The 282,504-nt window shown below is 46.5% G+C and overlaps 3 protein-coding genes across 3 annotated transcripts in view; 1 reads left to right on the forward strand and 2 right to left on the reverse strand.

The window, feature by feature from the left end:
- Positions 1-17,899: 17,899 nt before the first annotated feature.
- Positions 17,900-116,790, reverse strand: LOC142312735 (uncharacterized). Its single transcript, XM_075351722.1, has 15 exons — positions 116,694-116,790; positions 107,583-107,700; positions 107,296-107,484; positions 107,088-107,211; positions 106,885-106,976; positions 96,308-96,416; positions 94,531-94,619; positions 94,328-94,439; positions 91,279-92,517; positions 89,930-90,009; positions 48,506-48,697; positions 33,887-34,010; positions 27,347-27,441; positions 23,493-23,604; positions 17,900-19,336 (listed from the first exon to the last, which is right to left on the reverse strand). Exons 2-15 carry the CDS (start codon positions 107,676-107,678, stop codon positions 18,246-18,248), a joined length of 3,744 nt encoding a protein of 1,247 aa, XP_075207837.1. The 5' UTR covers positions 107,679-107,700; positions 116,694-116,790; the 3' UTR covers positions 17,900-18,245.
- A 401-nt stretch (positions 116,791-117,191) lies between these two features.
- LOC142311259 (uncharacterized) lies at positions 117,192-193,381 on the forward strand. The gene is made up of 8 exons (XM_075349500.1): positions 117,192-117,255; positions 132,346-132,466; positions 132,582-132,773; positions 132,856-132,979; positions 133,099-133,193; positions 137,257-137,362; positions 137,514-138,834; positions 188,724-193,381. The coding sequence occupies exons 2-8, from the start codon at positions 132,389-132,391 to the stop codon at positions 189,523-189,525; spliced, it is 2,718 nt and encodes a 905-aa protein (XP_075205615.1). The 5' UTR covers positions 117,192-117,255; positions 132,346-132,388; the 3' UTR covers positions 189,526-193,381.
- Positions 193,382-231,417: 38,036 nt separating this feature from the next.
- Positions 231,418-282,504, reverse strand: part of LOC142312736 (uncharacterized) — a gene marked incomplete at its 5' end in the record, with an annotated part of 54,016 nt that continues 2,929 nt past the window's right edge. The window contains 6 exons of the mRNA XM_075351724.1: positions 231,418-233,415; positions 238,873-238,981; positions 251,924-252,021; positions 263,907-263,979; positions 265,617-265,796; positions 265,925-266,076. Coding sequence (XP_075207839.1) covers positions 231,716-233,415; positions 238,873-238,981; positions 251,924-252,021; positions 263,907-263,979; positions 265,617-265,796; positions 265,925-266,076 — 2,312 coding nt within the window. The remainder of the gene's footprint in view (positions 233,416-238,872; positions 238,982-251,923; positions 252,022-263,906; positions 263,980-265,616; positions 265,797-265,924; positions 266,077-282,504) is intronic.

The following is a 282,504-nucleotide window of genomic DNA, read 5'->3' on the forward strand; positions in this document are numbered from 1 at the left end:
CAAAGTCTAGTAGTGCCCGTGATTTAGGGACCTCTAGTTATGTAATTAGGGGCGGAGTCTAGCAGTGGTGACTGCGGGACCTGTGGTGGTGTAATTAGGGGCCGGGGCGTAGCACGGAAAGTGAATGAGAGACTTCTGGTGATGTAATCAGGGGGCGGAGCCTAGCAGTGCCCATGACTGCAGAATCTCTGGTTATGTAGTAAGGGGGCGGGGCCTAGCAGTGGTAGTGACTGCGGGACCTCTGGTTATGTAAATAGGGGGCGGGGCCTAGCAGTGGTAGTGACTGCAGGACCTTTAGTGGTGTAATTAGGGGGTGGAGCCTAGCAGTGGTAGTGACTGTAGGACCTCTTGTAGTGTAATTAGGGGGTGGAGCCTAGCAGTGGTAGTGATTGTAGGACCTCTTGTAGTGTTATTAGGGGGTGGATCTAGCGGTGGTATTGACTGTGAGACCTCTTGTAGTGTAATTAGGGGGTGGAGCCTAGCAGTGGTAGTGACTGTAGGACCTCTTGTAGTGTAATTAGGGGGTGGAGCCTAGCAGTGGTAGTGACTGTAGGACCTCTTGTAGTGTAATTAGGGGGTGGAGCCTAGCAGTGGTAGTGACTGTGAGACCTCTGGTGGTGTAATTAGGGGGCAGAGCCTAGCAGTGGTAGTGACTGTAGGACCTCTTGTAGTGTTATTATGGGGTGGAGCCTAGCAGTGGTAGTGACTGTGAGACCTCTGGTGGTGTAATTAGGGGGCAGAGCCTAGCAGTGGTAGTGATTGTAGGACCTCTTGTAGTGTTATTATGGGGTGGAGCCTAGCAGTGGTAGTGACTGTGAGACCTCTGGTGGTGTAATTAGGGGGCAGAGCCTAGCAGTGGTAGTGACTGTAGGACCTCTTGTAGTGTAATTAGGGGGTGGAGCCTAGCAGTGGTAGTGACTGTAGGACCTCTTGTAGTGTAATTAGGGGGCAGAGCCTAGCAGTGGTAGTGAATGTAGGACCTCTTGTAGTGTAATTAGGGGGCAGAGCCTAGCAGTGGTAGTGACTGAGACCTCTTGTAGTGTAATTAGGGGGCAGAGCCTAGCAGTGGTAGTGACTGTAGGACCTCTTGTAGTGTAATTAGGGGGCGGGGCCTAGCAGTGGTAGTGACTGCAGGACCTTTAGTGGTGTAATTAGGGGGTGGAGCCTAGCAGTGGTAGTGATTGTAGGACCTCTTGTAGTGTTATTAGGGGGTGGATCTAGCGGTGGTATTGACTGTGAGACCTCTGGTGGTGTAATTAGGGGGCAGAGCCTAGCAGTGGTAGTGATTGTAGGACCTCTTGTAGTGTTATTATGGGGTGGATCTAGCGGTGGTATTGACTGTGAGACCTCTGGTGGTGTAATTAGGGGGCAGAGCCTAGCAGTGGTAGTGACTGTAGGACCTCTTGTAGTGTAATTAGGGGGCGGGGCCTAGCAGTGGTAGTGACTGCAGGACCTTTAGTGGTGTAATTAGGGGGTGGAGCCTAGCAGTGGTAGTGATTGTAGGACCTCTTGTAGTGTTATTAGGGGGTGGATCTAGCGGTGGTATTGACTGTGAGACCTCTGGTGGTGTAATTAGGGGGCAGAGCCTAGCAGTGGTAGTGATTGTAGGACCTCTTGTAGTGTTATTATGGGGTGGATCTAGCGGTGGTATTGACTGTGAGACCTCTGGTGGTGTAATTAGGGGGCAGAGCCTAGCAGTGGTAGTGACTGTAGGACCTCTTGTAGTGTAATTAGGGGGTGGAGCCTAGCAGTGGTAGTGACTGTAGGACCTTTAGTGGTGTAATTAGGGGGTGGAGCCTAGCAGTGGTAGTGATTGTAGGACCTCTTGTAGTGTAATTAGGGGGTGGAGCCTAGCGGTGGTATTGACTGTGAGACCTCTTGTAGTGTAATTAGGGGGTGGAGCCTAGCAGTGGTAGTGACTGTAGGACCTCTTGTAGTGTAATTAGGGGGTGGAGCCTAGCAGTGGTAGTGACTGTAGGACCTCTTGTAGTGTAATTAGGGGGTGGAGCCTAGCAGTGGTAGTGACTGTGAGACCTCTGGTGGTGTAATTAGGGGGCAGAGCCTAGCAGTGGTAGTGACTGTAGGACCTCTTGTAGTGTTATTATGGGGTGGAGCCTAGCAGTGGTAGTGACTGTGAGACCTCTGGTGGTGTAATTAGGGGGCAGAGCCTAGCAGTGGTAGTGATTGTAGGACCTCTTGTAGTGTTATTATGGGGTGGAGCCTAGCAGTGGTAGTGACTGTGAGACCTCTGGTGGTGTAATTAGGGGGCAGAGCCTAGCAGTGGTAGTGACTGTAGGACCTCTTGTAGTGTAATTAGGGGGTGGAGCCTAGCAGTGGTAGTGACTGTAGGACCTCTTGTAGTGTAATTAGGGGGCAGAGCCTAGCAGTGGTAGTGAATGTAGGACCTCTTGTAGTGTAATTAGGGGGCAGAGCCTAGCAGTGGTAGTGACTGAGACCTCTTGTAGTGTAATTAGGGGGCAGAGCCTAGCAGTGGTAGTGACTGTAGGACCTCTTGTAGTGTAATTAGGGGGCGGGGCCTAGCAGTGGTAGTGACTGCAGGACCTTTAGTGGTGTAATTAGGGGGTGGAGCCTAGCAGTGGTAGTGATTGTAGGACCTCTTGTAGTGTTATTAGGGGGTGGATCTAGCGGTGGTATTGACTGTGAGACCTCTGGTGGTGTAATTAGGGGGCAGAGCCTAGCAGTGGTAGTGATTGTAGGACCTCTTGTAGTGTTATTATGGGGTGGATCTAGCGGTGGTATTGACTGTGAGACCTCTGGTGGTGTAATTAGGGGGCAGAGCCTAGCAGTGGTAGTGACTGTAGGACCTCTTGTAGTGTAATTAGGGGGCGGGGCCTAGCAGTGGTAGTGACTGCAGGACCTTTAGTGGTGTAATTAGGGGGTGGAGCCTAGCAGTGGTAGTGATTGTAGGACCTCTTGTAGTGTTATTAGGGGGTGGATCTAGCGGTGGTATTGACTGTGAGACCTCTGGTGGTGTAATTAGGGGGCAGAGCCTAGCAGTGGTAGTGATTGTAGGACCTCTTGTAGTGTTATTATGGGGTGGATCTAGCGGTGGTATTGACTGTGAGACCTCTGGTGGTGTAATTAGGGGGCAGAGCCTAGCAGTGGTAGTGACTGTAGGACCTCTTGTAGTGTAATTAGGGGGTGGAGCCTAGCAGTGGTAGTGACTGTAGGACCTTTAGTGGTGTAATTAGGGGGTGGAGCCTAGCAGTGGTAGTGATTGTAGGACCTCTTGTAGTGTTATTAGGGGGTGGATCTAGCGGTGGTATTGACTGAGACCTCTGGTGGTGTAATTAGGGGGCAGAGCCTAGCAGTGGTAGTGATTGTAGGACCTCTTGTAGTGTAATTAGGGGGCGGGGCCTAGCAGTGGTAGTGACTGCAGGACCTTTAGTGGTGTAATTAGGGGGTGGAGCCTAGCAGTGGTAGTGATTGTAGGACCTCTTGTAGTGTTATTAGGGGGTGGATCTAGCGGTGGTATTGACTGTGAGACCTCTGGTGGTGTAATTAGGGGGCAGAGCCTAGCAGTGGTAGTGACTGTAGGACCTCTTGTAGTGTAATTAGGGGGTGGAGCCTAGCAGTGGTAGTGACTGTAGGACCTCTTGTAGTTTAATTAGGGGGTGGAGCCTAGCAGTGGTAGTGACTGTAGGACCTCTTGTAGTGTAATTAGGAGGCAGAGCCTAGCAGTGGTAGTGACTGTAGGACCTCTTGTAGTGTAATTAGGGGGTGGAGCCTAGCAGTGGTAGTGACTGTAGGACCTCTTGTAGTGTAATTAGGGGGTGGAGCCTAGCAGTGGTAGTGACTGTAGGACCTCTTGTAGTGTAATTAGGGGGCAGAGCCTAGCAGTGGTAGTGACTGTAGGACCTCTTGTAGTGTAATTAGGGGGTGGAGCCTAGCAGTGGTAGTGACTGTAGGACCTCTTGTAGTGTAATTAGGGGGTGGAGCCTAGCAGTGGTAGTGACTGTAGGACCTCTTGTAGTGTAATTAGGGGGCAGAGCCTAGCAGTGGTAGTGACTGCAGGACCTCTGGTTATGTAATTAGGGGGTGGAGCCTAGCAGTGGTAGTGAGTGTAGGACCTCTTGAACTGTAATTAGGGGGTGGATCTAGCGGTGGTATTGACTGAGACCTCTGGTGGTGTAATTAGGGGGCAGAACCTAGCAGTGGTAGTGACTGTGAGACCTCTGGTGGTGTAATTAGGGGGCAGAACCTAGCAGTGGTAGTGACTGTGAGACCTCTGGTGGTGTAATTAGGGGGCAGAACCTAGCAGTGGTAGTGACTGTGGGACCTCTGCTGGTGTAATTAGGGGGTGGAGCTTAGCAGTGGTAATGACTGAGGAACCTCTAGTTGGGTAATTAGGGGGCAGAGCCTAGCAGTGGTAATGACTGAGGAACCTCTGGTGGTGTAATTAGGGGGTGGAGCTTAGCAGTGAGTGACTCTAGGACCTTTGGTGATGTAATTATGGGCGGGGCCTAGCAGTGGTAGTGAGTGTAGGACCTCTGGGATGTAATTAGGGGGCGGAGCCTAGAAGTATTTTTTGGGGACTTCCCGACCTTGACACCTCATTGCAATTGTGGAGGCACAGGATCACGGCATGATCGCCTCCGTGGACTTGGCTTTCCCAACAGCCGAGCCCCGGCTCTCACAGCCAGGGACAGTTCCAGAGGGACTCATTCATAGCGACTCTTGGTATCACAGGGTGTGACACGGTGACTTTGAATGTGGGCGCCTAGACTGGCCCTCAGGCTAGGGACCCTAAGCTGTCTCATATTCAAGAGGTACTTCAGATGGTGAAGAGGTCTGGACCGCCAGTGTAGCCCTGACTCCTGACCAGCCCTAGTCTAATACCTGCTCTCCCCCACCCCAGGGGAGGGATGGGACATGAGTGATGAATCCCACAAAAACAGACGGGAAAACCAAAGCACAAACTCACTGCAAGCACGCACAATACATGAGGAGGTAAAGTACAGGGAGGAAATAAACAATGAGGATAGTTCCACACCAAATGGCCCTCAGCAGTTCACCGCTGGATCACAACGCACGACCGCTATTGCAGGAGCTATAATCGGCATGGATGAACAGGTTCCACCATCTTTTAAAATTCAGATGCGGTTGTGATAGGTCTTCAGCAACCTGTGACCCTAGCAGCAATTCACAGGCCAGCAGGAATTAACTGCTGCTGGCCAGATCACCACTGAGCACAAAACTGGTCAATGCCCGACTCTGAGCAACTCAAAAGCAGGTGGTGTGTCAGACTGTGCAGGGTGAACAGGGTCAGAAGTCGCCATAACACTTCGTGAGTATAGAGCAGAACACTGCATGACATTCGGTCAAGAAAATTACCAACTGCATCATGTGAGTGCCATGACAGTTGGAAGAATATGAAATGAAGTTCATCCATTCATTCAAAAGCCAAGAGGTGGACGTTCAGACAAAATATCGGAGTAAACAAGTCATCTCATCACAGGTCTGTTCGTTCTGGTGTGACAAACAGGGCAGTGGTGGCGGCTCGTATGCCCCATAATTGTGAGATCACAGACGTCCATGAAAGCACAGTGCAACACACGCTACACAAGTCTGGAATGTGGCCCGAAAAAAGGTGAAGAGGCTTGACTTCAGTATAGTCATAAGAAGGATTGGCTTGAGTTTGCAAACATAGGTTAGACACAAATCGGTCTGTTTACAGTGCTGTGTATTTTAATTGGCTCTACATATTCTCTCTTGATCCATTATTTGTTTGCACATAAGTAAAGTTGATTCTATTCATACAATATATTTTGGATAAGCCATTTTTTTTACACTGTACTTTTCTTTATTTCCCTTTGCTGCAAATGATATACATTTCAATAAATGAACAATTATTTTGGTTGAAAATGTCATTTTGAACAAATTTAGTCTAATGTATGGCCACCTATATACAGTGACAAGCAAAAGGGTAACAATGTTCAGATCTCACCATCCACTACAGATTCGAACGGGAGACTACCTTCATTTTATAAACGATGATCTTGGCTATCTCACACATAAATTTGTTAGGGACGTGACTCAACCGGTCACTTTTTGGATCTGACCGCTGTTTCTAATCATAATGTCGTGTGTGCAAGACGAGAAAGAATAATAACTAATTGAATCAATTATAACACTCTCTCACACGACAGAAGCTGAGGCAAGACTGATTTTATTCTTAAACAAAACCCCTAGACCAAGAAGTAAAGGGGTGTAAACAAGTTTTAGTCCAATCAAGTATCGTAGGGCGGGGCTTCAAGTCAAATGGAAATTAGCATATCCTCTTCTTGATTGGCTCAGTTCTGGCTTTTAGGAATTCCTTTGTCCATTGTCCCATGTGCAAACAGGAAGCGGCAGCCATCTTCAAGTTACATATACTAGTATTGTCACGCTGTACTCTAAGATGTACAATAGCAGTACAGCGCAGTAATGTGGGACTGAGAGGATTCCTGAAACTATCTGAGAAGGTAGTTAGCTGGTAAACCACTAGGGGGCGTAAAAGTGGAGGAAACGTATGGGCAGGGAATTCCCTAGCAGAGGTAATACTAGTCAAGCCCACCAGATGGCAGCAGAATCGTCAGAAAGCCGTGTCACAACATGAGGTCTTGTAAGTACACAAGGGCAAAGTCTAAACGTAGTCAGAGGGAAGCAAATAGTAGCCGGGAAATCAGAGCCTAGAAGCGAGGGGGAGTGGGAAGACAAGACAGAAGTAAGGTAAACAGATAAGGAACAAACAGGGAGACAGCGGGAGAGACACTGATGGAAACAGACAACAGAGGAGGTTAACAGGTCAGGTGAACACGGAGGTCAGGAGGGGGCAGGGCAGACAACAGGTCACTCAAGAGCAGAACACAGCAGAGCCAGAAGTATCACTGGCGAAGTCCAAGAGAAATAGTGCCCTAATAAAGCAGCCTGACCTCCAGAACGAGGCAGAAAGGATTAACCCCTAACGTGACTTGCATCAGAAGTGAAACTAAAAAAAAGGCTCAGCTCCAGCTGAGCCAGGAGTCAATCATGACAAGTATATACTGTGTCCAAGGAAAATCACTAAATTTGCAATATACATATATATACGTGTTAGTAAAAGAGAACAAAGACATGCATAGATATGTGTGTTAGTTTACATCTATTAAACTATATACCTGAGTCTATGAAATGGCTGAATTAAGTATTTCTGGTTACTTAATTTTCATCCCCAACAAATTGACTTGCAACTATTGATCATATAATTAGTTATGCAGATTCATGTCATGTCACTGTATTGTTATGGTTTTGCTACTGGTGTTTGGACATTATTTTCTTCCTGTGTGCTACAAATTACAACCTTTTCTATGTTTAATTCTAATTTTTTTTTTTTAGCTCTGTGTTATTAGGTTGATTCCCAAGTGAAAATTCACTGGTTCAAACTGAGGAGAAGCCATAAAAATTTCCCAAAAAAAACAGAAACAGCATCATCCAGCTCATCTATAGCGGTCTCTCGGACAAGAAAATTGACAAACTGCTTCATGTGAGTACCATGATAGTTGGAAGAATACAAAATGAAGTCCATCCATCCATTCAAGAGCCAAGAGGTGGATGTCCAGGCAAAATATCAGAGTCAACAAGTCGGCTCATCACAAGGTCTATCAGTTCTTGAGCAATAAGCACGGCAGTTGAGGTGGCTCATATGCTTCATAATAGTGAGATCACAGACATCCATGCAAAAACTGTACAACGCTTGTTACACAAGTCTGGAATGGTGGCCTGAAAAAAGATGAAATACCATTATAAGAAGCATCGGCTCAAAGTTGCATTGAAGTACGAAAAGTGAACAGTAGAAGATTGGAAACGGGTGATATGTCGCAATGAGGAGAAAGTCAATAGACTAGGCTCTGATGGATGCAAATGGATCTGGAAAAAACAAGGGAAAAAGGGTCTAACTGATTGAGAAATTGAAGAAACTGTCAGGTTCGGTTGAAAAAGCCTGATGATATGGGGCTGTTTCACAGCCAAAGGTGTTGGATACTTGACTAGGATCGATGGTGGTCTCAATGCTGAGCTATATGTGAGTATCCTACAAGACGAGTTACTTCGTACATTCGACTACTATAGGTATGAAAAGGACAACATAATGATTCAGCAGGGCAATGACCCGAAGCATACGTTGAGATTGGCAAAAAAAAATGGTGCAATGAAAATGAAGTAGAGGTGCTGGATTGGCCCCCACAGTCCCCAGACCTCAACTCAACTGAAATCTTGTGGATAGAGTTGTAGACAAAGCTTTATAGATATCCATGAGAGTCGACCAAAATGCCCCAACAATGGGAATGTGTAGAAGAGATCTGGGATCAGATATAGGTCGAGAGATGCTTGAATTTGATAGAGAACATGCCCAGAAAGATTCAGGCAGTTTTGAAATCCAATAGTGGATTTACAAAATACTAAAAAAAATAATAGAAATAATAATTTTAGCTCAAAACAGTAACAAGGCAGTGACATTAGTTTTTACAGAATCTGCATATCTAATCATATGCTAAATAGTTGCAAGTCAAATTTATGTATCAGATAGCCAAGATGATTGTCTGTAAAATGAAGGTAGTCTCACGGTCAACGCCCAATAACAGTGATGGCGAACCTATGGCACGCGTGCCACCAGGGGCACGCAGAGCCCATTCTGTTGGCACGCGTGCTGTCGCCTGATCCTGCCACTTTGATCTACTAGTGCAGTCGCGCCGGCAGATAAAAACTGTGTTGGAGTGGAGGAGACATTTCTCCTCGCTCTGACACTCCTCCTCTCCCAGGCTGCAGGTGTGTTTCCTAGGAGACGGAGGAGCGTCAGTGAGCGGTGCCGGCGTAATGAGGTCTTCTGGACACGTGGGAACTGAGGACCCAGCGGCGCGCAGCGTGGGAGCGTGTGCAGGAAGGTGAGTTGTGTGTTGCTTTTTTTTTTCTTTTCTATTATAACTAGTGTGCGGCTGTGCCGGGGGGCAGCGCCAGCATGGGGTGGGGTGGGGGAACGCACATGCCAGCGTGGGGGGGGAACGCACATGCCAGCGTGGGGTGGGGGAACGCACATGCCAGCATGGGGTGGGGGAACACGCATGCCAGCATGGGGGGGGGGACACGCATGCCAGCATGGGGGGGGGACACGCATGCCAGCATGGGGGGGGACACGCATGCCAGCATGGGGAGGAAACACGCATGCCAGCATGGGGGGGGGGACACATGCCAGCATGGGGGGGGATGACATGCATGCCAGGATGGGGGGAAACATGCTTGCCAGCATGAGGGGGGGACATGCATGCCAGGATGGGGAACAATGCATGCCAGGATGGGGAACAATGCATGCCAGGATGTGGAAACATGCATGGCAGGATGGGGAAACATGCATGGCAGGATGTGGAAACATGCATGCCAGGATGGAGGAAACATGCATGGCAGGATGGGGAAACATGCATGCCAGGATGGGGAAACATACATGCCAGGATGGGGAAACATGCATGGCAGGATGGGGAAACATGCATGCCAGGATGGGGAAACATGCATGTCAGGATGGAGGAAACATGCATGCCAGGATGGGGAAACATGCATGCCAGGATGGGGAAACATACATGCCAGGATGGGGAAACATACATGCCAGGATGGGGAAACATGCATGCCAGGATGGGGGGGGGGACATGCATGCCAGGATGGGGGGAAACATGCTTGCCAGCATGAGGGGGGGGGCATGCATGCCAGGATGGGGAAACATGCATGCCAGGATGGGGAACAATGCATGCCAGGATGTGGAAACATGCATGGCAGGATGGGGAAATATGCATGGCAGGATGTGGAAACATGCATGCCAGGATGGAGGAAACATGCATGCCAGGATGGAGGAAACATGCATGCCAGGATGGGGGAAACATGCATGCCAGGATGGAGGAAACATGAATGCCAGGATGGGGAAACATGCATGCCAGGATGGGGAAACATGCATGCCAGGATGGGGAAAACATACATGCCAGGATGGAGTAAACATGCATGGCAGGATGGGGAAACATGCATGCCAGGATGGGGAAACATACATGCCAGGATGGGGAAACATGCATGGCAGGATGGGGAAACATGCATGCCAGGATGGGGAAAACATACATGCCAGGATGGAGGAAACATGCATGCCAGGATGGGGAAAACATGCCACGATAGGGTACATTTACCAGGAAGGTGTACATGCTAGGAAGGGGGACATTTACCTGGATGGGGGTACATTAACCAGAATGGGGTACATGCCGGGATGGGGGAACATTTACAAGGATGGGCAATATGTCAGGATGGGGTACATTTACCAGCATGGGGGAACATGGCAGAATGGGGGGGGGACACGCATGCCAGCATGGGGGGGGGACACGCATGCCAGCATGGGGGGGGGCACGCATGCCAGCATGGGGGGGAAACACGCATGGCAGCATGGGGGGGGGACACATGCCAGCATGGGGGGGGATGACATGCATGCCAGGATGGGGGGAAACATGCTTGCCAGCATGAGGGGGGGGACATGCATGCCAGGATGGGGAACAATGCATGCCAGGATGTGGAAACATGCATGGCAGGATGGGGAAACATGCATGGCAGGATGGAGGAAACATGCATGCCAGGATGGGGAAAACATGCCACGATAGGGTACATTTACCAGGAAGGTGTACATGCTAGGAAGGGGGACATTTACCTGGATGGGGGTACATTAACCAGAATGGGGTACATTTACCAGGATGGAGGACATTTACCAGGAATGGGGTACATGCCGGGATGGGGGAACATTTACAAGGATGGGCAATATGTTAGGATGGGGTACATTTACCAGCATGGGGGAACATGCCAGAATGGGGTACATTTACCAGGATGGAGGACATTTACCAGGATGAGGTATATTTACCAGGATGGGGCCATGATGGGGACAAATATACCAGAATGTAGGAAATATATATCAGGATGGGGGACATGTTTACCAGGAAGTGGCCAGGAAGGGGGACAGAACTACGCAATGAAGGGGGAGGGGAGCAACTCGTACGTCTTTATGGGATTTCAGGACGTTCAGACTTTGAAATGTAGATGTGGATTACAGGGTGACAGCTGATTGCATTCCAGGCTAAAATCTCTGCCTAATATGCTGCATTTTTTTCCAGAAAGATCAACTGCTGTGTCTGGAAAGGGCAGGGGCTCAGCTTCAATGTGTGGTAAGCATGAGCGTGATGCCCCCTGCTGAAGAGAAGAGAAGACTGCAAAGGTAAGGTTACAATCAATTATTTACATAATAGGATTGGTTGGCACTTCGGAAAAACAATTGGGTTTAGGGCTACAGTTTGGGCACTCGGCCTGTAAAAGGTTCGCCATGACTGCCCTAGAATGTCAGGTCTCTTCCTATGTGCTAGGGAAAGACTTGTCAGTCCAGGGCAGTGGGTGGCGAAAATCTGCCGGGGACCAGTCTGTTCGATTAGTCTGTAGCACAGCATCTCAGTCCCCGGCGGCTATTAAAAATATGTTTTTCTCTTAAACACCGCAGCTTTTCAAACATACCTGACTGAGTTCATACATCAAATAATAATAAGTTGAACAATTTAATGTGTTAAAAATAAAGTTCCTGTGCTGAGAATTTTATAAATATTCCCCTGCTATCTTTTATTGTTTGCTGTGCCTGACCATGCAAAGCTGTCTGAGTTAATAGTACGCACATATCACAGCTCCTGGCCAGGGGATGGGAAGCATAAGTCAATTATGATAAATTTACACCCGAAACAGCAGAGCTCGCAGCTGGTACTTTCTGATATAACACATTTCACTGCCTGTTTGATCACAGCAGTAGACAGTTCTGGTTGCAGCAGAAGGATGAGAAGCATATCAGTACAGCGGACAGGCCTGTAAAACTTTGGTGAATTTATAAGGCTACCTTCACATTGCGCTTTTCACTACGTTCGCTGGTCCCGTCAGGGCATCCGTCCGAACCAAAATACCCCCCCCCCCTCGCAAAGTGTTTCGCACGCATGCGCTGATGGGGCCATTGACTAAAACGGAGCAGACTGAGTCAGTGTGTGCTCTGTCTTGCATATTTTTGCACATATACGTTTTCTGCAGGCAGACACCCAAAAGTAGTAGATTACGTTCACGTGTCCGCCTGCAGAAAATGTATATGTGCAAAAATGGTGCAAGACAGAGCACACACTGACTCCGTCTGCTCCATTATAGTCAATGGCACAGTCAGCGCAGGCATCTCAAACACGTTTTGTGGGGGGGAGGTGTTTGGACGGATGCCCTGACGGGACAAGAGAACGTAGGGAAAAACGTAATGTGAAAAGGGCCTCATAATAGTACATATTGTGTGATAGATTTGGTCCATCTTGCCAGATCATGTTGCTCACCTTTCTCTTCTTAAACATCATTTGGTTGCCTAACTTTGGACAAATATTTTGCACCACAATTTTGGCTTAATATAGGGCTTTTTAATCCACCGCCTTTTGTCCAAGCTAAAACCCTCTTTTAAGCTGTCTAGTAAGCAACTTAAAAAGTATATAAAATACATACCAAAGCTGGGCAATACATGTCATTTTTGTAGTGCAAATTGTGCAAGAATACTGGTGTATTTAGCTGAATAAATGATCCTTGTTTTTTGATCAAGACAACATAATTGCTTGTAACAAGAATCTTTACCAGAAGAGGTGGCAATATTCATCCCCACTCTTGTAAATAATGCATTTTGAAAACTATGATCTTGCACTTGTCACCAATGTTTCAGTATTTCTTTCTGGTCTACGTTCTGAACTATGATAATTTGATTGTTGGTTTTCTCAGTATCTAACCACCAAAAGTATGTGTACACTACTAAATTGCATACAAGAGAAGTATATAAACAGGAACGTTTATGCCCTGTGCGCACTAGAAATTGATTTTTTCTTAAGGAAAATCCAGACCCTCTTAAAGAAGCCTGCACCTGTGGTAAAAAACTACACCAAAACCGCAAAGAAATCTGCATGTGGTTTTATCGTGGTTTGGTGCGGTTTTAGGCTATGTGCCCACACTGCGGAAAATTTGCGGAATTTGCAGCGATTTTTTTTGCGGAAATTCCGCGGATTTTTCAAAAATCCGCAGTACAGCGAGTCCCCAGCCATTTCTATGGCATTTGGGGAGTGCTGTGCCCATGCTGCGTTTTTTTCCACAGCGGAAATAATGCGGATTTCCGTGTGAAAAAAATCTGCAGCATGTCAATTATTCCTGCGGATTTCTCCGCAGGGTCCCATACTTACCTGCCTTGATAGCGGACACCGGAGTCACTTCCTCTAGTGCAGAAGAGCTCGGTGGAGCCAGGAGCAGGAGGTGGGCGGGGCCCGCACGAGCTCCGGTCATGTGACAGCCAGAGCTAGTTCAGGCCCGCCCACCTTCTCCTGCAAAGTGAAGACACTGTCAGACACGGCCTTAGGCTAGGTCCGCACACTGCGTCTTTTTGACGCTGCGTTTTTGTGCGTTTTTGGCCGCTAAAAACGCACAAAAACGCACCTGCGTCGAAAAAACGCATGCGTTTTTGCCGCGATTTGGTGCGTTTTTCTGCGTTTTTGATCTCTGCGTTTTGCTGCGTTTTTCCAATGCATTGCATGGCGGGAAAACGCAGAAAAACGCAGGAAAGAACTGACATGTCCATTTTTTTTTTTTAACTCAAAAACGCAGGTAAAAAAAACAGATGTGTGTGGACAGCAAAAATGAAAACTCATAGACTTTGCTGGGGAAGCAAAGTCCTGCAGTTTTGAGGCCAAAAACGCACCCGAAAAACGCGCAAAAACGCCGTGAAAAACGCACTGTGCGCACATAGCCTTAAAGAGAAGTGCTGCGTGATGGAGGTAAGTATGAACTCCCCGATCACTGCAGCGCTGGTTCTGCATTGAGGATGCAGTGCCGAAGCCATGGTACTGTATCCTCAATGCAGAATGACCACAGCATAGCCGCAGGACATGCTGCAATAAAACCGCAGCATGTAAACAGACAAAAGTTGTGCTGCAGTTTTCTGGGAGCTCCTGCGGAATGTCCTGCGGATATAACCGCAGGACATTGTCCCTGTGGGCACATAGTCTTAGTGCGGATTTGCCGCGGTTTTTCCCTGCGGACTTTTACCATTATCTATGGCAAAAACCACAGGTACCTGTGGAAAAGAAGTGACATGCACATTAATTCTGCAGCGGAATTTTGCGGGTAATTCGCAGGTATAAAGAAACGCAGTGTGCACACAGCATTTTTTTTATACACATAGGTTTCGCTGGAGAATGACTGCAGAAATGTTAGAAACATTTTCTGCAGCAAATTTGCGTCAAATCTGTGGTAAAATCCGTGGTAAATCCGCAGGGTGCGCACATAGCCTTAAACAAGATATGGTCGTACCGAGGAGCTCGATGACTTTAACTTAACATTGTGACAGGATTCCACCTAAAAATTGGTTTATCGTATTGGATCCACTGTATTCCACTGAGATCTGACATAGCTTGTATGAGTTAGGACATTCAAGGTTGGTTAACCCACTTAAGATCCTAGTAATGGTCTTGTTACTATAATCCTGTAGTCGATCATGCAGTAAACGAGTCAACCACTCATTCAATTACTGAAATGCTGGTTTAAAAATCATTGTCAGCAGCGAATAGTCCTTTGTAAACAGGGCTTACTGCAGCATATGCTTACTGAGCGATTACAAATTGCTCTGTGCGCACTGTGTATTGTGGTCTGCTAATCGGTAAACATGTACTGACCAGCGGTAGTTTAGGCTGGTTTCACACTACGTCTTTTTAACATCCGTTGAAAACGTTATTTTAGCGGAAGTACGGATCCAGTGCAAATGCGTTTTCATTTCAATGCATTTGCAATGGACTCGCGTTAACATCCGTTCACCTGCGTTTGCGTGCGTTATAGTGAGGATCCAGTGACTTGCAGTTTTTTAACATGTTTCAAAAACGCTACTTGTAGCGTTTTTGAGCTCCGTCCAAATACTGCAAATTGCTGGATCCTGACTATAACGCACGCAAACGCAGGTGAACGCTGGCGTGCTGATAGACAGGATCCTGCTTTTGTACTGAGCATGCCCAGAAAGTACTGAGCATTCCCAGAACCAGTCTCGCGTGATCTGTCTGTCTCTCCTCCTCCCTCCCTCACCCTCTCTCTCTCTATCTCTGTCTTTCCCCCTTCCTCCCCCTCCCTCTCTCTCCCACCTGAGAGCTGCGGACACTCGTAACCAAGGTAAATATCGCGTAACCACTTCTCTTAGTTACCCGATGTTTACGTTGGTTACGCGTGCAGGCAGCCCTGCTCCTAGCAGCTGCAGACACTCGTAACCAAGATAAATATCGGGTATCCAAGCCCGATGTTTACCTTGGTTACCAGCGTCTGCAGCTGTCAGAAGCCTCCTCCCAGTCTAGTTCCCCTCACTCCCGATCACATGACTCCAATGCCCGCCCCTAAACATCCAGTGCAGGATCCTGCAAAATAATATATGCGTTTGCATACGTTATTTGCTGTAAAAGCAGGATCCGTACTTCCGCTAAAAAAACGTTTTCAGCGGATGTTAAAAAGACGTAGTGTGAAACTAGCCTTTGTGATGCCGGTCAGTTTGTGTAAATGGTCCTTATGACATGCTTGCTCTATACTACTGGACAGGTGACTGACCCACTTTAAATCATCTTTGTTTGAAACAAGATAATATCATGTATCATGAAAAGTGAGGTCCCTTCATCTTCTTGCAACTGAATTAAAGCTTGTGCTATGCAGGTCGGCAAATGACCACTTCTGGACATCACTAGGAACAACTGATCGGCAAGGATGCCAAATGTCACAGTCTAGGAAAACCCCTTTAAAGAAATTGCCTAGGGTGTAGGATGAGATGTAATGTCCTTGACTAATATGTTGCTTGCAAACATATCTAGTGTGATGGTAGCCTCCATCTTGAAAATGACAGTATGACTTTAAGAAATGTCTGAAGACATAATGTATGAACACTGTTTGGACTTCTGAATAGGTGCATTTAGCTATGCGCATTAACCAGGAAAAAGACACATTATCAAAACGTAACCTTAAAAATGACACATTATCAGAACGAGTCGCTGAGAAGAATGTGAAGTCAAGTTACTCATGAATAAAAGTTTGTGAGACAATAGCAGATTGAAATTTAACCACTCAATAATGTAATGTTGAATGACCAATGAAATGCTTGTTTTATATTTTATGTTTTGTATACAACCGATAAGATACTTAACCCCTTCACGACTGAGGACGTACTTCTACGTCCTAAATCATGAAGGGGTGATCACAGCTGGCTGCTGTGGTGAGCCAGCCGCAATCCCGGCACATATCTGCTAATTTGTACAGCTGATTTGTACAGCAGACATGTTTGCCTTGCAGGCACAGGTGGATCTGCGATCCACCCGCGCCTGTTCACCCTTAAATCGCGCTGTCAAAATGTGACAGTGTGATTTAAAAGCCCGGAGCGGATAACGCGTACTTACCAGCCGCCATCGGAGGCCCTGTGACATGATCATGTGGAGCCGATGGTTGCCATAGTACCACAGGGTCATGTGATGACTCCTGTAGCTAGCATGAATCACTTCCTGTAACACTAGGCAGAGCATCCGCTGTTACAAGAGATGAGCATTTCTCCTGTTCTGAGCTATGCATCTCTGATCGGGAGAGATTAATGAAAGATCAGAGTGCTGATCCTTATAGTCCCCTAGGACAAGTAAAATTTAGAATTAAAAAAAAAAAACATTTTAAAAAAATTAGAAAACTTAAAAGTTTAAATCAACCCCCATTTGTCCCATTGAAAATTAAAGCTTATCATGACAGATGCCATGCCTATTATCGCTTTGTTACACCTGAAAATTGGTACTATACTAATCCAATATTTCCTTGAAAGTAAAGGGGAATTTTGTTCTAGCTTGAGCTGCTTTTGTGTGTGTTCTTATTCCCTCCGTCGACAGCATTCATCTGTGACACAAGGCGGATCCCAGAACGGCATTAGTCCCCATAGTTGCTGTGACTCTAGTATTGGTATTAGTATTTTTGAGAAAAGGCCATAAAAACACTGTCCTAATTCATCAGTTTGCTTCGAAAGAATGGGGTAAAACTGCTGCAAAATATTGTGAACCATATAACTGTGCAAAATTTGAATTTTAGCATTTTTACACCATCATCGCTTTTTGAAAAGTGTTATGTGCTTAGTGGAAGTTGGCTTCGCATAGTGCACCTACCAAAATCATCATAAAATACAGCCCAAAAGTGCCATAAAATATGGCAGAAACGTACTACAGTCCATGACTGGGGTATACTTTGTTGGACGAGCACACTTCTTAATGAATTTGGTGCATCTTACTCCAGTGGTCTCTGCATCAAGGCCAGTACAAAAAACACCAGTCTTAGGCTAGTTTCACACATCCGGCTTTTCGCCGGTTTGCCGGATTCAGCGCACGCCAGTACAGTGTATACAGTACAGTGGCAGCTCGACAAGCGCTGGTCACATGCTGTCATGTGACCGGAGCATGTGACCCAGAAGTTGCGGCACTGCCATTGTACTGTATACACAGTACTGGCGTGCGCCGAATCCGGCAAAACGGCGAAAAGCCGGATGTGTGAAACCAGCCTTAATGAATCAACCCCACTATATAATAAAGTGGTTTCCACGCTTATGAAATTCCCAAACATATCCTTAGGATATGTCAGTCATTTCAATAGAAGCATTTTCATTTCAATACGAGCTGAGTAGCAGTTCTCCACAATGGCCAATAAACTGTGAATGGAGCTGTGCTATTCCAGCTTTCATTGTTTACATCCATCCGGATGCCAAACCTCCAACGATCTGATAATGATGACATAGGATTCTCCTAGGATTTATTAAAAGATATCCTTTAATATAATCGGACACATGCAAACACTACAATGGTATTTCATTTATGGGAAGCATATAGAGATTAGTTATAGGCCGGTATCAAGGATTTTTAGGAACATGTATTTGCTTGTCCACTGATGTCGTAACACTGAGAAGACTCATTACTAGCACAAAACGTCTGATCAAGAGTGTCAATCAGCATCAATGCTTACATACATAACCAGGCTCCATCCAGAGCTTAATGTCCTTTGCCTTAAATCCAATTGCTGACCAGAGACCTGTATAAACTGAGAATATAATAACCAACTGTAATGTTATCCAAATAAAACAGGTGTCTTGTTAATGCCTTGAAGAACCAGATATTTTACATCAGAACTGAGTCTATGATTTCATTCCAGTTGGAATCTAAGGAAGTTTTCTTCCTTGTGTGAATTTTGTGATGCTTAATTAGACTTGATTTTTGGGTAAAACATTTTCCACAATCTTTACATGAAAATGGCTTCTCACCAGTGTGAGTTCTGAAATGATCAATAAGACCCGTTTTATAAGTAAAACACTTTCCACACGTCACACATAGAAAGGGCTTCTCCCCTCTGTGAATTTTCTGATGTTCAGTAAGACTTGACTTCTTGGTAAAGTGTTTTCCACATTCTGAACATGGAAATGGCTTCTCCCCGGTGTGAGTTTTCTTATGATTAACAAGATTCGATTTCTCGGCAAAACATTTCCCACATTCTGCACATGAGAATGGCTTCTGTCCAGTGTGAACTTTTTGATGTCTAACAACACCTGCTTTGTTGGTAAAACGTGACCCACATTCAGGACATGAATATGGCTTCTCTCCGGTGTGAATTTTTTGATGTTCAAGAAGAGCATTTTTTTTGGTAAAACATTTTCCACATTCAAAACATGAAAATGGTTTCTCCCCCATCTTTATTCTCTGATGGTCAAAAACACTTCGTTTTTTTGGTAAACATTTCTCACAACAAGTACAGGAATTTGTTTTTCCTCTTGTCTGACTTAACTGAAGTTTGAAGCCAGATTTTTGGGGCAAACATTTCTTGCATTCTGAACCAGAAAATGTATTTTCTCGTGTGTGAATTCTCTGATGTTCAACAAGAGAAGGCTTCTCGGTAAAGCATCTCCCACACTCTGAACACAGAAATGCCTTCTCCCCTGTGTGACTCCTTTGATGTTGTTGAGCAACAGATAACCTGGGAATGAAATACTTCCCACAATCCAAACATAAAAATGACTTTTCTCCATTGTGAATTTGATCTGGTTTACCCAGACCTGATTTCTGAGTAAGACATCCCCCACATTCCGAACAAGAAAGGGGTTTTTCCCCAATGTGATTTATATGTTCTGTAATATCTTGTGTGTTATCAGTATTGTCTATTGCACAGTTTGGTAATATAGGAATTTGTCCATCCAAGCTCTTTGTACAGTCATACACTGAGAATAAAAAGAGATATGATTATTAATACCATTTTAGCTTTATTTCAACAGATTCTGTAAACAAAATAGAAGTATAAAATTTGAGTTTTTCAACAAGTATAACTATTTCAACAATGCCCTACTAAAACCATAAAAATTAGTACTACATAAAATGACCCATATCTCTAGAATCATATGGTGGATTTTAAACAGAAAAACAACTAAATACTCAGCGGAACAGCGGGAGTAAAACAAGATAAACTGTCCAATTCTGATCTGGACTTGAAGCTGCATCAGCACTGCTCTGTACGGAAGAAATGATGACTTCCTATGAACGCCGATTCGCAGCCGGCACTCACAGCACTCATATTTTTTTTTACTGAAGTTAATGGCTGGAAGGGCTAAAAAAAAAATGCAGAAAAAACGCCCCAACAATTGTATTGTGTCCCCGAGTTACCCTGTCTAAACGAATGTCGTTTGAACTTATATTATATTTAATTAAAGATTTCTATTGTAAATTATTGCGCCCTTCTTTCTCTTCCCTGTATGGTTGTTTTGTTTACCGTATTATTTGGACTATAAGACGCACTTATTCCCCCCAAATGTTGAGTGAAAGTGTGGGGTGCGTCTTATAGTTTGAATGCTAGGGCATGGCTGGGGGAATGAGGGTGCTGTGGTGGAGCGGGTCATCGGCGGCATGAGAAGGTTGTAGCAGCGCCTACCATGATCACGTGAGCCCGCTCATTTCATATGCATGCATCCTCCCCCCATCATCTCTCAGCGCTGAAGCCGGGGCTGACAGGTGGACAGGAGGATGGGCGGGGATGCGCGCATAATTAACAGCAAGCCCACATGATCATCCATGGCTCCTACAGCCTCAAGTGAACATGTGTGGCTATATTCACTGCCACACGTATCATCATCAGCACGGGGCGCAGTGAATAAGTATACTCACCGGTCACTGATCCCTGCAGCATCGCGATGTCCTCCTGTCTGCCTGCCCGTTGATGTGTGTGAAGAGCGATGTGCACAGCAATGACGTCATCGCTGTGCGCACGGCTTCACACAGGTCAGCGCCGCTGCTGCTGGCACAGGCAGGAAGGCGAGCGCTGCTGCGTGGAGTGAGGAAAGGTGAGTATAAACGTTTATTCTTTTGTGTGCCACAGTATGTTGGCCATATACCAGGATGGGGGTATATAGCAGGATGGGGTAACATATCAGGATGGGGGTATTTATCAGGATTGGGGCTATACCAGGATGAGGGACATAGATATAAAAGGATGCGGGCCATATACCAGGATGGGGGTATATAGCAGAATGGGGGCTATACCAGGATGAGGGACATATATACAAGGATGGGAATCATATACAAGGCAGGAGGATCATTATTAGGATGGGGTACCTTAGTAGAGAATTTAGGGACATTATCACCATAACAGTGTCACCAGCAGATCCTCGCCCCATAACAATGTGTCATGACCACATTTTTTGCTTAAAATTTTATTTTCCTATTTTTCTTCTAAAAACCAAGGTGCGTCTTATGGTCCGGTGCGTCTTATAGTCTGAAAAATACGGTAATTCTATATTTAGCTGCTAGCTCATACATTACTTGAGAGAATCAGCGTATAAAAGGGTTGTCTGTGACTAACATATTTATGACCTATCTGTAACATACTGATGACCCATCAGATCAGTGGGAGCCCAACAACTGTCACCCCCATCCATTCACTTGAAAAGGATATAAGGAGCGGTCCACTAAATAACGTGAAGCCGCATTGTTCCAGCTCCATGTATTGTTTACATCTCCCACCAGTGAAGTAGATCACAGCTGATCAATGGGGGTGTTGTGTGTTGGACTCCAACATAAGTGTCATTGATAGATCATCAGAATGTTCCTGGACAACCCCTTTAAACTTGTTACAGTCATTAACCACTCCCAGTTATTATTGTAATTTTAATTATATACTTTAACATTTAATGTGGTTCCTAGCCACTTGAAAATTATACATATTACTTCTTTTAACCTCCTCACGGTTTCTAAACCCTGATGTGATTTAAAAGTAATAATGAACAACCCAACATGTGCACAGATATGTCATTTTTTACATTGCTGTGCTTTATTCTCATTTATTTTTCAGGCAGGTTCAAAGACACAGTGCACATAACTTTACTCTCTTCGTCATCCACAAGTACCTTCACCTTTCTGCATTTTCCGGGCCCTAATCCTGCACCTTGCAGTTCTGCCCATTGTTTATATTTGTTACTCAACCGATCGACACATGCTCAGTAGAACTTTAAATTAAGGCAGCCCTGGATGTGACGTCAATGATGACATTCCTTTTGATCCTCCCCAAGGCATTATGGGGATTTTGTACAAAATGAAATCAAAAGTGGCAGGACTCCAAAAGGCAAAAGTCAATGTCATGTGACCAAAACTGATAACGCTTGGAGGGTACATTTTTTATGATAAAAAACATTTTTAGAAAAAATTAATGTTTTGCCAAATTAGGGCACCTGGCATAAAGTTTTTAGAATCAGACAACCCGTTTAAAAAAAAAATAATAAAAATTCTAGATTAATAGAATAAAATCTATTTTTAATCTGCCAATGAGGATGTGTTATAGGCAGGGTTCAGTGTGATACATTTTAAAGCATTTAGAAAGACACAAGGCTGGCATTGAAGGGCAATCTGGGCAAAAATAACGAGTATCTCTTCTTTGGCCCCGTTTGGTGCAGACCCGACACTTTCTCTGGGTGTTTCTTCGGTTTGCCGTTGATGGTATAAGTGTAATAAAATGTCGCTCTGTGAGCCTCCGCAACTCCTCTGGGTCCAGGTGTTTTGTTGGGCCTGTGATGGGGAATTTGAGCGTTTTTTAAGAAAAAATATATAAATTGTGTGTACCACATTCCAGTGTGCGCACTTTCATCTGTTCTGCAGGGCCATAGATACACATCACAGATCCACTTATGGATGGTATAGGGGGCCCAGCACTTTCTTAAAGCTCTCGTTTAGCTGTGCCTGTAATCGCTTCAAAATAACTAGTCGTGGTATTCAACTGATCTCTTTTTAGTCCAGCTATTCTAAATAAATCTACATACATTTATAACAACCATGATCACATAATTTTTTTTCATGCCATCAAACATGAAACCCTCTTTCGAATGCTAAAGAGAATCCGTCAACAGGGTCAATCCTCCTTAGCCCTCTATGTAGTCATGCAGGTCACAGAAAGTTGAATACAATTATATTTTTTTGTCTGCCATCCGATGTCTTTTCTCAGAGGAATCAATGCTTTACTTAATATGTGAATGATGTGTTAAGATTAGAGTTGAGCGGACTGTCAATAATCAGGGTCCGGCGGGTTGATTAAGAAGTCCGGATCCGATCCGGAATCCGGCCCCATATATGTCAATGGGGAGCGGAATCCGGAACGAAAGAGAGGGAGAGAGAGAGGGAGAGAGAGAGAGAGGGGGAGAGAGAGGGGGAGAGAGAGGGAGAGGGGGAGAGAGAGGGAGAGGGAGAAGGGAGAGGGAGAGAGAGAGAGAAAAAAAAACCAAAAAAAAACCAACGGATCCGGATCGTGCACGCGGAATCCCGCATCCGGGTCGGACTCGGATCTGCCGCTCAAACCGCGCGGATCCGGATTTTGCCAATCCGGGTCCGCTCAACACTAGTTAAGATCTGTGGGTTGGACATATATCTCCCTGAAAGTCTGCTTCCAGAGTTTATTTTATGTGAAAGGGGGAGTAACCAGTGTGAGACATGCCAATCAAGAGAGCAGACTGTCAGTCGTTACATGTCTCACACTGGTAATGCTGTCAACTTTCACTTCTGGAGACCGACTCTCCAGGAGATCTGTGTATCAGCCCATAACAGCTTATTTACATATTATGAAAAAATGTGGAATTCCCTTAAATAAGACATCAGATAGCCAATATCATTATATTCAACCTTCTATGACCTGCATGCCCACATAGTTGGCTTAGAAGGATGGACCCTACTAGCAGAGTCCCTTTAAGATGGGTAGAAATCTTAAGAGTGATGACATCTGACATTCCCTCCCTGATCCAAACAGGCATATCCTCAGGTGGATAAAGAACAGGACATAATAGCAAATGAACAAAGAAAAGGGAAGTACATGTGACTCTCCTATATTAAGTGACTATCACTCACCTGGGCTAATTTTTACAGGTAGGTCCTCTGTCTTACATGGCTGATCACCTGTCATGTACGGCTCTTCTTCTTCCTCTATAACTTCAACTTTAATATCAATCAAATCTTCAGCCTAGTTTAACACAGGAAGACAAAAAACACGCATTTTGGACTTGCAAAATGGTACTCTTTTAGCAAAATTAACAGAGAAACTCTAGTTTTTGACCTTAGCAACATAACAGAGCTCACTTATTCTTTACAGCCCAGGAAAATAGAAACGTCACAGTGATTAGCTGCTATGGACAACAGTTTTTCTTCTGGAGATTTTTTTTTCTAAATTGTGTTATTTGTATTGAAAACTTTAAAACACAGACAACATAAACCACCACTAACCCTACTGACCCCCTAAAACAGAGCTCCTTGCATAGAGAACATATTTCTTAAAGTGTATTGCTACAATAGGAAAAGTTCAGCATATAACAAAAAAAACCAAAACTGATTGTGTAATGCATAGGAAAGAAAATATTATTTTGAGTGAATTCCCAGATATCGTTAACCTCTTTACGATCGTGGACGTACGGATACGTCCTAAATCATGAAAGGATGATCACCACCAGCTGCTGTGGTGAGCCGGTGGCGATCCCTGCACATGTCTGCTGATTTTAACAGCAGACATTTGTGGGTATCAGGCATGGGTGGATCCACGATACACCCACGCCTGTTAACCCTTTAAATCACGCTGTCAAAATGTGACAGCGCGATTTAAATGACCGCAGCGAGGAATGTGTTTTTACCTGCCGCCATCAGAGGCCCCGTGATGCGATCACAGGGAGTCGATGGTTGCCATGGCAGCAACGGGTAATGTGATTATTCCTGTTGTTACCATGACGTAGTTCCTGTTACAGCTAACAGATCAGCAGCTGTAACAAGAGAGAAGGATTTCTGCTGATCAGAGCTATGCAGCTCTGATCAACAGAAATGAATCAGCGATCAGACTGCTGATCCTTATAGTCCTCTAGGGGGTCGAGTAAGATAAATAAAAAAAGTAACAAAAAAAGTTTAAAAAAAATAAATAAAAAAACCCCTAAAAGTTCAAATCACTCCCCATTCACCCCATTGAAAATGAAGGGGTTAGAAAAATGTTAAAATATACACATTTGGTATTGCCGCGTTCAGAAATGCCGATCTATCAAAATATAAAATAATCAATGTGATCGGTAAACGGCATAGCGGCTAAAAAATCCAAACGCCAAAATTACATTCTTCGATCGGCACAAACTGCAATAACAGGTGATCAAAATGTTGCAAAAAAATAGATCCCAAAAAATGAGAATGCTACAGGTCGCAGAAAATGGTGCAAAAAGTGCACCACTTTTTTGGACAGACTTCTGGGTTTTTTTACCCCTTAGATAAAAGTAAACTTATACCTGTTTGGTATCTACGAACTCGCACCGACCTGACGCATCACACAAAACACATCAGTTTTACCATATAGTGAACACGATGAATAAAATACCCCAAAAACCATTGTGCAATCACACTTTTTTTTAGCAATTTTTCCGTACTTGGTATTTTTTTGGCAGTTTTCCAGTACACTATGTGGTAAAACTTATGGTTTCATTTAAAAGTACAACTCTTCCCGCAAAAATCAAGCCCTTATATAGGAAATTGTTACAGAAATCTGACCTAGAAAGAAAAGAACATGAGACAGATTTGATGGAAGAAGTGACAAGACAGAGTGAGGCAGGAGAGACAGGTGACACTAGAGACATGCAGGAGATAACAGAGAGAATAGAGACAGGCTGGAGACAAGATCCTGGAAGGATAAAAGAGAGAGACCGGAGACACAAAAGAGAAGAGACCCGAGACACAAAAGAGAGACAGGAGACACAAAAGAGAGAGACCGGAGACAAAAAAGAGAGAGACCGGAGACACAAAAGAGAGAGACAAAGAGAGAGACCGGAGACACAAAAGAGAGAGACAAAGAGAGAGACCGGAGACACAAAAGAGAGAGACCGGAGACACATAAGAGAGACCGGAGACACAAAAGAGAGAGACCGGAGACACAAAAGAGAGAGACCGGAGACACAAAAGAGAGAGACTGGAGACACAAAAGAGAGAGACCGGAGACACAAAAGAGAGAGACCGGAGACACAAAAGAGAGAGACCGGAGACACAAAAGAGAGAGACCGGAGACACAAAAGAGAGAGACCAGAGACACAAAAGAGAGAGACAAAAAACACAAAAAAGAGAGACAAAAAAAAACAAAAAAAGAGACAAAAAACAGGAGGCAGGAGACACGAGAGAGAGGTAGGAGACACGAGAGAGAGGCAGGAGACACGAGAGAGAGGCAGGGGACACGAGAGAGAGGCAGGGGAAGAGACATGAGAGCGGCAGGAGACACAAAAGAGAGCGGCAGGAGACACAAAAGAGAGCGGCAGGAGACACGAGAGAGAGGCAGGAGACACAAAAGACTGAATATATAATATACACACACACTTGAAAACAGAAGTTTACATACACTATCTATAAAGACAGATATGTTTGTTTCTCTCACTGTCTGACATGAAATCAGAGTAAACCTTTCTTTTTTAGGTCAATCAGAAAGCAAAATTATTGAAATTCCAGCAGATGGACTTAGTTCTTATTTTAACCTATGTAAAGGCCCCGTCACACTAAGCAACATCGCTAGCAACATCGCTGCTAACGAACAACTTTTGTGACGTTGCTAGCGATGTTGCTGTGTGTGACATCCAGCAACAACCTGGCCCCTGCTGTGAGGTTGTTGGTTGTTGCTGAATGTCCTGGGCCATTTTTTAGTTGTTGCTGTCCCGCTGTGAAGCACAGATCGCTGTGTGTGACAGCGAGACAGCAACAACTAAATGTGCAGGCAGCAGGAGCCGGCTTCTGCAGAGGCTGGTAACCAATGTAAACATCGGGTAACCAAGAAGCCCTGTCCTTGGTTACCCGATATTTACCTTTGATACCAGCCTCCGCCGCTCTCACTGCCTGTGCTGCCGGCTCCTGCTGTGTGCACATGTAGCTGCAGGACACATCGGGTTAATTAACCCGATGTGTGCTGTAGCTAGGAGAGCAGGGAGCCAGCGCTAAGCATTGTGCGCTGCTCCCTGCTCTGTGCACATTTAGCTGCAGCACACATCGGGAAATTAACCCCATGTGTGCTGTAACTAGGAGAGCAAGGAGCCAGCGCTAAGCATTGTGCGCTGCTCCCTGCTCTGTGCACATTTAGCTGCAGCACACATCGGGAAATTAACCCCATGTGTGCTGTAACTAGGAGAGCAAGGAGCCAGCGCTAAGCATTGTGCGCTGCTCCCTGCTCTGTGCACATTTAGCTGCAGCACACATCGGGAAATTAACCCCATGTGTGCTGTAACTAGGAGAGCAAGGAGCCAGCGCTAAGCAGTGTGCGCTGCTCCCTGCTCTGTGCACATTTAGCTGCAGCACACATCGTGTAATTAACCCAATGTGTGCTGTAACTAGGAGAGCAGGGAGCCAGCGCTCAGTGTGCGCTGCTCCCTGCTCTCTGCACGTGTAGCTCCGTGCGGTGGTAACCAAGGTAAATATCGGGTTGGTTACCCGATATTTACCTTAGTTACCAAGCGCAGCAGCTTCCACGCGGCGCTGGGGGCTTGTCACTGGTTGCTGGTGAGCTCACCAGCAACTTGTGTAGCCACGCTCCAGCGATCCCTGCCAGGTCAGGTTGCTGGTGGGATCGCTGGAGCGTTGCAGTGTGACATCTCACCAGCAACCTCCTAGCAACTTACCAGCGATCCCTATCGTTGTTGGGATCGCTGGTAAGTTGCTTAGTGTGACTGGACCTTAACTCTATCTGACAATTGCTTATATCTGTCTACCTGATTATCATGTATGATACTGTGATTTTCCTCTTGGCAATCCTCAGAATTCAGAGCAATGGAGCATCTCTCTGGTGGACTGTCATTGATTCCGCCTGTAGGAGACACACACAGTATAAGAATACAATGTTCATATGTGATGATCAGATTAAGGGTGTTACATAGATGACACTTAGAGGGAATCTGACACCAGATTTGTCCCTTATAAGCTGCGGCCACCACCAGTAAGCTCTATTGTACTAGAATGCTGTATATAAGTGCCCAGACCGCCTGTATAACGTAAAAAACATCCTTTATTATACTCACCTGGGGGACGGTCGGGTCCAATGGGAGTCGCTGGTCTCGGTCCGATGCCTTCTCTTTTCCTTCCATCACTATCCTCCTTCTCAGCTCCGTGTGCATGATGCGTCCTACATCACCCACAGAGAGTCGTTCATTGCGCTCCTGCACACTTCTCTCTGCCTTACAGAGAGCAGATCAAAGTATTGTAGTGCACAACCGTAGGTGGTCTTTGACCATTCCCCGCATCTGCGCATTACAGTACTTTACAAAGAGAAGTTTGTATGCGTAGGAGCACAATGGAGATCTCTGTGTGGATGACGAAGGACCCGTCATCCACACGGAGCAGGAAATGAGGACGACGATGGAAGGAAGAGAGTACGTATCGGATATAGACCAGCGATGCCCATCGGACTTTAACACCACACAGGATAGTACACTAAAAGAAGGGAATTTTGTTTACTTACCGTAAATTCCTTTTCTTCTAGCTCCTATTGGGAGACCCAGACAATTGGGTGTATAGCTTCTGCCTCCGGAGGCCACACAAAGTATTACACTTTAAAAAGTGTAACCCCTCCCCTCTGCTATACACCCTCCCGTGCATCACGGGCTCATCAGTTTTGGTGCCAAAGCAGGAAGGAGGAAACTTATAAATTGGTCTAAGGTAAATTCAATCCGAAGGATGTTCGGAGAACTGAAACCATGAACCAAAAGAACAATCCAACATGAACAACATGTGTACACAAAAGAACAACAGCCCGAAGGGAACAGGGGCGGGTGCTGGGTCTCCCAATAGGAGCTAGAAGAAAAGGAATTTACGGTAAGTAAACAAAATTCCCTTCTTCTTTGTCGCTGCATTGGGAGACCCAGACAATTGGGATGTCCAAAAGCAATCCCTGGGTGGGTAAAAGAATACCTCGATAAAAAGAGCCGAAAAACGGCCCCCTCTTACAGGTGGGCAACTGCCGCCTGAAGGAGTCGCCTACGTAGGCTGGCATCTGCCGAATCATCGGCATGCACCTGATAGTGTTTCGTGAAAGTGTGCAGACTCGACCAGGTAGCCGCCTGACACACCTGCCGAGCCGTAACCTGGTGTCGCAATGCCCAGGACACCGACGGCTCTGGTAGAATGGGCCTTCAGCCCTGCAGGAATCGGAAGCCTAAAAGAACGGTAGGCTTCAAGAATCGGTTCCTTGATCCACCGAGCCAAGGTTGACTTGAAAACCTGAAATCCCTTACTCTGGCCCACGATAAGGACAAGAGCGCATCAGACCGGCGCAGGGGCGCCGTGCGAGAAATGTAGAGCCGGAGTGCTCTCACCAGATCTAATAAATGCAAATCCTTTTCACCTTGGTGAACTGGATGCGGACCCAAAGAGGGTAAGACGATATCCTGATTGAGATGAAACGGGGATACCTTAGGGAGAAAGTCCGGACCGGACGTAGAACCACCCTATCCTGGTGAAACACCAGGAAGGGGGCTTTGCATGACAGCGCTGCTAGCTGAGACACTCTTCTGAGTGATGTGACTGCCACTAGGAAGGCCACCCTTTGCGAAAGGCGAGATAGAGAGATCCCGCATCGGCTCGAAAAGTGGATTCTGAAGAGTCGTCAGCACCCTGTTAAGATCCGAGGGTGTTAACGGACGCTTGTAAGGTGGGACCGGAAAGCGCCGATACTTGTCCCTTGAGAGAGCCGAGAGACAAGCCCTTGTCCATTCCGGATTGAAGGAAAGAAAGAAAAGTGGGCAAGGCAAACGGCCAGGGAGTAAAACCCTGATCAGAGCACCAGGATAAGAAAATCCTCCAAGTCCTATGATAGATCTTGGCGGACGTTGGTTTCCTGGCCTGTCTCATGGTGGCAATGACATCTGGAGATATCCCTGATGACGCTAGGAGCCAGAACTCAATGGCCACACAGTCAGGTTTAGAGCCGCAGAATTCAGAAGGAAATATGGACCTTGAGGCAGCAAGTCTGGTCGGTCTGGGAGTGTCCACGGTTGACCCACCGTGAGGTGCCACAGATCCGGGTACCACGATCACCTCGGCCAGTCTGGAGCGACGAGGATGGCGCGGCGACAGTCTGACCTGATCTTGCGTAACACTCTGGGCAGTAGTGCCAGAGGAGGAAAAACATAAGGCAGTCGAAACTGCGACCAGTCGTGAACTAGCGCGTCTGCCGCCAGAGCTCTGTGATCCTTGGACCGAGCCATGAATGCCGGGACTTTGTTGTTGTGCCGAGACGCCATTAGATCGACGTCCGGCGTTCCCCAGCGGCAACAGATCTCTAGAAACACGTCCGGGTGAAGAGACCATTCCCCTGCGTCCATGCCCTGGCGACTGAGAAAATCTGCTTCCCCGTTTTCTACGCCCGGGATGTGAACTGCGGAGATGGTGGAGGCTGTGGCTTCCGCCCACAGCCGAATCCGCCGAACTGCTCGGAAGGCTTGACGACTGCGCGTGTGCCGCCCTGGTGGTTGATGTACGCAACCGCCGTGGCGTTGTCCGACTGAGTTCGGATCTGCCTGCCCTCCAGCCACCGCTGGAACACCTTTAGGGCTAGATCCACTGCCCTTATCTCCAGAACATTGATCTGAAGGGAGGACTCTGTCGGAGTCCAGGTTCCCTGAGCCGAGTGGTGGAGGAAGACCGCTCCCCACCCTGACAGACTCGCGTCCGTCGTGACCACAGCCTCAGCTGGGGGCCGGGAGGATTTTTCCTCCGCCCAGGAAGTGGAAAGAAGACACCACTGAAGAGAGGTTTTGCCGCAAGGGAAAGAGAGACGTTCTTGTCTAGGGACGTCGACCTCCTGTCCCATTTGCGGTGTCCGATAGAATCGGACGCAGACGAAACTGCGCAAGGGAACTGCCTCCCTTGCTGCCACCATCTTCCTTAGAAAGTGATTGGGTCGGTGTCAGTTTTAACCTTGGAAATTTGATGATCCACCCGAACCCCTGGAGAGTCTCCAGAGCAATGGTCAGGTTGTGTTGACATGCCACCCAGGAGGGTGTCTTGACTAGAAGATCGTCTAGGTAAGTGATCACCGAGTGGCCCTTGTAGGACCGCCACCACTGCTGCCATGACCTTGGTGAAGACCCGTGGGGCTGTCGCCAGGCCGAATGACAGTGCGACGAACTGAATTGTTCGTCCCTGATGGCGAAACGCAGAAAGCGTTGAAGCTCGGGTGCGATCGGCACATGGAGATAAGCATCCTTGATGTCAATTGATGCTAGGAAGTCTCCTTGTGACATCGAGGCTTCAGAGTGTTCACCGCCTGAAAAAGTGCATCGGCTCGCTCGGGGGGCGGAGATGTTTTGAAGAAACGAGTCGGAGGACGAGAGCAGAGCTCTATCCTGTAACCGTGAGACAGAATGTCTCTCACCCATCGGTCTTGGCCATGTGGCCACCAGGCGTCGCAAAAGCGGGAGAGCCTGCCACCGACCGAGGACGCGGTCTTGGTGAGGCCGAAGTCATGAGGAAGCCGCCTTGTGACTTAGACCGCCATGCAGAAGAGTTCCTCTAGCCCTCCTCTGACCTGTTGGACGAGGAGGAACGGAACTTGCTGATGACCGAAATGACCGAACCTTTGGACTGGGGCAAGGACGAGACCTTTCCCTTGGACTGTCTAGTAACTTCATCCAATTGCTCGCCAAACAAACGGTCGCCAGAAAATGGCAAACCGGTTAAGAACTTCTTGGAAGCAGAGCCTGCCTTCCATTCACGTAGCCACATGGCCCTGCAGACTGCCACCGAATTGGTGGATGCTACCGCTGTACGGCTCGCAGAGTCCAGGAAAGGCGTTCATGGCGTAGAACGAAAAAACCTACGCCTGAGAAGTGAAGGACACAACCTGCGGGGCAGAGATATGTGCAACCGCAATAATCTCAGCCAGAGAAGTTGAGATAGCTTGGAGTGCCCTCACGGCTGCGAAGGCTGGAACAAAAGATGCGACTATGGCTTCATAGATGGATTTCATCATAAGCTTTATTTGCCTGTCAGTGGCATTCGTGAGAGATGGCATCTGCCACTAATACTACGGATCTAGCCGCCAGCCAAGAGACTGGAGAATCCACCCTGTGACACTGAGCCCAACCCTTAACAACGTCAGGGGGGAAAAGGGTAACGCGTGTCAATAAGGCGCTTAGTAAGCGTTTGTCCGTAAAGTTCTGTGTTTTTGGACGGCCCCTCTGGAGTTAGAGTGATCGAAACCCGCACTCCTGATGAAGTCGGGGAAGGTTCCCAGCGGGCCCGCTTAGCCTATCAAAGGCCGCGGTCCGTGACGGAGTTCTCACCGTGGGATCTGGGTGTTACCCCAGGAGCCCATTGTTGTACCGACCCAGAGGGACCCGGGAGCGATGAACTCACAGCTCCCTGGCCCTGTGTTATCGGTCTGGACTGCAAGGCTTCCAGTATCTTAGCAGACCCTTTGTCCATAGACTGAGTCCTGGAATGTGAAAGCTACTCAGAGATTTGCTGATTCCAACATGCCAACTCTGTCCCTGTCATCTGTGCAGTGGAAACCGGCGGTACCACCTGGCCGAGGGTCCCACCAGTGCCGGAGGCTCCGGCTGAGTGAATGCCCTCGGGGCCAAGCATTGTACACAATGAGGGTATGTGGAACCTGCCTGTAATATAGCCGCACAAGAGGTACAGGTTGTAAAATAAGCCAGTACCTTGGCACCCTTACTCTTTAAGAGCAGACAACAGCATGTCGTCCGCAGAGTAATCAGTGAGGGTATACAGCCAAAGGCAAATAATGCTGCCGAACAGTGAGATCATATACCATATAAATAAACATATATATATACACTGCGGCACCAAGGGGGGTCAGCACCTGAAAACTGGTGCCCCACAGTGCTCAGTGAGGGGGAAGGAGGATACCAACGTATGCTCCAGCCCTCCCTGCCGACGTCCAGTCGGCCGTCCCGTCGTTACCCCTGACTGGCAAGCCCGAGAACGGGAGTATATGTACTAGGCCGCAAGAGCCGGGGACTAAATTTAAAAACGCGGCCGGCAAACATGGCGCGGTCGGCGCGGTAGTCCCAGTCTCACCAACCACTCAGCCACCGCTGCGGCATTTGTAACACAGATGCTGCATGCACCGTCCCTCAGGGGACACAGAGTACCTTATGATGCAGGGCTCTGTCCCTGATGATGTCCAGTCTCCTGTCCGTCAGAATCCCCCAGGGGCTGCGGATGGAGCCCGGTCCCAGAGCATGGCGACCGGTTAGGATCCCCCTCTCCCAGAGCAGTGTTGAGCAGATTCTGAGATCCTCCACCGGCAGAATTATAACAATGGCTGCCGGCGTTCTGAGGGGAGGAGAGAGCCGTGGGCGGAACCGCAAAAGTGCGGGAACCTGGTGGCCCATAGTGATCAGTGAGGGGGGCGGAGGACAGCGAAGTGTGCTCCAGCCCTCACTGTCGGCATCATACCGACCGTCCCGCCTTTCTCCATGACTGGCAGGCTCAGGGGCGGGAGTTTAACACACTAGGCCGCAAAAGCCGGGGACTAAAGTAAAAACCGCGGCCGACAAACAGGCACGGTCGGCGCGGTAGTCCCAGACAAAAAATCCACACCGCAGTCGCAGCTGCGTCTGAGGCCAAGGTGCTTCATGCACCGTCCCAACGGGGACACAGAGTACCTGTAGATGCAGGGCCATGTCCCTGACGATACTCCGTCTCCTGTCCGGCAGATTCCCCCAGGGGCTGCGGAGGGAGCCCGGTCCCAGTGGCTGGATGACCGGTTAGGATCCCACTTCCCCAGAGCCCCTAAGGGATGGGGAAGGAAAACGGCATGTGGCTCCTGCCTGTGTACCCGCAATGGGTACCTCAACCTTAACCGCACCGCCGACTCAGTGGGGTGAGAAGGGAGCATGCCGGGGGCCCTGTTAGGGGCCCTCTTTTCTTCCATCCGATATAATCAGCAGCTGCTGCTGACTAAAATGTGGAGCATTGTGTGCATGTGTGCCTCCTTCAACACAAAGCATAAAAACTGATGAGCCCGTGATGCACGGGAGGGTGTATAGCAGAGGGGAGGGGGTTACACTTTTTAAAGTGTAATACTTTGTGTGGCCTCCGGAGGCAGAAGCTATACACCCAATTGTCTGGGTCTCCCAATGGAGCGACAAAGAAGATGTATTTTTATGTTATACAGATTGGCCTGGGCTCTTATATATAGTGTTCTAAAATGCTGTATATAAGAGCTCACTGGTGGTTCCCTTAAAATCTTGTGTATTTTGCCAATAGTTTAAATGTCCTCTTACCTGGTGAGGTTGTGCTCTGGTGGTCCTGCATCCTTATGTCCTTGTACAAATGTTTGTTCTCTTCTAAGTACTCCCACTCCTCCTTGGAGAAATACACAGTTATATCCTGACACCTTATAGGAACCTGGCACGAAAAATGATACAGGAAGTCCTTTCTGGTTGTTGCTGATGCTAATGGTGTCCACTGATCCACAGATTTGGCTTACTTTAATGTTCTCCATATTTTTTTAATGATAACTTAAAGAGTAATAAACAGTCTTTTAATATTATTTTTCTGCTAATTCTATCCAGAATTGTTGTACACAGCGCAAGTGAGATTAGTGAGTCCTGCTTTTCCGTCTCTTGAAACCCAAATAGCTGGCATGGCAATGCCTAATCTCACTAGGGCTGGTTACAACTGTGCAGCAGACACATGATGTAGTACTGATTATGCAAGACACAGGGTGATGCTCCTGAGCACTAAGGGAAGGATACCTAAACTGACTACCTTTGCAGGGGAGCGAGCACACTCCTAAGGAGATTCCACCCCACTGCAAGAGTCGCTTAGTAACAGAGTACAGAAATGCCAGACAAGTTGACTTAAGGGTACTTTACACACTTCGACATCGCTAGCGATCTCGTTAGCGATGTGAAATTCTAGATCGCAAGTGCGATCATTTGAGATCGCACATAGGTCATTTTACGCATGTGCGATCTCGAAAGATCGCACTTGCTATCTAGAATTTCACATCGCTAATGAGATCGCTAGCGATGTTGTAGCATGTAAAGTACCCTTTAGGCCTCATTCAGAAAACAATTTTTTACATATAAGTTCAATCCATGCAGAGATTTTCAGCATTTTTGGAGCAGGGCTTAAATATTAGCCCTCCTCCAAAAATAAGCCCTAGTTCCGGTTCAATAATGAAGTGTCCATGCAGCTAAAAAACTTAAAAATACTGCAGGACACTTCATTACAGACACCGGACACCCTGGAAGCACACTCAATAGACGCCGAGGACCTGCAGCAGATTGCACATTAGATCACAAACCCCCACACATCAGATTGCACACCCACACACATCAGATCGCACACCCACACACATCAGATCGCTCACCCACACACATCAGCTCACACACCCACACACATCAGATCACACCCCCACACACATCAGATCACACGCCCACACACATCAGATTGCACACCCACACACATCAGATCACACGCCCACACACATCAGATCGCACACCCACACACATCAGCTCACACACCCACACACATCAGATCACACGCCCACACACATCAGATCGCACCCCCACACACATCAGATCACACGCCCACACACATCAGATCGCACCCCCACACACATCAGATCGCACCCCCACACACATCAGCTCACACACCCACACACATCAGATCACACCCCCACACACATCAGATTGCACACCCACACACATCAGATCACACGCCCACACACATCAGATCGCACCCCCACACACATCAGATCGCACACCCACACACATCAGCTCACACACCCACACACATCAGATCACACCCCCACACACATCAGATCGCACACCCACACACATCAGATCACACGCCCACACACATCAGATCGCACCCCCACACACATCAGATCGCACCCCCACACACATCAGATCGCACACCCACACACATCAGCTCACTCATCCACATACATCAGCTCACACACCCACACACATCAGATCACACCCCCACACACATCAGATTGCACACCCACACACATCAGATCACACGCCCACACACATCAGATCGCACCCCCACACACATCAGATCGCACCCCCACACACATCAGCTCACACACCCACACACATCAGATCACACCCCCACACACATCAGATTTCACACCCACACACATCAGATTTCACACCCACACACATCAGATCACACGCCCACACACATCAGATCGCACCCCCACACACATCAGATCGCACACCCACACACATCAGCTCACACACCCACACACATCAGATCACACCCCCACACACATCAGATTGCACACCCACACACATCAGATCACACGCCCACACACATCAGATCGCACCCCCACACATCAGATTGCACACCCACACACATCAGCTCACACACCCACACACATCAGATCACACCCCCACACACATCAGATCACACCCCCACACACATCAGATTGCACACCCACACACATCAGATCGCACCCCAACACATCAGCTCACACACCCACACACATCAGATCGCACACTCAAACACATCAGATCACACACCCACACACATCAGATCGCACACCCACACACATCAGATTGCACACCCACACACATCAGATTTCACACCCACACACATCAGATCACACGCCCACACACATCAGATCGCACCCCCACACACATCAGATCGCACACCCACACACATCAGCTCACACACCCACACACATCAGATCACACCCCCACACACATCAGATTGCACACCCACACACATCAGATCACACGCCCACACACATCAGATCGCACCCCCACACATCAGATTGCACACCCACACACATCAGCTCACACACCCACACACATCAGATCACACCCCCACACACATCAGATCACACCCCCACACACATCAGATTGCACACCCACACACATCAGATCGCACCCCAACACATCAGCTCACACACCCACACACATCAGATCGCACACTCAAACACATCAGATCACACACCCACACACATCAGATCGCACACCCACACACATCAGATTGCACACCCACACACATCAGATTGCACACCCACACACATCAGATCGCACACCCACACACATCAGATCGCACACCTACACACATCAGATCGCACACCCACACACATCAGATTGCACACCCACACAAATCAGATCGCACACCCACACACATCAGATTGCACACCCACACACATCAGATTGCACACCCACACACATCAGATTGCACACCCACACACATCAGATCGCACACCCACACACATCAGCAGGGCTGTGGAGTCGGAGTCGTGGAGTCGGAGTTGGAGCTCATTTTGGTGGAGTTGGAGTCGGTATAAAATGCTCCGACTCCTAAAATATATAATAAATTGGGGACAGTAGTGCAATGCAGAGTGTGATGAAAATGTTTTCATAGGAATTTGGGAAAGTTATGAAATGTCCTATAAATGGCTGTTCTATTCCTGATCTAAGGCTATGTTCACACACAGCGTTTTTGCTGCGTTTTTTGAGGATACGTTTTTCAGCTGCAAAAGCAGATCAGCTTTTTAAAAAACCGCATCACCTGAAAGGTTTCTGAGCTCATAAATAATGCTTTCAATAGCAAAAGCAGATTAGAAAAACACCACAAACGGACATGCTCATTCTTTGTGAGGATCCTCACAAAACGATGTGTCTGAATGTCCTATCTTTTCACCCATTGCCTTTGCTGGGTGCCCAGAGTCGCTGCATTTCACTGAACTATTTTGCCATCAATGTTCGATGTGTTTGTGACAAGAAAGAAATCGTTAGCAAGACACTGGCAGTAACAGATACTAAAGCTCATCACAGCAGCCAGTTTCTCCAAGCCTTAGTGGAAAAAGTTCTGCAAGATTAGGAATGCAAAAAAGAACAGGTTCTTGCCATTGTAACGAACAATGCTTCAAACATAAGTACAATTAAACTGATGAATGAGAGTAATGAACAACAGCTAGAAGAAAATTTAGGATTTAGTATGTGTGAGATGGAAGACCACAGTGCTGTTCATGTAACTGAGGAACAGATATTACAAGAGAAGAACAGCAAAATGATACTTTAGGATTAGATGATCTTGTTGAAGCTGCTTCAAAACACTTTCATATTCATCACATGCGCTGTGTTGTGCACCCGCTGCAGCTGGCAATAAGAGAGAGTCTGCAAGCGGGACACCAGTTTCACACATCCGTATTTTCGACGGTTTGGCGGACACGGCGCACTCCAGAACAGTGTATACAGTACAGCGGCAGAGTGACAAACGACGGTCACATTCTTTCATGTGACCGGAGCATGTGACCCGGAAGTTGTGGCGCTGCCACTGCACTGTATCGTACTGTACTGGCGTGCACCGCATCCGCCGAATAGCCGGATGTGTGAAACTGGGCGGACATCCTGGAAATCTGATTGGAAAAGTGAGGAAGTTGGTTATTGCCGCCAGAACCCCTAAAATTGATACCATCTTGAAGAGGCGTGCTGGCAAAGGGGCAATTGTTGATCAACCCACTCGGTGAGGCAGCACTTATTTAACGACTGAGCGATTGCTTGAACTAAAATTGTTTCTTATAGATATGGTGAACCCTCAAGTAACCTTAAATGAAGGTCAATGGACACAGGTGGCTGACTTGAAGGAATTGCTTAATCACCCATTTACCGTGACTAAAACATTACAAGCTGAGGATTTAACTCCTGGCATTTTCATAAGGGAGTGGAAGAACTTGCTATTTTGCCTGTCCCAAAGAGGAGGTTTAATCGCAGATGGCATTTCTGCTTTAATGAAACAGAGAGAGACACAGCTATTGGAAAATACAATTCTTCTGGCGGCTGTTTATGTGGACCCAAGTCATCATATACTGCTTGATGATCAACAGCTTACTAAAGAAAAAGAAGCTTTGAGTGAGGTAGCAGTTAGGATGAGCAGCTACAGGACTGCCAGGTGCAAGAGGACTTGGGGCCTGACAGTGCTACTGGTGCCATATTGCACCCCCACACAAGTATTTGGATGACATGGAGCAGAAAAGTGTTGCCGCAAGGAAAAAGATTTCACTCCGTCTCCTATAGCAGCAGATTGACCAGATTTCAGTAAAAGTTTTCACTTGTTCTCAATGAAATAGAAAAATTTAACAGTTCATCAAAACTGACTGCATGATGCAATTCCTTTATACCCGGAAATTGTTAGAGATGTTGCTCATGTGGTGACGGCTTTGCCTCCAACCCAAGTTACTGTAGAGAGGTTGTTCTCTAGCCTTAAAATTATTAGGTTAGATTTGAGGTCATCTATGAAGGAGGATCTGATGGAAGCAATTCTATTTCTTACAACAAATTCATAGACTACACAAATGTTATTTACTATGTTTTTGTTGAAAACTGTTTTTTGCCACTTACATAGTGTATTACATAGTGTTATATATAACACTATATAAGTGACAAAAAACAGTTCAACAAATACATACTAAATAATAACATTTAGTATAATGCTTCTATTTAAATGAAACATTTATTGTAGTACAATGTGAACATCAGACATTTAATCATTTTTATAATACAATAATCAATATATTTAGATAGAACATAAAATATATTTATTGGAATACAACTTTAGAACACAAAAAACTGTAATAAATTGTAAATATGTCATGCAATATGTAATTATATATATTATACATGCACACACAAGATATATATGTAATCTACTGTATATTACATATTGTATAGCATTTACAATCTATTACAGTTTTTTGTGTTTTAAAGTTGTATTCCAATAAATATGTTTTATGTTCTAAATATCTTGATTATCTAATATATAAAGCTGAATGTGTGTATGTATGTCCGGGATTGGCATCTGCACCGTCGCAGCTACAGCCACAAACTTTTGCACACTCACACTTCTGGACCCCGAAAGCGTCATAGGCTATGTTTTGAGGGGAAATTTTAACCCCGCGCTTTACAGTTATTCACCAAAAAACCTGCCTCCATTAAAGCGAATGGAGCTGGGAGCCACAGTGCAGCCAGAACTTCAGAAGAATGCGCAGCCACGCCCTTATATGGAATGTTGGCGTGTCACAATGCAGCCAGGGAAAGAGACAGACGCAGACAGGGAAAGAGGCAGACACAGACAGGGTAAGAGACAGACACAGACAAAGAGACAGACTGACAGGGAAAGAGACAGACACAGACAAAGAGACAGACACAGGGAAAGAGAGGGAAAGAGACAGACAGGGTAAGAGACAGACAAAGATAGGTAAAGAGACAGACAAAGAGACAGACACAGGGAAAAAGACAGAGGGAAAGAGACAGACAGGGAAAGAGAGGGAAAGAGACAGGGAAAGTGACAGAAATAGATAGACAGACAGGGAAAGAGTTTGAGACAGACGGAGAAAGAGACAGAGACAGACAGGGAAAGAGACAGACAGACATAAGGGGAGACAGACATTATAATTACATTTATATCTATTTGTTTTGTGGGTTTTTGTGTGCAGAATACATTTTTGTTAATACATTCTATTTTGTTAACAGCAGTTGTTAACCCGGGCGAAGCCGGGTAGTACAGCTAGTTGTATCATAAAAATGATTAAATGTCTGATGTTCACATTGTACTACAATACATTTTTCCCTTATTTTCCCTTAACTATAAGCAATATATGTGGGAGTCGGAGTCGTGGAGTCGGAGTCGGTGCAAGGGAAATTGAGGAGTCTGAGGCGGGCTTTGCACGTTGCGACATCGCAAGCCGATGCTGCGATGTCGCACGCGATAGTCCCCGCCCCCGTCGCAGGTACGATATCTTGTGATAGCTGGCGTAGCGAAAATTATCGCTACGCCAGCTTCACATGCACTCACCTGCCATGCGACCGTCGCTCTGGCCGGCGACCCGCCTCCTTCCTAAGGGGGCGGGTCGTGCAGCGTCACATGGCAGGCGGCCAATAGCGGCGGAGGGGCGGAGATGAGCAGGATGTAAACATCCCGCCCACCTCCTTCCTTCCGCATAGCCGCCGGCGGCAGGTAAGCTGATGTTCCTCGCTCCTGCGGCGTTATATACAGTGATGTGTGCAGCCGCAGGAGCGAGGAACTACATTGTACCTGTCGCTGCAGCATAATTATGAAAAAGTCGGAGCCTGCAACAATGATACGATAACGACGCTTTTGCGCTCGTTAATCGTATCATCTAGCATTTACACACTACGATCTCGAAAGTGATGCCGGAAGTGCGTCACTTTCGATTTGACCCCACCAGCATCGCATGTGCGATGTTGCAACGTGCAAAGCCGCCCTGAGTCAAAGTCGAAGGTTTGGCTTACCGACTCCACAGCCCTGCACTACAGATCACACACCCACACACATCAGATCGCACACCCACACACATCAGATCGCACACCCAAACACATCAGATCGCACACCCAAACACGTATCAGATCGCACACCCAAACACGTATCAGATCGCACACCCAAACACGTATCAGATCGCACACCCAAACACGTATCAGATCGTACACCCATACACATCTCACACACCCAAACACATCAGATCACATACCCAAATACATCAGATCACACACCCACACAGATCAGATTGCACACCCACACACATTAGATCGCACACCCACACACATCAAATCGCTCACACAATCACACATCAGATCGCTCACACACACACTCAGCACATCCAGTGATACCAAATTCTTCTGGCCGGCAGAGAATCTCAGAGGCAGTGCAGTGGAACGCATCAGACCTGCGGTGGAATGCATCGATGCGTTACACCACCGGGTTCTCCATGCTTTCCACTGCACTGCGTCCCATCTTTCCCTGCTGGCCAGAAGCAATTGGTACTCATACTTACCAGAACACAGATGTCCGGGTTCTGTTAAGTCTGAGTCTTCTGGGAAGGAAGAGGGGGGGGGGGGGGGGTTCTGCTATTTTGAGGGATAAACTTACCCCCAACCATGTTCCTCCAAGAAAAAGACCTACCCCGTAAATAAGACCTAGTGCTTTTTTCGGGGAAAAAAAAAAAAGTATAAGACAGTGTCTTATCTTTGGAAAAACACGGTATTATAGTCTATGCCAAATTTATACAGACATTTCCGATTTTGATCGGTTTTGAGTTTTAGCTCAATCTCTCCATTACAAAAGCCTATGGATCCATGAAGAAAAAAATGAATGGATGCCAAAAAACCTTTGTAGTTGGTGCTTTAAATATCTTTCAATCCTGGATAGTATTGTCAAAAAAAATGTGAAAATTTACGCCCCAGGGAATGGCTATGGTCATTGAACCCGAACTTATTAAAAGATCAGACATGTCAGTCAGCCATTAGGAAGACCATCACGGACTTCTTCGAATTTCATGCCAATGATCCAACCCCCTTACCTCTCCAGTGGGAGACTCTGAAGGGGATGATCCGGGGGGCCTTTATTCAACAGGGAACCAGACTCAAAAGGGATAGAGCTTGCGAAATATACAGATTACTGACTTCCATTCAACACCTAGAACAGACCCATAAACGGACTCATGACCCTCAGATTTTGGCAGCCTTGCTCAAGGCTAGACTGGATCTGGGGTCCCTCTTGGATGCAGCGTCCGCCCGTCATCGAGATAGAGGTAGGAGATTTATGTACGAATTCTCCAACAAGCCAGGCAGAGCTCTGGCTAGGTTTCTTAGTCCTCGCCTTCCCTCTACATTTATCCCCAACATTAAATCACCTTCTGGCCATTCAGCACATAAACCTCATGAAATAGCAGATGTATTTCGAGACTATTATGACGGTTTATATAACCTAGGTGGCCCAGTGGCGGACATGTCCCCAACAAATTTCCAAGCAAAAGTTGACGATTATGTTGATGGTACCCCTCTCCCCCCACTGAACCATACGGACTCTCTCATGCTAGATGATCCTTTTAGCGAACAGGAGGTCACTGCGGTTATTAAGGGTCTGGCCAATGGTAGGAGTCCTGGTCCAGATGGATTTCTGGCCAATTTCTATAAGCCTTGGAGCTGACGCCCTTCCTGACTAGGACCTTTAACTCCATATCTTCAGCTTGCCCCTTTGCCGCACAAACCCTTGCGGCTACCATAACGGTGATTTCCAAGCCTGGGAAGGACCCGTCCTTATGCTCCAATTACCGCCCTCTCTCTCTCATAGGGGTAGATGTCAAGATTTTCGCCAAACTAATAGCCAACCGGTTGTCCCCGCTATTGCCTGCCTCAATCCATACTGACCAAACAGGGTTTGTCCAGGGTAGAGAGGCGCGCGACAACACTATTAAAACTCTGCTTCTGACCTCCCATATGTACAGACAAGGAACTCCAGCCTGCCTCTTATCGATCGATGCCGAGAAGGCATTCGATCGTCTTAATTGGACCTTTTTACGCTCATCCTTGAAGCAGCTGGGAATCGGTCAAACCATGTTAGAGAGAATTTTTGCCCTGTATCATAAGCCCTCAGCACGAGTCCGAGCCAACAATACTCTTTCCTCTCCCCTGCAAATATCTAATGGCACTAGACAGGGGTGCCCTCTTTCACCCCTTCTATATGTTATAGCCATGGAGCATTTGGCTATATCTCTCCGAAACTCCCCCGATATAAAGGGCTTTGACGTAAGTCAGAAATATTATAAACTTGCCTTATACGCTGATGACCTTCTTCTGTATCTAACGAACCCGGAAATCGCTTTCCCAATTCTTATTCAAGAATTCCAACGCTTTGGCATAGTTTCTAACTTCAAAGTGAACTACTCAAAGACAGAGGCCCTTAATATTTCTCTCCCTACCACACAAGTCAATAGACTAAAATCAGCCTTCCTATTCAAATGGGAGATCCAATCTATCAAGTATCTTGGGATATCTGTTTCGGCCAATCCGGATGAGTTGTTAATGGCTAATTATTCCCCATTACTTAATAGAACTCTTGCTGATCTTAATAGATATAACCGGGGCCGACTTTCCTGGTTTGGCCGATTCAATGCCCGCAAGATGGACATACTCCCGAGGTTCCTCTATTTATTCCAAACAGTCCCGATAAAGGTTACCAAACAGTATTTCAGACAACTCCAAAGAGCATGTAGCAGGTTTGTCTGGGGGACGGGGAGACCTCGGATTAGATACACCACACTGGTGAGACCTAAATCCAGGGGAGGCGCTGGTTTACCTGATTTTGAAAAGTACTACCAGAGTGTCCTCCTCACGAGGGTCTTGGATTGGAGATTTAACAATCTCAATAAACAATGGGTGGGTGTTGAGTCCCATCTCTCCCCCTTCCCTCTGACACAACTCCTATGGGCTCCCCTTCAGCAGAGGCCGGCGGTTTCGGGGTTTCAACCTCTGACTCAGGCACTCATGCTTTTCTGGGACAGACATCTGGAGACATTAAACTTATCCCACAGACCGGGGAGTATGAGTTCACTTTTTAATAACTTAGACTTTCCCCCTGCAATGGAGAGATCTTCCTTCTTGTGTTGGGACTCCGCGAATGGAGTTACACTAGGACAGGTTGCCAGGAGACTGTCTGGAACGGCGTCTTTTGGGGCTCTGCAGGAGGCTTGCCCGGAGAGGAGGCTATCCTGGTTGGAATATATTCAATTGACCACATTCCTAAAAAAAAACTTCCCGGGGAATGCTCTATTATCCAAACCTACACACTTTGAGACCCTAATCTCATTAAATGCCGCCCCGAAACATGCCATTGCATTGATATACAACCTCTTGTGTACAGCCTAATATAAAGGTACCCCAACGTATTTGGAGGCATGGCAAAGAGAGCTCCAGATCACGCTGTCGGAACAGGACCATCTCAAAATCTTTACACTCTCTCATAAAATGTCCATTTCTTGTAGTGCTCAGGAGAAAAATTTTACAATTCTTACACGCTGGTATAGATGCCCTGACGTACTGCATAAGATCTTCCCCACAGTACCAGATACCTGCTGGAGATGCGGAGTCGAAATTGGTACTATGAAACACATATGGTGGGATTGCTCCTTGGTAAGGACATTCTGGGATTCAATTTTTGAAGTATACTTTCAGATGTCGGGTATTCGGGTAGCCCCTACACCTCAAATAGCTTTGTTGTCCCTACTTCCTGGGTCTCTCTCTGTGACCAAAAGAGGTATCCTGCGCTTCTTTCTTATCGCTGTTCGTATGATTATCCCAAGACATTGGAGAACAACTACAACCCCCTCTGTGAGGGAATTTTTGGAGGAGATGAATAGACTGGAACGTATGGAGTCCCTGATGGCAGACGATAGTGACAAATGGGATAAACATGCTGGCACCTGGTCTTCCTGGTTCCTCTTCTGAGATACTCCGGGCTATACGTCTTGGCTCAGATAGGGGGCTTTACATGGGTCCTTCCTCCTGCAGGTTCCTCTAGCGGATATTTGCAACATACAAGGGGATGCGTATATCTGTGCGGCGGAGCTCTCTGGACACCCGATCCACCCCTATCTATCCCTGTCTTTCCCCCCCCCTCCTCTCATACCCTCTTCTCTTTCTTGTATCTATCTTTTTCTTCTTTCCTATCTCTTACTGACCTTCACTCAATCTTTATAGTTAATATAGTTATCCATAATATTGTTATAAAATGCCATACCATAATAAGGTTTAACCTAAGTTGATATGTTTTATCTGCTTTGTTTTCTTATTTGACTATTCTTATCCTTGTGAAAATATTCTTATAGTACAGTATTATCTGACTGATCCAAATGTTTGGATTAATTTCAACTTCTGTACTACTACATCATATATGTGTTATAAGCAGTACTCTGTTCATTTTACCTTTAAACTCAATAAAATTATTTACTGAAAAAAAAAAGTGCAACTCATCCTGCAAAAAACAAGCCCTTATATGGCAAGATTGAGAGAAAAATTAAAAAGTTATGGGTCTTGAAAGAAGCGGAGGAAAAAACAAAAGTGAAAAATTGCCGGGGGGGGGGGGGGAAGAGGTTAAAGGGAATCTGCCACAGGGTTTTTGCTATATAAACTGAGGACAGCATGCTGCGGGGGTTTTATCTAGCTTTGGGGTTATGAAAAAAATATCTGAGATTACATTTATGTGTTTTCTGATGTATTTTTGATTGATATGTACCCTTTTGAATTGAAAAAGCTTTTGATGTGGACCTTCTCATATATACTAATAGGAATCTTTTTTCAATGTATTATTTCCTCTACCCATATGAATTACCCATTTTGGGGTGTTAAATGTCTCTTTATTATCTTTGGCATCTGTTGATATTTCATACATATGAATTTTTGTCACATTTCTTAAATGCCTCTAATTTATCATTTTGATTCTACCATTTATAATGTCCTCCATATTCTATCACCCCCTTCCATTGGTGTGCGCGTGCACCTCTCACTGCTTATTTCCCTGCTCCTTCGGTGGCGTCTCTATGGCCTGCGTTGTGTACACAGCACGCCATGGTAACACATGGCCTGCTCTGAGCATGCGCGGGTCCTGACGCCGCTATTGCTAGGTTGGGACGCGCGGCGTGAGTGCGCATGCGCTGTTGTCATCCAATGGAACTGGAGCTTAAACGGTCATGTGACCGCGAGAGGGAGAAAAAAAGGTTCTGGCAGATCAGTACAGTACTTCCCCATGATTAAGCAATAGCAAAACGGTCGTTGGGGGGTTTCTCTGGAAGGCTTTTGTGATGCTGCACAAGTCACTTTAGATAAGTATGTATTGATTTACTTATATATTTGGCCACCTTTCTCTTTTTTGGAATCTCTGCACCATTCGGTTTAACTCATTGCTCGGTATAGCTTTTTGGCACCCGGGAGCAGGATTCCTCTGGCAGCCAGCATATATATACCTGTTTTACTTGCTTCTTGTCACGCTGTACTCTAAGATGTACAATAGCAGTACAGCGCAGTAATGTGGGACTGAGAGGATTCCTGAAACTATCTGAGAAGGTAGTTAGCTGGTAAACCACTAGGGGGCGTAAAAGTGGAGGAAACGTATGAGCAGGGAATTCCCTAGCAGAGGTAATACTAGTCAAGCCCACCAGATGGCAGTAGAATCGTCAGAAAGCCGTGTCACAACATGAGGTCTTGTAAATACACAAGGGCAAAGTCTAAACGTAGTCAGAGGGAAGCAAATAGTCAGTAGCCGGGAAATCAGAGCCTAGAAGCGAGGGGGAGTGGGAAGACAAGACAGAATAAAGGTAAACAGATAAGGAACGAACAGGGAGACAGCGGGAGAGACACTGATGGAAACAGACAACAGAGGAGGTTAACAGGTCAGGTGAACACGGAGGTCAGGAGGGGGCAGGGCAGACAACAGGTCACTCAAGAGCAGAACACAGCAGAGCCAGAAGTATCACTGGCGAAGTCCAAGAGAAATTTTGTATCACACAGGTAGAAGAAAAGACCGGGTTTATGCCGCGCTGAAAACCACTGATGCGTGTAAATTAAAAGATTTCCTTTTTATTGGATAGTTCCTACGCGTTTCAGAGACATCCGTCTCCTTCCTCAGGAAAAGAAATCATATTACAGCAAGGCCGCTTGGACCTATATATAAGGAGCAAACAGCCATGTATGCATTAAGGACTGCCTGTATGACTCAGAGCTGATGACTCAGAGCCACATGGTAAAAAAAAAAAAAAAAAAAGGGGGAGATGGAACGATCGTGAATAACAGAAAAAAGTGTCTGATAGAGCATGATCCCAAGAAACATGGATAATTCCAACAAAGGGAGTACTGAAGAAATAAAAAATAAATGAATGAATTTTAGAGATTTAGAGTGAAAAATCAAAACTCTAAATCTCTGTATCCCCATGTAGAGTAGAGGACTAAACACTAATAAATTCACCTATACTTCATAGGTTCGCACACCATCTTGAACACATCCCTCACATTTCTTCCCCCCATGACTTTATTAAATAACACGAGGAACAAGTGTTTTCATGTCTTTATTCATTCATTTATTTATTTATTTTTTATTTCTTCAGTACTCCCTTTGTTGGAATTATCCATGTTTCTTGGGATCATGCTCTATCAGACACTTTTTTCTGTTATTCACGATCGTTCCATCTCCCCCTTTTTTTTTTTTTTTTTTTTTTTTTTTTTTTTACCATGTGGCTCTGAGTCATCAGCTCTGAGTCATACAGGCAGTCCTTAATGCATACATGGCTGTTTGCTCCTTATATATAGGTCCAAGCGGCCTTGCTGTAATATGATTTCTTTTCCTGAGGAAGGAGACGGATGTCTCTGAAACGCGTAGGAACTATCCAATAAAAAGGAAATCTTTTAATTTACACGCATCAGTGGTTTTCAGCGCGGCATAAACCCGGTCTTTTCTTCTACCTGTGTGATACAAAATTCCTCTCCCGGGGCTGCAGCTAAACCACCAGGCACTCACAGGCTATCATAAGGGGTTGTGACTGGCACAACCTCACCAGGTGAGTGCTTCTTTGTCTTGTTTGTCCACCCTCATACCGGGTAAGACCCTATTGCGCTTTTTTCCCCTTTACAGTTTTACAAGAAGTCCAAGAGAAACAGTGCCCTAATAAAGCAGCCTGACCTCCAGAACGAGGCAGAAAGGATTAACCCCTAACGTGACCTGCATCAGAAGTGAAACTAAAAAAAAGGCTCAGCTCCAGCTGAGCCAAGAGTCAATCATGACACTTCTCTAATGGACTAGTATTTGATGCTTTTTCATTAATTTCTGTGCGGTTCCACATTTCATCCCACCACATCCCTGATTTTCTTGTGTAATTTTATGATGTACATATACTTGTGATTTGCACTTTTGCAATTGAGTTTTCTACATATTTAATAAAAATTCATTTTTATACATAAAAAAAAAAATGTGAAAGTTCTTTTACTGTTTCACTGACAATACACACAATGATACAGTCATAACCCAGACACATGATCCCTTGTGTTACCATATATTGTCCCAGTATTCCCAGCAGCGCTCACCTCTCCAGTCAGCAGCTCAATCATCTTGTTGGTGAGGTCCAGGATCTTCTGCTTATTGCTTTTCTCATGTCTTAGTGAGTGAGGTGGAGGATCTGTAATGCGGTTTTTGGTCCTGCTCCCTCCTCTTGGCATACAGGGATAGTTGCTGGGATTTACAGTTTCACCAGAGGTCTTCTTTACTATTTTGCAATCCTGAGTGTAGAGAATTATAATTTAAATACATATTTGCAAACTTCCAAATGTGTCCTTATCATTTTAGATAAATGGTCAGAAAAGGTGTTTTTTGTGCACATTAGGAATATTTCTGGCCATTATGACTTGCACCTTGTATTTTTCACCAGTTTTCCCCATCTGCAACCTTCATTTGTGTCTGAGCTAGTGGGTAGAGCACTACAATATCTCCCATGTATTGTACACAAAGAAGTATTCTTGCTCTCCTGTCTTTATTTACACTCAACATTCAAATTCCTACACCAAGAAGAAAAGTTGTGGAATTATGGAAATCACAGGATGGACAGATACAGTTGAAACCAGAAATTTACATACACTATCTAAAAAGACACATCTGCATGTTTTCCTCACTATTGGACATGAAATCAGAATAAAGCTTTCCCGATTTAGGTGAATTAGGAACCAAAATTATTTATATTTGCCAAATGCCAGAATAATGAGAGAGAGAATGTTTTAAGGCATTTTTATTACTTTCTGCAAAGTCAAAAGTTCACATACACTAAGAATACTATGCATTTAGACTATATGGGACAGCCCATATGATGATGCCATGTCTTTAGAAGCTTCTGATAGGTTTATTGGCAACTTATAAGTTAATTAGAGACACACCTGTGGATGTATTTTAATTCACACCTGAAACGCACTGCTTCTTTGTGTAGCATCATGAGAAAGTCAAAAGAAATCAGCCAAGATCTCAGGAAGAGAATTATCGACTTGCACATCCTTGGGAGCAATTTCCAGATACCTGAAGGTGCCTCGTTCATGTATACAAACAATTATAGGCAAATACAAACAAGATGGGAATGTCCAGAGATGAAAGTGCTTTGGTCAGACATGTGCATATCAACCCAAAAGCAAAAGACCTTGTGAAGATGCTGGCGGAAGCTGGTAAGACTGTCATTATCTACAGTGAAACAAGTACTGTATCAACATGAGCTGAAAGGCCAGTCTGCCAGGAAAAAGCCATTACTCCAAAGGAAAAATAAAAAAGCCAGATTAATGATTGCAAATAAATACAGAAATAAAACCCTTAATTTTTGGAGACATGTCCTGTGGTCTGATGAAACACTAAAATTGAACTGTTTGGCCATAATGAACATCGTTATGTTTAGAGGAAAAAGGGAGAAGTTTTGAAGCCTAAGAATACCATCCCAACTGTTAAACACAGGAGTGGCAGCATCATGCTGTGGGGTTGTTTTCTGCAGGAGGGACTGGTGCACTTCACAAAATATATGACATCATGAGCAAAGATTACGTGGCAATACTGAAGCAACATCTCAAGACATCAGCCAGGAACTTAAAGCTTTGGCGGAAATAGGTCTTCCAAATGGACAATGACCATACTGCCAAACTGGTTACAAAGTGGCTGAAGTATAACAAAGCCAATGTTTTGGAGTGGCCATCACAAAGTCCTGATCTCAATCCTATTGAAAATTTATGGACAAAGCTGAAAAGGACAGTGCGAGCAAGACAATCTACAAACATGGTTCAGTAATGGTATGTGCGCACGCTGCATTTTAGGTTTGACAACAAAACTGCACCCTTTAGCAGATTTTGATAACTGTGAACATTGTGAAGACCAAAAAAAGGCGGTAAAAAAGCATGTATTTAATGTGTTTTTTTATGTTTAATATATCTTTATTATTATTATATTTGAATCAAAACAAGGGTACAAAAAGTATAATTTTCAATCAACAGTTACAATTCTTATTGAGTAGGTTTAGAGTAATGAAACAGTCAAACAATTTTCAACGCTTATGGCGTCCTCTGTATATAAAGAATAAGGTTTCCAGATTCACGTCGGGATCCAGCTGGTGTTATAATGATCACCGAAAACCTATGAAAACATCACTTATTTTCCAAATACCCTCATATGAATTGTCTTTCGTAAATTGCAATTAATGTGTTTTTTTAAAGGAAAAAAAATTTGATAGGATATTTGATAGATAGCTAGAATAGAAAAATAGAAAATTATATAGATAAATAGGAGCATATAGAATAGTTAGAAAGAACAGATAGAATAGATAGAAAGAAATAACAGAAAACCTCGATAGAGGAATAGCTAGCTTGGTCAGCTGTTTTTTTAAAAAAAATCTGGGGGCAAAAAAATGACGTGGGGGCCCCCCTGTTTTTCATATCCAGCACAGGAACAGCAGCAGCTGCAGACTGCAACCCTCAGCTGTCTGCTGTATCTTGGCTGGTTATGAAAAATAATTAATTATTTGATTTATTTGTTATATTTTTTTTTTAATGGACATGGGTTCCCACTCGTTTTTCTAAACCAGCCAAGGTACAGCAGACATCTAGGGGCTGATATTATTAGGGTGGGAAGGGCCATAGTTAATTGGCCCTTTTCAGCTTAACAATAGCAGCCCACAGCTGCCCTAGAAGTGACGCATCCATAAGATGCACCAATTCTGGCGCTGGGCCTGGCTCTACCTGTTGCCCTAGTGCGGTGGCAATCGGGGAAATAAAGAGTTAATAACAGCCCACAGCTGCTACTAAGCCCTAGCTTAGTGATGGCAGGCATCTATCAGACACTCCCCATCACTAATCTGTAAGTGAAAGTAAATAAACACAAATACATAAAAAATCCTTTATTTGAAATAAAAGACAAAAAAGAACCCTCTTTCACCACTTCATTAACCTTGAAAACACCCCTCCAGGTCCAACATAATCCACACAAGGTCCCACGACGCTTCCAGCACGGCTACATCTGACGCTCACAGCGAGCGCCATAGAACAAGACTGCCCGCTGTGAGCTCCACGCAGCAACTGAAGTGAGTCACGCTATCAGCAGTGATGTCACTCAGGTTAGCCACAGCCAAAGCTGGAGTCCCCCACCTGTGACAGCAAATCACCCGAGTGACTGAAGTGAGCCACCACTCAAGTGATTTCCGGTCACAGGTGAGTCCTCCACCTGTGAACGCAAATCAGACTGCGACTGAAGTGAGCCGCAGGTGGAGGACTCACCTGAGTGATGTCACCACTTCAGTTGTGGCCTGAACCTCACAGAGGTAAACCCAAGTTCATTCTGATTACGCCGCTCTGTTTGCACGCACAGCTAGCAGTCATGCTCTATTATGCTCGCTGTGACAGGATAGAGATGTAGCAGAGCTGAATCGCCGTGGGACCTTGTTTGGATTACTTCGGACCTGGAGGGGTGTTTGAGGGTTAATAAAGAGGTGAGGGTGGCTTTTTATTTTATTTCAAATAAAGGATTTTTGGGCTGTTTGTGGTTATTTACTTTCACTTACAGATTAGTAATGTGGGTGTCTCAGACACCTGACATCACTAACCTAGGGCTTAGTGGCAGCTATGGGCTGCTAATAACCCCTTATTACCCAGACTGCCACTGCACCAGGTTAATCGGCAAGAGTCGGGTAAAGTCCTGGGACTGTCGCATCTAATGGATGCGACAATTCAGGGTGGCTGCTGGCTGATATTTTTAGGCTGGGTGGCTCCCAATAACGTGGGTCTTCCCAGCCTGAAAATACCAGGCCTCAGCTGTGAGACTTTATCTTGGCTGGGTATTAAAATTGTGGGAGGGCCGCATGTTTTTTTTCAAATTATTTATTTTCCTGAACGATATAGACCTGCCCACCGGCACATGTAATTGGCTGCAGTCAGACAGCTGTGACTTAGTGTGGGGGCGTGTCTGACGGCAACCAATCACAGATGGGGGAAGCAGTGAATATGTATGAGCCTAATCAGTGGGTGCAGTGAATATGTAATGAGGCTAATGAGCGGGTTGGGAAAAAGAATGAGAGGCCGCGGGAGCAGTGACAGCTGCGCCAATGATTGGTGAGTATGAAACAGAGAGAAATTTTTACTCCTGTAATGTTTTTCATCCTGGAACAAAGTGCGTGACCAGCGGTTTTTATTTTTTACAAGAAAGCAGGTACATTGCATACAAAAACGCAATCCATTTGTTACCATGCGTTTTGCCATCCATTTTTCATCCCTCATTGAGTTCTCATGGGTGTCAAAACGTGACAAAAACGCAAAAAGAATTGACAAGCTGCTTTCTTTGTCAAAGATTTTGACAAATATTTTGACAAATTAAACGCTGACAAAAAACTACAGCGTGTGCATGTAGTCTAAAACGGGAAATGTTTATTCCGATTTTATGTCAGATAGTGAGAAAAACATGCAGAAGTGTCTTTTTAGATAGTGTATGTAAACTTCTGGTTTCAACTGTATAATAACCCCTTAAAGACTGTCAATATGCATTAAAAAGGCAGTCATTATTAAAGGGGCCTTATTCCCTACTGCTGTTTTAAAACCGAGGTAAGAAATAAGTGAATAGAGTCTCCCTGAGGGCGAAAATTTCAGTGTATGAAAATTAGTGTATATGACAGCTGACACCTGCGGGCATCAGTCGCATCCAGTTTTGAAACCGATCGGGGCCTATTAACCCCTTAAATACCACAGTCAATAGCGACAGCGGCATCTAAGTGATTGAAAGAGGGTTAAAAGACCCCCTTTGACAGGATCCACTCCGGCGATCGTAATCGCGGGTGCCAATTGTTGCCATGGTATCCTGAGGTCGTCTGATGACCCAAGAGTTCGGTGGCCTGTTAGATTCCGCTATGAGTAAGGTCTAACAGCTCTGTCAGTGAGACACAGACAGGTTTCACTGCGGTATAATAGTACTGCAATGCATGAGATCAGCCATCAAACTAAAAAATATTCATGTCCCACAGTGGGACGAAGTGAATAAGTAAAAAAAAGTTAACATGTAAAAAAGTTTAAAAAAAAAAACACATACAAAAGCACACCAAAAATCATCAAAACCCATCTTGCCACTAAAAAGGCAGGTGTTTTTGTTAAAACAAAAATAATCAAAAAATACCCACATAATTGGCACCGAATTCGGAACGATCTGATCCATAAAACTGTCACATTATTTATTCTGTACGGTGAACTTAAAAAATGTAAAAAAAAAAAACAAGCCAAAAATGTCACTTTCTTCTTCTGACACAAAAAAAGTGAATTATAAGCGATCAAAAAGACAAAAGAAAAAAATGGTATGAATGAAAAAAAAAATACATATTTATTAGTTATTTATTATATACAGCTCTCAGAAAACAGCGGTGCAAAAACATATTGATCATTGTAAAATATAGTTTATAGTGTAAGCAAAGCTTAAGAAAGAAGGGAATTTTGTTTACTTACCGTAAATTCCTTTTCTTCTAGCTCCTATTGGGAGACCCAGACAATTGGGGTGTATAGCTTTTGCCTCCGGAGGCCACACAAAGTATTACACTTTAAAAAGTGTAACCCCTCCCCTCTGCTATACACCCTCCCGTGCATCACGGGCTCATCAGTTTTGGTGCCAAAGCAGGAAGGAGGAAACTTATAAATTGGTCTAAGGTAAATTCAATCCGAAGGATGTTCGGAGAACTGAAACCATGAACCAAAAGAACAATTCAACATGAACAACATGTGTACACAAAAGAACAACAGCCCGAAGGGAATAGGGGCGGGTGCTGGGTCTCTCAATAGGAGCTAGAAGAAAAGGAATTTACGGTAAGTAAACAAAATTCCCTTCTTCTTTGTCGCTCCATTGGGAGACCCAGACAATTGGGATGTCCAAAAGCAATCCCTGGGTGGGTAAAAGAATACCTCGATAAAAAGAGCCGAAAAACGGCCCCCTCTTACAGGTGGGCAACTGCCGCCTGAAGGGGTCGCCTACCTAGGCTGGCGTCTGCCGAATCATCGGCATGCACCCGATAGTGTTTCGTGAAAGTGTGCAGACTAGACCACGTAGCTGCCTGACACACCTGCTGAGCCGTAGCCTGGTGCCGCAATGCCCAGGATGCACCTACGGCTCTGGTAGAATGGGCTTTCAGCCCTGAAGGAATCGGAAGCCCAGAAGAACGGTAGGCTTCAAGAATCGGTTCCTTGATCCACCGAGCCAAGGTTGACTTGAAAACCTGAATCCCTTACTCTGGCCCGCGATAAGGACAAGAGTGCATCAGACCGGCGCAGGGGCGCCGTGCGAGAAATGTAGAGCCGGAGTGCTCTCACCAGATCTAATAAATGCAAATCCTTTTCACATTGGTGAACTGGATGCGGACCCAAAGAGGGGGAGACGATATCCTGATTGAGATGAAACGGGGATACCTTAGGGAGAAAGTCCGGACCGGACGTAGAACCACCCTATCCTGGTGAAACACCAGGAAGGGGGCTTTGCATGACAGCGCTGCTAGCTGAGACACTCTTCTGAGTGATGTGACTGCCACTAGGAAGGCCACCCTTTGCGAAAGGCGAGATAGAGAGATCCCGCATCGGCTCGAAAAATGGCTTCTGAAGAGTCGTCAGCACCCTGTTAAGATCCGAGGGTGTTAACGGACGCTTGTAAGGTGGGACCGGAAAGCGCCGATACTTGTCCCTTGAGAGAGCCGAGAGACAAGCCCTTGTCCATTCCGGATTGAAGGAAAGAAAGAAAAGTGGGCCAGGCAAACGGCCAGGAGTAAAACCCTGATCAGAGCACCAGGATAAGAAGATCCTCCAAGTCCTGTGATAGATCTTGGCGGACGTTGGTTTCCTGGCCTGTCTCATGGTGGCAATGACATCTGGAGATATCCCTGATGACGCTAGGAGCCAGGACTCAATGGCCACACAGTCAGGTTTAGAGCCGCAGAATTCAGAAGGAAATATGGCCCTTGAGGCAGCAAGTCTGGTCGGTCTGGGAGTGTCCACGGTTGACCCACCGTGAGGTGCCACAGATCCGGGTACCACGATCACCTCGGCCAGTCTGGAGCGACGAGGATGGCGCGGCGACAGTCTGACCTGATCTTGCGTAACACTCTGGGCAGTAGTGCCAGAGGAGGAAAAACATAAGGCAGTCGAAACTGCGACCAGTCGTGCACTAGCGCGTCTGCCGCCAGAGCTCTGTGATCCTTGGACCAAGCCATGAATGCCGGGACTTTGTTGATGTGCCGAGACGCCATTAGATCGACGTCCGGCGTTCCCCGGCGGCAACAGATCTCTAGAAACACGTCCGGGTGAAGAGACCATTCCCCTGCGTCCATGCCCTGGCGACTGAGAAAATCTGCTTCCCAGTTTTCTACGCCCGGGATGTGAACTGCGGAGATGGTGGAGGCTGTGGCTTCCGTCCACAGCCGAATCCGCCGAACTGCTCGGAAGGCTTGACGACTGCGCGTGTGCCGCCCTGGTGGTTGATGTACGCAACCGTCGTGGCGTTGTCCGACTGAATTCGGATCTGCCTGCCCTCCAGCCACCGCTGGAACACCTTTAGGGCTAGATCCACTGCCCTTATTTCCAGAACATTGATCTGAAGGGAGGACTCTGTCGGAGTCCAGGTTCCCTGAGCCGAGTGGTGGAGGAAGACCGCTCCCCACCCTGACAGACTCGCGTCCGTCGTGACCACAGCCTCAGCTGGGGGCCGGAAGGATTTTTCCTCCGCCCAGGAAGTGGAAAGAAGACACCACTGAAGAGAGGTTTTGCTGCAAGGGAAGAGAGACGTTCTTGTCTAGGGACGTCGACCTCCTGTCCCATCTGCGGTGTCCGATAGAATCGGACGCAGACGAAACTGCGCAAGGGAACTGCCTCCCTTGCCGCCACCATCTTCCTTAGAAAGTGCATGAGGCGCCTCAAGGGGTGACTGGGCCCGAAGGAGAGATTGCACCCCTGTCTGTAGTGAACGCTGACTATGCAGCGGAAGCTTCACTATCGCTGAGAGAGTATGAAACTCCATCCCGAGGCAAGTCATTGATTGGGTCGGTGTCAGTTTTGACCTTGGAAATTTGATGATCCACCCGAACCCCTGGATGGTCTCCAGAGCAATGGTCAGGTTGAGTTGACATGCCACCCTGTCTTGACTAGAAGATCGTCTAGGTAAGTGATCACCGAGTGGCCCTGTAGGACCGCCACCACTGCTGCCATGACCTTGGTGAAGATCCGTGGGGCTGTCGCCAGGCCGAATGGCAGTGCCACGAACTGAAGTGTTCGTCCCTGATGGCGAAACGCAGAAAGCGTTGAAGCTCGTGTGCGATCGGCACATGGAGATAAGCATCCTTGATGTCAATTGATGCTAGAAAGTCTCCTTGTGACATCGAGGCTTCAGAGTGTTCACCGCCTGAAAAGGTGCATCGGCTCGCTCGGGGGGCGGAGATGTTTTGAAGTAACTAGTCGGAGGACGAGAGCAGAGCTCTATCCTGTAACCTTGAGACAGAATGTCTCTCACTCATCGGTCTTGGACCTGTGGCCACCAGGCGTCGCAAAAGCGGGAGAGCCTGCCACCGACCAAGGACGCGGTCTTGGTGAGGCCGAAGTCATGAGGAAGCCGCCTTGTGACTTAGACCGCCATGCAGAAGAGTTCCTCTAGCCCTCCTCTGACGTGTTGGACGTGGAGGAACGGAACTTTGCTGAGGACCGAAATGACCGAAACCTTTGGACTGGGGCAAGGACGATACCTTTCCCTTGTAACTTCATCCAATTGCTCGCCAAACAAACGGTCGCCAGAAAATGGCAAACCGGTTAAGAACTTCTTGGAAGCAGAGCCTGCCTTCCATTCACGTAGCCACATGGCCCTGCAGACTGCCACCGATTTGGTGGATGCTACCGCTGTACGGCTCGCAGAGTCCAGGAACGGCGTTCATGGCGTAGAACGAAAAAACCTACGCCTGAGAAGTGAAGGACACAACCTGCGGGGCAGAGGTATGTGCAACCGCAATAATCTCAGCCAGAGAAGTTGAGATAGCTTGGAGTGCCCTCACGGCTGCGAAGGCTGGAGCAAAAGATGCGACTATGGCTTCATAGATGGATTTCATCATAAGCTTTATTTGCCTGTCAGTGTCATTCGTGAGAGATGGCATCTGCCACTAATATTACGGATCTAGCCGCCAGCCTAGAGACTGGAGAATCCACCCTGTGACACTGAGCCCAACCCTTAACAACGTCAGGGGGGAAGGGCAACGCGTGTCAATAAGGCGCTTAGTAAGCGCTTGTCCGTAAAGTTCTGTGCTTCTGGACGGCCCCTCTGGAGTTAGAGTGATCGAAACCCGCACTCCTGATGAAGTCGGGGAAGGTTCCCAGCGGGCCCGCTTAGCCTATCAGCGGCCGCGGTCCGTGACGGAGTTCTCACCGTGGGATCTGGGTGTTACCCCAGGGCCCCTTGTTGTACCGACCCAGAGGGACCCGGGAGCGATGAACCCACAGCTCCCTGGCCCTGTGTTATCGGTCTGGACTGCAAGGCTTCCAGTATCTTAGCAGACCCTCTGTCCATAGACTGAGTCCTGGAATGTGAAAGCTACTCAGAGATTTGCTGATTCCAACATGCAAACTCTGTCCCTGTCATCTGTGCAGTGGAAACCGGCGGTACCACCTGGCCGAGGGTCCCACCAGTGCCGGAGGCTCCGGCTGAGTGAGTGCCCTCGGGGCCAAGCATTGTACACAATGTGGAACCTGCCTGTAATATAGCCGCACAAGAGGTACAGGTTGTAAAATAAGCCAGTGCCTTGGCACCCTTACTCTTTAAGAGCAGACAACAGCATGTCGTCCGCAGAGTATTCAGTGAGGGTATACAGCCAAAAGCAAATAATGCTGCCGAACAGTGAGATCATATACCATATAAATAAACATATATATATATATATATATACACTGCGGCACCAAGGGGGGTCAGCACCTGAAAACTGGTGCCCCACAGTGCTCAGTGAGGGGGAAGAAGGATACCAACGTATGCTCCAGCCCTCCCTGCCGACGTCCAGTCGGCCGTCCCGTCGTTACCCCTGACTGGCAGGCCTGCGAACGGGAGTATATGGTACTAGGCCGCAAGAGCCGGGGACTAAATTTAAAAACGCGGCCGGCAAACATGGCGCGGTCGGCGCGGTAGTCCCAGTCTCACAAACCACTCAGCAACCGCTGCGGCATTTGTAACACAGATGCTGCATGCACCGTCCCTCAGGGGACACAGAGTACCTTATGATGCAGGGCTCTATCCCTGATGATGTCCAGTCTCCTGTCCGTCAGAATCCCCCAGGGGCTGCGGATGTAGCCCGGTCCCAGTGCATGGCGACCGGTTAGGATCCCCCTCTCCCAGAGCAGTGGGAAACCTTTGCAGATTCTGAGATCCTCCACCGGCAGAAATATAACAATGGCTGCCGGCGTTCCGAGGGGAGGAGAGAGCCGTGGGCGGAACCGCAAAAGTGCGGGAACCTGGTGGCCCATAGAGATCAGTGAGGGGGGCGGAGGACAGCGAAGTGTGCTCCAGCCCTCACTGTCGGCATCATACCGACCGTCCCGCCTTTCTCCCTGACTGGCAGGCTCAGGGGCGGGAGTTTAACACGCTAGGCCGCAAAAGCCGGGGACTAAAGTATAAACTGCGGCCGACAAACAGGCACGGTCGGCGCGGTAGTCCCAGACAAAAAATCCACACCGCAGTCGCAGCTGCGTCTGAGGCCAAGGTGCTTCATGCGCCGTCCCAACGGGGACACAGAGTACCTGTAGATGCAGGGCCATGTCCCTGACGATACTCCGTCTCCTGTCCAGCAGATTCCCCCAGGGGCTGCGGAGGGAGCCCGGTCCCAGTGGCTGGATGACCGGTTAGGATCCCACTTCCCCAGAGCCCCTAAGGGATGGGGAAGGAAAACGGCATGTGGCTCCTGCCTGTGTACCCGCAATGGGTACCTCAACCTTAACAACACCGCCGACCTGAGTGGGGTGAGAAGGGAGCATGCCGGGGGCCCTGTTAGGGGCCCTCTTTTCTTCCATCCGATATAATCAGCAGCTGCTGCTGACTAAAATGTGGAGCATTGCGTGCATGTGTGCCTCCTTCAACACAAAGCATAAAAACTGATGAGCCCGTGATGCACGGGAGGGTGTATAGCAGAGGGGAGGGGTTACACTTTTTAAAGTGTAATACTTTGTGTGGCCTCCGGAGGCAGAAGCTATACACCCCAATTGTCTGGGTCTCCCAATGGAGCGACAAAGAAAAATTATATAAACTCGTATAATAGTACTGACCAGAAAAAAAATTAGTCTTATCACTTTTATAGCAAACAAAATAAATATAAAAACAATAAGTGAATTGCTGGTTTTTGATCATTTTAATTCTAAAAAATCTGAATAAAAAGTGATCAAACAAAGGTGTATAGCCCAAAATGGTACCAAAAAACTCCAAATCGTCAGGCAAAAAAAAGCCCACATACAGTTCTGTTTGCCAAAAAATAAAAAGTTACAGCTCTTAGTACCTGGTGACAAAAAAAAATTATAAAAAAAATACTTTTACTGTGATATAGTAGCAAAATATATAAATCTGGTATCGCTGTAATAACACCTACCAAAAAAATAATGCCATCTTATCGCTAATACTGCGCAGTGAACCAGACAAAAGTAAAGAAAACTATTCCTTTATTGCTGTCTAGTTGATCAATCTACCTTCCAAAAATCAGAATAAGGTTCGGTTTAGATTTGTCCTGTGGTCTACGCCGAGTGCCGAGTTGGGTTTCCATGTAAATCCCAAAACATGCGAGTCAGACAATGCCTCAATGCCAAACGGAATCCAAAGTGTCTCGATCCACCTCTATAGGGTGAGTGGGTCAGTCTAGGGATTCGTCAGAATTGCATTTTTGTGGGATTTACGTGGACGCCCCGGGATATGTGCTCAGCACAGAACACAAGAATGTGATCCCAGCCTTATACTGAAAGGGATCAAAAAATGTTATGTACCCCAAAATGTTAACAAAACCCCCTAACATATTGCACAAACCAGCCCCCCCCCTCAGGTCTGTCATATGGCACTGGAAGTATGGGTGGGGGTCCCACGTTACTGGTAGAAGAACAATGACTCTGGAAAAGCGACAGCTCCAACCCCACTAATAAAATCCAGTGAAGTCTGCACTCCCAAATCCAAAAATTGCTATAAAATAACAGTTCCCTTGTACTAATGATTTATGTAACATTGGTTAAATGTACTATATAACATTGTCCTCTAATAAGGTATAAAACCTGGATGATAACGGAAGAAGGCAGGCGAAGAATCAACACCTTCCAAATGTGGTGCTGGAAAAGGATGTTATCCGTACCATGGATGGTAAGAAGAACAGACAAATCAATTGTGGAACAAATCAAGCCAGACGTGTCACTCGAAGCAAGGACCACCAAGCTATGGCTTGCCAACTTTGGACACATCATATGAAGACAGCAATCACTAGAGAAGGACATCATGGTCAGATGGTCAGAAGAATAAAACGAACAAGGCGAAGAGGAAGACCAGCAACACGATGGCTTGATACAATCAAAAAACTGGAGAAGAAGACCCTGGTGGACCTATCTAGGCTTGTACAAGATTGATATGTAGCGTTCATCCATGTTACCATGGTTCGAGATCGAGCTGAAGGCCGTTAAATAATAGAAAAAACAGTAATGCTGACAAAACTCCCAGGATCCCTCATCTCTCCAAGGTCAAGGCCCTGCTTTCCAATTCCCAGAGTTCCTCACCTCACCAACCAGAAGGTAGATGATCTCCAGTGTGAAGCTTAATATACTCCGAGTCACTTCATTTCTGCTGTTTTCCATCCTCGGTATTGTTGAGTGGAGGAGAGAGAAACGGTTCTGTAGATAAGAGTATAGGGGATATGGTGAGTTTACTGTATATTTAAGATATTTTTGCACACACGCTCATCCACACAATCCAAAAATGACATAGCAGGGAATATCAGCAACACACTACTAACCTATTAAAGTAAGAAAATTATATACATTGCAATAAATAAAAGAGAACAGTAGGTTATTTTCAAAGAAACTTTACAAATCTCTAAATTCCACATCTAGAAAGAGTCCAGCAGTGCAGAGGCGATCACATAAGCCCCGATTCATCAAGACTCGTGGTTTTCATGCTGGTCCTAATGCTGGAGTCATGCGCCCCTCTTAATGAATCAGCAGTCTCTGAAAAGTGGTGTGCATCTCTGTGTAAAACTCCCCATAAATATTACTCTTGTCTCCTCTAAGGAGACTAGTAAATACAGAAAAAAATAAAATAAAATGTTTTTAAAAATATATTTTGTTTTAATTAATTGATACATATTTGGTATCATTGAGTTCAGAAATGTCTTAAGTCTGAAAACATAAAATTAACCCGATCAGCAAACAGTGTAATGGGAAAAAAAAATCAAAACATCGCATCTACCCAAAAGTTGTATCAGTAAAAAAGAGAATTTTGTTACTTACCGTAAATTCTTTTTCTTATAGTTCCGTATTGGGAGACCCAGACCATGGGTGTTTAGCTTCTGCCTCCGGAGGACACACAAAGTACTACACTTAAAAGTGTAGCTCCTCCCTCTGAGCTTATACACCCCCTGGTAGCCAGTCCTAGCCAGTTTAGTGAAAAAGCTGAAGGAGAATAGCCACCCACAAGTAGAACCGAGTAAGAACCGGAACAACTGGAGACTCTGTCCACAACAGCCGGTGATAACACACGGAACAAGAAAATTGGCAACAGGCAACAGGGAGGGAGCTGGGTCTCCCAATACGGAACTATAAGAAAAAGAATTTACGGTAAGTAACAAAATTCTCTTTTTCTTTATCGTTCCTTTGGGAGACCCAGACCATGGGACGTTCCAAAGCTGTCCCTGGGTGGGAATAAACAGAAAAAACTAAGAAGTAGGCGGAGCCTAACTTCACAAGTGGGCGACAGCAGCCTGAAGGATGCGTCTGCCCAAGCTCGCATCTGCCAAAGCATGAGCATGCACTTGGTAGTGCTTCGAAAAGGTATGCAGGCTAGTCCAAGTGGCAGCCTGACAGACTTGTTGAGCCGTAGCCTGATGCCTAAAAGCCCAAGAGGCACCGACAGCTCTGGTCGAGTGTGCTTTGATCCCCGGCGGGGGAGGCACCTGAGTACTCTGGTAGGCGTCCGAAATGGTCGATCTAATCCAACGGCTAAGGTCGGCTTAGAAGCAGAGAGACCCTTGCGCCGCCCTGTGGTTAGCACAAAAAGAGAGGTGCACCGCCTAAGCGCAGCGGTGCGAGACACATAGATCCGGAGAGCACGCACCAGATCTAGAGTATGCAGCGCTTTCTCAAAGCGATGAACAGGGGCCGGACAGAAGGAAGGCAAGGAAATATCCTGGTTAAGGTGGAAGGGAGAGACCACCTTAGGAAGAAAGTCCGGGGTCGGACGGAGAACTACCTTGTCTTGGTGAAAAACCAAAAAAGGTGACTCCGAGGAGAGCGCAGCCAAATCAGAGACTCTCCTGAGAGAAGTTATGGCAACTAGAAAGGCCACCTTTTGAGAAAGACGATACAAAGAAACCTCCCTAAGGGGCTCGAAAGGGGGTTTCTGCAATACCGTGAGGACCAAGTTAAGGTCCCAGGGATCCAAGGGCCGCCGATAAGGCGGAATGATGTGAGACGCACCTTGCATGAAGGTGCGGACCTGAGCCAGCCGGGCGAGACGCCGCTAGAACAGCACTGATAGAGCTGAGACTTGTCCCTTGAGAGAGTTGAGGGACAGTCCTAGCTGCAGACCGGACTGTAAAAAAGACAGAAGGGTCGGCAACGAGAATGGCCAAGGAGAATGGCCGGAAGAGCAACACCAGGACAGGAAAATTTTCCAAGTCCTGTGATAGATCTTGACGGAGGAAGACTTACGGGCCCGAGTCATAGTGGAGATGACTTCAGGAGGAATACCAGAAGCCGTCAAAATCCAGGACTCAAGAGCCACGCGGTCAATTTGAGTGCTGCAGAATTCGGGCGGAAAAAACGGACCTTGCGAGAGCATGTCTGGACGGTCCGGAAGATGCCATGGCATCTACACGGACAGTTGGAGCAGGTCCGGATACCAAGCTCGCCTGGGCCAGTCCGGTGCAATGAGGATGACTCGACGGCCCTCCATTCTGATCTTGCGCAGGACTCTGGGCAAGAGAGCTAGAGGAGGAAACACGTAGGACAGACGAAACTGGGACCAGTCTTGAACCAGAGCGTCCGCGGCGAAGGCCTGAGGATCGTGGGAGCGAGCCACGTAAACCGGAACCTTGTTGTTGTGACGGGACGCCATTAGGTCCACGTCCGGAGTGCCCCACTTGCGGCAGATTGACTGAAACACTGCCGGGTGCAGGGACCACTCGCCACCGTCCACGGATTGACGGCTGAGATAATTTGCCTCCCAGTTTTCTACGCCAGGGATGTGGACTGCGGATATGGTGGACTTGGAGTCCTCTGCCCATTGAAGAATGCGTTGGACCTCCAACATTGCCAGGCGGCTGGTGATTGATGTAGGCAACCGCTGTCGCGTTGTCTGACTGGACTCGAATGTGCCTGCCCGCCAACAGGTGGTGAAAGGCTAGAGCTAGAAACACAGCTCTGGTTTCCAGCACATTGATTGAAAGGGCTGACTCGGACGGAGTCCAAGTGCCCTGTGCTCTGTGGTGGAGATGTACCGCTCCCCAGCCGGATAGGCTGGTATCCGTGGTGAGAATCACCCAGGACGGAGTCAGGAAGGAGCGCCCTTGGGACAGGGAGAGGGGTCGAAGCCACCACTGAAGAGAGCTCCTGGTCCGTGGCGACAGAGCCACTAACCTCTGTAAGGAGGAAGGCCGCTTGTCCCAACAGCGGAGAATGTCCAGCTGCAGAGGACGCAGATGGAACTGGGCAAAGGGAGCCGCCTCCATGGAGGCCACCATTTGACCCAGCACCTGCATCAGACGCCTGAGGGTATAACGGCGGGGCCTCAGGAGAGAGCGCACCGCCAACCGGAGTGACAGCTGTTTGTCTAAGGGCAACTTCACAAGTGCCGGCAAAGTCTCGAACTGCATCCCTAGGTACGTGAGACTCTGGGTCGGAGTCAGAGTGGATTTGGGAAGATTGACAATCCACCCGAATTGAGCTAGAGTGGAGAGAGTGAGCGAGACACTCCGCTGACAGTCTGCGCTGGATGTACCCTTGACCAGAAGGTCGTCCAGATAAGGAAGCACTGCTAACCCCTGGAGGTGCAGGACCGCAATCACTGCCGCCATGACCTTGGTGAATACCCGAGAGGCCGTGGCTAACCCGAAGGGGAGAGCCACGAATTGGAAATGATCCTCTCCTATCGCAAAACGTAACCAACGCTGATGTGACACTGCGATTGGCACATGTAGATAGGCATCTCTGATGTCGATGGACGCCAGGAACTCCCCTTGGGTCATAGAGGCAATGACTGATCGCAGAGACTCCATGCGAAAATGCTGCACCCGGACATGCTTGTTGAGAAGCTTGAGATCCAGGATGGGCCGGAAGGTACCGTCCTTTTTTGGAACTAGGAAGAGATTTGAGTAAAAACCTCTGAACCGTTCCTGAGCGGGAACTGGGACAATCACTCCGTTTGCCTGCAAGGACGCCACGGCCTGCGAGAAGGCGGTGGCCTTGGAGCAGGGGGGGTTGAGAGAAAAAAAATCTGTTTGGAGGGCTGGAAGAGAATTCTATCCTGTAGCCGTGAGATATGATGTCTCTCACCCACTGATCGGAGACTTGCTTTAACCAAGCGTCGCCAAAGTGGGAGAGCCTGCCACCGACTAAGGACGTGGCTGGAGCGGGCCGAGAGTCATGAGGAAGCTGCCTTAGTGGCAGAACCTCCTGCGGTCTTCTGCGGACGCGCTTTTGGGCGCCAGTTGGATTTCTGATCCTTGGCTGAGTTAGTGGACGAGGCGGAAGGCTTAGAGGATGACCAGTTGGAGGAACGAAAGGAACGAAACCTCGATTGATTCCTACCCTGGGCGGGTTTCCTGGTCTTGGTTTGTGGCATGGAAGTACTCTTCCCGACAGTAGCTTCTTTAATGATTTCATCCAGCTGTTCACCAAACAGCCGTGAACCAGCAAAAGGGAGGCCAGCAAGAAACTTCTTGGAAGAAGCATCTGCCTTCCACTCTCGAAGCCACAAAATCCTGCGGATAACAAGAGAATTAGCTGAAGCCACCGCAGTGCGGTGAGCAGCCTCTAGCATGGCAGACATGGCATAGGATGAAAAAGCTGAAGCCTGAGCAGTTAAGGTAACCATCTCAGGCATAGATTCCTTGGTGAGGGAATGCATCTCCTCTAGAGAAGCAGAGATGGCTTTGAGAGCCCACACTGCTGCAAAAGTCGGGGAAAACGCGGCCCCCGCAGCTTCATACACAGATTTGGCTAGAAGGTCAATCTGACGGTCAGTGGAATCCTTAAGTGAGGTGCCGTCAGCCACCGACACAACGGTCCGGGCTGAGCCTAGACACCGGAGGGTCTACCTTTGGAGAGTGAGACCATTCCTTGACCACCTCAGGTGGAAATGGAAACCGGTCATCAGAACCACGCTTTGGAAAGCGTTTGTCAGGGCAGGCCCTGGGTTTGGTCACAGCGGTCTGAAAACTGGAGTGGTTAAAGAACACACTCTTCACTCTCTTAGGCGAGGTAAACTGATGTTTTTCTGCCAAAGAGAGTTGCTCCTCTGACACTGGCGGATTGAGATCCAGCACAGAATTAATAGAAGCAATCAAATCACTGAGATCTGAGTCACCCTCAGAGAACTCGATGGGATACATAGCCTCCGAGCCCCCAGTGAGGGCATCCTCCTCATCTTGAGAGTCAGCTCTTGAGACAAAGCCGTGGGATGGGGAGGGGGAGGAAACCCTGCGCCTTCTCTTAGAAGGACGGGGTCTGGGATCAGATGATGAATCCTCCGTGAGCTCCGATGGACGGAGGTCAGAGGATAGGAGTCCTCTGTCAAGAGTATTAGAGGCACCCTGTGAGGGGGGCTGATGCATATTCATCAAAGTCCTGGACAAAAGCCCCATGGACTCAGCAAATGACTGGGATATGGACCTAGAAAAGGACTCTACCCAGGCCGGGGGTTCAATCACAGGTGCAGCAGCAGCCTGAGAGACCACTAGGGGTGAGACTCCAGGCTGTGGCACCGCCAAGTTAGAGCAGACATCACAATGTGGATAGGTGCTCGGCTCAGGCAGCAGGAGCTTACATGCAGTGCATGCAGAATAAAGCTTTGGAGCCTTGCTCCTTGTGTGAGACATGCTGCTGGAGTGGGGGCTTTGCAGAGAATATACAGAGGTCCACAACCGGAGACCGGCTGTGGCTTACCAGACCGCTGAGCGCGGTGTTGTGTGCCCTCCAGATCCCGAAGCCCGGTCCCCCAGTCGCAGCACCTCAGCAGAGATGCAGAATGCATGATGTCCCAGAGCAGTGAACGCTGCCTGAGAAGGGGGCGTTCCTATAAAAGAGCAGGAACTGGAGGGCTATAGAGACCTGCAGGGAAGGAGGGACGCCCCAGCAGTGGGGAGTGTCCCTCCCCTGTGTAGAACGGCTGCCGGGAGGAGCCGAACCTGTCCCTCTGCATGAGTGACATGCGAGGGCAGGAAAATGAAACTAGGCCTCCGGCGAAGCCAGGGCCTAAATTTAAGCGGCGAGGCCGACAAGCAGGCACCATCGGCGCGGTTCTCAGGCAAAAGCTAGAGAACCCGCCGGAAAAGTTAAAACAATCACATACAGCATACTCTCCCCTTACAATAAAGAACCGGGACCCCCAACATAAACGTCTCAGGTACTTAGCTGCTGAGACGCAGGGCCATGTCCCTGGGGATGAGTGCTCCGGTCCAACAGAATCCTCAAGGGGCTGTGGATGGAGACCGGACTCCTGCCAGGCATGGAGACCGTGCTGGCTCCCACTTCAAGCCAGAGCCCAGAAGGGATGGTGAAGGAGCGCGGCATGTAAGGCTTCAGCCTTGTAAATCAACCTTAACAACACCGCCGACACAGTGGGGTGAGAAGGGACATGCCGGGAGTCCAGACATGGATCCGCTTTTCTTCAAACTCTTTCCAAAAGTCAAACAAATCAGATGAGAATGCATGTGTGGATGTATGCCTCCTGACACAAAGCAATAAACTGGCTAGGACTGGCTACCAGGGGGTGTATAAGCTCAGAGGGAGGAGCTACACTTTTAAGTGTAGTACTTTGTGTGTCCTCCGGAGGCAGAAGCTAAACACCCATGGTCTGGGTCTCCCAAAGGAACGATAAAGAAAATGTTATTCATTGTATGAATAAGAACACGTAGATCCGAAACGCGTTTGTGTGTGAACTTGGATATTATTGCATTTTCCTGTTTCTATGGAAAGTTTTTTAAGAGAATTTCTAATAAATCTGGATTTTATGGAATCTGGATGCTGGTTCTTTCCTCCTTCTATACAGCTTTTTTATGCCATAAATGTTTAGTCCTTTGCTGACATGGCGAATTTATGTGTTTCCATTTTTTCCTCCCCTTCAGCCAAGAGCCATAGCTTTTTTATTTTTTTCTCCACATATTGTCAAGTCCAGAAATATTTGGACATTGACCAAATCATTGTGATATGGGTTCTGCATGCCACGATTTTTTATTGAAAATGAAGCGACTGTGATACAATTGAAGTGTAGACCTTCTGGTTTAATTAAATACGTTGAACAAAAATATCCCGTGAAATGTTTAGGAATTGCAACCATTTTTCTACAAATCCTCCTCATTTCAGAGACTCAAAAGTCATTGGACAAATTTCCTTTACCATAGATAAAATATAATTTTTTAATCCTTTGTAGAGAATCATTTACAAGCAATGACTGCCTGAAGTCTGAAAGCCATGGATGTCACTAAACGTTGGGTTTCCTCCTTTGTGACGCTTTGCCGGGCCTTTACTACAGCTGACTTCAGTTGTTGCTTGTTTGTGGGTCTTTCTGCCTTGAGGTTTGTCTTAACCCTGTGAAAATGCATGCTCGATGGGGTTCAGATCTGGTGATGGACTCGGCCATTGCAGAATATTCCACTTTTTTACCTTAAAAAACTCCTGGGTTCCTTTCACAGTATATTTTGGGTAATTTTGCATCTGTACTATCAACTTTACTGCATTTGGTTGAATCTGAGCAGAAAGTACAACCCTTAAAAATTCATCCTCCTGTATCTGTCTTCAATCACATTATCAATAAACCATCACACTGCCTCCACCATGTTTTACAGAGGGTGTGATGTACTTTGGATCATGAGCCATTCCAAGCCTTCTCGATTCAATTCTTCCCATCATTCTGGTAAAAGTTTATCTGACTTTCATCTGTACAAATAACATTTTTCCATAATCTGAGCTGAATTCTTTAGATTACTTTTTTTGACAAAGTCAAATCTGACCTTTCTATTTTTAAGGGTGATTATTGGTTTGCACCCTGTGGTGAACCCTCTGTATTTGCTCTCATGAAGTCTTCTCTTTATGGTAGACTTAGATATTGAAACACCCACTTCCTGGAGAGGGTTATCCCCTTTGTGGCTGTTGTGAAGGAGTTTTTCTTCATCATGGAAAGGATTCTCTGCTCATCCACCACTGTTGTCTTCCATGGTGGTCCAGGCCTTTTTGGGTCCCCAAGCTCACCAGTGAGGTTTTTTTTATTGTTTTTGCGGAATGTACCAAACTTTTGATTTGTCCACTCCTAACATTTCTGCTCTCTGATGGATTTCTTCTTTTTTTCAGCCTAATGATGGTTTGTTTCTCTTCTATTGAGAGTTCCTTTCACCACAGTGAGCTCACAGCCGCAGCTTCCAAGGGCAAATGCCACACCTGGAATCAGCTCCAGAACTTTTACCTGCTTTATGAATGATGGATTAATGAGTGAATAGCCCATGCAGCCCATTAAAGAGCCTTTTGAGATAATTGTCCAATTACTTTTGATCCTTTTAAAAAGAGACAGCAACATATGATAGAGCTGGGATTCCTAAACGCTTACTCCAATTGGATGTAAATACCCTCAAATGAAAACTGAGAATCTGTACGTTATACCCATATTGATTATATAATTGTATCTTGAATATGTTTTGGTAAACAACTAAATTGCAAAAACTTGTGTCACTGTCCAAATATTTTTAGACCTTACTGCAAACATATGAAGGCTTAATTTTTTGCAAGACAAGTTGTACTTTTGAATGACACCATTCAGTTTACCACACAGTGCACTGGGGAAAAAAGTTCCAAGTGCGATGAAAAAATAAAAAAATTCTGACAAAAGGGGAAGTTTGGTGATTTTAACTTTTTATTTCTGATTTATTTTGTGTATTTATTAGGGAACTTGAACCTGCAATGACTAATTGCTTGTACGAAACAGAGTACGTCAGCGTGTTGTTAATGCTGCTGTCAGTGATTGACATCAGCATTTAACAGGTTAATAGGGTTGTCCAGTCTACATCCACAAGTCTAAGTGACTACAGACATGTGAATCCTCACTACGCCACGCACTGACTGAGAGTATGTGATATGCATTCTCCCGATCAGAATTTGACTGAACGGTTTCTGCTGCGATGATACAAGTGTATTGTGTGAGGCCGGAACCAGTCTACTTGTATTCTAGCTGGGAGTATGCATATCACATGTGACTGTTGTTCCCAGGGCTTCGACCTGAGAATACTCACAGTGCGTGCATAGTGAGGATTCACAGGCCTGCAGTCACATAGCGTGACACATAGATTTGCTGCAGACTTGTGGATTTTGACCAGTCACCCCTTTTAAAGTGAACATGCCAGGTGCAATATGTAGTCAGAACCACGAGCAGTTCTGGGTGCATATTGCTAATCCCTGCCTAACTGTCCCTGTATACACTAGTATAGATAAAGAGATCTTTAGAAAAAGGAGCGAGGGGACTAGTCCAAAGGGCGTTATATACCCCCGACTAGCCACCCTCTTAGCATGCCCACAGGGGTGTACTAACATGCTATTCAATTCAGCCTCACCAGCGGTGCCGCTCGTACCTGTGTTCGCTCTTCTGAATGTCGGGCACTTCTGGTCATGCGCAGTATGAAGCAGAGTGTACGAATCCCAGCTTCAGAGGTCTACTGCACATAACTAAAAGTGCCCAGCATTTAGAAGCGTGGTCACAGTGAACACAGGTACACGCGTCACCGCTGGTGATGCTGCATTGAATAGCATGTTAGTACACCCCTGTGAGAGTGCTAACATGCTAAGAGGGCGACTAGTCGGGGAATATAACACCCTTTGGACTAGTCCACGCGCTCATTAGCATAAGATAAAAGATCTTTAGAAATACCTTTTCTAAAGATCTCTTCATCTATACTAGTGTATACAGGGACGGTTAGGTAGGCAGGGATTAGCAATATGCACCCAGAACTGCTCGTGGTTCTGTGTGCATATTGGACCTGACAGGTTTCCTTTAAGTCAGGGACGGAGGTCTCTTATAGGCAGGTCCTGGATTTGTGTCCGAGCCATTATCTTCCGATGTGGCGCACTCACCTTTTGGACCCACTTCATACACCCACTACTGACTTGTGGAATACATGTTTCGCAGACGCCCCGTGGGTCTGCTTCATACGCCCACCACTGACTTGTGGCATACATGTTTGGCTGACACCACAGGAGTGAGCTTCATACACCCACCACTGACTTGTGGCATACATGTATGGCTGACACCACGGGGGTCAGCTTCATACGCCCACTACTGACTTGTGGCATACATGTATGGCTGACACCACGGGGGTGAGCTTCATACACCCACCACTGACTTGTGACATACATGTATGGCTGAAGCCACGGGGGTCAGCTTCATAGACCCACCACTGACTTGTAGCATACATGTATGGCTGACACCACAGGGGTCAGCTTCATACGCCCACCACTGACTTGTGGCATACATGTATGGCTGACACCACGGGGGTCTGCTTTATACACCCACCACTGACTTGTGGCATACATGTATGGCTGACACCACAGGGGTCAGCTTCATACGCCCACCACTGACTTGTGGCATACATGTATGGCTGACACCACAGGGGTCAGCTTCATACGCCCACCACTGACTTGTGGCATACATGTATGGCTGACACCACGGGGGTCAGATTCATACACCCAACACTGACTTGTGGCATCCATATATGGCTGACACCACGGGGGTCAGCTTCATACACCACGGGGGTCAGCTTTATACACCCACCACTGACTTGTGGCATACATGTATGGCTGACACCACAGGGGTCAGATTCATACACCCACCACTGACTTGTGGCATACATATATGGCTGACACCACAGGGGTTAGATTCATACACCCACCACCACTGACTTGTGGCATACATGTATGGCTGACACCACGGGGGTCAGATTCATACACCCACCACTGACTTGTGGCATACATATATGGCTGACACCACAGGGGTCAGATTCATACACCCACCACCACTGACTTGTGGCATCCATATATGGCTGACACCACGGGGGTCAGCTTTATACACCCACCACTGACTTGTGGCATCCATATATGGCTGACACCACGGGGGTCAGCTTCATACACCCACCACTGACTTGTGGCATACATGTATGGCTGACACCACAGGGGTGAGCTTCATACACCCACCACTGACTTGTGGCATACATGTATGGCTGACACCACGGGGGTCAGATTCATACACCCATCACTGACCTGTGGCATACATGTATGGCTGACGGCCCATAGGCCCTCTCCATACACACACTACTGACTTGTGGCATAGATGTATGGCTGATGCCACTTGGGCACGCTGCATACGCCCACTACTGACTTGTGGCATACATCGGTAAGGAGCACAGTACATCAGTAATAAATGCAGACCCCCCATCAGGTGAATATACTTCACAGTATGGTGGTTTACACACGGCCATATCTATTACAGGGAACAATAACATTCACTATCCCTCAATATAAATTATTTTAATATAGAAAAAATGCTTAAAGGGAACCCGTCATGTCCAAACTCGTTTCCGTACTGGAGCAGGGACTACAGGGAGAAAAGGAGCTTGTATCCTCCTATAGCCGCTCAGCAGACACCCTGTAAGCCCCCGCCACACACAGCTCCCTCCCAGCTGCTGGAAGCAATGTCAAGGGAGGAATACAGAGCCCTAGACACATACACCTGACGTGCCGTGTAACCACCAATACCCTGCGCCCGCGGTAATAAATGTCCCGCCCCGTCCATAAATGCTCTGGAGACCGCGGCACAAGGACCGACAAGCAATGAGGGAGTCACAACACACAACCACACACAGAGCACTCACTGAGGCTGCCGCTACTGACTCACCCCGGAAGTAATCCTCCAGCAGAGCCGACTTCCGTCCTCTGGATACCACGTGACGTCCCACGAGTCTACAGTGTACAGTCCGCCGTGCTGCTGCAGCTGCACACTGCCACGGCACAAAACTTCTACTGATGGGCAACTGCTGAAACACATTAACACAGCGGAGGCACACAAGTGCTGCAGCACACTGCCACACACCACCACTACTGTTACACACCGCACATAACTGCTGCAGCACAACAACACAGCGGTGGGACATAACTGCTGCAGCACACCAACACAGCGGTGGGACATAACTGCTGCAGCACATTAACACAGCGGAGGCACATAACTGCTGCAGCACACCACCACTACTGCCACACAACGCACATAACTGCAGCGGTACATAAGTTCTGCAGTACAACAACATTGCGGCAGCACAAAACTGCTGAGCACACCAAGACAATGGCAGGACACTGCCACTGCGGCAGCACACCAACACAGCGGCGGCACATAACTGCTGCAGAGCACCACGACTACTGCCGCACACTGCACATAACTGCTGCAGAGCACCACGACTACTGCCGCACACTGCACATAACTGCTGCAGAGCACCACGACTACTGCCGCACACTGCACATAACTGCTGCAGCACAACAACACAGCAGTGGGACATAACTGCTGCAGCACACCAACACAGCGGCAGCAGATAACTGCTGCAGCACACCAACACAATGGTAGCATACTGCCACTGTGGCAGCACATAACTGCTGCAGCACACCAACACGGCGGCGGCACATAACTGCTGCAGAGCACCACTACTACTGCCGCACACCACCACTGTGGTGGCACATAACTGCTATGGCACACTGCCAATGCAGCGACAAAGAGGTGCAGCACACCAACACAGTGGTGGCACATAACTGTTGGAGCATACTGCCACTGCGGTAGCACATAACTGCTGCAGCACAACAACACAGCAGTGGGACATAACTGCTGCAGCACACCAACACAGCGGCAGCATACTGCCACTGCGGCAGCAGCCACTGTGGCAGCACATAACTACTGCAGCACACCAACACAGCGGCGGCACATAACTGCTGCAGAGCACCACTACTACTGCCGCACACCACCACTGTGGTGGCACATAACTGCTGTGGCACACTGCCAATGCAGCGACAAATAGGTGCAGCACACCAACACAGTGGTGGCACATAACTGTTGGAGCATACTGCCACTGCGGCAGCACACCGCCACTGTGGCAACATGTAATTACTGCAGCACACCAACACAGTTGTGACACATAGCTGCTGCAGCACACCAACACTATGGCAGCACATAACTGCTGTAGCACACCACCACTGCAGCATACCACTGATGCCACATGCTGGGCTCTGTGTGCATTCTGCAGCTAGCTGACATAAAGCACAATAGACAGGGCATTTATGGGCATGTTACAAGGTGGCTCCTGAGGGACAATGAGGGGAAATACTATATATACTAACACTATACACTATATATAAGCCAATACTAGACTATAATTTAGTGTTCAGGCTCCTACCAGTCTGGATTATGGCCCAGTAGTATTAGTAAACATGAGCCAGAACTTTCCAGAACTTCCCTTTATTTCAAGTACTGCTGAAGACAATGGCTTGTTACAAACCATTCTTGAAAAGGCGCCATGTTATCTGCTAATGGCAGCTTGAAATTCATTTACACTGCATGATTGTCATGAAACTTGGCATCCCAGGATCACTCATTTTACAATCATCACACAGTGGAAACAGGCCGCTGATGACAGATAGAACAAGCAAAACTCTTGTACGTCTGGTAAAAAGATCTTTTGGTTTGCACAATAGATCATCAGTCTCCACAGTATATAGATCAGTGTAAACAGGACTCGCGCTGCCAAGAATAATGGCAGTCACTACTTATTGTTCAGGTCAGATTTACAGTGATCCGTTGGTGTAAACAGGCCACTAAAGCACCACTCCAGCATTCTTTTTTCAGTGCTGGAGTGCTGCTTTAAGTCCCATACAACCCCTCCCCCTCCCCGACTTCCCTGGTCTTGTACTCACCCGTCGGAATTCTGACCTTTTTTCAGCACGGCACCCGCAGCACCATCCTGTGCCCATAACTTGTGACTGGCCAGAAATTACATCAAAAGCGCTCAATGCAAGTCTATGAAAGCCAGAACAAGGCTCTCATAGAAATGTATTGATTAGTGACCTCCTGTGCTCTTCCTGAAATATTGGCGCTGCCAGCAGGTCACAAAGTGCTTTACACTGACGTGAGCATCGGTAAAAACAGATGAAAGTGTACCGCCCTAAGAGGGGCTTGGCGGCTCCGCTGCTTCGGGCCGAGCCGCTCGGAGTCCGGGCTCGGGTGGTCAGTGGCTCGAGCGCCTCCGGACCGGGGACAACGTCGCTCTGTTAGCCGGGCTGGCGGTGTCGGGTGAAGGTGGTGGCGCAGCCGGTGAGGCCGCGTAGTTGACGGTCGAGTCGTGACGCAACCCACGGGTCGTGGTGAGGTGATGCACCACCGCTGCGGATGATGGTGGGGCTCCCGGGGGACGGTGTTGTGGCGCAGCCTTGGTGGTAACCCCTCCGTGGGCAGGGGTAGTGTGACCCGGGGCCCGGTGGTGAGGGGACGGACGTTGCTGAAGGGGTCGCGGTGCAAGGGGCTGCGCTGCGGTGCTATGCCCGGGTGGCACTGATGTACTCACGATTAATCACACGCTGAGTCAGTAGTAAACCAAAGTTCGGGTATGGTCGGGTTCTGCAGACAGCTGCCGGTGTCCCCTGTGGGGTTGGTGGTGGCCCCTTTTCCCTTGCACCTATTTAGAATGTTCGGCTCCCCTGCCTGAGCAGTGGTAGCTCGCTCCCCGGCATTTTTGGAGGCCGAGGGAGCCCTCTGTTGCCCGCAGGCGCTGGCCCTTCGGGTGTTTGGCCCTTGGCGGTGGCTCTCACTCGGAACGGGGGGCTGTTGCCTTCTGTCGGGACTTGGGTGTGGATGAACCCGTGAGGTCCAGCCAGCAATCAGTAAATTTGCCTATACTCTGTGGTCTCTGAGCAAGGACGGGGTCTGAGTACCCAGTACTCGGTGCTCCGGTAAAACGTTTGACTCTCCGGTTCAGGGCCGGCGGGCTCCAACCCAAAGCCGGTTCCTACGGTTCCGCCGGTTGTCTACCGGGACGACTGCAGACGGCCACCACCGTCTGCCTGCCTGACGTGTAAGCTCAGCTGTGACACCTCCTGCCACTTTCACTGTCTGTACTACACTGGCTGCTGAACTTCCTGCCTCAGGACAGTAGTCTCCTCGGTGGGCGTGCCTTTCCGCCTGGCTCCGCCCACCTGGTGTGCTCTACCTGCCCTGAGGGAGGCATCAGGTCTCCCTTACGGGTGACGGTTGTGTCCTCACTGGGGGATGGGGTGTGTGTGTAGGGTATGATGTCATGTTACCTGTGACCCCTGGGGACCAGAGCGTCACAAAAGAAGGTGAGTATAAGTCAGGGGACTTAGGCTATGTGCGCACAGTGCGTTTTTCGCGGCATTTTTGCGCGTTTTTCGGGTGCGTTTTTGGCCTCAAAACTGCAGGACTTTGCTTCCCCAGCAAAGTCTATGAGTTTTCATTTTTGCTGTCCGCACACATCTGTTTTTTTTACCTGCGTTTTTGAGTTAAAAAAAAAATGGACATGTCAGTTCTTTCCTGCGTTTTTCTGCGTTTTCCCCCCATGCAATGCATTGGAAAAACGCAGCAAAACGCAGAGATCAAAAACGCAGCAAAACGCAGCCAAAAACGCACCAAATCGCGGCAAAAATGCATGCGGTTTTTGATGCGTTTTTTCGATGCAGGTGCGTTTTTAGCGGCCAAAAACGCACAAAAACACAGCGTCAAAAAGACGCAGTGTGCGAACCTAGCCTTAGATTTAAAGCAACACTCCAGCGGTGAAGTAAAAAAAATTGCTGGAGTGGTGATTAAAATGATCGGCAAACAAGAAGCTGATTGTTTAGTCCCGTCGGTCAAGCAATGTAATTAGACAATAGGTGCTGAATATTTCGTCTTGATACCTTCCACTAGTCTACTTTTTGAAAAGATTCCTTCACTTAAAGGGTCTCTGCCCGCACAGAAGGACAGAAACCAAATACAGGCGCTCGGTGCATTATTACGTGGTCTCCCTATGGGGAGGGTGGAGATAGAGGGAAAACAAGCTTGTGGGAAGGTGCACTGAAATGATTAGCCCCGCCATAATGCCCCGAGCACCAATGCTTGGTTTCAACTGTCCTTCTGTGCTGACAGTGACCCTTTAAAGAGATATGCTTGCTTAATTCAAGTATTTACTTGCTGCTATGAATCTCTCAGGATAGTCATCCATTCAAATTGACATTGGCTGTAGAAATTCAGTTAAGGCCCCGTTACACTCAACAACGATATATCGCCGGGGTCACGGATTCCATGACGCACATCCGGCATCGTTAGCAACGTTGTTGCGTGTGACACCAACGAGCGACTGTTACCGATGGAAAATACTCACCTTATCGTCCATCGTTGACACGTCGTTCATTTTCAAAAAATCGTTGATTGTTGAGGACGCAGGTTGTTCGTCGTTCCCGAGGCAGCACACATCACTATGTGTGACACCTCGGAAACGACGAACTACAGCTTACCTGCTGCCGCCGGCAATGAGGAAGGAAGGAGGTGGGCGGAATTTAACGGCCGCTCATCTCCGCCCCTCCACTTCTATTGGGCGGCCGCTTAGTGACGCCGCTGTGACGCCGTATGAACCGCCCCCTTAGAAAGGAGGTGGTTCGCCGGCCACAGCGACGTCGCTAGGCAGGTAAGTCCGTGTGACGGCTCCTAACGATATTGTGCGCCATGGGCAGCGATTTGCCCGTGACACACAAACGACGGGGGCGGGTGCTTTCATCAGCGATATTGCTGCGTGTGACGGGGCCTTTAGTCTTCCCAACAGCCATACTATTGCGCCTGGTTCCTAATAATTCTGACAAGTTCGGAAAAACATTGCATAATACTATCAAAGTTGCCAACCATCCAGAAATTCCTGGACAGTCCATAAAAATAAAGCACTTTTTGCCCGTCTGTACAAAAAATAAATAAGCATCTGCGACTTTTTTTTAAAGGGGTTGTCCACTACTAGGACCACTTCTCATTTCCAATATTTGACCCCATTAAAATAAAAACACTTATACTTACCTTGCGTGCAAGCCCGGTTCCGTTGTTGGCGCTCGCGTTTCAGGGGCTCACGTGAGGTTGTTACGTCATGTGAGCCCTGCCCAATCACTACCGACTTCTCTCTTCCTGCCTTCAGACATATGAGTAACCTATAAGAAGCGAGAGCTGCGGCTTCCACTCACTTCCTGATGACTACTCGTATGTCCAAAGGCAAGGAGAAAGATACCATAAGGGATTGGGCACAAGGCTCACGTGATGTAATAACTAGGGGAGCTCAAGATGCTTGATGCTCGATCGAGTATCCTGGTACACAGGCACCATGCTCGAGTCCATGCCCTACATATTTTGCTGCTTTCTTTCAGCCAGTACCCAGCCAGCCCCACCACCGTGCGGAGCTGCCACCCCACCACCGTGCGGAGCTGCCGCCCCACCACCGTGCGGAGCTGCCGCCCCACCACCGTGCGGAGCTGCCGCCCCACCACCGTGCGGAGCTGCCGCCCCACCACCGTGCGGAGCTGCCGCCCCACCACCGTGCGGAGCTGCCGCCCAACCTACACCCCACCTACTGTCTCCTCCCCAAAATCCTATAGAATGTAAGCCCGCAAGGGCAGGGTCCTCTTCCCTCTGTACTAGTCTGTCTATTGTAACTTGTATGTGTCTTCTGTATGTAACCCCCTTCTCATGTACAGCACCATGGAATCAATGTTGCTCTATAAATAAATAATAATAATAAATAATAATGGCCTGCCAATCACAATAATGCCGTAGTCATGTTGGCTACTGGAATTACTGTTATTGGCTGGCTACAGTGTGTCATTGGGTTTATATAAGACCCAGTGATACCATGCTCAACACACTGTACCCAGAAATAGTGCAGGGACAGTTTCTGCTGTAGAAGGGACAGTATGATATAGTGTCATAGTACCTGTTGGTGCAACATTAAACCAACAGTCCTTTTCAGGGCTTTCTATAATAATACTGCTCTTAGCTACATTTAGTGCAGGGCAAGAAGCTGGAGAAGAGATAGTGTATTAGAGGCATGTGGGCAGGGATTCTATTCTTACAGACCTTGCTGCTGTAACCTAAAACCAAAAGACCTTTTCAGGCTCTAAAATGGCAACTAGCTAGTGCAAAATAATGGAACGCCTGCCTGGATCCACAGACTCAGATGGGCTGTAATGGGGAGGCTAGAGGGAAGCCACTCACCAAGCAGGACCCCCAGAACCCTGAAACCTTTTAACCCCTATATAGGGATTTGGAATTACACAGGGCCCAGGTGATCACTACCTGTGGAAGGCTGCAGTCCGATGAGAGTAGTAGTCAGGCAGGGTCAAACCAGGAATTGCAGAACAGGGACAGAATCAGCAAACGTAGCAGAGGTCAAATCCGGATCGGGCAGCAAGGTACAAAAACAGTAGGCAGGAGGGTAGTCAGAAAACACGCAGAAGTCAGCACACAGGAATAACCAAACAGAATAGGACGTAACAGGAGCCAGGAAAATCAGAACTATCTCTGGCAGTGGTCATGTGGCAGGAGGGGAATAAGAAGGGTGTGGTGTCTTCCCATTGGCTGTAGCTGAACGCTGGCAACTTCAGCTGGAAGACACATGCCACCCACAGTCAGCCAGCGGTACTGCAGATCCCAAGATAACCCAGCCCAGTGGATGATCGGAGCTTGCGCCCACCGGTGCCGCTGGCATCGACTCCTCTCCCATCACCAGCACCATTCACGGCAGGAACACGGCGTCACCTGGTGATTGGAGCAGAAGTTGCTGGAGCAGACTCCGGCGGTGACGTAACACATTGTAAATGGCTGGTATGTATCCCAGAGGTGGTTGTCGTCTGCGATATAAACGTGGAATGTGTACTCTGGTACATTTAGTGCCACAAGTGTTGTTAAAGAGTTCAAGGTCCACATTTACGGATAGCTGGATGGATTTGGCTATCTACATACCTCCACCCATGGATGTGTCTCATATGCTTTAATGAGACTGTTTGTTAGGCAAATGATAGTCTGTGTGAGGCAGTTGCTACACTTCCTGAAGGAGTCTCTGAAAGATGTGGTGCATTGGCCAAAGTGAGAGTGTGTGCACTGACAGGAGTCAGTGTATGGAAGAGCCAAACCTCAGGGGTCAGTAAGTGGCAGCTGACAGCTCCACTAGTATACTTGAAGAAGGTATCCAAATCTTTGCAGGCGTACCTGTGAGGTAAACGGACTGTAATACTGTGTGTATGTGACTTTAAACCAGGAGGCTTTGTATGTTCCTGGAGAGGTTTATGGGATGTTAATAAACCTGCTGGACTTTTTAAATGAATTGTGTTTCCTGTATGCTACCTCACAAGCAAAGTGAGTAACCCTCATCACATATAGTAAGTGTACTGTCACATAGCCTACATCTATTCTATTCCCTGTTAATACAGTTATTGTCTGCATTCAGTGTAGGGATAACTGCTGCAAGAGGGATAGTTTTGGATTAGAGGCATATAATCAGGGAATATTGCTTTACAGCTGCTGCACGCTAACTGTGTTGGTCAGGGCACCACTGATGTTATGGGACACGTGCAGGTGTAAAGTGGGAATGGCCGCCCACAAAATATATTGGTGGATGGGGACCAAGTACTGCAGGCCACGACCATCAGGTTGTGGAAAGCCTCAGATTTCACAAGCCTAAACTGCAACATTTCCAGGGCAACCAGTTAGGATATGCAACCGCTTGCTCACCATCTTGGTTGATTCCTCAAAGTTTGATCAGTTGAGGGCCGCCTGATGGCCCTCCAAACTTTGGGATTGTGGTCTGCCTGATGGCCTTCTAATAATTTGTACAAGGGCTGCATGATGCCCCTGTTTATATGGTGGAGGAGGAGGACAAGAAAAATAATAAACCATGACGCACATACCCTTTTGTTTGCATGGGAAGGGGTGCATGGAAATACACCAGAAAAAGGAACACCTAACCCTTGCCTTGGGAACTTGCCATGTGTGTACTCTGGGGAACAGTTGTCCACCTTCTCCCTGTCATGCATCTGGAACGAACGCTTGAGGCTCTGCTCTGTGGTCGGCTTCTTTGTCTGCCAGACTGCAGTAAGTTCACTTTTTTGGGGTGTTTAGTTTCTGTTATCTGTGCTATGGTTTATTAGGGTAACAGGTGTATTAATTTAGTCATCTGGATGTCCAATCACCTTTTGAGTGCGGCTTTAAGTACGTTCTTCCTGCTAATATTCTAATTTTGAAGCTCAGCCATATTGCTGTTTGTTTCTGACAGTCAGTGGAATAACAGCTAGAATATTTCTCTCTGCTTTTTTTGTTCTCCACTCTGCACCTATCTTATGTCAATAAGTAGGCAGCATATTCTTTAGCAATATTCACCTTCTCTGTTATTTTGTATTTGTTCTTTGTCTTATTCTTTCTGGAATCACTTTCTACTTCAGCATACCTTCCCTTCTGTAGGGAATTTGCACTGTGCTATGCCCTCCGGTTATTTAGGAGGAACGTGAAGTGCTCGATGTCCGATCAGTTACCATAGAAAAAAATAGCTCCGGCACACCACAAGAAAGGAGAAAAACCAGATCCGGGATGGTGCAAAACGTTGTTTTTATTGACATAAAAGGGATTTATCAAACAAGTCTGTCCCCCAACGTTTCAGTCCTTGATGGACTTTTCTCAAGGACTATAATCAGACTAGATATCAGAAACTAGTAATTAAGTTGCACCAAAGAGAACTGCGTACAAAACATCTATGGACAGGGAGGAACTATATCCTCAGTATGTATACGTATAAAAGGATGTCTATGATCCCTTTTAGCACTGGTGGGCTATATGTTACACAATGTCCATGGGTTGGATAAAATCTTAAGTCAAGAGATGAATATAAGTGAAACCAGTGTCACTTTGTCAATCCTTCATCAAGAGAGCATGTGAGAACTGCATTAAGAGAGAGAAACCTTCTGAGAGTAGTTCAGGAAGTTAGCAGAGCTGGTTACAGAATGTCCTTAACACACAGGAGCAATTGACCACCGGTCAATCATAGACATCATTTTATACGTATAGTTCCTCCCTGTCCATAGATGTTTTGTACGCAGTTCTCTTTGGTGCAACTTAATCACTAGTTTCTGATATATAGTCTGATTATAGTCCTTGAGAAAAGTCCATCAAGGACTGAAAGGTTGGGCGACAGACTTGTTTGATAAATCCCTTTTATGTCAATAAAAACAACGTTTTGCACCATCCCGGATCTAGTTTTTCTCCTTTCTTGTGGTGTGCCGGAGCTATTTTTTCTATCGCTGGACTATTTTCTCCAGAGCACCCCAACTTATATAGTTGAGCCAGGTTTACCTTATTGTTGTCGATCAGTTACCATAGGCCTGAGCTGACATAGTCTTGTGTTTGGTCAGGGCTAGTCCAACTCCAGCTGGAACCAATAGGGACTTCAGGATTTGGATCTTTAGTCTGTCAGGGACCCAGTAAGGTCAGTTGCATTGTTTTGTGTTTTACCTTTACCCCTTTGTGAATTGTAAGAAAATAACACTCCCTCTGGCCACTGTCTCTTCCTGTTTGTTACGGTGCTGCTGATCCCGCCACCTCTGCACTGCTGTCCTCACTTTGCATGGTACCTTGCCAGGTTGGGTGAGTGACTTCATCGTCCACGACTTCGTCTTACACTTCCACACTCTGGTCTTCCTCCTGACTTGTTGACTTAACAACATCACTTGTTGGTAACTGTGTTTCATCATCATCGCATGAGATACTAATTACCGTTGTCTTTTTATGACTGTAGCTGCTAAAATATTTGGGAATCACTAAACACAATCTCCTCATGTCCCTCTTGAAAAATGCAGGTTGAGAGGCCCGACTTTTTCAATATAGATGTACAGACTCGCTCCTCGCAGTGTCCAAGTGTGAGATCACATGTCTCCTGTGACTCACCATGGTGGGAGGAATGAGGATCAGGTTGAGGATTATGGGGTACAGACTCTTGGCTACTGAGACTGGACCGTGTGGAAGACAGGGTGGTGCTGGGAAACAAAATGAAGCATTATCTGCCATCGAACCGACCACCTGTTCGTACTGTTCTGACTTTGTGTGTTGACCACCTGCAAAATGGGACAGGAAGCTAGGTCTCGTGGATGACCGTGCTTGTTGTGCTCCCACCTGCAAACTGTGTAGTTATATTTTTGAAAATAAATTATGTAGCCCTGAAAAATAAATTTTTTGAGAGTGCCGCCTGCTGGTCCTTCAACTGTTATGAGTGCAGGCCGACTGCTGGTCCTCTAAAAATTGAGTGAGGGCTTTTACAAAGGGGTACTCGCCAAGGATGTCCGCTCTCGCCTCTCCTTTTTGCTCTGGCAGTGGAACCACTGGCGGCTGCTATACGGCAGAACAGAGACATAAAGGGATTTATATATGGCCATCTAGAAGAGAAGATAGCCCTCTATGCAGACAACATTCTATTGTTTCTGGGAGACCCAGGGGCATCGTTGAGCTGTGCCATGCAGGTGATCGAGCGGTACGGGGGGATCTCTGGACTGATTATCAATTGGACCAAATTGAATCTGTTTCAGGTGGATGTGGGAGTGGATAGGTCGATCCTGGGTGATGAGGTCAACAGACTGCGGGTTGTGGACCAGTTTAGATAACTGGGCATTCAGGTATCCATGCCAATTGGGAACTACATTACTATTAATCTAGTCCCTTTGCTGAAGCAACTGCGAAGTAAGATAACTGCTTGGAATAAGCTTTATTTATCAGTAATAGGACGGATTAATCTTATTAAAATGGTGCTTATGCCCAAGATACTCTATGTGTTGCACAATTCTCCTGTTTGGATCCCTCAGAGTCACTTTAAGGAGATTGATTCCATATTCCGTGCTCTAATATGGAAGAACAAACAAGCCAGACTTAAACTGGAGACGCTACAGAGACCGAAGGATGAGGGGGGGATAGCACTACCAAATCCGGGAATATATTATCTGGCAGCTCAGAGTCAACATTTCATGGGATGGGCAGATTTAGGGGTGGTGTACCCAGCATCCAGACTGTTAGGGCATGTACTGCATCAGAAACCATTAGTGTTCGGACTGGAGGACGGATCATTTGGGAGAATAGGAAAAACGAGCCCCTCACTTAGCTTGATGAATAGAATCTGGAGGAAGATCAAGCAAATAAGAGGGATTACAGCAATAACTGAATTCTCTCTGTTGTGGGACAATGAAATCTGCTCTGAGATATACAAGATAGGCAAAATTAAGGAATGGGCACGTAAAGGTATATGGTATATGGGACAAATTCTTAGCCACAGACGTCTGAAATCGTTTACACAAATACAGGATGAGTTTGGGATATCCCCACTTGGGTGGTACCAATATAAACGGTTGACGCATGCAGTGGTGGCTCAGGGGGTTAAGCAATCATTGCTGGTACAGGCAGACCTAGTACTGAAATATGTGTGTAGTAGTGGACCCATAAGAGGAATCATATCTACTATATATAGGGACCTACTGCATACATATTTGCTTGATCACCCTGTAAACACTAGGACTAAATGGGAGGCAGAGATAGACGGGATCACTGATGAGGTATGGGATAGTGTTTTGGAATACATACCGAAATTATCAATGAGTGAACCAGCAAGATTATCCCGCCTCTACGTGGTGCATAGGGCATATAGATCTCCGCTAATTATGTGTAAAATGGGATTGAGGAGCAACTCCGACTGTCCTAGATGTAATGGAGAAGGTGCCGGCATTTTCCACATGATGTGGATGTGCCCCAGGTTGGCACCCTTTTGGATAACTGTTCTTAATAGAATAGAAGGAGCTTATAGATGTAAACTTCCCAGACAACCCCTGGTATGTCTTTTAGGTTACGTGGAAGAAATTAGAGTAGACAACAATTTTAAAATAGTGATAGCCAGACTGCTGTATGCGGCAAGGAAAGTAATTACCAAACACTGGATGCAGGGGACCCACCGACCAGAGGGGAATTTGTCACATATGTTAATCATATTGTTCGAATGGAGAGAAGCATATATGGGAAAAGGAAACAACTTGTACTTTTTGATAGATTGTGGAATCCGTGGTTGCAATATGGATAAATATTAGAGTTGGGAGATGTTGGCCTATGGGCAGAGATAGTTAGTTCTATACATTCCAATATATGCTATTGAAGGGTTAAAATGTAAGATCTTTGATAATGATGTGGGTAATATGTACGCTGAGGGGGAGGAGGAGGGGATGTTGGGGAGGGAAAGTTTATAGTTCTGCTCGTTATTGTTGAATGTTTTGTATACCTGGTGTAAAATAAAAATTTATCTGATGAAAAAAAAAATTGAGTGAGGGCTGCCTGCTGGCTCGTTACAAATTATGAGTGCGGGCGGCCTGCTGGTCCTCTAAATATTATGATGAGTGAGGGCAGCCTGATGGCCCTCTAAATATTATATTACGAGTGAGGGCCGACTGTTGGCCCTCTAAAATTTGAGTGAGGGCCGCTGATGGGCCTCAGAAAAATTGCAGCGATGGCCACATAATAACCCTGTTGATACGGTGTGGGAGGAGGAGTAGGACCAGAAAAAAAACAAAACATGAGCCGTATATCTTTTTTTTGGTGAGAGGGGGGAAGGGGTGCATGAGAATACAACAGGATAAAAAGGAATATTTGAATTGCTTTTATGTACCACAGCTGTTATCTGCTGGGGTTGAATAATTGGGGCCAATCCAGGCCTTGTTCATTTTGACACCTGTCAGACTATCAGCATTTTGAGTTGATCAGTTATTATGCTTCCCAGAGGTAGTGAAAACCCAGTCTATAAAACACTAGACACAGGCAGGCCAACACCTCCAGGGCGTAGAGGAGCAGTTCATGCAATGTGTCCATACCCAATAGTTGTACAGCACAGAATATTCACGGCGGACACTGGTACATTCGGCTAGGTATTCCTTTACCATCTTCATAAGCTTTTCTCTCCTTGTCAGACAACCCCGCGCATGAGAGTCTGGGTGCCTGGGAGGGTCTAATGAAACTGTCCCAGACCTTTGATACTGTGGCTCTGGTGTGTGTCTCCCTCATCTATCCTCCTTGGTTGCCCAAAGAACTATGACTTCTGCCGCCAGTGTTGTCAAATGGGAAATTTTTGTATGAATTGTTCAACTAGGGCCTTTTGGTATTGCACCATTTTAATAGCCCTCTCTGCCTCAAGAAGGAGAGATGGAAAGTTCTCCTTGTAGCGTGAGTCGAGAACGGTGAACAACCAGTAATTAGTATTGGCCAAAATGCATAGAATGGGAGTTTCACAGGTAAGGCTGAGGGACATAAATGGGGCACACGTGGCATACTTTTTCAAGTAACTCAGGAAAATCTGGCTAAGTTTTCAGAAAGCACTTAACCACTAAGTTGAGTAGGTTGGTCAGGCTTGGTATGTGTGCGAGTTTTCCAAGCTTCAGAGCCGCCACCAGGTTACAGCCATTATCACACACGACCATGCCTGGTTGTAGATTAAGTGGTGAGAGTCACAGTTCTGTCTGGTCTGTTATATCTTTCAACAACAATGCGGCAGTGTGCTGTTTGTGACCGAAAGAAATTAGTTTCACCATAGCCTGTTGCTGCTTCACTGAGGCAGTGCTGAGGTGCTTATAGCTTGCAATTGATATGAAATTCAGTGAGGGCTAAAAATTGAGGGCCAGCTGCTGGCCCTCTAAAAATTATGAGTGAGGGCTGGTTGCTGGCTCTCTAATAATTGAATGAGACTTACCTGCTGGTCCTCTAAAAATTATGAGCAAATGCCGCATGATAACTCTGTGAACATGTGGAGGATGAGGCAAGAAAAATAAAAAAACTTGAACTGTATACCTTTTTGGGTTTGAAGGAGTGCATAGAAATACATCAGAAAAAAAAAGAACATTTGAATTGGCTTTATGTTCCTCTGCTGTCATCTGCTTGGGATTGAGAAGTTGAGCCTTCTCAATCCAAATCCAAGCCTTGCTCATTTTAAAAACAGTCAGCCTCTTAGTATTTTCAATTGACGGATGCACCTATCAGTTATTATGCCCCTGGCGGCACTGAAAACCCACGGAATCAACTTAATCAGGGAAGGAGCTGTGAATGCGGCTTGAGAATAGGTTCACTTGCGTAAGTTTATGCTGTTTTGGCATTTTAGGGCATCTTCAAATGGACATTGTTCGCAATTTGTTCCAGCCAAAATACCGCTCCTTCCCTTATGAGCCCTGCCGTGTGCCCAAACAGTAGTTTTCATCACATGTAGGGTATCGGCGTACTCAGGAGAAATGGCACAAGTTGTATGGTCCACTTTCTCCTATTACCCTTTTGAAAATGAAAAAATTGGCATTAAAGCAACTTTATTGTGGTAAAAAAAAATTGTGTGTGTGCTATTTTTTCATTTTCATGGCTCAACATTATAAAATTCTGTGAAGCATCTGTAGGTACAAGGTGCTCACTAAACCTCTAGATAAATTTCTTGAGGGGTCTGGTTTCCAAAATGAGGTTTCCACTACTTAAGGACATCAGCCACTCTCTAAATACGATATGGCGTCCACTATCTATTCCAGCCAATTTTGTGCTTTAAAATTCGAATAGCTCTCCTACTCTTCCGAGCTCTGCCGTGCACCCAAACAGTAGTTTTACACCACATATGGGAGGGTATCCCTGTGCGGGGGCAGAAATTGCACAACAAATTGTTAAAGGGAACCTGTCAGGTGCAATATGCACCCAGAACCATAAGCAATTCTGAGTGCATATTGCTAATCCCTGCCTAATCGTCCCTGTATACACTAGCAAAGATTAAGAGATCCTTAAGGATGCTTTACACGCTGCGACATCGCTAGTGATAACTAGCGATGTCATGCGCGATAGCACCCGCCTGTCATTCGTGCGAGATTTGGTGATCGCTGCCGTAGCGAACATTATCGCTACGGCAGGGTCACACGCACATTCCTTTTCAGCGACGTCGCTGTGACCGCCGAACACTCCCTCCTTCAAGGGGGAGGTGCGTTCGGCGTCATAGCGACGTCACAGCGGCATCACTAAGTAGCTGCCCAATAGCAGAGGAGGGGCGAAGATGAGTGGCCGGAATATCCCACCCACCTCCTTCCTTCCTCATTGTTGGTGGACGCAGGTAAGGAGATGTTCGTCGTTCCTGTTGTGTCACACATACCATGTTTCCCCGAAAATAAGACGTCCCCCGAAAATAAGACATAGCAGGAGTTTTCAGGGATGCTTTAATATAAGACATCCCCTGAAAATAAGACATAGCTGCGGTCAATAATGAAGTGTCATGCAGTGGTGAAAGAGTTAAAGACACTGCAGGACACTTCATTATAGGCAGCGGACACCCCCAGAAGAGAGAAGACAGAAGAGAGAAGACCCCCGATCATACTCACCAGACGCCGACCGGGAGCAGGTGAGCGCATCAAGGTCCTGCAGCGGCGGAACACACCCCCACACACCCCCACACACACACACATCAGATCACACTCACTCACTCTCACACACACATCAGATCGCACCACACACTCACATCCAGTGATATCGCTTGCTTCTCGGCGGTGATACTGTGCGGTGCAGTGACCTTCCAGGACCTGCCGGAGGATCACATGGCCGGATGTTGTCAGTGTGTGAGCGCGTATGTGCGATATCGTCAGTGTGTGTGTGAGTGTATGTGATCAGATGTGTGTGTGTATGCTGTCTGATGTGTGAGTGTGTTCTGATGTGTGAGTGTGTGTGAGTGTACGCGATCGGATCTGTGAGTGTCGGCAGAGGAGCACGGCGTGCAGCACAGCTGCTCGGACCTCCCACCGGAGGGCACAGGGAGAAGTGGGGTGTGTGTGTAAGTGTATGCGATCAGATGTGTGTGTGTATACTGTCTGATGTGTGACTGTGTGTGAACGTAAGCGATCGGATCTGTGAGTGTCGGCAGGAGGCAGAGGAGCACGGCATGCAGCACAGCTGCTGGGATCGTGGGGTGGGTGGGAAGAAGTGGGGTGGGTGTGTGTTTGTGTGTGAGTGAGTGTGATCTGATGTGTGTGTGTGTGTGAGATCTGATGTGTGTGTGTGATCTGATGTGTGTGAGATCTGATGTGTGTGTGTGTGTGTGTGAGATCTGATGTATGTGTGTGTGTGTGTGTGTGTGAGATCTGATGTGTGTGTGTGTGTGTGAGATCTGATGTGTGTGTGTGTGTGTGTGAGATCTGATGTGTGTGTATGTGTGTGTGAGATCTGATGTGTGTGTGAGATCTGATGTCAGCCAGACGCAGGGGAGCACAGCTGCAGGGAGATCACAGGGAGAAGTGTGTGTGTGTGTGTGTGTGTGTGTGAGAGATCTGATGTCAGCCAGACGCAGGGGAGGCATGCAGCGTACCTGATGGGAGATCACAGAAGGATCTGGGAGCCATACAGACGCCCTGGGCTGGTAAGTATCACGATCCTGGGATGGGGGGGTCTGCTTTTTGTGGGGGGTTAACTTACCCCCAACCATGTCTCCTCGAGAATAAGACACCCCCTGAAAATAAGACATAGTGCTTTTTTCAGGGCAAAAAAAAATATAAGACAGTGTCTTATTTTCGGGGAAACAGGGTAGCGATGTGTGATGCCGCAGGAACGACGAACAACATCGTACCTGCAGCAGCAACGATATTATGAAAAGGAGCGACGTGTCAACGATCAACGATTTTTGACGTTTTTGCGATCGTTGATCGTCGCTCCTTGGTGTCACACGCTGCGATGTCGCTAACGGCGCCAGATGTGCGTCACTAACAACAAGACCCCGATGATATATTGTTAGCGATGTCGCAGCGTGTAAAGCACCCTTTAGAGAAAATATTTCTAAAGATCCTTTATGATATGCTAATGAGGCCAGCTAGTTGCAAGGGCGTTAGTTCCTGTGCTCATTCCACCCTCTTAGCATGTTAGCATGTCCACAGGGGCGTGGTAACATGCTATTCAATGCAGCAACACCGTACCTGTGTCCGCTGACCTGAAGTCCCACTGTTTCCGGTCATGCACACTAGATCTCTCTTTATGGAAGAACTCATTGCTCTATCTTTAGAGAACCATCAGTGAGAAATTTAAATCCCTATTAAAAGTCTATTCTAAATTACCTTCTTTTTTCATTTTTGGCACTGAGTGGCGCTATCCCTGCTCGCTCAGTGCCGATCACATGACCCCGGGCCGCTCTGGCCGTTGACATCTGCTGATGTCACGTCAACTTCCAGACTCTTGGCGCTGATGTTACATCACCACTCCAGCGGCCACTCACCATGATTAACTGGGCTGTGGGTGGTATTTCACTGCACGTCACAGCCCTGCAACGAGAGGAGAGTTTACTTCGCATCTGCAAGATGTGTGCGGGAAGGGGCGCCAGTATTGAGGAGAGGGAAAGAAGGATTTCTTCAGCTGGAGTCACGTCTCGCAAGTATCTGATCGCACAGCCCAGCACAGCCACATGCTGTCTTGACAGAAGCGGCTTAGCTGTATAGAAATAAATGCAGCTGAGCCACTCCAGTCGGAGAGCGTGCGGCCGTGCTGGGCAGTGTAATCCTGTACTCCCTCGAGCAGGACAGGTGACAGAGCGGGGCAAGAGGCTGGCATGGAGCAGGACAGGTGACATAGCGAGCAAGAGGCTGGCATGAAGCAGGACAGGTAAAAGAGTGCCGGGAAAGAGGGAGGGGTTTGGGTGGAGTTATGAGTGGGTGTGATAGGTGTTGGTTTACAGGCCACCGCAAAGCATCATGGAAATTGTAGTAATAGAACACAAGAAGTCAGGAGTGAGGATGTTGTTGAGTAACCCCATTAGAGCTGGAGCCAGCAATGAGGATATACTGCTAAAGGTAATATTGCTAAAATAACAATAGATGTTTGGAGATGCACATATTAGCAAGATTTATGACAAAAAAAAAATCAGTTATGGTACTTGACAACCTCTTAAGAGCACAGCAATTACCAGGTTATTTTCTCACTAGATCATTTGAAAGGTATCTGTCACAAAACGTACAATATTATATTTTTCTCATTTTCTCCTCTTTGCTGTGTTTCTTTTGTTTCTCATAAACCATCTTTAGCAATTTTGTAATATTTGAACAAACTAGTAGTTTATTGATGGGATTTGTTACCATGTTTTCGTATTCCTTTCATAAATATTCATGATTTATGATTGTCTTATAATAAAAACTCTGGTTTAGTCTAAGAAGGTATGTGTTGGTTTTTCCCTCTAATAAGGAGTCAATCTGTGCAAAACATTTCCCATCTCGAATTTGAAGCTGCATTTCACATTTATTAATATTCATACTTAGACATGAATATTAGTTTTGACCCAAGTGATTGCTCTCAGGTTGACCAAGATTTGATGAGAATAGAGTCTCAGTGATGTGAAGTCTCTGATGAGTTTTGAGATTTGCTTTGGTTGTAAAACATTTCCCACATACAGAACATGGAAAAGGCTTCTCACCAGTGTGAGTTTTCTGATGGCCTCTGAGATGTGAATTTGTCTTAAAACATTTACCACATTGAAAACATAAAAATGGCCTCTCTCCCGTGTGAATCCTTTGATGGTCCCTGAGCTCTGATTTGGTTATAAAACATTTCCCACAATCAGCACAAGAAAATGGTTTCTCCCCTGTGTGAATCCTCTCATGACCTCTGAGATTTGACTTAATTATAAAACTTTTCCCACACTCTGAACATGAATATGGTTTCTCCTTTCTATGTATTTTTTGATGAACAGCCAGGTTAGAAATCTGTGTGAAACATTTCCCACATTCAGAGCATAAGAATGGTTTTTCCCCCGTGTGAATTCTCTCATGAGCTCTTAGATTTGATTTGCTTTTGAAACATTTCCCACATTCAGAACATGAACATGGCTTCTCCTCTAAGTGAAATCTTTGATGTACAGCAAGAGAAGAAATCTGTGTAAAACATTTGCTACATTGAGAACATGAAAACGGTTTCTCCCCGGTGTGAATCCTTTGGTGATCCCTGAGATTCGCTTTAGTTATAAAACATTTCCCACACTCAGTGCATAAAAACGGCTTCTCTCCTGTGTGAATTCTCTTATGCACAACAAGGCTGCACATTTGGGTAAAATTTTTACCACATTCCGAACATGAAAATGGCTTTTCCCCGGTGTGGACTCTCTGATGTTTAAGAAGACCAGATTTACTGATACAATGTTTTCCACAGTCAGAACATTCAAATGACTCCTTATCATTGCCCATATCATACTGCGTGAACAATTTTCCAAACTCTGTACATGAAATTGGCTTCTCCTTCGTGTGAATGGTTTCATGTTGAACAAAATCAGTTTGTTTTTGAAAAACATTTCCACATTCAAAACATGGATGTAACCGATCACTTATGCCATCCTTTAGAATTGATTTATCTAGAGAATGTTTTTCAGCATTTGAAGAATCAGAATTTAGGTTTTTACTGTGAAAAGTAGATGGTAAACGTGCATCTTGTTCTAGATAATAATTCCTGAAGTTACTACTTGATGTTTTATAATTTGGAGATGAAATAAGAATTCCATTGGATATATTCATGGTGCTCATTACACCTATTGGAAAAAGAAAAATATGTTATTCCAGTTCTCTTTGCTCATTAAGTATATTGCTCTTATTTAGCAACAGTTCTACAGGAAATGCTGAGTGCCCACAATTGGAAGATGAATAACGATGGTTTGCCAAATGGCTTGCATAGCGCCCTTCAACTACTAATAGTGTAAGGCTTAGGAACTATGGTTTCTTCATGACATCTAATTGGAGACAGTCATCCATAAATATTAAACAGATATTTTATGCTTGCAAGGTTGTATAGCCAGATAAATGAAGTTTGCATACATAAGCCATCACTCTTAAGCCTCATAGACACATATGAGGCTGAAAGTTTGGGTCGGGAGCAACATGGCCAGTCCAGGCATTATGGTCCGTATACCGACTGTGAACTACGCTTGTGTGCACTTAACCTAAAAGCAGATTATCTGGCGCTCTCTTAGGCTGGTTTCAGATTTCCATATTTCAAGTACGTGTGACATCCGTTTTTAACACGGATGCTACACGCACCCATGTTATTCTACGTTGTTACTCACATGGCCGTGTGTTCATGTACTGCCCCTGCAGCAGTCGGACTGCTTGGATCTGGGGTTGCTGCGGCTCAAGGGTCTCGGTCCCGGGGACTTGCGGTCACTCGAAAGTGAAAGGGGGCTATTTACAGGCGTCTAGTGTTTGTGACCTCACCCGTGGTTTGCAGTAAGGGGAGTACCGCCACTGCCAATGGGAGTACCCGGGGAGATGGAGTGGGGCAGCCAGATGACGTTCCCTCCACGGGTAGGGGAGGCCCTGGGACTCTGGATGGTGAAGGTGTAGGGGAGCGTGGTGCAGACCAGGCAGGGAGATTCAGGGGAGAGCAGCGTACTCACGCAGGTCGTATGGATGTTGGTGCGACCAGTAAGCAGACTCTGACACAGAAGTAAACCAAGTCTCTGGGTGCCGCTCCCACTTTAGGGGGAGCTCGTCCGGGAATCCGCCCCCGTGGGTATTGCTGATGGTTCTGGACCTTCCTCCATGCATTAAATGTAGACTGTTCTGAGTGACCCCTCAGCCTGAAGCTTTCGGGGTCCCGCTCCCTACAGTTAGTTAGAGGAGCTGTGCTCTCGATGGCTGACACTTGGGATCTCAGTGAGCAGCATAAGCTGCAAAGTCCTATCCCCCTCGTTGTGTTGATGCCTTCAATCTCTGAGCTCTTGGGGAAAGTTCATAAAGAGACTATCCTCCACAGGTGACCTGCCTCTCCTGTCTGAGATTTAACGCAAGATCTGTAATTGTCTCTGTAGAGAGGATGGTGCATTTGCAGATCAATAATCCGGTTCTTGCAATGTCATCAGGACCTTACTTTGCATGCACCATCCCCAGGCAATCATGGTACTTGTGCGAAATCTTGGGCAAGGGAAAGACAGGAAGGACATGTCCATCTAACACAGGATGCAGGTAGTGGGTGGAGTATAGGGTGAAAAGACGAAGTGCAGTGCCCCCTGGTTGCACTGGTGGTTCATTAACATAACACCTAGGAGCTGGAGAAACATACATGCCATATGTTTGGGTATATAATCCTGATAAGAAGTTCCCATTATGAGTAAAATCAAGGAATTCTTTTCAAGGAATAAATGACCCTCAATATCTCCCACTCCTTTCTAAAAAGAAAAATGTATCTCCTCTTATCTGGTGATAGTTTGGTTCATTCCCCACAATTAGAAATCATACCATTTCCTCATCAGATTACTTAGAACAAGATGGCACAGTGAATTAGAGTATCACTGTTGTAACGACTGGATAAGGAGAACGTGTCATAATGTAGTAGATATGATTCACCTGGGCTGATATATTCCTTTTTTTCCTCCTCCTTAAATTGTCCATTGCCCTTTATATTCGTGTCACAATCTTCATCTGTGACTTCAACTTTTATATGAATCAGATCCTCACTCTAAACAGAAAAAAAAAACATTTAGATGTAAGTTGATTTCATAGTTCATTATTAATTTACATTTTTTATTCTAAATCTCCTCCTGATCTACCTGATGATCCTGTGGGACACCAAGATCCTCCTCTACACAATCCTCACAAAACGGGCAACTCTGTGAAGCACTTTTCTTACTAGCTCCATCTGTAGAACGTGAAAAACACATTGGGGACATTTTTAGAGACAATCGGCCCTGTTTGAAGTGAGAATTGTAACTCTTTTATGATGTTTTATAAAGTTGCAATTCAAAAATCTTGCTCGGGCCCATTTACATAGCTAACCCTCTCACTTCTCCCAAACATGAAAGTTGTTGTTCCTCAAGCAATGTACGTTTTAATCAATAGATTGTAGAATAATAATACGTTCCACAAAAGGATGTGTTAAAAAAATGTTCCCCTGCTGAGATCTTATAAATGAAAGGTGAAGATCCAGGACAGGGTTACATGCTGCACTGCCATTGAAGAAAATCCAAGACCAAAAGGAGATGAATCGTAATCTTTATTGGTCTATGCGTTTCAAAGATCATTCTCCTTCTTCAGGACCAAAAATCACATTGATTTTTTGGTCCTGAAATAGGAGAATAATCTCTGAAACATGTAGACCAATAAAGATCATGATTCCTATCCATTTGGTTTTGGATTTACTTCAATGGCAGCGCTGCGTTTAACCCTTTCCTTGATCTCCATCTATTATCTTCCACCTGGTAGCTGCAGCAGCCGTTGGTACACTTTTATACAGTGGATGTGACTTTCACAACTACTACAGGTGAACATTCCTGATCTCTTTATATCCACTACTCTACTCGGGAAATACCCTATCTGCGCTTTTTGTCTCCCTCAATTTGTTTCTTAGGTCTTATAAATGTAATGGCTGTGTCTGACCATGCATGAACATGGTCTAAACATACTACAATTTCTGGCTGGAGAGAATACAAAAGTGTATACAGACAGCACAGCATGGGTTCACTGCTGATTCCTTCTGTGAGGTAAAACATTACCCTGTCTGTTTTTAAACAGATTTTACGTAAAAAAAAAAAAATATCAGCTGAAATCCGCTGCTGTTATTTCTGTATACACTCTTTTATCCTCTCTGGTCAGGAGTGGTTGTATGTTTGGACCATGTTCCTGCACAATGTCAGACATATCCATTATACAGGGACACATATATAAGATCTCAGCACAGGAACTTTTTTTAACATATAGAATTGTGGAACTTATTAACATTTCAAGATCTATTGTTTAAATTGCACTTTGTTCATGAGACAACCCCTTTAAAAAAAAGAATCAGGATAGACTCAAAATTAAAATTCACAATTTGCGACTTTTTGACTAGGTGCAATGGTCTTGATAAATTCCAAACAATATGTCAAAAAGTAGAAAATATCTTGATCTGATAACCCACAAGATCATGACTAGATTGTAGAAGTCCAAGCCTGCATTTGGCAGACATTTTCATCAGTGGTTTTCAAAGCAAAATCCACACATGGCACAAGTGAGATTTGCTGCAGATGAGCATCAGATTTCCAAAGATGGTAGAGATTTGCTGGTGATCTGTATAAACAGGTCCAAGGGAAAACTAGTTATCCATAGACACCAATCAAATGATCAATTTCATTTTCCTAACGGTCTTGAACTACTAGAGTTTTCTTTTGAACTCATTTTATCCAAATCTTATTATCCATATATTCATTGATGAGTAGTACTAGGGATGTATGATGGAGTCATGACTCCACAGATGGACAAATAATTTTCCCTCACTGGTTGACAGTAATATAGATAATGTAGAGTACACGAAGACCAAGAGATGTGCATAGTGAAATGTTCATTACTAACTTGGACTGAAATATATTTTCATTTCTTCCTTCTTCAATTCTCCATCTCCAGTTTTACCATTAACATCTTCCTCTGTTATTCCATCTTTGATAGAAGTCAGTCCTTCACACTCCACAGACCAAAAGGAAAAAATAAACAACAAAACATCATCTATGGTTAAACTGATAAAAGTGGTTGTCTGTGATAGCTCTTAAAGGGAACTGTGACGCCCTGGGCAAGCCAGGGGTCACAGGTCACAACACCACCACACCCTACACCCCAGTTAGGAACACCAAGGCTAACCTAAAATCCTTGTTGCCTTCCTCCAGGGGCTGATGTTCACACCAGGGGGTGGGCCAGGCGGTGGGCTCCGCCCACCGAGGAGTTCACAGCCCTGGAGGCGGGAGAACCAGGCAGTTGAAGCCAGACTAGGGTCTGAGGAGGAGTTGAAGCTAGGGGAGTGAAGTAGAAGGAAGTAGTAGTGGAGCTAAGGAGAAAAGCTGAAGTGACAGAAAAAGCGAGAGTAGTAAAGCCTGAAGTTGTTCCGGGTGTGTGCCCCGGACAGTGACAGCAAGGTCAGCAGACGGCGGTGATAGTCCGCAGGGGTGACTGCTTGGAGGTTGCTGGAAGGACCGCGGACGGGTGGTGACCCGGCGGTCTGGAGCAGTATACGAAGAACAGTCAGCACCAGGGCAGGGGCCTTTCGGATCCCGGCAAGGCTAGGAGTCGCCATAATTTGCCAAATCCGTCAGTGAAGGGGACGTCTGTCTCCTAACAACCAAGTCCCGATTGAAGGCAACAGTCCAACCGTAACGGAGAGACACCGCCAGGGCACCAGTTTCTCAGGGCCAGCGCCTGCGGGCAAAGTAGGGCTCCTCCGGCCCATATCCAAGCCGGGGAGCGGGTTACCGATGGGAACCCATCGCAACCATCATCATCTTAGGTGCAGGGGTCATCGTCTCAGGCTGAGTGAGTACCACAGTGCCGCAAGGCACAGAGCTGCCCCCGCGTCCCTGCACCCCACCAAGCCCTGCATCACCCACCTCATCACTGGGCCCCGGGACAACCAAACCCCCTACCCACGGAGGGGAGGACTCACATCTAGCTGCTCCATACCACCACTCCCGGGATCCCCATACAGAGCAGCGGTGGTGTCAACAAATCACCACAACCGTGGGTGGCGTCACGGACAAAAAACTATCCCAAAACACCAATCCCCCTTTCACTCACGGGCGAGGAACGCCGCTCGAGCCCCCGGGATCCGGCCCATCGCTCAAGCCACCGAGCAGCGGGCCGCAGCAGCCGGACCCGAGCAGTAGGGAGGGCGCGGCGTCCCCTCCTCCGCCCGCGACAGAACCAGTCACTCATATCATACAGCCCAAACCAAGGGCAGCATGAATCACAGCCTAGCTGCCTAGTTTGAAGATCTGGCTGGAGACCAACGTCGCAGGCGAGACAAGTCCAGCACTGCCCCAGGCCATCTTCTCACAGCTATGCTCTAGATGACTGAAATCTAGAGATCAAAGACGGAGCTTGAGAAAACTCAAAGAAATTAATGCTGTTTTATACAAACCGCTAATAAAGGGGATAATTTGGTCAATTGACCACGGGAGATGTTCAAGGGCAAAGTGTTGAGGACAAGAATCGAGTATACAAAAATACTTAATTCAGCTATTTCATAGACTCAGGTATATGGTTCAGTAGATGTAAACTAACACACATATTTGTGAATGCTTTTGTTTCTTACTAACATGTCTATATGTATATTATATATTCAGTGTATTTTCCTTAGACACAGTGTGTGTGTATATATATATATATATATATATATATATATATATATATATATATATATATATATATATATATATATATACATATACTAGAAGGTGGCCCGATTCTACGCATCGGGTATTCTAGAATTTACGTATTGTGTAGTTCATGTATGATTTTTGTTATATATATATATATATATATATATATATATATATATATATATATATATATATAGATGTTGTTGTGTGTAGTTACCAAGTGTTTGTGTAGGGCGCTGTTCTGGGTGTTGTCTGGGTGTGGCGGGGGGTGAGAGCGGTGTTGTATGTGTGTTGCGTGTGTTGCGTTGTTTGTGGAGCGCTGTGTGTCTGTAGCGTTGTGTGTGTGTGTGTTGCGCGGTTTGTGTGTGTGTGGTGTATTTTGGGGGGAGGTATGTTTTGTGCAATGTGTTGTGCGGTATGTGCGTATATTTGTGTGTGCCGCGGTGTTTGTGTGTTGGGTGTTGTGTGTGTGCAGCGTTGTCTGTGTGTGTGGGTGTCTGTGTAGGGCAGTTGTTTGTGGTTCCCAGTGTGTGTGTGTGTGTGTGTGGTGTGTTGTGCAGTGCGCGCGTGTGTGTGTGTGTGTGTGTGTGTGTGTGTGTTGGGGGGAGGTGTGCACTTCCCATCGTGCTCCATCCCCCATGCAGCGCACTCCCCATCGTGCTCCATCCCCCATGCAGCGCACTCCCCATCGTGCTCCATCCCCTATGCTGCGCACCCCCCATCGTGCTCCATCTCCCATGCTGCGCACTCCCAAACGTGCTCCATCCGCCATGCTGCGCACTCCCAAACGTGCTCCATCTGCCATGCTGCGCACTCCCAAATGTGGTCCATCCGCCATGCTGCGCACTCCCAAACGTGCTCCATCCGCCATACTCCGCACTCCCCATCGTGCTGCATCCCCCATGCTGCGCACTCCCAAACGTGCTCCATCCGCCATGCTGCGCACTCCCAAACGTGCTCCATCCGCCATGCTGCGCACTCCCAAACGTGCTCCATCCGCCATGCTGCGCACTCCCAAACGTGCTCCATCTGCCATGCTGCGCACTCCCAAACGTGCTCCATCCGCCATGCTGCGCACTCCCAAACGTGGTCCATCCGCCATGCTGCGCACTCCCAAACGTGCCCCATCCGCCATGCTGCGCACTCCCAAACGTGCTCCATCCGCCATGCTGCGCACTCCCAAACGTGCTCCATCCGCCATGCTGCGCACTCCCAAACGTGCTCCATCCGCCATGCTGCGCACTCCCAAACGTGCTCCATCCCCCATGCTGCACCAGCATCAGCCTCTCTGCCTGCAGCATCAGCCTCTCTCCTCCCAGCATCAGCCTCTCTGTCCCCAGCATCAGCCTCTCTGTCCCCAGCATCAGCCTCTCTGTCCCCAGCATCAGCCTCTCTGTCCCCAGCATCAGCCTCTCTCATCCCAGCATCAGCCTCTCTCCTCCCAGCATCAGCCTTTTCTGTCCCCAGCATCAGCCTCTCTCCTCCCAGCATCAGCCTTTTCTGTCCCTAGCATCAGCCTCTCTCCTCCCAGCATCAGCCTCTCTCCTCCCAGCATCAGCCTCTCTCCTCCCAGCATCAGCCTCTCTCCTCCCAGTCTACCCCAGCCTCAGCCTCCCCCAGCATCAGCCTTTCTCCTCCCAGCATCAGCCTTTTCTGTCCCCAGCATCAGCCTCTCTCCTCCCAGCCTACCCCAGCCTCAGCCTCCCCCAGCATCAGCCTCTCTCCTCCCAGCATCAGCCTCTCTCTTCCCAGCATCAGCCTCTCTCCTCCCAGCCTACCCCAGCCTCAGCCTCCCTCAGCATCAGCCTCTCTCCTCCCAGCATCAGCCTCTCTCCTCCCAGCCTACCCCAGCCTCAGCCTCCCCCAGCATCAGCCTCTCTCCTCCCAGCATCAGCCTTTTCGGTCCCCAGCATCAGCCTCTCTCCTCCCAGCCTACCTCAGCCTCAGCCTCCCCCAGCATCAGCCTCTCTTCTCTCAGCCTCCCCATCCCAGCCTTCCCCAGGATCAGCCTCTCTCCTCCCAGCCTCCTCCAGCACGCCGGGCTCCTCTGCCGACACTCACAGATCCGATCGCATACACTCACACACACCCGATCGCATACACTCACACACACCCGATCGCATACACTCACACACACCCGATCGCATACACTCACACACCACACACACACACCCGATCGCATACACTCACACACACCCGATCGCATACACTCACACACACACACATTGACGATATTGCACATCCGCGCTCATACTCACAACATCCGGAGATACCACATGCTTCTGGCCATGTGATCCTCCGGCAGGTCCTGGAAGCTCACAGCACAGTATCGCCACCGAGAAGCAAGCGATATCCCAGGATGTTGTGAGTGTGTGGATGCGATGTGATGTGTGTGTGAGGTGTGTGTGAGAGTGAGTGTGATCTGATGTGTGTGTGTGTGTATGTGTGTGTGTGTGCTGTTATGTGTATGTGAGAGTGAGTGTGATCTGATGTGTGTGTGTGTGTGTGTGTGTATGTGTGTGTGTGTTCTGTTATGTGTGTGCGTGTGTGTATGTTCCGCCGCTGCAGGACCTTGATGCGCTGGTAACTATGCTACCATGGTTACCAGCGTATCTCGTCCCCCGCTCGCACACCAGCATACGCCGGCCAGCCCCAGCAATGCGAGGGTATGTGTCGGCTGGTTTGGCGGCGTACGCTGATGTGGGCTCCCAGGGGTACAGTACTCACCTAGTAGTCGTGGCTCCGTGACCGTGTCGGTTCGGGGAATGCGTGGGGGGTGGGGCCAGAGCTAGCGTGCATTGCGTGAGGGGGGCGTGGCCGAGTTGCCAATGCCTGCAGGGTGCCGGGGCGAGAGGCCAATCTGTGGGGGGGCGGAGCCTGGGCGAGCGGCCGGCCAATCCGTGTGGGGGTGCAGCCTGGGCGAGCGGCCAATCCGCTTTGTGTCACCGTAAGGACACAATTTTGGAGCAAGACAGACAGACAGACAGAATAAGGCAATTATATATATATATATATATATATATATATATATATATATATATATATATATATATATATAATGTACCAGCACATGTAATCCTAAAGATGGCTGCCGTATCCTGTCTGCACCCAAAGGAGATGATATACAAAAGAAATTCCTGGAGCCTGGACTGACCAATCAGGAAGAGACTATGCAGATCTATATGTCTTGAAGCTCCGACCCACGATATTTGATTGGACTGTATTTTGTCCACACCCTTCACTTCTCAAGAGTTGTGGAAAGTTTCAAATAATAAAGACCACTTGGTCAGTGCCAGTCATGGAGATAGATGTAACTGACTCGTTGTCCGTTATTTAGTCTTGAAGTGCACTCATGACATTATGATTAGAAACAGCAGTCAGATCCCGAGAGACCCTTTGAGTCTCATCATCATCATCATTTTTAACCCTGACAAAAGTATATAAACAATTTAGGGGTACTAGGTTATCATAAATTGACTTCCCCTCTCCACCTTCAGTCATGTACTTGTCAACATCCTGGACATGGCTCTCCATTGGGACTATCACTAGGCACTACGAGAAGCATTAAATCGTAAACTAATCACTATACCTACACTTTATCTACTTCTGATTGTACAGAAGGATGCCAAGAGACCACCAGGAAGACCTATCATCTCTTGTAAGGGAGAATATATATAAACTGACTCCCATTTACAACCATTGGTTGAGTCTTTACCAGCATTCATTCATGACCCCACAGATTTATTGCATCCTTTGGATGGACTCCATTTTGATGACGATATGCTCCTTGTTATATGTGATGTTGAATCACTATGCATGAGCTTTCGCCACCAAGATGGATGCAAGAGCAGTGGTTTCTTTCTACAGCTGTCCAATTTTGATGTTGGATTTAATTTTAATACATATAATAATAATAAGTTTTATTTCTATAGCGCCAACATATTCTGCAGCGCTTTACAATTAAGAGGGGACATGTACAGACAATATGAGACAATACAAAATAACAAAATTAAGATACCAGGAGGAGTGAGTGCCCTGCTCGTAAGCTTACATTCTATGAGGAAATAGGGGAGACACAAAAGGTGAATGGGGGGGGAGACAAGCTTGTCATATATGGTCCAGCCATCGATTTAATAGGGGATTCAAAACCAGCTGCATGAACCCGTCGGTGAGAATTTACATAACTTTATTATTTTTAATGGGCCCTTTTATTTGTGGCTCCAGGGAACAGCTATGGTGGCGGCTTGTGCACACTCATACTATTATTACTATTTTATAGCGCCATTTATTCCATGGCGCTTTACATGTGAAAGGGGTATACAAAATAGGGACAAGTACAATAATCATAAACAATACAAGGCACAGAGAGGTACAGGAGGACCGAAACTGTTTCTGGGGCTGAAGGAAAGGGACCAGCTCCTATCAGACTGGCTAATATCAATGGACCATGCCATCTAAGGCCCTGTGCGCACTTAACGGATTTTGCCGCGGATTTTTCGCGGATTTGCTGCATGTTTCGCTGCAGAAAATGTTCATAACATCTCTGCAGTGAATCACCAGCAAATCCTATGGAGAAAAAAAATCCTGTGCGCACTGGGCGGAATTTGACAGCTGCATGTTTTGCTGCGGGAATCCCGCAGCAAAAACAAGTGCATGTCACTTCTTTTCCGCACATCGCTGCGGGATTTCACTCCATTGACTCCAATGTAATCGTGAAATCCCGCAGGGAATAACGCAGGCAGCAAATTCTGTGCGGTTCACTGCGTTTTCCTGCGTTATTCCCTGCGGTATTTCGCGGTTTACCTCCGGTAATGTACATCGCTTGTCTGCGGTTTTGCAGGGAAGTGATGTCATTACAGGAAGAGGAAGCGGAGCAGAGAGTAAACACACACACATCACACTCACACACACACACACCACAGACATAGAACACAGACACATAGAACACACATAGAAAGAAAACGGAAATATAGAAAACAAAGAACGTGGGCTCCGCTGTATTTTTACCGTCCAGCCGAGGTAAGCACACAGCAGCGGCCCGGTATTCTCAGGCTGGGGAGGGAGAGGGGCAGGGTTAATATATCCCGCCTCACTCCCCCTCCCGCAGCCGAGAATATCAGCCGCAGCTGCCCCGGCACTGTCGCATGCATTATGCGGCACTACCGGAGTGTCCTCGGCTCTTCTTGCCGCCGTGTAGCAGTGGCAGCAAGGTAATACAAGGGGTTAATGATGGTGGGGGACCACCGCCATTAACTCCAGGCTTGATCATGGCAGCGTCTATGTGACAGCTGACATGATCAACCCGTAAGTAAAGTGAATAAAACACAGACACCGAAAAATCCTTTATTTTAAATAAAACAAACAAGCCTCGTTCACCATTTTATTAACCCCTCCCGCACCAAAGCTCCGGCGTAATCCACCGCTCCGGCGTAATCCACAGGTCCTGCGCTGCTTACATCCAGCCGCGACTGTCACAGACACAGCGCTGAATGAAAGCAGCAGACAGCAGAGGTAATTACCGGTCATTTCCCACGGCCGGTAATGTGAACTCACTGCCGACCGTGGGAAATGCAGCGATCTGTCATCTATCTATCTATCCCTCTGTCTGTCTATCTATCTATCCCTCTATCTATTCTTCTGTCTATCTACTATCTCAGAATTAAATGACTTTTTTTTTTTCAATGTGCTTTATTGCATTGAATGCAATAAAGCACATCCCAACCCGCACGCGGCAAAACCGCGGCAATACCGCGAATAATACCGCGGTAAAACCGCAGCAAACCGCGGCAAACCGCATGCGGTTTTCGGGTGCGGTTTCCCGCGGTTTTTTACCGCTGGTGCGGTAATCTTTGAGAGCACGCGGAATTTTCTCAAGAAAATTCCATTTCCCAGTGCGCACATAGCCTTAGGGGTACTTTTTTTTTTTATCTGGCAGGGGTCGACTGAGCAACTAAACCATTTGAAACAAGTCAATGAGAACCTGTATGACATTCAACTGTCTCATAACGTTCGTAAATATATTGTTTACTTTTTCAGATTTTTTTTTCTTATTTGTACTGTATGTTGATAGGTATTTGTCTGGTCCTGGCCCCTATGTACGGTAATATCTCTGCGACTTATGCTTCTTTCAGGCTTCCTGACATAAGACTGCAATTTTGTGTTAATTTTGCTTCAATATACTAAATATTTTTTTCTTTTTATTATCATATATTATTTCTTATTTATTGTACTTGTAATTCTTATTTATTTTTTTGCATTTTTTTCAGCCTACTTTTAATTTTTCATTATTTTGTAATATTTCATATTCATTATTTTTCATTTATTTTGTTCTATTCATCAGTTTATTTTATTTTTTTTTAATTTCACAAATTTTTGTTTCTTATTTCACGCATTTTTGTTCTCACCCATTATTCATCATTAAGCACCATTTTTCTTACTTTTTAATCATATAGTTTTTATATTTTTTTCCTAATTTATATTTTTCTTTTATATACATTTTAATTTCGCTTTATCTTTTTTTCTTTTCTTGATCATTCATCATTTTTATTCCTTTTTTTCTTACATGTTCTATTATTATTTCATAACTATTATAAACATTTTTTTAGAACTGTATTTTCATTTACACACAATTCTGATTTTTCATCCAGTAACTTTTTGATTTTGATTCACTGTTTTTTCATGTGTTTGTCTCTGCTGCCTTTATTAACATTACTACGGTTGTGCACAAGTGCCCCCTTCCGTTGTGTTTTGTGGGGCCCATGTGATGGCATCTCTCGTGACAATCCCAGTAACGAGTTCCCTGGAGGGTACTGATGCAGCAGGTCGGGGAAGTTGGTGTAGTGATACATGTGTAGAGATAATCCATACGCTTTATCATTGTATTCAGGTGAAGAGCTGGATATCCAATGGTCCTTGACCTTTATTTAAAGTTCTCCTCACTGAGACAATGGGACCCCTGACACGTCGAAACATACGTTGGGACTGACATCATCCCAGAGGAAATTACTTTCGACACTTGAATACTTATGTCTTATGTGATTATACTTTACATATATTTACAAATCTTCGCATCTAGACCATTTGAACTTAGCAATTTGTATTGTCTATGGCCTTTTAAACTACAGTATAGTCTGCTGCCCTCTTGCGGTCCTTTATAGATGCCATGCTTCTATATTGATCAGGCACTGTGTTTGATGCCGCAGACTGTTATTATTATCACTATACATTTATTATTTTTTTCTTTACTACATATGAGTGCACTTTATGCATTCATTTAATTGTATCATATCAATAATTTCAGCACATGGCACTTTGTAGGTTCATATTATCTGATTATGCCCATTGTTGTTTTTTTCTGCCATATAATCATGAACAATATACGCTTCCATTTTTTTACACCCATGATTATAGAAACTTCTATCATATTTAAAATATATTGTAATCTTATTCTGGTGATGACACCTCTCCTTCCTCCCATCATGTATCTCTTATTTTAATTATTTTATCATCTTGTCATTAGTACTTATATTACTATTAAAGTGTCATTACAATTACAATAATCATGAACAATACAAGGCACAGACTGGTACAGGAGGAGAGAGGACCCTGCTAGCGAGGGCTCACAGTCTACTTATATACCGTATGTTTCAGTTTATAAGATGCACCAGATCATAAGACGCAGACCAAATTTAGAGAAATAAAACATTTTTTAAAAAAGGGTTTTGTCTTATGATACAGTGGAGTCTGACCGGGAGGGAGCCAGTGGATCAGGGTCACAGGAGGCAGGGGCGTTTGTGGAGTAAGGCGACACTGCGGGCAGTGCAGCTGGTGTGCCAGATCTTCGCTGCAGCCCTGCGGGCACTGTGAGGTAGGCAACATCCAGGAACTGTCGGCGGTGCGGGCTTCAAAGAAATGGTGCCCGGAGTTGGTGTGTGCGCAGATTGAGCTATCAATGACAAGCCGAGATCTTATCTGCGCACACGCCACCTCTGGGCGCCATTTTACTTAAGTCTACTGCTGGGAAATCAGTGGGCCGGAGGTGGTGCGTACGCAGATGAGATCTTGAGCTAAGAGCTCCATCTGCACATGTGCCAACTACGGGAGCCATTATTTGAAGCCGGCACCGCCGGCATTTACACAATGGCCCCTTCCTCGCCACCTGTAGCGAGCACCAGCACAGCAGCCCACAGCACAGCAGCCCCTAGCATTGCTTCTGTCTCTTGCAACCCCTCTCTACCACCCTGGTAAGCTACATTTGGATTATAAGACGCACCCCTTATTTTCCTCCCATAGTTTTGTATGTCTTACAATCTGAAAAATGCGGTAATAGAGATTTTCTTGTTTTGTACTTTATGATTAGTTTAGCCTAGTGCAACATTTTCTTGCTGGTTTTAGTTAACTGACAGGTCTCTCCTATGTGTGTACATGGGGACATTACCTGGACCTACCGGGGATGGCAGAGGACTAGCGATGTATCTCCTTATGGTCCCCAGCCAGATCATCTAACTAGGTTTTCTCTGAAATGCCAGAGCATTTCAGAGAAAAAAAAACCTGATTGCAATTGTGCAGCCAGCCTATGATTGTTGGCAGCATGAATCGAGTGACAGGTTCCTCTTCATTTCAAAAATGGTAAAACAGCGCAGCGTTTCATAAAAAACTAGAGATTGAAAAATGAGCCAGGAATGGGGAGAAGAGTCTGCTTCCTCCTCACCTGGATAAGCATGATTGACAGGTATGAGCAGACTTTGATATATTGATATTTGGCGAGAATTCAGCTCTACCAACCTGATGATCTTGTGGGATAATTTCATCTGGACAACTCTGGGAATAAAGAAAACTACGAAATCTCTCTGGTGGATTTCTCCTACTGGATCCATCTGTAGGGACAGTTATACAGAGTACATTGTTTATTTGATGAGATGATACAGGTATGTAGGTGACTCTCAAAACTACCAAATGCTTTACCATTAATTAAACCCTCCACTTACCCGGTGATATGAGGGTCGGGTGGTCCTCCATGATGACGTCCTGGTACAGATCCTTGTGTCCTTCTAAATAGTCCCACTCCTCCATAGAGAAATGGACAGTGACATCCTGACACCTTATAGGAACCTGACACACAATGATACAGTCATCACCAGACACATCATCCCTTGTGTTACTGTATAATGTCCCAGTATTCCCAGCAGCGCTCACCTCGCCAGTCAGAAGCTCAATCATCTTGTTGGTGAGGTCCAGGATCTTCTGCTCATTGTATTCAGGTATTAGAGAGTGAGGTGGAGGCTCCACGATGGGGCTCTGGCTCCTGCTCCATCCTCCTGAGATACAGGGATGACTGCTGGGGGTGACGCACTTTCCAGATGTCTTCCTTACTATGATGTAATCCTGTGTATATAGAAAGCCTCACCTCTTTATTTTTTACCCTATATTTCAAGTACAGAAAAGAATTGTGTGATGTGACGTTGTTCCAATAATGCTCTCACCTCTCCTGTCAGCAGGTAGATGATCTCTAAGGTGAGGTTAAGTATCTTCTCATCTGTCACATTTCTGCGCTTGTTCATTCTTGTAGGATTAGTCATGACATGGATTAAAGAAGGGATCCTATAAAAATAGAGACCAATGACAGATAATCCATAAACCCCTCATGTTCAGAGGTGACCAATGTGACTGCAACCCTAAACGATCATTGGGGATTTATGTGTTTATTGCTGTCATTGTAATATTTACAGGGGTACAAGACTTCTGTCAGATGACAACACGATACTTAGGCTGGATTCTTCCTTTCTGATCTTACAGTTTCTCTGGAGTTAACTGGAGGGCTTCCTTCTATTGCTTTAGCAGCACCACCATAGGAAAATGTTGCATGGTGGTCATTGAAAGGAATAGGCTGTCCATTGGCGGACACAGGCAGAAAAGGGTCCATATGCAAGAACATTATATCGGCCTTTTGTAGCCCAAGAGCTCATTAAAATCCATAATTTCACTTGCTTTGGAGATATAAATGGCCCCCTTACCTCTTACCAGCCACACAGGTTGCACCAATTATATGTCCGCTCCTGGGGCTGTCTATATAAAGCATACCAGGTCCTCAGGGAAGCCCCTTCTGTTACAGGGTTAATCCCATTTTTTGGGAAACAAAAATTCTGACTGGTAGAAGTTTGATTGTTGTGACCTCCACTGATCCAAGAACGGAGATCTGAAATGTCATGTGTGAGTGTAGCGGAGTCTGGGCATATGCATCATTCATTGGGATTGCCAGAAAAATCTGAGCACTCTACTTGGCTGTCCAGCTGTCTCATACAGAATGATCGGGGCCGGGGTGCTCAGAAGGGCCACCGCTCAATTCAGACACAGCATTTCAAAGCCCCCCAGTGGTGGTCCCAACAATCACACATCTACCAAGCAGAAAGTTATCCCCTGCCCTTCTGTATCTCAGAATTCCCTAAGGTATTTATAAAATGGGACATCTACACCAGACATTATCAGTGCTGGAGGAGAGCTAGGATGTGGGGTCACAATCAGGGGTATGTTTGAGTGGAGATAAAGTCAAATTAAATCTTATATGTTATGTTATTAATAGTGATGAGTGAGTACTACCATGCTTGGGTGCTTGGTACTCGTAACCAGCAGGCAGGACACTGATCAAGTTTCCCACTGACTTCCATTATACTCGGTACACGAGTTGTTCTCATCTGGGCATTACCCGCTCGTTATGAGTACGGAACATGGAAGTGCTCACTCATCACTAGTTATTAAATAAATAAATCTTGTTTGATTTATTTTTTGGGTTGCCATTAACCTCGTTGGTGTAGAGAATTAATGAGATCAGACTGAATGGCATCCATGAAGGAGGGTCCGACTGATGTCATCTTAGGACAAGTTCATCGACTTCATGAAATAATTACGTGAATAAGATGCCAAATTACCTTTTTTGCTTTTCTCTAATTCCCACTGCTCATCTGAGTATTCCGCCTTTTTCTTTATTAAAATGCCTATACCGGTACAGAGATATGTGAGCGATATTGTAAATCTGATGGTGGGGCGTGGGTTGCAGAATTCTAGGGGCATTTTTGGGCTGCATGTCACCAGAAAGCAAGCAGGTGAGGATAGCAGGCAGAAGGCTGTAGTAAGGGTGAATTTCTGCGCTGCTCATAGTCCAGACAATCTGGTACCGGTCCCAGCACAGACGCTATGGTTGTTATTGTGCCAGTAACCTCATTCCCTTTTCCAACTTGTATGTGGAGTAAATACAGGAGGACAATACTACTAACTGGAGGTGAAAAGTATCAGCGACACCAGCATAGCTCCCAAGTGTCTCAGATTCAACAGCATTGTCCCAATTTGATGGCTCAGTCCCACAGTCCCGGCATTCACTGCTCTTATCCCGTCTCCTCATCCTCTCAGTGCATATATTAACCCCTTCAGCCCCGGGGCACTTTCCATTTTTGTTTTTTGCTCCCCTTCTTCCGAGAGCCGTAACTTTTTTATTTTACCGTCAATCTTGCCATATGAGGGCTTGTTTTTTTGCGGGACAAGTTGTACTTTTAAATGAAACCATAAGTTTTACCATATGGTGTACTGGAAACAGCAAAAAAATTCCAAATGCGGAAAAATTGCAAAAAAAGTGTGATGGCACAATAGTTTTTGGGATGTTTTATTCACGGTGTTCACTATATGGTAAAACTGATGTGTGGGTATGATGCCTGAGGTCGGTGCGAGTTTGTAGACACCAAAAATGTATAGGTTTACTTGTATCTAAGGGGTTAAAAAAAATTCACAAGTTTGTCCAATAAAAGTGGTGCACGTTTTGCGCCATTTTCCGAAACACGTAGCGTTCTTATTTTTTGGGATCTATGGCTCAGTGATGGCTTATTTTTTGCGTCTCGAGCGGATGTTTCTAATGATACCATTTTTGCGCAGATGCTACGTTTTGATCGCCTGTTATTGCATTTTGCGTAAAACTAACGGCGACCAAAAAACGTAATTTTGGCGTTTGGAATTTTTTTGCCACTATGCCGTTTACCAATCAGATTAATTAATTGATTTTATATTTTGATAGATCGGGCATTTCTGAACGCGGCGATACCAAATATGTGTATATTTATTTATTTTTTAATCCTTTAATTTTCAATGGGGGGAAAGGGGAGTGATTTGATCTTTTAGTTTTTTTTTTATTTTTTTAAAACTTTTTTTTTTACTTTTTTTTTTTATTTTACTAGTCCCCCTAGGGGGCTATAGCGATCAGCAATCCGATCGCTATTATCTATCTGCTGATCACAGCTATACAGCTGTAAACAGCAGATACAGTCACTTTCTGTTTCCCTCTGCTCCGTGCCGAGGGAAAACGAAAGTGAAACATCATAGCTGCAGGCATCATCACATGACCCTGTGCTACGATGGCAACCACCGATAGTCACGTGATCACGCACGTGACTTCCGGTGGGGGTGGCGGTAAGTAAAAAACATGGCCGAGTGCATATAGATCTTGCTGCCAGACTTTGGCAGCAAGATTTAAGGGGTTAATGGCCGCGGGTGGAAGCGATTCCACCCGCGGCTAGCAGGCACACATGTCAGCTGTTGAAAACAGCTGATATGTGTGCCGACCGCCGCCTGCCCACGGCAGGGGGCGGGGCTTAACGGGACACGCTCCATGACGGATATATCCATCCATGGTCGTGAAGGGGTTAAAATTCTTCTCTGCTCTGGTTACCCCAGGACAAGAACTTGTGAACCCTTTGTGTCTAGGCAGCAGCCCTACCATATATACACACACACACACATATCTCTATTCTATGTTCCTAGAGGTAAAGAAAAAAAGTATGATTTTTTGTTTTTACTATAAACTACTATAAAGTAATGAGAAATAATTACAAAAATGTCATTTTTTTAAAATCCCTTAGAGGAACTCAAACCAACAACTTTTAAACATTTTAGCAGGAGCCCTAGCTGTTCAGCCACTGACTTTGGTGATGCTACAGGAAGAGTTTTCTAAACTTGAAGCTGCATTCCAGCATACAGGATATAGAGATCCATTGTACAGAGCAGCATCTGTATGTCCGGTTTTCTAGAGGGAGAATGAGATTTTTTTTCTCTAATAAAATTACTAAAGATAATTAAAACAAATTGAATAATGTCATTTTTAATACTCTTCCTTAAAAACTGTCACAAAACATCACAAATCGGCAAAAAACATGGACATATTTGCTATCCCTGTAATCGTAACGACCAGAACACCACAGTGATCAGATTATTTATGGTGATCTGTAAATGGTGTAAAAATATGGCGCAATTGATTATTTTTCTCTATTAAACCCATAAAAAGTATAAAAATAATGTAACATTGAGGCAGTCTTCACATGTAGTGTAAATGCTGAGTTTTTTCTCCAGGTGTCTGCACTATGCAATGCAATAACATTCTTCTCTGTTTATTGCGTGTTTGCTGCATTGTTTTATGCATTTTCCCAGATATTTGATACATGTATGGTGCAGATATCAATCGTGGATTTTAATGCATTGTAATCATTTTAATACTACAGAAAAACTTTGATTTTGGATTTAAAAATGTAATGGCATTTTTTTTGCTTGCATTTGTTTCTGGCTCCACAAAGAAGCCTATAGAGAAAAAAAAACACCAAAACCGCAGAGTTCAGCAGCGTCTTTAGACGAACCAAGGTCGGAGATTTCATGTCGTCAGATCCACTCTGCTTGGACATTTAGTCCGTGTTCACATGTAGTGTAAATGCTGTTTTTTCTGTTGCTTTTTTTGCACAGAAATTCTGTTGTGTTTAACTGTCCAAGCAAAGTGGATGAGATTTCAGGAAAATACGCCGCTGAATTGTGCAGTTTTTGTGCTTTCTTTTTCTCTAGAGGTTTCTATGTGGAGCTTAAAAAATGCATGAAAACAACTGCAGTTACTGAGTGCAGAATCAAAGCTTTTCTGTGCTATAAAAACCACTTGGCTTCACATCTGCACAAAAAACGCAAGAAAAAAAATGGGGAAAAGGCATAAAAAATGCATCAGAGGAGATTAATATTGTGTAGTTTGGTGCGGACAGCGGCAGAAAACCCCCCACAGGATTTCTGCTAAATGTGAACACGGCTTATAGGCACAAAAGGTAACATGTCATATAGCGGGTGGCTCAGTGGTTAGCACTGCAGTCTTGCAGCGCTGGGTCCTGGGTTCAAATCCCACCAAGGACACTATCTGCAAGGAGTTTGTATGTTCTCCCCGTGTTTGCGTGGGTTTCCTCCGGGTACTCCGGTTTCCTCCCACACTCCAAAGACATACAGATAGGGACTCTAGATTGTGAGCCCCAATGGGGACAGTGTTGCCAATGTATGTAAAGTGCTATGGAATTAATAGCGCTATATAAATGAATAAAATTATTATTATTATATAGTGACTATAGATGAGAAAACCTCAGGGCTCAGGGTTCAGGGCTCGGAAATTGACGTGAAAATCAGCTATGTGAGTATCGTGCTGTGCTGTTTCTTCGGATCAAATTAGACTTACATTCAGTTTACTAAGGTGTGTAGTTCACAAAGAATTTTAAAAAATAAATAAATAACACCACCCACACACCTCCGAAAATGTTTTGCTATGGGCCAAAAGCAAAAAACACTTCCAGAAGTCGGTGGGCAGCGTTTTTTTTTTTATTTTAATCTTCCGTAAAACTACACATCTTATTACGCTAAATGTAAGTCTAATTTGAGCTGAAGAAACAGTATGCGCACAATGCGGGGCATCCCACAGACACGAGCACAGCGCGATACTCGCCTGGCTGATTTTCATGTTATTTTCCGAGCCAGAACCCCAAGCGTAAAGTTTCCTCATCTCTAATAGTGATGCTACATAAAGATGAGAAAGTTCTGGCTGCTATAACTATGAATGAGTGATCAGTCTAGGGCATCTGCTGAATTTCCCTCACAGCCAAATGGGTGCGGCTAGGTGGAATGGCCTAAAGTTGCCACAGCACGATCTCTCCCTCATTCTCTTCTTCAGAAGTTGGGTGGTATCAGCACTAACTCTGGCAGGGCCGCCGTCACGGCATGACAACCATAAATGCAAACAGTCGCACACTGAAAAAGCCAAAAATGTACAAGGGAAAATATGGCACTGCATTACTGCAAAAGAGAGATATTTAGTTTATGTATTGGCCAATGCATGTAAGCCCGGAGACCAACGGCAAGGTATATCTCTGTAATCCGGGAACCTAACTTAAATGCCACTATCTAGGTTAAAAACATCCATATCTGGGCAAAATGCCACTATTTGGACTACAAACCTCCATGTATGGGCAGCTAGGCTCCTGCTACAATGGTTATGAACACAGCCAGGTCTTAGGGCGGAGTGCTCAGTCAGAAAAAGACTCACTAGAAATATCAAAAAACTGACCCGCACATCCAACAAATGTGAACAGGTGCTAACTGAAAAAACATAGTAACTATAAATGCATACAGTCGCACACTGAAAAAGCCAAAAATGTACAAATCCAAATAGTGGCATTTTGCCCAGATAAGGATGTTTTTAACCTAGATAGTGGCATTTTAAGTTAGGTTCCCGGAATACAGAGATATACCTTGCCGTTGGTTTCCAGGCTTACATGCATTGGCCAAAACAAACTAAATATCTCTCTTTTGCAGTAATGCAGTGCCATATTTTCCCTTGTACATTTTTGGCTTTTTCAGTGTGCGACTGTATGCATTTATAGTTACTATGTTTTTTCAGTTAGCACCTGTTCACATTTGTTGGATGTGCGGGTCAGTTTTTGATATTTCTGGCATGACAACCATGACTGGTGTATAGGGCCAAGCGAAGAGGGAGGCCCGGGGTAATTACTTAGCCTTATTAAGCCCCGGGCCAGGCCCCCCTCTTCACCGAGCCCCAGTCAAAGCCACAGCAGAGGGGCCTGGCAGTGTCGCTTCAGGCACTGCACATGACTAAGGTGCATGCGAAGCCTTTCTAGGGCATCGCATGCAAATTAGCCATATCGTGGAAGGAAGGTCAGTGAGTTGAGTAGAGCAGAGTGCCGGTGCATCATCCCGCGGCCCATCACTCTGCGACCTCAGCACACTGCTGCAGGCAGCACGAAGGTGGCGAGGACATGGCATCCGGAGGGGAAAGGTAGGCGCTCCGTGAGCTGAAGATCGTCGGGGGGGGGGGTGGTGGGGGGGGGGGGCGGCCGTCTGAAATGCATTGCGGCTCAAAGAAGACGCTGCACGACGTGGAAGTCGGGGAGGGTGAGTAAAATGTTTGGGGTTTTTTTTGGCGGCAGATAAACGAGGAGAGGCCCAAGAAGGACATATATACCAGGAAGGGGACAAAAACCAGGATGTGGACATATACAGTGGGTACAGAAAGTATTCAGACCCCTTTAAATTTCTCACTCTTTGTTTCATTGCAGCCATTTGATAAATTCAAAAAAGTTCATTTTTTCCCTCATCAATGTACACTCTGCACCCCATCCCCCATCTTGACAGAAAAAAAACAGAAGTGTAGAAACTTTTACAAATTTATTAAACAAGAAAAATTGAAATATCATATGGTCATAAGTATTCAGACCCTTTGCTCAGTATTGAGTAGAAGCACCCTTTTGAGCCATGAGTCTTCTTGGGAATGATGCAACAATTTTTTCACACCTTGATATGGGGATCCTCTGCCATTCTTCCTTGCAGATCCTCTCCAGTTCCGTCAGGTTGGATGGTGAACGTTGGTGGACATCCATTTTCAGGTCTCTCCAGAGATGCTCAATTGGGTTTAGGTCAGGGCTCTGGCTGGACCAGTCAAGAATGGTCACAGTTGTTCTGAAGCCACTCTTTTGTTATTTTAGCTGCTTACGGTCATTGTCTTGTTGGAAGGTGAACCTTCGGTCAAGTCTGAGGTCCACAGAACTCTGGAAGAGGTTTTCTTCCAGGATATCACTGTACTTGACCGCATTCATCTTTCCTTCAATTGCAACCAGTCAGCTGAAAAACACCCCCATAGCATGATGCTGCCACCACCATGTTTCACTGTTGGGATTGTATTAGGCAGGTGATGAGCAGTGCCTGGTTTTCTCCACACATAGCGCTTAGAATTATCACCAAAAAGTTCTCTTTGTGTCATCAGAGCAGAGAATCTGATTTCTCATAGTCTGGAAGTCCTTCATGGTTTTTTTTACAAACTCTATGCAGGCTTTCATATGTCTTGCACTGAGAAGAGGCTTCTGTTGGGCCACTCTGCCATAAAGGCCCAACTGGTGGAGGGCTACAGTGATAGTTGACTTCATGGAACTTTCTCCCATCTCCCTACTACATCTCTGGAGCTCAGCCACAGTGATCTTAGGGTTCTTCTTTACCTCTCTCAACAAGGCTCTTCTTCCTCGATAGCTCAGTTTGGCTGGAGGGCCAGGTCTAGGAAAGGTTCTGGTGGTCTCAAACATCTTCCATTTAAGGATTATGGAGGCCACTGTGCTCTTAGAAACCTTGAGTACTGCAGAAATTCTTTTGTAACCTTGGCCAGATTTGTGCCTTGCCACAATTCTGTCTCTGAGATCCATTTCGTCTGACATGCAGTGTGAGCTGTGAGGTCTTATATAGACAGGTGTTTGCCTGTGTATAGACAAAAGCGCTATTGCAGACCACTGTTCCCCATCGCTTGACCCACTGGCTCCGTACCTTGGGGATCCGGTGATGTCACGTCAAGTTGCTGATCATGTGACATCACCGCGGCCGGCCCCAGTCTTCCTGAGTAGCCGGGCTGTGGGTGGTGTTTCACCGCTTGTCACAGCCAGAGTGTCTCCTGCTTGCAGCACTTTGTTGTGAGGGAGGAGAGAGCAGGGAGATGATGGGCTGACATGCTGGGCTGTGCTGAGCGGTGAAACACCGACTACAGCCAATCACTCATGGAGACACCGGCTGCGGTGACGTGACATTATCAGGAACTTGACGTGACATCACCGGATCCCCGACGTCACGGAGCCTGGGGGTCAGGCGATGGGGAACAGCGGTCTGCAATAGCTCCTCTCACAGGCTATTGCCAACATAAGGTATTTGAGAGAAACATTGTTTCTCAATGTAATATCGATCTAGAAAATAATAAATATGGGTGAACCACTGCTTTAATGAGAAAAAATGCACTTTTTTGAATATATTAAATGGCTGCAATGAAACAAAAAGTGAAAAATGTAAAGGAGTCTGAATACTTTCCGTACCCACTATGTACACACACGTTTTTCCAAGAATGGCGGGGAGTGTGGAAGGTTTGAGGGGTGGAGGAGGAGCTGGGGTGGAGCCTGGGCGGAGTCTCAAGGGGCCCCAAAATGTTGCCAGTATGGGGCCCTGAAATTCCTAGTGACGGCCCTCCCCCAACACCTGGTGGGAACCCTATGTGATACTCTTCTGGATGTTTATAGGGATTTACCAGAAACCCCAGCCGTCACTCACACATGATGTGCCCGGCTCTTCTGAGCAATAGCCTGGCATGGGGAGAGGACATAGGAAACCTGCTCCAGTATTTACCCAGCTTATAGAATAATATGTACAGAATTAATGATGCAAAGAATAATAATAATGGCATTATCACGTCTTCCAGCACAAAATGACACTAATCTTACCAGAAAGCTGATGTAGCTGGCGATTCTGGGAGTTGTAGTCTTTTATCAGGCTTTAGTATTTTGAACCACAAGAAAATGGCGGCATTTGTTCCTTCATTGACATCTCTTCAATGGGATATGTCTGATTCGTGCACGATAACGGGGATTAGTAAGGCTATTTGTCATTCTGTGGTCCACAAGACTATGGCGGACATTGACGTCATGCACAGGACGTGGACGATGCGGCGCTCAGCCTTTTATAAAGAAGGAGCACACGCTTTCAAGGCTGCCTTCTCTTATGTGATCATCATCATGTATCGTGCACAAGAGAGTAATTCCCACTATAGCCACAAGATGGCGACAATCACTGCATATTGGAGTAGTTGTTGGCATCGGGAAATGCATGCTGGAAGTTGTGGTCCAAATACAAGTAGCCAGAGGACAACAGACAGTATAGGTGACTACAGCTCCCATGATGAGGATGAACACAGCGTGACGGAAAACACAACCGCGTGTATGTGTCAGGGGAGGCACAATGACAACGAGGCTAGAAACGCACACGGCTAGGAAGTAATGACATCAGGTATGTGAGAGGGGAGAAAGAGGCAGCAGAGGGTGACATTGCTGAGACTGCCAGTAACCAATGGAAACCCTGGCCTTACAATGCAGGAGGAGCAGACTGTGGTGTCCTGTCTGTTGTTATTATTATACAGGAGGAGCAGACTGTGGTGTCCTGTCTGTTGTTATTATACAGGAGGAGCAGACTGTGGTGTCCTGTCTGTTGTTATTATACAGGAGGAGCAGACTGTGGTGTCCTGTCTGTTGTTATTATTATTATACAGGAGGAGCAGACTGTGGTGTCCTGTCTGTTGTTATTATTATACAGGAGGAGCAGACTGTGGTGTCCTGTCTGTTATTATTATTATACAGGAGGAGCAGACTGTGGTGTCCTGTCTGTATATTATTATACAGGAGGAGCAGACTATGGTGTCCTGTCTGTTGTTATTATTATACAGGAGGAGCAGACTGTGGTGTCCTGTCTGTTATTATTATACAGGAGGAGCAGACTGTGGTGTCCTGTCTTATTATTATTATTATACAGGAGGAGCAGACTGTGGTGTCCTGTCTGTTATTATTATACAGGAGGAGCAGACTGTGGTGTCCTGTCTGTTGTTGTTATTATTATTATACAGGAGGAGCAGACTGTGGTGTCCTGACTGTTATTATTATACAGGAGGAGCAGACTGTGGTGTCCTGTCTGTTATTATTATACAGGAGGAGCAGACTGTGGTGTCCTGTCTGTTGTTATTATACAGGAGGAGCAGACTGTGGTGTCCTGTCTGTTGTTGTTATTATACAGGAGGAGCAGACTGTGGTGTCCTGTCTGTTATTATTATTATACAGGAGGAGCAGACTGTGGTGTCCTGTCTGTTATTATTATTATACAGGAGGAGCAGACTGTGGTGTCCTGACTGTTATTATTATACAGGAGGAGCAGACTGTGGTCTCCTGTCTGTTATTATTATACAGGAGGAGCAGACTGTGGTGTCCTGTCTGTATATTATTATACAGGAGGAGCAGACTGTGGTGTCCTGTCTGTATCTTATTACACAGGAGGAGCAGACTGTGGTGTCCTGTCTGTATATTATTATACAGGAGGAGCAGACTGTGGTGTCCTGTCTGTATCTTATTACACAGGAGGAGCAGACTGTGGTGTCCTGTCTGTATATTATTATACAGGAGGAGCAGACTGTGGTGTCCTGTCTGTATATTATTATACAGGAGGAGCAGACTGGTGTCCTGTCTGTTATTATTATTATACAGGAGGAGCAGACTGTGGTGTCCTGTCTGTTGTTATTATACAGGAGGAGCAGACTGTGGTGTCCTGTCTGTATCTTATTATACAGGAGGAGCAGACTGTGGTGTCCTGTCTGTATCTTATTACACAGGAGGAGCAGACTGTGGTGTCCTGTCTGTATATTATTATACAGGAGGAGCAGACTGTGGTGTCCTGTCTGTATATTATTATACAGGAGGAGCAGACTGTGGTGTCCTGTCTGTATATTATTATACAGGAGGAGCAGACTGTGGTGTCCTGTCTGTATATTATTATACAGGAGGAGCAGACTGTGGTGTCCTGTCTGTTATTATTATTATACAGGAGGAGCAGACTGTGGTGTCCTGTCTGTTATTATTATTATACAGGAGGAGCAGACTGTGGTGTCCTGTCTGTTATTATTATTATACAGGAGGAGCAGACTGTGGTGTCCTGTCTGTTATTATTATTATACAGGAGGAGCAGACTGTGGTGTCCTGTCTGTTATTATTATTATACAGGAGGAGCAGACTGTGGTGTCCTGTCTGTTGTTGTTATTATTATACAGGAGGAGCAGACTGTGGTGTCCTGTGTGTTGTTATTATTATACAGGAGGAGCAGACTGTGGTGTCCTGTTTGTTATTATACAGGAGGAGCAGACTGTGATATCCTGGCTCTTATTAATAATAATAAAGTTTATTTATGTAGCGCCAATATATTCCGCAGCACTTTACAATCCGGTTGCGGGTTGTATAGACAACAACAAAACAAAATGGTACATAATTCCACAGCTACAGTAGGAATGAGGGCCCTGCTCGAAAGCTTACAATCTATGGAAAAAGGGGGACACGAGGTGAAGCACACTTGTAGATCTGGCCGGCCATTGTTATGCTAGTTAATTGGTTGCATATAAAGATGAATGATCTGGTCTTTAGACAGTGACCTTTTGGGTGCCCTTACGTGCTATTGGTTGTATGTAGGATGTGATGACAGACATAGGAGAGAGAAGATTACGAGTATTTAGAAGGTGGTACAGGGGAGAGTTAGGTTAGTAAGTTATTATGATAAGCTTGTCTGAAGAGATGTGTTTTTCATGTATGCTTAAAAACTTGGGGACTGGATATTAGTCGCATTCTTTGGGCTAGTGCATTCCAGAAAACTGGCGCGGCACGAGAAAAGTCTTGGAGACGGAGGTTCGTATTATGGAGGCTGTTAGTCTAAGATCATTTGCGGAATGAAGGGGGCGGGTAGGATGATAGACAGAGATGAGGGATGAGATATATGGTGGTGCAGAGCTGTGGAGAGCTTTGTGGGTGAGGGATATGAGTTTGTATTGTATTCTGTAGCTGCTAGGTGGCCAGTGCAGTGACTGGCACAAGGTGGAGGCATCGGTGAAGCGGCTGGACAGGAATATGACCCTGGCTGCGGCATTCAAGATGGATTGGAGAGGGGAGAGTTTGGTGCGAGGGAGACCAATCAATAAAGAGTTGCAGTAATCCAGGCGGGAATGAATGAGAGCGACAGTAAGGGTTTTTGCAGTTTCCAAAGTAAGAAATGGTCGGATTCTGGAGATGTTTTTATTATTATACAGGAGGAGCATGGAAGGAGCACCATTTGAACTTGAGCGCCATTTTAACTGGAATAGATTGTGGACACCATGTCCCATTTGAAGATCCCCTGACTTGACAAAACAGCAAAAAAAAAACCCCACAAGTGAACCCATTCTGAAAACTGCACCTCTCAAGGAATTCATCTTGGGGTTTAGTGTGCGATTTTAACCCTCTGGTGATTCACAGAAATGTAAAAAAAATTAGAGCTGTTAAAATAAAAATTCCACTTTTTTTCCACTAAAATGTTACTTTGGCTCCAAAGTTTTAATTTTCTAAAAGGGAATCCTGAGAAAATGGGCCATACAATTTTTTACACAATTTCTCCTGAGTACGCCAGTACCCCATATGTCGTCAAAATCTACTCATGAGGCACAGTGCAAAGCTCAGACAGGAAGGAGCGCCATATTGGAGTTCAGATTTAGTTGGGATGGTTTGGGGTGCCATGTCACAGTAGCAGAGCCTCTAACATGCCCGGAACGCAGAGACCCCTCCCCCATAAGTGACCCCATTTTACAAACTGCACCCGTCAGTCAATTCATCCAGGGGTGCATTGAGCATATTGACACCACAGGTGTGTCCCAAAATGTTACACTATTGGGCGGTGAAGAAAAAATAATTACATTTTTACCACTAAAATGTTGTTTTAGCCACAGATTTCCAATTTTTACAAGGGGAATAGGTAAAAAAAAAGGCCCCATAATGTGTTACACAATTTCTCCTGACTGTGGCAATACCCCACATGTGACTGTACAGTACTATTTGGCCACACGGTAGGTCTCGGTACAGAAGGAGCGCTAATTGACTTTAGGAGTAGAGATTTTTCTAGAATAGTTTGCTGACTCCAAGTAGTGAAATGCCAGAACAGCAGAAACCCCTTCAAGTGACCACATTGTGGAAATTAGACGCCTCTGAGAATTCATCTACGCGTGCAGCGTCGATTTTGTCTTTGGAAAACACCAAGTGAATGTTGCAGAATTAAAAATTGCAAATAAGCCCTTGTAGTGCCCAGTACATTGCAGTGCCCGTACATTTTGTTCAGCTCGTGATTCTGTAGAGTCACACCCCGTAAATTAAGTGGGCTCTCCTTTCTACAACGTCAAACTTGTATTCTAACTTTGGTTTAGACACATTGTGGTGCTTAAAAGGAAGAGGACATTCGTATTTGGCAGTGCAGATATTGCTGGTGTTCTTTTTTTGTGGTGGGGAAGGAGAAGGGGGCTGGAGGAACCATACCGCTGTTCCAGGGCCTTTGTGCTCCTAGTAACATGGAAGCCCCTAATATTGCCGTTAACAGATGATGCACCCGAATGGGACCTCGTTTTTTTGTGTGTTCAGTTGAATGCTATTTGGTGGCGATTGTTTTTGTGTTTTTCTCCCCTTCTTCCGTGACCGGTAGCGGTCTCATTTTTTCGGGATCTGTGGCTTTGCATCTCAAGCTGACGTTTTTAATGGTACCAGTTTTGTGCAGATGCGCCATTTTGATCGCCTGTTATTGCAATTTGCACAAAATTTGTGACGACCAAAAGACGTAATTTTGGAATTTGTTTTGCCATTACGCTATTTACTGATCAGGTTAATTGATTTTATATTTTGCTAGATCTGGCATTTTTGAACGCGGCGATATCAAAAGTGTTTTTATTTAATTTTCTAATGGGGTGAATGAGGGTGATTTGAATTTTTTAGTTGTTTTTTTTTGCCTTTTTAAATTTTGTAAAACTTTTTTAATTTTATTTTTTTTTTAAATTAAATTTTACTAGTCCCCCTCAGGGGACTATAAGGATTAGCAGTGCGATCGCTTGTTCATTTCTGTTGATCAGAGCTGCACAATTTTTCTCCCTTTGTTTCCTCTGTTAGCCACACATGTCTGCTGTTCAAATCCGCAGACGTGCAGGGATCACAGTCGGCTCACCGCAGCAGCCGGCGGTGATTATCCCAACTTGATTTAGGACGTACAGGTACGTCCTAGGTCGTGAAGGGGTTAAGGCTAGAGAACAACCTCTCTACAGTAACTTGGGTTAGAGGCAAAGTTGTAACCACATGGGCAACATCTCTAACAATTTCCGGGCATAAAGGAATTGCCTCATGCACAGTCAGTTTTGATGAACGGTTGAACTCTTCTACTTATTTGAGAGTTTTCTTGGGGCCCCTATATAGCAAACATATTCAAATAAACCCCAAAATTTTATAAAAAAACCCCCACCTTTTTATTAGTTTTTGCTAAAATCCACCCATAGACAAACAAATAACAATGGGTATCATAATTAGGCAATGTTATAGATATCCTCAATAATATAAACAACAGATATGGAAATCACCATTCCAAACCCAGGATGATCTGGTATTACCACTCCCACCAACCCCCGCCTGAAAAAAGTGGCCCTAAATTATTTATTATCTTAAAAGTATCTGAGGTGTTATTAATTGGGCTGGTGTTCTAGCCATCCATGGAGGCAAACAACCTTTCTTTGCCTTTTGGGATGGCTTCTAGTGAATTTGTAATGGTTAATGAGATTATTTATATCAGCTATTCTTACCTAACTATCTCTGATCTCCATTCCTTTCCTCCCTAATTTTCATCTGTGTCGTCCCATCGTAAGAATCTATGCAGTTATTGATGGCTAAATTGTGAACTGAATGTGAGGGGGGGTTGGCGGGAGTGGTAATACCAGATCATCCTAGGTTTGGAATGGTGATTTCCATATCTGTTATTTATATTATTGAGGATATCTACAACATTGCCTAATTATGATACCCATTGTTGTTTGTTTGTCTATGGATGGATTTTAGCAAAAACTAATACGAGGGGTTTTTTTGTTTTTTTTTTTTTTTAAATTCTGGGCTTTATTTGAATATATTTTCTTTTGATAGTAAGTGAAACCTTTTGCTGAAATATGGTCAATCTGTTTGCTATTGGAGTGGGATTCAACTACTCTTGCTCTTGGCCATCCTGTAGCCACTCATCCCAACTACTACCTCTGTCAGTTTTAGGCTATGTGCGCACTAGACCGTTTTTCCCGCGGATTTGCCCCGGAAATTTCTTGAGAAATGTCTGCAATCTTTGTGCAGACATTTCCCATGAAATTCAATGAGAAAAAAAAATAGCTGTGCGCACTGTGCGGATTTTTCTCAAGAAAATTTCTTGAGAAAATTTTCTCGAGAAACTTTCTTGAGAAAATGTGCATGTCCATTAATTTCCGCAGGTACCTGCGGTATTCCGGGGGTATTCCGCAGGTAGCAATGATGTGCGGTATACCACCGGAATAGCCGCGAATTACCTGCGGGAATGCTCATCGCTGCCTGCGGTTTTGCAGGAAGCGATGTCATTCTGCCAGGAAGAGGAAGCGGAGCAGAGTAAACACAGACGTCACACTCCCTGGACGCCGCACAGAAGCACTTCCTTGCGACCTCGAGGTGCCCGTGCAGTCTGTGTCCTGCTCCGGCCTCGCGGCTGCCTGCACTGCAGGGTGTCAGTGTCTGCCCGCAGTGTCAGCAGCCTGTCACGCTGCAGCGCAGGCAGACACTGACATCCTGCAGTGCTGTGAGCCGCGGGGATGACGATCGCTGCTGTCAGGAGGTGAGATCATTACCTGCTGTGACGATCTCCTGCCTCCTGACGTCAGCGCTGTCACTGCTGTCTATGCCCGTCTCGCGAGCGGCCCGAGACTGTCACTAGCGGTGACGTCACGGGCTCTCGCAAGACTTCTGCCAACGCGGCGGGCATAGAAGTCAGTGACAGCGCTGACATCAGCAGTACAGGAGATGATCACAGAAGGTAATGATCTCATCTATGCTCCTGAAGTCAGCGCTCGTCATCCCCTGCAGTGACCTGAGCTGACCTATTGATGTTAGCTCAGGTCACTGCATTGCTCTCCCAGCCAATGGGGAACATTCTGTTCTTCATTGACTGGGACAGCGACTATGGTATGGATCGCCGTGCCCCCCCCCCCCTTATTGGATTATGCCGGACGTGGAATTGATTGTGCTCTTTTCAATAAATTGGTTAAAGAGGGAATGTTTTGGGGAGTGTTTTTTCAAATAAAACTTTTTTTGTTGTCTATTTTTTAATTATTACTGACTGGGTTGGTGATGTCGGGTATCTGATAGACGCCTGACCTCACCAACCCCAGGGCTTGATGCCAGGTGACATTACACATCTGGCATCAACCCCATATATTACCCCGTTTGCCAACGCACCAGGGCGCGGGATGAGCTGGGGCAAAGCGCCAGGATTGGCGCATCTAATGGATGCGCCACTTCTGGGGCGGCTGCGGCCTGCTATTTTTAGGCTGGGGAGTGTCCAATAACAGTGGACCTCCCTAGTCTGAGAATATCAGACCCCAGCTGTCCGCTTTACCTTGGCTGGTGATCCAATATGGGGGGGACCCCACGTTTTTTGTTTTAAATTATTTATATAATTTAAAATAACAGCGTGGGGTGCCCACTGTTTTGGATTATCAGCCAAGGTGAAGCTGCCAGCGGTGGTCTGCAGGCTGCAGCCGTCTGCTTTACCTTAGCTGGCTACAAAAAATGGGGGGACCTCACGTCGTTTTTTTTTAATTATTTATTTATTTTATGGCTAAATACATGGTTAAGCACCCTTTAGTGCCACATGAAAGTCACTAAAGGGTGCCAGCTTAGAAAATGCAGGGAGGTGGAACATTATATAGGTTTTTCTCATCCATCTATCTATCTATCTATCTATCTATCTATCTATCTATCCCTTTATCTATCTATCTATCCATCTATCCATCTATCCATCTATCCATCTATCTATCTATCCATCTAGCTATCCCTCTATCTATCTATCTATCCCTCTATCTATCTATCTATCCCTTTATCTATCTATCTATCCCTCTATCTATCTATTCATCTATCTATCTATCCCTCTATCTATCTATCTATCTATTCATCTATTCATCTATCCATCTTTCCCTCTATCCATTATCTGTCTATCGATTATCTTTATTATTTATTGCAGGGACAAACCTGCGGTAAATCCGCGGCAAATTCGCGGCAAATCCGCGGCAAAACCGCATGCGGATTTGGTGCGGATTTTTCCGCAGGTCCGGAAATCTTTCACTGGCAGAAGTTTCTCAAGAAATTTTCTTGAGAAACTTCACATTTCTAGTGCGCACATAGCCTTAAGGTTTTTTTAGCGGTTGATCATCCAGCTATGTACGATGACTTGTGTCCACATACACAGCTGCCAGAAGAATTTTATTTTCTAATAGCAGTGTATCTCTCCGTTTCATTGAAGCAGAAATGCCATCTGCGATTAAACCTCTTCTTTGGGACAGGCAAAACAGCAAGTTCTTCCACTCCTTTATGAAAATGTTGAGAGATAAATCCTCAGCTTGTAATTTTTTAGTCACTGTAAATAGGTGATGAAGTATAGTAATTCCTTCAATTCAGCCACCTGTGTCCATTGACCTTCATTTAGTGTTACTTGAGGATTGGCTATGTCTACAAGAAATGGTTGCAGCTCAAGCAATCGCTCAATCATTAAATAAAGCGGGCTTTACACGCTACGATATCGTTAATGAATTATCATCGGGGTCACGTCGTTAGTGACGCACATCTGGCTTCATTAACGATATCGCAGCGTGTAACACTTATGTGCGACCTTGAACGATCACAAAAGCGATCAAAATCGTTTGCCGCGGAGAGGTCATCCTGAAACAAAAAATCGTTTTCTTCTCATTAGCGATGTTGTTCCTCGTTCCTGAGCCAGCATACATCGCTACGTGTGACACCGCAGAAGCGACGAACATCTCCTTACCTGCCTCCATCGGCAATGCGGAAGGAAGGAGGTGGGCGGGATGTTTACGTCCCGCTCATCTCCGCCCCTCCGCTTCTATTGGACGGCTGCCGTGTGACGTCGCTGTGATGCCGCGCGACCCGCCCCCTTAGGAAGCAGGCGGTTCGCCGGCCAGAGCGACGTCGCAGGACAAGTAAGTCCGTGTGACGGGGGTAAGCGAGGTTGTGCGACACGGGCAGCAATATGCCCGTGTCACACAACCGACGGGGGCGGGTACGATCGCTTGCGTTCTCGCTAGCGAGATCGCAGCGTGTAAAGCCTGTTTAAGTGCTGCCCCACCGAGTGGCATTATCAACAATTGCCCCTTTCCCAGCACGTCTCTTCAAGATGGAATCAATTTTAGGGGTTTTGACAGCAATAACCAATTTCCTCACTTTGCCAATCAGAGTTCCAGCATATCCCTCATGCAGACTATCTCTTATTGCCAGCTGCAGCTTGTGCACAACACAGCGCATGTGATAAATAGCAGAGAGATGTGAAGCAGCTTCAACAAGATCATCTAATTCTAAAGGATCATTCTGCTGTTTATTGAAAGTTTAGACTTGCTTAAGGCTATGTGCGCACTAGAAAAGTGATTTTTCTCAAGAAAATTTCTTGAGAAACTTCTGGGAGTTGAAGATTACCGCACCTGCGGTAAAAAAACGCACCAAAACCGTGGGAAAAACGCATGCGTTTTTGCCGCGGTTTTTCCGCAGGTTGGTCCCTGCGTTTTTTTTATGCTGAACTGCAATAAATAATATAGATAATAGATAGATAATCGATAGACAGATAATGGATAGAGGGAAAGATGGATAGATGAATAGATAGATGAGAGAGACCTATATAATGTTACACCCTCTGCATATTCTAAGCTGGCACCCTTTAGTGACTTTCATGTGGCACTAAAGGGTGCCTAGCGTTGTATTTAGCCGAAAAAATAAATAATTTAAAAAAAAATGACGTGAGGTCCCCCCATCTTTTGTAGCCAGCTAGGGTAAAGCAGACGGCTGCAGCCTGCAGACCACAGCTGGCAGCTTCACCTTGGCTGGTAATCCAAAACAGAGGGCACCCCACGCTGTTATTTTACATTAAATAAATAATTTAAAACAAAAAACGTGGGGTCCCCCCCATATTGGATCACCAGCCAAGGTAAAGCGGACAGCTGGGGTCTGATATTCTTAGACTAGGGAGGTCCACTGTTATTGGACACTCCCCAGCCTAAAAATAACAGGCCGCAGCCGCCCCAGAAGTGGCGCATCCATTAGATGCGCCAATCCTGGCGCTTCGCCCCAACTCATCCCGTTGCCCTGGTGCGGTGGCAAACGGGGTAATATATGGGGTTGATGCCAGATGTGTAATGTCTCCTGGCATCAAACCCTGGGGTTCGTGATGTCACGCATCTATCAGATACCTGACATCACCAACCCAGTCAGTAAGAAATAAAAAATAGACAACAAAAAAAGTTTTATTTGAAAAAACACTCCCCACATTCCCTCTTTCACCAATTTATTGACAAGAACAATGAAATCCGGGTCCGGCATAATCCAATAAGGGGGGGGATCCCACGACGATCCATACCATAGTCACTGTCCCAGTAAGTGAAGAACAGAAGGTTCCCCATTGGCTGGGAGAGTAATGCAGTGACCTGAGCTAACATCAATAGGTCAGCCCAGGTCACTGCAGGGGATGCCGAGCGCTTCCATCAGGAGGTTAGATGAGATCATTACCTGCTGTGATGATCTCCTGCAGTCCTGCCATCAGCGCTGTCACTGACTTCTATGCCCGCCGCGTTGTCAGCAGTATCGCGAGAGCCCGTGACGTCACCGCTAGTGACAGTCTCGGGCCGCGGGCATAGACTGCAGTGACAGTGGTGATGTCAGGAGGCAGGAGATCGTCACAGCAGGTAATGATCTCATCTCACCTCCTGACAGCAGCGCCTGTCATCCCCGCGGCTGCACGCACTGCTGTGTGTCAGTGTCTGCCTGCGCTGCAGCGTGACAAGCTGCTGATATTGCGGGCAGACACTGACACACTGCAGTGCAGGCAGCCGCGGGGCCGGAGCGGGACACAGACTGCACGGGCACCTGGAGGTCACACGGAAGCGCTTCTGTGCGGCGTCCAGGGAGTGTGACGTCTGTGTTTACTCTGCTCCTCTTCCTCTTCTGTCATAATGACATCACTTCCTGCAAAACCGCAGGCAGCGATGAGCATTACCGCAGGTAAATCGCGGCTATACCGGGGGTATACCGCACATCATTTGCTACCTGCGGTATACCCGCGGTATTTCGTGATTACATTACAGTGAATGGAGTGAAATACCGGGGGTATTCCGCAGGTACCTGCGGAAAAGAAGTGACATGCACATTTTCTCAAGAAATTCTTCACAAAGAATTTTCTTGAGAAAAAAACGCAGCATGCGCACAGCTTATTTTTTTTCCCATAGGTTTTGCTGGGAAATGTCTGCAGAAAGATTTCAAACATTTCTCAAGAAATTTCCGCAGCAAAACCGCGGGTAAATCCGCGGGTAAAACGGCCTAGTGCGCACATAGCCTTAAGACGTACTTACCATTTTCCTGTTCACTCTAGGGTCTCCAGCAGTTCTGAGATTATTGCAGGCATTCTTTGTGTCTTTGTTATTATCCTTATCTGTATAGGAGGAGCTTCAATACTTATATCATGAAGCTGAAGTGCAGCACAGATTCATCTCAACTAAAAGCTGAGATCCTTTGATCAGGATAGAACAGACATGGGACATTTCAAAACTTTCCCTGATTCTTATGAAAAAATATTAATCACATACTGCATTGAACCGCTCTACCTAATTTAGTATATATTTTAGGAGTTGGAGTCGGTTCATTTTATACCAAAATGGACTCTGATTCCAACAGACCACCATACCCAGCTAACCTAGATCTCAGGTTACCATTTTAATAATTGTCAGGCCTCTGTGATCACGTTGCGGGGAACCTGATCAGTTGCGAAAGGGAGTGCATTCCCTCTCACTGCCTCTTAAATGATGCAATCGCTATTAATCATGGCATTTAGGGGGTTAAACAGCCAGGGACGGCAAGGCACCGACCGTGGCTGTGACAGCTGGAGCTCGGCTATAGCTTACACCGGGCTCCCAGCGGCGATCGTGTGGGCACAGCTCCTGGGCCCGTGGGATCGCTCTGACGCAAGTTAAGTGACAACGGGAAAAAACATGTAAAAATGTAAAAAACATGTAAAAGTCCAAATCACCTTCCTTTTTCCCCATTAAAAACAAAGAAATAAAAACATACACATTTGGTATTGCTGCGTTCATTAAAGTCTGATCTATCAAAATAGCAAATAAATTAATCCGATCGGTGAACAGCTTAACAAGAAAAAAACAATCAAACAGCTAGATATACAGTTTTTCGGCCACCGCATCAACAGAAACAGAAATGGAATAGGGGATTAAAAGATCGATTATATCCATAAATGATATTGATAAAAATATTGGCTTGGGCGGTGAAAAAAAGGTATTGCACAGTGCCACGTCCTGCACAGCCGCCACGTCCTGCACAGCTCCATATCCCAAAATTTTTAAATGTTACAGCCCTTGGAATGGGGCAATATAGCAAAAATTTTGTAATTTCTCAGATTTTTTTTTTCACCCCTCAAATAAAATAAATATACCGTACATGTTTGGTATCTGTGTGATCGTACTGACCTGCAGAATCATATTGCCAGGTCTCTTTTTTTATTTTACCATAAAAACAAAACTGTAAATAAATAAAAACAAACAAACAATTATTGCCACACTTAAGTTTTTTGTTACTTTCCAGTACATCATGCAATAGACTGGATGGTGTTATAAAAAATAACTTGTCTTGCAAAGAATAAGCCCTCATTTGGCTATATCGAAAGAAAGATAAAAAAAGCTATGGCTGTTGGAATAAGTGGAGGAAAAATAAAAAGTGCCAAAATAAAAAAAATTGCTAGGTCCGTAAAGGGTTAAACAATGAAGAATATTCTAGAGGGTTTTTGTTTTTTTTTTTTTTTTGTTGTGTTTCGTCTAAAATGCTGGCAGAACACTCCAAAGACATCTTTTATAGTCTTCCTATTGACTTCCATTGTAAAGTATTACCGTAAGTGTTTTCCTAGCGGAAAACCCCTGAAGAATGGTGATTTTACTAATTTAAAGCCTAAAGACTCTAAAAATTCTGAATATATGAACAGCGAATAGTTTTCCCATACAGATTAACAAGACTGCTACACCGTGTGCGGAATTATTAGGCAAGTTGTATTTTAGAGGATTTTTTTTTTTCTTGATCAACAACTATGTTCTCAATCAACCCAAAAGACTCCTAAATATCAAAGCTTAATATTTTTGGAAGTTGGAGTGGTTTTTTTTTAGATTTGGCTATCTTAGGAGGAAATCTGTTTGTGCAGGTAACTATTACTGTGCAGAATTATTAGGCAACTTAATAAAAAACAAATATGTTCCCATCTCGATGGTTTATTTTCACCAGGTAAACCAATATAACTGCACAAAATTTAGAAATAAACATTTCTGACATGCAAAAACAAAACCCCAAAAAATTAGTGACCAATATAGCCACCTTTCTTTATGATGACACTCAGCAGCCTATCATCCATAGGTTCTGACAGTTGCTTGATCTGTTTACGATCAACATTGCGTGCAGTAGCCACCACAGCCTCCCAGACACTGTTCCGAGAGGTGTACTGTTTTTACTGTTTTACCTCCCTGTAGATCTTACATTTTATGAGGGACCACAGGTTCTCTATGGGGTTCAGATCAGGTGAACAAGGGGGCCATGTCATTATTTTTTCATCTTTTAGACCTTTACTGGCCAGCCACGCTGTGGAGTAGTTGGATGCATGTGATGGAGCATTGTCCTCCATGAAAATCATATTATTCTTGAACGATACCGACTTCTTCCTGTACCACTGCTTGAATAAGTTGTCTTCCAGAAACTGGCAGTAGGTCTGGGAGTTGAGCTTCACTCCATCCTCAACCTGGAAAGGTCCCACAAGTTCATCTTTGATGATACCATACCAGTACCCTACCTCCACCTTGCTGGCGTTTGAGTCGGAGTGGAGCTCTCTGCCCTTTACTGATCCAGCCTCTGGCCCATCAAGTGTCACTCTCATTTCATCAGTCCATAAAACCTTTGAAAAATCAGTCTTAAGATATTTCTTGGCCCAGTCTTTGGAAGAAGCTGTAGTGGGAGAGAAAGGCGCAATAGGATCTTACCCGATTTACATGGCAGAGGGAAAAAAGAGTAAAGCACTCACCTGGCTGGGTTGTGCCAGTCACAACCCCTTTGAAAACATGGATGAGTGCTTTGGTGGTCCAGCAGCGGCCCCGTGTCCGAGCAAAGGGTATCAAGGTGAAGACTGGAGGAAAACGGGTTTAAAACCGCGCTAGGAAACCACGAGCATGGATGTAAATGAAAATTATTCTTTTATTTAGATCATTCCAACGCGTTTCGGGGACTCATCTGCCTCCTTCCTCAGGGAAAAGAATCTCATTTCAGGATTCTTTTCCCTGAGGAAGGAGGCAGATGAGTCCCCGAAACGCGTTGGAATGATCTAAATAAAAGAATAATTTTCATTTACATCCATGCTCGTGGTTTCCTAGCGCAGTTTTAAACCCGTTTTCTTCCAGTCTTCACCTTGATACCCTTGGCCCAGTCTTGACGTTTTATCTTATGTTTCTTGTTCAAAGGAGGTCATTTTTCAGCCTTCCTTACTTTGGCCATGTTCCTGAGTATGGCACACCTTGTGCTTTTTGATAGTCCAGTAACGTTGCAGCTCTAAAATATGGCCAAAGTGGTGGCAAATGGCATCTTGGCAGCTTCACGCTTGATTTTCCTCAATTCATGGGCAGTTATTTTGCGCCTTTTTTGCCCAACACGCTTCTTGCGACCCTGTTGGCTATTTGCGATAAAACGCTTGATGGTTCAGTGATCACACTTCAAAAGTTTGGCAATTTCAAGACTGCTTCATCCCTCTGCAAGACATCTCACAATTTTGGACTTTTCAGAGCCTGTCAAATCTCTCTTCTGACCCATTTTGCCAAAGGAAAGGAAGTTGCCTAATAATTAAGCACACCTTATATAGGGTGTTGATGTCATTACACCACACCCCTCCTCATTACAGAGATGCACATCACCGGATTTACTTAATTGGTAGTTGGCTCTCAAGCCTATACAGCTTGGAGTAGGATGACGTGTATAAAAAGTATCATGTGATCAAAATACTCATTTGCCTAATAATTCTGCACACAATGTAGTCTTAGCTAGTTTCTTAGCACTTTTTACCTCTATTTCTTTTCCTCAGTAACACTGAATCACATTTGCAACAGGTTATAACAGCGAAAGGTTCTCTACTAAGTACTGTAGATATGTTTATGTCTGTGTTCTATTTTTATAACGATTTATGTTATATGTTTGCAACTAGTCTGTACGGGAGAGTCCTACATAGAGGAAATGAATTGCTGAGAATGGAGAAAGAGATTAATCACATGACCAAAAGCATCCTGGACCTTGCACTTGAAATCATCTATCTGCTGACTGGAGAGGTGAGGGTTTCTAGAGATATGTCACATAACCTCACTCTTAGTTGTTAGTACTTCCATTGCAAGCGGACACATGGTTGTTAAAAATGGATATTTCATTGTTTGTCTCCACACTTAGGATTACACAGTCGTAAAGAAGACTCCTGGTCAAGGTGTGACCACCAGCCGCTCTCATCATGTGTCAGGAGAATGGAGCAGGAGCCAGAGTCCCATCATGGAGCCTCTATATAACTACCTGATACCGGAGAGATTCAATGATCAGAAGATCCTGGATCTCACCAACAAGATGATTGAGCTGCTGACTGGAGAGGTGAGCGCTGCTGGGAATACTGGGACATTATACAGTAACACATGGGGAGATGTGTCTGGTGATGACCGTATCATTGTGTCAGGTTCCTATAAGGTGTGAGGATGTCACTGTCCATCTCTCTATGAAGGAGTGGGAGTATATAGAAGAACACAAGGATCTCTACAAGGACGTCATAATGGAGAAGCACGTGCCTCTGGAATCATTGGGTAAGAGTAGAGTTTTATTGATAGAAAAGGAAAGAGCAGTTTTGAAGGGCGCCTAGAAATATTGATAATCACATATCAAATATATGTTAAGACACAGTGTGTTTGTTGGTTTTTTAAAGATGGATCCAGTAACAGACATTTACCAGAAAGATGTGCCAATCTTTTGTGTACTCAAGATTCTGTAGAAGATAACTGTGAGCTTCAAGATGTTCAGGTAGCGAAACTGAGATCTCATGAAAATGTTACCTTTTCCCACCTTGTAGCATACATATATGGGTATAGCATGTGGTAGTTAAACAAGTTGTCCACTACTTTTAACATTGATGGCCTATTCATAGGACACCCAACACCCTTCCCAATCAGCTGTCCTTGGTCCCAGCAGCGGCAGCCTGTGGCTGGAAATGCTCAGTTCCGGGCCTGCTTCGTCTTCTGATAGCGGCTGGGTACTACACATCTACTTTCTATTGAATAAGCAGCAGATGTGTAGTACCTGCCCACATTAAAAGATAGAGCAGCTTTGGAACTGAGCATTTCCAGGTACAGGCTGGCGCTGCCAGCTCCGACAACAGCTGATCAGTGGGGCTGTAGGGTATTGGATCCTGGACAATCAGACATTGATGATATACCCTAAGGATAGGCCATCTATGTAAAAGTAGTGGACATCCTCTTTAAAGTAAGTGTTTTACACTACATGGATGATGGAGCCAACCCTATAAGCCAGATAAAACCCTTTAGATGCTGTTATCAACCATGACTGTGGAATGTAAGGATTTTAACAGAGAAAGTGGACTACCTCTATCAGCCAGTTGAGTCAGGCAATCAAATCAATGGCAACATAATTGCAGGGAACTTTTGGTTTGCTGGAGGTCCTGACAAAGACTCATGTCTGCTGAGGATGTCATCCTATTAGTTGAAAATTGATCATTAGGCTTAATATATAATTAGTGTAGCATATTCTGTATATTATCAGACAACCATATGTTTCTCTTTTCGTGGAACTTATAAACATTGTGGGGGAAAAAAGTGTTTTGAAATGTAAAACAAAAATTGAAATTAGGAACACATAAGAAAAGCTTTACATATAAGAAAAAATTACTAATGTACACATTTTTATTAGTGTATCTGTAATGAATCTAACTATTAATGATAGGTATTGCTATTTTCAGTTTGTCATGCTCCCCCACCCCCCCAAAAAAAAACCCAAAAAACATAATAAAAGATGATCAAAAAGTCATGTTTCTACTAATTGATACCGATGAAGTCCATAGGTTGTCCCTTTAAAAAATTTTTTTAAAAAAGTAGCCCTCATGCAGCTCCATGGACAGAAAAAAAAAATGTTACGGGTCTTGGAATGTGTCGACATTTTAAAACTTTTTTTGACATGGTAGCACTTGTTTTTTTTACTCTCCGGACAACCCTTCTTCCAAATGTCCCAAACATTTTGAAGGCGGCTTTATTACAGACAATGACTTTACACCTTTACCCCATTCCTCTGCTGTCCAATCCCTGTATTTTCTCTGACGAAGGCTCCTTCAGAATGTTTGGGAGATCTCAAAAAATGATTGTCCAGAGAAGAAAAGTTGAGTGCTACCATGAAGTTTTGTGCCACATCAGCAGTAAAGCATCCAGAGGCCATTCACATGTGGGGCTGACTTACAATTATGCCTACGTATTGCCTGATATATGAATGTTCTCTAAGAGCAACTTCTCCCAAGGATCCAGGAGCAATTTGGTGATGAACAGTGGTTTTTCCAGCACAATGGTGACCATGTTACAAGGCAAAAAAAGTGATAACTAAGTGACTCAATGAATAAAACATTAAAATTTGGGCTCCAAAGAAGCCAAAGCCCAAAGAAGTCAGGAAACTTCTCAGATCCCATATGACAACTTGTAGTCAATCCTCAAAAAGTGGATGGGTAAACAAAACACAGAAATTGGGATCAACTCCAAGCACCGATTGGACAAGAATGAGTTGCCAAAATTTGGCCCAGATACTGATATCAAACTGCCAGGACAAATTGCAAAAGTCTTGAGAAATAACCGTCAACACTATAAATATGGAGTCTGTGTAACTGTGATGTTTTATTGGAGAATATTCTATGAAGTGCTTAGAATCGTACTTCAGTATTTATAGAAACCGTTGGCTAAAAGATCCAAAGACATTGATGCGGCAAACTTTTTAAGAACCAAAATTTGTCAGTCTCAAAACTTTTGCCCATAACTAGATTGTATGTACCCCAAAATGTTGACATTAAAGAGGTACTTTGGGGAGATAAAAAAAAATCTTCCACGGTCCCTGCCCTCATAAACTATAAAGATAAGATGCCCAGTGCAGTTCTATTATCTTTACAATACCTTTGATTCAGTGTGACAGCAGCTGTTCTTTCTGCTCCCCCTCCCCTCTGGGACGTTACAGTACACATCTTGCTGCTTTCTGTTAGTAACAGTCAGTCTCCTGATGATAGTTGCTTCTGTGGTAACACAGAGGGAGTGGCCACATTCCCTGTTCTGGGACTGCAGAGAAACATTTGTTATCAGGAGACTGGCTGTTACTAACAGCAGGGAGCAGACCACATCCCTGATGTGTACTGTAACATCCCAGAGGGGAAGGGGAGCAGAAAGAGCAGCTCCTGTCACACTGAAATAAAGGTATTGTAAGAATAATTGAACTGCACTGGGCATCTTGGCTTTATAGTTTATGTGGGCAGGGATCATGGAAAAAATGTATCTCTCCGGAGTATCCCTTTAAAGGGAATCTGTTACCACTTTGATCTTTTTAAACTGTTAATATGGGCATTCAGGTTATAGAATGCTGATAATAGTCTTACCTTTTATATCTCATATCAGATGCCTTTTGTGGAAATATCTTTTATCACTTTATGTAAATGAGATGTTCCAGGCTATGGGGTGGGTGCTGCCTGGTAGAAAACTCCGCCTCCAGGGATTATTGTAAATAAAAAGGGTGTTACCAGTGTGATGGCCGCTCTCTGCTCTGTGTAGAGCTATATGTGATTATAATAATAATAATAATAATAATTTTTATTCATTTATATAGCGCTATTAATTCCACAGCGCTTTACATACATCAGGAACACTGTCCCCATTGGGGCTCACAATCTAGAGTCCCTATCTGTATGTCTTTGGAGTGTGGGAGGAAACCGGAGTACCCGGAGGAAACCCACGCAAGCACGGGGTGAACATACAAACTCCTTGCAGATATTGTCCTTGGTGGGATTTGAACCCAGGACTCCAGCGCTGCAAGACTGCAGTGCTAACCATTGAGCCAACGTGCCGCCCATGTATAACTGACACATCTGCAGATTCCTCTCAGCTTCAGCCTCCATCTCACAGGCAGACAATGTTGTAATAAAGCAGAGCTGTGTCAGCTGCAAAAAATGTGTTTGTAAGAAGTCAAATTTAATTTCTCCCGTTCTGTGTCGGTTACTTGTCCCACACTGGTAATGCCCCTTTTATACAATATTAGGGCTGGAGGCGGAGTTATCTTCCAGGCAGAATCCGCTCCATAGCCTGGAAGAGCTCATTTATATAAAGTGATAAAAGATGATTTATCCACAACAAGGCATCTGATATGAGACATGAAGGTATGGATTTTCTTCAGCATTCTATAACCTGTCTGTCCATATTAACAGTTTAAAAAGGTCAAAGTGGTGACAGATTCCCTTTAAAGAGTGTCTGTCAGTAGTTTTGACACCATAAAACTGTTGGCAATGTTTAAAAAAAAAAAATATAACATTGACTGTGCCTGCACAGAGAAGATGGGTTACTGAAGGATCCGTAACCTATCAATCTGTGATCGGAGGCCAGTGTTGGGTGGTAAAGTATAGCAGAGCTGCTGAGTGAAGTCCCGCCCCAAAAATAAGTTTCTGAAATGTCTCAACAAATTTCTACAAAAAAAGTATGAGTGTAATGGGCATTAAAGGAACATTACACTCATATCTTTAGTAAGGTGGTCCAATACCCTTCAGGTCCCCTCTAACTTGTGTTTTTGATGCAACCTGCCTTGTTCTCAACTTAGGTGTTTCCATTGATTTTTCTCTTTATAACCCTGTCAGGGGGTGATTTTGGTGGGGTCGAAAGAGCAAACTGACTTCCTTTAAAGAAATACTTCTTCTTTTTCCGGGAAAAACAAGCTCTTATTTGGCTATGTTTATGGAAACCTTCTAAATGTATCAGGCTGTTCCCTTTTGACAGTATTCTTAAACAGTAAAAGATCTAAAATATAAACAAAACTTCTATATGGGTTTTGTTTTGTTCAGGATGAAGATCTGATTCACATTAAAGTTGAAGTTACTGAGGAAGATGAGAATGACATGGTGACTAATGAATTTAAGGAGGAGGAAGACAATGTATATATCAACTCCGGTGAGTGAAGAGTATATTATGAGTACAGATATATCATCATTATGTTACAGTAGTATTATTGACTTCAATAACCTATTAATGAAATTATTATACTCTGATTCTATGTAGTGAAGCAGAAATGTAATTTCTTTTTTGCTTTTTCATTCGACAGGTCTATTGAGCACTACAGATACCGCAGGTGGACATCTGATTTTACCCCCAGATTGTAAAAGAATAGTTAATGACTTTACACAAGAATTTCAAGGACAACAATTTTTTCCACCTGATATATCCGCAATCCTGCCCAGTAGGAATCTGCTGTTTAATCCATGCGAGGAGAATTCACTGGAGAATTCATTTATTGTTGCACCAAGTACAGATCACAGAGAAGGGAAATATTACCCTTGTTCCGAATGTGGGAAGTACTTCAAAAATAGAGCAAATCTTCTTCGCCATCTAAGAACTCATACAGGAGAGAAACCTTTTCCATGTTCTGAATGTGGGAAATGTTTTACCCAAAAAAGTGGTTTTATTCAACATATGAGAATTCACACAGGGGAGAAGCCGTTTTCGTGTTCTGAATGCGGAAAACGTTTTAGGCTGAAGTCTACTCTTGCTCAACATCAAAGAATTCACTCAGGAGAAAAGCCATTTTCATGTTTAGAATGTGAAAAATGGTTTGCCAGAAAATCTGAACTTTTTAGACATGTGAGAGCTTATCACACGGACCATAAACTTTTTCTATGCACAAAGTGTGGAGAAAGCTTTTCAAAAAAATCGGATTTTATTCAACATCAAAGTATACATTCAGGAGAGAAGTGTTTTTCATGTTCTGAGTGTGAGAAATGCTTTACAAGAAAGTCTAACCTTGTAAAACACCAGAGAGTTCACACAGGGGAGAAGCCATTTTCATGTTCTGAGTGCGGGAAAAATTTTGCAAAAAAGTGTAAACTTGATAAACACCTGAAAATTCATGCTGGGGAGAAACCATTCTCTTGTTCTGAATGTGGAAAATGCTTCATGTTAAAGTTTAATCTTGTTACACATCAAAAAATTCATACTGGGGAAAAGCCATTTTCCTGTCCTGAATGTGGAAAATGTTTCTCTCGAAAGGCTAACCTTGTTGAACATCAGAGAATCCATATGGGGGTGAAAAGATTTTCCTGCTGTGTGTGCGGAAAACGGTTTTCACACAAAACAGCTGTTGTCCAACATGAGAGAAGTCATGTAGGAGAAAAACCATTTTCTTGCTTTGAATGTGGAAAATGTTTTACACGGAAAGCTAGTCTAGTTGAACATCGGAGTATTCACACAGGGGAGAAGCCATTTTCATGCTCAATGTGTGAAAAGAGGTTTTCACACAAATCAGTCCTTGTACAACATGAACGATCTCACATGGGGGAGAAGCCATTTTCATGTTCTCAATGTGGAAAGTGTTATACTCGAAAGGCTTACCTTGTTGATCATCAGAAAGTTTGCAAGTTTGAGAAGCCATCTGCATCCATGTGAGAAACTAGCTGCTGTCTGTAGATCTTCACTCAAATGTATTCATCAAAGCAACAAGGGATGATATTGATGTACTTCTTGACAAGCATAGATGGTTCATGTTAAGTATCATGAAAAATACTTAGCTATAATGCTCTAGAGGAAATAGAATGGTCTACTTAGAAATGTCACTTTGTTTGACTTGAAAGCAGAATGATTACTAGCACTGCTCTAACTTTTTTTTTTTTTTTTAACTAATGGAGTGATGCTTCTAATGTAAGTTCCCTGAGTCTAGACTTATACTCGCCTGACACAGTCTTCATCTTTTTCTACTGCCGATCCCGTCTGTCTCAGGCAGTTTGTGACCTACAATAACGCTCAAGTGTTTCATGGAGCGCATTGGAGATCACGCTTCAATTTAAGTCTATGAGAGCCTCGTTCTGGCTTTCATAGACTTGCATTGAGAACTCATGGTGTAACTTCTGACTTCCGGCCAGTCAGAAGTTGCAATATGGTGGGACCAGATCAGTGTCGATATTAAAAGGTGAATGAAAACGTCAGAGGGCGGAGGGAGAGTATAAGGCTGGGGCCACACGGGCACTACTGCGATCCCCTTGCATGAGACTCGGCTCGTGCTGGCAGTACAGCAGAGCCGAGTGTCATACCTGTGTCCTTGCAACTGAGGTCCGTTCGTGCGAGCAGACCTCAGCTGCGGGGGGCGGGCTGGCACTCAGGAGGGGAGGGAGGGATTTCTCTTCCTCTCTCCTGCATAGCCGGCTATTGCCATTCTCACACTGCACTAGCAGTACACCGGTGTACCGCGAGTGCAGTGCGATTTTTCTCTCGCCCCATTCACTTGAATGGGTGCGAGAGAAAGAGACTCAGCTTACAATCGCAGCATGCTGCGATTGTTTTCTCAGTCCGATTAGGGCGCTGACACACAGGCTAGAATTGGTCCGAGGGGAATGCGATGTTTTATCGCACTCCACTCGCACTGTTTTTCTCGCCGTGTGGCTTAGGCCTAAGACTGGGGCAGAGCCCTTACTTTAGAAGCACCACACCAACTCTCCTCCCACCCCCATGCTGGAGTGGTGCTTTAATCCTGAAGATCAAAATCTGTATATATCCATTATCTTCAGCTCCCATATTAAGTTTACAGTAAAGGGTGCTTTACACGCTGCGACCTTGCTAGCGATCTCGTTAGCGATGTGACACGCCAGATCGCAGATAAGATTTGCTGAGATCGCACAGAGGTCATTTTTTTTTAAACGCCGGTCACATGTGCGATCTCGACAAATCATATGTGCGATATGGCGTGTTACATCGCTAACGAGATCACTAGCGCTCTTTAGTATCAATCTCTGTTTTTGGTTTTATATATGTCTTACGTTATTGAAGTTCTACTATTTTTTTTTTTATTTAAACTATTCTTCCCAAGTTCTGGAACCAATTGGTCTTTTACAAAATACAATATATGGTCAAAAGTATGTGAACACTTTTTGAGTTGTTGAGATGTTTCAGCTACAGTCTTTGCAAACAGATGCATACAGTCATGTTATATCCATAGACAATTGTATATTTAATGTCGTTCACAGATTTAAAACATGGCATAGGCTGCTACCCTTGCCACAATTAAAATTGTAACATTTTCGATCCTGGTCGGCTATAGAATGGATAAAAAAAAGTCTACACACCCCTATTAAAATGGCAAGTTTTTGTCATGTAAAAGAATCATGCCAAGAAGAACCATTGTACATAATCTGTGCAAATCCATTGAGAAGAAAACTAAAATAATTTTGAGGGGCAAGATCAAAGTAACAAAACTAAAATAAAATTGTTGCATAAGTGTCATTATCCTCTTATAATTGGGAATGTAGTTGCATTCAGAATTAGCCCATCATTTAAATAGTAGTCAGTACACAGCGGCCATCATTTACAGTGATTCTGATTATCCCCATGTAAAGTTTAGCTGTTCTAGGAGGATTGTTTTTGAAGATATTTCCGCAGTTGCATTTTACACCAAAAGTCATGCACAGCTTACAACATAGCAAAGGTATCTAATTTTAAAAGTTATCAGTCATGAGAAGAGTAGAACATTTTTTGAAATACGTTAGATATACAATGGAATACTGTGAAGATAGTCATCAAGAAGTGGCTTAACGTTTACACAACAGTGACATTACCAAGAACTGGACGTCCCTCAAAAATAAATGAAAAGACAAGAAGAAAATTTGTCCAAGATGCTGCCAAGAGGCCTGCAGCTACATTAAAAAAGATGCAAGAATTTTTGACAATTATTTGTGTTTTTGACATAATCAAGAATATTTGGAATTGTTGTTGTCTGGGCTGTGTGATAGGGCAGCAAGATATAGTCTTTTCTGACGAAGAAAAACATCCAAGCCCAGCTATATGTTGTCAAAAGTGTGCCAAAAGCATGTGAAAAAAAACATTGGCCTGATGCGACCAATTTAGAACATTTTGTGCATAAGTCTAAAAGGTACGTTTGGCACACAGTCAACATTGCACAAAACCAAAAAACATCATACTCACAGAGAAGCATGGTGAAGACAACAATATGCTTTGGGGCTGCTTTTTCAGAATCTGGAACTGGGGCTTAGACAAGGTAGAGAACGGGTGGACATACCATCGATGCATATGTGTAGCCGCACAGAGGTTCAAAAGGTAAGAAGGCCCACTTCCGCCTCTAAATCAGCAAGCAGCATTTATCAAAGCCACAAAGAGGTGCCCATATACTGTTCTTGCCTAGGAGCTCGCCTCTGTGTGTGTCCGCCACTAGAGGAGATAATTATTAACAATTTCAAATATCAACTCAATTTTGCAACAAACCTTCAGGCTTCTGCTAAAAAGCTGAATATAAAGAGTAAGTTCACCTTTCACTACAACGATCCTAAGATTACTTCCAAATTAACAAGACAATGCGTGGGTGTGGCCTGACCTACAACTTAGGCAGGTGTGATCATTAAAGGGAACCTGTCACCTGTAAAAACGCTATTAACCAACAGATATGGAGTTAATCTGCAGGTTAATAGCGTTTGAATGTAGCCCAGTGCCTGCATATTAAATCCTACTTAATCCAACTAAGAGCTTTCCGGTTTCAGTCACGGGGGCTGCGCCGGCGTGGGTTCAGTCACTGCTCTGTATATGGAAAGCGCTGGCTGTAACCATGCCCCCGTACTGACTGACAACAGCTTAGCATTAGAGGAGGCTGTCAGTGCGAGAGGGGTGGTTACAACCACCGCTCTCCATACACAGAGCAGTGACTGAATCATTGCTGTCGCCCCTGTAATTGAAAGTGGAATGCAGCCAGGGAGATTAAAATTATTTTCCTCCCAGCAGTTAGGTTCAATGTACAGATTCCGGGCACTATTAACCTGCAGATTAACACCATACTTGCAGGTTTAGAGTGTGTTTGCAGAGGACAGGTTTCTTTTAAAGTGCGTAAGCTGCATAATTACTACGTCGAAGAGCACTATTCCAACATCTGGAAAGAGTCGGGTACGCGTTTGCTTGATCTGTTAGTCCAGAAGAAGAGGTGGAGGTGCCTGCCGAGGTCCAGAGGCACTGCATGCTATCGCAAAGCAGGAGACTATGAGCCTGCAAACGCCGCAGTCGGCAGTGAAGGGAGGTGAACGAAGGTGCCTGGCATTGATCTGAGGAAATAGCTCTGAAAGAAGTGACAAACTGCTCCAATGAGCCACCTACCTGGTGAGTGCGGTGGTGGCGGGTTTTCATCCTCGGCATGGGTTCCATCCTGGGAACGGGCTGACAAGCAGTGCAGAGGATAGCTGAGCTGGGATGCAGTGAGTGTCCGTGATTGCCGCACGGAGACAAGTCCGTTTTTTTCTGGCATTCTTGATGTCCCATCCGTGAAACACATACCAGAAAAACACGGACATTGAAAATAAAAAAAACATTTTTAACATTTTCTCCAGTGATGCTTGTCTCCGGCTTCTGCTGCTGCTTCAGAGCCGGCTCATTATGGTATGCATATTCATGTATGCAGGAGCAGCCAACCCGGAAGTAGCTGCAGCAGGAGGTGGAGACACAGCAGAGCCGAAGAGTTCAGCACCACGGACAGCAGGAGCGGCGACAGGTGAGTTTATTGCCATGTGCAATCACGGATCGCACATGGACAACCTACGTGTGCTGTGAATCACGGCACACGGAGGGGCATATGCATTTTTTTACACGTCAGTGAAAAACGTCTGTGTTTTTCACTGATGTGAAACAGGCTTAATATAGAGCACAGAAGTGAGAAGAGGAGCTCTGCTTTCTCTCTCCCCTGCCCTGTTGATTAAAGAGTTGAAGGTGACTTGTTTGGAGGTCCCACACTTCGCCTCACCTGCCATTTTGAATTACAGTATTGAAGAGATTAATTTGAGAGTGGAGACTTGACCTGTATTCATTAAATAGGACATCAAGATCAGCTGCTATCAATGGAAAATCAACTGGGTAGAGGGAGATTCCCTGCAGATACTAGTTAGTAGTACAATCTGTTTACCAAGTGTTAAAGTAAAGTGAAGTTTAGGGGAAAATATAATAACACCTCTCAGCTGCTCTACCTCTGGGTACCCATCAAGACGAGAAGAGTGCTGGAAACGGATCCTGAAGACTTTCACCTGTGGAATCATTAATGTTCGTCCGACCCAGGGTCTTCTGAATGGTATCGGCGTTCTTTGGGGCCACTAAATAACTGAGGCAGTAGATATAGTGCCTTGCTTGGTGGCTGGATTGCCTGGTGTTCCTTACTGGTGAAAGTGTCGGTAATGACTGGATCAAGACAAGATGACTGGTGGTACAAATAAGAAAGGGGCAGGACTGAGTAACAGTGACCATCATAGTGTATTTGGCCCTTTAGCACATAAACATGCTGTGGGAGGAAAAAGGGCAACACAAAGTACTTTGCCATACCCACGGGTGGCACAGAGCCTCATTGTACAGGAAGTTCCTCTGACCGGGAAGGGAGAAGTGACTCAGTGGAAAGTGGATTGACAGGCGGTGCTGGATCAACCAATTCATCTACTGAAGTGACCTCTAATTTGGACTATGAATCTCAAATTGATAAGGAAACCACTGTTGGTGACTTTTTCAAGGCAATAATGCTGCAACTCTGCTCTCCACACTCAGCCTACAAGTGGGGACACAACCTGTTCCCGACTGTCCACTATAGACAAATGTCGGCGCTTGTTGGGCTTTGTGCAGCACCGACGTTTTTGTATGTTTGGTGGTCAGGTGGGGATCGCAACCCCCAGAGTCCTGCCGGGGATTAGTTATGACCGGAGTACTGATGATGTTAGCCCTTTGCCATCTTCCATATGCTGCGATCACGGCATACAGAAGCTTGTGAGAGTGAGTGTTCTCCTTCTGCCCTCTGGCACGTCCATGACATGATCACAGGGAAGCCGAGGATTGTCATGACAGCCGGAGGTCAAATGATGACCTCCGGGTCTGTTATGTACGGTGGCTTGTTAGACCCAGTCAGCAGCAGGGTCTGACATGGGATCTGCCAGTCTGACACCAACCGTATAATGTATTGCCATGCTTGTGCATGGCAATGCATTATACCAGCGATCAGACCAATAAAGTTAAAGTCCCATAAAGTAAAAGAGTTAAAAAGAACCTGTAATATATGTAAAAAAAAAAAAATCACAAAATTAAGAACACAAAATTAGAATAAAATATACCAAAACATACATTTATTTATATAACATAAAAAAGTACACATTTAGCATCACCACCACTGGAACGACTTGATCTATAAAACTGTCACACTATTTAACTCCTTCAGTGAACAGCTTTAAAAAAACTGATTTTACATCATGCCAAGGGAAAAAATGGAATAACATGCTATCAAAATGTTGAACGTAAATAAAAATGAAGTTGCTGAAAACGTCATCTTGTCCCAACAAAAAAAAAAAAACTGTCATACAGCTCCAGCAGCGAAAAAATAAATATTATTGCTATAGGTCTGATGTAAAAACAATTCTTTTTTTTTTTAAATGTTTTCTTGTGTAAAAGCGGTAAAACAAAAAAAAAAAATTTGATCTCCTGCTCCCGCTCATATAATATGCACAGCCGCTGTCCAGCAGTGTGGTGCTGAAACTACATCACGCTGAGGGGCTGGGGCAGCGGGGCATATTATATCTGCCTGCGCCCTCCTTTGATCACACATGATCCCCCCTGTGTTAGATATGGCCCCCGTGCTGCTGCCCATAGTAAAATTAAAAAAGCTTTACTTACCTCCAGCGCTGATAACATGACCGGCAGCAAGAACCAGGAAGTAAGGAAGCCGGAGCTCAACTGCGAGGAGGGACAGCGCTGAGAAGGTAAGGAAAGAGTGTTTTATTTTATTATGGGCAGCAGCCTGGGGCATATCTAACACAGGGGAGATGTGCCATCTATAGTGGCTATGGGCAGCACACATGGGGGGCATATCTAACACAGGGGAGATGTGCCATCTATAGTGGCCATGGGCAGCACACATGGGGGGCATATCTAAAACAGGGGAGATGTGCCATCTATAGTGGCCATGGGCAGCACACATGGGGGGCATATCTAAAACAGGGGAGATGTGCCATCTATAGTGGCCATGGGCAGCACACATGGGGGGCATATCTAAAACAGGGGAGATGTGCCATCTATAGTGGCCATGGGCAGCACACATGGGGGGCATATCTAAAACAGGGGAGATGTGCCATCTATAGTGGCTATGGGCAGCACACATGGGGGGCATATCTAACACAGGGGAGATGTGCCATCTATAGTGGCCATGGGCAGCACACGTGGGGGGCATATCTAACAGGGGAGATGTGCCATCTATAGGGGCCATGGGCAGCACACATGGGGGGCATATCTAACACAGGGGAGATGTGCCATCTATAGTGGCCATGGGCAGCACACATGGGGGCCATATCTAACACAGGGGAGGTGTGCCATCTATAGGGGCCATGGGCAGCACACATGGGGGCCATATCAAACACAGGGGAGGTGTACCATCTATAGGGGCCATGGGCAGCACACATGGGGGCCATATCAAACACAGGGGAGGTTTACCATCTATAGGGGGCATGGGCAGCACAGGGGGACGTGTCCAAGCACAAGGGGGCTATATTCAATATAAGGGGGCCATATCCAGATTAAAGGGGGCTAATTTTAGGATGGGGGCTATGAGGGACATATACCCTATATGATTTGTTAGACGGACACTGGCATTATAAGATGGACCCCATTTAACATTAAAAAAAAAAATTCTCTTTTCCTTCACCAAATTTGGGGGTGCGTCTTATAATCAGGTGCGTCTTATAAAGCGAAAAATACGGTAAATGTAGTATTGCTGTAATTGTACCAACTCGAAAAATTAACGTTATAACTTTTACCAGTGAACGATGTAAAAAAACAACTCCTGAATTGCTGTTTTATGTTCATTCTGCCTCTCCAAAAAAATCGGAATAAACGATCCAATACTGTTATATGTTCGAAAATGGTACCAATAGAAACGTCAACTTGTCCAAAAACTAGCCTTCCCATTACTCTGTTGTCAGAAATCTAGGAAAATTATAGCTCTCAATATATGTTGATGCAAAAACTTTTTTTGGAAAAGAAAAACGTTTTTAGTGTGTGTGATAGCAACTAGACATAAAAAACTATAAATTTAGTATCGCTGCAATCGATAGAAGAATAGAATCAAAGAATAGAACCATCTAATCAATTATGCCACACGGTGAATAACGTAAAAAATAAATAAGTCATTCTTAACCTGGTGTTGATTTATCCATTCTTCCTCCCATCGCAGTAAGGCTTGGCTCACAGTTATCCTGTGCTCTATGGTGAGTGCTTACACCAGAGTTTACATGTAAATCTCTGAAATACGTAATTTAGATGATACAAAGGGTTAGGGAATTCACTGGACCAAGGCACTGATCACTGACCTTGTGGAGCATAACTGAATGGTTACCGAGTCTTCGCTAAAGCCACAGGTGGTGGGTAGACTAACAGTCTGGTGGGTAGCCGACAAGGGCAGCCACAGGTGATTACGGTACCTATGCAACTGGTACCACAGGTATGGACGCAACAGGTTCTGATAATAACTGCAGCAGCCATTATTGTAGGTTCGGCCAGGATGGATGGACGTAGCAGCAGTGGCCAGACAGCATGCTTGCAGCAGCGGAGAGTATCGTAGGTGTCCAAATATATATAGAAAATTCCGGCACACTTATTGAAAATCCACAAAAGGAGATTACTTTTCAAATTCTTTTATTCTTGAATTATTCTTGTGAGGGCATAAAAAACTAAATTTTCAAGTCCAACGTTACGACTACAATCTTTGGTCTTTTTTAAGGACTATAATATACAAAGAAACATAATAATACAATATTGTAAGTACAACATACAAAGATCATCACAATATTTAACAAAATGTATCCTCAATCATGAGGGGGGATAAAGAAGTAAGGTGAAAAACAAGCAAGTCCTACACAAGTTCATACAATTTTGCATATAAGGTTAGATATAAGAAAAACATCATGCTTGGACAGAACCTAGTATATAATGAATATGTATAGGAGGAGGTGCTAATGTAAATCAACCCACCTCGGTAGACTATAGGATTGCACGTGTCACATGCAATTGTCTATTGCAATTGTCTAGAGATGTTCTCTTCTTATAACATGTCTGAGACCGAAAAAATAAATATGAGAAAAAGAAAAAGAAACACAGAGGACGAAAATGGAGACACGGGTCTCTGAGTACAGAGGGAATTCTTGTTTAAGACAATTAAATAAATATATGGTAAATATACCTTTTCACCCTCGCATTAATGTTCAAGGTTGAGTATTCCTTTTATCCACTTTGAATATAGAACTCTATGACATATAATATATGTGTGTTAATACAAAGAAAAAAATGCCAATGGAGTATGTATCCTCTATATCAGATCATGTAGTAGTCTATGTTCAGGAATGGGTTATACCTACTGGTCAGAAAAGAATAGATGTCACCTGGAAACCAGGGCCGTTAAGGATGAGGATTTAATAAAAAATTGGATACACCTAAGAGAATTGGATTATTTTCTGGCTCCAGTCTTTATATATTGAGGTCTATAAGACATAATGCATGTATCATTAGCACGGCAAAAGGTTAGGTAAGAGTATGTATATTACCAATTGATAGATGAAATATTTCAAAATAGACAGGTTCATCACTTATAACTAAAAATAAGGGCCCCCTGGACACCAGGACTGTATATTGAAAACCCCTAAAATATCAAGGACAGAGGGATATCGATTAACACTGGTGATCCTGAAAGATGTATACCATGATAGAAAAAACTGTCAACTGGCATAATGAGAGACACGCAACAGGACATTGTTTTTTAACATAATACTGGTGTGACAGAGTGAAACATTATCTAATCCATTAATCACAGCCCCAGATATGCATATTGGCTTATGTAAATGTGATGCTCAAGAGGACAGATATGCATATTCAATTTTGAAATATTTCATGTATCAATATACCTACTCTTACTTAACCTTTTGCCGTGACACTGATACATGTATTATGTGTTATAGACCTCGATATATAAAGACTGGAGCCAGAAAATAATCCTGTTCTCTTAGGTGTATCTAATATTCCATTAAATCCTCATCCTTATCGGCCCTGGTTTCCAGGTGACACCTATTCTTTTCTGATATGTTTGATAATATACATTTTATGTTGTACTTACATTATTGTATTTTTATGTTTCTTTGTATATTATAGTCCTTGAAAAAGACCAAAGATTGTGGTCGTAACTTTGGAAAATTTAGTTTTTTATGCCCTCACAAGAATAATACAAGAATAAAAGTATTTGAAAAGTAATCTACTTTTGTGTATTTTCATTAAGCGTGCCGGATTTTCTCTATATATTTGGACACTATTTTTCCGAGCACCTTATATTATATATAATAATCCATAGAGCCAGGTCTAACTTTAGAATTAGTATCATAGGTGTGGCCAGCCGGTGTGGACAATTGCAGGAGTGGCGGCAAGTATTGTAGGTGTAGCCAATCTGAATGGTTTGTGGCAGAGGCAGTCGGTATGGATAGTTGCAGCAGCAGCGGACTTGTCCTGCACTAGAACACAGATACAAATCAAATATAGAGCACACAGTATAGTAACATCAGCACAAAGAGACCTGACACAGCTCATTAAATACCTGATTAATCTCAGCGATAGGCTGAGTGGCATTTCCGGGTTAGGGTATACTGAGAATTTTAAAAAAGGGGCGTGTCCACGCACACAACCTTAGGGCACTGCCTGGAGGCCTGTGCGGCAGCGCAGGCCCTGGGAGACAGCAGCAGGGATCGGGGCCAGAGCAGCGCAATCAGCAGAACAGACAATCTCCCCTGTAAATATCCCCTTTTCACTCGTGGGTGACGGATGGCTGCTCGAGCCCCGGATCCGGCTGCCACTCGAGCCACAGCCACTGCCCGGATCCGAGTGCCTCGAGCGGCCCCCCGGTTGTGATCCGTCCCCCGCCCACGACAATTTGGCGTCACGAACAGGATTCTTACCCCATCAGTAGATGCTGTGCGCCTTGTTCTAAAATCCGTGAACTGTTTGAAAATTTTGACCTGCCGCCATCTTGCCCACCATTTTTGGTGCCAAAACAACGGCACCAACTTCTTCTGCCCCGAAAACGGCGCGAAGTTGAAGCCTTGCCCCCTGGGAACACGGCCGGAAGGAAGTAACACCCTGAGGCCGAAAACGAAACTAGCCAGCCGCACGAGGGAGTGCTCGCAAAAGACCAAGGAGGGACGGGCGGAGAAGCTGTGGCATGTAACCAGAACTGTAAAGTGCAGGGACGCCAGGACTCTGCAAAATTCCGTTCCTGGACACAAGAGCGGCAAGATGTCACAGCAGGCTGCAACCCCGATGACATCCCATCCGGCCCCGAGCCAGACCGCAGCCCCGATGACATCATCCCCGGCCCCGGCAGCCCGCCCGGCCGCAACAGAGATGACGTCAGCTCCGGCAGTCCACCTGGCCGCAACAGAGATGACGTTGGCTTCGGCAGTCCGCCCGGCCGCAACGACGGCAGCACCCATCCTGAAATCTCCCCCAGCTGCAGCGCCAGCTGCTCCTAAAAGCCCCGTCCCGGCTGTAAAACAGCGCGAGTGCACCTGCTGACTGAGCGTTGGGGCTCTCGGCAGTTAGCGAGGCCGGTTGTAGCTGGCGCCGAGGGTATCCGCGTGGGCCTGGCTCCTGAGCAGGAGGCGGAGCACGGAACCTGTGCCCTGAATTGGGAGCGGCAGCAGTTGTAAAAATGTTGTTTTATGGACTGGCGGGAAGGACAATTTTGTAACGTTTAAGGTGATGTGCCTTCCCTTAGGGGGATGAGATGTTTTATGTTTTGTATGTTTTAAACTTTCAAATTTTTTCAGTTACAGTTTCCTGTAAAATAAACCGTCAGTGTCCGGACAGCCCGCGGAAAAATCCGCAGCGGAAATCGTGCGGATTTTCGTGCGGAAAAATCTGCAGCATGTCAATTATTGTTGCGGATTTCTCCGCAGGGTCCCATATACTTACCTGCCTTGATAGAGACCCGAGTCACTTCTCCGTCCGGTGTACAGCAGCGCGGTGGATCCAGCCAGGTACAGGAAGGAAGAGGTGGGCGGGGTCTGCACGAGCTCCGGTCATGTGACAGCCGGAGCTACTTCAGGCCCCCCCACCTCCAGCACAGTGAACCAGACGCTGCCTGACAGTGACCCGGCCGCCGGAAAGCGAGGTGCTGCATGATGGAGGTAAGTATGAGCACCCCGATCACTGCAGAACTTGTTCTGCATTGAGGATGCAGTGCCGAAGCCATGGTACTGTATCCTCAATGCAGAATGCCCGCACCATATCCGCACGACATTCCGCTGTATATCCGCAGCATTGAAACAGAGAAAGTTCTGTTGCGAATTTCTGGGAGCACCTGCGGAATGTCTTGCGGATATATCCGCAGGACAATGTCCCCGTGGGCACATAGCCTAAGGCTATGTTCACACACTGCGTTTTTTACCTGCGTTTTTTGGTCTGTTTTTGCTGCAGAAATTTCTTGAGAAATTCTTGTAACCTTTCTGCAGACATTCCCCAGCAAACCCTATGGGAAAAAAAATTAGCTGTGCGTACACTGCGTTTTTTTCTTAAGAAAATTCTTTCAGTAGATTTTCTTAAAGAAGTTGTCCAGTTACCAAAACTGATTTTTTTTTTTTCTGATAAATCTTGCTAATATGTGCCCCTCAACACATCTATTATGTTTTTTCAGCAAAATTACCTTTCATTGTGCACTAGCAGCACATGCTCATTGCTGGCTCCAGCTCTGATGGGGTTAATCTCTCCTCTGACTTCCTGTGTTCAGTTCCTACAAGTCCCAGAATTCTTTGTGGCTTTAGGGCGGTGTCTGGCTTATCTAACACACCCATTGTGTCTAATACACCCACTCTGCTCTCCGACCAAACCCTCCTCCCTGCCTCTTCCCAGTGGATGTGCACTGAGATCAATTACACAGAGACAGCAGCAGCTCTACACAGCCAGGGGAAGAAAGTGTGTGCGCGTGTATATACAGTGTGTGTGTGCGTATATACAGTGTGTGTGCGTATATACAGTGTGTGTGTATATACAGTGTGTGTGTGTATATACAGTGTGTGAGTGAGTGTGTATGTGTGTGTTTATGTCATACTCACCTGTCTGCAGGGTCCGGGTGCCATGCCTGCTTCCAGCCCCTGTCTCGGTCCCGCCGCTCTGGCTGTGTGCAGTCTCCCCGGGGCACGTACGAAGCTTGCAGGACCTGGCCGTGGATCACCTGATGCAGTCACCTGACGCATCAGCTGATCGTAGTCTCGCCGGCTTTTTCGCGCCCGGCCGGCTATCAGCTGATCCTGCCGTCAGGGGACTTCATCAGCTGATGACCGGCAGCTCCTGCAGTGATGGGCCAGGATCAGACTCTCATCCGATCGCTCCAGGAGCTGCCGGTCATCAGCACAGACGTGAGTATTTATTTATTTTTTTTTTTTTTTTTCTACTGATGCATCAGCTGATTGTATAATCGGCTTTTATACAATCAGCTGATGTGTGATGTGATTCAGGCACTTGATCCTGACACATCATCTGATCGCTCTGCCTTCCAGCAAACCGATCAGATGATATTGGATCCGGATTGGACGGCGCGGGACCCTGACCCAGGATTACTGCGGAGGGGGGTTTATTTCAATAAAGATGGAGTCACTAATTGTGTTGTGTTTTATTTCTAATAAAAATATTTTTCTGTGTGTTGTGTTTTTTTTTTCTTATCATTACTAGAAATTCATGGTGGCCATGTCTAATATTGGCGTGACACCATGAATTTCGGGCTTAGGGCTAGCTGATAATATACAGATAGCCCTAACTCCATTATTACCCGGCTAGCCACCCGGCATCAGGGCAGCTGGAAGAGTTGGATACAGCGCCAGAAGATGGCGCTTCTATGAAAGCGCCATTTTCTGGGGTGGCTGCGGACTACAATTCGCAGTGGGGGTGCCCAGAAAGCATGGGCACCCTTCACTGTGGATTCCAATCCCCAGCTGCCTAGTTGTACCCGGCTGGACACCAAAATTAGGCGAAGCTCACGTCATTTTTTTTTTAAATTATTTCATGAAATTCATGAAATAATTAAAAAAAAAAAAAAGGGCTTCTCTATATTTTTGGTTCCCAGCCGAGTACAACTAGGCAGCTGGGGGTTGGGGGCAGCCCGTACCTGCCTGCTGTACCCGGCTAGCATACAAAAATATGGCGAAGCCCACGTCATTTTTTTTTTCTTTTTGGGTAAAAAACTGCATACAGTCCTGGATGGAGGATGCTGAGCCTTGTAGTTCTGCAGCTGCTGTCTGCTCTCCTGCATACAATGAACATTTTGAATAAGGAAATGACATCAGACCTTTTTTATTTTTTTCATCAACAATCTTTAATGGCATTGTGCACTGATTAAAAACGCAGTGAGCAAAAACGCAGCAAAAAAGGCACCAAATCGCGGCAAAAACGTGACATGCAGCACCGCAGGTGACAGAGCAGAGCAAGTTGGTGACATGCTCTGCTCTGACACATAGTGTGCTGCATGTCACTGTATCCACTCTGGGACTTGTTGTGCAGGTGACCGGATGATACATGTCACTAACTGCCCCACTCTGTGATTTCTGCTGCATAGTACCAACTGTATACACTCTCACCTGCACAACAAGTCCCATAGTGGAGACAGTTAGTGACATGTATCATCCGGTCACCTGCACAACAAGTCCCATAGTGGAGACAGTTAGTGACATGTATCATCCGGTCACCTGCACAACAAGTCCCATAGTGGAGACAGTTAGTGACATGTAGCATCCGGTCACCTGCACTACAAGTGCCAGAGTGGAGAAAGATAGTGACATGCAGCACACTATGTGTCAGAGCAGAGCATGTCACTGTCTCCACTCCGCTGACCTCACAGCCCGAACACGCTGCGATGGATGCAGGGGGACACAGAACAAGTAATCGGCCGACACTGGAGTCATCTGATTACTTGGGATGAATTGAGCAGTAAAATGCTCTGGTGCTCGATGGGCGAAGCCCATGCCGTTTTTTTTAAAAAAAATTAATTAAAAATAAAAAAAAAAAAAAAAAAATCACATTGTTTGTGGGCTCCCGCTGCATTTTCTGTTGCTAAGGGTAACCAAAGCAGCTACTGGCTGCTAGCCCCCGCTGCTTGGTGTTACTTTCACTGGCAATAGAAATGCAGGGAAGCATTTTTTTTTTATAAAGGTTTTTCCCTGAAAACGTTTTTAAGAAAATGACATGGGCTTCGCCATATTTTTGTATGCTAGCCAGGTACAGCAGGCAGCTACGGGCTGCCCCCAACCCCCAGCTGCCTAGTTGTACCCGGCTGGGAACCAAAAATATAGAGAAGCCCTTTTTTTTTTTTTATTTCATGAATTTCATGAAATAATTTAAAAAAAAAATGACATGGGCTTCGCCGATTTTTAGAGTCCAGCCAGGTACAACTAGGCAGCTGGGGATTGGAATCCGCAGTGAAGGGTGCCCAAACTTTCTGGGCCCCCCGCTGCGAATTGCAGTCCACAGCCGCCCCAGAAAATGGCGCTTTTATAGAAGCGCCATCTTCTGGCGCTGTATCCAACTCTTCCAGTGGCCCTGGTGGCAGGTGGCACGCTGGGTAATAAGGGGTTAATACCAGCTATGTTTTACCCGCTGGTATAAAGCCCGAGATTCTAAATGTCAGGCCAAGGTTGACCTGGCCATTAAGAATCTCCAATAAAGGGTTAAAAAAAAAAAGACCACACAGAGAAAAATACTTTATTAGAAATAAATACACAGACACAGTAGGGACTCCATGTTTATTACTCCCTCTCACCCCTCCACGATGGAGAGATTTCTGTACTGACCATGCCAGGAGAGAGCGAGGGAAAAGAGAGCGAGCGAGGGGGGGAGGAAAAGAAAGCGAGCGAGGGGTGAGGAAAAGCGAGCGAGGGGTGAGGAAAAGCGAGCGAGGGGTGAGGAAAAGCGAGCGAGGGGTGAGGAAAAGCGAGCGAGGGGTGAGGAAAAGCGAGCGAGGGGTGAGGAAAAGCGAGCGAGGGGTGAGGAAAAGCGAGCGAGGGGTGAGGAAAAGCGAGCGAGGGGTGAGGAAAAGAGAGCGAGGGGTAAGAGAGCGGGGGGATAAGAGGGGAGAGAGGGATAAGAGGGGGGCAGAGAAGAGGGGGAAGAGGGGAGGGGGAGAAGAGTGGGGGGAGAGAAGAGAGTGGGGAAAGAACAGGGGGGGGGGCAGAGGTGCTCTGTCACCAACTGTCTCCACTCTGTGACTTGTGGTGCAGGTGACAGAGTGCAGACAGTTGGTCCCATGCAGCAGGACAGATGGCAGAGCACAGCGGTGACATGCCTGTCAGTGTCTTGCTGCTGGGAGGAGCACACGATCACACTGCCCGACACCGGCCGCTCTCCTGACATCGCAGCAGAGCGGGCGGGTGGACAGTGTGAGCACATACTTACGTGCAGGGGGGGATTCAGCTGAAGACCCCCCCCCTGTACTGCACCCTGGCGCCCCGTGTCTCAGCCTCTCTGCAGGACGCCGGCTCCACACAAACGTCCTCCGGATCCTCCCCTCGATACTGGGCTGTGACGTGCGGTAGTCACCGCCCACAGCCCTGTCACTCAATCTGAGTGGCGCCGGCATCCTGTGACGTACCCGTCTTGTTTGAGAGCCCGGAAATGCCGGGACGTCAGAGGATGCCGGCGGCCACAGCTCCGGGGGGTCATGTGACTGGCACTGAGCGTGCAGGATAGCGCCGCTCAGTGCCAGAACTGGAAACACAAGCCAATGGAGAAGACGCCTAGAAAGGTAAGTAGAGCTCATACAGAAAATAAAAAAAATGGGTGAACCACCCCTTTAAGAAAAAGAATGAGCATGTCACTTCTTTTCTGCAGCTTACTGCGTTATTTCACTCCATTGACTGTAATGTAATCATGAAATAGCGCAGGAATAAGTAGCAAGTGATGTGCGCTATTCCTGTGTTATTCCTGCGTTATTCCTGCGTTATTTTGCGTTTTCGGGACATAGTGTACTTCCCTGCACTGCGTTTTGCAGGGAAGTGATGTCACTAGGACAGGAAGAGGAAGAAGAGAAAAAAAAAAGCATGTGCTCCGCTGTATTTTTTACCTTCCAGCCGGGTAAGCACACAGCGGCGGCCCGGTATTCTCAGGCTGGGGAGAGCGAGGGACAGGGTTAATGCCCCCTCCCCCTCCCACAGCCGAGAATATCAGCCCGCAGCTTCCCCGGGACTGTCGCATCCATTATGCGACAGTCCCGGCGTGTTACCGGCTCCTCCAGATGCCGTGATGCTGCGGCAATCCAGGTAATATGGAGTTAATGGCAACTAATAGCTGCCGCTAAGGCTGCTTTCACACATCCGGCTTGAGCTGCGCGGCTCAATCCGGCTGTGCAAGCTATGCAACGGATGCGGTGAAAACACCGCATCCTTTGCATAAGTTTTTCCCATGCGACCCGTCCGGTTTTTGCCGCTTGCGGCATGCTACTGAGCATGCGCAGTGGCAAAAACCACATGCAGCGGCCGGATGCGGTTTTTGCCGCATCGCGCCGCTTCCGGCCGCCATAGGCATGCATTGAAAACTGCGCCGCATCGGTCGGATGCGGCGCGATGCGTTTTTTTTTTGCCGCACGAAAAAAGGTGCCAGGCAACGTTCCATCCGGCCGCCGCATCAGCTAAATCTGCCGCATGCGTCAAAAAACGGATGGAACGCAAGGCCATGCGGCACAATGCGGCACTAATTAAAGTCTATGCAGGAAAATCGCAACCGGCAGCAAAAAAAAAACGGTTGCGATTTTCCTGCAAAGTTACATTAAAGTACCGCGTTTCATGCAGTATATCTGCAGTGATCCGTGGTGCTCTTTTCAGCTTCACACATCAAGTAGTCGACAATATTTTTCAGGACAAGAGGCACTCACAGGGCTTGCTTGTTCAAAGAGACTTTATTTCCACGTCGGGTTTACATGTGAAGGCGATGGGGGAGGGGGGTACACAAGCCAATCTTGTGGACCCGTGTAAGTGTTGTGACAGACGCGAAACGGCCGTTGTGCGACGTGCCTTGTGTTGTCAGCAGTAGTCCTTTGTAGCAGCAGTAGTAAACTGGATACAATGCTTGGGCTACTGGAGAACCACTGAGGAGCCCAAACACTGTAGTCAGCGGTAGTAACCTTTAGTAACCTGGATACAATGTACAACCTGGAAACAATGTAGTCAGCAGTAGTAATCTGGATACAATGCTACTGGAGAACCACTGAGGAGCCCAAACACTGTAGTCAGCAGTAGTAATCTGGATACAATGCTACTGGAGAACCACTGAGGAGCCCAAACACTGTAGTCAGCAGTAGTAATCTGGATACAATGCTACTGGAGAACCACTGAGGAGCCCAAACACTGTAGTCAGCCGTAGTAACCTGGATACAATCCATGGGCTACTGGAAAACCGCTGAGGAGTCAAACAATGTAGTCAGCAGTAGTAATCTGGATCTGGATACAATGCTTGGGCTACTGGAGAACCACTGAGGAGCCCAAACACTGTAGTCAGCAGTAGTAACCTGGATACAATGCTTGGGCTACTGGAGAACCTACAAATGGCTCTTTTTGCTACTGAAGTGACTATATGGACACTGGTGATCCTACCATTAGCCCACACATCCTGGGCTCAATGTCCAAGACAACCTCCACTCTCCCCTCTCAGACATCACACAGCCACAGCAGCAATATAGTTCCACGTCTCCCCCTAGCTTCAATTGAACAACCACAGCTCAGAAACGAGGCGGCCATTTTCTTGTAGTCCATACTTCTGCCGCTGCTCTAACGTTTCTTCTCCCTCGTTTTGGCAGAGAAGGAGTAAGCGCTGGAGGGGCTGAATAATATCTGCAGATATCACCGGAGATATCACACAGGACAGGTGCGCCGGCATTTTGTTGTGGTCCTTTGGTGACCGGCTGCAGACACACGACTCCCGGACATTCTGGGTTATGTCCCGCGCTGCTTTCCGTTCCGCCCTCTGCAGACTGAGCCGGGTGTGACAGCTGGAGGTAATGATTGTACATAATGGCGCACGTCCTGTGCAGTGTATGCGGCCGGTTATCTGCTGCATTGTACCCTGCTGCTCCATGGACCTGGATGCAATGCACATGCACAATACAAATACATTGTCTTCCCAAATAATTTTGATTTTCTTTTCCCTCTCCCCCAAATATAAGCAGAATGGGATTGGACAGATGACCCACGTAAAAACCGCTCATTTGTAATAATGCTTCTCTCAACAACTACCAGTAATGGCCTGAGGTCCACTGACTGCAAAGCGCCCCTGTACAAGAACAATATAAGGGCTCTTTACAGCCCAAGAACTCCTACGAATCACACATTCACCTGCTTTGGAGGTAAAAAGGGGCCCCCAACCTCTTGGGCCCCTGTGCAGCTGCACCAGTGATATGTCTGCCCCTGTATGGGAGCTAATAAATTGACTCCGCTGCGTCTGATGAGCACTGTGTGCCACGCCACAAGTCTTATTCTTGTTTCTGACTGGAGTAAGACTATGTGCATGTTGCGTAATTTTCTGCGCTTACACTGCGTATTGCTCTGCAGAGTAAACGCATGCGTCCCCAGCACAATCTATGAAGATTGTGCATAATCCATTACGCACGTTGCGTTTTAGAGCGCAGCGATTTGCATGCTGAAATTTTGATCCAAATCGCTGCGGTCAAAAAAGCAACATGTCACTTCTTTCGTGCGCTTTGGATGCAGCTCCCACTCTCTATGGGAGAGGCAGCATCTCGAGAGCATGAAATCGGCATCTATTCTGCAGACACACTGCATCCATTACGCAGTGTTTCTGCAGCAATTTGAAGCGCACATGCACTGCCAAATCACTACAGAATATTTGTCACAGCAGTACGCAACGTGCGCACATAGCCTAAGGCTATGTGCCCACGCTGCGGAAAATGCGCGGATTTTACTGCGGATTTCTCGCGGAAAAGCCGCGGATTTTCCAAAAATCTGCAGCACAGCTACTCCCCAGCCATTTTTATGGCATTTGGGAAATGCTGTGCCCACGCTGCGGATTTTTCCGCAGCGGAAATCGTGCGGATTTTCGTGCGGAAAAATCTGCAGCATGTCAATTATTGTTGCGGATTTCTCCGCAGGGTCCCATATACTCACCTGCCTTGATAGACACCCGAGTCACTTTCTACGTCCGGTGTACAGCAGCGCGGTGGATCCAGCCAGGTACAGGAAGGAAGAGGTGGGCGGGGCCTGCACGAGCTCCGGTCATGTGACAGCCGGAGCTAGTTCAAGCCCGCCCACCTCCAGCACAGTGCACCAGACGCTGACAGTGACCCGGCCGCCGGAAAGCGAGGTGCTGCATGATGGAGGTAAGTATAAACTTCCCCGATCACTGCAGCACTTGTTCTGCATTGAGGATGCAGTGCTGAAGCCATGGTACTGTATCCTCAATGCAGAATGACCGCACCATATCCGCACGACATTCCGCTGTATATCCACAGCATTGAAACAGAGAAAGTTCTGTTGCGGATATCTGGGAGCACCTGCGGAATGTCTTGCGGATATAACCGCAGGACACTGTCCCCGTGGGCACATAGCCTTAGGCCTTAGGTATTGCACTGCAGCGTAAATGCATGTGTCCTGCGTCCCCTGCACAATCTATGAAGATTGTGCATGATACGTGCACACGATGCTTTTATGAACGCAGCGATTTAGATGCTAAAATTTTGACCCAAATCCTTGCGTTCATAAAAGCAACATGTCAATTATTCCGTGCGCTATGGATGCAGCTCCCACTCTGTCTGTGGTGGGGGCAGCAGCCATAGCGCATCAAATCGGCATTTTTTTAACAAAAATACTGCATTCATTCTGCAGTGATTTGAAGCGCACATGTGCTGTCAAATCATAGTTTTAACTGCACCCAAACTGCAACCAAAACTGTACGTTGTCCCAGAGAGCCTGGAAATGGAAAAAACAAAAACACTTGTAATGATGGTGCGTTTTTGTTAACGCGTTTTTTAAAGAAGAAACAAAACATGATAGGATAATTGATAGCTTGAATAGGTAGAAAAAAATCGAAAGATAGAACATATAGAATAGATAATAAGAGAATAGATAGAAAGAAATAACAGAATAGAATGATAGAGGGATAGTTACCTTGGCCAGCTATTTTTTTAAATTTTTGTTTTGGTAAAAAAAAATGAAGTGGGATCCCCCCATTTTTCATATCCAGCACAAGAACAGCAGCAGGTGCAGGCTGCAACCCTCAGCTGTGTGCAGCACCTTGGCTGGTTATGAAAAATAGAGGGGATCCCAGTTTTTATTTATTTTTTTTTAATGACGTGGGGTCCCCCCCATTCTTCTAAAACCAGCCAAGGTACAGCAGACAACTGGGGGATGATATTATTAGGGTGGGAAGGGCCATGGTTATTTGGCCCTTTCCAGCCTAACAATAGCAGTCCACAGCCGCCCTAGAAGTGGCACATCCATAAGATGCGCCAATTTTGGCACTGGACATGGCTCTTCCCGTTGGCCTGATGCGGTGGCAATCGGGATAATAAAGAGTTAATAACAACCCACAGCTGCTACTAAGCCCTAGATTTGTGATGGCAGGCGTCTGCAGACGCCCCCATCACTAATCTGTAAGTAAAAGTAAATAAACACAAACACTAAAAAAAAAAAAAAATCAGAAAAAGGGAGCCAGCACAATTTCTAAACTACGGTATATTTATTAATCAATGGAGATTTTTGGCAAAACATTGCAATCTTTTGAGCTACCCCGCCACTCCACGGCAAATCTCAAGGGGCAGTCCTACACTAATATTTTATTTTATCTGAAGGGTGCCATGCCGCCTCACACATTTAAAAGCAGAACTATTTGAAACAGCACTTACCTGATGCTTTACATTCCCGTACCTGTGACTAAGGCTAGGTTCACATTTCCGTTGTTTTGCATCAGTCACATGCGTTGCTTGACGCATGTGACTGATGCGTTGTACAACAGATGACAAAGAACAGATATCATTGTCGGACTCCGTTGTGTGTGGGGGGGCCGAGCGCGAGGGGGGCAGAGCCGAGCGGGGCTGTGGCGCTGAGGACGTCAGTGCCGCGGGGACTGCAGGGCTGGGGACAGGTGAGTGTGTGAGTGTACACATGTGGAGTTCGGGAGGGGGCGGAGCTGAGTGGGGAGGTGTCGGGCTCCCTGCACATGTATCCAGGGTAAATATCGGGTATCTAAAAGCAAAGCACTTTTTGCTTGGTTACCCGATATTTACTTTGGTTACCAGCGTACACCGCTTAGCGCTCGCTCCCTGCACACGTAACCAGTGTAAATATCGGGTAACTAACCAAAGCACATTGCTTAGTAACCCGATGTGTATCCTGGTTACGTATGCAGGGAGCCAGAGAGAGCATGCGCAGCTGCTCAAAAAACGTTACAGGTTGCGTTCCTTCCGCCCCGCGGTCAGTCATTCCACGACTGATCATTCGGGTGGAGGGTGCAACGCAGCATCATCAGTCACAATCCGCCGCTCATACAAGTCTATGGGAACAACGGAATCCGCCAAACGGATTCCGTTGTTTACCAGAGCAGCGGATTGTGACTGATACAATTTAACGGAAGTGTGAACCTAGCCTAAGTCACAGCTGTGGGCGGGCCAGGCCAGGCAAGTGCTGCTTATATTAAATAGCCTGTGGACAGGGCTGATGGCTGAGTGTGAACAGTCACCACTTGCCAAAATCAGACAGATAGAACAACCAAAATAGGGTGCACAGCTTGGTGGGGGCTAACCACCTGCCAATAGAAAAATCAGAAAATCTGTCTGATTTTGGCAAGTGGTCACTGTTCACACTCAGCCATCAGCCCTGTCCACAGGCTGTTTAATCTAAGCAGCACTTGCCTGGGCTTGTCCCGCCCACAGCTGTGATTTAGGCTACTTTCACACATCCGGTTTTTGCTATGCGGCACAATACGGCGCTCTGCAGAAAAACCGCAGCAGTTTTTTTTGCCGCCGGTTGCGGGTTTTTTTGCATAGACTTACATTAGTGCCGTATTGTGCCGCATGGGCTTGCGTTCGGTCCGGTTTTTGCTGCATGCGGCAGATTTAGCCGCGGCCGGATGGAACGTTGCCTGCAACGTTTTTTGCTCCGGCAAAAAAAAACGCATTGCGCCGCATCCGGCCGCTGTGGCGTATTTTTCAATGCATGCCTATGGACGCCGGATGCGGCGCGATGCGGAAAAAACGCATCCGGCCGCCGCATGCGGTTTCTTCCACTGCGCATGCTCAGTAGCATGCCGCAACCGGACAAAACCGGACGGGCCGCATGTAAAAACTTATGCAAAGGATGCAGTGTTTTCGCCGCATCTGTTGCATAGGTTTCACAGCCGGATTGAGCCGCACTGCTCAAACCGGATGTGTGAAAGTAGCCTTAAGGCTACTTTACACACTGCGATATCGGTCCCGATATTGCTAGTGTGGGTACCTGCCCCCATCTGTTGCGCGACACGGGCAAATCGCTGCCCGTGCCGCACAACAGCCATCACACATACTTACCTGTCCGGCGACGTCGCTGTGACGGGCGAACCGCCTCCTTTCTAAGGGGGCGGTCCGTGCGGCGTCACAGCGACGTCACTGAAGCGTCACTGAACCGCCGCCCAATAGCAGCGGAGGGGTGGAGCTGAGCGAGACGTAACATCCCGCCCACCTCCTTCCTTCCTCATAGCGGCCGGGAGGCAGGTAACGGGAGCTTCCTCGTTCCTGCGGCGTCACACGCAGCGATGTGTGCTGCCGCAGGAACGAGGAACAACTTCGTTACTGCTGCAGTAACGATTTTTAAGAATGGACCCCCATGTCGCCGATTAGCGATTTTGCACGTTTTTGCAACGATGCAAAATCGCTTATCTGTGTCACACGCAACGGCATCGCTAATGCGGCCGGATGTGCGTCACAAATTCCGTGACCCCAACGACTCCGCATTAGCGATGTCGCAGCGTGTAAAGCCCGCTTTAGTCACAGGTACAGGAATGTAAAGCATCAGGTAAGTGCTGTTTCAAATAGTTCTGCTTTTAAATGTGTGAGGCCGCATGGCACCCTTCAGATAAAATAAAATATTAGTGTAGGACTGCCCCTTGAGATTTGCTATGACGTGGCGGGGTAGCTCAAAAGATTCCAATGTTTTGCCAAAAATCTCCATTTATTAATAAATACAGTTTAGAAATCGTGCTGGCTCCCTTTTTCTGACTAAAAAAAAATCCTTTATTTGAAAGAAAAGACAAAAAAACACCCTCTTTCACCACTTTATTAACCCTGAAAACACCCCTGCAGGTCCAACGTAATCCACACAAAGTCCCACGATGCTTCCAGCACTGCTACATCTGACGCTAACAGCGAGCGCCATAGACCATGACTGCCCGCTGTAAGCTCCACGCAGCAACTGAAGTGAGCCGCACGACCAACGGTGGCGTCAGTCGGGTGATTTGCGGTCACAGCTGGAGTCCTTGCGTTTTTCATCCACCTCATTGATTTCAATGCGTGACAAAACGTGACAAACGCAAGAAGAGTAAACATGCTGCTTCTTTGTTACACGGTTTTGACAAACTGCAGACAAAAAAACTGCAAGGTGTGCACAGCAATTCTGAATTCTCATAGATTTAACTGGGAAGTCAAAAGTCAGAACTTGCTGACAACAAAACTGCACCAAAATACGCGTCAATAAACGCAGCGTGCGCATGTAGCCTAAGATTTCTGGTATAAGCAATGAATAAGATAAGCTGGGTATCACGCCCATCTTTAGTTACTTACTGTAAAAATCACAGCACTGTGTCTCTCATTCTTTTGGCTGTGTGAACACTGACAAAACACTGTCAAACACTGACAGCGCTATTGAAATGGCCGCGGCAAGAATTGTGCAGTTCCCCGTCGCCATCAACGGCCCCGTTTCGAGATCACGTGGTGCCAATGTCTTGTCATGGTAGTGCGAAGTCAGCTGTTGACCCCTGATGCTGCCATGACTCACTTCCTGTGAGATCCGACAGAGCGCCGGCAGTCACAGGAAATGAGCATTTCTGCTGATCAGAGCGATGCTGCTGTTATCAGCAGAAATGCACAAACAATTGGAAGGTGCAGTCATAAAGTCCCCTAGGAGGACTAGTAAAGTAAATTAAAAAAGTAAAAAAAGTTTCAAAAATATGAAAAAAAACAAAAAACTAAGAGTTCAAGCCACCCCCTTTTCGCCCCATTGGTATCGCCGTTTTCAGAAATTCCCGATTTATCAAAATATAAAAGCAATTTATCTGGTTGATACACGGTGTGGCGAGAAAAAAATTTGAAACGCCAAAATTACTTTTTTTGGTCGTCGCAACATTTCTTTAAAATGCAATAGGCGATCAAAACATCGTATCTACACAAAATTGGTATCATTAAAAACCTCAGCTCAACATGTAGAAAACAAGTCATCACTGAGGACTAGATCCCGAAAAATGACACCTGTACGGGTCTCGGAAAATGGCGACAAAAGTGCAATTCTTTTTTTGGACAAACTTCTGAATTTTTTTCACCCGTTTAGATAAAAGTAAACCTATACATGTTTGGTGTCTACGAACTCGTACCGATGTGATACATCACACTGACACATCAGTTTTACCATATAATGAACACGGTGAATAAAAACCTCCCAAAATAATCGTGCAATTGCACTTTTTTCACTATTTCTCCACATTTGGATTTTTTTTCCCATTTTCCAGCACACTATATGGTAAAGCTAATGGTTTTATTCAAAAGTACAACTCATCCCGCAAAAAATAAGCCCTCATATGGCAAGATTGACAGACAAATACTAAATTTATGGCTCTCGGAAGAAGGCGAGGAAAAAATGAAAAACGAAAAATTTCTCCCAGGGTGAAGGAGTTAATCAATTTGCAAGGGAAAACGCCTCCCAGCAAAGTCTATGAGAATCCTGAAGTGCTGTGCACGTTGCGGATCTTTTCTTTGCAGATTTTGTGCAGAAGAAATCTGAACCAAACAATTGACCTGTCAACTGATTCTGCATTTTTCTAGCGTTTTTCATATCATAAATGCAAAAAAACTCTCCTGAAAACTATGGCAAAAAGTGTGTTCTCCTGCCAAGAGATGCAGTCTCAGATGCAGAAAATCTGCAAACAAATCTGCAATGTAGACTATACCCTAAATTCTCCTTCCATAGCTGAAAAGGGATATGGGGGGCAATCATAGAGGTAGAAAAGCTTCCCATCGCCAATTATGCAGAAAAGTATGATACAATTAAATAGAAAATCCCTAATTGAACCACCACCAATACTAACCTTTTTCTATATTCATGCAGGGAAGCACCGAGCGCAGTCATGTGTGTATAGATGGAGCTGAAGACGCCCTTGTCAGGACTGGTAAGTGGAAGACTAGCCCGAAGGCAGGTGACTATTCCATCCTTGGACAAACCACCATCTGCATTCTCCAAGGACAGGGTTGCCACCCTCTGACTGAACACACATGACCATTGGCTTTTGTGCAGGCTCCTCATCCATTATCTTATTTTGGTAGGACTGTCCTGGTACCCTGCACCACAACCTGTGATCATGGTCCCTTAAAGCTGCACAGCTTCTGTTTCCGGTCATTTTGGAGCGGGAGAGTCACCTGTACCACAGCCAGACGGCATTTCCTCAGGGGACCTAAGGCTAAATTCACACTTCTAGAAACCAAGGGAAAAATTGTGAAAACATACCCTGCTGTAACTAAATAGAAGCATAGTGCATATAAACATAGGGTACTTAGTAAACACTGTTTTTGATCAAAAAAAGCATAAAGCTATCCCACCAACGCCAAGGTGTACCCAGTTGGGATAGTACCTACACTCTCTAATATTAAAACCTTACCATGGGTCTAAAATAGGCCTCAATGTGGCTAAGGGCTGAGAGCGACCGGGTCCCAACAGGACACACACAGTCAGGGGGATTCACAGAATGAAATGTCCAGCTCACTGAGAAGGGGGCCACACCCCATTTGTACTGAATACAAAAAAACTACATAAAAACAAAAAAGTGAGCCGGAGTATGAGATGGTATACATGGAGCTTGTGAGCTCATGTTCACACTGGCCATTAGACAAAGAGAAACCAAGGGAAAAATTGTGAAAACATACCCTGCTGTAACTAAATAAAAGCATAGTGCATATAAACATAGGGTACTTAGTAAACACTGTTTTTGATCAAAAAAAGCATAAAGCTATCCCACCAACGCCAAGGTGTACCCAGTTGGGATAGTACCTACACTCTCTAATATTAAAACCTTACCATGGGTCTAAAATAGGCCTCAATGTGGCTAAGGGCTGAGAGCGACCGGGTCCCAACAGGACACACACAGTCAGGGGGATTCACAGAATGAAATGTCCAGCTCACTGAGAAGGGGGCCACACCCCATTTGTACTGAATACAAAAAAACTACATAAAAACAAAAAAGTGAGCCGGAGTATGAGATGGTATACATGGAGCTTGTGAGCTCATGTTCACACTGGCCATTAGACAAAGAGAAACCAAGGGAAAAATTGTGAAAACATACCCTGCTGTAACTAAATAAAAGCATAGTGCATATAAACATAGGGTACTTAGTAAACACTGTTTTTGATCAAAAAAAGCATAAAGCTATCCCACCAACGCCAAGGTGTACCCAGTTGGGATAGTACCTACACTCTCTAATATTAAAACCTTACCATGGGTCTAAAATAGGCCTCAATGTGGCTAAGGGCTGAGAGCGACCGGGTCCCAACAGGACACACACAGTCAGGGGGATTCACAGAATGAAATGTCCAGCTCGCTGAGAAGGGGGCCACACCCTATTTGTACTGAATACAAAAAAACTACATAAAAACAAAAAAGTGAGCCGGAGTATGAGATGGTATACATGGAGCTTGTGAGCTCATATTCACACTGGCCATCAGACAAAGAGAAACCAAGGGAAAAATTGTGAAAACATACCCTGCTGTAACTAAATAAAAGCATAGTGCATATAAACATAGGGTACTTAGTAAACACTGTTTTTGATAAAAAAAAATTCACACTTCTGTTGTTATGCTTCCGTCAGATCAGTTGTTGTGACGTAACGACGGATCCGTCGTTTTTTTAGGCTGCTTTCACACATCAGTTTTTTTTCCATCAGGCACAATCCGTAAAAAAATGGATCCGGCGCCGGATTGATTTGTATTAGCGCTGGATTGTGCTGGATGGCCTTGCGTTGCATCCGGCTTTTGTCGGATCCGGCGTAATTGGCTAATGCGGCAGCCAGATGGAATGTCTCTTGTAACGTTTTTTGTCTCTGACGATACGGCGTGATTTACAATGGAAGCGTATGGACCCTGCGTAATGCGGCAAAAAACAGATGCGGCTGTCGGATCCGTTTTTTTAAACTGAGCATGCTCCAATTTATTGTAAAAAACGAATCCGGCAAAAAACAAACGAAACGGATGCAAAAACAGATGCGCCGGATCTGTTTTTTTGACGGATCCGGTATACAAAAAAAAAAAGGAAAAGGATCCGGCGCATCTGTTTTTGCATATTCTGCGTCGGATCCGTTGCATCAGGCACATGCCGGATTGTGCCTGATGCCAAAAACTGATGTGTGAAAGTAGCTTCAGATGTCAACTGACGCAACAAATGTGTTAGGCTAGGTTCAAATTTCCGTTAAATTGTATCAGTCACAATGCGCGGCTCTGGTAAACAACGCAATCAGTTTAGCGGATTCCGTTGTGTCCCATAGACTTGTATTAGTGGCGGATTGCGACTGATTACCTTGCGATGCATCCGCTGCGCCGCTGTCAGTCGATTTTGGACTGACCGCCGGGCGGAAACAACGCAGATTGTAATGTTTTTTGGGCCGTCAAAATTAACACACTGCGCAGGAATCCGTCGCAATCCGTCAAGCTTGTAATGCTTGTCTATGGTGCTGGATTCCGTCATGCTCTACTGAGCATGCCCAGCATGTTTGGCACTCCCACTGGCCTGTCCCAAACACAGACGGATCAGTTTTTTCACAGGATTCCTGTGAAAGAAATCCCGTGAAAGGAATCCTGTGAAAAACACATCCGTTGCGTCAGTTGACATTTAAAAAACTACTGATCCGTTGCTGACGGACCTGACGGATTTAAAACAACGGAAATGTGAACCTAGAAACTGTTAGGCACTTTGGAAGACGATAGATTAGGTGCATACAGGTGGAGCAGAAATGTAGAAGGTCTTTGAATTTTATGACAGTTGGCTTGCAACCTTCCATATGTTATATAGCAGAGGTTAGAAGGTTATGACATCTCCCAGACCGCCCTAAACAAAAAATCCCGCAGCACAAGGCATTCAAGGATAGGATTGCAGTTTTCCAATTAGACTATGAGGGAAAAAGGAATTCAGATTCTTTAGAACAGGTTTTGTTTTTTTTTGTTGTTAAAGGGGTTGTCACACAAAGTTCATTTTAATCAGTAGCTCTTGTAGTAATAATAATTTCCACAATTGGATGTGTTTAAAAAAAAATTCCTGTGCTAAGATAATCTTCAAATGTGGCGCTACTGTGTAATGGCCATGTCTGACCGTACAGGGACATGGTGTTATACTACAGCTCCTATGGAGGGGAAAAAGCAAAAGAGTATAGAGACAGGATAGCACGGGGTAGCTGCTGATTCTTTATGTGAGGTAAAACATTTTCTTTGTCGCTCCATTGGGAGACCCAGACAATTGGGGTGTATAGCTATGCCTCCGGAGGCCACACAAAGTATTACACTAAAAGTGTAACGCCCCTCCCCTTCTGCCTATACACCCCCCGTGCTCACGGGCTCCTCAGTTTTTATGCTTTGTGCGAAGGAGGCAGACATCCACGCATAAGCTCCACAACTTAGTCAGCAGCAGCTGCTGACTAGGTCGGATGGAAGAAAAGAGGGCCCATAACAGGGCCCCCAGCATGCTCCCTTCTCACCCCACTTTGTCGGCGGTGCTGTTAAGGTTGAGGTACCCATTGCGGGTACACAGGCAGGAGCCACATGCTGTTTTCCTTCCCCATCCCTTAATGGGCTCTGGGTGAAGTGGGATCCGGATCGGTCTCCAGGCACTGGGACCGTGCTCCCTCCGCAGCCTCTGGGAATCTGCAGGATAGGAGCTGGGTATCGTCAGGGACAAGGCCCTGCTACTATGAGGTACTCTGTGTCCCCGTGGGGACCGCGCATGGAGCGCTGGTGCCATACACATTACAGCACTGCTGGGTGTGTTAGTGCGCCGGGGACTGCCGCGCATGGAGCGCTTGTGCCATACACATTGCAGCACTGCTGGGTGTGTTAGTGCGCCGGGGACTACCGCGCATGGAGCGCTTGTGCCATACACATTGCAGCACTGCTGGGTGTGTTAGTGCGCCGGGGACTACCGCGCGACCGCGCTCATTGCCGGCCGCGCTTATAACTTTAGTCCCCGGCTTCTGCGGCCTAGTGTCGTATATTCCCGCCCACAGGCCTGCCAGTCAGGGGAAGGGCGGGACGCTGCACAGATCGTCAGAGCTGAGGGCTGGAGCATACATTAGTATCCTCCTCCCTCCTCACTCAGTACACTGGGGCACTGGATTCCCGCACTTTTCTTGGGCACGCCCACGGTTCCCTCCTCCCCACAGAACGCCGGCAGCCATTCCTGTCAGCGATTCAGACGCTGGAGAGGAGAGACAACACAGGGAGACCCAGGCAGGGAATCTGGTGATCACACAACCGCTCTGAGCGGTCGGTAAGCAGCACCTGTGGTGCTGGCCCCACTGAGTACCGAAGTGTGTATATATATAGGCTTATAGGCTATACATTGCACTGTACGGTCGCTCTGTTGATTCTTGGCTATATACCCTCCTGTTGTTCTCAGAGGAGACAACATGTCATCAAAAGGCAAGGGTGCCAAAGCACAGGAGTATTTTGCAACCTGTACCTCATGTAAAGCTGTACTACCGGCAGGTTCCACTGACCCTCATTGTGTGCAATGCTCGGCCCCTGTGGCACTTACTCAGCTGGAGCTGGTGGCCCAGGTGGAACCACCTGCTACCACTGTCCAGGTGACAGGGACGGAGTTTGCAGCCTTTGCTGACAAACTGTCTGAGAATATGGACAAATGGTCTGCTAAAATACTGGAAGCATTGCAGTTCAGACCGGTGATCCAGGCCCCGGGCACTGTCCAATCCTTGACCCCTGGTCCCCCTCAATTGGAACAGCAATGTGCCCCTGGGGTAACCCATAGGTCCCAGGGTGAGGTCTCTGACACGGACCGCAGTCCCAGGCCGCCCAAGCGGGGTCGCTGGGAAATTCCCTCCACTTCATCACACTGTTCAGGGTCCCAGCAGGGGGACTCTCTGGAGGATGAAGCGGAGGTATCAGATCAGGATTCTGATCCTGAAGCCGCTCTCAACCTAGATACACCTGAAGGTGACGCAGTAGTGAATGATCTTATAGCGACCATCAATCAGGTGTTGGATATTTCTCCCCCAGCTCCTCCAATTGAGGAGTCTGCTTCTCAGGAGAAATTCCGTTTCAGGTTTCCCAAGCGTACATTAAATATGTTTCTGGATCACTCTGACTTCAGAGAGGCAATTCAGAAAAATCGAGACTGTCCAGACAAGCGTTTTTCCAAGCGCCTTAAGGACACACGTTATCCCTTCCCCCCCCGAGGTTGTCAAGGGCTGGACTCAGTGTCCTAAGGTGGATCCTCCAATCTCCAGACTGGCGGCTAGATCCATAGTTGCAGTGGAAGATGGGGCTTCACTCAAAGATGCCACTGACAGACAGATGGAACTATGGTTGAAATCCATCTATGAAGCTATCGGCGCGTCTTTTGCTCCAGCATTCGCAGCCGTATGGGCACTCCAAGCTATCTCAGCTTGTCAGGTGCAGATCCATGCACTAACACGTACATCTGCCCCGCAAGTGGTGTCCTTAACCACTCAGGCGTCGGCGTTTGCGTCCTACGCCATTAATGCTATCCTGGACTCGGTGAGCCGTACGGCGGTGGCATCCGCCAATTCGGTGGTACTCCGCAGGGCCATGTGGCTACGTGAATGGAAGGCAGACTCTGCTTCCAAGAAGTTTTTAACCGGTTTGCCATTGTCTGGCGACCGCTTGTTTGGTGAGAGATTGGATGAAATCATTAAACAATCCAAGGGAAAGGATTCATCCTTACCCCAGTCCAAACCAAACAGACCTCAACCACGGAAGGTACAATCGAGGTTTCGGTCCTTTCGGCCCGCGGGCAGGTCTCAATTCTCCTCGTCCAAAAGGCCTCAGAAAGATCAGAGGAACTCCGATGCATGGCGGTCTAAGTCACGTCCTAAAAAGACCGCCGGAGGAACCGCTCCCAAAGCGGCCTCCTCATGACTTTCGGCCTCCTCAAACCGCATCCTCGGTCGGTGGCAGGCTCTCCCGCTTTTGCGACGCCTGGCTGCCACAAGTAAAAGACCGATGGGTGAGAGACATTCTATCTCAAGGTTACAGGATAGAGTTCAGCTCTCGTCCTCCGTCCCGATTCTTCAGAACATCTCCGCCCCCCGACAGAGCCGAGGCTCTTCTGCAGGCGGTGGGCACTCTGAAGGCGGAAGGAGTGGTGATCCCTGTTCCTCTTCAGCAACGGGGTCACGGTTTTTACTCCAACTTGTTCGTGGTGCCAAAAAAGGACGGATCCTTCCGTCCCGTTCTGGACCTAAAACTGCTCAACAAGCATGTGAAAACCAGGCGGTTCCGGATGGAATCGCTCCGCTCCGTCATCGCCTCAATGTCCCAAGGAGATTTCCTGGCATCAATAGGCATCAAAGATGCTTATCTCCACGTACCGATTGCACCAGAGCATCAGCGCTTCCTGCGTTTCGCCATAGGGGACGAACACCTTCAGTTCGTGGCACTGCCTTTTGGCCTGGCGACAGCCCCACGGGTCTTCACCAAGGTCATGGCAACAGTGGTGGCAATCCTACACTCTCAGGGACACTCGGTGATCCCTTACTTAGACGATCTGCTTGTCAAGGCGCCCTCTCATGCCAACACAGCCTGAACATTGCTCTGGAAACTCTCCAGAGTTTCGGGTGGATCATCAATTTCCCAAAGTCAAATCTGACACCGGCCCAATCACTGACATATCTTGGCATGGAGTTTCATACTCTCTCAGCGATAGTGAAGCTTCCGCTGAACAAACAGCGTTCACTACAGACAGGGGTGCAATCTCTCCTTCAAGGTCAGTCACACCCCCTGAGGCGCCTCATGCACTTCCTAGGGAAGATGGTGGCAGCAATGGAGGCAGTTCCTTTTGCGCAGTTTCATCTGCGCCCACTTCAATGGGACATTCTTCGCAAATGGGACAGGAAGTCGACGTCCCTCGACAGGAACGTCTCCCTTTCTCGGGCAGCCAAAGCTTCCCTTCAGTGGTGGCTTCTCCCCACTTCTCTGTCGAAGGGGAAATCCTTCCTGCCCCCATCCTGGGCGGTGGTCACGACGGACGCGAGCCTGTCAGGGTGGGGAGCGGTCTTTCTCCACCACAGGGCTCAGGGTACTTGGACTCAGACAGAGTCCTCCCTTCAGATCAATGTTCTGGAGATAAGGGCAGTGTATCTTGCCCTAAAGGCGTTCCAGCAGTGGCTGGAAGGCAAACAGATCCGAATTCAGTCGGACAACTCCACAGCGGTGGCATACATCAACCACCAAGGCGGGACACGCAGTCGGCAAGCCTCCCAGGAAGTCCGGCGGATTCTGCTGTGGGTGGAAGCCACAGCCTCCACCATATCCGCAGTCCACATCCCGGGCGTAGAAAACTGGGAAGCAGACTTTCTCAGTCGCCAGGGCATGGACGCAGGGGAATGGTCCCTTCACCCGGACGTGTTTCAGGAGATCTGTTGCCGCTGGGGCAGGCCGGACGTCGACCTAATGGCGTCCCGGCACAACAACAAGGTCCCGACATTCATGGCACGGTCCCAAGATCACAGAGCTCTGGCGGCAGACGCCTTAGTTCAGGATTGGTCGCAGTTTCAACTCCCTTATGTGTTTCCTCCTCTGGCACTGTTGCCCAGAGTGTTACGCAAGATCAGGGCCGACTGCCGCCGCGCCATCCTCGTCGCTCCAGACTGGCCGAGGAGGTCGTGGTACCCGGATCTGTGGCATCTCACGGTCGGCCAACCGTGGGCACTACCAGACCGACCAGACTTGCTGTCTCAAGGGCCGTTTTTCCATCTGAATTCTGCGGCCCTCAACCTGACTGTGTGGCCATTGAGTCCTGGATCCTAGCGTCTTCAGGTTTATCTCAAGAGGTCATTGCCACTATGAGACAGGCTAGGAAACCAACGTCCGCCAAGATCTACCACAGGACGTGGAAAATATTCCTGTCGTGGTGCTCTGCTCAGGGTTTTTCTCCCTGGCCATTTACCTTGCCCACTTTTCTGTCCTTCCTTCAATCCGGATTGGAAAAGGGTTTGTCGCTCGGCTCCCTTAAGGGACAAGTCTCTGCGCTCTCTGTGTTTTTTCAGAAGCGCCTAGCCAGACTTCCACAGGTACGCACGTTCCTGCAGGGGGTTTGTCACATCGTCCCTCCTTACAAGCGTCCGTTAGAACCCTGGGATCTGAACAGGGTGCTGATGGTTCTTCAGAAACCACCGTTCGAGCCAATGAGGGATATTTCTCTCTCACGCCTTTCGCAGAAAGTGGTCTTCCTAGTAGCAGTCACTTCACTTCGGAGAGTGTCTGAGCTAGCAGCGTTGTCGTGCAAAGCCCCTTTCCTGGTGTTTCACCAGGACAAGGTGGTTCTGCGTCCGGTTCCGGAATTTCTCCCTAAGGTGGTATCCCCTTTTCATCTCAATCAGGATATCTCCTTACCCTCTTTTTGTCCTCATCCAGTTCACCAATGTGAAAAGGATTTGCACTTGTTAGATCTGGTGAGAGCACTCAGATTCTACATTTCTCGTACGGCGCCCCTGCGCCGCTCGGATGCACTCTTTGTCCTTGTCGCTGGCCAGCGTAAAGGGACACAAGCTTCCAAATCAACCCTGGCTCGGTGGATCAAGGAACCAATTCTCGAAGCTTATCGTTCCTCGGGGCTTCCGGTTCCCTCAGGGCTGAAGGCCCATTCTACCAGGGCCGTGGGAGAGTCCTGGGCCTTGCGGCACCAGGCTACGGCTCAGCAGGTGTGTCAGGCAGCCTGCACACTTTCACGAAACACTATCAGGTGCATACCTATGCTTCGGCAGATGCCAGCCTAGGTAGGCGAGTCCTTCAGGCGGCGGTTGCCCACCTGTAGGACGGAGCCGTTTACGGCTCTATTATGAGGTATTATTTACCCACCCAGGGACTGCTTTTGGACGTCCCAATTGTCTGGGTCTCCCAATGGAGCGACAAAGAAGAAGGGAATTTTGTTTACTTACTGTAAATTCCTTTTCTTCTAGCTCCAATTGGGAGACCCAGCACCCGCCCCTGTTTTTTGTGTGCACATGTTGTTCATGTTGAGTGGTTTCAGTTCTCCGATATTCCTTCGGATTGAATTTCCTTTAAACCAATTTATAATTTTTTCCTCCTTCTTACTTTTGCACCAAAACTGAGGAGCCCGTGAGCACGGGGGGTGTATAGGCAGAAGGGGAGGGGCGTTACACTTTTAGTGTAATACTTTGTGTGGCCTCCGGAGGCATAGCTATACACCCCAATTGTCTGGGTCTCCCAATTGGAGCTAGAAGAAAAGGAATTTACGGTAAGTAAACAAAATTCCCTTCTTCTTGCCTGTTTTCAAATATATTTTGCCTAACAGCAAGCAACAGCTGCAAACCCATGCTGTCTGTGTCTCTATACTGTCTTTGGTTTCATCCCCTGCCCAGAGATGTTATGTTCAAACTATGATCCACCTGAGCCACAGGTTCAAAACGTTTACCTGTAACAGGCATGGCACAAGCCACTCCATTTGGCAAGTCCTGGAGGATCCCCGAGCTTCACCGTTTAACCCGTGTCTAGGGATCTGGTCTATAATGGAGTCCAGTAGATTGCTTTCACGGAAGTGCTGCCAGCCAGAGGCGCGAACTAGAGACATGAAAGGTATCTACGCAGGGGCAATGCCAAGATGCCACTTCACTGACAAAATCGCAAAGCAAGCAGTGGTCAGAACATGGGAGAATCAGGATGACCACACAAGAGCAAGAATTTAGGACCCGCACACCTTTTGTATTGAACTAATATACACGTGCAAAAATCCATTGTGTGGCCAATATACAGACATATACATACACAGTGCAGCAGCACACTGTGATTAATGAATACATGAAGTATTTCTATGAATGTTAAAAATGTAAGGTAATTAGTTAGGCCGGTTTCACACATCCGGCTTTTCGCCGGTTTGCCGGATACGGCGCACGCCAGTACACTGTATACAGTACAATGGCAGCGCGACAAGTGCCGGTCACATGCTGTCATGTGACCGGAGCATGTGACCCGGAAGTTGCGGCGCTGCCATTGTACTGTATAAACTGTACTGTCGTGCGCCATATCCGGCAAACCGGTGAAAAAACGGATGTGTGAAACCGGCCTTAGCGATTTTTGATCAAAGAGTCCATAAGCCATCCAACCATGTGAAGGTGTACCTTTTATTATGAATGGTCCCTAAACACTACTGTCCATGTGCCAAACCAGCCTCATCTGAAGGGGGAGTGAAAAGTGAACTAAGCATAGCTCACAATTACAATGTGTGGAATAGATGGTTTATAAAGTTGATGCGCCCTGGAAGCAGCGACATCCCCCAATATGTACTAAAAAAAGAAAAAAGTATGGAGCTCGTTCACTAAATTTTAATTTCTTATACCTGCTCAGTGTACAAGGGATCGGCTGCTTTGAGTCAAACCAACGTTTAGCACCAGTATAGCGTTTTGGTTTTTCTCACAGAACTGGAGTGGTACTCCTTAAGAAATCAAAAAAAATCATCCAGCGCTTAAAAATGTATGCTTTATTCCAAATCAATAAAAATTTCAACTCTGATGGCATATCCAGGTAACACCACAATGTAGAAATCACATACTTTATAACGTGTTTATGCGTTTCGGGGTCCCCAACATCAATTTTTTATAAGCGCTGGATTAAAGCATCCTTTTTTAAGTGCTGGATGATTTTTTTTCAATTTGTTATGGATTTCATTGGATTTATGTCTGTGCACTAAGAAACGTACGGGAACTCAATATTGTTCTTTGCTGAAGTGGTACTACTAATGTAAGCTCCAGCCCCTAGTGTAAGGCTATGTGCGCACTAGAAAAACCTAGAAAAACGATTTTTCTCAAGAAATTTCTTAAGAAATGTCTTGAGAGTGAACGATTAGCGCACCTACGTTAAAAAAACACACCAATAACGCACCGAAAAACGCATGCGTTTTTACCGCATTTTGGTTCCTATTTTTGCAGGTTGGTCCCTGCGTTTTTTAATCCTTTAACAGCAATTAATAATATAGATAATTGATAGATAGATGGATAGACAGACAGATGGATAGATGAATTAAAAAAAATAAAAAAAAAAAAACCACGTGGGGTCCCCCATATCTTTTGTAGCTAGCTAGGGTAAAGAAGACGCCTGCAGCCTTCAGACCACAGCTGGCAGCTTTACATTGGCTGGTAATCCAAAATAGAGGGCACCCCACGCTGTTATTTTACATTATATAATTTAAAACAAAAAACGTGGGGTCACCCCCAAATTTGATCACCAGCCAAGGTAAAGCGGACAGCTGTGGTCTGGTATTCTCAGACTAGGGAAGTCCACCATTATTGGACACTCCCCAGCCTAAAAATAGCAGGCCACAGCCGCCCCAGAAGTGGCGGATCAATTAGACGTGCCAATCTTGGCGCTTTTCCCCAACTCATCCCGTTGCCCTGTTGCGGTGGCAAACGGGGTAATATATTGGGTTGATACCAGATGTGTAATGTCACCTGGCATCAAGCCCTGGGGTTAGTGATATCACGCGTCTATCAGATACCTGACATCACCAACCCAGTCAGTAAAAAAAAAAAATAGACAACAAAAGTTTTATTTGAAAAAAACACTCCCCTCTTTCACCATTTTATTGAAAAGAACAGTCAAATCCGGGTCCGGCGTAATCCAATAAGGGGGTCCCACGACGATCCATACCATAGTCACTGTCCCAGTCAATGAAGAACAGAATGTTCCCCATTGGCTGGGAGAGTAGTGCAGTGACCTGAGCTAACATCAATAGGTCAGCCCAGGTCACTGCAGGGGATGACAAGTGCTGCTGTCAGGAGGTTAGATGAGATTATTACCTGCTGTGACGATCTCCTGCACTCCTGATGTTAGCGCTGTCACTGACTTCCATTGCCCGCCGCGTTCTCAGCAGTATCATGGGAGCCTATGACGTCATTGCTAATGACAGTCTCGGGCCACCCGCGAGACGTGATGTGAGAACGCGGCGGGCAATGGAAGGCAGTGACACCGCTGACGTCAGGAGTGCAGGAGATCGTCACAGCAGGTAATGATCTCACTAACTTCCTGACAGCGGCACTCGTCATCCCCCGCGGCTGCCCGCACTGCAGTGTGAGAAGCTGCTGATACTGCAGTGCGGGCAGCCGCGGGGCTGGCAAGGAGCGGGACACCGACTGCACGGGCACCCGACGGAGGTCACACGGAAGTGCTTCCGTGTGGCGTCCAGGGATTGAGTGTGATCTGTGTGTATTTACTCTCTGCTCCGCTTCCTCTTCCTGTCAAAACGCAGGGCAGTGATGAACATTATGTCCCGAAAAACGTGAAATAACGCAGGAAAACGCAATGAAACGCACAGCATTTGCTACCTGTGTTATTCCCTGCGTGATTTCATGATTACATTACAGTGAATGGAGTGAATAACGCAGGTACCTGCAGAAAAGAAGTGACATGCTCATTTTTTTTCTCAAGAAAATCTACTGAAAGAATTTTCTTAAGAAAAAAACCCAGTGTGCGCACAGCTAATTTTTTTTGCCATAGGTTTTGCTGGGAAATGTCTGCAGAAAGGTACAACCATTTTCTCAAGAAATTTCTGCAGCAAAAACGCAAAAAAGCGCAGGTAAAAACGCAGTGTGCGCACCTCAGCCTTATACTTACCAGCAATCATCTTCTTCTTTTATTGGCGCCACTCAGTTGGTCTCCAACAGTTTCTGATTTGCCAGATCGCTCCAGTGTTTGTTGGAGTGAGCCAGAGGTCACTTTTCAATGTAAGTATTCTTGCTCTCATAGACTTGCATTTGTGAGCTTCTGACCGTTACCTCTGACGTCCGGCTAGTAAGAAGTTGCAGTCTCAAGATGGCTACACGGGACCTGAGCAGTGGCAGGAGGAGCTGAAGGTGGCAGGTGGTAAATATAATATTAGGTTCAGAGATTTTAGAATAGTAGCACCACTCCAGCCCTGAACTAGAAATAAAACCTGAAGTGGTGCTTTAAATAAGTACTCTCATTTGTTCCCTAACCCTGTGTAAATGTATATGTAATATATGTAGTGTAGTGTAAATGAAGTAATATACTCACCGGTCACCATCTTCTCCGGTTTCCAGCGCTGCTTTGTTTAATAACCTGAGTAGTGTACCTTATACCTTCACAGAGCAGGGCACTGCCACCTTGCCTATTGCTACATCCATTGTATGATGACTGTATCATTGTATGTCTTGTTCTTGACAGTATGTCTCGTCTTTTTGCAGGATTGGGAGTATTTAGAAGGACACAAGGACGTTGTGATGGAGAACCATAAGCCCCACACATCACTAGGTAAGCAGTGGGTATCAATCCTTGTGGAGGACCCAACTTCCAGCAAAACATAAAATCAATGTATTCTGTATCTTCTGTGATCTACAGAGAAAGAGCCGTCAGAGAGATGTCACACTCCCTATTTTTCCCAGGATAGTTCGGAGGACGATCATCTGGTAGGTAACATTGACTCTTATTACCTTTCAGAATATGATAAAATCAAGGGATTGAGGCAAAATGATTCATTTTGATTTTTTTTTTGTTAGGCTGAAGATCTGAATGATATTAAAGTAGAAGTTAAAGAAGAAGAGGAGCAGGAGGAAGAAGAAGAAGAGATGTATGAGATGGGTGACCAGCAGTGTAAAGAAGAAGAAAGTCCTGTAGAGATCACCACAAGTAAGTAATAATTGCTGCCGTATACAGACGAGTCCAACACTTTGTTCTACACCGTACTCTTGAAGAAACAAAAAGCATTTGCTTAGCCTCATATACTGTTCTACATCTGCAAGACTCTGCTTTTAATCTAAACTGATCATGTAGTTTGCAATGCAAGTTAATTTGACATTACCTTCAGTACAGGTAAAATCATAGCATGTAGTGTATATCTCTTCCTTTTACCATTATACAGCCTGTACATGTAGATCAATGGTCATGTCCCTGAGTTTGATGTGGGTCACACTTTAAGCCTGCATCTTTGATGGGAAATTATGGCTATCTTTAACCCCTTCACGACCGGCCGATTTTTCGCTTTCCGGTTTTTTTCGACATTCTTTTTTTGAGAGACGTAACTTTTATTTTTCAGTCAATATAGTCATGTGAGGGCTCATTTTTTTGCGGAACGAACTGTACGTTTCAATGAAACCATAGGATTTACCATATAGTGTACTGGAAAATGGCAAAAAAATTCCAAATGCAGAAAAATTGCAAAAAAAAGTGCAATAGCACTATGGTTTTTGAGATATTTTATTCACTGTGTTCACTATATGGTAAAACTGATGTATGGGTGTGATGCCTCAGGTCAGTGCGAGTTCGTAGACATCAAACATGTATAGATATACTTTTATATAAGGGGTTAAAAAAAATTCGGAAGTTTGTCTGAAAAAAGTGGTGCACATTTTACGCCATATTCCGTGAGCCGTAGCGTTCTCATTTTTCAAGATCTATGGCTCAGTGACAGCTTATTTTTTGCGACTCGAGCTGACGTTTTTAACGGTACCATTTTTGCGCAGATGCTACGTTTTGATCGCCTGTTATTGCATTTTGCACAAACGTTGTGGCGACAAAAAAAGTCATTTTGGTGTTTGGAATTTTTTTGCCGCTACGCCGTTTACTGATCAGATTAATTGATTTTATATTTTGATCGGGCGTTTCTGAACGCGGCGATACCAAATGTGTGTATATTTTTTATTTTTTTAACCCTTTAATATTCAATTCGGCAAAAGGGGGGTGATTTGAACTTTTATGTTTTTTTTTTTTTGTTTTTTTTAAATTTCTTAAAACTTTTTTTCTTTGTCGCTCCATTGGGAGACCCAGACAATTGGGTGTATAGCTTCTGCCTCCGGAGGCCACACAAAGTATTACACTTTAAAAAGTGTAACCCCTCCCCTCTGCCTATACACCCTCCCGTGGACCACGGGCTCCTCAGTTTTTATGCTTTGTGTGGAAGGAGACACACATCCACTCATGCATTCTCATGACTTAGTTGTCGGTTGGAAGAAAAGAGGACCCCCACGGGGTCCCCGGCATGCTCCCTTCTCACCCCACTATGTCGGCGGTGTTGTTAAGGTTGAGGTACCCATTGCGGGTACAAAGGCTGGAGCCACATGCCGTCTCCTTCACCATCCCTTATGCGGCTCTGGGAGAAGTGGGATCCTGAACGGTCATCCATTTACTGGGACCGTGCTCCATCCGCAGCCCCTGGTGGAACCTGCCGGACCGGAGCCTTTTCAACCCCAGGGACCGGGCCCTGCTACTTAAAGGTACTCTGTGTCCCCATTGGGGACTGTACAGGGAGCGCACCTTCTTCCCGGAAGCCGCGGTAGTCATATAACTGAGGAGGCAGATGGACTTCCGCGCCGACCGGGCCTGCTTGTCGGGCGCAGCCTCAAGTTTAGCCCCCGGCTTCACCGCGGCCTAGTCGCGAAAATCCCGCCCCGGGGCCTGCCTGTCAGGGGTAAAGGGCGGGATTACCGACATGATGTCGGATGTGACGGCTGGAGCATCCTGCATGTCTTCCTCCCCCCTCACTGGCCACTGTGGAGGCCCCAGACGGTACCCATTGCGGGTACGGAGGCTGGAGCCACAGGCCGTCTCCTTCACCATCCCTTATGCGGCTGGGAGAAGTGGGACCTGAGCGGTCATCCATTTGCTGGGACCGTGCTCCATCCGCAGCCCCTGGTGGAACCTGCCGGACCGGAGCCTTTTCAACCCCAGGGACCGGGCCCTGCTACTTCAAGGTACTCTGTGTCCCCATTGGGGACTGTACAGGGAGCGCACCTTCTTCCCGGAAGCCGCGGTAGTTGTATAACTGAGGAGGCAGATGGACTTCCGCGCCGACCGGGCCTGCTTGTCGGGCGCGGCCTCAACTTTAGCCCCCGGCTTCACCGCGGCCTTGTCGCGAAAATCCCGCCCCGGGGCCTGCCTGTCAGGGGTAAAGGGCGGGATTACCGACATGATGTCGGATGTGACGGCTGGAGCATCCTGCATGTCTTCCTCCCCCCTCACTGGCCACTGTGGAGGCCCCAGACGGTACCCATTGCGGGTACGGAGGCTGGAGCCACAGGCCGTCTCCTTCACCATCCCTTATGCGGCTGGGAGAAGTGGGACCTGAGCGGTCATCCATTTGCTGGGACCGTACTCTATCCGCAGCCCCTGGTGGAACCTGCCACCGGAGCCTTTTCAACCCCAGGGACCGGGCCCTGCTACTTCAAGGTACTCTGTGTCCCCATTGGGGACTGTACAGGGAGCGCACCTTCCTCCTGGAAGCCGTGGTAGTTGTAAAACTGAGGAGGCAGGTGGACTCCCGCGCCGACCGGGCCTGCTGGTCGGGCGCGGCCTCAAATTTAGTCCCCGGCTTCACCGCGGCCTAGTCGCGAAAATCCCGCCCCCGGGCCTGCCTGTCAGGGCTAAGGGCGGGATTACCGACATGACGTCGGATGTGAGGGCTGGAACATCCTGCATGTCTTCCTCCCCCCTCACTGACCACTGTGGGGAACCCAGACTCCCGCTCTTTGCTGGCGCCGCCCTCGGCCCCGCTCCTCCCCTGAGAGCTCCGGCGGCCATTTTCTGGCGTTCTGCCAGTGGGTGCTTCTCAGGGGAGCTCAGGGTGAACACAGCACCCAGTGCTGGTCCCCCTAGAGTGCCGAATACATATGTATATATTATATATATTTCGGTTTGGACAGACTGTATACCCTTTGTTCACATTTAACCTTCAGTGGTCACTCTCCTAGGAGACAACAGGCACAGGTTTTTCTCGCGGTCTGTACCTCTTGTGGGGCTATGTTACCGGCGGGATACACCTACCCTCACTGTGAGCAATGCTCGACTCCTGCCTCGCTTGCTCAGCCGGAGCCTCGGGCACTGGTGGGCCCCTCTGCTCATGTAGACCCCCCTGCTCCCCCTGAGCAGGCTGCAGGGACAAAGTCACCGGTGTTGGCCCTCAGTCATTTTCATATGATCAAATGGTCTTCTAGGCTCCTTGAGGCATTGCAGTCCAGACCGGACCTTTCACAGGCCCTGGCCCTGTTAGCTTGTCTCATCCAGGCCCCGCTTGGTTTACACCGCAACGCGCTCCCAGGTTGAGCCCTAGGTCTCAGGCGGAGGACTCCTGCCCGGACCGCAGTCCAAGACCGGCTAAGCGGTCTCGCTGGGACTCTTCCCTGACTTCCTCACGCTGCTAGGGATCCCAGCTTGAGGACTTTCAGGAAGACGAGGCGGACAGGGGAGCTCAGGGCTCTGGCCCTGACTTCACCCTTAACCTTGATACTCCTGAGGGGGACGCCTTAGTAAATGATCTCCATCATCCAGGTGCTGGTTCGCTCTCCTCCGCCCCCTCCTTTAGAGGAGTCGGCTTCTCAGCAGGAGAAACACCAGTTTCGGTTCCCCAAACGTACACGCAATACGTTTTTTTTTTGATCACTCTAACTTCAGGGATGCTGTCCAGAAACCCGGAGCGGTCCCGGACAAGTGCTGGGTTAAACGTCACACTGACACGCGTTACCCCTTGCCATCTGAAGTCGCTAAGAGTTGGGCTCGTTCTCCCAAGATGGATCCTCCAGTCTCCAAATTGGCTGCTAGGTCCGTGGTGTCTGTTGCAAATGGCTCATCCCTGAAGGATGCCACTGACTGACAGATAGAGCTCTTGGTGACGTCCATCTATGAGGCCACGGGCACGTCTTTCGCCCCGGCCTTTGCAGCCGTGTGGGCTCTCCAAGCAATCTAGGCTTGTCTGAAGGAGTTTAATGCTGTCACATGGAATTTTGCTCCGCATGTTCCGTCTTTGACTCTCGGGCATCAGCCTTTTCGTCCTGCGCCATGAATGCCGTCCTGGTCTCCATTAGCCGCACGGCTGTAGCATATGCTAACTCCGTGGCGGTTCGCAGGGCCATGTGGCTGCGCAAATGGGAACCAGACTCGGCTTCAAAAAGGTTCTTAACTGGTTTGCCTTTTTCTGGCGACCGTTTATTTAGCGAACGATTGGATGATATTATTAAGGAATCCAAGGGAAAGGACTCCTCCTTACCCCAATCCAAACCTAAGAGACCTCAGAAAGGAAAAATCCAATCGAGGTTTCGGTCCTTTTGTCCCTCCGCCAAGCCACATTCTTCTTCGTCCAACAGGTCGGAGAAAGGCCAGAGGAACTCGTATGCGTGGCAGCCCACGTCACGACCCCAAAAGGCCGCGGGGGGCAATGCCTCCAAAACGGCCTCCTCATGGCTCTCGGCCTACCCTAGCCGCATCCCCGGTCGGTGGCAGGCTCTCCCGCTTTGGCGGCCCCTGGTGGCCACAAGTTCAAGACCGATGGGTGAGAGACAGTCTGTCTCATGGTTACAGGATAGAGTTCAGTTCTCGTCGTGCGGCTCGTTTCTTCACTTCTGGGCCCCTTCTCAGGTGGCGTGTCAACAAAGCCTTGCCGTCGCTCTGGCGACTCTCCAGGGACAAGCAGCTTTCTCTGCAAGCGGGGGTGCAATCACTTCTTCGGAGTCAGTCACACCCCTTAAGGCGCCTCATGCACTTCCTGGGGAAGATGGTTGCAGCTATGGAGGCAGTGCCGTTCGCAAACCAAGGCGGCACTTGCAGTCGTCAAGCCTTCCAGGAAGTCCGGCGGATTCTGCAGTGGGTGGAAACCACAGGCTCCACCATCTCCGCAGTTCACATCCCGGGCGTAGAAAACTGGGAAGCAGATTTTCTCAGTCGTCAGGGCATGGACGCGGGGGAATGGTCTCTGCACCCAGAAGTGCTTCGAGAGATCCATCGCCCCTGAGGAACGCAGGACGTCGATCTCTCAAGGTCCCGGCCTTGATGGCACGGTCTCAGGATCACAGACCTCTGGCAGCGGACGCTTTAGTCCAGGATTGGTCGCAGTTTCGACTGCCTTATGTGTTTCCCCCTCTGGCGATGCTGCCCAGGGTACTACGCAGGATCAGGTCCGACTGCCGTCGCACCATTCTCGTCGCTCCAGACTGGCCGAGACGGTCGTGGTATCCGGATCTGTGGCATCTCACGGTGGGTCAACCGTGGGCACTTCCAGACCGCCCAGACTTGCTGTCACAAGGCCCGTTTTTTCCATCTGAATTCTGTGGCCCTCAACTTGACTAGGTGGCCATTGGTGCCTGACTCCTGGAGTCTTCAGGGTTATCTCAGGATGTCATTGCCACCACGAGACAAGCCAGGAAGCCAACGTCAGCCAAGATCTATTACAGGTCTTGGCAAGTCTTTCTATCCTGGTGCGCTGATAACGGCTTTCCTCCATGGCCGTTTGCCTTACCCACATTCCTTTCATTCCTACAATTTGGAATGGACTAGGGTTTGTCCCTCGACTCTCTCTAGGGCCAAGTATCCACGCTCTCCGTGTTTTTCTTTCAAAAGCGTCTAGCCAGGCTTCCGCAGGTCAGCACGTTCCTGCAGGGGGTCTGCCACATGGTCCCACCTTGCAAACGTCCGTTGGAACCCTGGGATCTTAGCAGAGTCCTGACGGCTCTTCAAAAGCCGCCATTTGAGCTGCTGCGGGATGTCTCTCTCTCCCGTCTTTCGCAGAAGGTGGCCTTCCTGGTGACAGTCACATCTCTTCAGAGAGTGTCTGAACTTGCAGCGCTGAGAGGAAAGGCTCACTTCCTGGTTTTCCACCAGAATAAGGTGGTTCTTCGTCCTGTCCCGGAATTTCTCTCTAAGGTGGTATCTCCTTTTCATCTAAATCAGGATATCTCCTGGCCTTCCTGTTGCCATAATCCAATTCACCAGTGTGAAAAGGTTTTGCACTCTTTGGATCTAGTGAGAGCACTCCGGTTCTACGTGTCTCGCACGGCGCCCCTGTGCCGTTCAGATGCGCTTTTTTGTCCTTGTCGCTGGCCAGCGTATGGACTCAGGCATCCAAGTCAACCTTCCGCTCCCTTCAGGGCTGAAAGGCCATTCTACCAGAACTGTAGGTGCGTCCTGGGCATTGCAGCACCGGGCAACGGTTCAGCAGGTGTGTCAGGCAGCTACGTGGTCTAGTCTGCACACTTTCACGAAGCACTATCAAGTGCATACCTATGCTTCGGCAGACGCCAGTCTAGGTAGGCGAGTCCTTCAGACGGCGGTTGTCCACCTGTAAGAGGGGGCCGTTTTCGGCTCTTCTTATTGAGGTATTCTTTTACCCACCCAGGGACTGCTCTTGGACGTCCCAATTGTCTGGGTCTCCCAATGGAGCGACAAAGAAGAAGGGAATTTTGTTTACTTACCGTAAATTCCTTTTCTTCTAGCTCCTATTGGGAGACCCAGCACCCACCCCTGTGCCCTTTGGGCTGGTTATTCTTTTGGGTTATGGTCTTCAGTTCTCCGAACATCCTTCGGATTGAATTTACCCTAGACCAATTTATAAGTTTCCTCCTTCCTGCTTTTGCACCAAAACTGAGGAGCCCGTGGTCCATGGGAGGGTGTATAGGCAGAGGGGAGGGGTTACACTTTTTAAAGTGTAATACATTGTGTGGCCTCCGGAGGCAGAAGCTATACACCCAATTGTCTGGGTCTCCCAATAGGAGCTAGAAGAAAAGGAATTTACGGTAAGTAAACAAAATTCCCTTCTTTTATTTTACTAGTCCCCCTAGGGGGCTATTGCGATCAGCAATCCGATTGCTCTGCACTATCTGCTGATCACAGCTACACAGCTGTAAACAGCAGATACGTGCACTTCCTGCTTCCCTGGCCTCCATGGAAAGCGAAAGTGAAAGTAGTTCATGTCTAGCACAGGAGTCATCACATGACCCTGTGCTACCATGACAACCATTGGAAGTCGCGCGATCATGTCACGTGACTTCCGGTATCAGGCGGTAAGTAAAACTTTACCGCGATCGCGTTTATAATGGCGCTGTCACATATTGACAGCGCCATTTCAGGGGTTAAACGGCACGAGCAGATAACGATTCTGCTCGTGCCTAGCAAGCACACATCTCAGCTGTGAAAGTCAGCTGAGATGTCCGCTGATCGCGGCATGCTGCTGCCAGCAGACCGCGGGCAGTAACGTTATGACCGCTAGGATGTAATTTTACTGCCCGCGGTCGTTAAGGGGTTAATCAGTTGGGGGTCTGCTGGTCACCACCCATGCTTGTCAGTGCAATACTCCTTTGAAAGACAGTGTTTAGCTGACGTTTATAGGAGAGATCATGATTTTAGCTATACATAGCAATGCTGATACGCTGCTATGTATAGCACAAGCAATTAGATGATTGCAGCTTTAAGTCCCTTAAAGCGAACCTGTCAGGTGCAATATGTACCCAGAACCATGAGCAGTTCTGGGTGCATATTAGTAATCCCTATAGTATACAAAAACAGATGCGGTTCTGCACCACCGCGTTATACCTTGAAATGGTGTAGGGAAGGAATAGGTAATGCTCGGGTCTTTATCCAATAGTACACTGGTCATGGGTGCACGTTGAAGAGGGAAAAGAATTCCAATATTTGTCCCAGGAGATTAGAAGGCAACTGCACAATCCATTCTATATCAGAAAACGTGCTTTATTTAATCCAAGAAGCGCATTAAAAAGCAGGGGTAGAGCCGGGTGCAGGCCCCCAGGGGATGACGGCCGTTGTGCACCTCCTATTGCTTCCAGGGGTCCACAATCGTTAGAGAGATAATTAGAAAAAATATTTCTATCTATGCTAGTGTATACAGGGACTGTTAGTCAAGAATTACTAATATGCACTCAGAACAGCTTGTGCTTGTGGGTGCATATTGCACCTGACAGGTTTCCTTTAAGGAAAATACTAAATACAGTAAAAAGTGAAAAAAAAACCTTTTGAAAAATATGAAAAAGCAAACAAAGAACAAAAATTAAAATCACCTACTCTTTTGCCCTATTTAAAAAAAAAAAAAAAAAAAACAGCAACACATATTTTGTATCGCTGTGTTGATATATGTCCAATGTATCAAAATATAAATTAAATGAATCTGGTCGGTAAACTGCGTAATGCGAAAAAATGTATACTCCAGAATTGTGGTGCAAAAAAATAAACCCTCACACAGCCTTATATTCCAAAAAGTGAAAGAGTTACGGTTTTCAGAAAAAATGGCAACACAAGCAAAAATTATTTTTTTTTATTTATTTTACAAATTTCAGAATTTTTTTAACCACCTAAATAAAAAAAAGACTATGCATGTTTGGTATCTGTGAAATCATACTGATCTGGGGGATCATCTTGCCAAGTCAGTTTTACAATATAGTGAATGTTAAATAAAAAACCCAAACAATAATTGTGAAATTGCCCGTTTTTTGCAATTTCAATGTACTTGGAATTTTTTCCCTGCTTTCTAGTGCATCACATGATAAAATTAATAGTGTCACTCAAAAGTACAACTCGTCCGGCGAAAAATAAGGCCTCACAAGGCTGTGTAGATAGAAAAATAGAAAAGATATGGTTCTCGGAAGAAGGTGAGGAACAAATAAAAATTGCCCTGTTGTGTAGAGCCCCCGTCACATTTAACGACTTACCAGTGATTCCGAAAACGATGTGACCTGATAAGGATCGCTGGGAGGTCGCTTGTGAGATGTCACACAGTCAGATCTTACCAACGACGCAGTAACGATCAGCGACCTGTATAACGATCTCGGCGGGCGTTGGGACTGTGTTAGGAGGTCGTTGGTAGGCGTCAAACACAGCGATGCGTCCTGCCCAGCAGGACATCACTTTTGAAGAAAATGGTCCCAACCATTCAGCTGCGACTAGCGATTTCACAGCAGGGGCCTGATTGCTGGAAGGTGTCACATAACGAGATTGCGGCTGCGTCACAGAAACGGTGACGAAGCAACGATCTCGTTAGTGATCTCGTTAGCGATGTCGTTGTGTGTGACGGGGCCTTAGGAGTTTTGACTATATTTGAGCGTCTCACAAATTGATATTCACATGCAAACAATGTATTGTCTTTTTATTTCTTCTAGTTAGATCAATGAAGAGAAATAAAGAGCTCGAAGAGATATGTTCAAGTCCTCTCTCTTCCGCTGATGATTTAGAGGAAGAAGATAACAGTGATGTTCAACTGGATCATCAGGTATCATTAATTGAAGTCTCAATAGTTCCTTAAAGGTGTACTCTGGCGAGATAAAAATGTTTGCGCTGTCCTTGCCTTCATACACTATGAAGCTGAGCTGGTCATTAAAGTTCTACTAACTTTAGATCACTAATAAATCAAGAAAATAATAGCTGCTCTTCACCCCGTATGGGATGTTACATCACAGACCAGTGTAGAGCTCCATGCAGCAGCAGGGAACAAGGGGCTTGTGATCGCCGGTTCCATCCTCTTCCTACCTGCCAGCTCCCTGATATTTGCTTCAATCCATCCCTAGAACAGGGAACATGGCGGGTGCGTGGCCGCTGGGTACTTGCTCTTCCTATCTGACATCCCCCCTGTTCTGTGATGCAGCATGGAGCTTTACACTGGTTTGTGACGTAACGACCCATACGGGAGGGGTGAGGAACAGCTACTATTATATTAATCTACAAGAGATCTAAAGATATTTAGAACTGCAGTAGCAAGCTCAGATTCATAGTGTATGAGGACAGGGACAGCCCAAACAATTTTTATCTCTCTAGAGTAGCCCTTCAAAACCAGAACGATTTTTAGATCATGATTATTTGTATGTTTTAGGATGAAGATTTACTTGATATTAAAATTAAAGTTGATGAGGATGAAAACGAGAATACAGATATGGAAGATGACATGCAGCTTAAAGAGGAAGAGATTCCAGTAGATATCAGCACAAATAAGCCCCCAACCCTTCACAGTAGAGATCCACCAATTGATCCCTCAAATAATGAGGAGCAATTTCTTAACAGAAGCAGAGATTATGTTTGTGGAAACCTATATCCCTGTTCTGAATGTGGAAAGTACTTTAAAAAGAAGACAAATCTTATCCGACATCAGAGAATTCACACAGGAGAGAAGCCATTTCCGTGTTCCGAATGTGGAAAAAGTTTTATTCAGAAATGTGACTACATTCAACACCAAAGAATTCACACTGGCGAAAAGCCATTTACATGTTTAGATTGCGGGAAATCATTTACGAAAAAGTCCAATCTTGTTGAGCATCACAGAATTCACACGGGGGAGAAGCCATTTTCATGTTACGAGTGTGAAAAACATTTCGCAAGAAAATCTGAACTTTTTAGGCATGAGAAGACTCATCATACAGGCAAGAGACTGTTTTCATGCACTGTGTGTGGGAAACTATTCACTCAGAAATCTGATTTAATACAGCATCAGAGTTTTCACACAGCACAGAAGTGGTATCCATGTTCTGAATGCGGTAAATGCTTTACATGGAGGTATAACCTAGTCAAACATCAGAGAATTCACACAGGGGAAAAGCCATTTCCTTGCCCTGAGTGCGGAAAGTGTTTTACCAAGAAATGTAATCTTGATGAACATCAGAAAATTCATGCTGGGGAGAAACCATTTTCCTGTTCAAACTGTGGGAAATGTTTTACGTCGAAATCTAACCTTGTTACACATCAGCGAATTCACACGGGCGAGAAGCCATTTTGCTGTTCTCGGTGTGGGAAATGTTATACGAGGAAGGCTAACCTTATTGAACATCAAAAAGGTTGTGAAAGACACTGTAGTCGTCTCCCTCTGGCAGTCACTACTTCAAAAGGTCACAAGTAAAAGGAATGCTATGGATAATAATGTTAACACCATCACCCTAAATATAATTGACCATATTTTTCAGATTACAGGATGGGCAGTACTATATGACGCATCCCAGGTTTAGACAGCATAAAATAGAAAAAGCATATTTCTTATTAATTAAAACTTCCCTGGCTGTGTAAAGATGTGTAGCGGCGTATATCAAAAATGTTAATGCACTAAAGTATAATAGGGAGGTAATAGATCTACTGTTAGTGTTCATATTTATTGTATATACACAGCACACACATACACTACACTAAAGCTGGGTTCACACATAGCGACAGCGACAACGACGTCGCTGTTACGTCACCATTTTCTGTGACGCAACAGCGACCTTGTAAGTCGCTGTTATGATCGCTGCTTAGCTGTCAAACAAAGCAGACGCAGCAGCGATCATAACGACACGCGTCACTGTGCAGAGAGCAGGGAGCCACGCACACTGCTTAGTGCTGGCTCCCTGCACTCCTAGCTACAGTACACATCGGGTTAATTACCCGATGTGTACTGCAGCTACATGTGCAGAGAGCAGGGAGCTGCGCACACTGCTTAGCGCTGGCTCCCTGCACTCCTAGCTACAGTACACATCGGGTTAATTACCCGATGTGTACTGCAGCTACTTGTGCAGAGAGCAGGAGTCGGCACTGGCAGCGAGAGCGGCGGACGCTGGTAACGAAGGTAAATATCGGGTAACCCTTGGTTACCCGATGTTTATCTTGGTACAGCTTACCGCAGCTGCCAGATGCCGGCCCCTGCTCGCTTCATTTCGTCGCTCTCTCTCGCTGTCACACACAGCGATGTGTGCGTCACAGCGGGAGAGCGACGATCAAAAAATGAAGCTGGACATTCAGCAATGAGCAGCGACCTCACAGCAGGGGCCAGTTCGTTGCTGGATGTCACACACAGCGACGGGACGTCGCTGCTACGTCACAGAAAATGGTGACGTAGCAGCGTCGTCGTTGTCGTCGTCGCTGTGTGTGACACCACCTTAACACACGGACTGCACACACAGCTTTGCTAAATCAACACACCTCTGCTGCAGCCTTCGCACTGCATACACCACATTCCATCCAGAGGACTTACAGCAACCAAGCAATACAGCTTGTGGTATTTTATGCATTTGTTTGGTGCAGGTGCACACTCCCCATGATAAATGTACAGTAGGTATTTTCTACTAAATGATTTCGGTCTCTCAAGATTAAGTCCTCTGCATTGCTAAATCAAGAGTACAGTTTAAAGTGCACCTATCATTGCAGTTGAGTTTTCAGAATAGTATATCATACATGTGCACTGGAGGAATAACCATAAATGCATAACCATAATAACCAATGTTACTATTATGATGTATTGTTTTTTACTAGTTTTGCCCTCTTGAATTTTCATCTTTTTTTTAGACTTCATTTCCAGAAGGGTTGGTTTATTGTGACTTAAAGGGGTTGTCCACTACTTGGACAGCCCCTTCTCATTCCCCTTGTTCGCCCCGTAAAAATAAATAGGCTTATATTCACCTCCGATAAGGCTGCAGTTCCCACAATGTCTAAAGCCGCGTTCCCGGGGCCCGTGTTGGTTTCGGTTATAGAATGACTACCAATCTCCGCCTTTAAAACCCCTCTTACTGCTCAGAGCTAGTCGGAACCGGTGGTATACCCACCCCAACATGGCAGAACACACGGGCGGTCCGAGAAACGAACGCACTCCAGTTCATCATCCAGATCGCCTTCCCCCTTCATGTCTTCCAGGATAGCACTCTCGCTCTCCCTCCTCAGATACCCTAGCAGTCTCAGACCAGAACTCCGATTTGGATTCTGAACAGATGTCCAAGCTCAGCGGCATAATGGACAGTCTGATTATGCCATCAATCAGACTCTCAAAGTGAAAGAGAAGGCTCCGACCCCCTTAGTCAGTCCATCCCCTTTAAGAGGTCAAAGAAACCTGTGAGGGTTTTTGCGAACCAATAGGAATTCGACGAGATCTATTCTAGACAGTGGGAACATCCAGAGAAGCATTTTTAAAAACGTAAACGCGCACAGGTTCTTTATCACTTTGTGTCAGACCTTCTCCGCAGGTTGTCAGAGTCCCCCTCGTGGACCCCCTGGTTTCACGACTCTCCTCTAGTACAACCCTACCTTTATTTGACGGTGCCTCCCTTAAGGAACCGTCTGACAGAACCATAGAATCCCTACCCAAGTCAGCCTTTGAGGCCTCGGGGTCAGCACTCTGCTCAGCCTTCGCCTCCACCTGGGTCTCAAAGGCTGTTTCCGTCTGGGCGAAGATGCTTCGTCAGGGCATCCTTTCAGACGCACCTCCCTCTGAGTTAGCTGATCTCTCAGATCAAATTGCTCACGCAGGAAAGTACCTTCACACGGCTTCCCTCGACACCGCCGGCTCCACAGCCATGTCAGCAGGCAACATCGCCACAATACGCAGGGCCCTGTGGCTACAAGCATTGAATGTAGACCCAGCCTCCAATAAGTCCCTCTTCGGTGTCCCCTTCCAGGGCTCCAGACTCTTCGGGTCCAAGCTAAACAAAATCCTCTCCGATACGACCGGGGGAAACAGTACTTCCCTCCCTCAGTTGAAAAACCCCCGCGTCCCCCCAAAAGGCAATCCTTCCCCTTTTGTTTTTTTCATCAATTCTCCGCTGGCAGTAGCAATCGTCGGGATAGGTCGCCTGTGCGGCGGGAGAAAAGGAAGCCTTCCTTCAAAGCAACACCCTTTTGGCGTCCCCGTGGTCAACAGAACAAGACTTTCTGTCCCAGATCCAACAGATTCTTTTCTGCATGCCTGCGATCTCTCCTAGAGTCGGCGGTCGCCTCCGCCTGTTCCGAAGCGTCTGGGGTTACGTAATTGACGATGCTTGGGTCGTCTCTTATGGTTTAAAAAATAGAATTTTCTTCATTCCCTCACCCATGCTTTTTTGAATACCGTCCCCCCAAGGAACATTCTGTCATCCTGGGTTTTTTCACAGCCATTAAGTCCCTCCTAGATTCTGGGATCGTCATTCCCGTTCTCCCGAAGGAGTGCTATTTGGGTTTTTGTTGAAATCGTTTTGTGGTTCCGAAAAAGGATAGGGCTGTACGCCCCACTCTAGACTTTAAACTGCTGAACAGGCGCGTCCGTCTCCACCACTTCCGCATGGAGTCACTGTGCTCAGTCATAGCCTCCATGGAGCCGAATCGGGGGAGTATAACTGCTCGGTGGACATCCAGGATGCCTACCTGAACATTCCCATTTTCCCAACATATCAAAGATTCTTACACTTTGTGATTCACGATCACCACTTTCAGTTCACAGCACTGCTGTTCGGGCTTTCCGCAGCTCCCAGGGTTTTCACGAAGGTAATGGCCATGGCAATGGCTATACTTCAGACCCAGGGTAGTCTCGCCATTCCCCACCTGGATGACATTTTGATAAAGGCTCCCTCCTCTGCTGAATTCCAGGAAAGCCTCCAGATCAATGTGGCTACCCTCGCTCGCCTCGGCTGGATAGTGAACTATGTGAAATCGTCAATGGTCCCGGCTCAATGTATCACCTTCCTTGGAATGACGTTCAACACTACATGTGCAAGAGTCTTCCTACCCAAGAAAAAACATTCTGCTTCCCGCAAGGGAATTCAGACCCTCAAGCGCTCCTTTCCCTGCTCTCTCCGTTTCTGCATGAGCATCCTAGGCAAGACGATGGCCACAATGGAAGCTGTTCCCTTCAATTAGTTCCATACTCGTCCTCTTCAGGGATGTCTACTATCTGCGTGGGACAGGTCACTTCATTCGCTGGACCGCCTAGTTCTACTTCCCTGACAGATCAAGAAATCACTGGACTGGTAGAGGAGTCCCCCCCCCCCCCCCCCTCGTCTTTCAGGGGAGATCATTCCTGTCTCTTCGCTGGAAAATCGTGATGACGGATGCCAGTTTCCTTGGCTGGGGGGGCAACCTTCTAGGATCTCACTGTTCAGGGTCGGTGGCGTCATGATCCAGGCGGGCTTTTCCCTGCTGCTGGTTACACCCAGCTCTGGCCTGGTCATGTCAGGGGTTAACTTCCCTTGCCTCGTTCTGGATCCCAGGACGCTATATATTGCCTTTCTTTGTCGCTCCATTGGGAGACCCAGACAATTGGGTGTATAGGCTATGCCTCCGGAGGCCGCACAAAGTATTACACTAAAAGTGTAAAGCCCCTCCCCTTCTGCCTATACACCCCCCGTGCTCCCACGAGCTCCTCAGTTTTTTGCTTTGTGCGAAGGAGGCAGACATGCACGCATAAGCTCCACAGCTTAGTCAGCAGCAGCTGCTGACTATGTCGGATGGAAGAAAAGAGGGCCCTTAACAGGGCCCCCAGCATGCTCCCTTCTCACCCCACTCTTGTCGGCGGTGTTGTTAAGGTTGAGGTATCCATTGCGGGTACGGAGGCTGGAGCCCACATGCTGTTTTCCTTCCCCATCCCCCTTAGGGCTCTGGGTGAAGTGGGATCCTAATCGGTCTCAAGGCACTGAGACCGTGCTCCATCCACAGCTCCTGAGGACTCTGCTGGATAGGAGCCGAGTATCGTTCAGGGACATGGCCCTGCTACTTTGAGGTACTCTGTGTCCCCGTGGGGACCGCGCACAGCAACACTCCAGCATTGCTGGGTGTGCTAGTGCACCGGGGACCGCGGCGCTGACCGCGTTTGTGCCATTACACACTGCAGCGTCGCTGAGTGTGTTAGTGTATGGGGACTACCGCGCTGACCGCCGCTACCATTGTTATTACTGTGGCGCGGCTGGGACTGTTAGTGCGCCGGGGACTTCCGCGCCGACCGCGCTTATACGGCGGCCGCGCTTATAACTCGAGTCCCCGGCTTTTGCGGCCTAGTCTCTTTTTCTTCCCGCCCCCAGGCCTGCCAGTCAGGGGAAGGGCGGGACGCTGTGCAGGACGGCAGCACTGAGGGCTGGAGCATGCTTTGCATACTCCACTCCCCTCACTGTGCACAGTGGGGCACCAGTTCCCGCACTTTCTGGGTCACGCCCACGGCTCCCTCCTCTCCTCAGGACGCCGGCAGCCATTCCTGTCAGCTACTCTGACGCTGCAGAGGGGGGACAAGCTCTGGGAGACCCAGGCAGGGATTCTGGTGGCCACACAACCGCTTTAAGCGGCCGGTAAGCAGCACCTGAGGTGCTGGCCCCACTTGTGCAGAAGTGTAATTATAGGTTATATGTTTATAGGCTATTCTTTACACTGTATGGTGCACGGTTTAGTTCTGGCTATATACCCTATTGTGTTGCTCAGGGGAGACAACAGCATGGCGCCCACAAGAAGCAGGGGTGCCAAAACACAGGCTTACTATGCTGCCTGCGCCGCATGTACGACCTCGCTACCGGCAGGTTCCACTGACCCTCATTGTGTGCACTGCTCGGCCCCTGTGGCACTTACTCAGCCGGAGCCTCTGCTAAGGGGGGCCCAGGGGGAACCACCTGCTAACACTGTCCAGGTGACAGGGACGGAGTTTACAGTTTTTACTGAAAGACTTTCTGAGACTATGGCTAAGATTCTAGAAGCTTTGCAGTCCAGACCGGTATCTCAGACCATGGGCACTGTGGAATCATTGCCCCCTGGTTCCCCTCAGTTGGGACAACAATGTTCCCCCGGGGTGTCTCATAGATCCCGGGGTGAGGTCTCTGACACGGACCGCAGCCCCAGACCGCCTAAGCGAGCCCGCTGGGAAATCCCCTCGACCTCATCACATTGTTCAGGGTCTCAGAGGGAGGACTCTCTGTATGATGACCCGGAGGTAGCTGATCAGGATTCTGATCCTGAGGCCGCTCTCAACCTTGATACTCCTGATGGTGACGCCATAGTGAATGATCTTATCGCGTCCATAAATCAAATGTTGGATATTTCTCCCTCGGCTCCTCCAGTGGAGGAGTCAGCCTCTCAGCAGGAGAAATTCCGTTTCAGGTTCCCCAAGCGTACAACGAGTATGTTTCTGGACCACTCCGACTTCAGAGAAGCAGTCCAGAAACACCGAGTTTGTCCAGATAAGCGTTTTTCCAAGCGCCTTAAGGATACACGTTATCCCTTCCCCCCTGACGTGGTCAAGGGCTGGACTCAGTGTCCCAAGGTGGATCCTCCAATCTCCAGACTGGCGGCTAGATCCATAGTTGCAGTTGAAGATGGGGCTTCGCTCAAGGATGCCACTGACAGACAGATGGAGCTCTGGTTGAAATCCATCTATGAAGCTATCGGCGCGTCTTTTGCTCCAGCATTCGCAGCCGTATGGGCACTCCAAGCTATTTCAGCGGGTCAGGCGCAAATTGACGCACTCACACGTACGTCTGCGCCGCAAGTGGCGTCCATAACCTCTCTAACGTCGGCATTTGCGTCCTACGCTATTAATGCTGTCCTGGACTCTGCGAGCCGTACGGCGGTTGCAGCCGACAATTCGGTGGCAATACGCAGGGCCTTGTGGCTACGGGAATGGAAGGCAGATTCGGCTTCCAAAAAGTGCTTAACCGGTTTGCCAATTTCTGGCGACCGTTTGTTTGGTGAGAGGCTGGATGAAATCATCAAACAGTCCAAGGGAAAGGAAACATCCTTACCCCGGGCCAAACCAAAATTACCCCAACAGAGGAGGGGACAGTCGAGGTTTCGGTCCTTTCGGGGTGCGGGCAGGTCCCAATTCTCCTCGTCCAAAAGGCCTCAGAAGGATCAGAGGAACTCCGATCCATGGTGGTCTAAGTCACGCCCTAAAAAGACCGCCGGAGGTGCCGCTACCAAGGCGGCTTCCTCATGACTTACGGCCTCCTCACATCGCATCCTCGGTCGGTGGCAGGCTCTCCCGCTTTTCCGACACCTGGCTGCCACAGGTAAAAGACCGTTGGGTGAGAGACATTCTGTCTCACGGTTACAGGATAGAGTTCAACTCTCGTCCTCCGACTCGATTTTTCAAAACATCTCCGCCTCCCGAGCGAGCCGATGCTCTTCTGCAGGCGCTGGGCACTCTGAAGGCAGAAGGAGTGGTGGTCCCTGTTCCTCTTCAGCAACAGGGTCACGGTTTTTACTCCAACCTGTTTGTGGTTCCAAAGAAGGACGGGTCTTTCCGTCCTGTCCTGGACCTAAAACTGCTCAACAAACACGTAAAGACCAGGCGGTTCCGGATGGAATCCCTCCGCTCCGTCATCGCCTCAATGTCCCAAGGAGATTTCCTTGCATCGATCGAGGGCGGTGGTCACGACGGACGCGAGTCTGTCAGGGTGGGGAGCAGTCTTTCTCCACCACAGGGCTCAGGGTACGTGGACCCAGCAAGAGTCCTCACTTCAGATCAATGTTCTGGAGATCAGGGCAGTGTACCTTGCCCTGAAAGCGTTCCAGCAGTGGCTGGAAGGCAAGCAGATCCGAATTCAGTCGGACAACTCCACAGCGGTGGCTTACATCAACCACCAAGGAGGAACACGCAGTCGGCAAGCCTTCCAGGAAGTCCGGCGGATTTTGATGTGGGTGGAAGCCACGGCCTCCACCATCTCCGCAGTTCACATCCCAGGCGTGGAAAACTGGGAAGCAGATTTTCTCAGTCGCCAGGGCATGGACGCAGGGGAATGGTCCCTTCACCCGGACGTGTTTCAGGAGATCTGTCGCCGCTGGGGGATGCCGGACGTCGACCTAATGGCGTCCCGGCACAACAACAAGGTCACGGCATTCATGGCACGTTCTCACGATCACAGAGCTCTGGCGGCAGACGCCTTAGTTCAAAATTGGTCGCAGTTTCAACTCCCTTATGTGTTTCCTCCGCTGGCACTGTTGCCCAGAGTGTTACGCAAGATCAGGGCCGACTGCCGCCGCGCCATCCTCGTCGCTCCAGACTGGCCGAGGAGGTCGTGGTACCCAGATCTGTGGCATCTCACGGTCGGCCAACCGTGGGCACTACCAGACCGACCAGACTTGCTGTCTCAAGGGCCGTTTTTCCATCTGAATTCTGCGGCCCTCAACCTGACTGTGTGGCCATTGAGTCCTGGATCTTAGCGTCTTCAGGATTATCCCAGGAGGTCATTGCCACTATGAGACAGGCTAGGAAACCAACGTCCGCCAAGATCTACCACAGGACGTGGAAAATATTCCTGTCGTGGTGCTCTGCTCGGGGTTTTTCTCCCTGGCCATTTGCCTTGCCCACTTTCCTGTCCTTTCTTCAGTCCGGATTGGAAAAGGGTTTGTCACTCGGCTCCCTTAAGGGACAAGTCTCTGCTCTCTCTGTGTTTTTTCAGAAGCGCCTGGCCAGACTTCCACAGGTACGCACGTTCCTGCAGGGGGTTTGTCACATCGTTCCTCCTTACAAACGTCCGTTGGAACCCTGGGATCTGAACAGGGTGCTGATGGTTCTTCAGAAACCACCGTTCGAGCCAATGAGGGATATTTCTCTCGCACGCCTTTCGCAGAAAGTGGTTTTCCTAGTAGCAGTCACTTCACTTCGGAGAGTGTCTGAGCTGGCAGCTCTGTCATGCAAAGCCCCCTTCCTGGTGTTTCACCAGGACAAGGTGGTTCTGCGTCCGGTTCCGGAATTTCTCCCTAAGGTGGTATCCCCCTTTCATCTCAATCAGGATATCTCCTTACCCTCTTTTTGTCCTCATCCAGTTCACCAATATGAAAAGGATTTGCACTTGTTAGATCTGGTGAGAGCACTCAGACTCTACATTTCTCGTACGGCGCCCCTGCGCCGCTCGGATGCACTCTTTGTCCTTGTCGCTGGCCAGCGTAAAGGGTCACAGGCTTCCAAATCAACCCTGGCTCGTTGGATCAAGGAACCAATTCTCGAAGCTTACCGTTCTGCTGGGCTTCCGGTTCCCTCAGGGCTGAAGGCCCATTCTACCAGAGCCGTGGGTGCGTCCTGGGCTTTGAGGCACCAGGCTACGGCTCAGCAGGTGTGTCAGGCGGCTACCTGGTCGAGCCTGCACACTTTCACGAAACACTATCAGGTGCATACCTATGCTTCGGCAGATGCCAGCCTAGGTAGGCGAGTCCTTCAGGCGGCGGTTGCCCACCTGTAGGACGGAGCCGTTACGGCTCTATTATGAGGTATTATTTACCCACCCAGGGACTGCTTTTGGACGTCCCAATTGTCTGGGTCTCCCAATGGAGCGACAAAGAAGAAGGGAATTTTGTTTACTTACCGTAAATTCCTTTTCTTCTAGCTCCAATTGGGAGACCCAGCACCCGCCCCTGTTTTTTTGTGTACACATGTTGTTCATGTTGAATGGTTTCAGTTCTCCGATATTCCTTCGGATTGAATTTACTTTAAACCAGTTTATAATTTTTTTTCCTCCTTCTTGCTTTTGCACCAAAACTGAGGAGCCCGTGGGAGCACGGGGGGTGTATAGGCAGAAGGGGAGGGGCTTTACACTTTTAGTGTAATACTTTGTGCGGCCTCCGGAGGCATAGCCTATACACCCAATTGTCTGGGTCTCCCAATTGGAGCTAGAAGAAAAGGAATTTACGGTAAGTAAACAAAATTCCCTTCTTCTACTATGGCTCAGTGCTATTAATATTTCTTCATCGTGTATACTGGCTATGGTGAGTGTTCCTGATCTGTTCTGCCTCCCTGCTGTGTCCTGACTTTCACCCTCCCCCGTTTGTCTGCCTGCCCCAGCCCCTGACTTCCCTCTCCTGTCTGTTGTTTGTGTTTCCCTCTGCATACCTGATCTCCCTGCTTCTGACTCGGGTTCTGCTTTCTGACTTTGATATTGATCCTCAATTTGCAGTGACTCGGCTTTCCTAGCTAGACCCTGACTTTTTGACTACGCTTTTGCCCCCTGGTCATTCGCCTGTTAACATTGCTGAAGTTACTCTGCTATTCTTCAGCTGCCTTTCCGTTAGTGTTTCTTTGTCTCTCCTTCACTACTCTGCTGCCACCTATTGGGGATTACGCTGTACTGCATCTTACTAGCTTTTGTACAGTGTGACAGTTGGTCTGCGCTGCAATCGACTGTTCCAATAAATATTCTGGAACGCAGAGCAATTTTCCACCTGGATTTTCTGATGGAGAGGGGTTATCTCCGAAACGCGTAGAATAAACCACCCTGCATTGCTCTTATTTGGAATTAACTCTTTATTGGCACAGCAGCGCAGACTTTTTTCCACTTTTTATCCTTGTTTTCTTTTAACACCTTACTGTACACACATCTTAGAATCATATTATGGCGTCTATGCGATTGTCATATAGACATACATAATTATGCAACGACATCCATGCTTTGATTATTTACACACACACAGATAATCTTATTACATCTGGACAAACGGCCTATAGCCCAGCAGGCCTACCCTCCCAGTCCTCACTTGATAAAATATCTGTGACTGTTGTCAACCCTAAATTTTTAAAACTTTACCCTTTAGACATATTTCATTTGGAACTTATCTGTGACCCACCCCCCTTTAATACTTATTTTATTTATTAAAAGGTAACTCCATTATTTACAGGGGCTATTAGGATTGGTGTTTATTACTTTCATTAGGGCACATTATCCTGACCAAGGAAGGTTGAATCTAGATCTTATCTTGAGATCAGCACATAACCAAAAAGCATTCGCTACAGTTTGTCTGTGGTTCTTTTTCCGGATATTAAACGAGAAGGAAGATACTTGGTCGGTGCCAGTCCATCCAGGGCCACCTCGTGAACTTTGGTGATCTGCTCTTGATAAAGAGCCAAAGCGTGATGAGGCTTCATGTGAACAGTTGTGGCGCTGACTCACAGAAGCCTTCTGAGATAATGGGTGGAATGGCAGCCGCTCTCTGCTTCAGTTGTTTCAGGTCAATTGGTTTCTGAGGTGTGACGTTAACTCACGTGTCACTGCCAGTGCTCAGCAGACTGATCCGGGGAGACATCAGCCTGATGAAATGGGCTCTTCCAAAACTTTTCCCGAGATTAGAGAGTCCACAGTTGGCATTTTGTATTAAGGAAAATCATTGAATATATTCATATATGAGTTAGTAGGAAACAAAAATAGTCATAAATATGTTAGGCTACTACATCAACTAAACCACATATTTGGGTCTGTGAAATGGCTGAATTAAGTATTTCAGGTTACTCAGTTCGTACCCTCAACAGGAGTACCTGTCATTCTCGGAGCTCTGGATTGGCCCCGCCATCCATGGCACGCGGAATTAGTTAGTCTTGCTGACGTCTCGTGGAGGCTCCGAGACATACCAGATCGTCTCTCTCAGGGACTGTTCTTCCCCCAGAATTCTCAGTCGCTCAGTTTAACTGCATGGCCGTTGAAGCCGCAGTTCTACAATCTTTAGGCCTCTCCTACCAGGTCATCCAAACGATAATCAAGGCGTGGAAACTCTCCTCATCCCGCATCTACCATCACATGTGGAAGGCCTTCTTCCGCTGCTGCGAATCAGACCACACCCATGACTTTCTCCTTGCCTCTTCTGCTATCCTTTCTGCAATTGGGCCCTGATGCCAGTTTAGCTTTCAGCTCACTCAAGGGTCAGGTGTCGGCGCTTTCCATTCTCTTTCAAAAGAAACTTTCTTTGCATTCACAGGTTAGGAGGGGGCTGCTCATGCCGTGCCCCTCTACCATCCTCCTATGGAACCTTAGGACCTTAACCTCATCCCATCCATCATTCAGCATTCCCCCTTTGAGCCTCTTCCAGAGATATTTCTATCTCTTCTTTGCTGGAAGGTCGCTTTCCTGGTGGCCATCACTTCCATTAGGCGATTATCCGAACTTGCGGCTCTTTCCTGCCGCTCCCCTCACTTTGTATTCCACCACGACAAGGTACTTCTACATCCTGTCCCTTCTTTTCTTCATAAGGTGTTTATTTCCTTTCACCTTAAAAGTACATTGTTCTTCCTTCTTTTTGCTAGTCCCCTTCCTACCCTCATGAGATTTTGGTTCACAAGCTGGATCTGGTGAGAGCCCTTCACCAGTACATTTCCAGGACTGCTTCCTTCAGACGCTCGCATTCTCTGTTCGTAGCCCCATACGATCATCGCAGAGGTCTTCCTGCCTCTAGATCCACCATTGCTCAGTGGATCCGTTCTGCCATCTTAGAAGCCTACCTGATTAGGGGCAGAGCACATCCAGTCAGGGTTACGGCCCATTCCACTAGGGCAGTGGGGGCCACCTAGGCAGTCCGTCACCAGGCCCCAGCATTACAGCTCTGCAAGGCAGCACCTACCTTGTCGTCCATTCACACACTCACTAAGTTCTACAAGGTTCACACCTATGCTTCTTCTGATGTGAGCATTGGTAGATGGGTCCTGCAGGTGGCAGTGGCCCAAGGTCAGACTTGAGTGTTATTCAGTACCCACCCATGGGACTGCTTTAGGACATCCCATGGTCTCCTGTGTCCCCAAATGAATTGATAAATAAATGTATATTTTGGGTACTCACCGTAAAATCTTTCTTGGAGCCTTCATTGGGGGACACAGCACCTGCCTTTGTACCTTTTCCTTAAGCAGTTATGTGAGACTGTTAACTGTTTTGTTATACTGTTGACTGTTTATTACACTCTTAAGCAGGCTTTACACACAGCGACATTGCTAGCGATGTCGCTGGTGAAAGCACCCGCCCCCATCGGTTGTGCGTGACAGGCAAATCGCTGCCCGTGGCGCACAATATCGCTTACACCCATCACACATACTTACCTGCCTAGCGACGTCGCTGTGGCCGGCAAACTGCCTCCTTTCTAAGGGGGCGGTTCGTTCTGCGTCACTAAACGGCCGCCCAATAGAAGCGGAGGGGCGGAGATGAGCGGGCCGAACATCCCGCCCACCTCCATTCTTCCTCATTGCGGGCGGCCGCAGGTACGTTGATGTTCCTCGTTCCTGCGGTGTCACACATAGCGATGTGAGCTGTCACAGGAACGACGAACAACCTACGTCCTGCAACAGCAACGATAATCGGGATTAGAACGACTGGACAACGATTAGGTAAATAATTTGGGTCGTTCGTGCGTTTCACACTCAACGACGTCGCTAACGAGGCCGGATGTGCTTCACGAATTCCGTGACCACAACGACATCTGGTTAGCGATGTCGTTGCGTGTAAAGCCCGCTTTACTGTTACTACGTGTTCCTTTCTCCTACTGCTTTTCACTAACTGAGGATTATTTGCCAGTTGGTGAGTGTATACTGCAGGGGAAGAGCTAACCTTTTTTTGCATAGTGTCAGCCTTCTAGTGGTAGCAAGCATGGTTTCCTGTGTTCCCCGATGAAGGCTCCAAGAAAAAAGGGGAATGAGAAGGCGATGTCCAAGTATTGGATAACCTCTTTAAATGTTCTTCCACAAAGCACCCTTTTAACAAATTTGTGCCTGCTTCTGATGAACTAGCCATGCCTCAGATGTGCTTGGGTTTTCCAAGCCTAAATTTTGTTATAAATTATTTGTCATTACTAGTGATGGCGAACCCGAACTGTAAAGTTTGGGGTCCGTACCGAACACAGTGTTTGTGCACACGATCCTGAACACGAGCTTTCCTAGGAAACTTGTGTTACAGTTCGGGTCCAGGGGCTGTAAAAACGACGCGTTTTGCAGACTCTGTCTCCCGGCCGCTTCTGCTTCCGCATCCGATCATTGCTGTGCCCCTGGGTAACCACCACTGACTAAAGGACCATCCATGACGTCATAGCCATAGTGACCAGTCTGGTGTGAATGTTGTACAGACATTGGCTTACAGACTGGTCACATGGTCATGACGACATGGAAGGTTCTGTGAACTTCCGGGAGTATTCACTGCACTGCTCATCATTCGTTAGTCTTCAGCTGTTTTCGGCCATATTCATGGTGACGTCAGGGTTCACCCAAGTCCATAGCCCATGGACTTGATTGAGCTTTGACTGTCACTGTGCGAGTCTGGCATCTCATCACCCGGCACAGCGCACACTCTCCCGACAGGAGAGGGTCGGCTGCATGTATTTCCATGCAGCTGAGGCGCTCCTGTCAGGAGAGTGTCTGGCCGTGCGGGGTGATACAATGTGAGACTCGCATGAGTCAGACGCAAGTGGAATCATACCCTCAGTGTCAGCCTGCTTCTCTCTGTAGAGATGTTTGTCTTTACAGAGCGATGAAGCAGAGCTGGCAATGCTCTCCCTGCTTCTCGCTCTGTATATGTCTTTACAGAGCGATGAAGCAGAGTTGGCATTGCTCTACCTGTGGACTACGTCGGACTAAGGATTTTTTTTTTTTTAATAAAGATAAAGTCTCTAAATGTTTGTTTGTTCTATTTCTAATAGAATTTTTTTTTATGTGTTGTGGTTTTTTTTTTTTTTACTGTTTACTAGAAATTCATGGTGGTCATGTCTAATTTGGCGTGACACCATGAATTTCGGGTTTAGTACAAGCTAAGAATACAAAGCTGGTATTAACCCCTTTATTACCCAGCATACCACAGCCATCAGGGCCGCTGGATAAGCCGGGTAAAGCGCCTGAAAATAGCGCTAAGAAACAATGCGCCATTTCCAGGGGCGGCTGCTGTTTTTAGCGTGGGGTGCTCAGAACGCTTGGGCCTTACCATGCTGAGAATCCTAGCCTCCAGCTGCCTGGCTTTACCTGACTGGCAATCAAAATACGGCGGAAGCCCACGCATTTTTTTTTTTAAATAATTTTAAAAAAAAATAATTATGGGCTTCCTGTATTTTGATTGCCAGCCAAAGTAAAGCCAGGCAGATGGGTGTGGCAGCCCGTAGCCATCCGCTTTATCTGCGCTGAGAATCAAAAATACTGTTGAGCGCTACGTCCTTTTTTTGAAATTATTTATTTATTTTTACACTACTATTTGTGTGAGGGTCCCAACAGACAATCACAGATGCTGTCACGCAGAATAGGCATCTGTGATTGGCTGTTGGAGTAACCTGGAATCTGCTTATACATTCTAGATGCTAGAATGTATGGTCTGGTTTCAGGTTACTCCACCATCCAATCACAGACACCCACTCTGTGACAGAGTCTGTGATTGTCTGTTATTTTAACAGTAAAATAAAAGAACAACACAGAGAAAAAATATTTTATTAGAAAATTATATAAAACATTATTATAATAATATTATAAAACAGAAGACATTTATTACTCAAACAAAACCTCCGACATAGTCCAAAGGCGGGTAAGCATCTTCATCTCTGCTACATCTGGCTTACAGAACCTTCCATGACGTCATAGCCATGTGACCAGTCTGGTGTGATTGTTACCTCGTGGGTAACAGGACTTTCCGTGACGTCCTAGCCATGTGACCAGTCTGTAACCCAATGTCTGTACAACATTCACACCAGGCTGGTCACATGGCTATGACATCATGGAAGGTCCTGTAAGTCAGTGGTGGTTACCCAGGGGCACAGCAATGATCGGAAGCAGAAGCGGCCAAGAGACAGAGTCTGCGGGACCTGTAAGTATAATGGCAATGTTTATTATTAACTATATTCTTTATTTTACAGACCCACCCCATCCCATAACTGTAAAGTCCAAGTTTGGTGTTCGGACACAAGTTCGCGTTATCTCAGAATCTAAACTGGAACTTTACAAAACGTTCAGGCGAGTCTCCCGATCCCGAACATCGGGGGGTTCGCCCATCACTACACATGCACACATTTTGTCCATGTATCTATGTCAACTTATCTACAGACAAGTGATTGCATAGATTCTCAAGCTGCAGACCACTAAACTAGCCACGTATGGGAAAGAAGCATTTTTTTTTTTCAATAGGAAGAAGTATTGCTAAATGTGTTACTTTTGCATACACTATTTATTTTTACAAGAAAAAAAAGATGGGTACACTTTAAATATCAGTATTAAAGTCCTGTAAATATTTCACCATTTTATGTTTAGACTTTTTATTTATCCTTTACACAATATGAAAAAGCTACCGTAGTTGGACATAACAAAAAGTGAGTCTGTTTTCTACTTTAGGAAACAAAATTATGTTGTTTTATTTCGTGAGTTATGAGTATGTATGGAAGTTAATCTGTAGTCAAGAAAAAGACCAGGAGAGAGACCTGGTATTAAGTGACACTAGTCGTTTGTACAATACAAAAGGGAGGGACAACTTTCCCTGGTTCACTCTGGTACCGCACTTGCTTTTTATTGATTTTTGGTCTGGTGGAGTGTGAATGGGCCCACAAGGATGGGGGGCTGCACTTTTGCGAAGGCTGGAGCAGGACAATTTGTCATTGTCCCATTGTAAGTAGTGCACTGACTTCAGTGTATTGCACCACCTGTGAAGAAGGCCATGCCACTCTATTGAAGTGGAAAGAGGTGAGATTAATTTTATTATTAACAGATGGGCAAATAGAAAAACATTATTAGTGTAACGAGAGCTACTGTGCAAGGTCTGCATACGTATGGAGGCTGCTCTAGAGCACCCCAAATGGCACTACTACATTATTGGGGCATCAATACTTTAACTATTGTTAGGCTATGTGCGCACGTTGCGCACTGTCCCTGCAGAAATTTCTGCAGCGATTTGAACAGCACACGTGCGCTTCAAATCGCTGCAGAAACAGTCCATAATGAAAAACAAAAAAGCCGATTCCATGCGCTCTGAGTGCAGCCCCTCCCATAGACAGAGCGGGAGCTCCATGCAGAGCGCAGGAAAGAAGTGACATGTCACTTCTTAGAGCGCATGCTTCGGGCAGCAGCCAAAGCGCTGCGCTCTAATACGCCACGTGCGCACGTCTCCTGCATAATCTTCATAGATTATGCAGGGGACGCATGCAGTTACGCTGCGGTGCAGATCGCAGCATAACTGCATGCAATTACGCAACGTGCGCACATAGCCTAAGAGGGTCAAAGACATGCATTGCTACTATATGGGAGGCCACAAAGGTGAACATCACTAATAAGCTATTCTTTTGACAGAGAAATAGAGGGCTACTATGGAGTTTGTATAGAGGTTTGCTGGAATAGTGATCAGCCATTGATGTCTGTGTGTTAAATTTTGCAGAAATGAGTCTTTAACTGAAGAGGTATTCAATCCTTGGAAATCATGCCACGAGTGTGGAGGGATTGGACACTTCTTAAATTTAATTGCTTTCACCCAGGTTTAATCGACTTCAATGTAACTTATCTTTTTCTATTGCTTCATTGGGGGACACAGGAAACCATGGGTGTATGTTGTTACCACTAGGAGGCTGACACTATGCAAAAAAGTTAGTTCCACTCCAGTAGGATACCCCCACCAACCGAAGCCAAGCAGTTTTAGCTTAGTGTCCGTAGGAGGAAGACACGGAGCTGCAGTCAGCCCCGTTTCTCCCTTAGATTTGTGGGCTTTTTTATTTACCCCTGAGCCCATTTTCACCTTAAAGGTAAGGTGTCACGTTTTTTATTTTTGTATTAATAGTGATTATGGAAGCAAGTATTTTTAATACAAAATTAAATTCACTCTTTGTTTAGATTTTTAATTAATTCTAGTTTTACTGAAACACTGGGGGCTGCCATGCTGGATTTTCTGTGTGTAACGACAGTTACTAACCTCAAATATGGCAGCTCCCTGTGCATAAGAGTCAGTTGTAGGGCTGCGACCCCTTGTCACTCTGTCATCCCACATAGAGACCAAAGGCATTGTGAGGTTGCGTCACTACTGGTAACTCTCATGTCTGAGTCAGTAACCTAACTCCCTAACACATCAAGAATGCTTCGGCCTTTCTAGGCGGATTGGTCCTTGCCACCATAACCCTGCTCGCTTGCCCTCCAGAGCCTTACAATGCAGGGAGGGAAGACTAAACCAGTACTTTTCAGCTGCCTGGCAGATAGCGTCCGAGACATCTGATGATCATCTTCAATCCTCAAGCTGCGAAGAAGGATTCTGGGGCCTTTAGGACAAGTATCTTCCCCTCTCCCCAGGTCAAGGTAGTAATAGATACCTGATGTTTTTGAAAATAAAAAAAAGAGGTCCCAGCAATGTATACCTCGTTTCCCCTTGCTTTTTCCCTTCTATAGCTTTTCTGTGTCTTTGATTGTTTTGTTTATTTCTGGCCCTCACTGCTAATTCCATGCCCCCCTGGTTCTCCCAGGTGGCTACACTTCAGAATTTAATCCTCGGCTTCTGACAATCAAGAAGTAATTGGCCAATCAAGAACGGACTCTCGCGTCCTTCCACCCACTGCTTTCCCACAGCTCTCAGCCTATCAGCTGGCTTCTCTTATAAAACTGTGCGGGAACACCGCGCGCTTTCGGTGGCAACCAGTGCCGTATTTACCATTAGGCAGGGGCTGCGCCAGGGGCGAGAGTAAAAAAAAAAAACAAAACTTTTTTTTTTTCTTCATCGTTCCTTATGGGAGACCCAAACCATGGGTGTATAGCTTCTGCCTCCGGAGGACACACAAAGTACTACACTCAAACGTGTAGCTCCTCCCTCCGGGCTATATACACCCCCTGGATGACAATCTAACCAGTTCAATGCTTTGTGTTCAGGAGGTCACACACACACATGGATTCTCTGATTTTTTCATTTTTATTTTGATTTTAAAGATTTGGAAGAAAAGCGGGTCCAGTCTGGACTCCCGGCATGTCCCTTCTCACCCCACTGTGTCGGCGGTGCTGTTAAGGTTGACTTTACAAGGCTGGAGCCTTCACATGCCGCGCTCCTTCACATCCTCTGAGAGGCTCTGGGTTGAAGTGGGAGCCGTCACGGTCCTCTCTGCTTGCAGGAGACCGGTCTCCATCCGCAGCCCTGTCTGGTTCCTGCTGGAAGGAGCGTTTAACCCCCCCTCAGGGACTGGCCCTGCGTCTCAAAAGCTAAGTATTGAGACGTTTTTCAGGGGTCCTGGGTACTTTTATTAGGGGGAAAGTATGTTTTTTATCTTTACTGTAAATTCCGGCCGGTTCTGGGGGTTTCCCCTGAGAACCGCGCCGAAGGTGCCTGCTCGTCGGCCGCATGTTAAAATCTAGGCCCCGGCTTCTGTTTGGGCCTAGTTTCGGTTTTATCTTCCTCTGCATGTCATTCATGCAGGGGAATAGAGTGGCGCCGCCCACCGGCCATCCAGCAGAGGGGAGGACACTCCTCTCTGAGGAGATGTTTCCCTCCCCTGCATCTCTCCTTAGCCCTCCGGTTTCCCGCTCTTGGGCTAATCTCCGCCCCCCCCTCCTCCTCCCAGCGCCATTTTCTCAGCGTTTATCACACTGATCGGCGCTGGCTGCTGAACCTGCTGCTTTCTAGGAAGGCTGACGCTTTACTGGGGGTCCGAGCTGTGGAATCCGGAGGACACACAGAGAGCGGTCTGGTAAGCCACAACCTCTGGTTGTGGGCTTTATTATACACTCTCAGGACATTCTATACGAGTGTATTCTTACTGCAGAGCTTCCACCTCAGCAGCATGTCTGTCACCCGGAGCAAGAAGACTGCTAAGCTGTACGCTATATGCACTGCATGTAAGCTCATTCTGCCAGAGCCAAGCACATACCCACATTGTGATGCCTGTGCTAACATGGTTGTGTCTCAGCCTGGAGCCTCCTCAGGGGTCCCTCCGGCTGCTCCGGCCCCGGTGGCTGAACCCCCGGCTTGGGTAGCATCCTTTTCCAAAGCTATTTCCCAGTCTTTTGCCGACTCCATGGGGCAGCTGTCCCGGACACTGCTGACCATGCATCAGCCCTCTTCTCAGGGTGCCTCTGCTGCTCCGAGCTCTGCAGAGCTCTCAGAGCATGTCCTAGGACCCCGTCCCCCTAAACGGAGACGCAGGGACCCTTCTCCTTCCTCGTCCCACGGCTCTGATTCACGAGCCGAGGTGCAGGGCGAGGAGGATTCGTTTACTGTGGGCTCAGACGCTACCTCTATGTACCCCATTGACTTGTCTGAGGGTGATGATGCGGATGTTAGTGACTTGATTGCGTCCATTAACTCTGTACTGAACCTCAACCCACCAGAGTCAGAGGAACAAGCCTCTCTGGTAGAGATACACCAGTTTACCTCACCTAAGAGAGCTAGGAGTATGTTTTTTAACCACTCCAGTTTTCAGACCACTGTTACCAAGCCCAGGGCCTGTCCTGACAAACGTTTTCCGAAGCGTAGTTCAGATGACCGTTTTCCTTTTCCACCAGAGGTGGTTAAGGAATGGGCCGAGTCTCCAAAGGTAGACCCTCCGGTGTCCAGAATCTCAGCCCGCACAGTCGTAGCTGTGGCTGATGGCACTTCTCTTAAGGATCCCACTGACCGCCAGGTTGACCTTCTGGCCAAGTCTGTATATGAGGCGGCAGGAGACTCGTTCTCCCCGTCTTTTGCGGCAGTGTGGGCTCTTAAGGCAGTCTCTGCCTCTCTGGCGGAGATACATTCCCTCACCAGGGACTCTATACCTGAGATGGATGCCTTAACTTCTCAAGCTTCGGCTTTTTCATCCTACGCCATGTCTGCCATCCTGGAGGCTTCTCACCGCACGGCGGTGGCCTCCGCTAACTCCCTCGCGATCCGTAGGATCTTGTGGCTTCGAGAGTGGAAAGCAGACGCTTCCTCTAAGAAGTACCTTGCGAGTCTCCCTTTTACTGGGTCCCGGCTGTTTGGTGAACAACTGGATGAAATAATTAAGGAAGCTACTGGCGGGAAGAGTACTTCCTTGCCACAAACTAAAACCAGGAAACCTGTCCAGGGCAGGAACCAATCGAGGTTTCGTTCCTTTCGTTCCTCTAACTGGTCATCCTCTAAGCCCTCGACCTCGTCCACTACCGCAGCCAAGGATCGTAAACCCAACTGGCGCGCGAAGCCGCGTCCTCAAAAGACCGGAGGAGCCGCTGCCACTAAGGCAGCCTCCTCTTGACTATCTGGCTGCGCCAGCAACGTCCTTGGTCGGTGGCAGGCTCTCCCACTTTGGCGACGTGTGGTTTCAACACGTCTCCGATCAGTGGGTGCGAGATATCATCTCCCACGGCTACAGGATAGAATTTTCTTCCAGCCCGCCAAACAGATTTTTTCTGTCCACCCCCCTGCTCCAAAGGCGCCGCCTTCTCTCAGGCCGTGGCATCCCTGCAGGCCAACGGTGTAATTGTTCCGGTTCCCGCCCGGGAACGGTTCAGCGGTTTCTACTCAAACCTCTTTCTAGTCCCCAAGAAGGACGGTTCCTTCCGGCCCATCCTGGATCTCAAGCTTCTCAACAAGCATGTTCAGGTGCGGCACTTTCGCATGGAATCTCTGAGATCGGTCATTGCCTCAATGACCCAAGGAGATTTTCTGGCATCCATCGACATCAGAGATGCCTATCTGCATGTGCCTATTGCGGTTTCACACCAGCGTTGGCTACGCTTTGCAATCGGAGAGGAACATTTCCAATTCGTGGCTCTCCCCTTCGGCTTAGCCACGGCCCCTCGAGTATTCACCAAGGTCATGGCAGCAGTGGTTGCGGTTCTGCTCCTCCAGGGGTTGGCAGTGATTCCTTACCTGGACGACCTTCTAGTCAAAGCCTCATTCAGTGCAGACTGCCAGCGGAGTGTCTCACTCACTCTCGCCACGCTCGTTCAGTTCGGGTGGCTTGTCAACCTGCCCAAGTCCACTCTGACCCCGACCCAGGTGCTTCTTTACCTAGGGATGCAATTCGAGACTCTGCCGGCACTTGTCAAGTTGCCCTTAGTCAAACAGCAGTCCCTTCGTCTGGCGGTGCGCTCTCTGCTGAGGCACCGCCGTCATTCCATCAGACACCTCATGCAGGTGCTAGGTCAGATGGTGGCGTCAATGGAAGCGGTTCCCTTTGCCCAGTTCCATCTGCGTCCCCTGCAGCTGGACATTCTCCGCTGTTGGGACAAGCGGATCTCTTCCTTGCACAGGCTGGTGGCTCTGTCGTCACAGACCAGGAGCTCCCTTCAGTGGTGGCTTCGGCCCCTCTCTCTGTCACAGGGACGCTCCTTCCTGACTCCGTCCTGGGTGATCCTCACCACGGATGCCAGCCTCTCCGGTTGGGGAGCAGTATTTCTCCATCACCGAGCACAGGGCACTTGGACTCCGTCCGAATCAGCCCTCTCGATCAATGTGCTGGAGATCAGAGCTGTGTTTCTAGCTCTCCTAGCCTTTCACCACCTGTTGGCGGGCAGGCACATTCGAGTTCAGTCGGACAACGCGACAGCGGTTGCCTACATCAATCACCAGGGCGGGACTCACAGCCGTCTGGCGATGTTGGAGGTTCAACGAATCCTCCAGTGGACGGAGGACTCCAAGTCCACCATATCTGCAGTCCACATCCCAGGCGTGGAAAACTGGGAGGCCGATTATCTCAGCCGTCAAACCGTGGACAGCGGTGAGTGGGCCCTGCATCCGTCAGTGTTCAGATCAATCTGCCGCAAGTGGGGCACTCCGGAAGTGGATCTAATGGCTTCCCGGCACAACAACAAGGTTCCGGTTTACGTGGCTCGCTCCCACGATCCTCAAGCCTTCGCAGCGGACGCACTGGTTCAAGATTGGTCTCAGTTCCGTCTGGCCTATGTGTTTCCCCCCCTAGCTCTCTTGCCCAGGGTTCTGCGCAAGATCGGAATGGAGGGCCGTCGAGTCATAATCATTGCTCCGGACTGGCCCAGGCGAGCTTGGTACCCAGACCTGCTCCGTCTGTCCGTAGGGGTGCTGTGGCACCTCCCGGACCGCCCAGACCTTCTCTCTCAAGGTCCGTTATTCCGCCAGAATTCTGCGGCTCTCAGATTGACGGCGTGGCTCTTGAGTCCTGGATCCTGACGGCTTCAGGCATTCCCTCTGAGGTCATCTCCACTATGACTCAGGCTCGGAAGTCTTCCTCGGCCAAGATTTACCACAGGACTTGGAGGATTTTCCTGTCCTGGTGTCGCTCTTCCGACCATGCTCCTTGGCCGTTCTCCTTGCCGACCATCCTGTCTTTTCTACAGTCCGGTCTACAGCTAGGACTGTCCCTCAATTCCCTCAAGGGACAGGTGTCGGCTCTGTCGGTATTGTTCCAGCGGCGTATCGCCCGACTGGCTCAGGTGCGCACCTTCATGCAGGGCGCATCTCACATCATTCCTCCTTACCGGCGGCCCTTGGATCCCTGGGACCTTAATCTGGTCCTCACGGCCTTACAGAAACCCCCCTTTGAGCCTCTCAGGGAGGTTCCTTTGTTTAGACTTTCACAGAAAGTTGTTTTTCTAGTAGCCATAACTTCTCTCAGGAGAGTTTCTGATTTGGCTGCGCTCTCTTCGGAATCCCCCTTTTTGGTGTTTCACCAAGACAAGGTGGTTCTTCGTCCGACTCCGGACTTTCTCCCTAAGGTGGTGTCTCCTTTCCACCTTAACCAGGACATTTCATTGCCTTCTCTTTGTCCGGCCCCTGTGCATCGCTTTGAGAAGGCGTTGCATTCCTTAGATTCGGAGCGCCCGCACCAAATCTATGTGTCACGCACCGCCGTTTTTAGGCGGTGCACCTCACTTTTTGTGCTAACCACTGGTCAGCGCAAGGGTCTCGCTGCTTCTAAACCGACCCTAGCTCGTTGGATCAGGTCGGCTATCACCGATGCCTACCAGTGTTCTCAGGTGCCTCCTCCGCCAGGGATTAAGGCGCACTCGACCAGAGCTGTCGGTGCCTCCTGGGCTTTCAGGCACCAGGCTAGGGCTCAGCAGGTTTGTCAGGCTGCCACGTGGTCCAGTCTGCACACTTTTTCGAAGCACTACCAAGTGCATGCTCATGCTTCGGCAGATGCGAGCTTGGGCAGATGCATTCTTCAGGCGGCTGTCGCCCATTTGTGAAGTTAGGTTTTGCCTACTTCTCAGTTTGGTTTATTTCCCACCCATGGACTGCTTTGGAATGTCCCATGGTTTGGGTCTCCCATAAGGAACGATGAAGAAAAAGAGAATTTTGTTTACTTACCGTAAATTCTTTTTCTTATAGTTCCGACATGGGAGACCCAGCTCCCTCCCTGTTGCCTGTTGGCAGTTTTTTGTTCCGTGTGTTTCACCGGCTGTTGTTAGTAGACAGAGTTCCGGTCTTTCCGAGTTTTACTCTATCTCTACTTATGGGTGGATGTCCTCCTTCAGCTTTTGCACTGAACTGGTTAGATTGTCATCCAGGGGGTGTATATAGCCCGGAGGGAGGAGCTACACGTTTGAGTGTAGTACTTTGTGTGTCCTCCGGAGGCAGAAGCTATACACCCATGGTTTGGGTCTCCCATGTCGGAACTATAAGAAAAAGAATTTACGGTAAGTAAACAAAATTCTCTTTTTTAATTTACCTCCCCTCCCCAGACTCATTACTAAAACCAGTCTTTGCAGGAGGGGGGTGTTAGTTGGTGGTCCCGGAGAAAATTTGTATTAGCGTCTTTATGACGCTAAGGCCGGAGTCACATTAGCATATGGCATACGATGCGAGAGCAACGGATGCAATATGCTAATGACCCCCGACTCAGGCTCTGCTGCGAGCCTGAGCCAAGTGTCAAGCAACTGTGAAGCTGAGGGGGGCGCTACGGAGGAGAGGGAGGGGTTAATCCCCCCATCTCCTCCATTGTCAGCCTGTGCGTATATCGAACTGCACTGGCCTGACATCAGAGTGCAGTCCAATGTTTCTCTCACACCCATACACTTGAATGGGTGCGAGTGATACGGCTTTTGCAGAAAATTGCAGCATGTTGCGACTTTTCTCGCTTCCAGAATCTGGAGGTGAGAAAAGCTGACCAACTGCTCTCCCTCATTGACTAACATTGGTCAGAGTGCAATGCGAGATTTTCTGCAGAGCGCTGCTGATGAAGAAAGAAGTCACCGGTGCTGGTAAGCACTGTAGAGCCGAAGATAATGGGACAGGGGCATCCCCATGGGGAGCGCTCTGTATGAGAAAGGGGGTGCATGGAGTGTGACCTCTATGGGACAGGGGGAGCAGCATAGGGAGCACTCTGTATGGGAAAAGGGGGTGCATGGGGTGTGATTTGTGTGGGCCAGGGGGCAGCAGCATAGGGAGCGCTCTGTATGGGAAAAGGGGTTGCATGGGGTGTGGGCCAGGGGGCAGCAGCATAAGGCGTGCTATGTATGGAAAAAAGGGGTGCATGGGGTGTGATCTGTGTGGGCCAGGGGGCATCAGCATTGGGAGTGCTCTGTATGCGAAAAGGGGGTGCATGGTTTGTGATCTGTGTGAGTCAGGGGCCAGCAGCATAGGGAGTGCTTTGTATGGGAAAAGGAGGTGCATGGTATGTGATCTGTGTGGGGCAGGGGGCATCAGCATAGGGAGTGCTCTGTATGGGAAAAGGAGGTGCATGGGGTGTGATCTGTGTGGGGCAGGGGGCAGTAGCATAGGGAGTGCTCTGTATGGGAAAAGGGGGGGCATGGTGTGATACAGGGTAACCTAATAATGAAAAATCTCTTTTTTTTTTGCAGTGAGAGGGCATTATGCACTTTTGGCGTGGCCTATGCCATAAACAAAAGTGAATCTTTTATCAAATGTTAAGTTGAGCTGTATACACCTAGTATGATTTCTGTATGGGCTGTATACACCTGGTATGATTGTTGTATGAGTTGTATACACCGGGTATGATTTCTGTATAGGCTGTATTCACCTGGTGTGATTTCTGTATCGGCTGTATACACCTGGTGTGATTTCTGTATGAGCTGTATACACCTGGTGTGATTTCTGTATGCGCTGTATACACCTGGTGTGATTTCTGTATGTGCTGTATGTACTGTCCCAGTGTTAGTCGGGCTGCTCAGATCCAGGATCGTGGCTCGAGGGGGTCGTCCAGACCTGGCTTGGCGGACACTTTGATCCGTAAAAGGGGGTATTTACAGGGGAGAAGTTCGTGACGCCACCTGTTGGTTGTGGTAATGGGAGTACCACTGCTGCTGTTAGGCGTACCAGAGCAGACGGAGTTAAGCAGCCTCATGTTAGTCCCTCCACAGGTAGGGACAGCCCCTGGCTCAGGGTGTTTGGTTATTTGGGAGAGGAGGGTGCAGGGCTCAGAGTACTCACTGCGGTCATCGTGGTGCTGGATGAGGTTTATAAAGTAGACACTGACACTCCAGGTAAACCACAGTCACTGTGGTGAGCCCGTCCAGGTATCCACTCCCCCCGGTGTCACTTGGTAATCCGGAGCCTGCCTCCATGCACAATTTAGTTGTCTGTTTGTGGTCCCTTGGCTTGACGCTGTTGGGGCCTCGCTCACTATGTGTAGTGTAGCTGTGCTCTTGATGGCTGGCACTTGGGATTTCAGTGTGTTGCTTTCCTGGAAAACCCTATCCCCCGCGTTGTGCTGATGCCTTCAATCTCTGCGCTCTTAGGGAGGTTCGTGAAGATACTCTCCCTCCCAGGTTAATTATCAGGACATTGAATCGGTTCCTGACCTAGAGTCCTGTACCCCGCCATGTTCGGTACTGGTCAGCACCGTCGCACCCTTTTCCAATGTCACTGCGACCGGTCCCCGACTCCTCTGGTCCCGAACCACCGTCTGCGACCCAACCTCTTTCTAGCTACCATGTACGGACATGTGGTTTTGGTGATGTATTCATGTACTGATTGTTGTTTTTGTGATGTAGTTATTTACTGATGATGGACTTTGTACTGTACTTGTGTACTGATGGTGGTTGTGGTGAATTATCAATGTAGATGTTGTAATCTTTAATTTATTAGACATGATACTTTATGATTATATGTTCATTTTGCTGGGCTGATAATACAGCCATCTGAGTTAGGCCACATTTCTCAGCTTTGCGAGTGTTTAACTAATGCCTCCATACATGCAGTGTGTTCACCCACGGCAGCTATAGGCATAGAAGTGGTGTCTAGGTATAGTAAAGTAGCCATGCGCTACGCAATGAAACCACCTATATCGCCACCTGGTGGAAAACAACGGAATTAGCATTTTTATCTAAAAAAGGGAAGGAGATCGAGGAAAAAAAGTGAATTACAAAGTTGTAGAGCATCATCAATTCAATACGAATCGACACCTTGCATACAGAAATGCTATGATATGAAACCCATGACCCCCCCCCCCCCCCCAAAAACATTGAATGCTGGTCACGCATATGGCGCTCATTTAACTGATGCTCAAAGTTGCCACCATCAGCTGCAATGCACATCTGGACAGCATACTGTATCTTGCTGCACGTTGTGCAATATGGTAGGTGACACGTTTGCAGAAGCATCTGTAATACGTCGCCGTAGGCCCTGCAATGTTGGTGGAGGGGTCGCATACACCTGCTGTTTGATGTGACCTCACAGAAAGAAGTCCAATAGGGTCAGGTCAGGTCAGGTGAGCGTGAAGGCCACTCCACGCAGCCACCATACCCAATGACTTGTAGGAAGGTCTCCATGAGGTATCGCTTCACGTCCGCTGCCTTGAGTTTTACACGTTCTAATCGTAGCATTTCTGTTTGCAAGGTGTCGATTCGTATTGAATTAATAATGCCCTACAACTTTGTATCTCCCTTTTTTTCCTCTATCTCATTCCGTTTTCGAGATGAAAATGCTAACGCCGTTGTTTTTCACTAGGTGGCGCTATAGGTGGTTTCATTGCGTAGCGCATGGCTACTTTACTATACCTAGACAACACTTCTATGCCTATAGCTGCTGCCGTTCTCAAGTTAATGGCGGTGGACAGGATATTGGTGGACACACTGTATAGATAGCTGTCTGATCAGTCAGCCGGCAGCTATCTTGCCAGACTCCCTTACGCTGGGGTCCCATCAGTATATGGCATGCTATGCAAGAGTATCGCATGCAATCTGCTAATGTCCCTTGGCTCATGTTCTGCTGCAATCTAGTGATCAGATCACAGCTGCGGAGGAGAGGAAGAGAATGATCTTGCCATCTCCTACATTGTCAGCTGATGCATATATCGCACTGCACTTTTATGTCCAATGTTTTACTCGCACTCATAGACTTGTATGGGTGCGAGTGATCCGAGACTCACAGACAATCACAGCATGCTGTGGTTTTTTCCTCAGTCCGATTATGCCTGAGGAAAATCTTGCAAATCTGAGCTGCAGCATTGTCTTACATGGGGCCAAGTGCAATGCGAGATTTTCTCCCATTGCACTTGTGCGAGTCATACGCTTGTGTGAAGGTACCCTTTTACAGGATTCCTCTCTTTGCCAAGCATTCCTGTGTTCTCCATAAGAAAGCTGCTGCCATACATCTCTGGAGGCTTATCATTTAGAGAATATAAGGATCTTCAGTTCTAAATCTGACATGAGAGATCTTTCTCTCCAAATATCATCAGTCAGAAGCAGCCATAAACGTTAGACTATGGGTCGAATCTGTCGATATTGGCGGATTCTGACACGTTTAGTCTTTGTATGGGAGGACTTGCCTACTATTTAAAGGGTATGGGCTCACGTCTTCTAGACGTCTGCAAATGCCATGGGTTTTTCAGGCAGAAGACGCTTCAGGACACACCAGTGTATTTTGTGCTAAAGCTAGATTTTAGCTCCTTTTCAGTCATCTTTTCTGACATCTTTTGGGGACTGTTTCATAATTAAATATTATATAAACCAGTGAGCGTCTTAGCAGCGGAAGTCGCCTGAGGAATGGTTGGGTCATGTCATTCAACCGCTTCACATTTTTTGAAACCTGAAGCAGTTAAATGAAGCTCAAAAGACTGAAAACATGATCAACACATCCTGTCTACACTGCAGGGCATATAGCCAGGCTTTTTAGAGTTTATTTACAGCTTTTCAGGTGCATAACGAAGCAGATCCATCTGAAATAGATGTCGTGTGCAGGTACATTTAGTCTGACTTACCTGTAGGCGGTGTTACGACTTGAAGTGCCTAGGGCAACATGAATGGCAAATACGGCCCTGGTGGCAACTCTCATATTTTTTCTGAAGCCATCTTTTCTACATGCCTGCATCTCCTGTAACCCTGCGGCTCCACAGACTCCACAGCCCTCAATTATGGTCTACAGAAGTTCTGTCTCAGCAGACCCTCACCACACAGGCCACAGAACTGGGTAATCTGGGCATCCTACCTTTTTCTGATCTCACAGTCAACCCACTTTGCAACCCCCCCTGGAGCCCTCCACTGCCCACAAAATGAGTTTGCTCCATTTTCCCTCCCTGGGAGGATGAAGCATGCTAGTTATTCAGGGCAGTCTTGTCGGTGTCCTTTCTCTAATGGCATCCAGACGTTGACCGCAGCTATGGAGTGTTTACCTACCGACAACCGCCTAGACCTCTGTTCACTATCCACAGTGACTCAGATTCATCATCTACTATTGGATGTGCCAATCCTGGCACTTTTACCAGTCTCATCCTGATTGCTCTAGTGCGGTAGCAATCGGGGTAATATAAGGGGTTAATGACAGCTATGATTTGTCAAAAATGACAGCTGCCATCAAGCCCTGGGTTAGTAATGGGAAGCTTCCATTAGACACCCCCATTACTAATCCTGTAAGTGAAAAGAAATATATAACGCAAACACAAAAAAAATCCTTTATCTAATATATAAAGCTGAATGTGTGTGTGTGTGTGTGTGTGTGTGTATGTGTGTGTATGTCCGGGATTGGCATCCGCACCGTCGCAGCTACAGCCATAAAATTTTGCACACTCACACTTCTGGACCCCGAGAGCGTCATAGGCTATGTTTCGAGGGCATTTTAACCCCGCTCTTTACAGTTATTCGCCAAAAAACCTGCCTCCATTAAAGCGAATGGAGCTGGGAGCCACAGTGCAGCCACGCCCTTATATGGAATGTTGGCGTGTCACAATGCAGCCAGGGGAAAGAGACAGACACGACAGGGAAAGAGGCAGACACAGACAGGGTAAGAGACAGACACAAAGAGACAGACACAGACAAAGAGACAGACTGACAGGGAAAGAGACAGGGAAAGTGATAGATAGACAGACAGGGAAAGAGATTGAGACAGACTGAGAAAGAGACAGGGAAAGAGACAGACAAAGAGATAGAGAGAGACAGACAGAGATATATACAGAGGGGGAGACAGACAGAGAATGGGAGAGAAACAGAGAGACAGTTACTATCCCGGGCAGCGCCGGGTGCTATGTTGTGAGGCGAAATTTAAACCCCGCGCTTTCCAATTTACCAATCAATTTTGCCCCTATCTACATAATGGGGAAAAAGTGAAACGAAAAGTGTTGGGGGCAAATTGACAGCTGCCAGATGTGAACAAGGGGGGACTTAAAGAATGAGAGCGATGGCGCCAAAGAGTATATACCGTACATTTGCTAAGGTGGGGCCCCGACATGGGATACTCAACACACTCGGGGATATGAACACACACACTAAATGCGCCACACACTACCACGTACTTGAACACATATATCACCCTCAGCACACATCTCTCCACACATACACCAACCTCGCCACATAATTGCCCTAAACACACACAAGTCTGGAATTATCCTTCAAAAATAAAAATCTGATTAATAAGCAGCCAAGCTACAAGAACAACAAATGTACCATATAGGAAATACGGCAGCTATCAGTCACATGACTTGTCTTATGTGTATGTGTGAGCTAATATATACTGTCAGGGGGGAGGGCTTTCTGTTGCCTGGAGTTTTATCAGGCTGCCAATAGCAACCAATCACAGCTTAGCTTCTATTTTGCTACAGTTAATTTATTCTGAGCTCTGATTGGTTAATATAGGCAACAAAGGACATTCTCAGTATGTGTGAGGTCATAGGATGTTAAATCTGTGTGGAATATCTGTGGTATTGAAATATATGTTGTGAAATGCTTCTATTAGCTTAGTTTTTGCCTTTTAATAATTACATTTCTATTTGTTTTGTGGTGTTTGTGTGCAGAATAATTTTTTGTTAATACATTCTATTTTGTTAACAGCAGTTATTAACCCGGGCGAAGCCGGGTAGTACAGCTAGTTTGAAATAAAATGCAAACACCCTATTTCAGCCCTATATTAACCACCAAAACACCCTTGCAGATATACGAAGTTCCACAACGATCCTCAGTTCTGTTACATGCAGAGGGAAAACATGTCTGCTGACAGACTGGCAGCGGCTTCAACTTTCACTGAGGGTAGCGTGGGAGCCCCCAGTGTGACCCAACTATCAGACTGCAGGTCATGGCCAAATCACAACTGTCATTAACCCCTTATATTACCTCGATTGCCACTGCACCAGGGCAATCGAGCTGAGCTGGATAAAGATGTGATGATCAAATTCTGGGCAGCTGAAGGCTGGTATTTTTAGGCTTGGGGTGGCCAATGTCCATGGCTCCTCCCATCATGATAATACCAGCCTCCACCAGTCTGCTTTACCGTGGCAGGTTGTGAAAAAAAAAATGGGGGGACCCTATGCCTCTTTTTAAAAATTATTTAACTAATATATATATATATATTATATATATATATATATATATATATATATATATATATATATATATATATATATTTTTTTTTTTAAATGACGTAAGACAGGTGGGAGCTGCAGCCTGTATCTGTTGTTTTACCTGCACTGGTTATCAAAATAGAGCGGGAACACACTTTTTTTTTTAGAGTGATTTTTCCTGGCCAATCACAGTCATGCCAATAGTTCACATGGCTGTGATGGGGCCGGAAGTGCCCACACCAGAAAAGCTTGCTGACTGGCTGCTCTGCAATCTTTCAATAATATTTATTCGGATGACAAACTTGAACAGGAACCGCATACAGGTAAAAGTCTGTGTTCGGGTACGAAACCCGGAGACCTGGTGTTCAGTACGAACAACAAATTTTACAGTTCAATTTCACTCTTCCTTATTCAGGATCGCTGATGTGATTACTAAGGCTTCTCTCCCTTCTTCATCTGGAATTCTTAGTCTTTTCATTGTCTATCCTCCTTTGGCAAGATCTTAAGTCAAGCTGCCCTCCGCATTTATTTGACATCGTTGCGAGATTCATTATTCACCAAGGTGGAACTCTATCTGGTTTGTTCATGGCTGAAGCTTTCTGATCATGGTCTGAACAAGATGTGCTGGTGTTTTCAGCAATTCACATTTCTAAAGCAAGATCGGGACTGTCGACTTCTTAACCTGTGAAGGACCTTCGACAGGAAACGTGGTTGCCTCTTCCATATTTGTTACAGCGAAGCACCCTAGCTGACGGTCTGATGGCTTCCAGAGTGCGCTTTAGGAGCCCTCCACTCATATCCAGGTCCTGCAACACTCGGCAATTGTGTCTGTTGCCCTGTTGGTCTCCTGCACTTTCCATTCTCCCTGCCATCACTCCCAGGTTCTGGAAAGATCAAGGTATTCAGGTATAGAGAGGTGGTCTACTGCTGCTCCGTGGACATTGTCTACCTTCTCGCAGACACATCGTGGAAACTTCCATACCTGTTCCCATGGGGGTTTTTTTCCAAGAACTTTTGTTTCTTGATCAGCTCATTGACCATTATCAAAGCAGGGAAACCCTCGTTTTGTACCTATTCTTACTCATGTCCTCTTGCTCATGTCCTTCCTTACCTCCGAACATTGAACCTTGAGTCCAGTCTGTTCCTCAGCTCTCCCTAGGTCAGGTTGCTGTCTTTTAGGCTTTTCAAAGGAACTTTGCTTCCCATTTACAGATCAGGTTATCCCGTAAGGTGGTCTGCTTAATTAATCTACAATGACAAGCTAAAGGGAACAATGTTTTAAACTTTTGACCTTGAGGCTCCATATCTCACTATCCACTACAGATTTGAGCGTAGGACTACCTTCTTTTTATAGACAAAGTAAAAGACTGATGGCACATCCTAACATTCTAGTGGGCCGCAACACACAGAAAACTCAGAGGGTGTTGACTACAGACCCGAACCCAGTTATCTCCTCACAGCTCCTGATGGTGGAGGTGTTACACTGCAGGTAGGATCCGGGTGCCTCTTGGGAAGACTGGTGTTGCATTGGCTGACCCCAGGGGTATGGGAGCAACAGTCTCTGGTATAAAGTTGCAGCATCAGCTGGTGTAAAGGTTCCGTCTGGGATGGGTGGATGGATAGATGGCAGCAGCTGCAGTAGAGTTTCCGTCCGGGATGGATGGACAAAAGGATGGCACCAGCTGGAGACGATACCTCGTTGCAACAGGTATTGCGGAAGGCAGCTGATGTGGTCGCTCACAGCATCAGGTGGTGGGAGACAGGTATAAGCAGTATGTCTAGCACAGCAGAACAGCATCACAGGGCTAGGGGACCTGACAACTAGAAATAACAATTCATTGCTCAGGCACCTACCATAAGACTAGGTGCCTCAAGTACCTACAGCTTCCCAGCTTATATGGAAGCACTTCCAGGTTAGGAGGGTGCTGGTCCTTCAAGAAAAGGGGTGTCGCTGCAGGCACACCTTACGGGCAGAGACTGGAGCTCTGCAAGGTGTACAGATACTCTGGCAGGCCGCAGCATGAGACGGGGACGGAACCCCCGCAGCAGGACGCCCACACAGGTGAGAACGCCGATGTTATAAGCTGCATACCGAACATTTTTTAACCCTTTAATTTTCAATGGGGCGAATGGGGGGTGATTTGAACTTTGTTTTATTTTTTTAAAACTTTTTTTTTTTTTATTCTACTAGTCCCCCTTGGGGGACTATAAGGATCAGCAGTCTGATCGCGCATTCATTTCTCCCGATCAGAGCTGCACAGCTCAGACCAGGAGAAATGCTCATTTTTTTGTAACAGCCAGTGCTCTGCCGGCTGTTACAGGAAGTGAGACATAACACAGGAGTCATCACGACCCTGTGCTACCATGGCAACCACTGGCTCTCCGTGATCACGTCAAGGGGCTTCCGATGGCAGCAGGAAAGTGCGTGTTACCTGCTACGGGCATTTAAATTGCGCTGTCACATTTTGATAGTGCGCTTTAAGGGTTTAACAGGCGTGGGTGGATTGCAGATCCACCTGCGCCTGCGAGGAACACATGTCTCTTGTACAAATCAGAAGACGTGTGGGGATCGCCGCAGGCTCACCATAGCAGCTGGCGGTGATTGCTCCTGCATGATTTAGGACGTACAGTTATGTCCTCAGTCATGAAGGGGTAAAGGGCAATGGTACCAAATACTAATGAAATGTATGTAAACTTTTGACTTTGCAGAAAGTTTTGCATTTTCTCACTCTCTCTTTTCTGGCATTTGGCAAATATAATTTTAGTAATCCTAGTTTAAAAAAAAAAAAAAAATGTACTTGGACAAAATCAATAAAAAATTTTTTTTTAAAATCTAGTTTATTTATTGAGAAAATAAGACATATTTAAAAAAAAAATCTGACATCACAGACAATACAAAAAATAGTGGTATGAGCATCACACCCCAGAATGATTATGAAAAAATATATTTTCAAATATATGCCAGGCCGCATACATAAATATCACATAATTCGAAAAGGATGTACAACAAATAGAGATAGATTATTTTATATATATATATATATATATATATATAATATATATTATATAGATATAAAATATATAAAGCTGTGTGTTGTAATAATATATAAAGCTGTGTGTGTGTGTGTGTGTGTGTGTCCGTTAAAGAAATCCACACTGCCGCATGTACAAATCACGAAATTTTGCACAAACACTCCATTTGACTCAGGGAACTTCACAGACTGTTTTGAGGGGAAATTGTAACCCCACGCTTTACAGTTATTCGCGAAAATACTGCCTCTATTAAAGTCAATGGAGCTGGGAGCCACAATGCAGCCAGAATTTCAGAAGAATGCGTAGCCATGCCCTTGAATGGGATGTTGGCATGCATAATACAGCTAGGGAAAGACACCATATTAAACAAGAAAAACTGAAATATCACATGGTCATAAGTATTCATACCCTTTGCTGCTCAGACACTTCTATTTAAGTCACATGCTCTCCATTTCCTTGTGATCCTTGAGATGGTGCTACTCCTTTATTGGACTCCAGCTGTATTTATTTTAACTGATAGGATTTGATTTGGAAAGGCACAGACCTGTCTATATACAACCTCACAGCGCATGTCAGACCAAATGAGAATCATGAGGCCAAAGAAACTGCCCAAGAAGCTCAGAGACAGAATTCTGGCAAGGCACAGATCTGACCAAGGTTACAAAAGAATTTCTGCAGTATTCAAGGTTACTAAGAGCACAGTGGCTACAATAATCCTTAAATGAAAAGTTTGGGACCACCAGAGCTCTTCCTAGACCTGGCCATCCAGCCAAACTGAACAATCATGGGAGAAGAGCTTTGTTGAGAGAGGTAAAGAACCCCAAGATCACTGTGGCTGAGCTCCAAAGACGCAGTAGGGAGATGGGAGAAAGTTGCACAAAGTCAACTATCACTGCAGTCCTCCACCAGTCGGGTCTTTATGGCAGAGTGTTACGACGACGGAAGCTTCTCCTCCGTGCAAGACATATGAAAGCCCGCATAGAGTTTGCAAAAAAAAAACAAAACAAAAACACATTAAGGACTCCCAGACTATAAGATAAAAGATTCTCTGGTCTGATTAGACTAAGATAGAAATTTTTGGTGATAATTCTAAGCGGTGTGTGGAGAAAAAAAAAGGCACTGCTCATCACCTGCCCAATACAATCCCAACAGTGAAACATGGTGGTGGCAGCATCATGCTATGGCGGTGTTTTTTCAGCTTCAGGGACAGGACGACTGGTTGCAATTGAAGGAAAGATGAATGCGGCAAAGTACAGTGATATCCTGGAAGAAAACCTCTTACAAAGTGCTCTGGACCTCAGACTTGGCCGAAGGTTCACCTTCCAACAAGACAATGACCCTAAGCACACAGCTAAAATAACAAAGGAGTGGCTTCAGAAGAACTCTGTGATCATTCTTGACTGGACCAGCCAGAGCCCTAACCTAAACCCAATTGAGTATCTCTGGAGAGAACTAAAAATGGCTGTCCACCAACGTTCACCATCCAACCTGACGGAACTGGAGAGGAGAAATGGCAGAGAATCCATAAATCCAGGTGTGAAAAACTTGCATCAATCCCAAGAAGACTCATAGCTGTACTAGCTCAAAAGGGTGCTTTTCCTCAATACTGAGCAAAGGGTCTGACTACTTATGACCATGTGATGTTTCAGTTTTTATTGCAAAAATTTCTACAGTTCTGTTTTTCTTCTGTCAAGATGGGGTGCAGAGTGTCCATTAATGAACTTTTTTCAATTTATCAAATGGTTGCAATGAAACAAAGAGTGAAAAATTTAGAGGGGTCTTAATACTTTCTGTACCCACTATATATAATATCCTATCATTTTTTTTCTCTCCTTTTAAAAACGCATTCATAAAAATGCGGTAAAAATGCATGCGTTTTTACCGCATTTTTTTTATGTCAAACGCAGTGTTTACAGTTGTCAAAGTCTGCCAGAGGGTGCAGTTTTTCTGTCAAACCAAGAACGCAGCGTGCGGACATACCCTAAATGTTTTGTGTGAGGACTCACCCATGAAAAGAACGATACCAGATTCTATAGGAGGTTCAAACTCATCCAAGTGAAGATGCCATGTGCTATTCCAACAAGGAGTGCACATTGTTTAGGACTCCTGTATAGTGTTGAGCGGACGCGAACTTTAAAAATCCGGATCCGCGCGGTTTCAGCGTCCGATCCGGGTCCGACGCGGGAATCCGGCTGCACGATCCGGGATTATTAATTTTTTTTTTTCTCTCTCTCGTCCCAAATCCGCTCCCCATTCACATACATGGGTCCGGATCGGATCCGGACTTCTTTTTCAACCCGCGACGGATCCGCCAAACCCGGATTATTAGAAGTCCGCTCAACTCTACTCCTGTATCATTCATTGCAGCTTGATTACATATGCACTTTCATTGGTTATACTGCATTTAAATAGCAGCAGGAGTCTGGAGCACCATCTACTGCTCCATTTGCACTCAAAATCTCACAATAAATGCCCCATTCATTCTTTCATGTACACGTATCAGTCGTCCTGGTACCTTTGCAGAAAACCAGCCCCAAAGCATGATGTTGCCACCCCCATGCTTCACAGTAGGTATGGTGTTCTATTGCTGCAACTCAGCATTCTATCTCCTCCAAACACAAGTTGTGTTTCTACCAAACAGCTCTACTTTGGTTTCATCAGACCATATGACATTCTCCCAATACTATTCTGGATAATACAAATGCTCTCTAACAAACTTCAGATGGGCCTGAACATGTAATGGCTTAAGCAGGGGAACACATCTGGCACTGCAGGATCTAAAACACGGGCGGCGTATTGTGTTACTGATGGTAGCCTTTGTTATGGTGGTCCCAGTTCTATGCAGGTCATTCACTAGGTCACCCCATGTGGTTCTGGGATTTTTGCTCACAGTTCTTGTGATCATTTTGACCCCACGAGGTGAGATCTTGCGTGGTGCCTCAGATCGAGGGAGATTATCAGTTCATCTTATAGGTCTTCCATTTTCTTATTATTGCTCCCACAGTTGATTTTATCATACCAAGTTGCTTGCCTATTGCAGATTCAGTCTTCTCAGCCTGGTGCAGGGCTACAATTTTCTTTTTTTGTGTCCTTCGACAGCACTTTGGTCTTCACCATAGTGGAGTTGGAGTGTGACCGTTTGAGGTTGTGGACAAGTGTCTTTTATAGTGATCAAAAGTTCAACTAGGTGCCAATACTACAGGTAATGAGTGGAAGACAGAGGAGCCTCTTAAAGAAGTTACAGGTCTGTGAGACCCAGAAATCTTGCATGTTTTTAGAGGACTAAATACTTATTTTGCACTATAATTTGTAAAAACAAATCTTGCCAAATCAGAGGTGATTTTCTGGATTTGTTTTCTCATTTTGTCGCTCATAATTGTGGTCTACCTGTGATGTCAATTACAGGCTTCTCTTATCTTTTTAAATGGAAGAACTTGCACAATTGGTGGCTGACTAGATCCTTTTTTCCCCCACTGTACAAGATGGCCATGTAAAATAGGGAGACATCCTTTCAGGGCTTTTTCTACTGCCCACAGTAATTAGAGGAATTTTCCATTTCCTAGTGATTCCACAGAACCTGGACTACCGAGGACACCCAGGAAACCCCTGCCGAAGTTCGTCCATGTGTAACCTCCATAGCAGGGAGTCTGATGGTGGTAAGAAAGTTTTTGTTTTTCCCTTTAAATAACCTCCTAATTGCCGCTGTGCTCTCAACACTTCCCGCTGAAGATAACAGGAATGGAGTTGTGCCCACAAGACTGCAGGGATGCATGAGGTCAGAGATCCTACCAACCACGGACATAGCCCTTCTGAGAGACATGACTGGTCTGATTATGGCTAAGGTGACCAACAATTTTATTTAGTGCTCTTTCTCTTATGGAAGAAGACACATCTGGGTTGTTGAATCCAGAATAAGTCCTAGAAAGACCTGAGTTTTTGCTGGCTGCAGCTTTGATTTCTCTAGGTTCAATAACCACCCCAACTCTATCAAGACTGATCTGACTCTCAGGAGTTGGGAACTTCAGTGTCTTTCTGACCTTCCCATAACCAGAAAATCATCCAGATATAGAATTATAAGTGTCTCCCTTTCCAGAATATGGGCCATCATTTCTGCCACGACCTTTGTGAAGACCCTCGGAGCTATAGAGAGACCAAAGGGTAGGGCATTGAATTAAAGTACCTTAGTTTTTGTCCTATAGGAAGTACTATCTTCAGATACTTCAGGAAATCAGGAAGCTGGGGGAGCCCTCCTTTTTATGCCCCGCTTTCTCCATCAAGAGTACGACCAAAAAGGAATTCTCCTTCACAAGAAATGGAGCATAATTTCACTTTGGATTGTGCATCACCCGGCCAAGACTTTAGCCATAAGGCTCTTCTAGCAGAGTTGGAAAGGGATGCTGATATTACTAATAACCTCATTGAATCTGCTGATGAATCTGTAAGGAAGGCAGCTGCTCCCTGTACTATAGGCAAGGGGGCAAGTTGTCCTTCAACTTTCTGAGGCCATATCATTAACGACCTGGCCACACAAGTTCCTGCAATAGTGGGTCTTAGAGCCCCTGCCGGTTTCCCATGAAGCCTCCAGGTAGCTGTCAGCCTTTCTATCTAGTGGATTTTTAAGGCTGCCAAGGTCTTCAAAGAGGAAAGTCAATTTTATGGCTGATTTTGCCATCAATTTTTGGGCTTTTGTTCCACACTGAAGAGTATTCCTCCTCAAACAGGTATTTTCTTTTAAATTATGTCAAAGTGACCTTCCTGTCAGTTTTTTACAACTCCAATTGACCAGCTTTTTAATTTTTTCATTAAATGGAAACAAGCATCTCTCCTCTGTTCCAAACCTCTGAACATAATATCCTCTATTGATTCTGGGACTTTGGCGTCTACCAGTCCCATAGTGGCTCTAACGGCCTTCATTAAGCGGCTGGTCCCCCCCCCACCCCACGGAAAACTTGGCCCACCACTTATCCCACTTTCAGATGATGAGAAAGAGGAATAAGAAAAGGTGGAGAAATATGATCTGGAATCAGAGTCCTCCCCGAAATCTGACAACCACTCCTTAGGTTTTTTTCTTATCCTTCCTAACCATTTTAACGTCTAAATGCATTGGGTTTTTAAGGACTCCCTGACTTCTGCTTTAATAACGGACCTCAAACAATGCAAAATCAGGGGCCTCCTCGCAGATCGTCTTCTGAATATATGAACATCTGATGGTAATGGGGCCTTATAAAGGACACATTCCGTATTCTGCCGCTTTGGCATCCTTTTTGTATTCTCTCCTATAGGAACAAAGCAAGGGGACCCCTATTAGAAGAGAATACATCGAAAATCACTTACCACCGGATATAACTCGAGATACCAGATCTGGAGGCTGAATGTGTTCACAGGGATGAGCCTTCCAGGAATCCCTGGCTGGTCCTGCCGCCAATCATGCTTGAACGACTGCCGACGCTGTCTTTCTGACGAATACGCTGCTGCTCCTGCTTCCTGATCTGTGGATCCTGCTCGTCCTCCAGTATAGAAGGAGAGCATGAAGAACCTATGCAGTTCTTTTATGTGGCATGCCTCCTCTAGATCCCCTCCTCCTCCACTAGGCGTTGCAGTGACAGGGGAGTGCGCCATCTTGCGACGGCTGTGCGCAAGCAGCACTTCCGGGTCACCTAGTGCTGCGTCATCAGAGCACAACAAGTCATGCGCCGCCACCGCATCTGGAATTCTTTACTCAGGACACTTTTGCATCAGGGCATATTAGAGCGGATGCTGCACACAGGACTGAACAAGATCAGGCAGAGGATCATGGCTGACCCTTCCATGCCTGCACCCGCCACTGCAGAGCCTTCACCAACCCTGGGGAGACGCTTGCAGGGACGATCACATGCAAGTAAGCCACTCTTCCAGCCACCGGGTCAGCCCCAGGCTAATCAAGCTGCACCTTTCTGATGTTTCACATCTAGGACCGGAAGTAAAGTGAGTTTTCTGTCCTGGATGGGCGGAACCTCTCTGGTGGTGCGGTCTGGCGAAAGGGAGAAAAATCGTTGGAGTTGTGCTTTAATGTATATAGAATTTATCTTGCCAACACTGTTTTTCATGTTGATACAATATACTGCAAAAAACGTGTGACTATACCCTAAACTTCCCCTTAGAGACTTACAATTCTGAGATTGGAAAGGAGTATGCCTGTGTGAACTACAATGCTGTGCAAATTAATTAGGACAAAGCATTTTTTAAGTAAAATCGTAAGTTGGTTACCAGTCAGTGATTCAATCCAGTTTTAACTGCTTTGAAAATGGAAATGTAAAAGGAAAACGACACCAAGAACTGATAACACATCAGAAATCGTAAAATTAATGCAAGAAAACAAGTAAAGACCTCCAAAGAGACGTGTTCGCTGCAGGTATTGATATTAGCAATTCGACTGTATGGCGCAGGCTTCTGGAAATTGGTCGGAGGGCAACAAAGCCAGTAAAGAAACAACTTCTGACATCTCCAATGAAGGCAAAACGACTCGCATGGGCAAAAAAATATAAATCTTGGACAACAAGCCAGTGGAAAAAGGCAATTTTCAGTGATGAAACCAAACCATCTTTTTGTTCAAGGGTACAGAGCAAATGTTGTTAGAAGAAGCAAAAATGAACCATTGCGAGCTGATCATATTCAACAAACTGTAAACCACCCTCAAAAACAGATGTTTTGGGGCTTCTTTACAGCTGGTGGTACAGGGAGCTTATTTCTTGTTGATGGTATGATGAATTCATCCAAATACATAGACGTTTTAAAACGTTTTATTGTGCCATTCATGCGTAAATTTGAAGTGACATTCCAATAAGATTTAGCTCCATGCCACAATTCCAAGTGTGTGAAGAAATTAATGGAAGAAAATAAAATAAAAGTGCTGAACTAGCCTGGCAATTCACAAGACTTAAATCCTATAGAAAATTTGTGGAGTATTGTGTAGAGTCGTCTTGGCAAAATGGACTGTACAACCAAAGAACGCATGATAAACAGTGCCATACAAGTGTAGTTCCATGATGAAGAATTGAAGAAACAACTTGGTAGAATCAATGCCAAAATGCATTGAAAAGCTCATATCTGCAGAAGGAGGACATATTTCTTACTAAAATTGGTATGTAACAGTGCATTATAACATTTTATTATTAAATATTCAAAAATGTGTTTTTTTTTGCTTTGTCCCAATTAATTTGCACAGCACTGCAAATAGCTATCCCTAGTGCTTTTCTAATTTGTTAACTACTTTTACATTTCTTCTTCTGAACTATGAAATAGAGTATTTTTAAAAAGAACATTATTTTCACCCAACCAATCTTCAGTCAGTTTAAGAAGTATATTAGACATTACAAGTTATCACCTATCCACAAGATAGGTTATAACTAGTAGATCGGTGGTAGTCTGACCAAAAAGACAATGCTGTTCTCTGCTTTCTCCAGCAGTTCAGTAGAATAGAACAGTATTGCATATGCATGATGGAGAGGATGTATTCTTTTGTGTTGAAAACCAGCAAACAATCTTCACTTTGCCTGTACATAATACCTATTAAATAAAGAAGCAAAAAATACATTTCCCCAACTAAAGCATAAAAAGAGGGAAAAGAAGGGGGGAGAGCAGTCAGTATAGAGCTTGAAGAGAGGAAAACATTTCATTTATTTAAAACACGACAAACTCCATGTAACTTTAACATTTATTGGTGGCAATATACTTAAGTTCCCACCCACTTATAGTTAATTTGCATTTTCAGCATATTAGCTTAGTGTTTAAAATTATACTTTAAAAGAGTCTGTAGTGTAGCTAAGATGTTGAAAACAATTGTAAGATGCATTTTTAATACATTTTATTTTCACAGCAACCTTAATGAAGGCAGGGAAAGAAGCAATTCCCATCATGCTCTTTAAATTAATAGTCTGTAACTGTGCCATTCGGTATGATCTTGTACTTCTTTTTTAATCATGGATCTGCGTTTGTGCACTTCAGGTAACGATAATTTGGGAGTGAGGTACATCAAGGGTAATTCCATCCATAAGTGACAGTTGAGTGTCTTTGGAAATGTAGTGAGTCCCTTGATGTCTAACAAGATTGGATTTCTGGTTAAAACATTTTCCACACTCTGGACAAGTAAATGGACGCTCTCCTGTGTGACTTCGCTGATGAATTTCAAACTGACTTTTGCGTGTAAAACCTCTTCCACATTCTGCACAAGAATACAGCTTCTCACCTGTATGAATCCTTTGATGTACAACAAGATCTGATCTATGGATAAAACGCTTTCCACATTCAGGACATGCATATGGTTTCTCCCCAGAATGAATTCTCTGATGTCTTACAAGATCTGATTTCTGGATAAAACATTTTCCACATTCCATACATGGAAAAGGCCTCTCTCCTGTGTGAGTTCTTTGATGGTCAACAAGACTGGATTTATGAGTAAAAGATTTATCACACACTGAGCAAGCAAATGGCTTCTCCCCCGAGTGGCTTCTCTGATGTCTCTCAAGTCGATCCTTAAGGGTGAAGCATTTCCCACATTCAAAACATGAAAATGGCCTGTCGTCCGTGTGAATTCTCTGATGCTTTACAAGACCTGCTTTCTGGGTAAAGCATTTGCCACAATGAAGACATAAAAATGGTTTTTCTTCTTTTTCAGCATCCTGTTGTGTGTCAACATAATCTGAACAAGTGCATTTACATTCCCCACATTCCAGACAAGAAAACCTTTTTCTCTTTCCTTCATGTACTTTCTGATGTGCAATAAGGCCTGATTTCTGAGTAAAACATTTTTCACATTCTAAACATGAAAAAGGTTTCTCCCCTGTGTGGATTCTCTGATGGGCAACAAGAACCGATTTCTTGGTAAAACTTTTCCCACATTCCAAACAAGGAAATGGCCTCTCTCCAGTGTGGGTTCTCTGATGATCAACAAGAACAGACTTCTTCTTAAAACACTTGCCACATTCTGAACATATATATGGATTACGACCTGCATGAATTCTTTGATGTTTAAGTAACATTGACTTCTTGGTAAAACATTTACCACATTCTAAACACAGTAATGGCTTCTGCTCTGCGTGGATTTTCAAATGTTTTACCAAAACAGATTTCTTGCTAAAAGGTTTTCCACATTCCGAACATGAGTACGGCTTCTCACCCATGTGAAATTTCAGATGTTCTATCAAGTAGGATTTCTGAGAGAAGGATTTACTGCACTCCGCACATGAAAATGGTCTCTCTCCATTGTGAATTTTTTGATGCTTAAAAAGATTCTCTCTATGCATGAAACGCTTTCCACATTCTGAACAAGCAAAGGGTTTCTCCCCTGTATGAAGTCTCTGATGCTCTATAAGACGGAATTTGAATGTAAAAGATTTACCACAATCAGTGCAGATAAAAGGCCTAGTGTGACTTCTCCTATGCCTGAAAAGATTTGCCTTTTTTGAAAAACGTCTCCCGCATTCTGAACATGGAAATATTTTGAACACTCTATGATCTGTATTTTGTGTAATAATAGGTGACTTCTTAGGAGGTTCCTTAGGATACAAGGAATTAGAAAACAGATCTGAATTACAACGCATGTTCAACATTAGTGGGTCTTCAAAAGAAATATTTTGAGGAATATTATCTTCTATTTCACAATCTGTAGATAAAAGATGATGGCCATCTGAGCTATGGCAACCTAATGGAAATTAAAAAGGAAAGTATTTTCAAAATGGATTTTGTAAAATATGCAATTTACTGTTTCTCATTGTATTTTATATTATATATTAAGGCAAAGTACTCCCATATGGATTTTCAAATACTTTTCTAACTACAGTTTTTAGAAACAAGGAATTTATAATACAAATTATAAAAATGTAAACATTTTTTTCCCATCAATCAATGCTGTGTCAGACTTTGTAAAAACAAAGCGAATCAACAGAAATAAACAAACAAACCCTCTTTACATTGATGAATGTCTACCAGTTGTCATTGTACTCACGCATGTCCAGGGAGAATAATAGAGGAACAACAAAACCTAAGAAAAGGATGCTCTAAAATGGTTATAGGAAGAAATATTTTCTGTAATAATTTATTAAAGTCTCTTACAGAGTACCTATATTGTTTGAAACCCATCAATACTAATGCAGTTTAGTTTGGGTTCATTGATGTATTTATTTATAATAACATAAAAAAGGAGGGAAGCCTCAAATTAAGAAATCTTACCTATCACACTCAAAAATAGTATAGCAGGAAGAAATGGAGTTAACAATCCGCACTGCTGATGATAGAAAGATGACATATAGTAAAATAAAAAATACAAGTAGTTTATTGAAGTCAAAGGGGTACTTTACACGCTGCGACATCGCTAGCGATGTCGAACGCGATAGCACCCGCCCCGTCGTTCCAGCGATATGTGGTGATCGCTGCCATAGCGAACATTATCGCTACAGCAGCGTAACACGCACATACCTTGTCAGCGACGTCGTTGTGACTGCCGAACAATCCCTCCTTCAAGGGGGAGGTGTGTTCGGCATCATAGCGACGTCACTGCGGTGTCCCTAAGCGGCCGGCCAATAGAAGCAAAGGGGCGGAGATGAGCGGGACGTAACATCCCGCCCACCTCCTTCCTTCCGCATTGCCGGTGGAGGCAGGTAAGGAGATGTTCTTCGCTCTTGCGGTGTCACACATAGTGATGTGTGATGCCGCAGGAACAACAAACAACATCGCTACGTACGAGACAACGATTTTTGGTGTTTGGACGACCTCTCAAAAACCAACGCCGTTTGTCTCTTTTGCGATCGTTTAAGGTCGCTCGTACGTGCTACACGCTGCGATGCCGCTAACGATGCTGGATGTGCGTCACAAACACCGTGACCCAGACGATAAATCGTTAGCGATATCGCAGCGTGTAAGGGACCCTTAAGTGTCTATGTAATAAATTCCTCAGGACAGAAACTATAAAAAAAAAAAAAAAAAATCTCATCATGGGGTCACAGCAGCCATGTTATACAGTGGGGAAAAAAATGATTTTTTAAATTTTGTTGGAAAAATGATAAATTGCTGATGAACTTTGACCCCGTCTAACTTCCTAACGAAAAAAAATTGTTTAGAAAATTGCGCTGATGTAAAGTAGACATGTGGGAAATTTTATTTAGTAACTATTTTGTGTGACATAATTCTCGGATTTATGGGCAAACTGACACTGGTCAGAATTGCAATAAATGGCCTCGTCATTAGGGTGTTTTAGTAGCTTGGGGTGAAGGGGTTAAAGGCACCTCTCTCATCTTTTTATGTGGGAGAACTTGCACAATTGGTGGCTGACTAAATACTTTTTTTTTTTTTTTTTTTTTAGGGACCACATCCCATTTTAGGTGACTTTGAGAGGCCTAGGTGACAGAAAATACCCATAAGTGACCCCATTCTAAAAACTGCACCCCTCACACTGCTCAAAACCACATCCAAGAAGTTTAACCCTTCAGGTGCTTCACAGGAACCTAAGTAATGTGGAAGGAAAAAATGAAAATTTTACTTAACACAAAAATATTACTTTAGTCATAATGTTTTTCATTTTCACAAGGCAGAAAAGAGAAAGTGCACCGTACAATTTTTTTTGAAATTTCTCCCGAGTACGCTGATACCCCATATGTGGTAAAAATCAAATTAGCTGCACTCATTAGCGGACGCTATGTCGGGTTTGAAGACCGCCTGAGGTGCCTAAACAATGGAGCTCCCCCACAAGTGACCCCATTTTGTAAACTAGAGCCCTCAAGGAATTTGTCTAAATGTTTTGTGAGCGCCCAGGGGCTCCACAGAAGTTAATAATGTTGAGCCATGAATACATTTTTTTTTTTTTTTACAAAACTAACTTGAACCACTGTAGCTTTTTTTTCCACAAGGGAATCAGGAAAAAATGCACCATAAAACGTATAGTGCAATTTTTCCTGAGTACGCAGATACCTCATATGTGGTGGAAATCAATTATTTAGGCGCACAGCAGGGCTTGGAAGAGAAGGAGCGCCATTTGACACTTAAAACGCACAGACGCCGTGCAGTGATGTGCATCACTGATCAGCCGCTGCAGGACGCATGGACAGATGAGATACAAAGATTTGGAAAAAAAGACAAAAAATTAAGTCCCGCCGAAAATTGACCATGGATGCATATACATTATGTGCATCACTGATCAGCGCTCGGTGGAATGCACAGACGAATGAGGTGTAAAAACGGACAGGGGATACAGAAAAAAAAAAAAAAAAAAAAAAATTAAACTCACAAGACCCAGAGGATTAGCAGGAGGATCACTGACCAGAGGAATTGCAGGATGAATAGAAGGCAGCAAGATGGGCAGCTAATTACAGGAGCAGCAGGCAGGAAATAGGACAGTTTGTGTGTGAGGACCCAGGAAGTACCCAGCGATGGAGGAAGATGTGATCGGACTAATGAAGACCTCGGACGAGCCGGTGACAGCAGTTAGGGGACATCGGAGAGGGACAGCAGATGGAGAGGGGGGGAGGGGGAGACCACGGACGCAGAGGCAGGAGAATGGGAGCAGAATAGAGATTGCGGAGAGGGGGGGGGCGGGCACATCGGCAGGGGCCATCACGGAGGCGCGCAGGGGCCATCACGGGAGCGCGCAATACTCACGGGGAGCAGGAGCGGTGATCAGAAAGCGACAGGAACAGCGGCGGCGTGGTACTACAAGTACCAGTCTGTGCACGCCGCAGACATGCTGGGGGAGGGCTCCCCAGACCAACACAAGCCTGGGAGGCCGGTCACCCCCAGATCAGACCGCCCCACTGCATGCTGATTAAAGCGATCGTGCTATGATGCACAATCGGTCCAATCACTGTTGCAGGGGGTGGTGGGGCACCATGGGGCTGCTGCGGCACCTCATAGCAGGATCTCACAGGATCGCACTGATGCAGGCATTGTTTTAGCCGAAACCAGTGCGATCGATGTGGTTGGCGGTTTTCAGATTTGAACAGCCAAACACAACGATCGTCGATGGGGGGGTGGCGAGATGCCACCGCCCCTGGGGTCAAGCAAAGGTATCCTGCTGTAAAAATCAGCAAGGGACATAATTTGAAAGCCGTTGCTATGGCCATGGCAATCAAATGAACTTTAGGCAGTAAAGTTATGTCCCTGGTCATTAAGTCACGTAAAAATAGGATGGAACTTTACTGACCGCAATCGTGAAGGGGTTAATTGACATCATAGGTAGACCACAACTATGAGAGACAAAATGAGAAAACAAATCCAGAAAATCACCTTGTATGATTTGGCAAGGGTTTTTTTTTTTTTTTTTTGCAAAATATGGTGGAAAATAAGTATTTGGTCAATAACAAAAGTTAATCTCAATATTTTGTTATATAGCCTTTGTTGGCAATGACAGAGGTCAAGTGTTTTCTGTAAGTCTTTGCAAGGTTGGCACATACTGTTGATGGTATGTTGGCCCATTCCTCCATGCAGATCTCCTCTAGAGCAGGGATGTTTTTGGAATGTTGCTGGGCAACACAGACTTTCAACTCCCTCCAAAGGTTTTCTATGGGGTTGAGATCTGGAGACTGGCTAGGCCACTCCAGGACCTTCATATGCTTCTTACGAAGCCACTCCTTCGTTGCCCTGGCGGTGTGCTTGGGATCATTATCATGCTGAAAGACCCAGCCATGTTTCATCTTCATTGCCCTTGCTGATGGAAGGAGGTTTGTACTCAAAATCTCACGATACATGGCCCCATTCAATCTTTCATGTACATGGATCAGTCATCCTGGTCTCTTTGCAGAGAAACAGCCCCAAAACATGATGTTGCCACCCCTATGCTTCACAGTAGGTATGGTGTTCTTTGGATGCAACACAGCATTCTGTCTCCTCCGAACACGACGAGTTATGTTTCTACCAAACAGTCCTACTTTGGTTTCATCAGAACATATGACATTCTCCTAATACTCTTCTGGATAATCCAAATGCTCTCTAGCTAACTTCAGATGGGCCTGGTCATGTACTAGCTTAAGCAGGAAAACACATCTGGCACTGCAGGGTCTAAGTCCCTGGCGGCGCAGTGTGTTACTGATTGTAGCCTTTGTTATGGTGGTCCAGCTTTCTGCAGTTCATTCACTAGGTCACCCTTGTGGTTCTGGGATTTTTGCTCACCGTTCTTGTGATTATTTTGACGCCATGGGGTGAGATCTTCCGTTGAGCCCCAGATCGAGGGAGATTATCAGTGGTCTAGTATGTCTTACATTTTCTTATTATTGCTCCCACAGTTTATTTCATCACACCAAGCTGCTTGCCTATAGCAGATTCAGTCTTCCCAGCCTGTTGCAGGGCTACAATTGTTTCTGGTGTCCTTCAACAGCTCTTTAGTCTTCACCATAGTGGAGTTTGGAGTGTGACTGAGGTTGTGCACAGGTGTTCAAACAAATGCCATTACTACAGGTAATGAGTGGAGGACAGAGGAGCCTCTTAAAGAAGAAGTTACAGATCTGTGAGACAGAAATCCTACATGTTTTTAGATGACTTAATACTTATTTTTCACCATAATATGCAAAAATAAACCAACTTGCCAAATCAAACAAGGTGATTTTCTGGATTTTTTTCTCATTTTTTCTCTGATAGTTGTGGTCTACCTATGATATCAATTACAGGCCTCATCTTTTCAACTGGGAGAACTTGCACAATTGGTGGCTGACTAAATACTTTTTTTCCCCACTGTAAGTGCATTCAGTAGTTGTGGGCACACAACCCAACCAAGTGAGAGTGCTTATTTTAACCATGCCGATAACATAACTCGGATAAGACCCTATTGCACTTGTCTTTTTTTTTTTTTCTTCCAGTTTTTAAGAACAAAAAATATTCAGCTATAACCCAAGTTTCTATTAGGAGGCAATTGGTGGCAAGGGGAGCTCCAAAGTAACTTGCTGTTTATCACCTCTTTGTACACTACGATCACAGAACATGTAAGTTTGTGAACAAGACCTAAAGGGCGAGAGGCTATGAAGCTACTGAACAAAGTGGGTCAGTCAATGAAGAGAATATACGTAAACTTTGCCCATTGAATGGAGTAAAGACCTCATCTGGGTTGCTCACCACAAGCTTATGTAGTCCTTAGACAAGGACAACTATTCGGAGTGTTTTGTATTTTTTTTAAACTCACCTTGACTGAGATCTAAAGGAATTTCCTCCTCTTTACATTGTTGGTTATCCATTGCATACATTCCATCTTCATCCACAACTTCAACTTTAATATCAATCAAATCTTCACCCTAAATCAACATTTAGCACAAGTAATGAAAAATTCAATAGACAGGAGACATTAAGCAAAATCTTACAAAAAAGGGAAAGAAGGTAAACTAAACTAACAGATTTCCTTTCAGTTTTTCCTCCCCTTTGTCCAAGAGCCATATCTTTCTTTTTATTTTTATGTCTTTTAAGCCCAGGGATTATTTTTTGTGGAATGAATTGTACTTTTGAATGAAACCATTCATTTAACCATACAGTATACTGGAAAACGAGAAAAAAATTCCAAGTGTAGTGAAACTGCAAAAAGACTGCAATTCCAAATTTTATTTTATTTACCATGTTCACTATATTGATACGCCGACCTGGCAGTATGATTCCCCAGGTCAGTACGAGTATGTAGATACCAAACGTATCATTTTCTTTTTATTTAAGTGGTCAAAAAAAAATTCAGAAGTTTGTAACAAAATAAATAAATGTAGCTCTTGGTGCCATTTTCCGAGAGCTGTAACTTTTATATTTTTTGGTATCTGGAGCTAAGTGATGGCTTATTTTTTGCGCCTTGAACTGACATTTTTACGGATACCTTTTTTAGGTAAATTTAATGTTTCGTTCTCTTCTTATTATATTTTATTGCAATGCTCTGGCAAAAAAAAGAGAATTTTGTTTACTTACCGTAAATTCTTTTTCTTATAGTTCCGTAATGGGAGACCCAGACCATGGGTGTATAGCTTCTGCCTCCGGAGGACACACAAAGTACTACACTAAAAAGTGTAGCTCCTCCCTCCGAGCATATACACCCCCTGGATGACCAAATCTAGCCAGTTTAGTGCAAAAGCTGAAGGAGAGTAGCCACCCACAAGTAGAGATAGAGCAAGAACCGGAACAACCGGAGCCTCTGTTTACAACAACAGCCGGTGATCACACGCGGAACAAGAACTGCCAACAGGCAACAGGGAGGGTGCTGGGTCTCCCATTACGGAACTATAAGAAAAAGAATTTACGGTAAGTAAACAAAATTCTCTTTTTCTTTATCGTTCCTATGGGAGACCCAGACCATGGGACGTCTCAAAGCAGTCCATGGGTGGGAATAAACAGAAAACTGAGAAGTAGGCAAACCTAACTTCACAAATGGGCAACAGCCGCCTGAAGGGTGCGTCTGCCCAAGCTCGCATCTGCCGAAGCATGAGCATGCACTTGGTAGTGCTTCGAAAAGGTATGCAGACTAGTCCAAGTGGCAGCCTGACAGACCTGCTGAGCCGTAGCCTGGTGCCTGAAAGTCCAAGAGGCACCGACAGCTCTGGTCGAGTGTGCCTTGATCCCCGGCGGGGGAGGCACTTGAGTACACTGGTAGGCATCAGAAATGGCCGACCTAAACCAACGAGCTAGGGTCGGTTTAGAAACCGAGAGGCCCTTATGCCGACCTGTGGTCAGCACAAAAAGAGAGGTGCACCGCCTAAGAACAGCGGTGCGAGAAACATAGATCCGGAGCGCCCGCACCAGATCCAGAGTATGCAACGCTTTTTCAAAGCGATGAACAGGAGCCGGACAAAAGGAAGGCAAGGAAATGTCCTGGTTAAGATGGAAAGGAGAAACCACCTTAGGGAGAAAGTCCGGAGTCGGACGGAGAACCACCTTGTCTTGATGAAAAACCAAAAAAGGTGACTCCGAAGAGAGCGCAGCCAAATCAGAGACTCTCCTGAGGGAAGTTATGGCCACTAGAAAGACCACTTTCTGTGAAAGACGAGACAAAGAAACCTCCCTAAGAGGCTCAAAAGGGGGTTTCTGGAAAGCCGTGAGGACCAGATTAAGGTCCCAGGGATCCAAAGGCCACCGGTAAGGCGTAATGATGTGGGATGCGCCCTGCATGAAGGAGCGCACCTGAGCCAGCCGGGCGATACGCCGCTGGAACAACCCTGAGAGAGCCGAGACCTGTCCCTTGAGGGATAGTCCTAGCTGTAGACCGGACTGTAGAAAGGACAGGAGGGTCGGCAAGGAAAAAAGGCCAAGAAACATGGTCGGAAGAGCGACACCAGGACAGGAAAATTCTCCAGGTCCTGTGATAGATCTTGGCCAAGAAATACTTCCGAGCCCGAGTCATAGTGGAGATGACTTCAGGAGGGATACCAGAAGTCGTCAAGATCCAGGACTCAAGAACCACGCCGTCAATCTGAGAGCCGCAGAATTCTGGCGGAAAAACGGACCCTGTGAGAGAAGGTCTGGACGGTCCGGGAGATGCCACGGCACCTCTACGGACAGATGGAGCAGGTCTGGGTACCAAGCTCGCCTGGGCCAGTCTGGAGCAATGAGAATGACCCGACGGCCCTCCATACTGATCTTGCGCAGGACTCTGGGCAAGAACTAGAGGGGGAAACACGCAAGACAGACGAAACTGGGACCAAACTTGAACCAGCGCGTCCGCTGCAAAGGCCTGAGGATCGTGGGAGCGAAGATCCACTTCCGGAGTGCCCCACTTGCGGCAGATTGACCGAAACACTGCCGAATGCAGAGCCCACTCGCCGCTGTCCACGGTATGACGGCTGAGATAATCTGCCTCCCAGTTTTCCACGCCTGGGATGTGGACTGCGGATATGGTGGACTTTGAGTCCTCCGTCCACTGAAGGATGCGTTGAGCCTCCAACATTGCCAGGCGGCTGAGTGTCCCGCCCTGGTGGTTGATGTAGGCAACCGCTGTCGCGTTGTCTGACTGGACTCGAATGTGCTTGCCCGCCAACAGGTGGTGAAAGGCTAAGAGAGCTAGAAGGACAGCTCTGATTTCCAGCACATTGATCGAGAGGGCTGATTCGGACGGAGTCCAAGTGCCCTGCGCTCTGTGGAGGAGATATACTGCTCCCCAGCCGGATAGACTGGCATCCGTGGTGAGGATCACCCAGGACGGGGCCAGGAAGGAGCGTCCCTGAAGAGAGAGGAGCCGAAGCCACCACTGAAGGGAGTCCCTGGTCTGTGGCGACAGAGCCACTAATCTGTGCAAGGAGGAAGTCCGCTTGTCCCAACAGCGGAGAATGTCCAGCTGCAGAGGACGCAGATGGAACTGGGCAAAGGGAACCGCTTCCATTGACGCCACCATCTGACCTAGCACCTGCATTAGGTGCCTGATGGAATGACGGCGGGGCCTCAGCAAAGAGCGCACCACCAGTGGAGGAACTGCTGTTTGACTAAGGGCAGCTTCATAAGTGCCGGCAGAGTCTCGAATTGCATCCCTAGGTACGTGAGCTTCTGGGTCGGAGTCAGAGTGGACTTGGGCAGAATGACAAGCCACCCGAATTGGACTAGAGTGGTGAGAGTGAGCGAGGCACTCCGCTGACAGTCTGCACTGGATGAAGCCTTGACTAGAAGGCCGTCCAGGAAAAGGGATCACTGCCAACCCTTGGAGGTGCAGAACCACAACCACTGCTGCCATGACCTTGGTGAATACTCGAGGGGCCGTGGCTAACCCGAAGGGAAGAGCCACGAATTGGAAATGTTCCTCTCCGATTGCAAAACGTAGCCAACGTTGGTGTGAAACTGCAATTGGCACATGCAGATAGGCATCTTTGATGTCGATGGATGCGAGGAAATCTCCTTGGGTCATTGAGGCAATGACTGATCACAGAGACTCCATGCGAAAATGCCGCACCTGAACATGCTTGTTGAGAAGCTTGAGATCCAGGATGGGCCGGAAGGAACCGTCCTTTTCGGGGACTAGGAAGAGATTTGAGTAGAAACCTCTGAACCGTTCCCAGGCGGGAACCGGTACAATTACTCCGTTGGCCTGCAAGGATGCCACGGCCTGTGAGAAGGCGGCAGCCTTGGAGCAGGGGGGAGTTGACAGAAAAAAATCTGTTTGGCGGGCTGGATAGAATTCTATCCTGTAGCCGTGGGAGATGATATCCCGCACCCACTGATCGGAGACGTGTTGAAACCACACGTCGCCAAGTGGGAGAGCCTGCCACCGACCAAGGACGTTGCTGGCGGTGCCAGATAGTCAAAAGGAGGCTGCCTTAGTGGCAGCAGCTCCTGCGGTCTTCTAAGGACGCGGCTTCGTGCGCCAGTTGGGTTTTTGGTCCTTGGCTGAGTTAGAGGACGAGGCCGAGGGCTTAGAGGACGACCAGTTGGAGGAACGAAAAAGAGAATTTTGTTTACTTACCGTAAATTCTTTTTCTTATAGTTCCGACATGGGAGACCCAAACCATGGGTGTATAGCTTCTGCCTCCGGAGGACACACAAAGTACTACACTAAAAGTGTAGCTCCTCCCTCCGAGCATATACACTCCCCGGATGACAAATCCAACCAGTTTAGTGCCAAAGCTGAAGGAGGACATCCACCCATAAGTAGAGATAGAGTAAAACCCGGAATAACCGGAACTTCTGTCTACAACAACAGCCGGTGAAAAACACACGGAACAAGAAAGCTGCCAACAGGCAACAGGGAGGGTGCTGGGTCTCCCATGTCGGAACTATAAGAAAAAGAATTTACGGTAAGTAAACAAAATTCTCTTTTTCTTTATCGTTCCTTATGGGAGACCCAAACCATGGGACGTCTCAAAGCAGTCCATGGGTGGGAAATAAACAGAAACTGAGAAGTAGGCGAAACCTAACTTCACAAATGGGCGACAGCCGTCCGAAGGATGCGTCTGCCCAAGCTCGCATCTGCCGAAGCATGAGCATGCACTTGGTAGTGCTTCGAAAGGGTGTGCAGACTAGACCAAGTGGCAGCCTGACAGACCTGCTGAGCCGTAGCCCAAGAGGCACCGACAGCTCTGGTCGAGTGCGCCTTAATCCCTGGCGGGGGAGGCATCTGAGAACATAGGTAGGCATCGGATATGGCCGACCTAATCCAATGAGCTAGGGTCGGTTTAGAAACCGAGAGACCCTTGCGCTGACCTGTGGTCAGCACAAAAAGAGAGGTGCACCGCCTAAAAAAACAGCGGTGCGTGACACATAGATCCGGAGCGTCCGCACCAAATCTAAAGCATGCAACGCTTTCTCAAAGCGATGCACAGGGGCCGAACAAAGGGAAGACAATGAAATGTCCTGGTTAAGGTGGAACGGAGACACCACCTTAGGGAGAAGGCCCGGAGTTGGATGGAGAACCACCTTGTCTTGGTGAAAAAAAACAAAAAGGGTGACTCCGAAGAGAGCACAGTCAAATAAGAGACTCTCCTGAGAGAAATTATGGCCACCAGAAAAACCACTTTCTGTGAAAGACTAAACAACGAAACCTCCCTAAGAGGCTCAAAGGGGGGTTTCTGTAAGCCCATGAGGACCAAAGAAAGGTCTCAGGGATCCAGAGACCGCCGGTAAGGCGGAATGATGTGAGATGCGCCCTGCATGAAGGTGCGCACCTGGGCCAGTCGGGCGATACGCCGCTGACAGAGCCGAGACCTGTCCCTTGAGGGAATGAGGGACAGACCTAGCTGCAGGCCGGACTGTAGAAAGGACAGGATGGTCGGCAAGGAAAAAACGGCCAAGGAGCATGGCCGGAAGAACGACACCAGGACAGGAAAATTCTCCAAGTCCTGAGGTAAAACCTGGCCGAGGAAGACTTCCGAGCCTGAGTCATAGTGAAGATGACCTCGGAAGGAATGCCTGAAGCCGTAAGGATTCAGGGCTCAAGAGCCACGCCGTCAATCTGAGAGCCGCAGAATTGTTGTGGAAAACGGACCCTCTGAGAGAACGTCTGGCCGGTCCGGGAGATGCCACAGCACCTCTACGAACAGACGGAGCAGGTCTGGGAACCAAGCTCGCCTGGGCCTGGGGCGATGAGTACGACCTGACGGCCCTCCATTTTGATCTTGCGCAGGACTCTGGGCAAGAGAGCTAGAGGGGGAAACACGTAGGTCAGACGGAACTGGGACCAGCGCGTCCGCTGCCAAGGCCTGAGGATCGTGGGAGCGAGCCACGTAAACCGGGACCTTGTTGTTGTGCCGGGATGCCATTAGATCCACTCCCGGAGTGCCCCGCCTGCTAAATTGACCGGAACACTGCCGGATGCAGGGCTCACTCGCCGCTGTCCACGGTTTGACGGCGGAGATAATCTGCCTCCCAGTTTTCTGCGCCTGGGATGTGGACTGCGGATATGGTGGACTTGGAGTCCTCCGTCCACTGAAGGATATGTTGAACTTCCAACATTGCTAGGTGGCTGCGAGTCCTAGGACTACAGCCCTGATTTCCAGCACATTGATCGAGAGGGCTGATTCGGACGGAGTCCAAGTGCCCTGTGCTCGGTGGTGGAGAAACTCTGCTCCCCAGCCGGAGCGTCCCTGGTACAGAGAGAGGGGCCGAAGCCACCACTTAAAGAGAGCCCCTGGTCTGTGGCGACAGAGCCACCAGCCTGTGCAAGGAAGAAGTCCCTTGTCCCAACAGCGGAAAATGTCCAGCTGCAGGGGACGCAGATGGAACTGGCAAGGGGAACCGCTTCTATTGACGCCACCATCTGACCCAGCACCTGCATGAGGTGCCTGATGGAATGACGGCGGAGCCTCAGCAGAGAGCGAACCGCCAGATGAAGAGACTGCTGTTTGACTAAGGGCAGCTTCACAAGTGCCAGCAGAGTCTCGAATTGCATCCCTAGGTACGTAAGTTCCTGGGTCGGGGTCAGAGTGGACTTGCAAGCGTGGCGAGAGTGAGCAAGACACTCCGCTGACAGTCTGCACTGGATGAAGCCCTGACTAGAAGGGCGTCCAGGTAAGGAATCACTACCAACCCCTGGAGGAGCAGAACCGCAACTGGTGAATACACGAGGGGCCGTGGCTAACCCAAAGGGGAGAGCCACGAATTGGAAATGTTCCTCTCCGATTACAAAACGTAGCCAACGCTGGTGTGAAACTGCGAATGGCACATGCAGAGAGACATCTCTGATGTCGATGGATGCTAAGAAATCTCCTTGGGTCATTGACTGATCGCAGAGATTCCATGCAAAATTGCCGCACCTGAACATGCTTGTTGAGAAGCTTGAGATCCAGGTCGGAAAGCACCGTCCTTTTCGGGGACTAGGAAGAGATTTGAGTAGAAATCTCAGAACCGTTCCCAGTCGGGAACTGGTACAATTACTCCATTGGCCTGCAAGAATGCCACGGCCTGTGAGAAGGCGGCGGCCTTGGAGCAGGGGGGAGTTGTCAGAAAAAATCTGTTTGGTGGCTGAATAGAATTCTATTCTGTAGCCGTGGGAGATGGTAACCCACACCCACTGATCGAAGACGTGTTGAAACCACACGTCGCCCAAGAGGGAGAGCCTGCCACCGACCAAGGATGTTACTGGCGCGGCCAGATAATCAAGAGGAGGCTGCCTTGGTGGCAGCAGCTCCTGCCGACTTAGGACGCGGCTTCATGCGCCAGTTGGTTTACGGACCTTGGCTGAGTTAGTGGACGAGGCCGAGGGCTTAGAGGACGACCAGTTAGAGGAAACGAAAGGAACGAAACCTCGACTGGTTCCTGCCCTGGAAGGTTTCCTGGGTTGTGGCATGGAAGTACTCTTCCTGCCAAAAGCTTCCTTAATAATTTCATCCAGTTGTTCACCGAATAGACTGGTCCCAGCAAAAGGGAGTCCAGCAAGGAACTTCTTAAGAAGCATCTGCCTTCCACTCTCGAAGCCACAGGAACCTGCGGATAGCGAGGGAAGTAGCCGAGGCCACCTCAGTGCGGTGACAGTCTCCAGCTATAGGATGAAAAGACTGAAGCCTGGAAGTTAAGGCAACCAATTCGGGCATAAAGGCCCTGGTGAGGGAATGCATCTCCTCCCGAGAAGCAGAGATGGCTTTGAGAGCCCGCACTGCTGCAAAAGATGGGGAGAACGAGGCCCCTGCCGCCTCATATATAGATTTGGCCAGAAGGACAACCTGGCGGACAGTGGGATCCTCAGAGAGGTGCCGTCAGCCACTGATACAACTGTCCGGGCTGAAAGTCTAGACACCGGAGGGTCCACCCTTGGTGAATGAGCCCACTCCTTGACCACCACTGGTGGAAGGGGGAAACAGTCATCAGAACCACGCTCTGGGAAGAGTCTGTCAGGACAGGCTCTGGGCTTGGTCACAGTGACCTGAATGCTGGAGTGGATAAGGAACAAACTCCTTGTTCTCTTAGGCAAGGTATACTGATGCTTTTCTGCCAAAGAGGGGTGCTCCCCTGATACAGGCGGATTGAGGTCCAGTACAAATATAATGGACGCAATCAAATCATTAGCATCTGCGTCACTTTCGGACAGATCAATGGGGTACATGGAGAGCGTCCGAGCCCCCAGTAAGGCATCCTCCTTGTCCTGCGAGTCAGCTCGTGAACCAGAGCCGCGGGGCGAGGAGGGAAAGGGGACCCTGCGTCTCCATATTAGGAGGACGGGCTCCCAGATGAAGAATCCTCTGTGAGCTTTGCTGAGCGAGCCGTAGCAGCAGAAGCGCCCTGAGAAGGGGGCTGATGCATGCTCAGCAGTGTCCGGGACAGCTGTCCCCTGGAGAGAGGGATTCTACCCCGGAGCCGGAGCAGCCGGAGGGACCACTGGGGATAAGCCTCCAGGCTGAGGCACCACTATGTCAGAGCAGGCATCACAATGTGGTTATGTGCTCGGTACAGACAGTACGAGTCAACATGCGGTGCATAATAAAAAACAGCCTTGCAGCCCTGCACTGATATAAGACATGCTGCAGAAGTGGGGGCTCTGTCCAGAAAGACCCCCAGCAGAGTATATAAACAGAGTATATAAGCAGCAGCACAACCAGAGGTTGTGGCTTGCCAGACCGTTTAACATAACATCTCTGTGCCCTCCAGATTCCCCAGAAGTGGGGGCTTTTCGGAAAAAAACCCCCAGCAGAGTATATAAACAGAGTGTATAAGCAGCTGCACAACCGGAGGTTGTGGCTTGCCAGACTGTTTAACATAGGGGCATCTCTGTGCCCTCCAGATCCCCCAGAACTGGGGGCTCTGTCCCAGGCCCCCATTTGTCACAATGTGTTTGCAGACATTGATCTCTGTGCCCTAGAACGCTGAGAAAATGGCGTCCGCAGCGAGGAGAGGGGGCGGAGCCTACTCTGAGAGCAGGACGGAGGGCAAATGAGGCATACAGGGGAGGGAATCTTTCCTCAGTGGGGAGTGTCCCTTCCCTGTGCTGAGCAGCCGGTGGGCGGAGCCACCCTGTCTCACTGCACTGACTGACATAGAATCGAAACTAGGCCTCAGGCGAAGCCGGGGCCTAGATTTAAACATGCGGCCAGCGTGCAGGCACCATCGGCGCGGTTCTCCAGTGAAAACTGGAGAACCGGCCGGAAATGTTAAAACATACATATAACACATTCTCCCCCACAAATAAAGTACAAGGGACCCCTAGAAAGACCACTTTCTGTGGTAATAACGTCTCAGTACTTAGCTTGAGACGCAGGTGCCAGGTCCCTGGGGGGGTCATCGCTCCGTCCGGCAGGATCCTGAACAGGGCTGCGGATGGAGACCGGTCTCCTGCAAAGCAGTGAGAACCGTGATGGCTCCCACTTCAAACCAGAGCCCCAAGGGATGGCGAAGGAGCGCGGCATGTGAAGGCTCCAGCCCTGAAATCAACCTTAACAGCACCGCCGACACAGTGGGGTGAGAAGGGACATGCCGGGAGTCCAGATTGGACCCGCTTTTCTTCCAAATCTTTGAAATCAAAAATCAAAAATCAGAGGATGCATGTGTGTGTGTGACCTCCTGAACACAAAGCATTGAACTGGTTGGATTTGTCATCCGGGGAGTGTATATGCTCGGAGGGAGGAGCTACACTTTTAGTGTAGTACTTTGTGTGTCCTCCGGAGGCAGAAGCTATACACCCATGGTTTGGGTCTCCCATAAGGAACGATAAAGAAAGGAACGAAACCTCGACTGGTTCCTGCCCTGGACAGGTTTTGGTTTGTGGCATGGAAGTACTCTTCCCGCCAGTAGCTTCCTGAATAATTTCATCCAGTTGTTCACCGAACAGCCTGGGCCCAGCAAATGGGAGCCCAGCAAGGTACTTCTTTGAAGAAGCGTCTGCCTTCCACTCTCGAAGCCACAAGATCCTGCGGATAGCGAGAGAATTAGCCGAAGTCACCGCAGTGCGGTGAGAATCCTCCAGCATGGCAGACATGGCATAGGATGAAAAGGCTGAAGCCTGGAAGTTAAGGCAACCATTTCGGGCATAGAGTCCCTGGTGAGGGAATGCATCTCCCTAGAGAAGCAGAGATGGCTGTGAGAGCCCACACTGCTGCAAAAGGTGGGGAGAACGAGGCCCCTGCCGCCTCATATACAGATGGCGGTCAGTGGAATCCTTAAGAGAGGTGCCATCAGCCACTGAATACAACTGTCCGGGCTGAGAGTCTAGACACCGGAGGGTCTACCTTTGATGAATGAGCCCACTCCTTGACCACCTCTGGTGGAAACGGAAAATGGTCATCAGAACAGGCCCTAGGCTTGGTCACAGTGGCCTGAAACCTGCAGTGGTTAAGGAACACACTCCTTGTTCTCTTAGGCAAGGTAAACTGGTGCTTTTCTGCCAGAGAGGGTTGCTCCCCTGATACAGGCGGATTGAGGTCCAGTACAAAATTAATGGACGCAATCAAATCACTAGCATCTGCGTCACTTTCGGACAGATCAATGGGGTACATGGAGGTAGCGTCCGAGCCCCCAGTGAAGGCATCCTCCTCGTCCTGCGAGTCAGCTAGTGAATCAGAGCCGCGGGACGAGGAAGGAGAGGGGACCCTGCGTCTCCTTTTAGGAGGACGGGGTCTGAGACCAGATGATGAATCCTCTGTGAGCTTTGCTGAGCGAGCCGTAGCAGCAGAAGCGCCCTGAGGAGGGGGCTGATGCATGCTCAGCAGAGTCCGGGACAGCTGTCCCATGGAGAGAAGGATTCTACCCAATCCGGGGGTTCACCACCGGAGCCGGAGCAGCCGGAGGGACCACTGGGGATGAGCCTCCGGGCTGAGGCACCACCATGTTAGAGCAGGCATCACAATGTGGTTATGTGCTTGGTACAGGCAGTACGAGCCTACATGCAGTGCATATTGAGTACAGCCTTGCAGCCTTGCTCCTCGTGTGAGACATGCTGCTGAAGTAGGGGCTCTGAGCCAGAATGACCCCTAGCAGAGTATATAAGCAGAGTATATAAGCAGGTCCACAACCGGAGGTTGTGGCTTGCCAGACCGTTTGACATTGGGACGTCTCTGTGACCTCCAGATCCCACAGCCCGGACCCCCAGAGAGATGCTGCAGCCAGCGCCGATCGCTGTGCAGACATGGCATAAGAACGCTGATAAAATGGCGCCAGAGCGAGGAGAGGGGGCGGGGCCTACTCTAAGAACGGGATCCGGAGGGCCAAGGAGATATACAGGGGAGGGAAACATTTCCTCAGAGAGGAGTGTCCCTCCCCTGTGCCGAACGGCCGCTGGGCGGAGCCGCACTGTCCCTCTGCATGATTGACATGCAGGGGCAGTGAAATCGAAACTAGGCCTCAGGCGAAGCCGGGGCCTAAATTTAACGATGCGGCCGGCGCGCAGGCACCATCGGCGCGGTTCTCAGGTGAAAACCAGAGAACCGGCCGGAAATGTCAGAATAAACACACAGCCCACTCTCCCCAACGATAAAGTACAAGGGACCCCCCGACAATAACGTCTCAGATACTTAGCTTGTGAGACGCAGGGCCAGGTCCCTGAGGGAAGAGTGCTCCGTCCGGCAGGATCCTGAAAGGGCTGCGGATGGAGACCGGTCTCCTGCAAGGCAGGGAGAACCGTGCTGGCTCCCACTTCAAGCCAGAGCCCGAAGGATGGTGAAGGAGCGCGGCATGTAAGGCTCCAGCCCTGAAATCAACCTTAACAACACCGCCGACACAGTGGGGTGAGAAGGGACATGCCGGGGGTCCAGACTTGGACCCGCTTTTCTTCAAACTCTTTTCAAAAATCAGAATCAGATGAGAATGCATGTGTGGATGTGTGCCTCCTGAACACAAAGCATTGAACTGGCTATATTTGGTTATCCAGGGGGTGTATATGCTCGGAGGGAGGAGCTACACTTTTTAGTGTAGTACTTTGTGTGTCCTCCGGAGGCAGAAGCTATACACCCACGGTCTGGGTCTCCCATAGGAACGATAAAGAAAAACCCCGTAATTCTGGCATTTTGAGTTTTTTTCCCCATTACACTGTTTACAGATTGTTAATTTATTTTCATAAATTGGACATTTCTGAAAGCAGCTATAAAAAAAAAATGTATTTTTTTAATGGTTTTATTGGCAATGGGGCAAAAAGGGTGGCGATTTGAACTTGTGGTTTCTTTTTTCCCCCACTTTTTATTGCATTTAATAGTCCCCTTAGGAGACTTGAAGCTGCGATTATCTGAACAGTTGTGCTTATACAGAGCAGTGCATCAGCAATGCTCTGTATAGCAAAAATCACAATCTCCTATGAATGCCAACTCGCAGGTGGCGTTCACAGGATGAGTGTCATGACAGACACAGGGTTCATAAGCTCACGACAACCCATCGGAGCCCCACTATCACAATACGGGTGCACCAATGTGAGTGGGGAAAGACACGCTCCCCACCGACTCGTGTTAAATCTTGCTAAAAGAGATTGACAGCGCATTTAACAATCCACCCAAAGCTGTTAAGGCCCTGTCACACACACAGATAAATCTGCGGCAGATCTGTGGTTGCAGTGCCAGGTTTGTGGCTGTGTACAAATGGAACAATATGTCCATGATTTCACTGCAACCACAGATCTGCCAAAGATTTATCTCTGTGTGTGACGGGGCCTTTAGAGGCACATAACGACTGACCAGATCAGACGTCAGATGCAGGGAAACTTGCAGGCTCAGCGTGTGAGCGCCCATCAAAGGCACGGACACGACACATGACAAATATACATCAAACATCATGAAGGGTTTATTACAATCAACAAAGAATAAACAATAGGCCCACACAGGTCATCCATAGAACACAGATTATTTACTGCTTTTTTTAGTGTTCTTTGGTCTAAATACCTGAGGGTCTTGTGAGACAAAGTTATTTTCTTCTGAATCAGCTTGGGAATTCAGGGGACTTTCACATTTCTCTTTTAGATTTCTGTTACTAGAAAGATCTGTAGAAAACACAAATTCTATGAGTGAATATATAGGGTGAGAAAAACTTGGAACGCTCTCTTTGAATTTTATGGTTTTACATATCATGACAAAAAAAAATAAATAAAATCATACACAAGTGAATCCATGCCTTTATTATACAAATGCGCTGATGTATTGCTGAGGAATTCAGAAGAGCTATGTTAATTGGTTTGCAAGTGATCTGAACGCTTCCACTGCTTCGGCTACCAGCTCCAATCTCACACTCTCAGCATAATCCCACCTAGATGACTAACGCTGCACTATTGTTAACTAACTCAAATCATTTAGGACGGTGGAGTTAGGCTAAGAATGGAGCTAGGATCCCTTTACATATCCCTTCAATTTCTCAGCAGTACAACAGTGCATTTATTTAATAAAATCATGAATTCAGTTGTGAATACATTTTAAAAAAAAACAAAACAAACCCAAGTCAATAAATGGCTTTAATGCAGCTGTATTGCAGGGGAACGAACGCCCTTGCGACTAGTCTCTGTGCTCATTAGCAGATCATAAAGGATCTTTAGAAATATATTTTCTAAAGATCTCTTTATGTATGCTACTAGATACAGGGACAGTTAGGCAGGGATCAGCAATATTCACCCAGGACTTCTCGGGGTTCTGGGTACATATTGCACCTGACAGGTTCCCTTTAAAAACTATCAGCTGCTCACAAAAATGTTCGACAAAGTCTTCTGCACTTTTAGAGAGAGTATCAATGGACATCCACTATTTTATAAAAGTTATATTATCTATCATAGCTTCTTCGAAAATATTTTTTCTTAGTGAGCCATTACTGGAGGATATTTTTTCCAAATATTTAGTTAACAGTTTGAAGTCTTTTATGGACAATTACTTGAGCTAGACTCACCAGTTTTGGACTCTCTGAACTGAATGTCTTTCAGCTTACCTCCTTCAATCATAAGCTTAGTGTTCTGGTGTGCAGTACAAACACATACTGAATGTGTGCCACTATCACCTGCCAGGACACAATTCTTGGGTCGCAGGTCAGCTAGTTTTGAAAATCCTATTTTCGCAGCAGTTGAACACTTTTTCTTTTTAAATTCATAGGTCTCTTTCAAATTGGCAAGAACTAGTCTCTTTTGGACATGAGTATTATTACCATTTACTTGCGTAGACACAATCTTTCCTGCGAGGCATAATTCGGCCCACTTCACCATTGTAAAATCTTTCACTTTATCCACTATAGATTTATCTAATGCTTTGCCTGGTTTAGGATCAGGACAGGACATGAAACCTTTTTGATAACTAGTGATATGTTTTTGTTAGCCATCCTATTGCAAACGTTAAATTCATTTTCTATTCCTTTGCATGTCCAACTCTTTGGTAGTGTAGTCAGTATCATGAACTGTTCACTTCTGTTCATTCTCTTCATGTCTGTCCCCCTGTTCATTCTCAGCATCTGTTCTCTAGCTTTCTCTTCTCTCCAGCTATACTCCTCTGTTCGCTTTTGCTTCTAAACTGTAACATAATATAACATCTAAAAAAAATTAAGTTGTTTATTTGGAAAACATAGACCCTACACTTTTAGACCACAGACTGAATAGATCTGAATTCAAGATTTTTAAATTGACACTGTTCATTAGGGTTGTGTTTTGTTTTTATTAAGTATGATACCATTGAAGAAGGGAATTTTGTTACTTACCGTAAATTCCTTTTCTTCTAGCTCTTATTGGGAGACCCAGACGATTGGGGTATAGCTACTGCCCTCCGGAGGCCACACAAAGCACTACACTAAAAAGTGCAAGGCCCCTCCCCTTCTGGCTATACCCCCCCGTGATATCACGGGTTCTCCAGTTTTAGTGCCAAAGCAAGAAGGAGGAAAGCCAATAACTGGTTTAAACAAATTAACTCCGAGTAACATCGGAGAACTGAAAAACCGTTCAACATGAACAACATGTGTACCCGCAAACAACAAAAAAAAATCCCGAAGGACAACAGGGCGGGTGCTGGGTCTCCCAATAAGAGCTAGAAGAAAAGGAATTTACGGTAAGTAACAAAATTCCCTTCTTCTTCAGCGCTCTATTGGGAGACCCAGACGATTGGGACGTCCAAAAGCTGTCCCTGGGTGGGTAAAGAAATACCTCATGTTAGAGCTGCAAGACAGCCCTCCCCTATGGGGAAGCCACTGCCACCTGCAGGGCTCTTCTACCTAGGCTGGCGTCCGCCGAAGCATAGGTATGCACCTGATAATGTTTGGTGAAAAATGTGCAGGCTCGACCAGGTAGCTGCCTGGCACACCTGTTGAGCCGTAGCCTGGTGTCGTAATGCCCAAAACGCACCTACGGCTCTGGTAGAATGGCCCTTCAGCCCTGAAGGAACCGGAAGCCCCGCAGAACGGTAGTCTTCAAGAATTGGTTCTTTGATCCATCGAGCCATGGTGGCTTTAGAAACCTGCAACCCCTTGCGCGTACCAGCGACAAGGACAAAAAATGCATCAGAGCGGCGCATGGGCGCCGTGCGGGAAATGTAGATTCTGAGTGCTCTCACCAGAACTAACAACTGTAAATCCTTTTCATACCGGAGAACCGGATGAGAACAAAAGGAAGGAAAGGGTATATCCCGATTAAGAAGAAACGCGGATACAACCTTAGGGAGAAACTCCTGAATAGGGCGCAGCACTACCTTGTCCTGGTGGAACACTAGGAAGGGAGCCTTGAATGACAGAGCCGCCAGCTTAGACACTCGCCGAAGCGACGTGACCGCAACCAGAAAGGCCACTTTCTGTGACAGGCGCGAAAGGGAAACTTCCCTCAGAGGCTCGAAATGCGGCTTCTGGAGAGCAACTAGTACCCTGTTCAGATCCCATGGATCTAACGGCCGCTTGTACGGGGGCACAATATGACAAACCCCCTGTAGTAACGTGCGCACCTTAGGAAGACGTGCTAGACGCTTCTGAAAAGAACACGGATAGTGCCGAGACTTGCCCTTAAAGGGAGCCGAGCGACCAACCTCTTTCCCAACCAGATTGCAGGAGGGAAGGCAAAGTAGGCAATGCCGATGGCCAGGGAGACCCTCCCTGAGCAGAACACTAAGATAAGAATATCTTCCACGAGTTGTGGTAGATCTTGGCAGACCGCGGCTGGCTAGCCCGTCTCATGGTGGCAATGACGTCGTGCTCACGGTCGACCGACGGTGAGATGCCACAGATCACGGTACCACGACCTCCCCGGCCAGTCTGGGGCGACGAGGATGGTGTGGCAGCAATCGGTAGCTGGAACTGTGACCAATCCTGAGCCAAGGCGCCTGTCGCCAGAGCTCTTTGATCGTAAGACCGCGTCATGAAAATCGGGACCTTGTTGTTGCCGAGAAGCCATGACGTCGACGTCCGTCTTCATCCTGCGTCTACAGAATTCTTGCAAACAAACGGGTGCAGAGCCCATTCCCCTGCGTCCACGCCCTGGCGACTGAGGAAGTCTGCTTCCTAGTGTCGTACGCCCGGGATGTGAACAGCTGATATGGTGTATGCTCTGTCTTCTACCCATAGCAGAATCCGCCGGACCTCTTGGGAGTCTTGTCGACTGCGTAGTCCGCCTTGGTGGTTGGTGTATGCCACCGCTGTGGATAGTCCGACTGAATTCGGATCTATTTGCATTCCAGCCACTGCAGGAAGGCTTGCAGTGCAAGATACACTGCCCAGAGCTCCAGACCACTGAGTTGAAGAGTGGACTCCTCTGAAGATGGTCTTTGACCGTCTGGAAAAGCTAAAACTCGCCTCTGGATGAGGCGCCTCCTTGAAGGAGAGACTGTCCCCTCGTCTGTAGTGAACGCTGTTTGTCCAGCGGAAGCTTCACTATCGCTGAGAGAGTGTGAAAACTCTCCAGGAGATGCCAGCGATTGGGTTCAACCTTGAAAAGTTGAAGACCCACCCGAAACTCTGGGAAGGGTCCAGCGCCATGTTCAGGTTGTGTTGGCATGCTTGGAAAGGAGAGTGCCTTGACCAGTAGATTGCCCAAGTAAAGGATCACAGAGTGACCGTGAGAGCGCGGGACTGCTCCCTCTGCTGCCACGAACTTGGTGAACACCCGTGGGGCTGTCGCCAGCCAAAGGGTATGGCTACGAAACGAAATATTCTCGTCTTTAATAACGAATCGTAGCCAACGCCGGTGCCTCGGAGCAATCGGCACGTGTAGATAAGCATCCTGATGTCTATTGAAGCTAGGAAAACTCCTTGAGACAGAGAGGCAATGACGGAGCGGAGTGATGCCATCCGGAACCGCCTGGTTTTCACGTGCTCGTTAAGCAGTATAAAGTCCAGAACGGGACGGAAGGAGCCGTCCTATTTTGGCACCACGACCAGGTCGGGGCAAAATGCGTATCTGGTTCCTGAAGAGGAACAGGGATTACCGCTCTTTCCGCCTGCAGAAGAGCCTCGGCTCGGTCGGTGCGGTAGTTTGAAAACAAACTGACTCTCACTCACAGGCCCTCAACCTGCGGTAGGTAAATGCCGCTAAAGCGGGGGAGTCTGCCCCCCCGCGGTTGCGGAGTGAGAGGGCTGAAAATTATGAGGAAAACGCTTTGGTAGCGGATCCTCCGGCTGCCTTCCCCGGGCGTGAATTGAGCCCGCTAGGAATCTATGCCCTTCTGGGCTTTTTGAGTCGTCTTGGATAGTTGAATGATTTCATTCAACCCTTACCAACAGACTATCACTAGATAAAGGCAACCTGGTTAAGCACTTCGTTGGAAGCAGCCTCTGTTCCAATCTCTCAACTACTAGCCTCTGCGTAAAAACACGGAGTTGGCGGATGCCACTGACGTCCGGCTCGTAGAGTCTCGGACAGCAATAACAGCATGATTCGCCATGCCGACATTGCGAGTTAAAGACGCTGCTGGGACCGAGAGTACCTGTGACAGCGACCCTCTGCGCAATACTAGCTGAAATAGCTTGGAGTGCCTTCACGGCTGCGACTGCCGGAGCAGCCGACCTGCCGATAGCTTCATAGACAGATTGCAACCAGAGGCCAATCTGCCTGTCAATGGCCTTTTGAAGTGAAGTCCTATCCACCACTACAACTATAGATCTAGCTGCAAGCATGGAGATTGGGGGATCCACATTTGGATACTGGGTCTAGCGCTTGACCACGTCAGGGGGAGCGACACGTGTCTCATTAATACGGTCGGAGAAACGCTTATCGTGATAAGCGTGTCGTTTCTGGACTGAGTCTCTGGAGTCAGAGTGCTAAACAAGTACTCAATATATAGAGATTTCTCTTGCTGTGAAGCTGACCCCTCCACTGGAGGAGTTGAGGGAGAAATACCCAACCTTTCGTTGATGGACGCAATAAGATTATTCACTATAGCGTCACCATCCGGTGTATCCGGATTGAGAGCGGTCTCAGGAACAGAGTCCTGAACAGCTACGTCTGCCTCATCGTACAGAGAGTACTCCAGCTGGGACCTTGCCCAGTGATGTAGTCGAGGGCTAATGCCAGCGAGCCCGCTTAGGCCATCTGGGACTGTCGACCGTGTCGGATGCCTGCTCTCTGGGATGCCTGGAATCACTCTGGCGCCTTGAGATGCTCCAGATCAGGGCGGCCAGGGTCATTGCAACCATATTGCCCACGGTCTGCTTGGGGTGCAAAGTCTGTAAGATGTCAGTCATAGTCACAGACAATATATCAGCGGAAAAACTGCAACTTCGTCCCTGTCTCTGGACAGAGATCACAGGTGGTTCCTTTGGCCACATATAGCAGAGACCCCGGTTGAGCAATTGCACGCACTGGGGGTCCTGAAACCGTATGACATGCAGTACAAGCAGCATAGAAAGCCCGTGCATTGGCAACTTGTCTTTTTCTGCTGTTGTTGTCTAGCTATCTAAGAGCCTAGCCGAGGATAGCGACCGTACAGTGAATAGTCATACAAGCATGAAGTACAAATAACACTACAGCACATGTAGTACACGCAGCATTGAAAACTTGTGGCTTGGCACATTTGCTCTTCTGCTGCTGTTGTCTATTTATCTAGGAGCATGAGACAAGGATAGCGACATACAGTGAATGTATAGCATACAGCATGACAGTAAACACTGCAGCCCATGCAATCCAAGCAGCATTGAAAGCTTGCGCGTTAGCACCCTAGCCTTTCTGCTGCTGTTGTCTATTTATCCAGGAACATTAGCCAAGGATAGCGACATACAGTGAATGTATAGCATACAAGCATGACAGTAAACACTGCAGCCAATGCAAGTCAAGCAGCATTGAAAACTTGTGCCGTAGCACCATTGCTCTACTGCTGCTTTTGTCTGTTTATCTGGGCGCATTAGCCAAGAATAGCGACATACAGTGAATGTATATCATAACAATAAACCGTGCAGCACATGCAAGCGAAGCAGCATTGAAAGCTTGTGCCTTAGCACAAATTGCTCTACTGCTGCTGTTGCCCAATCTGACAGTAAACACTGCAGCACATGCAAACGAAGAAGCATTGAAAGCTTGTGCCTCAGCAGCATTGCTTATTTGCTGCTGTTGCCCAGAATAGCGACAGTACAGTACAGTGCATAGCATATCAGCACACAGCCCAAAAGCCCACTTCAGCATTAGTGGTGTCAGTTGCTTACCGCCCGCACAAGAGCGGGTGCGAGGTCGCCCAAAAACCTGTGACTGGTTCCGTTCTCCCAGAGTGGAAACCATAATGGCTGCCGGCTTCTCTTCCCCGTCCTGTGCAGAGGGGCGGGCCGTGGGCGAGCCCCAGCCAAGAGCGGGAACCCGGCGTCTCACTGTGTTCAGTGAGAGGGGGCTGGAGAATGCAAAGCAGACTCCAGCTCCCTGCGCTGAGCTACTGTACAGCGTCCCGCCCCTCCTCTGACTGGCAGGGCTGGGGCGGGAACGAAACGAAAACTAGGCCGCAAAGCCGGGGACTCTAGTAATAAGCGCGGCCGTCCTATGTGCACGGCCGACGCCGAAGTCCCCCGGCGCACCACAAGTCCCAGCCGCGCCACAATGTAAAAAACAACCAGCAGCGGCCGGCGCGGCCGTTTTCAATACATAAATTCACTCAGCAAAGCTGCAGTGAATAATAGCACCAGCGCTCCGCGCTGTTGTCCCCGGCGCACTAACACTCCCAGCAATGCTAGTGTGTGTGGGCGCGATGTGCATGGGAACACAGAGTACCTTGATGTAGCAGGGCCCTGTCCCTGACGATACTCAGCTCCATATCCAGCAGGTTCTTTTGGGTCTGTGGATGGAGCTCGGTCTCTGTGCCTGGAGACCGGTAAGATCCCACTTCACCCAGAGCCCCTCATGGGGATGGGGAAGGAAAACAGCATGTGGGCTCCGGCCTCTGTACTAGCAATAAGTACCTCAACCTTACAACACCATCCACGGGTGAGAAGGGAGCATGCTGGGGGCCCTACATGGGCCCTCTTTTCTTCCATCCGACATAGTCAGCAGCTGCTGCTGACTAAAATCTGTGGAGCTATGCATGGATGTCTGACCTCCTTCGCACACAAAGCTAAAAAACTGGAGAACCCGTGATATCACGGGGGGGTATAGCCAGAAGGGGAGGGGCCTTGCACTTTTTAGTGTAGTGCTTTGTGTGGCCTCCGGAGGGCAGTAGCTATACCCCAATCGTCTGGGTCTCCCAATAGAGCGCTGAAGAAATCCTAACTTAAATTTTGGTACAGATGTGAATTTTTTGAAAATGTAAGATCATATTGATTTTTCGGAAATGCGTTTCAAAATTTTGCATTTGATTCCGCATGGGTAGAATACTAACAAATATACTCCTGTGACATATCTATTGAAAGCCTGTACTGTTCTGAGTTTGTGTTTTTTGCTCTTGCTATTGCTATTGCTCTCTCTCGTTTCTGGCCTGAGTTATGAAGAGAAATGTAAAAGGTATGCAACAGAAATTAGCATTTTTACAAAACTTTGAAAATTAATTAAAAAAAAAAACCCAAAACAAAACTTAAAGTATATAAAAAAGAATTTTCTTCACATTTAGCAATCTCTAACACAGAATTAGAAGAACTAAATCTCAAAAGAATTAAAAATATAGGAGGTAAAATGCATTGGTTCTCTTGATATATGATATGATATGATATAACCCAGCTGTGCATAAGTGAATGCGCCTAAATCTAAATTAATTTAAGCAATGTTGTAAAGAAGAGGAAGCCAAAATTTCTGCAGAACAAAGTAAGGCAAAGCATATAGAAAATGATTACTTAAATGTTATTGCTGATGGACGTACTTCTTCCAGCTATTGATTCATAGAGTGTACTTCAATTTTCACACCCTGCTTCTGCATTTTAGCCTGGTTTTCTTAAATAAATTGTACCACTGTAGTATATCATGTGCTGTAGTTCATCTGAGGTTGTAACTACAAAATTTAAGACTCAAGACAAAATGATGTTTTTATTTCTATTATGTCCTAACACATAAAATCATAGCATCACTCAAAGAGGGTGTACTTAGTTTTTCTCAATATATACAGTACAGACCAAAAGTTTGGACACACCTTCTGATCTCATCTCTAGAACAACTGTTAAGAGGAGACTTTGTGCAGCAGCCTTCATGGTAAAATAGCTGCTGGGAAACCACTGCTAAGGACAGGCAACAAGCAGGAGAGACTTGTTTGGGCTAAAGAACACAAGGAATGGACATTAGACCAGTGGAAATCTGTGCTTTGGTCTGATGAGTCCAAATTTGAGATCTTTGGATCCAACCACCATGTCTTTGTAGAAAAGGTGAATGGATGGACTCTACATGGCTGGTTCCCACCGTGAAGCATGGAGGAGAAGGTGTGATGGTGTGGGGGTGCTTTGCTGGTGACACTGTTGGGGATTTATTCAAAATTGAAGGCATACTGAACCAGCATGCATACCACAGCATCTTGCAGCGGCGTGCTATTCCATCCGGTTTGCGTGTAGTTGGACCATCATTTATTGTTCAACAGGACAATGACCCCAAACACACCTCCAGGCTGTGTAAGGGCTATATGACTAAGAAGGAGAGTGATGGGGTGCTACGCCAGATGACCGGGTCTCCACAGTCACCAGACCTGAACCCAATCGAGATGGTTTGGGGTGAGCTAGACCGCAGAGTGAAGGCAAAAGGGCCAACAAGTGCTAATAATCTCTGGGAACTCCTTCAAGACTGTTGGAAAACCATTTCCGGTGACTACCTCTTGAAGCTCATTAGGAGAATGCCAAGAGTGTGCAAAGTAGTAATCAAAGCAAAAAGGTGGCTACTTTGAAGAACCTAGAATATAAGACATATTTTCAGTTGTTTCACACTTTAAGTATTTCATTCCACATGTGTTAATTCATAGTTTTGATGCCTTCAATGTGAATCTACAATTTTCAGAGTCCTGAAAATAAAGAAAACTCTTTGAATGAGGTGTGTCCAAACTTTTGGTCTGTACTGTATGTAGACATAATAGTCTGCATATCTTGGAGATGTGTAGGAGGACCCCGGCACACAGTACAAGAAAAATTGAACAGTCCAGGTATGGTATGCTTGAATGATTTTTATTTTCACAATTAAACGGTACTGTCCAACGTGTCGGCTCGTACAAGAGCCTTCGTCAGGGACAGAAAAGTACTGGGACATGCATGATACAAAAAAGAGAGAAAACAGAAAATGATTTACAATTATATCATGACATGGCATCAGGCATAAAAAAAACGAGAAAACCACATATTACGTATGGGAGGAGTGAAAGGGAGGGGAGGGTGTCGCAATGTGAATAAGTGGTGAGGATATATACAGCTGTATAAATGGTTAGTGGGATAAGGGAATTGAAAATTGAGAAAGGAAGGAAAGAGGAAAAATAAGGGAAGAACAGGGAGAAAAAAGGAAAAGAAGGGGGGAGTGGGGGAAGGAGGGGAGGGAAATGGAAGAAGAGAAAGAAGAAAGGGAGAGAAGGAAAACTAAAGAGAAGAATAAAGAGAGAAATGAGACAGGGGGGGGGGATTTGAGAGACATACCCGTAGTTATGAAGGTCAAGAAAAAATTCCTAGTAGCACCTTTATCCAAAGTTTGTGTGTCCAACCAATTTCTTGTGACTCCCACCGAAGAGATTAGAAGCAAGGATTACGAGAAGGAATTACGTCGACACACAGCCTTGGAACTACATTATATTACTCTGGCTGAGTACCATAGAGCTAAGAGGATCCCTCGTGGACTTCGCATTCCCTTACGACCTACTTTGTTTTCAGAAAATACCTCTTACTGTGACAAATATGAAAGCATTCTTAATAAATGCTCGATAGATCTCATATTATTAACCATTGAGTTCCTGGAGAAGGAAATTAACGACATTAATGCCAATATTTCCACTATAGAACAGCAGCTACAGAATACTCTGTCACCCACGGAGTTCCCCACTATCAAGACCAAGACAGAATCTACCATTTCCGAATTCCGGAAGACCTTACAAATACGTAAACGATCGAAATTCCAACGAGACCAAGAGGATTAACTAAAGAATCAAGTATACACATGGGGCTTTCCTGGCTACACCTATCCAAGACGTACTCTATATTCCGGACATTACACCTCGTCCAACAGTTCGGACAGCGAACAGAATCAAGCCCAGTCTTCCCATTTTTTAGGCCAGCGCCGATCACAAAAAGGAAAACGAGGCGGAGCAAGGGAATTCGTTCCACGTACCATGACAACCCGCTCACAGGTAAGACCAATTTGGTCTTCAATATTTCCTCCTATAACTTGTCCCCCAGTGAGTCAGCGATCCTACAGAAGGGGCTATCGTTCTGCCCCACTCCACCCTTCGACTCCTTCACCCTAGATCAGGAGACTAGGAGATTCTTTAGGAACCTCCACCTCAAGGTACACTTCGATAATCCCCAATCCACCCTACCAGATAGTAGTAGCCCGGTGTCCTCCAATTTATTTCACCTTAAGGGTTTAGGTCTGCGCATTCCCAGTACCTTTACCCCACCTAAAAACTACCATCCAGTTGAGACATATATTTCCCTTGTCACACAGGATATTAACCATACCTTGGATGACATACGTAAAGGCACATTCCATCTGAAGCACAATTGCACGCCTGAGGAGACACGTGCTATCTCCAGTCTCAAAAATAATCCACATATAATCATCAAACCCGCCGATAAGGGTGGGGCGATTGTGGTCTTAGATAAAGCCTATTATCTCTTTGAGATTCATCACCAACTCATGGATAGCAACACCTATCCGCCCATCAGTAAAGATCCCACTTCCAACATACGCAATGTTATCACCAATACTGTCAACTATCACCTACAGATTGGCAGCATTGATAAAAAACTAGCTGAGTACCTTCACAAGACCAATCCCATTACACCCGTATTTTATATCCTACCCAAGATCCACAAGAACCTCACCCGCCCACCAGGGCGTCCCATCGTCGCATCCACCGATTCAGTTCTCTCCCCTCTGGCTATTACTCTTGACAAAATCCTGTCCCCTCTTGTTCCCTCCATTACCTCATATCTCAAGGACACTACAGATTTCCTATCCCACATACGTGCTCTAGGACCATTACCCAACAATTGCCTACTGGTGACAATGGACGTAAACAGCCTCTATACCAGCATTGACCATCACCTTGGTATAGAGGCTGTTAACTGGTTCCTCGAGCGGTACAGCCATTTTTTGGAACAACAGCACACCTTCTGCCAGGATCTTTTACGCATTGTATTGGAATATAATTTCTTTCAGTCTACCTGGACTGTTCAATTTTTCTTGTACTGTGTGCCGGGGTCCTCCTACACATTGGTTATATTTTTTATACCGAGCACCAGGACCACAGCGGTTGAGCATAACTTATCCTTCCTTGCATATCTTGGAGAGTCTCAATTCAATTATCTCCTTTGCCTTCAATAAAAATGGCCTCCACTTACATTGCTGCTGGTCAGCTATCATATCGTCTTCTTCTTCATCTACAACTTCCACTTTGATATCATGATCTTCACTCTGGACACACAAAATAAAAATGTATTACAACTTCTTCACCCCTACGCGAATTTCCATTTTTTCCTTTCGTGTTTTCATCCCCAACTTACAAAAGTCATAACTTTTTTTTTCCATAGATATAGCCGTGTGACGGCTTGTTTTTTTGTGTGGACGAGTTGTACTTTTGAATGACACAATTCATTTTACCATATAAATGAATATGACAATTAAAAAACAATTGTGGAATTGCACTTTTTTTTGCAATTTCAACGCACTTGGAAATTTTTTTTTCACATTTTCCAGTATACAATATGGTAAAATGAACGGGTTCAATCAAAAGAACATCTCATCCCACAAAAAAAAAGCCCTCATAGCGATATTGATAGAAAAGGGCCATGGCGTGAAGAGGTTAATAGGGAAAAGGGGGTGGGGGAGGGTAGTTTGACCTTTTGCATCTCTTCTTCATAATTTTTTTTTCTTTTCTAACTGTATATAAAATAGTGCTCTTAGGGGACTTGAAGCTGCGATCATCTGGTCGTTTGGGTTATACACAGCAGTGTATAGCAGACATCTTGATCTCCTCTGGCCAGGGAGATAATGACAGGAAGGGGAGTTCTCAGCAGACCCCCAGCTGTTATGACAATCCATCGGTGACCAACGATCACGTCATGGACGTACCAACGAGCAGGATGAATGACGCCCCCCTCCCTGCCGGTGTGTGTTAAATGCTGCTGTCAGAGATCTCCGCTCCACCCAGAACTGTTAAAGGCACTTCACGGCTGATTAAGTCATCTGTTATGTGCTGGGAAAGATGTAGGCTCAGCATGTGAGCCACATCAAAAGGAAGGAACGTAACTTTTGACGTACATATAGGTCAAAATTTTTGTGAAGGGGTTAAAAAAAAGCCAGAACCACCTTCATCTGATGACCATTTTTTTTTTATGATATTCTAATATTTTGTGAGACCTCAGTTTCATCTTCCTCTTGTTCCTGGAGGACACTATCCTGGGAATACACGGGGCTGGGACATCTGTCTTGTGCATTTTTCTTATTGGATCCATCTGCAGAACACATACACAATGTAAATTTGTGATGATGGGCTGGGGGGAGCAAAATCTAAGTGCCCCTCAGATGTCCTCTTACTTGTACCATAAATAAGATTTCATTTTACCCGGGGATGCAAGAGGCTGTGATCCTCCATCATGACGTCCCTGTACAGCTCCTTGTGTCCTTCTAAATACTCCCATTCCTCCATGGAAAAATGCACAGTGACATCCTGACACCTTATAGGAACCTGACACACAATGATTCAGTCATCATCCAGTCTAATGGGAAAACTATTCTAAGGAGAAAAGTTTTCCCCTTAGACTCCATTATTGGTTCTCATACATCCAGATCAGATCTCATACTTTACACTGACGAGGGGCAATCACCCCGAAACACTGTGCCTGCAAACTGAGGTTCTGATCTGGCATAAATCCTAAGTCATATGACAAGGCTGATTGGAGAGTCACTTTTGACTTTTAGGATTGCTACTTCTAATAGTTCGCACTAGAATTCGCCTACTTCCTCCCTGAAGAGACAATTTACAGTCATCATCCAGACACATCATCCCTTGTGTTACTGTATAATGTCCCAGTATTCCCAGCAGTGCTCACCTCGCCAGTCAGAAGCTCAATGATCTTGCTGGTGAGGTCTAGGATCTTCTGCTCATTTATCTGTGAACGAGGTAAAGGTTCCATGATAACGATCTGGGTCCTGTTACAGCCTCCTAATGCTTCAGTCTGACTACTGGGATTTGCACGCTCGCCTGATGTTTTCTTCACTACAGTGTAATGCTGTTTATGGAGAAAGCATTAGAAAATATCACCATATACATTTCCAGACTAACCTTACCGCACCCGTAATGTCTGTTTTATTCATAGGTAGGAGTGAGGTCATCAGACATGATTGTCATAAGTCTCACCTCTCCGGTAAGTAGGTAGAGGATCTCCAATGTGAGGTTTAAAATACTGACAGAGAGCATGTTCTGCTTGTCCATCCTCAGGGGATCTGTCTGACAGTCTATTGTCTTGTGGAGATGACAAGACTTCAGCTGAAAAGTTCCTGTACTAGAACCTAAAGAGTGAAATGCGTAAAACACAGAGTGAGGAACAATCCCATTAATAAGATGATGATGATATTATTATTATTATTATTATTATTATTAATAATAAAAAAATATCATACTAATTTAGAAATAGAACAATGCATTATAAAAGGAACTAATGGAATGGGTTTTTTTATTTGTTCTGCTCTATACAAAAAACAAAAGACTGAACCTGGCATTATGAATTATAAACCAAGAGCATGAGAAAAATACATCAAAGATAGTCAGTCACCCACAGCAGAATAGAATAGGAACAGAACAGTTAGATTAGTTATAGGTTCACTACCCATTATACCCTGGTACAGAATTCTGAAAATAGTGTGTGACTGATATATCGTGTTCACTACTTAGTATTTATAGGCACAAGGTTTCTCTCAAATACCTTGTGTTGCCAATAGTGCCTGTGAGCGGCGCTATTGTGTGCCGCTCTTCCTGTTCACGTGATGCCCCGGCTCTGTGACCTCTGATGTCCAGTGATGTCACGTCAAGTTCTTGTTGACTTGACATCACCGCGGCCGGCCCCAGTCTTTCTGAGTCACAGGGCTATGGGCGGCGTTTCACCGCTCGTCACAGCCCAGCATCGCTCCTGCTTGCGGCACTCTACAGTGAAGGAGGAGTGAGCAGGGAGATGCTGGGCTGTGACTCTGGACTGTGCTGAGCAGTGAAACACTGCCCACAGCCCAGTCACTCAGGAAGACTGTGGCCTGCCGCAGTGATGTCACGTCAACTGGAAGTTGACGTGAAATCACCAGACATCAGAGGTCACGGAGCCCTGGCGGTGGGTCATGCGAAGGGGATGAGCAGACCGCAATAGCGCTGCTCACTAGCACTATTGGCAACATAAGGTATTTAAGAGAAACCTTGATTCTCAACATAATATCAATGTGTATGAATACTAAGTAGTGAACCACCTCTTTAATGTTCATTTCGTTGCATCCTCGAGATGGCTATGGTTTTTATGTGCCCTACAAATATAACTGTTCTTTTTCAGTCTGTGGCTCACCACGATTAGGGAAATAGCAAGTTTATTTTCTTTTATTGCTGTTGTAAAATATATACTCTGTTTGAAGCAATACACAGTAATGTGAAAAAAGTTTTAGGCAGGTGTATTATTTTGAAAAGGCCATATGAAATGCTGTTTTTTAAATTTACATCCATATACATAAAATATATTGAGCAGTACAATTATGTTGCAATCTGTACAGCTTGCGCTATCTTGCTTAGTCACAAGGGGCAGAATAGCACTACAGTTTCTTGTATTGTGGCACCTTCTGAAGACGTCATCCTCAATCCTGGGTGATAGACGCTGCTGGAGATGTGAGGGAAGTGCTTTCTCTCTGCTTCTATCTCTGCCACAGCTTCTAACTGTGACAGAAGACATCATAAGGAGGCAGAGACAGTAGCGTAGAAATGTGTAATGAGCTAAACTTAATCTTATCATCATCTAGTCTGTCAGGGATTACATGTGGAGACAGAAGGATTTGCACAAGCCTATATCCACAGAAGATCTCTGGTTGGTTCTCCAAGATGTTTGGAACAACCTTCCCTGTCAAGTACTTTCAAAATCAGATTACAAGTTTACCTAGAAGAAATAATGCTGGTTTGAAGACAAAGTAGTAACCCCAAATATTCATTTGTTTTAGATATTTATTCATTGACTTTGCATCTCATTAATTGGTAAAAATTAACACATCTATTTTTGAAAGCATTCTTACTCTCCAGCACTTTTTCCCACACCTGCATAAAACTTTTGCACAGAACTATAATTGTTTTTGTGATACCATATTATGAGAGAATACGTTTTACATCTATATTATATACAGCTCTGACAAAAAATTAAGAGACCACTGCAAAATTTTCAGTTTTTCACTTTCTAGGTACATTTTTTGAGTAAAATGTAAATTGTTCTTTTATTCTATAAACTGCTGATAACATGTCTCCGAATTTCCAAGCAATAAATTTTGTATTTATTTTCTGAAAATGAGAAATGGTCAAAATAACAAAACAATGCATTGCTTTCAGTATTCAAATAATTCAAAGAAAACAAGTTCATAATCATTTAGAAACAACAATATTAATGTTTTAACTCAGGAAGAGTTCAGAAATCAATATTTTGTGAAATAACCATGATTTTTAATCACAGCTTTCACAGACCTGAACCCCCATTGAAAACCTCTGGAATGTAATCAAGAGGAAGATGGATAGCCACAAGCCATCAAACAAAGAAGAACTGCTTAAATTTTTGCACCAGAAGTGGAATAAGGTCACCCAAAAGCAGTGTGACAGACTGGTGGAAAGCATGCCAAGATGCATGAAAGCAGTAATTAAAAATCATGGTTATTCCACAAATATTGATTAGTATTGTTGCTTCTAAATGATTATGAACTGGTTTTCTTTGCAATATTTGAGCTCTGAAAGCAATGCATTTTTTTTTTATTTTGACCATTTCTCATGTACAGTCATGGCCAAAAGTTTTGAGAATGCTACAGATATTAATTTTTACAAAGTCTACTGCTTAAGTTTTTCTAATGGCAATTTGCATATACTCCAGAATGTCAAAGAGTGATCAGCTTAACAGCAATTACTTGCAAAGTCAATATTGGCTAAGAAAATGAACTTCAACCCCCAAAACACATTTCAACATCATTGCATTCCTGTCTTAAAAGGAGCAGCTAACATTGTTTTAGTGATTGTTCCATTAACACAGGTGTGGGTGTTGATGAGGACAGGGCTGGCGATCAATCAGTCATGATTAAGTAAGAATGACACCACTGGACACTTTAAAAGGAGGCTGGTGCTTGATATCATTGTTTCTCTTCAGTTAACCATGGTTATCTCTAAAGAAACACGTGCAGCCATCATTGCTCTGCACAAAAATGGCCTAACAGGGAAGAGAATCGCAGCTACAAAGATTGCACCTCAGTCAACAATCTATCGCATCATCAAGAACTTCAAGGAGAGAGCTTCCATTGTTGCCAAAAAGGCTCCAGGGCGCCCAAGCAGGACCAGCAAACGCCAGGACCGTATCTTAAAACGGTTTCAGCTGCGGGATCAGACTACCAGCAGTGCCGAGCTAGCTCAGCAATGGCAGCAGGCTGATGTGAGTGCTTCTGCATGCACTGTGAGGCGGAGACTGCTTGAGCAAGGCCTGGTTTCAAGGAGGGCAGCAAAGAAGTCACTTCTCTCCAGAAAAAACATCAGGGACCAACTGATATTCTGCAAAAGGTACAGGGAGTGGACTGCTGAGGACTGGGGTAAAGTCATTTTCTCAGATGAATCCCCTTTGATTGTTTGGAACATCTGTAAAACAGCTTATTAGGAGAAGAAGAGGTGAACGCTACCACCAGTCTTGTCTCACGCCAACTGTTAAGCATCCTGAAACGATTCATGTGTGGGTTGCTTCTCAGTCAAGGGAATCGGCTCACTCACAGTCTTGCCTAAAAACACAGCCATGAATAAAGAATGGTACCAGAAAGAGCAACTTCTCCCAACTGTCCAAGAGCAGTTTGGCGCCCAACAATGCCTTTTCCAGCATGATAGAACACCTTGACATAAAGCAAAGGTGATCACTAAATGGCTCATGGAACAAAACATAGAGACTTTGGGTCCATGGCCTGGAAACTCCCCAGATCTTAATCCCATTAAGAACTTGTGGGCAATCATCAAGAGACGGGTGGACAAACAAAAACCAACAAATTCTGGCAAAATGCAAGCATTGCTTATGCAAGAATGGACAGCTATCAGTCAGGATTTGCTCCAGAAGTTGATTGAGAGCATGCCAGGGAGAATTGTAGAGGTCCTGAAGAAGGGTCAACACTGCAAATATTGACTTGCTGCATTAACTCATTCTAACTGTCAATATAACCTTTTGGTACTCATAATATGTTTGAAATTATATTTCTGTATGTGATGTAAACATCAAACAAACACAATTAAAAACCAGAGGGCAACAGATCATGTGAAAATATAATTTTGGTGTCATTCTCAAAACTTTTGGCCATGACTGTACAGAAAATACAAGATTTATTGCTTGGAAATTCGGAGACATTTTGTCAGTTTATAGAATAAAAGAAGAATTTACATTTTACTCAAAAATATACCTATAAAAAGAAAGATCATAAAAACCGACAATTTTGCAGTGGTTTCTTAATTTTTGCCAGAACTGTATACATACTGAAGATCAAAAATTACAGAACAAGGTATGATCAATTGCTTTTTCAGAAATAATGTAATCTGCATTGACCAATATTAGTTTTTTTTGTAAGGGTTAAAGAACAGTGTTTTACAAAACATCCAAAGTTTATCAACATAAAACTTTATTTTGCCCAAAATCATAATTAGAGAACAGCTATGACTGTAGCACAGAGAATAATTTTATTAAAATTTTCTGAAGGTAACGACAGTCACCAATCAGTAGGAAGTGTACAGGCCTTTGCTCTGAATGAGTTAAGCACATCTGCAGCCACAGGACATCACTAGTCTCTCACACTGCTCTGGTGGGATTTTGTACATTCTTTTTCCAGTCTCTTCCACAGTTCTTTTACTGTTGTGGGTTTCTTGGCCATAACTTGTCACCAAGTAAACCTATTGGGTTTAGATCAGGACTCTGGGCTGGCAATTTCATTGTTTCGATGTTTTCTGTTTCAAGGAATGCTTTACCTGTTTTGCTGTTTGACAGAGGTATTGTCCTGCATGAAAATTGCGAGCTGATTGAGTGACGAACGCAAGTAAGGAACCACGTGTTGTTGACGATGGTTCTGATAGACACTTGCAGTCACTCTGCCATGTATCCGTATGAGAGGTCCAACTTCTGCTGCAGAAAACATTCTCCAAACCATGACACTTCCTCCACCACTTTTCACTGACTACTTAACACACTTTGGATTCAGTCTCTCCCCAGTTTGTCGATGAACATAATGTTTCCCATCAGACCCAAATAAATTAAACTTGCTTTCATCACAAAAATGAACTGTGGACCACTTCTCCTCTGTCCACACAACATGCTCCTTTTGATGCTTTCTGCTAAAGAGAGGTTTGGTCACTGCAGAGTGGGCCTTCAGTCCAAATTTTCTTAACCCCTTCAGCCCCCGGGCACTTTGTTTTTGCGTTTTTATTTTTTGCTCCCCTTCTTCTGAGAGCCGTAACTTTTTTATTTTTCCATCAATCTTGCGATATAAGGGCTTGTTTTTTGTGGGACGAGTTGTACTTTTAAATGAAACCATACGTTTTACCATATAGTGTACTGGAAAACGGCAAAAAAATTCCAAGTGCGGAAAAATTGCAAAAAAAGTGTGATCGTACAATAGTTTTTGGGATATTTTATTCACTATGTTCACTATATGGTAAAACTGATGTATCTATGTGATGCCTCAGGTCAGTGCGAGTTTGTAGACAGCAAACATGTATAGGTTTACTTGTGTCTAAGGGGTTAAAAAAAATTCACAAGCTTGTCCAAAAAAAGTGGCGCACGTTTTGCGCCATTTTCCAAAACCCGTAGCGTTCTCATTTTTCGGGATCTGAGGCTCAGTGACGGCTTATTTTTTGCGTCTTGACCTGACGTTTTTAACGGTACCATTTTTGTGCAGATGCTACGTTTTGATTGCCTGTTATTGCATTTTGCGCAAAATTTGCGGAGACCAAAAAAAGTAATTTTGGCATTTGTAATTTTTTTGCCGCTATGCCATTTACTGATCAGATTAATTGATTTTATATTTTGAGAGATCGGGCATTTCTGAACGCGGCGATACCAAATATGTGTATATTTTTTATTTTTTTAACCCTTTAATTTTCAATGGGGTTAAAGGGGGGGGTGATTTGAACTTTTAGGTTTTTTTTATTTTTTTAAAACTTTTTTTTAATTTTACTAGTCCCCCTAGGGGGCTATAGCGATCAGCAATCCGATCGCTCTGCACTATCTGCAGATCTCAGCTACAGAGCTGAGAACTGCAGATTTGGTGCTTTACTTTCAATGCCGGCTGTATTCCGGCATTGAGAGGAAGTGAGTCATGTTAGCTACAGGAGTCATCACATGACCCTGTGCTACCATGGCAACTGCCGAAAGTCACGTGATCATGTCACGTGACTTCCGGTGGGGGTGGGGCGACTGTCATGGCGGCGCGCATATACATATCGCTGCCAGATTTTGGCAGCGAGATGTAAGGGGTTAATGGCCGCGGGTGGAAGCGATTCCACCCGCGGCTAGCAGGCACACATGTCAGCTGTTGAAAGGGGGCGGGGCTTAACGGCACACGATCCATGACGTACCCAGTACGTCATGGGTCGTTAAGGGGTTAAACATCGTGACACTGTACAATGAGACAGATCCTTACCCTATTCAGTGCTGAACTGGTGCACAATTTCATAGAACGGTAGATTTGAAATGAACCTCCTGGGTCATCTAGTCCAACCTCCTGCTCAAAGCAGGATTCACTAAATCATCCCAGACAGATGTCGGTCCAACCTCTTTTTAAATACTTCCATTGAAGGAGAACTCACCACCTCTTGTGGCAGCCTGTTCCACTTGTTGATCACCCTGTCAAAACGTTTTTTCTAATATCTAATCTGTGTCTTCTCCCCATCAGTTTCATCCCATTGCTTCTTGTCTTTCCTTGTGAAAATGAGAATAAAACTGATCCCTCTACAGTGTGACAGCCTTTAAGATATTTGTAGACAGCTATTAGGTTTCCTCTCAGTCTTCTCTTTTGCAAGCTAAACAATCCTAAATCCAGTAACCATTCCTCATACGACATGGTTTGCAGACAAGTCACCATTCTGGTCACTCTTCTCTGAACTTGCTCTAGTTTGTTGATGTCTTTTTTTAAAATGTGGTGCCGAGAACTGGACACAATATTCCCGATGACGTCTGACCAAAGAGGAGTAAAGGGGATAATGACTTCACATGATCTAGACTGTATGCTTCTGTTAATACATCCTAGAATGGTGTTTGCTATTTTGCTGCTGCATTACACTGTTGACTCATGTTCAGTCTGTGATCTATTAGTATACCTAAGTCTTTTTCACACATGCTGTTGGATAGCTCTATTCCTCCCATGCTGTATATGCTCTTTTCATTATTCTTGCCAAGATGTATGACTTTGCATTTCTCCCTGTTAAAAACCATTCTATTAGTTGCTGCCCAGTGTTCCAGCTTGTTTAGATCTTGTTGAATCCTCTCTCTCTTCTCTAGTATTAGCTATTCCTCCTGGTTTTGTGTCATCAGCAAATTTAATCAATTTACCCTTTATCTAAAATCATTGATAAAGATGTTGAACAACACGGGGCCCAGGACAGAGCCCTGTGGTACCCCACTTGAGACAGTCTTCCAAATAGATGTGCAGCCATTTATGACCATTCTTTGACTCCGATCACTAAGCCAGTCACAAATCCATCTAACAGTTGCCTTGTCCATTCCACACTTGGTCATTTTTTCAATAAGGATTGTATGAGATACTTTGTCAAAAGCTTTGTTGAAGTCAAGATATACTATATCTACTGCATTTCCCTGACCCACCCAGTCAGTGATTCTGTCATAGAAGGAAATGAAGTTCGTCTGACATGACTTTTTAGTTACAAACCCATGCTGGCTCTGATTAATCACTTCATTCTCATCCAGGTACTTGCATAAATGTTGTTTAATAATTTGTTCAAATATCTTTCCTGGTTTGGAAGTCCGGCTCACAGGCCTGTAGTTCCCTGGGTCCACCTTCTTCCTCTTTTTAAAGATAGGGACAACATTTGATCTTCTCCAGTCTTCTGGAACTTCTCCTGTTCTCCAAGAATTTTCAAAAATTATGAAGAGTGGATCTAATATTTCCTCTGCTATCTCCTTCAGTACTCTGGGGTGTAATTCATCTGGACCTGGGGACTTGAGTTCATTTATGTTAGCTAAGTATTCCCTCACTGTCTCTTTGTTTATTGATGGCCTGGATTCTTCTAATCCTACAATAGAACAGTGAAGATCAGTTGATTTTACATTTACTTTTTCAAAACAGATGCAAAATAGGAATTTAAAAGTTCGGCCTTTTCAACATCATTTTTTACAACTTCACCATTTTCATCCTGTAAAATTCCTATAACATCTTTGACTTTTCTTTTATTTTTGACATAACACCAAAATCCTTTTTTATTGCTTTTCACATCTCTTGCAAGCCTTATTTCATTTAACAGAGAGTAGTAGAGATGGGTTTCAAAGCCGCGCCAATGACCCACAGATCATGAAAGCTTAAGATTAATGTTGCTTTATTTCATGCACAGGTCTACGCATTTCAGGAGACACAGCTCCCATCCTCAGGACAAACTGGCAAAGAACATCAAAGATTGAGATTTGATGTTCTTTGCCAGTTTGTCCTGAGGAAGGGAGCTGTGTCTCCTGAAACGCATAGACCTATGCATGAAATAAAGCAACATTAATCTTAAGCTTTCATGATCTGTGTGTGGGTCATTGGCGCGGCTTTGAAACCCATCTCTACTACTCTCTGTTATCTGCCTTATGGGGACCGCTGCCGTGGCTTGGAGTTACATGCTGTTATAGGAGTTGTGACTTTCACAACCCCTTTTGGTGAGTAGTATTGCTCTTTTCCTCACCCTATATATATTGGGGTAAGACCCTATTGCGCTTCTTTTTCCACAGCTTCTCTTAAGCCTTATTTCATTATCAGCTTTGGCTAATCTTACGCGTGCCCTACAGGTTTTGCAGACTGTGATATATTCTTCTTTACATATTCATCCCTCTTTCCATTTGATAAACATTTCTTTCTTCCTTTTTAGCATGTGTTCAGTTTTGTGTTCATCCATCCTGATTTCCTTAACGGTTTCTTATTCTTCCCTCTTTTAGGGATTGTTAACGATTGCACTTTGAGAATCTCATTTTTAAAAATGTCCCATCCTTCCTGAACATTTCTGTCCTTAAAGACATACGGCCATTGAATCCCTGCTATCCTCTTTCTGAGTCCCTTAAAATCTGTCTTTCTGAAATCCAGCTTTGAAGTCAAAGTTTTCACTGGTCTTCCTCTTCTAGTCATCCAAAACTCTACGATAGCATGGTCACTGCTTCCCAGGGTCCCAGCCACCCTTACCTCCTCAACCATTTCCTTCCTGTTTGTAAGGATTAGATCCAAGGTAGCAGATCCCCTTGTTTTCTCTTCTACCTTTTGGAAGATAAAGTTGTCAGCAAGAGGATAAGAATTTGTTGGAACTGTTACTTTTGCCTGAGAGATTCCCAAAAAAATGTCTGGATAGGTGAAATCTCCCATGATCACTACATCTTTTTTTTTTTTTGAGAAGTTGGTCATCTGATGTATAAATAGTTTAGCCATATCCTCCGCTTGTTGAGGCGGCCTGTAGTACACACCTATATTCTTACCCAAACAAGTTCCACAGAACTTCCAGTCTTTGAAGCTTCAGCAGCAGCAGTGTTTGAAATGATTCCCCATGGAGATTCTCTGCATTATCGGGTCATCTCTTGTATTTGTCTTTCGAGGGCGACCAGTTTTCTTGGGGGGACTTGAAAGAGTTTGTAAAGTTGCAATATTCTCAAAATCACAAACTTGAAAGGACCAATTTCTCTTGCTATGGTAGATAAGGTCACCCCTTTGGCCTTCTGGACAGCCTGCTGCCGGAGGGTTTCAGTCACTTTGGAACGGAACACCATTTTTGAAAAGTCAGTGCAAACTGGAAAGTTAGGCTGCCAGTTAAATAGGATTTGACAGATAATTAAGAAAATTAGCACCTGGTGACAGATTAATACAGATAACTTGCAGGTATCTTAAAGTGTTCTCTAATTTTGATCAGTGCTTTTACATTTATCTCATCTACATTTTTATTATGTGCTGTGGACTAATAAATTCAATTTATGAAATAACCTTAATATACGGCTAGTTTACTCATGTTAGAATATAATCACATAGGACTACACCATGACATAACATTTAGAAAATTGTGTGTTCTTCTCTAATTTTCATCTCCAGTGTATATAAAAACTAAGACAGTAACTCAGGGTTTTTTTCATCTTTTTTTCTTAATACTGTTCAGTATTCAGTATAATTTACAAGATAACTTTTTTCAGCAGTTCGATATGAAAATACCAAATTATTATTTTATTTTTTAATGTGTCATTATGTTTGCTCAACATACATAAGTGTTCTTTTTGGCATTATCATGGAGCCTATGCTTCAGAAAAATGCAATTTTTTGCAAAAATCAAAATGACAGATGAAAGATACGCATAAATATTGGAGAGTTACCCGTATGAAAATTTCTCATTTCAGAAATATTTTTGCACAGACTGACCTCGGGTCTCTCAATCAGATATTCACATATATGAGGCTGCAAGTTCAAATTGTGAGACCTGAGGTCAGTCCATGCACTGCAGTCTGTATACAGATCGTGAAATACGGCCATCTGAGCTGAGCCTTGCCTTAAAATGCATATTACAAGATCCCTTTCCTGCATATGGTTATACTACCATAGTGAAATCACAATGAAACCTTAGCAATAGCTAGGACTTAAAGACAATCTGACATCTGATACATGCTGCCCAATCGATGTAAATTGGTTTATAAACTTGGCACTCAAATATGATGAGGAGATTATATATAGCAATTAAGAAATAAAGGGAATTTTGTTTACTTACCGTAAATTCCTTTTCTTCTAGCTCCTATTGGGAGACCCAGACAATTGGGTGTATAGCTTCTGCCTCTGGAGGCCACACAAAGTATTAGACTTATAAAAAAGTGTAACCCCTCCCCTCTGCCTATACACCCTCCCGTGGACCACGGGCTCCTCAGTTTGGTGCAAAAGCAGGAAGGAGAAAACTTATAAATTGGTCTAGGGTAAATTCAATCCGAAGGATGTTCGGAGAACTGAAGACCATGAACCCAAAGAACAATTCAACATCAACAACATGTGTACACAAAAGAACAACCAGCCCGAAGGGCACAGGGGCGGGTGCTGGGTCTCCCAATAGCAGCTAGAAGCAAAGGAATTTATGGTAAGTAAACAAAATTCCCTTTTTCTTTGTCGCTCCATTGGGAGACCCAGACAATTGGGACGTCCATGAGCAGTCCCTGGGTGGGTAAAGCAATACCTCAATAAAAGGAGCCGAAAACGGCCCCCCTCCTACAGGTGGGCAACCGCCGCCTGGAGGACTCGCCTACCTAGACTGGCGTCTGCCGAAGCATAGGTATGCACTTGATAGTGTTTCGTGAAAGTGTGCAAACTAGACCACGTAGCTGCCTGACACACCTGCTGAGCCGTCGCCCGGTGCCGCAATGCCCAGGACGCACCTACGGCTCTGGTAGAATGGGCTTTCAACCCTGAAGGGAGCGGAAGCCCAGAAGTACGGTAGGCCTCGAGAATCGGTTCCTTGATCCACCGAGCCAAAGTTGACTTGGAGGCCTGAGAGCCCTTACGCTGGCCAGCGACAAGGTCAAAGAGCGTGTCTGAACGGCGCAGGGGCGCCTGTGCGAGACACGTAGAACCGGAGTGCTCTCACTAGATCCAAAGAGTGCAAATCCTTTTCGCACTGGTGAATTGGATTAGGACAAAAGGAAGGCAAGGAGATATCCTGATTTAGATGAAAAGGGGATACCACCTTAGGGAGAAATTCGGGGACAGGACGCAGAACCACCTTATCCTGGTGGAAAACCAGGAAGGGAGCTTTGCATGACAGCGCTGCAAGCTCAGACACTCTCCGAAGTGATGTGACTGCCACCAGGAAGGCCACCATCTGAGAAAGATGGGAGAGAGAGACATCCCGCAGCGGCTCAAAAGGCGGCTTTTGAAGAGCCGTCAGGACCTGTTAAGATCCCAAGGTTCCAACGGACGTTTGTAAGGTGGAACCATGTGGCAAACCCCCTGCAGGAACGTGCGGACCTGCGGAAGCCTGGCTAGACGCGTTTGAAAAAACACGGAGAGCGCAGACACTTGGCCCTTGAGAGAGCCGAGGGACAAACCCTTGTCCATTCCAGATTGTAGGAATGAAAGAAATGTGGGTAATGCAAACGGCCATGGAGGAAAACCGTTATCAGAGCACCAGGATAAGAAGATTTGCTAAGTCCTGTGATAGATCTTGGCGGACGTTGGTTTCCTGGCTTGTCTCATGGTGCCAATGACTTCCTGAGACTAACCCTGAAGACGCTAGGAGCCAGGACTCAATGGCCACACAGTCAGGTTGAGGGCCACAGAATTCAGATGGAAAAACGGGCCTTGTGACAGCAAGTCTGGGCGGTCTGGAAGTGCCCACGGTTGACCCACCGTGAGATGCCACAGATCCGGATACCACGACCGCCTCGGCCAGTCTGGAGCGACGACATTCGGGACCGGATCTTGCGTAGTACCCTGGGCAGCATCGCCAGAGGGGGAACACATATGGCAGTCGAAACTGCGACCAATCCTGGACCAAAGCGTCCGCTTGCCAGAGCTCTGTTATCCTGAGACCGTGCCATGAAGGCCGGGACCTTGTTGTTGTGTCGTGACGCCATGAGATCGACGTCCGGCGTTCCCCAGCGGCGACAGATCTCTCGAAACAACGTCTGGGTGAAGAGACCATTCCCCCACGTCCATGCCCTGACGACTGAGAAAATCTGCTTCACAGTTTTCTACGCCCGGGATGTGAACTGCGGAGATTGTGGAGTCTGTGTCTTCCACCCACTGCAGAATCCGCCGGACTTCCTGGAAGGCTTGACGACTGCGAGTGCTGCCTTGGTGGTTGATGTAGGCGACGGCAGTGGCGTTGTCCGACTGGATTCGGATCTGCCTGCCCTCCAGCCACCGATGGAAAGCCATAGGGCTAGATATACTGCCCTTATCTCCAGGATATTGATCTGAAGGGACGCTTCTATTGGAGTCCAGGTTCCTTGAGCCCTGTGGTGGAGAAAAAACCGCTCCCCCAACCTGACAGGCTCGCATCCGTGGTGACCACGGCCCAGGTTGGGGGTAGGAAGGATTTTCCCCGGGACAGAGATGTGGGTAGGAGCCACCACTGAAGAGATGTTTTGGTTGTGAGGGAAAGAGAGATGTTCTTGTCGAGGGAAGCAGCTCTCTTGTTCCATTTGCGAAGAATGTCCCATTGGAGTGGCCGTAGATGGAATTGCGCGAACGGCACTGCCTCCATAGCTGCAACCATCTTCCCCAGGAAGTGCATGAGGCGCCTTAAGGGGTGTGACTGACTCCGAAGAAGTGACTGCACCCCCGCCTGCAGAGAAAGCTGTTTGTCCCGCGGTAGCTTGACTAACGCTGGTTGGGTATGAAACTCCATCCCGAGGTAAGTCAGTGATTGGGTCGGCGTCAACTTGTATTTCGGGAAATTGATGATCCACCCGAACTGCTGGAGAGTCGCCAGAGTGACGGTAAGACTTTGTTGACACGCCACCAGAGAAGGGGCCCTGACTAGGAGATCGTCCAAGTAAGGGATCACCGAGTGGCCCTGAGAGTGCAGGACCGCCACGACGGATGCCATGACTTTGGTGAAAACCCGTGGGGCTGTCGCCAGGCCGAAGGGCAATGCCACGAACTGGAGGTGTTCGTCCCCGATGGCGAAACGCAGGAAACGTTGATGTTCGGGTGCGATCGGCACATGGAGATAAGCATCTTTGATGTCGATCGATGCTAGGAAGTCTCCTTGTGACATCGAGGCGATGACAGAGCGGAGAGATTCCATCCAAAACCTTCTGGCTCTCACATGTCTGTTGAGCAGCTTGAGGTCCAGAACGGGACGGAATGACCTGTCCTTTTTTGGCACCACGAACAAGTTGGAGTAAAATCCGCGACCACGTTCCTGAAGGGGAACGGGAATCACAACTCCTTCTATCTTTAGAGCGTCCACTGCCTGAAAAAGTGCGTCGGCCTGTGCGGGGGGGTGGGGAGGTTCGGAAGAAACGAGCCGCAGGACAAGAGCTGAACTCTATCCTGTAACCATGAGACAGAATGTCTCTCACCCATCGGTCTTGAACGTGTGGCCACCAGGCGTCGCCAAAGCGGGAGAGCCTACCACCGACCGAGGATGTGGCTAGATGAGGCCGAGAGTCATGTGGAGGCCATCTTGGAGGCAGTGCCTCCCGAGGCCTTTTGGGGCGTGACTTGGACCGCCTCGCATAGGAGTTCCTCTGGCCTTTCTCCGGCCGGTTGGACGAAGAGGATTGGGGCTTGGCGGAGGGACGAAAGGACCGAAACCTCGACTGGATTTTCCTCTGCTGAGGTCTCTGAGGTTTGGACTGGGGTAAGGAGGAGTCCTTTCCCGAGGATTCCTTAATAATCTCATCCAACCGTTCGCCAAACAAACGGTCGCCCGAGAAGGGCAAACCAGTTAAGAACCTTTTGGAAGCAGAGTCTGCTTTCCATTCGCACAGCCACATGGCCCTGCGGACTGCCACGGAGTTAGCGGATGCCACAGCCGTACGGCTAGCGGAGTCCAGGACGGCGTTCATGGCGTAGGACGAGAATGATGATGCCTGAGAGGTCAAGGAAGAAACCTGCGGAGCAGAATTCCGCGTGACGGCATTAATCTCAGTCAGACATGCCGAGATTGGCTTAGAGAGCCCACACGGCCGCAAAGGCCGGGGCGAAAGTCGCGCCTGTGGCCTCATAAATAGACTTCACCAAGAGCTCTATCTGTCTGTCAGTGGCATCCTTCAGGGATGAGCCATCGGCAACAGACACAACGGACCTAGCAGCCAATCTAGAGACTGGAGGATCCACCTTGGGGGAGTGTACCCAGCCCTTAACGACTTCAGGTGAAAAGGGATAACGCGTGTCAGTGTGCCGTTTCGCAAAGCGCTTGTCCGGGACCGCTCTGGGCTTCTGGACAGCGTCCCTGAAGTTAGAGTGATCAAAAAAACGTATTGCGCGTACGTTTGGGGAATCGAAATTGGTGTTTTTCCTGCTGAGAAGCCGGCTCCTCTGCAGGAGGAGGAGGGGGTGAGAGATCCAACACCTGGTTGATGGACGAGATAAGATCATTTACCAAGGCGTCACCCTCAGGGACATCAAGGTTAAGGGTGAAGTCAGGGTCAGAGCCCTGAGCTCCCACGTCCGCCTCGTCTTCCTGAGAGTCATCAAGCTGGGATCCAGAGCAGCGTGAGGAGGCCGGGGAAGAGTCCCAGCGAGGCCGCTTAGCCGGTCTGGGGGCTGCGATCCGGGCAGGAGTCCTCCGCCTGGGACCTAGGGGCTATCCTTGGAGCGCGCTGCGGCGCGGACCGAGAAGGGCCTGGAGGAGACAAACTAACAGGGGCCGGGGCCTGTGAAGGGCCCGGTCTGGACTGCAATGCCTCAAGGAGCTTAGATGACCATTTGTCCATAGACTGTGCAATGGATTGAGGACAGTGACTGGGAGAGTGTCTCAGCGAAAGAGGCCAACAACGGTGACTCTGCAGACTGCTCAGGGGGAGCAGGGGGATCTACATGAGCCGAGGGGCCCACAAGTGCCCAAGGCTCCGGCTGAGCAAGCGTGGCAGGAGTCGAGCATTGCTCACAGTGAGGGTAGGTGGATCCCGCAGGCAACATAGCCCCACAAGAGGTACAGGCCGCGAAAAAACTCTGTGCCTTAGTAGCTTTGCTCCTTGTGGACGACATGCTGTTGTCTCTTAGGAGAGTGACCACTGAAGGTATATGGAAAAGGGTATACAGCCTTTCCGAACAGATATATATATATCTATATATATATATATCCCGGCACCCAAGGGGGACCAGCACCGGGTGACCGGTGTGGCTTACCAACCGCTAACGAGTGGCGTGTGTCCTCCAGATTCCCTGTCGTGGATCCCCCGGAGCTGCAGAGCTTTGCCGCTGAGTAGCATCCACCGGCAGAATGCTAAAACATGGCCGCCGGAGCTCTCAGGGGGGGTGTGGAGCCGAGGGCGGCGCCAACAAAGAGCGGGAATCTGGAGTCCCAAAGTGGTCAATGAGGGTGGGGGGAGACATGCAAAGATGCTCCAGCCCTCAGAGCCGACATCATGTCGGTAATCCCGCCCTTACCCCTGACAGGCAGGCCCGGGGGCGGGAGTTTGCTCGACTAGGCCGCGGCGAAGCCTGGGACTAAATTTAAGGCCGTGCCCCGACAAGCAGGCACGGTCGGCGCGGAAGTCCGCCGAAAAAACAGCGGACGGCACTACGCGGCTTCCGGGGAGAAGGTGCGACCTCCCTCCATGTACAGTCCCCACATGGGGACACAGAGTACCTTCCAGTTGCAGGGCCCGGTCCCTGGGGGTGAAGAAGCTCCGGTACCCGGCAGGTTCCACCCAGGGGCTGCGGATGGAGCACCGGTCCCAGCACGTGGATGACCGCTTAGGATCCCACTTCTCCCAGAGCCACATAAGGGATGGTGAAGGAGACGGCATGTGGCTCCAGCCTCCGTACCCGCAATGGGTACCTCAACCTTAACAACACCGCCGACATAGTGGGGTG

This window comes from Anomaloglossus baeobatrachus, chromosome 5 (assembly GCF_048569485.1).
Source record: "Anomaloglossus baeobatrachus isolate aAnoBae1 chromosome 5, aAnoBae1.hap1, whole genome shotgun sequence".
NCBI classification, from domain to species: Eukaryota; Metazoa; Chordata; class Amphibia; order Anura; family Aromobatidae; genus Anomaloglossus; species Anomaloglossus baeobatrachus.

Excerpts from the sequence above, each read along its gene's own strand:
- LOC142312735 (XM_075351722.1), bottom strand. The coding sequence starts at position 107,678 with ATGACTAATCCTACAAGAATGAACAAGCGCAGAAATGTGACAGATGAG. Across the intron at positions 96,417-106,884 it reads TTATCCCACAAGATCATCAG|TGTGAAGGACTGACTTCTAT; the intron begins GTTGGTAGAGCT and ends TGGTCTGTGGAG. Across the intron at positions 94,440-94,530 it reads GTGTCCCACAGGATCATCAG|AGTGAGGATCTGATTCATAT; the intron begins GTAGATCAGGAG and ends TTTTCTGTTTAG.
- LOC142311259 (XM_075349500.1), top strand. The coding sequence starts at position 132,389 with ATGGAGAAAGAGATTAATCACATGACCAAAAGCATCCTGGACCTTGCA. Across the intron at positions 132,467-132,581 it reads TCTATCTGCTGACTGGAGAG|GATTACACAGTCGTAAAGAA; the intron begins GTGAGGGTTTCT and ends CTCCACACTTAG. Across the intron at positions 137,363-137,513 it reads CAATGTATATATCAACTCCG|GTCTATTGAGCACTACAGAT; the intron begins GTGAGTGAAGAG and ends TTCATTCGACAG.